General features: G+C 42.7%; 1 protein-coding gene and 1 non-coding gene across 3 annotated transcripts; both read right to left on the bottom strand.

Annotated features, from left to right (window-relative positions):
• Positions 1-42,013: 42,013 nt before the first annotated feature.
• AMPH (amphiphysin) lies at positions 42,014-192,462 on the bottom strand. Of its 2 annotated transcripts, XM_008150261.3 has the most exons (21): positions 192,394-192,462; positions 125,743-125,823; positions 108,288-108,342; positions 101,241-101,335; positions 99,894-99,989; positions 95,062-95,169; positions 93,256-93,341; positions 89,153-89,228; positions 88,416-88,498; positions 85,716-85,854; positions 84,283-84,411; positions 77,980-78,096; positions 75,091-75,114; positions 72,877-72,900; positions 69,814-69,846; positions 67,758-67,814; positions 63,249-63,350; positions 50,313-50,525; positions 48,408-48,650; positions 46,475-46,576; positions 42,014-42,255 (listed from the first exon to the last, which is right to left on the bottom strand). In XM_008150261.3, the coding sequence occupies exons 1-21, from the start codon at positions 192,460-192,462 to the stop codon at positions 42,148-42,150; spliced, it is 2,040 nt and encodes a 679-aa protein (XP_008148483.2). In that variant the 3' UTR covers positions 42,014-42,147. The 2 variants fall into 2 exon arrangements, with proteins under 2 accessions (XP_008148483.2, XP_008148492.2); XM_008150270.3 differs by lacking the exon at positions 63,249-63,350.
• LOC114235038 (small nucleolar RNA SNORA43) lies at positions 178,477-178,619 on the bottom strand. The gene has a single exon (XR_003621222.2). It is a non-coding gene; the product is annotated as a small nucleolar RNA SNORA43 (small nucleolar RNA).
• Positions 192,463-225,368: the final 32,906 nt, after the last annotated feature.

Raw genomic sequence — 225,368 nt, forward strand, 5'->3', positions numbered from 1 at the left:
CTCCATGGGTGTAGGAACAATGCACAGCAGTTCTTTTATCCTCTTATGGTCTAGAGGTCAGACTCTGGAGCTAGATTATGTGAGTCCAACCCTACTTTGAGAATTTGTTGACATTGTTCTAAAGATTTTCTTGTATTATTTCATTTATACAACATACATCAGTCTTGAGAGGTAGTGGTATTATCTCCCTTTGACTGTGGGGGGTTGGTGGACTTGTGAGTGGGGGCGCCAGACCAAAATGGGGTGCTGGTTGGTGTCATCAGGGCTAGCCTCTGGTGGTTACTGAAAATTCTTTGCTCCTGTGCACCGTGGTCCTGTCCAGTGCTTGCACCTGCTGCTGGTGCCCGGTGCTGGTCCGATCGCTCAGTGCAGTAAGTGGGTGCGTGCAGTGGCTGCCAGCCCTGATTGCCCCTCAAGGCTTCTCCACCTCCCCCTGCTCCAGAGGGGCAATCGGGGCTGGCAGCAGCCACTTGCACCTGCTGCCAGTGATAGCCCTGCTTGCACCCGCTCCCAGCACCGGAGTTGTCACTCGCACCCGCTGCTGGTGCCCACCACCAGTCCCAGTCCTGATTGCTAGGGGACATTAGTGGGTGCGAGCAGCGGCTGCTGGCCCTGATTGCCCCTGAGGGCTTCTCCACCTCTCCCTGCTCCTGAGGGGTGAGGGAGCAGCAGTTTCTGCTGGCGCCCGCTGAAGGTGCCAGCCCCGCTCACATCCACTGCTGGCACCAACCCCAATTGCTCTGCGCATTCAGTGGGTGTGAGCGTGGCTGGTGCCATCAGAGCGGGAGTGGGGCTGCTGTCAGACATGGGACCGGGGGCCCAGCAGGAGGGGCCAGATGGGGGCACAGAGAATGGGCCAAAACCTATTCCTATGCCCACCATCTCCTCGTGTCCCACAATTTCTTTCAAGGTGCACAAATTCATGCACTGGGCCCCTAGTGTAATAATAATGGCTCCAGCCATCCCTTCCCCTCTCAGCCTGAAACCTGGGTGGTGAGATGGTGGACAGTGGCACAGGCTGTGTGCTCTCAGTCCCCAGACAAGACTTAAATTACTTGGGACATAGTGTCAAATGAAGCTTTGCGAGCACAATTCCTGCAATCAGCTGGAAGCTGATGTGCAAGCATAAGCCAAGGTGGCTTCCTGGGAAGCTGAGGAAGAGTTGTAGACAAGGTGAGGCTGAGGCCAGGAGCCCCTGGGGAGGCGGGTGCTGGTTGCAGTTGCCACTGTTAGGAAGGATGTGGGTGGGCACAAATCCAAGGCAGGGATCTTGTGTGAGTTGTCTCCACAGTTCTAGGACTGTGAGTCTTATCCACAAAGACTGTCTGTTCCACCCAGCACAGTAGTAAGTACCCGTATCTTCTTTTCCTATAAAATTTATGCGCAGGGTTGAATTGAGAAGTTGAGAATTCTTTCTTGCCTCAAGTTTTTTTCGCTTCCCACCTGCATGGCTCCAAGCAGGGCCTTTTGTGGAGCTCACATAAATCAGATGCTCCAAAGACTGATTTGGTTTCTGCCGGTACCAGTGAATGATGTCCTTTTCAAAATTGGTGCTTGTTATCTTGCAATCTATGTCAATGCTTTCCCCTACTTCTGTGGTAATGGACATCTGGGACTGCTCCAATGTTGATAACCCAAGTCCAACTGTATGCAAAAGAAGAGAATTTCCAATGAACTTCTGACAATATATGAAACATTAAAAAATTTCTTTGCTCCCTCATCTAGACTGAAATGGTCAAGGAGTGTGACTCACGAGCCCAGAAGGACAGGAAGGTGAATGCTTCCAGCAGTGGCATCCTGTGGGCAGGCGGTGTCCTCCAAGAGAAGGCAGAAAGTGGAGACCTGGTGTCAGGGCACCTCAAGTCAATGGCAAGTGGGTGTGGCCTAACTAGGGAGAGGGAAGGAAGTGGTGGGTCAGGCAGGACCTTGGGCCTTTCTTGCCAGCTGCTGGTCTGAGGTGACTCTTTTCTGTGGGCCTCATGACCTCCTGAAAAGGCTCATGTTCTCCATAGAACTCTTTGGCATGAATGTGAAGGGGCCATGGAGGCACCTTGGGACATGCTGGTAAAGATGCTTATTGAAGAAACTTAGAGAAACAAGATAAAATTAAAAAGACCCATAATTATATCACAAGACCAAATCTATTATCTGTATGGTGTTAACATCTAGATTTCTTCTTCTCATGTATGTGGATAACAGTATGATTTTGTGGACTACAAGTATATTGAACATGTGCAGGGTTGTGTGTTCTTCTCCTTTCAGATCACCTGATATTCTGAGCTCCTTCCCATGTCATGGGAATGAGTAGTAGGAGGAGAGGGACATCAATGCTTGCAGCCTGGCCCAGTGCTGCTGCCAGTGCTCGGCTCTGGAGTGTGGTTGTTGCCTCTACTTGGGCAGCCATAGTCACCCCAGACCTAGGTCTGTCCACCTCCATTACTGCCAGACATTTCCTTCCAGATCCTAAACTCCAGCACCTTAAACTCCAGTGTGTGTGTGCTCTCTGTAGAGCTAGGAATGCTGCACTACTTTACACTCAGTTCTTGTTTTAAAGAACATCAAGAACATAGAATTAAATAATAATATTGATTTTAATTTTATATACAGCAATATAGGCATAGATCTCTTTTATGTTACTTATTTTCTTATATTTATGTGTTGACAATTGACTTAATAAAGTCAATAAATACGCAAGACTCCATAATTTAACTCAAGAACAAAAGCATTACAAGTAATCTACATGCACTTCCTTATTAAGCTCGTCAACTAGAAAAGTGCAGAATTTAATGATAACCTCCCAACACCATCCAGTTTCCTGTTTTGTGACTGAAGGAACAATGGCACATCCTGTTCAGTTACCAATGGGATCTTGGTGGGTTTGTGGTAAGTGAAATGAAACAAACTAAGTAAAATCTTCTTCCTACTCCCCAACTTGTTATACTCATTTGGTGGCAAATATAACCTGCTTATTTGACTACTTGATTTCTTTTTGCTCCTCCAGATGGAATCTCCATGTTTCTTTACCTTCTCTTGTGCCTTATGAATGGGACCCCATGGACTGAGTTAATGGTCTTCCTTACCTTCCTGTTGCTGTTTGGAAGCAGTTAATGGGAGCATCAGCAGGAGATTGGGAGGTGGAAGCGACTGTGGTTAGGGTTACCTCCCTGACAGGTGGTCTTGGGTTGGCTGGATCTTTCTCCTAGTGGCCAATATAGAGTGTCATTCACCCCAGAACCAGAAGGCTTATGCCCAGGAACCAAGAGGTGGATGTGGAAGTGGCCATTCTCTTTTTTACCAATTCACCCACTGGAGGATTTTGTTTCCTTCCCCCGCCCTGCACCCCAGGGCCTTGGATCCACAGGCTTAGGAATTCCAAGGAAGGGATGCTTTTGTCAGGTGACACAGTCATGATTTCATTGAAATTCAATTTCCATTGATCAAAATTATATGAAATCAGAGAGCAAAGATGCCCGTTAGTGTAGCCTGTGGGGGTTGGCCTCCTGGGCACATAGCAGGTGAAGAAACATGGGAAGTGGATATTGAGGGGCAAACAGAAGACACTCAGTGGAGTCCACACTTTTTGGACACCCTCCACTCTTATCCTCGGACTGGGTGAGGAATCCATGTCCCCAGAGTAGGGGACGCATGGAGTCCTAGTTGAAAGTCTCCCTCTCCAGGTGAAGATCACATGAGGTTGATTTTCTAGCAACCTTCCAAGAAAGGTAGAGGATTATGTTCTCAGGCAATCAAAGTGCCAAAAACCTTGCTGAGGGAAACCTGGATCATGTGCAAGAATGTGTGCAATTCTACTTGTGACAATCTCATTACTGCATCTGCATCTGGACAAAAGTAAAGACAGCAAGAAAGTCATTGAGAGTGTTAATAACAAGACTGAGTATTTTTGCCACTTTCTGATATTTCATATTCCTACTGCGGAGGGAATAAGGTCTACACAAGCCCAAAAAACTACCCTGAGCACCCCAAGCATTAACATGGTCTTTAACTTGGCAGATGGGCACAGTGGGAACCAGAAAAGAAACCAAGATTTTGTTTCTGTAAAAGAAACAAAAGTTGTTAGAAAAGGGGGGAGAACAAGGGGTCAAGAAAAGTCCATTACAAGCCTTTCTAAACATCAAATTTCACGTGTTGTCTCTAATTGCTCAATAATATGCAGAGATATTTTTAATATTAGGAAAGAGGTGAATTCTTTTTAAAAATAAATTTTAAAATAAATTTTAAAAGTAATGAAAGTTTTCTATTACAAAACTTAGGGAGTACAACAATGACAGAAAAAAATTCATGATTCCAACTTTTAGAGGTGACCAATCCAATGTTATGTCCCTTCCTGTACCCGAGGCTACCTCTCTGAACCCATTCTCTGGGCCAAAAGTAAAGAGCCCCCAAGGAAAACCGGCAGCTTGGATTTCCAGGTGGGCCTAATAATTTTTGAGTTATGATTTTTAAATGACTTCTAGATAATAGACATCACATTTCCCACAGTACTAGTATTGTCACTGTGAAAATGGTGATTTTGAAGATTTTATTCCGCATTCATTAGAGAATATAATGTTGCTTCTATCATGGCAGAGTGCATGTGTCTCTCCCACTTCATGAATGGAAGAAAATAAGTTGAGCCAAAATGATCAGGATATTTTGGGCATCCATCTATACAAATCTCCCACCCACTAGGTAATGTGAACCCAACTTTATTTCCTTTTTACAAATATATTTTTATGGAATTCAGAGAGGAATAGAGAAGGAGAGAGAGAAAGGAACATCAATGATGAGAGAGAATCATTGATTGGCTGCCTCTTGCATGCCCCACATTGGGAACTGAACCTGCAAGGTGGGCATGTGCTATGATCAGAATCCAACCATGACCTCCTGGTTCATAGGCGGACACTTAACCACTGAGCCACGCCAGATGGGCGAAACTTTATTTCTTTAATATGACTTGTTCTCCTTTCTCTCCTTTTGATGAAAACTGGCCTCATCCTGCACCCTGACTCACCTGCCTCCTTCTCCCTTGCACAACTATTCCCTTAATCATGAAGCCCTCAGGACCATCAGGTTCTGGTTGGCATCAAATCATTTTTGGAAACAGCATCAGGTGTGTTGACTCCAGAGACAGAGTTTTGGTCAACTGACATCTGGACCAGATACACTGATTAACTATTCCCTAAACTATCCTGGACCAATAAGTAGAGACATGCCCTTGAGCATGACCCTAACTCTCTTAATCACCATGATTAGTGATTTTTTCCCCCATATAACCCATCCCCTGGAAACCATCAGGGACCCAGCCTTTGAGCATTACCTCACTTGTGTCTCTGGGCATGGGCCACTTCTTAAAAACAAACCCTTACTTTCTTTGCTGTCAACACCTGTTCATGTCTTTCTGGGTCCTTATGTGCACAAGCCAATGGACCCCTTCAGTCCAATAACATTTTGGGTTGTTACTTTCAGGGAGGGGCAGCCATGGGGGGCTAGGAGCCCTTGTTCGGCACCACTGTCTCTGCCAGTGCCCAGCAGAGCTTTCAGCCTGCTCTGGGGAATCTCAGCCTGGAGGAAGGGCCCTCCTTCTCTGCTTCTTTTTGGAAAGTTATGCTCCCTCTGCACAGATCTGCTCTTAGTCTTAGGCATGAGAAGGTGCCCAGAGAGGTTATTTAAAAATATACAGTTTCTCAGCACCTTCTGGTTTCAATGGATTAGAATTAAAATGAATTGGAAGGTTTCTCCCCTTGGAGCCAAGATTATATGAAGTTGGGGGGAGGGGCTGCTCCACTGTGAGCTCTAGGTGCTGTGAGCAGGCTGGTGCTGCCTGGAAGTCAGGTGCAGAAGGTCTGCAACCCAGAATACAGGCCAGGAACCCACTCACCTCAGGGACTCACACCTCTGGTCACAGTGGGGTGGAGGGCAAAGCACCTGGGTCTTAGGGACTCTCTCCTGTTTGGGCCAGGATGGCAGGAAGGGCTGGGCCCCAACCCCATGCACCTCTTACGTTGTGTTGAGGTGTTTTTTTCCTGCAGTTGTGGCAGAAAGTGGGGCTACTGAGTACCAGGTGGAGAGTGGAATGTACCCCACCCAGTACCAGAGCACTCCCCCAGACAGTCTACCTCCACTCAATTTATTCACAACGAATTAATAACATTGGCTCCTAAAAAATAAATAAATAAAATTATTAAACACCTACAGCCACAAATTTTACTTTCATGGCACATGCAGTCCAGAGGGGGAGACATAGGATAATAAACTAATGAAAATATGAAGTGACTGGTATATTTCATGTTGGTTTGCACCCTGGGAGGAAAGCAGAGGGCAGGGAGGTGGAGAAGCAGGGTGGTGAGGGACGGCCTCCCTGTGAGTGTCAGTGAGACCTGCAGGAGATGCCCCCATCACAGGACACTTGTTATGTCAGTAGATACAAGAAGCCTCTATCCTTTGAGATTTCGGAAGTCAGCATGTGCTTTACACTTTCCAGCTAGGCTCCTGGTTCCCAGTACATGACAGGTTCTGTGGGGAGGGAGGCTCAGGCTGGCGCCCAGCTGTGCAGCCTCTGTGGTGGCCCACATTGAGAAGGATGTGGGTGGGCACAGACCTGAAGATGGTTCTTGTGCAGCCGATCCTGGCAACTCTAACGCCGTGTCTGCCAGTCCAGCAGGCACAGAAGTACACGGCCTCATCTTCTTTCTCTAAGAAACTTATGCTCAAGGTGGAAGTGGAAGTGTGAAAATCTTTACTTGCCTCAAGTTTGTTGTTCTTCCCACCAACTTTGGTGGTGGAGACAACATATAAGAAAAGTTTGATACTCTGATCTGGTTTCTGCTGGTACCAGTAAATGTAATTGCTAATAAAGGAGTTAGAGGACACCTTACAAGGTATCTGGACACTCTCACCCCTTGCCCTGGAAATTGATATTTCAGGTTGCTCCAACTTTAACTGCCCAAGGCCAACTGCAAGCAAAAAAATAAAATTAAAAATAAACTTCCATGAACAAATGACATGTAAAGAGGAAACGATAAAGCATTTCTTGGGTCTGTCTGGTAGACTGAAATGAGGGGGGGAACTCACAAGCCCAGAGGGAGATGAAGATGACTGCTTCCAGGAGTGGCATCCTGTGCACCAAGCAGCTCACAGGGAGAAGGTCAGACACTGAGGTCCCTGTTAGCAGACCAGTGGCAGGGGGCGGGGCTGGCTCTGGTTTCTCAGAAGTGGTGGCTCAGATACTCCCTGGGGTTCTTCATGACCTGCTACAGATATGACCAGTTCTGGGGCTCCCTGTGTCCCATAAGAGCTGGGAAGACTGGGCAAGAGGGTTCATGATCTGGAAAGAAATATTCTGGGATAAATGTGTCTGTCTTGGGGTTGGTCAGGGATGGTTCTCACAGCCACTCAGCTGTTCCCCATGAAATGCCATGTCATAGAAACATTGCTTGAGAAATATGAAGACTCGCCTGCTATGTTCAGCCCCTAAGCCCATCTTTCTGTGATGTGCTGTTGATTTAGGACTTGGGTATGAAATCTAACCTTTATTTTTCTGTTACACATCAACTTAAAAATCAGACACTGAAATACCTCATTGTCGATATTTAAGACTAGATTCCCAATGCATGAAATTCGTGCAAGTGTGGGGTCCCTAGGCCTGGCCAGCGATTGAAGCACAAGTGTCTGGCGTGGAAGGTCAGGTCCAAGTTGACTTCTGGGCCCTAGGCAGCACCTGGCCCCGCAGGCCTCTGCCTGCCTCCACCTGAGTCAAGGTGCCCGAGTCCCCACACTGAGAAGTGGTGAGCATGGCTTGACACTGCAGGACAGGGAGCAGTGTGGGCCTCTGGGTCGCGCAGTGGCGCAGCATGGAAGCCAGGTGGTCAGTGTGCTCTCTCCCGGCCGGCCTCACAGACCGGCTCCTGCTCAAAGCCACGGGGAGCCTGACCAGCCCCTGGCTCCAGCGACTGAGGCCTGGCTAACCTGGAAGATGCTGCATGGGTGCAGGGCAGGCTCCTCATGGACGTCCGGGACCTGAGTGTGGGGGCTTCTCCTACACGCGAGTCCTAGCGTCTTGGGGGAGGGTAACAGGGGGAGTGAGAGCGTGCTCAGGCAGACACCCTGCATTCTCACTGCACCTCCGTCCCTGTCACCCCCACCTCCAGGTAGCCTGGGAGAGGTCACAGCACTGTCACCCATGCCCACCATGTTCCGCACCGCCCCCTGGTGACCAGCGCACGTCATACTGTGCAGTTGAACTCTGGGGTCGAAATCCAGGTGGAGAGGACACTTTGCATATTAGGCTTTTATTATATAGGATACTATATTCAGAAGCATGGAAGTACTTTTGTGCTTTTAAAGATTAATTGAGATGTCAGCACACAGATTATGACTCAGGGCACCCAAATTCTATTTATCATCTGGGTGCCTCCATGAAGGGACTGGACTGCAGTTGCTGGCAGATATGGGAAACGGGGCAATCTGTGCAACTAGGCTTCTCATCCTGGACCTTGTAGCTGTCTCATGACAATAACTATATCACATGCAGGAGTATTTTCACAGCAATATTACGTTTAATATGTAATAATAAGCTTTAAAATTAATGTGGCATTTAATATCCATTGAGGAATTGTTATTTGTAAGGCATTTTTCTAAATGTTTACTTACTTATTCAATCCTCTCAGCAACAGTGCTGTGAGGTAGCTGTAATGATGACCTCCATTTGGCATTGAGGACAGTGGCAAAGAGAAGTGACTCATTCAAAGGCCCAGATCTGGGAGACAGGAGAAATCAGATAAGTAACATTTGCTCATTAAAAAAAGTCTGAGTAAAATGATATAAAAAATGACAGTAAAAGGCACCTATTCTATACTTTTACTTTGTATTTCTCTATACTTATTTTTGAATAGATATAAGACTGCTTGGGATTACATATAAATAAACATTTTAAAGTAGGATTTGAATATTTGCCTTTATATTCTTTCCTTTGGGTTAATGTATCATTGTGAGCAATATTGAGGTCTTTCAATAATGTATATAAATGTGATTTAATGACCATATGTAAACATCTTCTTATACCACTTACCCCTAGCTGACATTTGTTGACTTACTTGAGCTTTGTATCTCACTTTGTACATATGTACCTTGCCTACAATATGTATCTTTTAGAGCTATTCAGAAACTTTTATTATAACATTACATGAGGGTAATGCACCAAACACTCAATTATTAGGACCTGGTCCATCATGAGTCTTCAATGATATCATAAAGTCTTGTTAGCATTATTATCATACAAGCGATAATAACTTTGTTAAGTATTTTTACTGTAAAACCATATTAGCTCATTAAGAAAAATATGTAAAGTTAATCAAAGTACATAGAAAAATGAAGCCATCTACTCCTTTAGAAATAATCATTCTCCCAATATTGGAGGATTCACTTCCCCCTCTTATTATTATTCTGTCAATAGAAACAATTTTATTCTTAAAAGGTTATTATATGCTCATTAATTTTTCTTTATGTTATGTTGTAAATATTTTTGAATTTTGCTAACCAATCCATAAAACATTGTTTTCAAAGCTGTATAATATTCTGTCCTTTGAGTGCAATGTAAATCAGGTGTCTCTATCTCTGTTATTCACCATTTAGTCTGACATATAAAAATCTGCTGGACAGTTTTCTTCTAAGCTCTCAGCACAGGAGTATCTCACTATCAAGACCTCATCACTGCTCTACGAGGCCCTTTGAGGACTACATGAGACAACCATGTGAAGAAGGTAGCAGCGGTATGTTGACAAGCTTGTCTGTACTTTCCTGATGAAAAGGGCTCGTGTTGTCAGATTCTTTGTGTTTCTCTCAAGTCTTTCCCTTTACTATTGCTCCTATTAAAAGTTTAGATAACCAGTAAGGCCTTATGTTGGCTCAAGAAATCTATTGCGGTGCACACTGGGAGAATATGATGGTCAGGAATCACAGGGCCAGGATGTACTCACAAAAGGTTGTGTGCATCAGAGGTGGAGGAGCAAGGCTGAGCTGCTGATTCCATGTCAGCCTTTCCTGTACATCTCCGTCTTCCATCCAATAGCTGCCCTGCATTGAGAACTAGAACCAGGGTCCTTAGACGAGGAGATGGTGTGGATGCCTATGTTGCCATGATCTTAAAAATGATCAAATAAATAAGGGAGTGTGTATGCCACAGAGGCAAGGTGATGTCCATATTCTTTCTGTGGGTGCCCAGGATATACTGCATAAGAAGAATGCGTGGATTAAAGGGCACTCATTTTCTTTCACAATTATTTCTTAAGTTAATTATGAAAGGATAAAATTTTTATTTTATGTTTTTTAAAAAATGTATCACTTATTGACATATTATGTGTTCTGTGAAGACTCCAGATCACTCTGATCCTGGTCACATGATTCAGTATAAAATAGTACATTGTGTCAGCGAATGTTTCACCAAGGTCAGTTTTGTTTTCTCCATGGGTGTAGGAACAATGCACAGCAGTTCTTTTATCCTCTTATGGTCTAGAGGTCAGACTCTGGAGCTAGATTATGTGAGTCCAACCCTACTTTGAGAATTTGTTGACATTGTTCTAAAGATTTTCTTGTATTATTTCATTTATACAACATACAACAGTCTTGAGAGATAGTGGTATTATCTCCCTTTGACTGTGGGGGGTTGGTGGACTTGTGAGTGGGGGCGCCAGACCAAAATGGGGTGCTGGTTGCTGTCATCAGGGCTAGCCTCTGGTGGTTACTGAAAATTCTTTGCTCCTGTGCACTGTGGTCCTGTCCAGTGCTTGCACCTGCTGCTGGTGCCCGGTGCTGGTCCGATCGCTCAGTGCAGTCAGTGGGTGCGTGCAGTGGCTGCCAGCCCTGATTGCCCCTCAAGGCTTCTCCACCTCCCCCTGCTCCTGAGGGGCAATCGGGGCTGGCAGCAGCCACTTGCACCTGCTGCCAGCGATAGCCCTGCTTGCACCCGCTCCCAGCACCGGAGTTGTCACTCGCACCCGCTGCTGGTACCCAGCACCAGTCCCAGTCCTGATTGCTTGGGGACACTAGTGGGTGCGAGCAGCGGCTGCTGGCCCTGATTGCCCCTGAGGGCTTCCCTGCTCCTGAGGGGTGAGGGTGCAGCAGTTTCTGCTGGCGCCCGCTGAAGGTGCCAGCCCCGCTCACATCCACTGCTGGCACCAACCCCAATTGCTCTGCGCATTCAGTGGGTGTGAGCGTGGCTGGTGCCATCAGAGCGGGAGTGGGGCTGCTATCAGACATGGGACTGGGGGCCCAGCAGGAGGGGCCAGATGGGGGCACAGAGAATGGGCCAAAACCTACTCCTATGCCCACCATCTCCTCGTGTCCCACAATTTCTTTCAAGGTGCACAAATTCATGCACTGGGCCCCTAGTGTAATAATAATGGCTCCAGCCATCCCTTCCCCTCTCAGCCTGAAACCTGGGTGGTGAGATGGTGGACAGTGGCACAGGCTGTGTGCTCTCAGTCCCCAGACAAGACTTAAATTACTTGGGACATAGTGTCAAATGAAGCTTTGGGAGCACAATTCCTGCAATCAGCTGGAAGCTGATGTGCAAGCATAAGCCAAGGTGGCTTCCTGGGAAGCTGAGGAAGAGTTGTAGACAAGGTGAGGCTGAGGCCAGGAGCCCAACTGGGGAGGCGGGTGCTGGTTGCAGTTGCCACTGTTAGGAAGGATGTGGGTGGGCACAAATCCAAGGCGGGGATCTTGTGTGAGTTGTCTCCACAGTTCTAGGACTGTGAGTCTTATCCACAAAGACTGTCTGTTCCACCCAGCACAGTAGTAAGTACCCGTATCTTCTTTTCCTATAAAATTTATGCGCAGGGTTGAACTGAGAAGTTGAGAATTCTTTCTTGCCTCAAGTTTGTTTCGCTTCCCACCTGCATGGCTCCAAGCAGGGCCTTTCGTGGAGCTCACATAAATCAGATGCTCCAAAGCCTGATTTGGTTTCTGCCGGTACCAGTGAATGATGTCCTTTTCAAAATTGGTGCTTGTTATCTTGCAGTCTATGTCAATGCTTTCCCCTACTTCTGTGGTAATGGACATATGGGACTGCTCTAATGTTGATAACCCAAGTCCAACTGTATGCAAAAAAATAGAATTTCCAATGAACTTCTGACAATATATGAAACATTAAAGAATTTCTTTGCTCCCTCATCTAGACTGAAATGGTCAAGGAGTGTGACTCACGAGCCCAGAAGGACAGGAAGGTGAATGCTTCCAGCAGTGGCATCCTGTGGGCAGGCGGTGTCCTCCAAGAGAAGGCAGAAAGTGGAGACCTGGGGTCAGGGCACCTCAAGTCAGTGGCAAGTGGGTGTGGCCTAACTAGGGAGAGGGAAGGAAGTGGTGGGTCAGGCAGGACCTTGGGCCTTCCTTGCCGGCTGCTGGTCTGAGGTGACTCTTTTCTGTGGGCCTCATGACCTCCTGAAAAGGCTCATGTTCTCCGTAGAGCTCTGTAGCATGAATGTGAAGGGGCCATGGAGGCACCTTGGGACATGCTGGTAAAGATGCTTATTGAAGAAACTTAGAGAAACAAGATAAAATTAAAAAGACCCATAATTATATCACAAGACCAAATCTATTATCTGTATGGTGTTAACATCTAGATTTCTTCTTCTCATGTATGTGGATAACAGTATGATTTTGTGGACTACAAGTATATTGAACATGTGCATGGTTGTGTGTTCTTCTCCTTTCAGATCACCTGACATTCTGAGCTCCTTCCCATGTCATGGGAATGAGTAGGAGGAGGAGAGGGACATCAATGCTTGCAGCCTGGCCCAGTGCTGCTGCCAGTGCTCGGCTCTGGAGTGTGGTTGTTGCCTCTACTTGGGCAGCCATAGTCACCCCAGACCTAGGTCTGTCCACCTCCATCACTGCCAGACATTTCCTTCCAGATCCTAAACTCCAGCACCTTAAACTCCAGTGTGTGTGTGCTCTCTGTAGAGCTAGGAATGCTGCACTACTTTACACTCAGTTCTTGTTTTAAAGAACATCAAGAACACAGAATTAAATAATAATATTGATTTTAAGGCACTGTAATTTTATATACAGCAATATAGGCATAGATCTCTTTTATGTTACTTATTTTCTTATATTTATGTGTTGACAATTGACTTAATAAAGTCAATAAATACGCAAGACTCCATACTTTAACTCAAGAACAAAAGCATTACAAGTAATCTACATGCACTTCCTTATTAAGCTCGTCAACTAGAAAAGTGCAGAATTTAATGATAACCTCCCAACACCGTCCAGTTTCCTGTTTTGTGACTGAAGGAACAATGGCACATCCTGTTCAGTTACCAATGGGATCTTGGTGGGTTTGTGGTAAGTGAAATGAAACAAACTAAGTAAAATCTTCTTCCTACTCCCCAACTTGTTATACTCATTTGGTGGCAAATATAACCTGCTTATTTGACTACTTGATTTCTTTTTGCTCCTCCAGATGGACTCTCCATGTTTCTTTATCTTCTCTTGTGCCTTATGAATGGGACCCCATGGACTGAGTTAATGGTCTTCCTTACCTTCCTGTTGCTGTTTGGAAGCAGTTAATGGGAGCATCAGCAGGAGATTGGGAGGTGGAAGGGACTGTGGTTAGGGTTACCTCCCTGACAGGTGGTCTTGGGTTGGCTGTATCTTTCTCCTAGGTGCCAATATAGAGTGTCATTCACCCAAGAACCAGAAGGCTTATGCCCAGGAACCAAGAGGTGGATGTGGAAGTGGCCATTCTCTTTTTTACCAATTCACACACTGGAGGATTTTGTTTCCTTCCCCCGCCCTGCCCCCCAGGGTCCTGGATCCACAAGCTTAGGAATTCCAAGGAAGGGATGCTTTTGTCAGGTGACACAGTCATGATTTCATTAAAATTCAACTTCCATTGATCAAAATTATATGAAATCAGAGAGCAAAGATGCCCGTATTGTAGCCTGTGGGGGTTGGCCTCCTGGGCTCATAGCAGGTGAAGAAACATGAGAAGTGGATATTGAGGGGCAAACAGAAGACACTCAGTGGAGTCCACACTTTTTGGACACCCTCCACTCTTGTCCTCTGGTTGGGTGAAGAATCCATGTCCCTAGAGTAGGGGACGCATGGAGTCCTAGTTGAAAGTCTCCCTCTCCGGGTGAAGATCACATGAGGCTGATTTTCTAGCAACCTTCCAAGAAAGGTAGAGGATCATGTTCTCAGGCAATGAAAGTGCCAAAAACCTTGCTGAGGGAAACCTTGATCATGTGCAAGAATGTGTGCAATTCTACTTGTGACAATCTCATTACTGCATCTGCATCTGGACAAAAGTAAAGACAGCAAGAAAGTCATTGAGAGTGTTAATAACAAGACTGAGTATTTTTGCCACTTTCTGATATTTCATATTCCTACTGCGGAGGGAATAAGGTCTACACAAGCCCAAAAAACTACCCTGAGCACCCCAAGCATTAACATGGTCTTTAACTTGGCAGATGGGCACAGTGGGAACCAGAAAAGAAACCAAGATTTTGTTTCTGTAAAAGAAACAAAAGTTGTTAGAAAAGGGGGGAGAACAAGGGGTCAAGAAAAGTCCATTACAAGCCTTTCTAAACATCAAATTTCACGTGTTGTCTCTAATTGCTCAATAATATGCAGAGATATTTTCAATATTATGAAAGAGGTGAATTCTTTTTAAAAATAAATTTTAAAATAAATTTCAAAAGTAATGAAAGTTTTCTATTACAAAACTTAGGGAGTACAACAATGACAGAAAAAAATTCATGATTCCAACTTTTAGAGGTGACCACTCCAATGTTATGCCCCTTCCTGTACCCAAGGCTACCTCTCTGAACCCATTCTCGGGGCTGAAAGTACAGAGCCCCCAAGGAAAACCGGCAGCTTGGATTTCCAGGTGGGCCTAATAATTTTTGAGTTATGATTTTTAAATGACTTCTAGATAACAGACATCACATTTCCCACAGTACTAGTATTTTCACTGTGAAAATGGTGATTTTGAAGATTTTATTCCGCATTCATTAGAGAATATAATGTTGCTTCTATCATGGCAGAGTGCATGTGTCTCTCCCACTTCATGAATGGAAGAAAATAAGTTGAGCCAAAATGATCAGGATATTTTGGGCATCCATCTATACAAATCTCCCACCCACTAGGTAATGTGAACCCAACTTTATTTCTTTTTTACAAATATATTTTTATGGAGTTCAGAGAGGAATAGAGAAGGAGAGAGAGAAAGGAACATCAATGATGAGAGAGAATCATTGATTGGCTGCCTCTTGCATGCCCCACATTGGGAACTGAACCTGCAATGTGGGCATGTGCTATGATCGGAATCCAACCATGACCTCCTGGTTCATAGGCGGACACTTAACCACTGAGCCACGCCAGATGGGCGAAACTTTATTTCTTTAATATGACTTGTTCTCCTTTCTCTCCTTTTGATGAAAACTGGCCTCATCCTGCACCCTGACTCACCTGCCTCCTTCTCCCTTGCACAACTATTCCCTTAATCATGAAGCCCTCAGGACCATCAGGTTCTGGTTGGCATCAAATCATTTTTGGAAACAGCATCAGGTGTGTTGACTCCAGAGACAGAGTTTTGGTCAACTGCCATCTGGACCAGATACACTGATTAACTATTCCCTAAACTATCCTGGACCAATAAGTAGAGGAGCATGACCCTAACTCTCTTAATCACCATGATTAGTGATTTTTCCCCCCATATAACCCATCCCCTGGAAACCATCAGGGACCCAGCCTTTGAGCATTACCTCACTTGTGTCTCTGGGCATGGGCCACTTCTTAAAAACAAACCCTTACTTTCTTTGCTGTCAACACCTGTTCATGTCTTCCTGGGCCCTTATGTGCACAAGCCAATGGACCCCTTCAGTCCAATAGCATTTTGGGTTGTTACTTTCAGGGAGGGGCAGCCATGGGGGGCTAGGAGCCCTTGTTCGGCACCACTGTCTCTGCCAGTGCCCAGCAGAGCTTTCAGCCTGCTCTGGGGAATCTCAGCCTGGAGGAAGGGCCCTCCTTCTCTGCTTCTTTTTGGAAAGTTATGCTCCCTCTGCACAGATCTGCTCTTAGTCTTAGGCATGAGAAGGTGCCCAGAGAGGTTATTTAAAAATATACAGTTTCTCAGCACCTTCTGGTTTCAATGGATTAGAATTAAAATGAATTGGAAGGTTTCTCCCCTTGGAGCCAAGATTATATGAAGTTGGGGGGAGGGGCTGCTCCACTGTGAGCTCTAGGTGCTGTGAGCAGGCTGGTGCTGCCTGGAAGTCAGGTGCAGAAGGTCTGCAACCCAAAATATTGGCCAGGAACCCACTCACCTCAGGGACTCACACCTCTGGTCACAGTGGGGTGGAGGGCAAAGCACCTGGGTCTTAGGGACTCTCTCCTTTTGGGGCCAGGATGGCAGGAAGGGCTGAGCCCCAACCCCATGCACCTCTTACTTTGTGCTGAGGTGTTTTTTCCTGCAGTTGTGGCAGAAAGTGGGGCTACTGAGTACCAGGTGGAGAGTGGAATGTACCCCACCCAGTACCAGAGCACTCCCCCAGACAGTCTACCTCCACTCAATTTATTCACAACGAATTAATAACATTGGCTCCTAAAAAATAAATAAATAAAATTATTAAACACCTACAGCCACAAATCTTACTTTCATGGCACATGCAGTCCAGAGGGGGAGACATAGGATAATAAACTAATGAAAATATGAAGTGACTGGTATATTTCATGTTGGTTTGCACCCTGGGGGGAAAGCAGAGGGGAGGGAGGTGGAGAAGCAGGGTGGTGAGGGACGGCCTCCCTGTGAGTGTCAGTGAGACCTGCAGGAGATGCCCCCATCACAGGACACTTGTTATGTCAGTAGATACAAGAAGCCTCTATCCTTTGAGATTTCGGAAGTCAGCATGTGCTTTACACTTTCCAGCTAGGCTCCTGGTTCCCAGTACATGACAGGTTCTGTGGGGAGGGAGGCTCAGGCTGGCGCCCAGCTGTGCAGCCTCTGTGGTGGCCCACATTGAGAAGGATGTGGGTGGGCACAGACCTGAAGATGGTTCTTGTGCAGCCGATCCTGGCAACTCTAACGCCGTGTCTGCCAGTCCAGCAGGCACAGAAGTACACGGCCTCATCTTCTTTCTCTAAGAAACTTATGCTCAAGGTGGAAGTGGAAGTATGAAAATCTTTACTTGCCTCAAGTTTGTTGTTCTTCCCACCAACTTTGGTGGTGGAGACAACATATAAGAAAAGTTTGATACTCTGATCTGGTTTCTGCTGGTACCAGTAAATGATATTGCTAATAAAGGAGTTAGAGGACACCTTACAAGGTATCTGGACACTCTCACCCCTTGCCCTGGAAATTGATATTTCAGGTTGCTCCAACTTTAACTGCCCAAGGCCAACTGCAAGCAAAAATTAAAATTAAAATAAACTTCCATGAACAAATGACATGTAAAGAGGTAACAATAAAGCATTTCTTGGTTCTGTCTGGTAGACTAAAATGATGGGGGAACTCACAAGCCCAGAGGGAGATGAAGATGACTGCTTCCAGGAGTGGCATCCTGTGCACCAAGCAGCTCACAGGGAGAAGGTCACACACTGAGGTCCCTGTTAGCAGACCCGTGGCAGGGGGCGGGGCTGGCTCTGGTTTCTCAGAAGAAGTGGTGGCTCAGATACTCCCTGGGGTTCTTCATGACCTGCTACAGATATAACCAGTTCTGGGGCTCCCTGTGTCCCATAAGAGCTGGGAAGACTGGATAAGAGAGTTCATGATCTGGAAAGAAATATTCTGGGATAAATGTGTCTGTCTGTCTTGGGGTTGGGCAGGGATGGTTCTCACAGCCACTCAGCTCTTCCCCATGAAATGCCATGTCATAGAAACATTGCTTCAGAAATATGAAGACACGCCTGCTATGTTCAGACATTAAGCCCATCTTTCTGTGAAGTGCTGTTGATCCAGGACTTGAGTATTAATCCTGTCCTTTATTTTTCTGTTACACATCAACTTAAAAATCAGACACTGAAATACCTCATTGTCGATATTTAAGACTAGATTCCCAATGCATGAAATTCGTGCAAGTGTGGGGTCCCTAGGCCTGGCCAGCGATTGAAGCACAAGTGTCTGGCGTGGAAGGTCAGGTCCAAGCTGACTTCTGGGCCCTGGGCAGCACCTGGCCCCGCAGGCCTCTGCCTGCCTCCACCTGAGTCAAGGTGCCCGAGTCCCCACACCGAGAAGTGGTGAGCATGGCTTGACACTGCAGGACAGGGAGCAGTGTGGGCCTCTGGGTCGCGCAGTGGCGCAGCATGGAAGCCAGGTGGTCAGTGTGCTCTCTCCCGGCCGGCCTCACAGACCGGCTCCTGCTCAAAGCCACGGGGAGCCTGACCAGCCCCTGGGTCCAGCGACTGAGGCCTGGCTAACCTGGAAGATGCTGCATGGGTGCAGGGCAGGCTCCTCATGGGCGCCCGGGACCTGAGTGTGGGGGCTTCTCCTGCACGCGAGTCCTAGCATCTTGGGGGAGGGTAACAGGGGGAGTGAGAGCGTGCTCAGGCAGACACCCTGCATTCTCACTGCACCTCTGTCCCTGTCACCCCCACCTCCAGGTAGCCTGGGAGAGGTCACAGCACTGTCACCCATGCCCACCATGTTCCGCACCGCCCCCTGGTGACCAGCGCACGTCATACTGAGCAGTTGAACTCTGGGGTTGAACTCCAGGTGGAGGGGACAATTTGCATATTAGGCTTTTATTATATAGGATACTATATTCAGAAGCAAGGAAGTACTTTTGTGCTTTTAAAGATTAATTGAGATGTCAGCACACAGATTATGACTCAGGGCACCCAAATTCTATTTATCATCTGGGTGCCTCCATGAAGGGACTGGACTGCAGTTGCTGGCAGATATGGGAAACGGGGCAATCTGTGCAACTAGGCTTCTCATCCTGGACCTTGTAGCTGTCTCATGACAATAACTATGTCACATGCAGGAGTATTTTCACAACTATATTATGGTTAATATGTAATAATAAGCTTTAAAATGAATGTGGCATTTAATATCCATTGAGGAATTGTTATTTTTAAGGCATTTTTCTAAATGTTTACTTACTTATTCAATCCTCTCAGCAACAGTGCTGTGAGGTAGCTGTAATGATGATCTCCATTTGGCATTGAGGACAGTGGCAAAGAGAAGTGACTCATTCAAAGGCCCAGATCTGGGAGACAGGAGAAATCAGATAAGTAACATTTGCTCATTAAAAAAAGTCTGAGTAAAATGATATAAAAAATGACAGTAAAAGGCACCCATTCTATACTTTTACTTCTTATTTCTCTCTACATATTTATGAAATGAAATAGAATTACTTGGTATTATATATAAATAAACATTTTTAAGTAAGATTTGAAAATTTGTCTTTATATTCTCTTCTTTTGGTTAATGTATCATTGTGAGCAATATTGAGGTCTTTCAATAATGTATATAAATGTGATTTAATGACCATATGTAAACATCTTCTTATACCACTTACCCCTAGCTGACATTTGTTGACTTACTTGAGCTTTGTATCTCACTTTGTACATATGTACCTTGCCTACAATATGTATCTTTTAGAGCTATTCAGAAACTTTTATTATAACATCACATGAGGGTAATGCACCAAACACTCAATTATTAGGACCTGTTCCATCATGAGTCTTCAATGATATCATAAAGTCTTGTTAGCATTATTATCATACAAGCGATAATAACTTTGTTAAGTATTTTTACTGTAAAACCATATTAGCTCATTAAGAAAAATATGTAAAGTTAATCAAAGTACATAGAAAAATGAAGCCATCCAGTCCTTTAGAAATAATCATTCTCCCAATATTGGAGGATTCACTTCCCCCTCTTATTATTATTCTGTCAATAGAAACAATTTTATTCTTAAGAGGTTATTATATGCTCATTAATTTTTCTTTATGTTATATTGTAAATATTTTTGAATTTTACTAATCAATCCATAAAACATTGTTTTCAAAGCTGTATAATATTCTGTCCTTTGAGTGCAATGTAAATCAGGTGTCTCTATCTCTGTTATTCACCATTTAGTCTGACATATAAAAAGCTGCTGGACAGTTTTCTTCTAACCTCTGAGCACAGGAGTGTCTCACTATCAATACCTCATCACTGCTCTACGAGGCCCTTTGAGGACTACATGAGACAACCATGTGAAGAAGGTAGCAGCGGTATGTTGACAAGCTTGTCTGTACTTTCCTGATGAAAAGGGCTCGTGTTCTCAGATTCTTTGTGTTTCTCTCAAGTCTTTCCCTTTACTATTGCTCCTATTAAAAGTTTAGATAACCAGTAAGGCCTTATGTTGGTTCAAGAAATCTTTTGTGGTGCACACTGGGAGAATATGATGGTCAGGAATCACAGGGCCAGGATGTACTCACAAAAGGTTGTGTGCATCAGAGGTGGAGGAGCAAGGCTGAGCTGCTGATTCCATGTCAGCCTTTCCTGTACATCTCCGTCTTTCATCCAATAGCTGCCCTGCATTGAGAACTAGAACCAGGGTCCTTAGAAGAGGAGATGGTGTGGATGCCTATGTTGCCATGATCTTAAAAATGATCAAATAAATAAGGGAGTGTGTATGCCACAGAGGCAAGGTGATGTCCATATTCTTTCTGTGGGTGCCCAGGATGTACTGGATAAGAAGAATGCGTGGATTAAAGGGCACTCGTTTTTTTTCACAATTATTTCGTAAGTTAATTATGAAAGGATAAAATTTTTATTTTATGTTTTTTAAAAAAATGTATCATTTATTGACATATTATGTGTTCTGTGAAGACTCCAGATCACTCTGATCCTGGTCACATGATTCAGTATAAAATAGTACATTGTGTCAGCGAATGTTTCACCAAGGTCAGTTTTGTTTTCTCCATGGGTGTAGGAACAATGCACAGCAGTTCTTTTATCCTCTTATGGTCTAGAGGTCAGACTCTGGAGCTAGATTATGTGAGTCCAACCCTACTTTGAGAATTTGTTGACATTGTTCTAAAGATTTTCTTGTATTATTTCATTTATACAACATATAAATAAAAGGTAGTGGTATTGTCTTGAGAGGTAGTGGTATTATCTCCCTTTGACTGTGGTGGGATGGTGGAGTTGTGAGTGGGGGCGCCAGACCAAAATGGGGTGCTGGTTGCTGTCATCAGGGCTAGCCTCTGGTGGTTACTGAAAATTCTTTGCTCCTGTGCACCGTGGTCCTGTCCAGTGCTTGCACCTGCTGCCGGTGCCCGGTGCTGGCCCGATCGCTCAGTGCAGTCAGTGGGTGCGTGCAGTGGCTGCCAGCCCTGATTGTCCCTCAAGGCTTCTCCACCTCCCCCTGCTCCTGAGGGGCAATCGGGGCTGGCAGCTGCCACTTGCACCTGCTGCCAGCGATAGCCCTGCTTGCACCCGCTCCCAGCACCGGAGTTGTCACTCGCACCCGCTGCTGGTGCCCACCACCAGTCCCAGTCCTGATTGCGTGGGGACATTAGTGGGTGCGAGCAGTGGCTATCGCACAGGGCTTCTCTACCTCTCCCTGCTCCTGAGGGGTGAGGGAGCAGCAGTTTCTGCTGGCGCCCGCTGAAGGTGCCAGCCCCGCTCACATCCACTGCTGGCACCGGCCCCAATTGCTCTGCGCATTCAGTGGGTGTGAGCGTGGCTGGTGCCATCAGAGCGGGAGTGGGGCTGCTGGCAGACATGGGACCGGGGGCCCAGCAGGAGGGGCCAGATGGGGGCACAGAGAATGGGCCAAAACCTACTCCTATGCCCACCACCTCCTCGTGTCCCACAATTTCTTTCAAGGTGCACAAATTCATGCACTGGGCCCCTAGTTTAATAATAATGGCTCCAGCCATCCCTTCCCCTCTCAGCCTGAAACCTGGGTGGTGAGATGGTGGACAGTGGCACAGGCTGTGTGCTCTCAGTCCCCAGACAAGACTTAAATTACTTGGGACATAGTGTCAAATGAAGCTTTGCGAGCACAATTCCTGCAATCAGCTGGAAGCTCATGTGCAACCATAAGCCAAGGTGGCTTCCTGGGAAGCTGAGGAAGAGTTGTAGACAAGGTGAGGCTGAGGCCAGGAGCCCCTGGGGAGGCGGGTGCTGGTTGCAGTTGCCACTGTTAGGAAGGATGTGGGTGGGCACAAATCCAAGGCGGGGATCTTGTGTGAGTTGTCTCCACAGTTCTAGGACTGTGAGTCTTATCCACAAAGACTGTCTATACCACCCAGCACAGTAGTAAGTACCCGTATCTTCTTTTCCTATAAAATTTATGCGCAGGGTTGAACTGAGAAATTGAGAATTCTTTCTTGCCTCAAGTTTGTTTCGCTTCCCACCTGCATGGCTCCAAGCAGGGCCTTTCGTGGAGCTCACATAAATCAGATGCTCCAAAGCCTGATTCGGTTTCTGCCGGTACCAGTGAATGATGTCCTTTTCAAAATTGGTGCTTGTTATCTTGCAGTTTATGTCAATGCTTTCCCCTACTTCTGTGGTAATGGACATCTGGGACTGCTCCAATGTTGATAACCCAAGTCCAACTGTATGCAAAAGAAGAGAATTTCCAATGAACTTCTGACAATATATGAAACTTTAAAGAATTTCTTTGCTCCCTCATCTAGACTGAAATGGTCAAGGAGTGTGACTCACGAGCCCAGAAGGACAGGAAGGTGAATGCTTCCAGCAGTGGCATCCTGTGGGCAGGCGGTGTCCTCCAAGAGAAGGCAGAAAGTGGAGACCTGGGGTCAGGGCACCTCAAGTCAGTGGCAAGTGGGTGTGGCCTAACTAGGGAGAGGGAAGGAAGTGGTGGGTCAGGCAGGACCTTGGGCCTTTCTTGCCAGCTGCTGGTCTGAGGTGACTCTTTTCTGTGGGCCTCATGACCTCCTGAAAAGGCTCATGTTCTCCATAGAACTCTTTGGCATGAATGTGAAGGGGCCATGGAGGCACCTTGGGACATGCTGGTAGAGATGCTTATTGAAGAAACTTAGAGAAACAAAATAAAATTTAAAAGACCCATAAAAATATCACGAGACCAAATCTATTATCTGTATGGTGTTAACATCTAGATTTCTTCTTCGCATGTATGTGGATAGCAGTATGATTTTGTGGACTACAAGTATATTTTACATGTGCAGGGTTGTGTGTTCTTCTCCTTTCAGATCACCTGACATTCTGAGCTCCTTCCCATGTCATGGGAATGAGTAGGAGGAGGAGAGGGACATCAATGCTTGCAGCCTGGCCCAGTGCTGCTGCCAGTGCTCGGCTCTGGAGTGTGGTTGTTGCCTCTACTTGGGCAGCCATAGGCACCCCAGACCTAGGTCTGTCCACCTCCATCACTGCCAGACATTTCCTTCCAGATCCTAAACTCCAGCACTTTAAACTCCACTGTGTGTGTGCTCTCTGTAGAGCTAGGAATGCTGCACTACTTTACACTCAGTTATTGTTTTAAAGAACATCAAGAACACAGAATTAAATAATAATATTGATTTTAATTTTATATACAGCAATATAGGCATAGATCTCATTTATGTTACTTATTTTCTTATATTTATGTGTTGACAATTGACTTAATAAAGTCAATAAATACGCAAGACTCCATACTTTAACTCAAGAACAAAAGCATTACAAGTAATCTACATGCACTTCCTTATTAAGCTCATCAACTAGAAAAGTGCAGAATTTAATGATAACCTCCCAACACCGTCCAGTTTCCTGTTTTGTGACTGAAGGAACAATGGCACATCCTGTTCAGTTACCAATGGGATCTTGGTGGGTTTGTGGTAAGTGAAATGAAACAAACTAAGTAAAATCTTCTTCCTACTCCCCAACTTGTTATACTCATTTGGTGGCAAATATAACCTGCTTATTTGACTACTTGATTTCTTTTTGCTCCTCCAGATGGAATCTCCATGTTTCTTTACCTTCTCTTGTGCCTTATGAATGGGACCCCATGGACTGAGTTAATGGTCTTCCTTACCTTCCTGTTGCTGTTTGGAAGCAGTTAATAGGAGCATCAGCAGAAGACTGGGAGGTGGAAGCGACTGTGGTTAGGGTTACCTCCCTGACAGGTGGTCTTGGGTTGGCTGTATCTTTCTCCTAGTGGCCAATATAGAGTGTCATTCACCCCAGAACCAGAAGGCTTATGCCCAGGAACCAAGAGGTGGATGTGGAAGTGGCCATTCTCTTTTTTACCAATTCACCCACTGGAGGATTTTGTTTCCTTCCCCCGCCCTGCCCCCCAGGGCCCTGGATCCATAGGCTTAGGAATTCCAAGGAAGGGATGCTTTTGTCAGGTGACACAGTCATGATTTCATTGAAATTCAACTTCCATTGATCAAAATTATATGAAATCAGAGAACAAAGATGCCCGTTAGTGTAGCCTGTAAGGGTTGGCCTCCTGGGCACATTGCAGGTGAAGAAACATGGGAAGTGGATATTGAGGGGCAAACAGAAGACACTCAGTGGAGTCCACACTTTTTGGACACCCTCCACTCTTGTCCTCTGGTTGGGTGAAGAATCCATGTCCCTAGAGTAGGGGACGCATGGAGTCCTAGTTGAAAGTCTCCCTCTCCAGGTGAAGATCACATGAGGCTGATTTTCTAGCAACCTTCCAATAAAGGTAGAGGATCATGTTCTCAGGCAATGAAAGTGCCAAAAACCTTGCTGAGGGAAACCTTGATCATGTGCAAGAATGTGTGCAATTCTACTTGTGACAATCTCATTACTGCATCTGCATCTGGACAAAAGTAAAGACAGCAAGAAAGTCATTGAGAGTGTTAATAACAAGACTGAGTATTTTTGCCACTTTCTGATATTTCATATTCCTACTGCGGAGGGAATAAGGTCTACACAAGCCCAAAAAACTACCCTGAGCACCCCAAGCATTAACATGGTCTTTAACTTGGCAGATGGGCACAGTGGGAACCAGAAAAGAAACCAAGATTTTGTTTCTGTAAAAGAAACAAAAGTTGTTAGAAAAGGGGGGAGAACAAGGGGTCAAGAAAAGTCCATTACAAGCCTTTCTAAACATCAAATTTCACGTGTTGTCTCTAATTGCTCAATAATATGCAGAGATATTTTTAATATTATGAAAGAGGTGAATTCTTTTTAAAAATAAATTTTAAAATAAATTTCAAAAGTAATAAAAGTTTTCTATTACAAAACTTAGGGAGTACAACAATGACAGAAAAAAATTCATGATTCCAACTTTTAGAGGTGACCACTCCAATGTTATGCCCCTTCCTGTACCCGAGGCTACTTCTCTGAACCCATTCTCTGGGCCGAAAGTAAAGAGCCCCCAAGGAAAACCGGCAGCTTGGATTTCCAGGTGGGCCTAATAATTTTTGAGTTATGATTTTTAAATGACTTCTAGATAATAGATATCACATTTCCCACAGTACTAGTATTTTCACTGTGAAAATGGTGATTTTGAAGATTTTATTCAGCATTCATTAGAGAATATAATGTTGCTTCTATCATGGCAGAGTGCATGTGTCTCTCCCACTTCATGAATGGAAGAAAATAAGTTGAGCCAAAATGATCAGGATATTTTGGGCATCCATCTATACAAAATCTCCCACCCACTAGGTAATGTGAACCCAACTTTATTTCTTTTTTACAAATATATTTTTATGAAGTTTAGAGAGAAATAGAGAAGGAGAGAGAGAAAGGAACATCAATGATGAGAGAGAATCATTGATTGGCTGCCTCTTGCATGCCCCACATTGGGAACTGAACCTGCAATGTGGGCATGTGCCATGATCGGAATCCAACCATGACCTCCTGGTTCATAGGTGGACACTTAACCACTGAGCCACGCCAGATGGGCGAAACTTTATTTCTTTAATATGACTTGTTCTCCTTTCTCTCCTTTTGATGAAAACTGGCCTCATCCTGCACCCTGACTCACCTGCCTCCTTCTCCCTTGCACAACTACTCCCTTAATCATGAAGCCCTCAGGACCATCAGGTTCTGGTTGGCATCAAATCATTTTTGGAAACAGCATCAGGTGTGTTGACTCCAGAGACAGAGTTTTGGTCAACTGCCATCTGGACCAGATACACTGATTAACTATTCCCTAAACCAGTGGTTGGCAAATTGCGGCGCCGCGGTTTGCCGCTCTGTTGACTAATGAGTTTGCTGACCACTGCCTTAGGGAAAAACACTTAAAAAACATTTTAATAATGTACTAATGTCTGTAACCTGAAGTCAAAACTTCTGGGTAAGGATAATGCCTTGCTGGACCAATAAGTAAAGACCATGCCCTTGACCATGACCCTAACTCTCTTAATCACCATGATTAGTGATTTTTTCCCCCATATAACCCATCCCCTGGAAACCATCAGGGACCCAGCCTTTGAGCATTACCTCACTTGTGTCTCTGGGCATGGGCCACTTCTTAAAAACAAACCCTTACTTTCTTTGCTGTCAACACCTGTTCATGTCTTCCTGGGTCCTTATGTGCACAAGCCAATGGACCCCTTCAGTCCAATAACATTTTGGGTTGTTACTTCCAGGGAGGGGCACCGTGGGGGGCTAGGAGCCCTTGTTCGGCACCACTGTCTCTGCCAGTGCCCAGCAGAGCTTTCAGCCTGCTCTGGGGAATCTCAGCCTGGAGGAAGGGCCCTCCTTCTCTGCTTCTTTTTGGAAAGTTATGCTCCCTCTGCACAGATCTGCTTAGTCTTAGGCATGAGAAGGTGCCCAGAGAGGTTATTTAAAAATATACAGTTTCTCAGCACCTTCTGGTTTCAATGGATTAGAATTAAAATGAATTGGAAGGTTTCTCCCCTTGGAGCCAAGATTATATGAAGTTGGGGGGAGGGGCTGCTCCACTGTGAGCTCTAGGTGCTGTGAGCAGGCTGGTGCTGCCTGGAAGTCAGGTGCAGAAGGTCTGCAACCCAAAATATTGGCCAGGAACCCACTCACCTCAGGGACTCACACCTCTGGTCACAGTGGGGTGGAGGGCAAAGCACCTGGGTCTTAGGGACTCTCTCCTGTTTGGGCCAGGATGGCAGGAAGGGCTGGGCCCCAACCCCATGCACCTCTTACTTTGTGCTGAGGTGTTTTTTCCTGCAGTTGTGGCAGAAAGTGTGGCTACTGAGTACCAGGTGGAGAGTGGAATGTACCCCACCCAGTACCAGAGCACTCCCCCAGACAGTCTACCTCCACTCAATTTATTCACAACGAATTAATAACATTGGCTCCTAAAAAATAAATAAATAAAATTATTAAACACCTACAGCCACAAATTTTACTTTCATGGCACATGCAGTCCAGAGGGGGAGACATAGGATAATAAACTAATGAAAATATGAAGTGACTGGTATATTTCATGTTGGTTTGCACCCTGGGGGGAAAGCAGAGGGGAGGGAGGTGGAGAAGCAGGGTGGTGAGGGACGGCCTCCCTGTGAGTGTCAGTGAGACCTGCAGGAGATGCCCCCATCACAGGACACTTGTTATGTCAGTAGATACAAGAAGCCTCTATCCTTTGAGATTTCGGAAGTCAGCATGTGCTTTACACTTTCCAGCTAGGCTCCTGGTTCCCAGGAGCCGGTTACAAACAAAACAGTACATGACAGGTTCTGTGGGGAGGGAGGCTCAGGCTGGCGCCCAGCTGTGCAGCCTCTGTGGTGGCCCACATTGAGAAGGATGTGGGTGGGCACAGACCTGAAGATGGTTCTTGTGCAGCCGATCCTGGCAACTCTAACGCCGTGTCTGCCAGTCCAGCAGGCACAGAAGTACACGGCCTCATCTTCTTTCTCTAAGAAACTTATGCTCAAGGTGGAAGTGGAAGTGTGAAAATCTTTACTTGCCTCAAGTTTGTTGTTCTTCCCACCAACTTGGGTGGTGGAGACAACATATAATAAATGTTTAATACTCTGATCTGGTTTCTGCCGGTACCAGTAAATATAATCTCCACTAAAGGTGCTAGAGGACACCTTACAAGGTATCTGGACACTCTCACCCCTTGCCCTGGAAATTGATATTTCAGGTTGCTCCAACTTTAACTGCCCAAGGCCAACTGCAAGCAAAAAATAAAATTATAAATAAACTTCCAAGAACAAATGACATGTCAAGAGGTAACAATAAAGCATTTCTTGGGTCTGTCTGGTAGACTGAAATGAGGGGGGACTCACAAGCCCAGAGGGAGATGAAGATGACTGCTTCCAGGAGTGGCATCCTGTGCACCAAGCAGCTCACAGGGAGAAGGTCAGACACTGAGGTCCCTGTTAGCAGACCAGTGGCAGGGGGCGGGGCTGGCTCTGGTTTCTCAGAAGAAGTGGTGGCTCAGATGCTCCCCGGGGTTCTTCAACCATACTACAGATATGACCAGTTCTGGGGCTCCCAGTGTCCCATAAGAGCTGGGAATACTGGGCAAGAGAGTTTATGATCTGGAAAGAAATATTCTGGGATAAATGTGTCTGTCTTGGGGTTGGTCAGGGATGGTTCTCACAGCCACTCAGCTGTTCCCCATGAAATACCATGTCATAGAAACATTGCTTCAGAAATATGAAGACTCACCTGCTATGTTCAGTCAACAGAGCGGCAAACCGCGGCTCGCGAGCCGCATGTGGCTCGCGAGCCACGGTTTGCCAACCACTGATTTAATCTAACATATAAAAATCTGCTGGAGAGTTTTCTTCTAAGCTCTCAGCACAGGAGTGTCTCACTATCAATACCTCATCACTGCTCTAGGAGGTCTTTTGGGGACTACATGAGACAACCATGTGAAGAAGGTACAGCGGTATGTTGACAAGCTTGTCTGTACTTTCCTGAGGAAAAGGACTCATGTTCTCAGATTCTTTGTGTTTCTCTCAGGTCTTTATATTTTCCTTTTCTCCTATTAAAATTTAGATAACCAGTGAGGCCTTATGTAGGTTCAAGAAATCTATTGTGGTGCACACTGGGAGAATATGATGGTCAGGAATCACAGGGCCAGGATGTACTCACAAAAGGCTGCGTGCATCAGAGATGAAGGAGCAAGGCTGAGTGGCTGATTCCATGTCAGCCTTTCCTGTACATCTCCGTCTTTCATCCTATAGCCACCCTGCATTGAGAACTAGAACCAGGGTCCTTAGAAGAGGAGATGGTGTGGATGCTTATATTGCCATGATCTTAAAAATGATCAAATAAATAAGGGAGTGTGTATGCCACAGAGGCAAGGTGATGTCCATAATCTTTCTGTAGGTGCCCAGGATGTACTGGATAAGAAGAATGCATGGATTAAAGGGCAGTCATTTGTTTCACAATAATTTTGAGGTGTATTATGAAAAGATAACATTTTTATTTTATATTTTAAAAAACAAATTGATCACTTATTGACATATTATGTGTTCTGTGAAGACTCCAGATCACTCTAATCCTGGTCACATGATTGAGTCCAAGTTATAGATTGTGTCAGCAAATGTTTCACCAAGGTCAGTTTTGTTTTCTCCATGGGTGTAGGAACAATGCACAGCACTTCTTTTATCCTCTTATGGTCTAGAGGTCAGACTCTGGAGCTAGATTACATGAGTCCAACCCTACTTTGAGAATTTGTTGACATTGTTCTAAAGATTTTCTTGTATTATTTCATTTATACAACATATATCAGTTTTGAGAGGTAGTGGTATTATTATCTCCCTTTGTCATCAGAGCTAGCCTCTGGTGGTTACTGAAAATTCTTTGCTCCCATGCGACGTGGTCCTGTCCAGTGCTTGCACCTGCTGCTGGTGCCCGGTGCTGGTCCGATCGCTCAGTGCAGTCAGTGGGTGCGTGCAGTGGCTGCCAGCCCCGATTGCCCCTCAAGGCTTCTCCACCTCCCCCTGCTCCTGAGGGGCAATCGGGGCTGGCAGCTGCCACTCACACCCACTGCCAGTGATAGCCCTGCTCGCACCCGCTCCCAGCACCGGAGCTGCCACTCGCATCCGCTGCCGGCGCCCAGAACCAGTGCCAGTCCTGATTGCTTGGGGACATTAGTGGGTGCAAGCAGCGGCTGCTGGCCCTGATTGCCCCTGAGGGTTTCTCCACCTCTCCCTGCTCCTGAGGGGTGAGGGAGTAGCAGTTGCTGCTGGCACTCACTGAAGGTGCCATCCCTACTCACATCCACTGCTGGCACCGGCCCCAATTGCTCTGCGCATTCAGTGGGTGTGAGCGTGGCTGGTGCCATCAGCGCGGGAGTGGGGCTGCTGTCAGACATGGGACTGGGGGCCCAACAGGAGGGGCCAGATGGGGGCACAGAGAATGGGCCAAAACCCACCCCTGTGCCCACCACCTCCTCATGTCCCACAATTTCTTTCAAGGTGCACGAATTTATGAACTGGGCCCCTAGTGTGATAATAATGGCTCCAGCCAGCCCTTCCCCTCTCAGCCTGAAACCTGGGTGGTAAGATGATGGACAGTGGCACAGGCTGTGTGCTCTCAGTCCCCAGACAAGACTTTAATTAGTTGGGACATAGTGTCAAATGAAGAATTTCTTTGCTCCCTCATCTAGACTGAAATGGTCAAGGAGTGTGACTCACGAGCCCAGAAGGACAGGAAGGTGAATGCTTCCAGCAGTGGCATCCTGTGGGCAGGCGGTGTCCTCCAAGAGAAGGCAGAAAGTGGAGACCTGGGGGCAGGGCACCTCAAGTCAGTGGCAAGTGGGTGTGGCCTAACTGGGGAGAGGGAAGGAAGTGGTGGGTCAGGCAGGACCTTGTGCCTTTCTTGCCAGCTCCTGGTTTGAGGTGACTCTTTTCTGTGGGCCTCATGACCTCCTGAAAAGGCTCATGCTCTCCATAGAGCTCTTTAGCGTGAATGTGAAGGGGCCATGGAGGCACCTTGGGACATGCTGGTACAGATACTTACAGAAGAAACTTAGAGAAACAAGGTAAAGATAAAATTAAAAAGACTCATAATTATATCACAAGATCAAATCTATTATCTGTATGGTGTTAACAACTAGATTTCTTCTTTGCATGTATGTGGATAGCAATGTGATTTTTGTGGACTACAAGTATATTGAACATGAGCAGGGTTGTGTGTTCTTCTCCTTTCAGTTCACCTGATATTCTGAGCTCCTTCCCATGTCATTAAAGCATTTCTTAAAAATATGTTTTAATTGATTTTAGATAGAGAGGAAGGGAGAGGGAGACAGAAGGGGAGAAATACCTATGTGAGAGAGAAACATTGATCGGTTGCCTTCCATACGCATTCCAACCTGCAACCTGGGCATACACCCTGACAAGCAATTGAACTGGTGACCTTAGGTGCATGGGACAATGCTCAACCAACTGAGCCCCACTGGGAGGGCTTAAAGCATTTTTTAATGTGTGCAGCTAATCATTGTTCATCTTTGTCACTTACAAGCTGTCTGACCTTGTGCAAATTTCTTAATCTCTTTGTGCCTCAGATTCCTCACCTGGAATAGTTTCAGGAGGGCACAAACCTCATCTCAGGGCCACCTTGTCCCAGGGCCTCCTCACATCCATGCTGCATCATGAATGAGTTGTGATACTATTGAGCTGTTCCACAGCTATGCTGTGTTCTCACAGCCATGCTGGATCACAATAGAACTGTTTGTACCGAATAGGGTTTCCTTCTTCACTGAACCCAAAATTAGGAATTCTTGTTGGCATTGAATTGGCACCAATGATCATTGGTTGACATATGCATATAATATATCACATACAGTACATAATAATGTATAAGATATAGTATAATAATACATACATATGTATATCTAATCTTCCTTGGACCTGTGAAATGCAGGCCTATTGGTCTGGTAGCTCGCTATGATGGAAGAATGAGTCCAAACTCACAAATGCAATTTTACTTTATCGGCTTCTTCAGATTGTACCTGTCACATATCAAGAGATCAGAATTATTATGGTGATGATAGAAAAATTGTCCCAAACAGTGCTGCCTTGGGGAGCAGATTAGAGCATACCATAACTATTGCTTACATTTCTATTTCAGCTGGCCATAAGGTGTTTTACCTAGCAACAATATGGGAAATAATCTATCATGAATTATTAGAATTTGCTATGATTTCATTACTTCTAAGTCAATGTCTACCTTCTTTAGTGTTTTGAGCTCACAATGAGGCAGTTCAATAGTTTCAGGAGGGCACAAACCTCTATATCAAGAGCACATGGAGGAAGGCCTGGAATAAGGTAGGCATTTAATAGATATTTATGGAACAATTTATCATGAGTGTGTTTTGGAAGATTCTCATAAGAGTGTCAATAAAATTGAATTATATAATGTGTGTTCATTTCATAGAAGATTAAAAAGGAACTGTTGGTGAACACAATTCTCATACAGTGAATGTGGGCAGACACAGTTGGGAACCAGTGACTCTATGCAAATCTTTACTCATCACACTGGACTAAAGTAGGAGTTGACAGTGTTGCTGAGAGGAAGGCCGCCTAGGGAAACACGAGGGCCGGGTTCATGTTCCTGGGCCCTGTGCTGCTCTGTACCTGCCTGTGGCTTCCCAGAAAGCAGCAGCGTCTCCTGCTAGTGCTGCAGCAGGACTGGGCTGGGCACAGTTTCCAGGGAAGCTTCGTATAGCCCAGAAACCTCAACCAAAGCTTCGCATCTTGCTTGCTTTTCCCAAAGGCTATATGGCCGCCAGGGGCATGTGGTCTCTGGGAACTTCTGGTTCAGACCAACTGCACGTGGCTGCCAGCCTTTGAGACTTACTTTCCTCGTGAATGGTCTGGTCATGGGGCTCAGCCTGGAGCCCAGCTCGCTGGGCAGCCAACAACGCTATCCGCTAGGGAGTGTGCTGAGGGGAGATGGTCTTTCTTAAGAAGCAGCTGCCGAAAAGGGGCACTTGGGAGAGTTTGACGTGAGGCCACGTAATTCTGTGAGGGCATGTTGCTTTGGTGAGGGCAGAATGAAAGCTCGAGCCCAGGCACCCCACTTGGAGGATGTGTGTCCTTAGGAAAGTCACTGTAAATGGGAATAAAAATTTACACCCCGGAGTGTCCTCCAACACGTGCCAGGGATTGGATCAGGTTGTGTTTTTTTCATCAATACTATTTAAGTCAGTCTTAAATACCATGATTCTTATAACAACTTAATCCTTATATAATACTTTCAAGTAGTTATAATCAACCACAGTTGACAGATGAGATCATTGAAATCTTAAAAAGCTCCACCTGCTCTGGGTCACTGAAGGCATAGGTAATGGATTCAAACCCAGATCTAACAAATTCCAAGACCCATTCAATATATATATAGAATTTCTTTTTAAACTATAGAGTATAATGGACCATGAAGAATATTCCAGAAAGATTGCAGAAATTCAAGAATAACTCTCACATGCCAGTAAGCAAAAAGCATAAGATATTCTTGAAGAGTGTGGACCTCAAAAAGTAGTAGAAAATTCCTCCAGCACATTCGAGTTAATAGTTGATTGCCTTCTGTAAAATACTAATTTCTAAAGGTCACAGCAGAATCGTTGATCCATTAGAAGGTAGCAAATACCCTTTATTGAGTGTGGAACATTGTACATAATTCTTTCTTTCTTGCAAGCATTCAGTGGTAGTTACTGGTCCCCATTTTGCAGATGAAATAGAGGCGTAGGTAGGTTAAGTGACTTACTGAGGCAGCCTACCTTGAAAAAGAGAACATCAAGAATTTAACCAAGTCAGCCAGTCTCCAGAGCCTGTGCCCTAAGTAACTTGTTTGGCTGTTTGTGATTCAGGGATTGATTTCTGTACTCATTGGGTTGTTGCATTTAAGTGCAAAATGTGATGTTGCTATACTTCCTATTTGTTTTCTTTTTAAAATTCTATTTTTATTGTTGACACTATTAGAGATGTCCCCATTTTCCCCACCCTTTGCCCACCTCCATCCATCCCCTGCACCCTTTCCCTCTGGCCCTCACCACACTGTTATCTGAGTCTATGGGTTATATTCTTTGGCTAATCCCTTCACCTTTCATCCAGTACCTCTCCCCCCTCTCCCCTCTGACAGCTGTCAGTCTGTTCCATGTATCCATGCCTCTTATTTTCAATTCCATGCTTCATGCTTAAAAAGTATGTACAGTATTTTGATCGCATGTAGTTACTTACACAAACTTCTAGCATCCCCTCCTGGCCATTGGAGGTATGTTATACATGTAATATTCCTCTGTATTGGAGCTCCTGTAAGTAATGTCTATTAGCAGCAAAGACTCAGCATAATGAATAAAAGTGCCCTAAAACACAAGGCAGGAAACAGGTTTTGCCAATTGTATTCTTAATGTGCTTGGTAGTTATAGGCAAGTGACTCCTTTTTGCCAGGCCCCCATTTTGCCAGCCTCAAATGAGAGGATTGGGTGATGTTTTGGGTGTTTTCCAGTTCTAATAATTTGTGGTTCTGAATTAAACTGATACTGGAGATATTGAAATAACAGGTGTAGCAGGACGAAAAATGGAAGTTTATTTTTATTTTGATCAACAATAATGCAGGTTGCTTGCTTCCTCTGGACTTGATACTGCTCTAGGAAAATTCTGTTCTGGGTAGGTCCCTTAACAAAAACCTATTAATTCCTATGAGTCCTGTGACTCCTGGGAATTAATGTGTTTACCTGGTCTGCTAATCTGTTACCAAGCCTAACCACCACCTGAGGCTCTTACTCCCAAAGAAGGCTGTGAACACAGCCTTGGAGAGAGTGCATGTGCACACACTCAGGTGCACTTGTAAACAACTACAGCAGACTCCAAAGGCTGAACTGTGTTAATTCTTATAGGTAGTTGGTTCTTGGCCTATCTAGAAATTAAAGAGAATACCCTTAGTAAATTTAAATATGTATACAAAGTAAAGTCTCTTGGGATTTTTAGAATTCTCATCTGTTCTTTATGCTTCAGATTTATTTTTTACTAGAAGCCCAGTGCACACAATTCGTGCACTGGTAGGGTCCCTAGCAGCTGCCAGACTGCAAATTGTTGAGGGGACATTTGCATACTACACTTTTATTATATAGGATAATTATAAAATATTTTCATGTGTCATGGTTCCTAAAAATCAAAAGGATACATTCAATAAAAAGGAAAAAATCAAAATGATTATCAGCAGCTTAATATGCCTATCTCTGAAGGATGCAGTAGTTGTTTAAGGTTTGGAATATGTCTTGGCTAAAAATTAAATTCTCCTGCCTCCTTCCATTTAGCTCTTGAGGGCTTATATCAATCAATACCTGACTCCAGTGCTCTTAAATGCAGGAGCATCCTCATTCCAGGTTTGCTGGGAGAAGAACACTGTCTTGAGGGTGAGGGCAACCCCAAGACCAGTGCACAAGGCCAGAACCAGTTAGATGTCAGTTGGCAGCAGTGTGCATGGATTTTCCCTGAAGAAGGAAAATGTCGCATTTTCAACAACCACTGTGTGTGTGTGTGGGCGGGGGGAGGGGAGGGGGGGGAAATCCCCTTGGGTTATCTTTATCTTAATTGACTAGTTGAATCCACTCTCTGAGATTGAAGGGTTATGGGAAATTAAGTCTCAAAGCTTAAATTAGAGCTTTCAATGGGCTACCCTGAAACGAGCACTCTCTGAGTGTCTGCATGGTGTATATTTTCTGATTTCTTTTTGTGTGTTTTTTTTTTTTCTTTTTTTTTTCTTAAATATATTTTATTGATTTTTTACAGAGAGGAAGAGAGAGGGATAGAGAGTTAGAAACATCGATGAGAGAGAAACATCAATCAGCTGCCTCTTGCACACCCCCTACTGGGGATGTGCCCGCAACCAAGGTACATGCCCTCAACCGGAATCGAACCTGGGACCCTTGAGTCCGCAGGCCGACGCTCTATCCACTGAGCCAAACCGGTTTCGGCTTTGTGTGTTATTTTTAACTTTAGTTTTGGTGCTTTTCCTGTCAGATTTCTCAGTGCATGGCACATTATCGTCATTAACCTGTGCCGGTCATGTTATATAGTTTATATATTTGTTATTTATGTCATTCTTTCCCCCCCTCATTCCCCATTCCAGTTCCCCTAGGGATGCTCACTCTAATGTGTTTGATGTATGTCCTTTGAGCCTATGTATTTGTGGAAACTATAGGGTGCTGTTTGTCACGGGTGTGTTTTTACATTTATATGAACAGCTCATCATCCTTGTCTGTCCGTGTCTGTGCACCTAGTTTACGGCTCCTGTCTCCTGCTCATTGTTCCACTGCTTGCACGGGCCGTGTTTTTCCATCCATTGCCCAGTGATGGGCACGTCAACTGCTGCCTGGTCCCGGTTGTCACCAGCAGTGCTGTGACGGACACCTAAGAGGGTCTCTTCATGCCCAATAAGCATGTAATCCCCAGGCTTGCTGGTAACAGGGAATAACATACAAGTTTTCACAAAATACTGCCAAGGCAATGCTATCCAACATCTTAATTTTTGGCAGCCTGGTGGCCACCAAGCAGTATCTCATTGTTCTCTGAAATTCCTGGCACTGGTCTGATTACTAGGAAGCTGAGGGTCTCTTTTTACAGCTGGGATCCATTGAAGCATCTCCTTCAGAGACTTGCTTATTCATGTCCTTTAGGTAAAGCAAAAAGGAGATTGAAAAGCAGAGGGTTCAAGCACATGTGAGAGCCAGGCTGCCTGGGCGAGTGCCTGGGAACACGCAATGGATGCTAGTTATTATATTTACTACTAGCAGCAATTCACTAATATTGTAAATATAAAAAATAAAATTATAAACACCATTAAATTATTAAAATCACATTAAGGTTATAGCAATTGTTGTTAGTTTCTTGTTGACTTGAATGTGTTTCTCTTACACCTTCTAGATAATTATACTTTGTAAATTTTGGCCATTATACAAATAGCCTCAGCAAATCTATCATGTCTGCTAACTTTGTCTAAAGTACAAAATACTGTAGACAAATTTTTGGTCATATATTTTGCATACTTCTGAGACTTTTCTCACTTCAATGTCACAAAAACTTTCTATGTTTTCTTCTCATATATAACTTCAGTCCATGCTGATCCTGGGATTAGAATTTCTGGACTTCCCTAATCAAGTTGCTCACACAGTCTCTTGTGCGTTTGCTCAATGCGCTTGTATATAAGGTCCTTGGAGCTGACTCGGAACACGGAGCAGGCTGATGGAGAGTTTATTGGTTAGAGAGGGAAATGAAGAGAGCAAATAGGTGCAGGCAAAGGAGGGAGTGGTGAGGAAGGCTTTGTTGAGGAGGTGGGGCTTGAGCTGTGCCTTGAGGGAAGGGGGAATTGGAGAAGCAAACATGAAGGGGAGTGCATTCCAGGAGAGGGCATTGCACTGGAGCAGAGTGTAGAGGCCTGGTGGGAGGGCAGGGTGGAACAGTGAGGAGACTGGTCTGAAGGAAGTAGAAGACAAGTATTAGTGAAGACAAGCACAGGATTTGATATGACATACATAGATATTTATCATCAGTATGGGGGCAACAAAAGGGGTTATATGACATACAATAGATATTCATCATCAGTGTGGGGGGGCAAAGGGGTATGACATACAATACATACTCATCAGTGTGGGGGGACAAAGGAGGGATGGTAACCTTTTGACATCAGTCTATGTAAGATGACTTAAGGAGCGCAGGCAAGCTGGAAGAAAGGGCATGAGAGATCAGGGAGGATCATGGGTCGTGCTTGGCAGGATGAGGACCACTCCTAGATCAGGTAGCAATGGTTAAAGGACAAGGTCTCCTGACATTGTGAGGAAGAAACTGAGGCAGGTGTGTGTAATATGGAAAATGAAGCACTGAGCGGGCTCCCACGTTGCAGGCCTAGGGTTCTGAAGAAGGGAAACCCTCCATGGTGTGCTGTGGGGTGGGGGTGGGGAGAGGTTCCATGAGCGCAGTCTTAGTAAATGTGGCCCCAGTGCACAGTAACTGACACTTAGCAAGAGCTTGACAAATGTTTAATGAAGAAACGAACATGCGCGCATGGAGCAGTCATGGGACACTGAGTCCAAAGGAAATATTCTCTGGACGGCTGGAATACAAACTGGGGGGTGGAGACTGATATTGTCCCACCCCGTGCCCCACTCCAGCACCCACTGGGCACAGCACGAAAACATTAGGACACTGAAGGAGCAATCAGAGAGGTAGGAAAACAAAGACAATATTTGGAAAAGTTTGGTGGCATCATCAAATGCCACCAAAATTACTTTGTGGTCACTGGTAGGTGTTTGAAGAGCTGGGCACAAGGACACCGAGTTTAATGATCCAATGGCAGGACAGGGTACAGGGTTCCAGCATGTGGCCTTAGAATGCATCAGGAAGTGTTTGTCCAGAGCTAACAGCGGGACCCACCCTGCAAGCACAGGCTCTGACCCAGCCTGGAAGAATGAGCCAGCCCGAGTGGTGGACCTGAGATCAGAGGAGACTGGGAGTTAACTGGGGTTTTGGAAACCAAAAGGAAGTTTAAATATCCTTTGAAAGAACTTCCTCTCAATTTGCATAGACTTAAGGGTTGTTTGAATTACCTTTAAAGTGAAAAAGTCAACATGTGCTGCCATTAAACAATTAAGAAAAGGATAGCCAATGAGTTGCAATCTATTGGGATGGACTGTTAAGCTTATTTGGGCATTATTTTATTTTATTTGGCTTCCATGAACAATCTATCACACACCCACTATGAGCGCTGGGCGCGGGGTGGGGGGATGGGGGTGGGGAGTGGGTGCACAGCCAGGGTTCACTGAGCCTGGCGCTGTGTGGTGGGATCATCGAGCAGGTCTGAGGCAGGTGGGGTCAAGGACGATGAGAACCACATGGCTCTCGATCCTCTGAGTTTGCTAAGAGAACTGGGTCACCGTCTTCTCCATGCAGCTGCCAAATGTCCAATGGGTCCTGGGAAGAGGCTGCATATGCTGGGAAGACGGGGCTTCGCCACCACGTCGGGTAACTGTGTGACCAGCTCATCTGCGAGGTCTGGCACGGAATGTGTGTAAGGTTCTCCGTTGGGTTTCAAGTAAAAACCAGAAGGCAGCTGGGGCTCCTGTGCGGAGTAGTGGAGTCCCAGCAAGGCAATCAGCCATGTCTAAGGCTTCGAGGTGCTCGGCCATGCAAGCTGCGTGGCATAAAGCACGGAGCTTCAGTCCTCTTTAAACTCATGGACTTATGGTAACTTTTGCCATTTCCTAAAGGCTGTTTCGTGCGTGGACCATCAGAATGAGCCGTGGGGTCCTGCTGGAATCTGTCTAGTGGCCTGATTACAGCTCCTTCGTGTAATAAGGGAGGGCTCCAAATTCTGAACCTGCACCCCTGGCAGCCCCACACAGGACGGATGTGGTGTTCTGCTCACGCAAAAGCTGCCCCAGCTTTGTCGGAAGGAGCAGGTCGTGTGGAAGCACGGTGACAGCACGGGGCACAGAGCTCCTCCCATCCCAGGGCCCTGGCTATGCGGAGATGCTGTTAAAATTCAAATTGCCAGAGAGCTTAGCAAGTACAGACATGCATGCCTAAATGCAGGTCTAAATGCATGTCTAGACGTGGTACTGGTAGGGATGCAAGCAAGGTGTGTGTTCAATAAAACCCACAGGCTTTCTTGTTCTTATTCTTTGAAGGTCCTTTAAACTATCTGAAGGTCCGAGTGCCACTGGGTTTGTCAGAAAATCGTAAAATACAAAGAGGAGGCCTGGATAGGGTTCTGGGGTCAAGGCCCTTTGTAATAAAGCGTAACTACAAACTCACCAATACGTGGTCAGGTGACGTGCCACAAGGTGGACTGGTGGCCTGAGAACTTGAATTAGATTAATTGAGAAAGGGATATGGAAGGACCTTTCAAACTAGTAATCATAGGAAGTCCTTGAAACTAACTACTCACAGGTCCCTTAGAAAATTCACTGAAATGGAAAAGAATATTCATTTGACATCTATAGACATTTCTGGGGAATACCACCATCCCATCGCTTCCACTTCACCCTCTTAATTTTCACTGGTTTGGAAAATTCAGGATCTTGAAAATTCCTGAAACAAATAATCTGATTACATTTTTTGATGTTAAAAAGTTTTTCATAGGCTATACACTAGGGCAAAGCAGCTAATTTAATGCATGTCGTTTGGAAGAACTTATTAAATTCCTCCAGGGATATTACAGGTGTGAGCTAAACTTATTGAAGGAGCAAAGTCCTGCCAAGCTGTTAACTTTGGGATCCGCTACGGAGGGAGCATGAGAGAAATTCCAGGGGAACCGCTCCAGGAGGTGGGACAATGATCTTTGTAGAACATCGGGTGCATTTATTGTAAGAACTGCTTCTTCAGTCTTAGCTTTGAAGCTCTTTCGTGAACTCTCAATGCCAGGGATGGCTTGCTACGACACATGCCTCACGTTGTTTGCTGAGTCATCAGTTATGCTGCTGGGCTGTGCACCTTCTTTTCTTGCACTAGACCAGCATTCCTGATGATCCAGCTTCCCCGGAAATTAGCCCTCCAAAATCTTGGGTGGATCATTGCTATTTCCCTATCAACACAAACATCAAAGTCAGTAATCCACCCGGAGAAATCAAACCGTGAATCATAAATACATACCAAAATTCAAACTCTAGCAATGTGCATCCTCGATCAGCTTCCACTGTGTCTAGAATTATACGGGCAGAAAAAGCGTCTACATGAAATGAAAGGTTTTTGCTGTAAGAATTCTCTTCCATAAACAACGATCCGCCTGATCTATTTTTCTTTTTATGTACCTACAAACATAAATATGTCAAAAAGAAAAGTGACCAAAAAAATGAGGCTGGTGTGAGGAGAAATCGCTGATTATGAAGGTCGTCAGATTTTCTGTGATACACAGACCGGGGGCCACAGCCGCCACCTCTGCGGGGCCTCTGTCCGCAGCTGTTATTTGTGCTGTAGTGATTGTCAGGCAGCGGGGACCGCCAGGGACCAGCAATCACTGGAATGAAGGGGTAGGGGGAAGGGAGGGGGGCTGTGGAGCACAACCAAGGGTCACAAGCAGATTTCTGCACAAATAACAACTCCAACATAACTGTTTCACGTAGGGAATACGACTGAGACCAGCTTTCCAAAAACAAATGACTCGTCAGAAGGAACTGGGGTAATTGCTGGAGCGGACCAAAGGTTTATTCGGAATGACACAGCACTGAGAACATTATCGTTACAGATGATCTGTGAATACAGCATACGTCACCTAGCTTAGTTTAGGACAATCTGTGAAGGTGAGTCGCATAAATGTAAGGAGGTGGAAATATAGAGGAGCTTATTTGTAAGTGTTCTTTTTTGGGGTGGGTTTATATGCCCCGTCATCTAGCCAATCTCTTAAAGGCAGAAGTTAGGAAGTTCGCTGCTCATCCCGACCAGCCTGCCTCCAGCCACAGCAGCCGGGCATGCAGAGAATCAGGCTCTGCTCCCTCCAAAGGGACAGCAGCTCTGACCCGCTATTTGCCATCGCACCCCGAACAACGCACGTTACGAACACAGATACTGTCGACTGTTTTGGCAATGGGATGGCTGGTTTTGTTCTGAGGCAAAACTGCAACTGCAACGCCAGACAGAATAAGAACAATGCATGTATCAATGACACCGGAGAGGCAAAGGGCCACCATGGAAAGAAAGCCGCTATGTATATGTCTTTTGGTGCATACACATAGGTCCAGGGGTGATGGGAACTAGCTCGTGCACGCTGTCCATATATATGTCTATATATATGTGTAGAGAGAGAGAGAGACAGAGGTGTGTTGGAAAAGAACATTGAAAACTTTTGCAGCAGTTTCGTTTTAAACACAGTAAACTTGTAAGAGAGAGAGAGAGAGAGAAGGAGCGTGGCACGTGGGCACACCTGCCCCGGGGAATGAAACCATCTTGCACTACAGGATAATTCAGCACGTCTTCTGCAGGGCAGCACGTAATACCACACACTTGGTGCCAAAAGTTAAGGTTCTGGTCTGGAGAAAGCTACTTTAGAATTGGTGGGTGGGAGGGGGTCAAGTACAAGAGTCTCCACAGCTCAGACAAAGCACAAACAAACTTGTTCTGAATCACAGGGGAACCAGTGAGGACTTTCGCCTTCATTTGCTTTTTTTTTTTTCTTACACTTTTTTTTGCACACATGCTCCGTTGAGATATCCTTCCAACCTGTATCTGGCATCAGTCTGCAAGTCATTAAGAGAGTAATAGCAGAAGTGAATTCTTCAGGTTTTCATGAAGGTTTAAAAACCTCAAAACCAGGCTCTTCCTACAATACTCTTGGCCCTACTCCAGGCGCTGGGTGAAGTTCTCTGGGAAGAGGCCTTTGTAGGTGGCGAGGTCTCTGTACTGGAGCCAGTCTGATTCCTTCACTCCTACCAGCCAGCCCGCATCCTGCAAGACAAAGACAGGGCTTTCACGGTCTGGCCACGGGGAAAACCTGCACTGCCAACAGTTAAACAAAGTAATCTGTGTAGTTAGTGTTGTGGCTCTGCACCAACATGTTACGTTACATGTCAACTGCTGTGCTGAGGTCAGTGGGAAGGCTGACTGAAGGTTGCTATTAATATTATAATTTTGTATAAACTATAGTTGATTGATGGCAACTGGATTATGACTTGAGTTGTTCAGGAAAAGAAAAGGGTTAGAGTTATAGCAGCAAAGTTCAGCCAGTGTGGCTCAGTGGTTGAGCGTCGACCTATGAACAAGAGGTCACTGGTCATTGACCTATGAACCAGGAGATTCCTAGTCAGGGCACATGCCTAGGTTGTGGGCTCCATCCCCAGTACGGGGCATGCAGAGGCAGCCAATCAATAATCTCTGTCATCATTGATGTTTCTGGCCTTATTTCTCTCTCCCTTCCTCTCTAAAATCAATTAAATATATACATATTTTTTTAAGAAGGAATGATAGCCAGCACAAAGAGAGGGACACATGTGAAAAGATGTCATGCACAGGAACATTTCTTGCCCTGTGGGTCACAGTGAAAAAAAGGCTTGAAGACCCCTGGGTTAGAATAGAGTGCTAACAAGGCCATCAAAGTTCTTGAATTTCATCCTGAACCACTTGCTAATAAAAAACAACTCTGTCATTCTTTCCCCAGCTCACATCATGTAACCTAAATAAACCACCACATACTGGGCTTATCAAATAGTAACGGCTAGAAAAGTTGCCTGATGTTACTGTTGTGTTATGGTTGCTGTTATAATATCTACATTTTCAAGTTTATATAAAGTACAAAGCAGTTTGTTGTCATGATATTCTTGTTGGAAACATTTGTATATTCTTTATAAATTACTGCTTATAAACATGTATCTATTTTATGGAACTGCAGACATTTAGTCAAAGAAAGGATAAATAACCCATCCGTGTGTGGTCATACAGCATGGGAGATGACATGTAAAACTGAGAAACGGAGGTAGCCGTCTGCCCTTGGCCTATGAAGATAAGCCAATCCTACATGGAAAAAGCTGAGCTGAAGGAACAACATGAACATACAGATCATACAAAGCAAAGCTAGTGGGGCATGACTATATTTATTATGTTAACCAATACATGAAAGAGATCCCTCTTAAGATGAAGGATGTCCAGATTTAATCTGAACCAATTCCCAATGAAGCTCAAGTACATCAGATAAATGGGAACTCAAAAATTAAAGAAGCTGAATACATTCTCTTGTGATATAATCTGAGACTATAAATTGATGCTGCTATAAAGACAAGAAATATAAGCATTCAGACAGGCCAATTTCTGAAGGCAGAAAAAATAACAGTGGGAAAAATTGACAATAAAATAACTGATAATATCCTAGGTGATGACAAAAATTATTCTCTTTAAAATTATGATGTTATATGTGTGAAGGACAAAGTTATACATAAAGTAAAAGGTGATAACTAAATATTTTCTTTCTATTTTATTTTTAATTAAATTTATTGGGTAAGCATACAAAAGGCCACGTTTTTCTCTGCAAGTGTCTATATTTTATATTTGACTTTATTTACAATAAGTGAAAAATCTAATGGCGCCAAGTAGAGTCAAGTACTTTAAAATTGTTTCAACAAAGAATAAAAGTAAAGGATTGGCACAAACCTATAATCAAGATATCTGTAATACTCTCAATAAAAATAAATGTAATAAAAAGATATATTGTAATATGTATATCCTGAAATAAAATTTATATAGTAAAGTGAGCTATTATTAGCCAGTATCAATCTTTAGCTGAGGCAAATAGAAAATTAAATTTTAACTATTTAAAATATGTGGTAGACTAAGAATTTCCAGTTTTGGTAATGGTAAAATAGCTTGTATCAGACAAATGCTTTTGCACAGAGCAATTATGAGCAACAGAAAACCTATATATTTTTATAGACCTAATATACACATGTATAGATATATGCAACTATTTTAATATAGAAATGACTATTTGTTACAAAATATATACTATAAAATGTAAGTTTATATAATGGGCTTCTTATAAATAAAGGGGTTGTACCTATATAACAACCATTTGAAGGCATTGAGAGTAACCGAAAGCAGGCAGAAATCAGACAATTTAATTCTTGAAAGTAGGGTGCTGCGCAGGTGGGGTCTGTGCTAGTACAGCCTTCCCCCCGAGGGTGCTCCTCAGTCTGTGTGATGCAGGGCATTCAGAGGATAGATTTGAGGAGCAGCTGTACTTTTATGGGGGATATCTTGAAAAAAGAGATATACTGGGAAAGTCCCCGAATATACAGAGAAGCTTCTATAAAATCCTGAGCTGCCCCCAAACTATGAATGCATAAGGGGGACCCCCAAGAGGCCTTGGGAAAGCAGGAAGGCTGGAAAAGATGAGTAGAGATTCAAATGAGTGGTGGGGAGGCAGAATTTAGAGGCCATCAAGTTAGAGGGCTTGATAAACCTGTAAGAATTTCTATTGAAATTCCAGATAGGGCATGTCTTAGAGGTAGAGACAATGGCCCAGGATTAAGAATTTATCCTAAGAGTACGGCAAACCTGAAACAGACCCTCTCCAACAAAGTGAGTAAAACAAACTTCCATGGAGTCAAGGTAATTATCCAGTGGTTTGAATGCCTGCTAGAAGAAGTAATCTTCATAGATAGAAAACAGAATCCAGACTCTATAATGAATTACCCACTGTAAGAAAATTTCTACAGGTGAGAAAAACAGGAAAATTTGACTAACTGACAAAAGTCAATCAATAGAAATGTGTCCTGAGATGGTCTAGCTTTTGGAATAGGCACTGAGAAATTTAAAGCAGTCATTACAAATATAGTCATGTACTTAAATTAAAAGATGGTAATAATGAAAACAGATAGGATATCTCAGTAAAGAAATGAAAACTACATAACAGAACAACATAGAAATTATAGAACTATGTAGATAATATCCTAACTAAAAAAGTCACAGGACAACCTTAGGGCAATTTGAGTGGTTCAAAGTAGTGTAAGAAAGGGTCACTGTACTACCCAAACAGAGTACCAGAGAGGAAAATACTGGACAAAAAAATAACAGTGTTAGACATAAATAACAGTCTTAGACATAAAAAGTCCAACATATGTATAATTGACGTGTGATAAAGAGAAGAAAGGAAAAAAAAAAAAGAAATAACAGCTGAAAATCTTTCAAATGTAGTGGAAAATTACCAGGATACAAGTCTAAGGAGCTCAGTGAACCTCAAGCAAGAAAAGTATGAAAAAAAAAGACCTAAGCACATTATAGTTGAAACTAGAAGCTGATGCACGAAAATTGTGCAAGGGGCTCGGCCCTCACAGCCTCAGCTGCCTTGGCTGGTCCTTGCAGCCCCTTGCAGCCCTGGCCGGCCCTCACAGCCCTGGCTTCATCCAGAATGTCATCTGGATGGTCATTCTGCTGTTTCGGTCTAATTAGCATATTAGCTCTTTATTATATAGGACTAGAGGCCCAGGGCATGGAACTCGTGCGCTGGTGGGGGGGTGGCTTTGGGAGCGCCTCTCATCCTGTTAGCTGAGTGGCGTTCCCACTGTAGGAGCACACTGACCACCAGGGGGCAGCTCCTGCGTTGAGCGTCTGCCCGCTGGTGGTCAGTGTGTGTCATAGCGACTGGTCATTCTGGTCATTCCACTGTTCAGTCGCTGGTCTTTTATTATATAGGATGATGAAAACATAATGCCGAGAAGTTCTTAAAATCAGTCAGGAAAATGTAATGACTGCTTTAAATTTCTCACTACAAATTCCAAAAGCTAGACCATCCCAGGACACATTTCTATTGATTAACTTTAATCAGTTAGTCACATTTTCCTGTTTTTCACAGTATTAGCTGTGTAGAGACTGGAAAACAATGGAACACTATTTTAAAAGAGTGTCTGCATTTCTTGAAGACTTAATTTCGGAGAGACATTCTAGAAAGTGGACACATAATAAGAAATGGTCATCTATTTGTATAAAAAATAAACAATGTAATAGCATCCCTAACCTAAATTTTGTGATGTACTGTGGTCATAAGCCCTTAAATCCTTCTCAGAGTGGCCTTGCAGCATCTCAGAAAATGCAAACGGCTTCAGGAAGTCACTATGCCCAAATGAACCTTAGGAAAAAACCAACAGAGCTTACAGCACTTTCCAATCTCACCCTTTACCTGGTCAGCTTCCGAATCGGAGGGGACCACCAACACCACGTCACCCCTTTGTAAGGTAAGTTCATCAGAATTTGCTGCCTCGAAATCGTGCAGTGCTTCCACCTGCAAGGTTGTAAAAGAACTGACTAATGTTAGGAAGAAAAACAGAGGTCAGGTCAAACTCTCGCAGTCAGATGATCCGCAGGCATCTCAATACCATCTCCAAGCTGATAAAAAGGGAGACCTGTACCTCCCCAAGGGAGGAAAAGGCTCCTGAAGGCAGAAAGGAAATCCTCTTCTTTACTTAACACATCCTATTCTTACAGACGGAAACTGAGGCCACTTGGACGCATATTTAGTAATGCAATACCTTCTGCTAGAGCTGAAATGCTGTGCATTAGTTAAAGTTTAATGCGTCATAATTTTGCTAGAGATTTGCATGTAATTATCTATCACAGATGCTTTATTATTGTTTGTTTTTTAACCTGAACTAAAAATGCCTAGCTGAATGTTCCTCTAACCACAGCTTCTGTCGCATTGGGAAAACCGTTGCTTGCATGTTATAATGAAATCAGGATTTAATCAAATCCTGTGTCCAATCTCTTGTAAATAAACTTCCTTCTTTCCCTGTCCTACCTTTGAAACATGATAATCTATTTCTAGTTCCCTTTTTTGAAAGATTTCATTTAACTTTGAGTATAGAAAAATTTTTAAAAAGTAGAATAGTAAAATGAGCCCCATTATGCAGCTTAAATAACGATCTATAATCACACTCAGGTTTATTTCTCCCGTGTCCCTCCCCTCGACTCTACCCATGAGATTAAATAATCAGCTCTTAAAATGTGTTGTTTGCATGTAGAATCATAAAATGTCAGAGCTGGAAGTTACTCTCTTATCCCCGAATTCATTTTTTCTGATGAGAATACTGACACCCAGAGAGAGAGGGGTGAAGTGGTCAGTGAGGAGGTCAGAGGGCCCAGCCGGGCCCGGCCTCCAGTGGCACCCTCCATCCTGATTCCTTGTTCTCTAACACAAAACATAGTGGGACACATGCCCTCACCTGCCACAGGCTTAGTGTTTTCTTCACATAATTCATTCATAAATCCATTATACCCACCCCATCCCCATAGGATGCAGCAACAGTTACTGCCTAAGAAGCAGAGAGAAGAAAAAGATCACGACGAGGCAGTCCCGCCCCCACAAACAAACAAAAATGTAATACTTCTTAAAAGACCAAGAGCTGAAATTTGACATGTAAAATCAAACGATGGGACTTATAATCCCCAACAATGTTCTATTACGGAGGATTAGCTGCCTGTCACACGTGGTTGAAGCCTGTGTTTCTAGTATCTGCTGGGTTGATTTTTGTAAGGACCTTTCAGTGTACGAAGGTTCTATGTAACCACTTGATGGCCTCTCTGAGCAAGAGCTTCTGCCCACAAATTTTGGCCTCATTTCTCTCTCCCATTTCATAGAAGTCCATTAACATATTTATCCACTTTCTTTTAAAATACTTATTGGCTCCCTGCTCTGTGTCCTGCACTGTAACCAGGTGCCAGAGTTGAATGGGTGACTCTTGTTTCCTGCCCTCGGAGGTGTGCATAATCCAGCTGGGAGCAGGTGAGCCCAGGGCTGGAGGCCCCACGGAGCTCTGCGGGGAGCAGAGGGCACTCAGGGGGAAGGCAGGAACCCACTCACTACCAAGGGGCACAGCGTTTAACGATCCGTGGCTAAAAGTGGGAAGACATCACTGTAGTCCCCTTGCCCGCAGCACAGACACCCTGCCCTGTTGCAATGTGATGTGGAGGGAGAGGAAAGCAGTACAGAAAAAGGGTCTGTGCGGCAAAAAGTAAAAGCAAACATGGGGAAACGAAAGGTTTCCTTTGAGCTGAAGGGCCTCAAAGCAAAGGAAGGACGATCGGCCACCAGATTTAAAAGTGAAGCATGGAAAGACCTTGTAGAGAAAGCCGGGAGGCACTTCCTGAGGGGCCTGGCTTGCAGGCGGAGCGGAGGGCTCCGGCTGGGAGTCCTCAGGGGCCTTCTGCTCAGCAGCTGGCTCGGGCATCTCACTGGTGGGGCCTGGAAGAGCCGAGTCTTCAGTCGCCTCCTTGGGCTCTGCACCTGCCATTATTCCGTGTCCTCCCTCCTCTTCGTTGTTGGAAGCGGGCTCTATGATGACAGCAGGGATGACCTTCTCCTGGGGAAGGAAAAACGCGGTGGTCCTTGGGGAACGCCCTCCCCGTCACACCCTCCGTGGCGCCCAGTTTCCCCACCTCCCTCATTCAACCACCTGCCTGTGGTTCCCCAAACCCGATTTAGGCTTTCTGGCCCCTGGGCCCTCCGCCTTGCAGGACCTTCCTCCTGTCCCTCTCTCCTGAGAGAGAGAGAGAACCTTCGTGGGATTAATTTCTGGATCCTTGAACAATCATCCAGTTTGGTAAGACTGAGGTTTCTGTGTGAACTGGGAGGAGGGATGGGAGACTGCAGGGAGGGGGCGGAGTCATGGCGGTGGAGGAGACAGCCCTGTAAGGAACTGCAGTGGGATTCCAAGGATGGGCTCATTCTTGCCGTGGCCCACTTGCTTTTCTCCCAGAGCCTCCTGGGGCTCCCAAAGAGCCTGAAACCACCCTGTTGGTACAGATGTGGCCCAGGCTTGCTGATTATGGTCAGAGCCACACCCCAGTCAGTTTCTGGGATTATGACTCCCGCCAACCACTCCAACACTCCATTGTCTGGGGAAGTAGACCAAAGGATCAAGACCTCCCCCTTACGTTTTGACAAAGGTGAGAGCCAGGAGGGAGAGGGAGATTTAACTCACATAATGAACGTCTGGAGATATTTATGGCTTTTCAGGTTATAATAATAATAAGTTCTATATTCTCTCAGGCATCAGTGGACAAAAGCACTTCCATTCTTCAATTTGGAGAAAAATAATACACTCTTTCAGCAAGTGTAACAATATATACAAAAATATTCCTGGCATGGTGACAAGAAAATATTAAAATGCAGAGAACTGAGTTCTTTCTCCAAACACCAATGCTACTTGCTGTGTATCTAGTGGGAGGAAAGGGGCACTTCAGTTTCAAACTTCGAGTAACCCTGGAGAGACTTCTGGACATTTCTTATGAGTAAAATAACCAGAAGAATGGAAAGCATACATTAAGCCCACTCTTCACTGTTACCTTCTAGAAGGGAGAGGATCCCAGCACGGGGTTTGGAAGAGCTGTGCTTGCTCTGGCCCCTGGGCCTGAGGCTCCACAGTCACGGCTTAGGTGGCTGTGTTGCCTTTGAGCACTTGTCTAAGAAAGCCAGACCTGGGGCAAAGCCCAGCTTCACGTATGTGTACGAAGGCTCACATGACCCATTTTCCTTTTGAAGGTGCAACATAAGGATGGGCTTTTGGTAAAAGAAGCCTAATTTGGGGTGAATTTGGAGTTACTCCAATAATAACAACCACAAAGTAATAATCATAGTAACATGATTTAACTACTAATATTGGGGTCCTCAGCATGTGGTTGGCACCAGGCTAAGCACTTTATGGCCTTTTTCTTACATAATCCACACAGCCACCCTATTATTCTATTATATTCCCTTCCTCCCGCCTCCATTCTTTTTGTCATCTGTGCTTCATTCTTTTCTCCATCACTTTACTGCATCGTTTCCTTTACCTCTACCTGTGCTTAATTTCAGCCTAGTCACCGTAGCCCTGGGGGCTTGCATGGAACCCCAGAATACTGAGCAGCATGTCACAAAATGGCTACAAACCTATTCAGCATCCATGAATTATGGCCATTAACCAGTAGACAGAGCATTCCAACAGGCACATCTCCCCAGCACCTCCACGTCACCAGGCACTTACCTGAGGCGCTGCCGCTTCCGTTTCCTCTGGTTGACATCTGTCACCCTCTAGGACCTCTGCAGTTTCTGTTTCAACCTTGGGCTCCTCTAAACTTGCTCCTTCCCCAGCAGGGAGCGCTGCCTCCATCTCCTTCTCTGCTTCCTCTGCTGGGGCGCCCTCTGCTGCCGGCACGGAGGTTGCATCAGTCACATCAGCATCCGTTCCAGGTGGGATCTGCAAACCAGAACCAACAGGTGTCTGTCTCCAGGGCCTCAGTAAGAGTCAGACTCAGCCCTGTCTCTTCTCCCCCCTCGGCTGAGGCTCATCAGATTATGAAGCTTTCTTTATAGTGTCCTAAGGCCCCGGATTTAGGGATAGCCAGCAGACTGCCAACTGTTGGGCAAAACTCCAACTCCTCTTTTTTAAAAATATATTTTTATTTATTTCAGAGAGGAAGGGAGAGGGAGAGAGAGAAATAGCAATGATGAGAGAGAATCATTGATTGGCTGCCTGCTGCATGTCCCACACTGGGGATCAAGCCAGCAATCCGGGCATACGCCCTGATGGGGAATGGAACTGTGACCTCCTAGTTCATAGGTTGACACTCAAACACTGAGCCACACCAGCTGGCCTGACTCCTCTTTATCCTGGGCACCCACTCAGCCTTCCTTGCAGTCAGGTGTAGCAAAGGGAATTTGAATGGAAGTGAGACATGGATTTCTAGGTGTGTGTGAGGGGGTCCCCTCCACTAGCCCTTTCTATTTTGTCACCTGAAATGAAAGGGGCCAGGCCCCAACACCTGGGTCATGGAACAAAGCCACACAAGAAAAGCCTCCTCACCATGCAAAGTCAGAATTTAGAAAAACTGCATTTCAGCATAAACTTGAAAATCTTCATGGGGAAGGTCCCAGGAGCTAAATCACATTCATGGGGGGGGGGGGGGGGGGTGATTAGGGAGTTTTCTCATGAAACTTCTTGAGAATGAACAAAAAATCATTTTTACTATAAAATATTTATTTATAATCAAAAGTCAAATCAGATTTTGGGTCCTTTACTAGGAGTAGTATAATAGGAAAAAAAAGGGAAATTTTGTTTCTAGGGTTGGATCAGTCAAAAGAGGAAGGTTAAGTAGTATTTAAAACATGCAATAATGAAATGAAGAAAGTACAGTCAGAAGTTTAATTTTGAACAAATTGGTTGTGGAGTCCAAGTCAGCGAGGCTGATCTGATTTGAGCGGCTCAAATCAGAAAGACTGAGGAAGAAGCAGAGTATTAGATTGATCTTATATAATGTACCCAGGGCACATATTTCAAAAATTGATCTTGCTTTCTGATGTGATTAACATTAGACATTCCTTTCCGTTACCAAATAAATTCTACCCAGTTTGTCCTATTAAGTCAGGAAAGCCCGCATGTTGCACATATTAAATTGTCAAACCCAGAATATGAAAAGGGAGGTGAGGAGTGCCCACAGAATGGGCATCAGAAATGGGAGATGGAAAATACAAACCACACACCTACAGCTCATAGCAAAGCATTAAAAACCTTTCTTCTGACTCAAATTTACAGGTAATAGATTATGTAAAAGTAACCTGATGCAGAGTACACTTTTCTATAATACAATATTTTACTTTGGGGATTAAAAATTATGTTAACAGCTATGGCCAAGAAATTACACACACACACACACACACACACACACACACAGAGTGGCCATATTATTATGATCTCTAAACACATAATAATCTGGCCTGGTGCATGAATTCATGTATGAGTGGGGTCCGGCCAGCCTGGCCAGGGGGAGGGGACATGGGCAGTTGGCCAGCCTGCCTGCTGGTTGAACTCCTGGGCTAGGGGACAATTTGCATATTAGCCTTTTATTATATAGGATATACACTGAGTGGCCAAATTATTATGCATTCAGAGATCATAATAATCTGGCCGCTCAGAGTGTGTGTGTGTGTGTGTGTGTATGTGTATGTGTGTGTGTGTGTGTGTGTGTGTGTATGTATGTATTATTGATTTCAGAAAGGGAGAGGGAGAGAAAGATAGAAACATCAATGATGAGAGAGAATCATTGATTGGCTGACTCCTGCATGCCCCCTACTGGGAATCAAGCCCTGCAACTCGGGCATGTGCTCTTGACCAGAATTGAACCTGGGACCCTTCAGTCCACAGGCCAACACTCTATCCACTGAGCCAAACCAGCTAGGACAATACTCATGTTCTTAGAAATTTACTTCCTTCTTTTATAAGAATTTCTTATGAGAATTTGGCTGTCCAAAGTGTACAATGACCCAAAGTAGAGTCACTAGCCACTGTGTAGCATTTATTTCTCTTTTTCTACCCTGTCATTAAAGTACCTAGGTTCAGAAAAGTAATCCTTTCACCTGAACTGAGGCATGCTTATTTGAAATGAATTATAAATGTTGATAATTATTGAAGTGGGATAACAGGGGATTTATATTTGGTGGATGACTGAACATTTCCATAATAGATATTTATTTAAGAGAATTGCACCTCTTGTTTTAAATAAACATTGACCTTTTAATGAATGCTAATGTTGCCGTTGAACATAAATTAGGAGGGTATCTTAATTCCAAGAACACTGAAAAATTCCTTGTAGTTTTATTGTTGGAGAAATCAACAAGCTTCTTCAGGATCCTAAGGACCTAGCCAAGTTTCACATCAGAATCTATACCTAAAGACAGTGCACATGCAATGGGCTTATGGCCTTAAATGCAAAAAGCAAGTTGTGTTGCCACAATTCTAAGTTATTTGTGATTTCTATCTGTCTGGAAAATCATATTATGGAGTGACCATCCCACTGGTTTCCATAGCTTCACACCATATGGACTCTATTTACATGCAGACAGTATGAACTGACAGTGAATACCACCACGTGCACACATGCACATACATGTTGCCACAGATCTGAAAGCAGCCACCATCATATTTGATAGGTTATTCTTCCAAGTGCTTATACGCAAATCCTTCTATCATATATGTTCCAAGCACATACAACTGGTAATTGGATTTTATTCTCAACTGATAAAGCTTCAGAGACAATATATTTCTGTGAAGCACTGGTGGTGTTCTCAAAGGTAATTTTCTAACCCTCTCCATACAAATAGAATCTTAACAACGAATTCCTTATTTATCCCTAGCGTTCTATACACCTATCAACTTTATCCTATCAAATTTCACTATCATAGGATACACATGCTATCTTTCCTTTGGTAAACGGTTTAAACAGGCATCCTTGGCTGGATTTGATATACACGTGACAGCATGGCTGCTGTGATGCCAGCCACCAGCAGGTGGAGGCCAAGTGCGCGGTCTCTCTGTGCTCTGACTTTCCTTGGCCTCATAGGAGCCAATTGCAGGTCAGCAATTGACCTGATTTCTCTCTCTCTCTCTCTCTCTCTCTCTCTCTCTCTCTCTCTCTCTCTCTCTCTCTCTCTCACGCACACACACACACACACACGGGCATAGAACATGTGGAAAACGGTTGATAAGAATGATGGCAAATCAAAATCACCAAAATATTGACATTAACAATGCTGGTAGAGTCAGGGTGCCAAGGAAACTGCCACTTAACTAGGGAGGGGAAAAGGCAAACAATTTGAATAACCTACTTAGGGGAGGGAAGAAATTAACAGTCCTCCATCCTTCTCCATGAGTGATGACTTCTGATTTCTCTAGTCAGGTTTGACAGTCTATAGACCCCTGCAGAAAGAGAGGCGTGCCCACTGCCTAGATCCCCTCCCTCTTTCTGCCTCCGGCTTTGCTCTGATAATCAGTGGTGCCCAATTCTCCCTTTATGCCTGGGATCTGTGCCACATTTCCTGCTCTTACCGAAGTATTTCCACAGCATGTTTACTGACTGCAATAATAGAACAACATTAAAATACAATGGTAAACAAGAATCCTTTTGCTCAGATTAAGTGTTAACTCTAGATAAAATCAAGGCAAGATTGAAAAAGATTTCAGTAATAGGGTTATTCCTCTTTTATTATATTTATGTGTTTCAATTTGTTAGCTATTTGTAGATTTAGAAAAGAAAAAACATTTTCTAGACTTTCCTTGCTACCGTAGATGTTACACCTGCTAGGAAAAAACATAATGATTAATGACTATTTTTTTTTCACATATTATCCAGGGAGACCAGGGAACTGAAACCACGCAAAGTATTTCAAGCCTTTGTTATTCAATGTTATTTTATTTTCCTCTTCACTCCAAATGTTAAGAGATACACCATTATCTTATCTTCTGCCAAAACTATATACTATCTGTTGGCCAAATATATTTATAGGGGAAAACATGTAATGCAAAGAGGAATTTAAACATTTTCTAGCTGCCCTTAGGCACATGTTGTTTACTTGTGTGCCCAAGTCCCAGACTATTGCAAATCACAAGGGTCAGCGAGGGACCCATCTTGGAGATGGTGAGCGGTTCTCACTTTCTCAATCAGATCTGACTGCGTTACCACTTGGCTTCAACAATGTCCTCGGTGGGAAGTGATGGGGTTATGGCAATCATGTCAGAGTCCTTTTAAACACCTAGCTGCATTAGAAATTTTTCTGGAAGTGGAATGAAATTAATGCCATGCAACAATGGCCTCAGTATCCTGCAAAGCAGGGAAACACAACCAGTCAGTCCCTCAGGAGATGGTGTCCTGAAAGCCAGTCAACAAGGGTTGAGACCCCAAACAAGTAAGAGCTGTGATTGGCTGCAGGAGAAGCTGTAATCTCTGGGATTTAATTTATTGGTTCATTTTACTTATTCACTGTTTTACTTTCTTGGCAATATTATCTCTGAACAATGCCTGAAAAGGAGCTTGCCACTCATGTAACTGGTCTAGATGACAACTGCAGAGTCCCTAGTATGAAATTCCATACTTAGCTACAGGGCAGGTTATTTTAATTGAAAATAGGTCTTTTCTCTGATTAAAAAATGATACCATTGGTTTAAAAAGAAAAGAAATAATTTATGGTAAGATTTTGAGGTATTTATTTTTATTCATTTCTATGCATACAGGGGATTTATTTGTCTATTTATTTTATACCATGTAGATGATGTTTTGTAGAAAAATTCTACCAATAGCTATATAATACTTTATTTCCTTTTCTATTTAACAATTTATTTAACAGTTCTCCTATAACTGAACTAGTTGGTTTCCAGTTCTTAGAACTGTTATAAACACTGTGAGAAAAATCTTGGTTTGTAACCATATTTACAACAATTATAATAGCTATACACTTAAATAATTTAAATAGCCCTGGCCTGTGTGGCTCAGTTGACTGAGCATCGTCCCATGCACGTGAAGGTCACCAGTTTGATTCCTGTCAGGACCATGCCCAGGTTATGAGTTTGATCCCCAGTAGGGGGTGTGCAAGAGGCAGCTAATGATGTTTCTTGCCCGCCCCCCCTCCTTCCTTGTCTCACTCAAAATAAATCATTTAAATACTAAACATGCTCCCTTTATTTTTTTTGTGATGTCCTACGTAAGGACTTTTGGGGAAGGGTTGTCCAAAATTTTATTATAGTAAAAAGTCAACAGAGAGAAAACTTTAAAGGGTCATACAATACACATCCAAGTACCCAGCACCTAGGATCCCCCACTGACATGTTGCTACATTTGTTTCATCACATCTTCCCATCTGTCCAAACTGATATATTTTTTAAAATCTTCACCTGAAGATACTTTTGCATTAATTTTTAGAGAGAGTGGAAGAGAGCGGGAAAGACAGAGAGAAATATTGATGTGAAACACATTGATTGGTTGCCTCCTGCACAAGTCCGACCAGGGCCTGGGCCAGGGAGGAGCCTGCAACCCAGGTACATGCCCTTGACTGGAACTGAACCCAGGACCCTATGGTCCACAGGCCAATGCTTTATTCACTGAGCCAAACTGGCTTAGGGCCACACTGATTTTGGATTCATCATTCAGTCAATCATGATACATCTTCAAAAAATGATTTTCAGGAGTTCTATGGATGCTATATACCTTAAATATTTGGTAATGTTTCCCTGCTGCTTTCAAACATGATTGACTACTGCCTTTAGAACTGTTAAAATGTGTTTTTTTGCACTAAAAATCTGTATGTCCTTCTGACAGCTTCTGACGTTTGGTATTGGAAGGACAAGTCTGAGGCCTGTCTAATTATTGTTGTTTTGTAGTGCATTTTCTCCACAATCTAGATGTTTGCAGAACTTTTTTTGCAAGCTTCAAATTTAAAAATTTTAAAGGCTGCATTTCGATGCTAGTCTCATTAATTTTGCCCCTTTTTGGTGATTCTCCGGATCTGCATGCAGGATTTCCTTCAACCAGGGAAGTCCAGCTGGTGCACGTTTTCTTCTGTTACACTGGCGACTGTGCTTCCACTCCCTCCCCCGCGCTCTTCCTCAGGAGCAGGAATTATCCAGGAGTTGCGCCCAGTCTCCGGCCTCCACACCCACCTCCTTTGCTTGTGCTTTTCGTCTTCGTGTTGGGTGAGCTCCTCCAGTTTGTCCTCATATCGTGACTCACCACACAGTTGCTGCCGCTCTTCACCACTCTTAGGCAAATTTTATTTCCAGTATGTCATCACTGAGATCCCTTCGCATCTACCTCATAAGCAACTTTTTATCTCATTGAGGTTGCCTTATCTCTCATTTCTTGTTTCAAATAATCAAGGTCCTCTTGAATTTTGCTGATAACAAAAGGAAGGCAATTTTCAAATTTTTCTGCTGTACTTTCGGTAATTTTGTTGTTGTTGTTCTCTAAAGAAAATTTTGACTCTATCTATTATGCAATGCTTTCCTTCTGTTGTATTCCTTTCTCTGTAGGCCCTATGCTTTTTTTTATGTGTTTGTTATCTAAAATTAAAACACATTTTATGTGTTTGTGTAGTTATCTAAAATGAGGTAAAAATTTTTCTAGGCCGGATGTTTAAAGTAGACATGGAAATGTTTGTTCCATTTTACTCTCCTTCTGGGGACTTTCATATAGCCTTTCAGAATAGGAGGTGGGGTGGGTTCACCAGGTGTCTACACACAACCATCTGTCTTGAATCCCCCAAATATTTGTCACAGGCTGTCTTGGTGTGAGAGTGTCACTCTAGGTGACCCAGAGGCTTCAGAAAACTGCCTCTCCACTCATGGGGACGACCCTCGGTGCCAGCTGTCTTGTATCTCGGGTGGGGATGGGTGAAAATCTCACATACGTCTCCATACCAGGCTTAGTTATCATACTTTAAGAACCATTTCGTGCCTTGATTTGTGAAAAATTCTCCCGGGCTTGCCTAATATTTCTAGAATATGGTACTATTGAAGTTTTGACTGCCTTTGTATATTTAATGACAAGCATTAAAATGAAAAAAAAAAGTCACAAAAACAAACCCAACCATAAAATTATTTTTGTTCCTACTTCATAACTGTAATTTTGCTACTGTTATGAATCGTAATGTAAATATCTGTGCTTTCCGATGGTCTTAGGCTCTATGGGTCGCAACTCACAGGTTAAGAACCGCTGCTGTAGAGCCTAAGACCATCGGAAAACACAGATATTTACATTACGATTCATTAACAGTAGCAAAGTTACAGTTATGAAGTAGCAATGAAAGTAATTTTATGGTTGGGGGTCACCACAACATGAGGAACTCTATTAAAGGGTCACGGCATTAGAAAGGTTGAGAACCACTGGCATAGAGGCAGAGAGCATCCGTCTTCTGACCATTGCTCTTGGCAGAGGTGCTTAGCTGAAAGATGACTAAATTCTGGGCTCACCAATGTACCCCCAAAATAAATGTGATCTTTCTTGAGCCACAGCCAGTCTTCTGCCTGACAGTTTCAATATATTGTAGCCCGTGAGGAAAACTGACATTTACTGTGAATCTACAGCTTTCCAGGCATATCCCAGGTGTTTGACATTTACAGCACATTACTCACCCAGCAACCTTATTAGATAGTATTCCCATTTCCTAGACAAGTCAAATAATACTTACAGTTAAAGTAACTCACGCAGCCAGTAAACCAGAATTGGAACCATTTAACTTTAAATTCTGTGATTTTTTTTTCACACCAACTCACATCCAAGTCGACAACCAGAGTTCCACAGGGATCCTGAGACCTGGAGCGCCTCCAAGGACCCGCTGCTTCCTCCTGGCAACTCCCAACACCAACAAGGGGCGTTCGATAAAGAACTCGAGTGTGTTCCTATAAACAGCCAGCACATTCACTTACACGCTGGGAATGCTGCTCCTTAAAGTGAGATTCAGAGATTATAAGTAAAATCTCTCTTCACTCAAATACAGGTAGCATCTGAGCATCTAAGCAAGCATGTCAAAAAATCCCTCTTAGTTAATAGCAAATTATGATAAAAAACATTGAGAAGAGATTGGCTGGGTAGACTTTCCCTACGTTATTTTTGCAACGAGGCCCGCAGACTTCATTGTTTAGAAAGATATGTACAGAATGGGGACATGGAAAAGAAGGTGACCCAATCTTCTCCTGGCTTCATCCATTGTATTACAGAGTTACAACCTCGGACGCTTAGAAATGCGGCATTTGGACAGCACAGCTATGTTTACAAGTTAGAGGTGAATATGTTCCCAAAGCTGAAGGGCCCTGGGGCTCATCTAGCGCAATGCATTTTATTTTATTATTATTATTACTTTTGTTAATCCTCACCCGAGGATATTTTTCCATTGGTTTCTAGAGAGAATGGAAGGGAGGGGGAGAGAGAGAGAGAGAAACATCAATGTGAGAGAGGCACATCGGGATCGAACCTGCAACCAAAGTATGTGCCCTTGGCCGGAATCAAATCTGGGACCCTTCAGCCCGCGGATTGATGCTCTATCCACGGAGGCAAACCAGCGAGGGCCCAATGCTTGCATTTTACAAGTGGGGAAATGTGACAAAGTGGCAGTAGCACTGGAGTTGGAGCTGGAGACCGGAGTTTCAGTTCTGATTCTTCCACCAATTAGCGTTGGAGCTGGAGTGGCCCCCAGAGTCCCACTGGGATGTAACAAAGAAAGATCATGTCACAGTGGGAATTGTGGCTACCGGCCACCCTGGCTTTTTCTGCTCATCTCGTATTCTGGATCCAACCTGAGCTCTTGACTTGTCTGAAGATCCTAGCAATTGTATAAAATTACACATTTTTCTTCAGGATCCATTCTAAAGAAAAGCCCAAGATACAACTGGGGTTATTACAGCCCCAAGAGAAATTCCTGTATTAAAAACAGGCTGGCAGCTCGAACTCCTCTTCACGCGGACTGTATTTAAAGCACCGAATGCCGTCGTTTTCCTTCAGCATGACCGCAGGGTGAGTTCCCCCAGGGAACCCCGGCCTCCACTGGTGTTCCTTCCAAAGGTGGCACCTCATATTACACACTTCATTTGGTACATCTATGCGCTTCCTTTCTAATAAGAAACTTTGTGGATATTTTTTCCCCCTGACCTTCATCTCAATCATCTTTTTCAATCTATTTTCCTGGTATGGCCTGCAGTCCCATCATAAACCCTCAGCCGCCAGATCCCAGCACAACTCTGCTGCTGGCGGCAGTGTTGTCATGGCAACATCTGTCAGAATTAGCTCCAGACTTTCTTTAAAAATTAAGATCTGCTGCAGAAATGCCACAGTTAATGAATTTTTGTTTTTTTCTGGCCTTTAAGGTCATGGAAGAATATCTAATAACGATACATATTAAAACATTAACCTTTTAACTGGGGATCTATTTGCAAAGTGTGTGGGAGAAGTGTGTAGGAAAAGTGGATGTGCCTTTTGAAGCAAAGTAAATGCAAACTCAGAGATGGGGACTGAGCAAGTACTGGTTGTTGAAGTATCCAGTAAGAACAACCTCAACAGGGGAGGGGGTCGTTACTTCTAGAATGTGGAACCCTCTGGAGAAGTAGCAAGAGTTGGTTTTTAAAATGCATCTTGCAGATACACTGGTAACATGTTTTTGTAGGACAAACTAAAGACAATGTCAGCTGTTGGGGGAATCAAACAACAAACACAAATGTAATAACTAACCTTTTCTTGAAAGCCCCTGGTTTCTTTGTGAACCACTGCTAACATTTCCTGTGTTTGAAATTACATTTGACTCTTAAAAAAAAAACAAAAAAAAAACACACCACAAACTTCACCTTACATAAAACGAATTCTGTCAAGACTCAAAGTAATAACTGTGTGGTGACATTTCAGCGGCAAACAGGATGACCCCGAACGGCCATGCCAATCCAATCCTGACTAATGACAGCTACAGCCAGCCTCTTAATTAATGCTCGGGACACAGTGGAGATTTTTATGGTTTTATAACCAAACATCACACATCTAGCAATGCAAGAGACCTTCCTTAGAAAAAAATAGTTTTTAATGTACCTTCGGTTACTGTGGCCAGAAGAAGCTGTAAGTCTACATTAGAGAACAAAAGTACATTCTATATGATGTTACTTTCTTAAGTAGAAGAGAGAACATGAGGAAGAATTGACTTCATCCAAGGATGCCAATTTTAAAAACAGGGAAGAGAGTCACTTTTAATGAGCTTAGGAAAATTGAACTGCTGTAAGCTGCCCCCCTTTACTATTATTTTTCAGTCAATACGAGGATGAAAAAAATAAACATTTTCTGGTTGGAGAGAGTGGCTCACATAGTGAGCTCTGTATGTGCTGTTCTTACATCATCTCTGAGTCTCAGCAGGTGCCTGAATCCATCATACGACTTTCCAATTTGCCTTGTACTTCACAAGTAATCTAAAATGTTTATTTTTCTAAAGTTCACCTATCTGTAGGGGATAAGATTTTTGAGAATGAAGAATTCTTCCAAATATCTCTGTACCCAACATTAGGGAAGCTGGTTTTAGTGATGGTTGGTGCTTGTACCATAAAGTTTATTAAATATTTTAAATATTACCTGTGGTTAAAAAGTTTATAAATCTTTATATAATAGTCAATATGATATAGTAGGTACTTGGTAGCTACTAATATTACATTTTGGAGAAACAATGAACTTGGATTATGAAAAAACAAAAACTTAGGATGGGTGAGAGATGGGATCATGAAGAATCAACTGTCAAGCTTGTATTTAACACACGAACTTATCTATTTCACATCTCCAATCTATTGCACAACATCAAATACCCTTGTTCAAAATCATGGGCATTATGAACAGTAAGCATTACATTGAATAGTCTGGGGCATGGAATCAATGTGGTTTAAAAGCACAGGTGAAGGTGAAGTCTGGGCTGCTATTCAAAATAAAAATTTGATGAGAACTTTTCAGAATTGAAGTAATTTATAAATCAATATCTGAACCTAACCAACATCTTCTTAATTCTCTGGTATCATCCATATGCTTTAAAAAATATATATATATATATACACACACATACACATATATTTATATTTATATATATATATATACATACATATATATATATAAATATATATAAAAATATATTTTTTATTGATTTCAGAGAGAAAAGGAGAGGGAGAGAGAGATAGAAACATCAATGATGAGAGAGAACTATTGATCAGCTGCCTCCTGCACACCCCTTACTGGGGATCGAGCCCACAACCTGGGCATGTGCCCTGACTGGGAATCGAACCATGGCCTCCTGGTTCATAGGTTGATGCTCAACCACTGAACCACACCAACCAGGCTCCATAAAAATTTTAACATCAATTCTCTTCTTAATTAAACCGTAGTCAAAAATCCAAATGTTTCTTTCCTTTCCTCTGTTAAGGCTAAGGTGGGTGAACAAAATCCTATTCTGGCACCAGGTGAAAATGCCCCATCGGCATTGGGTTACTGAGATCTCTCGTGATTCTGAGAGTGACAGTTCAGAAGCAGGGAGTCAGCACTCCCCAGTCTAAGTCCGGCCAGAGGCACTTCCAGGAGGAACTCAGTCTAGCAGAATGCATTTCTTGTTTCTCCTCCAGGACTTGGTCCGGTCTATGTATCTCAATGGAAAATAAAATTATGTTTCTTGAGTCATTCTTCATTTGTATTTCCCATCACTATCTTGCCCTATTATTTATTTTTCTACTAATTAATGAACTGTAGATTTGATAGATGATGTACTCTTTTTTCCCAGCAAAATTGCCTAGAACACCAACAGCAAGAAACATCACTTTCATTTCTCTAGTTATTTCATCCAGGCCATGTAATGTTGGGAAACAGGGAGACTGGTTTCCTTCTTTGTACACATTCTGTAAAGGCTGTAGTAAACGGCACCCCGATTAAAAGTCTTGGGAAACATTTTAACTGCATTTCATAATTAAGCGTTTCACTCTCCATCGGTATTTCGAATTAAATTTTCCTTGGTATTAGTCTGTGCTTTCACAGGTGTTACACAATCCAATTCCACATGGTGCATCTAGAGCTCATCCCAGTTTGTGATGAGGTGTGATATATGGCTGCATGGAGCAGAGACAGCACCAGACTTGATTGTGAGCAACTCTGCACACATATGAATCCTTATGGATGCGTGGATTTTGATCTTTCATTGGCCTTAACCAACCTACACAGCTAATACTGTAAAGAAATCAATATGTAGACGCAACCAACGAAATTATTATCGTTCTGCTTATCACCTGCGGGTTGGTCTCTAATTGAAGGCACATCTCTAGCAGTCGCAGGTAGAGCACTGCATTAATAGTTTCGATTATTTGCAATTTCTACAACCTACCTACCATGAAAGGGAGAGTATCAGAAAGAATCAAGGCACCCTTCCTTTTTAAAGCAGGTAGAAAAGAACAGCTCTCTGGATGTCTTTCTTTTCAAAAATAAAAGAGAATAGAGTTTCACTGTCAAAGGAACAAAGGTTATTTGAACCTGTGGAGTCATGTCAGGTATGGAGGTGATTTAGCTCAAGTGAAGCATGGATGAGAAGGGAGAAATGGGATCATGAGATGAGCATGGCTGTGGCCGGGGTGGCTGGTGGTGGGTGGGAGGGAGGTGGTGCTCACCACTGCCCCCTCTGGCTCCTCAGCCTGGGTGTCCTCAGCAGGTGCAGCAGCCAGGGGCTCCTCTGCTTTCGGCTCTGTTGGTGGAGCCTGTTCAGACTCAGCCTTTCAGTTTGTTTTGAGGGTTAGAGGAAAAAGATGCAACACATGAATAGAGAGCAATACAGAATATTGGACAAATGACTTCCTTCATCATCCCACAGGCAACTAGCTTCACCAAATCGGTGCTGGGGAAAAGCCATACACTTGGCATCATCGGCCTTTACAGAACTGGGAAGTCTAGGAATGGACACTACCAACCTCTCTCTCTCTCTCTCTCTTTTTTTTTTTTTTTACCATCACCAAGGACTGTCATTTCCCTTGAAGTTAGACTTACCCAAGACTTACCATTTTGGCTATTCATTTTACTTACAACATTTTGGCTACTCACTTTCTATGGCATCTGTAAGAGATGCTAAAATGGCACTTTCTGTTCTTTAGGAAAGAGGAGAGAGAGAGAGAGAGAGAGAGAGAGAGAGAGAGAGAGAGAGAGAGAGAGAGAGAGAAGGTCCTTGGAGCCACCACTGCCAGCTGGAAGAAGTGAGGAAGAGCTCACAGGGCACACACAGTTCTGGGACCTCCCAGCTCTACCGATATGCATTACACCAGAAAATTGAGGGGTCATCCCAACATGTAGATCAAAATGCATTAACTTGCACAGGATAGTAATCTCCATGGTATCAATTAGACTTTTCTAATTGTGTGGCCAGCAGGGAGGTTTTCATCCCTGTTGCATAGACATCTATGCATAGACATCATCCTGATTCCAGCTCCTACAGTCTCTTAGCTCTAGACTGTTTTGGTTTTAAAATTAGCAATATTAAATAATAATGGGCCATTAAAAACACCACAGCCAATGCATGTTACTACGGCTACTGAAAATTTTCTCTTTTTCAATTCTGATTAATATAAATAAGCATATTTATTTAGCAGGACTCTTTTTGACTACATGGGTGGCCAGTTGAGGGCACATTAAGATTTTTTTCCATCAGAACATTTAAACTGTAAGAGTTTTAGAGTGTTTTTTAGAGGACCAAGAAGTCACCAGTAAATACTCTGAGTGGAGAAATCAGTAACTCTGTCAGATACTCACCATAAGCAATCAAAGGTCACCTTTAGTTCTATGCCCCCACCTAAGCTCATCAAGACAAGTTCCATAGGGAAGTGATGGGGAAGTTATGCTGAGATTAGAGGAAATGAATAATGAATAGCTTAGTGTTAGATAAACAAAGTATTTGTCTTGTGGACCTCACCAAATCCTCCACTGCGATGCACGCCCTGATCGCAATGCCTTTCTCTTTAAAGGGCAGAATAAAAGGAAGGACACATGGGTAGATAAGTGTGCAGAAATGTGATATTTTATGTGCTTTTATAACCTTTAAGAGCTATTCTGATACAATTTTTACGAGAGAATAAAATAAAATTCAGCTAATATACGCTCAGAAGTTCTTTATGGGAAAAGATTTCTCTCAAAAGAATTATCTTCATAATGGAACAAGTTTTCATAGCAGCAGATACTGTAAGTCAAGATGATTTTCTTTGAGAGCATGCTATCAAATGACCTACACACGAAGGACAGGCAGGGCGACCTGACAAACCACCAAGCGATCCATATGCAGATGGGCTGTCCCTCTGGGACCTGATTCATGACATGAAGAAGTCTGAAGCCCCATAAGGAGCCAAGAGAAGTTTAAAAAGATGAGTTAAATACATACCATTGTGCCTTAAAAATAAAAGTTAAGATAGTTTAAAATGAATAAACGATTTGCATCAGAGCCTGGGTTTCTTGGAAGTTTGAAGTAGTTTTGATGTTTTATGTAAGGCAAGGTAAGTAGGGTGAGTTTACTAGTATAAATGAGTCGAATTGCATTTGCTTGCTGAAATCAAACTATGCAACAGGGGCATAGCATGAAGAGGACGTAGAACCAAATATGTCCCCACAAGTCACAACATTTCCCCTATAATATCACACCAGGTATTACAGCATAGCATTGCCACTCAACACCTAAATTTCAGGGGAATAAGTGAATATAACTCACCGAATGATGAGTAAGGATGAAACAGGATACAACACAACTGTACATAAAATCAGCTACTCAACTTTGGAAACACAAGTCGCCCTTCTGTTCCTTCAAAGGTAATGCAAAATTATAAATCTTTTGTCAAGATAGAAAGGAAAACCCAGGCAAACTGGGAATGATATCTCAGAAAAAGATCTAAAACAGTCATCAGAATTGTGCCCACGTTCAACCCCTTGCTCCTATAGGCTGCGTCCCGTGACAGACATTGCAAATGGGTTGAATCCTTGCCCTCCCCAGTTAGGAGCACTGGTAATGATTTCCTATCATTTGCTCAATTAGCCATCATCATACGTTAGAGGAGAGGATACTCTTCACATTTATTATGGCGGCAGAATGCCGCAATGGTTTAATTCAGAGTCTCAGAAATGGAAATATTCCTTTAGAACAAAACTAGTAGTGTAAACTTGGCCCACACTTTCCGATCTCCTCTGTGAGAAGATGGAAGGTGAGTCAATGCAGAGGAAGAAGGATGGGCCAAAGAGTGGGGCTAAGAGTCTAGTCACATTCCAATATGTCATTTGCCTTCTAGTCTTACTTCTCCAATCTTGGAGGACCAATGTGATGAGAACTGCAAAGGACCAAGGAGGTAATTCTGAGCCCCGGGCAAGGTGGGCAGATTCCAAGGGTTTAAACCAGCGCTCAAAGAATGGGTGGGGCTGTGCAATGCAGGCTGGGAAGGGGTGTCGCTGACTACCAACTTCAACCTCCACCTAGCTTGGAACAATCAATGACCAAATGTTGGGAAACTGTCCTGCTCCTGGGAACATCCTGTATAATCACATCTCACCAGGAGATGTAGGTTCACTGTGCTTTCCTAGTTCCCCACAGAGAGAGCCAGTGCCTGCAGCACATGCAACGCTGGGTTCCCCAGTGGAAAGAAGGTGCAAGATACCTGCTTCAGAGACTACATATCAAGAGCAGGGAAGGACGGGCAAGAAGCTTCTCGAATCAGCTGTTGGCAGTAGGAAGACGCTCAGAGAAACTTAAAAACCACTGGATTCTATGACTGGCCTTTTTTTAAATTAAAAAAATATATTTTTATTGATTTCAGAGAGGAAGGGAGAGGGAGAGAGAGATAGAAACATCAATGATGAGAGAGAATCATTGATTGGCTGCCTCCTGCATACCCCCTACTGGGGATCAAGCCCACAACCCAGGCATGTGCCCTGACTGGGAATTGAACCGTGACCTCCAGGTTCATAGATTGAAGCTCAACCACTGAGCAACACCAGCTGGGCATCAAAGTAATAGGTGTAAGTTTATGATGCATTGTCTTTCCTTTATACCAGTATTTCCCAATTTTTCTTAACCCATTCACAACTGACAGTGAAAAATCTCATCCTCCAGTATCAGTATCATCACCCAGGCTGAGAACCACCAATAAACATAAAACATGAGTCTTTCTGGTGCCATTATTAACACCAATGTAATTTGTATTTTAAACATTTCAATCTTTATTTGAAAGCCACACAGACTCTACCTTTCATTTGGTTACCCAAAAGGCAGAAGTATGACAATCCATAACAAGCTATTAGAGACACACTTGCCTTTGAAAACATATCAAATGAACTGTTAAGACAAACTTCTCAGAATAGAATTCCTTACTTAGAAATATAATCATCTAAAACCAAAAATTCATTCTACTTAAATCCAATTCCAAGCTCCCAATGTAAAAGCCAGGAGCTGGGATAATTATACACTTTTTCCATGGAAAACCAATGAGCTACAAATAGCCTTTGTGCACTAATCCTCAAAGATGCAAAATCCTCTGTAGTGTATCACTGACAAATTCACAAGTAATATAACTTAAATTTCTTCATTTAACTTTATTACTGAGCTAGAAATGCTAACTGCAACATCCATCATGTAGGATTTCCTCAAAGATCAAGAGTAACTCTGCTTCCTACTCACTCTCTAGCTAATCTTTTCTGTCATCTCATCTCTTGTCAAAGTAGGAATCACATCTCTACTATGCATTACTTCTACAATTCACAAAAAGACAGGAGATAAGAAATGAGGTAGTTTCAGGTTCAAGAAAAAGCAACGATCTATTTTGAAACATGAATTCTTGAGGTGATTTCATTTTCAATCCTGTAGCTTAAGTTATATTCACGCGGAAACATCCATGTCCTTGATGGATTGATGGCGTCCCACTGAAGCCCATAATTACGAGTCCAGATTTGTGCAATCTCTGTGCCTTTATAAATAGAAGCAGCCACATTCAAAGTCACACTGAGATTTTTCAGAAGCTTTCCTTCCTATTTCCTAAAAAAGAGGGGCTGTGGAAACTACATTCTGAATATTCAAGCTCTAGATGACTTAGATTTATCAACCTTAGAACATTTGGTAGTAACTATCAACTTCCCCAAAACACAAACCAAAATCAACTTACCAAATTACAGATTATATTCTGGTCTGTCTGCATTGTGAATAATGTAGTGTCCTGGGGCTGAAAATCAAGAAGAAAATACAAGATTAAAAGTATTAAGGTTCTAGCTAATTTGTTAAAAAAAAAACAATAACAAAGATATCATTTAAATTAGTTTTCATCAACTGTGTCAATAAGCACACTGTAAAGTTTAAAAAGTCTCTTTGTACTGGTATTATAGTCAGAAAAGCAAAAAATGAAAAGAGTAATTTTAATAGTAGTTATTCCAAATACAAATCTGAGCTAGCAGAAGATGAGGCTACGACGAGAGACATTAAGTAAAGGGCAGTGTCCTCAGGGTGTCTTTGGTCTCCAGCTTGTCCTCTGGACACTGACTTAGAATTTAGTGGCTCTGAACCACAAATTTAAACTTTTTAAATGTTGGAAACACAATCTTATTATCTTACCTAAGTGTGAATTCTACAGGTTAATGATGAACCATAACTTAAAAACTTCAAGACTTGGGCACTAATAGCATTTATATCTTAATTATAATATTGCCACAGATTGTCCGGATGGCTGCGGCGGAACAATATCAGAGGAAGGGCATGAAGCAGAGGGGAGGGGAGAACTGTGGAGGTAGGAGGATGAAAGTGTTTTTATGTCCTTACCTTCCAGAGAAATGAGTCAATAGATAATGCTTTAGAAATCAAAGAGTAGCATTATAAGAAAGTCATGCATCCATATGGGGAGGAGGAGGGGATGGAGGATGTGAAACCAGAGAATCTGTTTTTAAAAATGTGAAATATTTACCTCTAAGAAACAGGAAATGGAGAGGGAATATGATGATAAGAAGTTTTTAAATAAAAAAAACTCTTATAGCCCAACCTGTGTGGCTCAGTGGTTGAGCATCAACCCATATGACCTGTGAGATCAAAGTTTGATTCCTAGTCAGGGCACATCCCCAAGTTGTGGGCTTGATCCCCAGTAGGGGGCATGCAAGAGGCAGTCGATCAATGATTCTCTCTCATCATTGATATTTCTATCTCTCTATACCTCTCCCTTCCTCTCTGAAATCAATACAAATATTTTCAAAAGAAAAAAACCCTCATAGAGTTTTGTACTCTTTAAGTTATAACTGATAAAAATTTTTAAATGAGAAATGAATAATTCTTATGACTCAAACTTTTAAGAGTTTTATGCAGATGGAAGAGATACACAATCCTTTCTCTATGTTTATCTGTATCTGTATTTGAGTGTGGGTGTGTGTGAGTGGGTTTTATCTTTTTATAGGTAACATGGGGGAAAGTAATCAAATTTTTGAATCAAGAAATTCTAAGTGTTAAAATTTTTCATGTCTAATATTCTGAGGCAAAGCATTGGTCACAGACAAGCTTCTGTTTGAAGTCTCCCTTCAAGGTTTCCAGACCTTAACCCACGAGCTCCATAGCCATGTGGTCTGCTTTGATGTGGGTTACAGCTGTACATCTGTCAGGACATATACAGTGAATGGGACCATCCGTCTTCTGGCTCCTCTCCCACGGATTTGTAAGGAAAATATTGCCTTAGAGAGCCAGCCTATGATATCTGATCTTCCACTTGCTCCTTTCTGGAGAACCACTGAAGAGGGATGGTTCTGTGTAGTATGTCTCATATGAATCTTTACAAAAAGGCTCCTAAAATGTATCATATTTTCTAAAGACCAATTTCAACAGTTCAGAAGAATCCCATCTCCCCTTTTCAAACAGTTGAATCTAGTGGATCTCTCAGATCAGGACAACTTCTAGTTTCTAGTAGAGGAATTAGTAGAAGGCAGGAGCCCACAGTATAGCTAGTCATATTAATAATAGCTAACTATAGTCACAGAAGACTCAATATGTGCTAGGCTGCTGGACATAGCCCATTTAATAGTCAAAACACCTGGACAATGCTGAAAATACTACTGTTCCCATTACTGAATTTGTAAGTAGTGAAATTTTGTGCTGACAAAATCATGCCATACCAGTGACACGAAGGTCCTTGTTTTAAAAATTTGCATTATTCTCAATAGATGGATTTTGCCAGCAAGTTGATTTCTTACCTGGGTGAATCCATTAAATGAACCATCAGAAGCCTAAACAGAAACAGAAATCAGAGTACATTATTTTTCATCAATTTTGTAGGATCAGTGAATGCCCATTAGATAAGTTGGAAAATAATGACCACCACAATTTTTAAAATAATACAAGAGGTGTAAGTGCTTAGGAAATGTAAAAAGGCTGAACTGTATTATTTTAAATAGGCTGACCAAAAAAAAGAAAGAAAGAAAGAAAGGTATTTTTAGAACTACTGCTGGTGTATGGCTCATTGCTAACAAAAACCCACTTGCTTAATAATGAGAAGATTGTTCTGGAGAAGAGCCATAAGGGATTAAATGGCTCTTTTTTTTCCAAGATATTGATAGAATAAAAAAGAAGCATTTTTAGTATTTTTCTAACACATCATTTTGTTAGATTTTTTATGACATCTGTCATTAGATTCTACAGTTTTAGAAGGCTTGGATAGAAACATTTCATGTGTACTTATTGGGGTAACCACTTAGAAACAGCAAATTAGTATGATCTACATATTTTTCATAATTGAACAGTAAAAATAAAAAATAAACAGAGTAAATGGATAAATAGATTTTCATTAATTCCAGCATAATCATTCTGTTTTTCTTGTTCTTTCCTTCTTTCTTTTAAAATATATTTTTATTGATTTCAGAGAGGAAGGGAGAGGGAGAAGAGAGATAGAAATATCAATGATGAGAGGAATCATTTATTGGCTTCCTCCTGCATGCCCCCTACTGGGGATCAAGCCCATAACCCGGGCAATTGCCCTTGACAGGAATCAAACCCGAGACTATTCAGTCTGCAGGCCAATGCTCTATTCACTGAGCCAAACCAACTAGGGCTCTTTCTTTCTTTCTTTGGTCAACCTATTTGTGTTTGGTTTGCACAGATTTCAGGAGGTAAGAGGTACATAAATGACAGTCTGTCAGGGAGATAGGCAGGCCTCAGAGAAGACAGTGATGGACAATGAAGTGGGCGGGAAACATTAGGAAAAATAGAACCTACAGAAGTCTTTGTCTAGTCTATACTACATACTGGGTAAGTACCTCTTCTTTATCAGCCCCAGTTTCTTGGTACAACAATCCATATCTCTGATTAGCAATTTCATCTTCAGATAAATCTGAGTTGTTGGTGCCATCATCTTGGGGACTAGCAGAACTCTCGGTGCTAACATTCTGGGAGGTTCCCAGAAACAAAAGTCTAACTGTCTCTTGGCTTTGTTCCCAGCAGCTATCAATGGCTTGTTCCTCACATGCATCTGCCTGTAAGTCCACCTCCAGCCCTTTCTTGCTCTCAACTATAGTAGTATCTAAATGTTCCCAGCAATTATCTAAGCCTCCCATATCACTAATAAGCCAGTGGTTAAAAGAATCAAGACAACTGACAAATCCACTTGCTTGTCCATCTGGTCTACCAGAGAATTCCAATATATCCATATTATTCATTGCTGAATCCAAAGTGGGCTGCAAGACTTGACCTGGATCTGTTCCCCAAGAGTCTGTTTTCACGATTTGTGGCAAGTTAATGGTATGACTACAGTTCCAAGTCACTGTACTTGCAGACCCCTCTATTAATGAATCTTCTGCCTTACACAAACACCAGTCTCTTCTGTTTGCATTCGTCTCCAGAGCATAATTAAGATCTGTCCTAGACCGAGCTGCCAATTCATGTTTCATTGATAAATAAGCAGCCTGATTTCCATCCCTATCATCTTCAGGTACATGTAACACAGGCTCACATTGAATCTCTTCAGCATCTGTACCCCCCTGTGCTGAATGATCCATCATATCATGGTTAGGAGGGTCTACTAAATTTTTCTTTATATCTTTTCTAGATAAATCCCATCCCTCAAGGCTGGCATCTTCAATATTAGGCACAGAGTCTGTCTGGAGAGGCAGATTCAAACAATCTGTGTGATTGCCAGGCTTGCCTCCAGAGCCTTCTATAATTTCACAATTACTTGTTATTACTTGAATCCTCTCATCTAGCACTTTATCTCTGTCAGTAAATTCATCTGCCATGTCTTTTTCTGATATGTCAATTTTCTCAAAATACCTTTCATTGGTCTTTACAATTTCCTTACACCTAACTCTTAGGTCATTCCTAGTTTCCTCTTCACTGATTTTTAAGGTCTCCTGGTCTTGCTTTCCTATTGTCTTAAGAAGATCAACCACCCCGCTTCCTGTACTTTCACACGCTTTCTCTTCACATCCCTCTGTACCTTCTAGTGTCTTGATAGCAATAGCTCCAATGTCTACCTTTCCACATGTCTCCACACCTGCCCACATAGAATCTTCTGTCTTCTCTTTCTCTTCCTCTTCTTCTGACTTTTTAAGATCTTCTTGACTTTCTTTGACGAGGCCACCAGTTTCCATGGCTGGCATCTCTGAGTCAGGTAAGTCATAAGGCTGCTCCGTCTCCATACAAGCAACCATGGCACATTCAGCCTCAGGCATGGGCTTTGGGGACAGTTGTCCATCTCCACATGGAGGGGCTGGCCCTGGGACATGCTCACCCTGTTCGGCTACAGTGTGCCCGTCAGCAGAAGGAAACATCCCGATGGGTAATCCCATGTCTTGCTCTGCTTCAGAGAGACATGCAGAGTCTTCCTGAGACACACCGTAGGTAGTTTTCTGGCTGAATCTCTCTGAACTAGCATGAGGGCCCCAAGTAAATGCGCCTAGGTCAATCTGAGATCTTTGAATTTCTTCGGCCAACCCACTCTCTGGAGTTTCCTCCATGATCAGGTTACACAAGGAAAGACTTTTTGAAGAGTCAGTCTTTAGAGTATGCAGAACAGCAAAGGAAAAAAAAACAAACACAAGATGAAATAGATCATGGTAAGAGTTGATGAGAAACACAAAGTTCTTTAGTAGGGTAGCACCAGTTAAACAAAACTAGAGAGTATTAAATTAAATAAGTGGCTTAAGGTTAAATCTGTGACTAACAATGCTACAAGAAAAAAAAAAAAGCTCATTTTAGATAATATACCATGTATACAATGCATATTAAATTTTTAAAAATCCAGAATTTTCTGGATATTTACCTACCGGCTGGACCAAATCAGTGCTTGTCTGTATAAGTAAAAAAATAAACAATAATAAAAATCATAAGGCAAGAGAAAAAAATTTGCTCATACATTAAAATCCCATGCTCTCCAGAGTCAATGATCTGCTAACGGCTGTGGTTTTCACTGGTTTGAGATGAAATTTTATAACTTATTTTGTGATAGGAATGAGTTCGGTCCCAGTACTGTCAAGATTATACAACTGAAACATACAGAAAGCCTCTGCCATTTTCTAGTATCAGCAATGTTTTATGGCTATTCTATGACTTATGCTCTAACAGACTCTGAAATACAAAGTTTCACATAAATCAGCATGAGAACAGCAGCAAGCTCTAGCAACCACAATATTACCCATCACCATCTGCTCTGACACAATACCAGGGTAAAGTCTTCCCCAACCAGCCTGCACTTGGTTCTGCCTTTGAGGTGGGTTTCAGATGGAGGATGATCTGATACTAGCTACTCTGACTGCCTGGCGGATTCTCCTCAGGTTCTCCCCCCATCTTGGGAGCTTTGTCTGGATACAAAGAAACAACACTGGGGAGCGGAGAGGATCCAGAAATCGCGTAATAATGTCCAGGGAGCTATTATTTCCCAATCTTTTCACTTCTACCATTTCTAGCAGGTTTGCCCTCTAAAATAGTAAATATTCATTATAGATGATACTTTCCCCCTCACCATATCCTTTTCAGGCAGGGAAAGAAAAACATGGTATAGCTCCAACTAAAGATATGAAATACTGGAATAACAAAAAAGTAGCATTTTCCTATAACTCTCCATGAAAATTAACACAAAGTTGAGACTAGAATTCAAATGTCCCGAATGCCAATCCATGCATCCCTTTTTGTGAATATACAAGTCAAACATTTTTTAGCTCTTGTCTTGAGAGCTTTCAATACTGCTTCAAGGATCCTACGTAGATTATAATCCTGCGGCAGGGACTGAGATAGCCAGGGTTTTGTTTTTAGGGAAGAAAGTAGCAATGCCACTTCGGAAGACCACCGGCTCATGAAGAGCTAGATCTTCCAAACTTTCCTGTTGCTGTATCACTAAAAAAAAAAAAAAAAAGAAAAGAAAAGAAAAGAAAAGAAAAGAAAGAAAAGAAAACATGAAACTCAAGTTGAGTTCTAAAGACCAAATGACCAGGGCTGTTCTAAGACAGGGTAGACAAAGGCTCTAGCCCGAACGATGTGAGGCTCTATATGGGTGTAGCCAATCTTCTAATTTCATACCACAGAGGCTGCCACCTCAAGCTCTGTTTGCGTCTTTTTCTCAACTCTGAATTCTGGAAGCATGCATCCTTGCGCTTCTACCTTCTATTGATACATCCAGACACTGGGCTAAATATTCTACAAACAGTATCTCTCTCAAGCCTCACATAACACTCTGTGGTAGGTGTCATTACCCTTACTTTACAGATGAGAGAACCTGAGGCTGAAAGACTTTTAGAAACTGCTCAGGGTCATATTGCTATAAGTAGTAGAGTTTGGACTCAAATCCAGGGTTGTCTGGCTCTAAAACTCAAATTCTTATTGATTAAGCTTCATTGAAAAGGAAAATGAGGCCCTAGCTGGTTTGGCTCAGTGGATAGAGCATCAGCCTGCGGACCAAAGGGTCCAAGGTTCGATTCCAGTCAAGGACACATACCTCAGTTGCAGGCTCCTTTCCAGCCTGGGCCTGCTTGGGGCTCATGCAGTAGGCAACCAATCTATGTGTCCCTCTCCCATGGATATTTCTCTCTATCTTTCCCTCTCTCTTCCACTCTCTCTAAAAATCAATGGAAAAATATCTTCGGGTGAGGATAAAAAAAAAAAAAAAAAGAAAAGAAAAATGAGAAAATTGTTCCCTATGCAGAGTAGCCAATGCTTTACATTTTCCCATTTATACTTCTCTTGTGTTCTATGAGCATTAACAGATGTGCATGTCCTTCACTACAGCACTTCTTCTAGCACCAATAATCCCAGGAAGAAGCATCAAGGGGCATCTCAAACTCTTGCTCATCCAGGAGTCTGGCACATGGGCACCCTTTTCCTCACCATTATTTCTAGTGCTGGTAATACCTGGGACCGTCAGGGGACTCCATTATTATTAAAATGGTCAGGCCTTCTTTCCATTACAGATGAAATAAAATATAACAAGGTTTCTAAATTTCCAGGGACCCAGATACATCAACATATAGAATTCTTAGTACTCTTACCGTCCATAAGTCCCAGGGCAATGTCTGAAAGCAAAGAGACAAAAATACTGTTAGTATACAAATCCCAAGCATGTAAAAATCACTGAGGTGATAAATGTTCTTGAAATAAAATAATAAGCATTTTGAAGTATTTAGTATAGCACTGTTCAACAGAACACTCTTTGGTAATAACAATGTTCCCTATCTGTGCTGTCCAATATGGTAGCCACTAGTCACATGTGGCTACTGTGAATTTCAAATGTGCTAGTGCAGTTGTCGGCAAACTCATTAGTCAACAGAGCCAAATATCAACAGTACAACGATTGAAATTTCTTTTGAGAGCCACATGTTTTAAACTTAAACTTCTTCTAACGCCACTTCTTCAAAATAGACTCGCCCAGGCCGTGGTATTTTGTGGAAGAGCCACACTCAAGGGGACAAAGAGCTGCATGTGGCTCGTGAGCCGCAGTTTGCTGACCACTGTGCTAGTGTAACAGAACCAATTTTTTTCATTTTACACAATTTTATTTTATTTAAATTTAAACAGCTAAATGTGCCTCGTGCTCCCATATTGGATAGCACAGTTCTACCAATGTGCCTTTTGTTATACAAGTAGGAAACTGTATCTGAAACATGGTGAATGGGGTTACTTTAATACACATACATATACACACACAATTAAATGATGTAAAAAAGGTATCTAGATGCCAGTTTATCACATCTTTGAGGAAATGTGCAGCTCCTAATTATTGTTAATGCTATTTCCTCTTTCCCCTACACCAAACTGAAGAGGAGGCATTATGGCCAGTTTGATGGTACATGAACCCCAGGAAAGTAGTTCTTTGATATGTTTAGATAACACACAGCTCAAGTAATTGGTAATCATGAAAATAATCCTAAAACTTATGGATTAATTATGCTTACTACTGGAATTTTAAATATAAAAATTATTTATCCTGGGGAATGAATACATATGCTTCAAAAAATGGCTTTCCCTGCCCTAGCCGGTTTGGCTCAGTGGGTAGAGTGTAGGCCTGCAAACTGAAGGGTCCTAAGTTCGATTCCGGTCAACAGCATGTGCCCAGGACACGTAAGATATCAACCAAAGAACTTATAAGCATGCATATAAGCATAACCCATGGACACAGACAGCAGGGGGGTGAGGGCATGTGCTGAGGAGTGGGAGTGGCCAGGGAGAAGTCAATGGGGAAAAAGGAGACATATGTAATACTTTAAACAATACAGAATTTAAATTTAAAAAAAAAAAAGAGCATGCACCCAGGTTGCAGGCTCGATCCCCAATAGAGGGCATGCAGGAGGCAGCCAGTCAATGATTCTCTCTTATCATTGATGTTTCTATCTCTCTCTCCTTCTGCCTTCCTTTCTGAAATCAATAAAAATATTTTTAAAAATGACTTGCCCTGTGTGTGTGGGAAGGGGGGAGACCTCTTTTTCTGATGTCCTCTGTGATTGAGTTTTACTGCTAAGTCAAGGCCGTTTCTGCCCATGTCTTTGTAACTAGAACTAATCCATGTTTATGTACTTGTTTTGAATCACTAAATGTGAACAGCAAGTTAAAGAATCTGGCACTGCCATCTTAAGAATGGGACAGTTTCCAGATGGGACCACAGATGTCTCCTTTAGAGTCTGCACTACAGAACGTGGGCCCTGTGGTTCTGACTGAACCCACCCACTTGGTGTGAGCGTGCTCTCACTGCACCACACCGCCCCGCCCGCCCTGCATCTCTGCACAGCCTGGCTGGTGTCTGGGTTAGCATCTACTCTACAATGACTAAGAGGGAGCGTGGCAAACAGCTCCAATGAAAACCACAGGTATTCATATAGGGACTCCTTTGCATCTAATATGCATTTTCTGATTATCCAGGTGGTTTATGTTTTCTTGCTTTATAGCCTCTTAAGAATCACAGCTCCTAACAGCATAATGCAGACAGCCACAGTATTTTCTCCAACAGAAAGCAGCAATGTAAAACGTCGTGTTTATCAAGCCTCGGGATCATGAAAGGATGTGTTCGCTTGTGTGCACACAGCAGAGATCACAAGGTGAGGTGTTCTGCTAGCAGTAAGAACATTGATTTAAAGCATGGGATCAGGTGATGGGTAATGGAGATCACTTTGAGTGAAGGGGAAAGAAGGCCAACAGAATTGAGAAGCTGTGTTCTTGATGTTACCTCAGCTTAAGACTTCTTAGCAAAGGAGGAGAGATGTGATTAGAGCTGGGTCACAGGACAACTCCATAGTGTGGTGACTCGATTATGGATGCCGGGAAGCCAGAGCAGTTGTGCAGTGGCACATGCAACTTTCCTAGCTGCAGTAATGCTTTTTCTCCAGAATCAAGACTTTAAAGATTAAACCAAGGTCACTTTCAAAAAAAAAAATTCTGAAAGAATCTTAGTCCTAGATCCACACAAAGTTCCACGACTTATGGATTCATTTAATCATGAGTTGATATAAAAGAGGCATCTCTTGATTCATACTTGCAGACAGAAATGCTGTGGGATCTCACCCACTAACCATCACAGCATCCACTGCAGAACTTTCCCTTCTCCACTAAAGTAATGAACACTGGAGAGTAAGGCAGAGGATGTCCATGATTTCTGCTGGCTGTCTGCACAACAAGAGCTCTGAGAAGGAAGTATTCTGAATGATTTTCTACTTTCCTTGGCCACCAAGACAGAACCATCAAAGGTACTCTGAGTAATTACTCTGAGATAGATGACTCCTGGGCAAACTGGAATGCATGGTTATTCCAGCTCTATGGACAGAGAAAGCTAATGGTAGAGGGAGCTTTAGAATAACGTATATTGATACAGTTTCCATTTTACCCTTCCTTCCCAGCTTATTAAAATTTATGGAATATCATCTCCAAACATCATACAAACCACTTAGTACCTGAGACATGGGTGAGTGGGTCACTCCAGCAGAACCTGCAGAGGCTACCTCAGGCTTGAAAGGGTCGAAGTCCAGATCCAACAGAGTCTCCTCTTTCTTCACCTCAGGGACTTCATTCTGTTCAAACAAAACATGCACAGCTTGATTCTGATAAGACTTCATCATATAACCCACACAATCCTCTATTATTAGTCAGTATTCCAGTGGCAGCTTACCGTTTAGGGTGGCTCATCCACTTGCTCCCAGAGTCACTAGCTAAATGTGATGAAAGGGGAAATAACCAACTCTGGCCAAGTAAAACCTGCGATGCCCAGAACATGGCCCAGGTTTCAGTTGCTGTCCTTTGCCAGCTCCAAGTTCAGCCAACAAAGAGAATGTCTGACAGATGTATCCTACTGCCACAAAGACCTAAGGAATCTTCTTTTCTGCTAGTTCCTACATCTCAGGTCAAGAATTACAGATGATCAGACGGATAAAATGGGCCAAGGCATCAACTCATTACAGTAACTCACTGCTATGATGTCCCCTGTGAAGCTAAATTTTAAAAGGAAGAAGGAAGGGATCATTGTCTATGTGACCACATCCCACCTGGCTCATCCCCAGTGGTACCCTATCCCTAGAGTTAGTTATCATGTATCCATTCCTCATCCATAATATTGTTTTTCTGGACTGTGAGTATGAGGGAGGGAGAGTGAAAGGAAGAAAGGGAGGAAGAGAAGAGAACTATGTCCCCCAATGTTCATCACAAAATGAGCTCTTAGCCCAATAACATTCTTGGATTAGAGAGACGGTAAGTCAAATAGGACATAGAACTGAAGTCCTACTATGATAATAGCAAAAATTTATAAAAATAAATATTAACATTTGTTCATTTATTATGGTATGATATAGGAAAAATAACGTGGGCTTGAAGGTGGCCTAACCCAGGTTCAAGTTACACAGTATGAGGCAGAGCTGAAATAAAGTCCCCATAAACTAGACATGGTAAAGAGAATTAGGATTGGTTTTCACACAATTCAAGTTACATGTGTTTGATATTTAATATAAGCTTCAATTTTGACCATCTGTTGTCTAAAAACTGAAATATCACAACAATGGGTAAAGTATTATATGAGAACACAGCTGTTAAGAGAAAAACTTTAAAGAACAGGAGTTATTTTAATTAATACTGGTCATAAACATAAAATAATTTAACTCAGGAATGTATGGAAAGCTTGGGACCATAACAGATAATATATATTTTTTAGTTTATCTACACTCATTGTAGAAGGAAATCTGCTTAAATATCATGATGTTGATTTTGAACTCTTTTTTGAGTTATCTGTTTTGCAGCATGATTACTCCTCACATATATATTTTTTAAATTTCACAAGGATAATGCTCTACTGAGATCCATCCCTCTTTCTTTACTAGTTACAGCCACAAAACTGTCAACTCCATTGGCCCCTATTCAAAGTCAGTATGAGTTTTGTTACCAACTTTTATATTGGTCCAAATTACATTTTTAACATTTTGAAAACACATATTACACTTAGAATGTGCTAGGCAGGCACTTTGGTAATAATTTTATACATATGAACATTAACTCGTGTTCATGCATGCTGGGGTTCTTATTCTGGCATTAAGAAGGGCTTAACAATCTGGAGAAAGGCTATGTGTAACTTAAGGAAGAGTCCAGAGACAAAAGATAATTTTGAAAGGCATTGGGGGTTAGAGGAGCCTGGCTAAAGAAACCAAGTTCTCCTTGTATCAGGACCCCTTGCTTTTTATTAACACAATTTGTCCCAAGGCAAGGTGGAGATATACACTAAAGGGTAGGGTTTTGTACAGAAGCATTGTCAGATTGGGGAATAGCCTATGGCTGTTCAGGTGTTTGGCCAGTAGGAGGCAATAACATGTAGATTAAGATGCCCTGAGCTGTCTGGCAGCAAACAATCATTTTAATGCATCCTTTTCAGGTTTGGGGAAATGCCTTTAGCCATTCCAGCAGGCAATAACATATGTGACTCAGCCCTTGTTGAGTCCCCAAATTCCATCAACCTTTTGATGAAACTCTTGCAATTATGACATGCTGGAACTGGCTTCCGGCACATGCACTTGGCTGCAGTCTAATGACAACAACACTATTGCCTTAAAAGAATTACTTTACCCTATTCCCCAATCCGCGATTTACCTGGCTTGTCTGATCATTACAAAAAAATTGAAGAGCAGATAGCATCTTTTTCCCATTTGAAGATGAGGAGACTGAGCTGAAGGAAGTTATCTATTGCCCTGGGTCCCCCACCTGCAACACCGCTGATTAGAACAGCAGTCAGATACCTATGACTCCCATGCTCTTCCAAGCTGCCACTGAGATCCAGCCCCACCTCTCTCAAACAGGGATCCTCAAGACCTGCAGAGGAATTCTCAATGCTTTGTGAGTCCTCCATAAAATTTCAGGCTGCACAAATACATCCAAGTCCCTTATGAGTCTAATGGAGCCCCTTAAGGAGGCTCAAATGGGAATTTAGAGATCATGGGTGAAAAGAGGCATTAGACTATAATTGCTATGCTGAGCCTTTGATTGAGATAAATAAATCTGGGTGTGTAGCCCAATTTTTCCACTTACTAGTTGTCTCTCTCTGAGCCATTAATTCAGCTTCATTGAGCTTCATACATACAATGAAAATAATTTTATCCACTAAGACTACTATGAGTGATAAAGACAACAAATACATTATACATAAATATAGGATATACTCAACATGGAAATGGGAGCTAATGTAGTTAATTACTATTAGTAATCATGTATATCTATGTAAAATTGTTATCAAATAGCCATAATACTAGTTTGGCTGTCTTTGAAATGTGTAGCTGATTTTTTTCAGGCTCAATGTATATTTGTTTTTTTCCCCCTTAATCTTGAGATTATACCTTAAGACACTCATATCAAAGAGTAATTTGATAGAATTACACAAAGAGCAAAAAGGGGTTGCCTGTTTATGTCTGCCCTGGAGCCACACAGTGTCGCAGAAAGATGACAGATTTGCTCATCTCTGAAATAGGGATAATGACCTGAGGATCACAGGAATGTAATGTACGTATCTGGAGAAAACCTTCTCAGTACATCTCAGCTTCCTAGCTTTTGATACTCTGCTTCTTGGCAGCTGGCATCCCATTTTCTCCTGAGATTTCTGTTTATTTTTTAGTCATTTCTATGTGCATGTCTAAAAACATTATTATTCTGATGAGATAATCCATTCACTTAGAATATTTAACTCAACATATAATCTGATAAATATACCTAATATCATAAGCACACATATACATGTGTATAAGTCCAGCCGCCTTAAGTATAGAACATGTAAAGTCACATTACATTTTAATGGACAATTGTAAATGGTCCAACTTGACCCAGTTGACTTTTGCCCTGGAAGAAATCTGTTAATCCGCTGTGGTACTTTGTTCATAGCCACAAAATGGCATCATGTGGAAGGAATCCTGATGCTGTAAAACAGTGGTTCTCACGTGTGATCTCAGGACCAGCAGTGTCAGCATCACCTGGGAGCTTGTTAGAAAAGCAGATGCTTGGCCCCCAGCCCAGATCTGCTGAATCAGACACTGCTGGATGGGACCCAAACGGCTAAAGCAACACAAAATGGCTATATCTATATCCATGGAGGAATAAGCAAGGAAGGGAATTGTTAGGATGCTTCATGGAAAGGCAGCACCTGTAAATTTTTCAATAAACCAGATTATGTCACTTAAGAAGCTATAAAGTAGATTGAAATATGAAACTTTGCTTCACTCCTTCTCTTGACAACATGACATGAGACTAACAGCCACTGAGCCCATGGAAATGCTTCCATGTGTTCACCTGCGAGAGCCATGCTGCTTCTCAGATTCAGAAAAAAAATGACAGAAACGCCTTTCTGCCTCCTCCCCATGTTAAAAGAAAATCATATAAAGGAAACTGAACCCCCAAAATGTCTCCAGTAGGTAGTTTTTGCAAAATCGCCTGGCAGATTGATAAGATTGATGGACGTGACCTACAGCCAGTAAGTTATAAAAGGTTCTGGGCCAGAGAGGCCCCCCCTCCCTTCCCAACAACTTCGCAGTCTGCACAAAGACTGGTCACGCCAGCAAGTGCTCTACCGGCTGTCTCCCTGCAGCGGCGGCTGGAGAAGGTTCTGTTTTGAAAGGTGCTTGCTGTCCCTCTCCCCCAACTCTTGACTTTTGCTCTCACAGTCACTCAACAATACCAGCGAAAGTTAATGCTCTCAGAAGTACTTAGCGGCCTCTTCGGGCATTTGTAATTTTTAAAACTGCTTTGACCCTTTTTCCCCCTCACCATGAAGGACCCATCTTTATTTCAGCACTAGTCCACGTGTCATGTCTCCTCTACTTCAGTGGCCTCGGCTGCTGATGGAGATGTCCTTAGGTGAGCACACATGGTATCTAGGTGGCCACGTTCTCTCTTTGTGATACAAGTGGGAGGATGCTCTCAAAGGGTCCAGGTGAAGGCAACGTGAGAGTAAGAACGCTATCGCCCTAAACGCTCTGGACTGGAAACTGTAGCAAAGAAGAGAACGAAGCTGGGCTGTTAGCAAACTGACAGCACAGCAAAGTCTGGTGCCAGCAGGTGCTGGGTAAGATCGTTTGGTTCCAGGCAGCTACTCCTGGCAGCATCTGTGTATCCACAGGCATGATTTGTCCTTGCACTGATAAACATGCAATTCCCCCTCCTCACAGGACCTGCTAAACCTTATTTCAAACCCTAGGTAGCTTACCAAATTCAGCAATCCACACAAATACAGCATTTCACACAGAAGAAGGGAAAAAATTAGCCAAAAGCATTGTGCCTCTTGAGAAATGGCCTCCCAAAAGATGACAAATTATGATGTGCCACGGCACTGCTCTTTATTTCCTGAACCCCCTAAGATCAGTACATTACTTCTATTATTATATGTGACTATAATTAGGCTGTTGCAGGCAGTGTTGCTATTGATGTGTTCAGTCATTAAAGTCTTGCACTCACACATCTTGCAAAATGTAAATATTACTTCTAATCCTGAGAACACTGGGAGGAATGATACTGGCATGACTGGGGACTTTCACTCTTAAAACAAAGAGTTGGCTTCCATGACAGGAGGAGCAGCTCTGGAAGTCAAGACCATTCTCAAGGCAATGGGACAGCCAAGCCGCTGGCAGAGACAGGTCTACAGTGCCCTGAGGGTGGCCAGGGGTGGACACCTGCACCAGGTGCTTCGAAACCCAGGGCAACACTGAGGGTTCCATTTGCCAAACCATGTGCATAGATACATTAACGCCTGCTGAAGGGCAACAGACTTTAAATATCCACCTCTTTAATTTCATTTTCCTATTCTTTAGTGGGGAATCATATAAAAGAAGTAATACAGGTGCAAACATGAATTCATTTATCTTGATGTTCACCAAAGTGCCAGTGAAATCATGGAAAAATCCAAAGCAAACTGTGGTCACAATCAGAGGTTGTTAAATCCATCTGATAGAATACGCTGGTCAAACATTTTTTTAAAAAAAGATAATCCTATGACATGAAAAAATGCTCAGTGAGATTATGTAGAAAAGTCAGGAGTACATACCAATACAATTTGAGTATTGTGGGCAAAATCAGTACATAACTGGGGTGGGGGGTGGGGTGGGGGGAAAGACCAAAAGAAATAAGTCAAAGCATATTTGTGACTAAGTCGGAGCGGGATGTTTTAAGTGATTATTAGAATTCTTCATTTTATACTTTTCAGTATTTTCCCATTTTCTGCAATAAGTATGTGCTACTTAATCTTAATAAACAAAAATAATGTGAGCATTTTCAAATACTTGAAAATGCTTTAGACAAGCAAACCTGAATAGCAACTGAAATTATATTGCTGGCCCTAACATCTGCCACTTTCTTTCTGTTAATCCTCACCCAAGGATATCTTTTCCATTGATTTTTAGAGAGAGTGGAAGGGAGGGGGAGAGACAGAGATATATATATATATATATATAATCATGCTGCAAAACAGATAACTCAAAAAAGAGCTCAAAATCAACATATATCTATGTGAGAGTGAGGGAGACACCCATTGGTTGGCTCCTGCACATGCCCCGACTGGGACAGGAGATCATGCCTACAACCCAGGTATGTGCCCTTGAATGGAACTGGACTCAAGACCCTTCAGTCCTGACACCCCAACCACTGAGTCAAACTGACTAGGGCTCTGCCACTCCCTTTAGAGCTGGCCCCGAGAGCCCTCCGCCATGCTGCTTTATGGACATCCCACCGCTGTACTAGGCACTCACCTGGGAAGGCGTCGTCACGCTGATTTCCGGAACAAAGTTGTCCTCAAAGAAACTGATGATGTTCTCCTGCTGCAGTTCCTTTGTCGGGGTGACTTTAGGCAGAGGTGGGACAGGTGGTCCTTTCCTCGTCTGTAAGGCAATAAACACAAACAATACTTACTTCAGCCGAAGAGGACATGTGAGACACGCAGAAATCTCATGTGAACAGAGCTGGGAGGACAGAGAGATCACTAACCGAAATGCAGATCTGCACATAGAAACAAACCTACCTGATTAAGGTGAACAATGCCATCTGCTGGGGTGTCTCCCTGAGCACTGACAAGCACTGGTCCAATAAAAAAATTCGGGCTCTGAGGCTCCATTCACCTCAACACAAGAGCTGCACACAGGGCCCGAGGCAGGTGCCTGTGACTCTCAGGTTAAACGAAGGCAATACCGTCTCTGAAGCAACTCAATATGACTTCTCAACTCAGCAATAAATTAAAATTTTTAAGTTACAGTCAAGCAAGTTTTTCACTGGAATCGGTGAGACTACGTACAGGCAGCAAGCATTTCATTTTCCACTCCAATATTTTCCAAAGAACTTTAAGGGTCTATCTGTTCCATACATCGTCCTGGGACTCTCCTTACTTACTCTCAGCCGTATACATGAAAGCTTGAATTGCACTGGAGACTTCAAGATTTCTCAATGGAATTTCATTTTCACCCAAAGGAGGAAAGAAATGGGTGGCATATTTTCTCTATATTTGTCTTTCCCTGGCCCTTACTGTTTCTTTCAATCATTTGCTTCCTACACTTTTGTTGAGTGTCTATTCATGTACAATATATGGCGGGTGATACAAAAAGTGCGAAGCCTGGCCAGCATGGCTCAGTGGTTGAGCATAATCTATGAACCAGGAGGTCATAGTTCGATTCCCCGTCAGGGCACATGCTAGGGTTGCAGGCTCAATCCCCAGTGTTGGGCGTGCAGGAGGCAGTCGATCAATGATTCTTTCTCATCATTGATGTTACTATCTCACTCTCCCTCTCCCTTCCTCTCTGAAATCAAATATATATATTTTAAAAAGCATGAACTAGATTATACACAAAAGAGCTTTTCATGTCTATAAATTGCCCCTAAAGCGCTACAGGAGGGTGGTTTTACGGAGAAGGTAGGATTACACGAAGCTTTAGGAAACGAAGCAAGAGATGGGAGCAGAGGAGAGTAGGAGAGCCTGAGATAAACACTCAGGTATAGGTGTGCCAGGAAATAAAAATCCAAACAAGAAAAATGAGTTGACTCCTTAGTGACAATCACAATGCCTAAAGCTTCACCCCTCAAAATCTCCCAACCAGAAACTCTTCTCGATGCCCCAGCACCGCAGGGCTAACCCAGATGGGTCACCCCACCACACGCTCTTCTAGTCACGGCAATGCATTTGATCTCTTCCTACCTGAGAAGGTGACCGAGGCCGTGCTGGTGCGGGCGATGCAGGCGCCAGCGTATGATTGGGACTGGCTGTCGGGCTCGGGAGGGGTGAAGGCTCCTCGGGCGGTGATGGTGTCTTTGCGATGCGGAGAGGACCCGAGTCACTAGATGAATGAACACAGGAGATGTGAGCAAGGGGCCTTCTGAGGAGCAGTATTTATTTATCAGGGTCCTCCACTCCAGAGAAATCCTGAGCCCTAACAGCCATTATTTATCTACTCCCCTTTCCAGGTTAATTATGAGGCTTATGAACGTTGATGTAATAACTAGTACCGTTTATTGACCACTGTGTGCCAGACCCTGTTCATAGATTATCTCTAATCACCACCATACACATGCAGAGGGGTTAAAAACCCCTAAAGTCACTTGGCGATTTACTGGATCTGAATTCAGGCCTTACTAATGCAACCCTCGTTCTTTCCACTGACCCAAACAGGCCCTACAAGAATCTTTCAAACATAAGCTGAATTGAATGAGCTAATTTCACTTTTGATTTACAGGAGGATCTTGCTATGTCATAATCTATAGAAAAACCTTCCTTGAAAAGTATAACTTTCATGTTAAAAGGCATTGTTAGGTTAATGTTAATTAAGATTTCATAGGAGTGCTTCCTGATACCATTTGGAAATTAATTTCATTAACTGTTTCTGCTTCCACACCTTAAAGAGCAATGACTCAGCTCAGGCACCTTGAAATGTGCAAACAAATTATGTGATGGACCAGGGTCAGAAATATTTACTGACAACCCACCACATCCATGGCAACAGGCCAGGTGCTGTGAACAGCCCAAATTTAATGACTCAGAGGGCATTTGGGATACATTCTGCCTCTAAGAATTTCAAAAGTCTATAGCTGAGGGAACAGGACCTGCATCCCAACTAAATGAGCATGTACACAGCAGCATGGTCTACAGGGGAATGGGTGCTACAGAGAGAACAAGGCCGCACCCCAGGACCGGCCAAGTGTCAGCAATCACAGCCTCTGTCGGGAAGCCCCGCCCCAGTCTATGCTTAACTGAGATAGATCCCACTGAGCTCACTCACCACCTCGTTCTGCAGAGGAACATTGAACAAAAAATGAAAGGAACATTTGTTAAATGACCATGGCCCCACTCTCTCCATTTTATCTGACTTACCAACTTAGACGTTTTCAGATGCATTTATCCCTTTCATCTCTCCATAAAGGAGCAATCCTTCATTTTGTTGAGGTATTTTATTTCTAAAACACCCAAGTGTCATTTTGATATTACTTCTTACTTTGTTCCTAGCTGTGCTGGAAACAGTAGCTCTACCCATTTCATGCATTCTTTTAGGCAATATTCTCTCCCTTAGAAGGAGGAGATACACTTTATGTCCACTTAGTACATACAGAAGCCATAGCAGAGACTATGAATACAGCTGATGCAAAGAGCAATGATAAGAATATCAGCTTCCTTCAGAGAGACCTCACACTGACAGATGGAGATGGTGGGGCATATATTTCTATATATTTATAGAAATATATGTACTCATATATTTCTACATACTTATAGAAATATATGTATTTCTATAAATGTATGTGTATGAGTGTATACATTGATGTTAAAATTGCAAATGTAGAATGTCACATTGCCTATTAACACTGTTTATTCCAATAGCATGTTTCCCCCCTACAGATTGAAAAAATGGGATCTTTAACCAGAGAGGCTCTTGGACTTAAGAAAGGCAATGCATGTTAACTACATGTAGAGTCACAAAACTGAAAGCTGGGTCTTTGGACTTCCAGCCCAATGCCTGCATTCCTTGAGTATATAATGCCTGCGAAGGATAGAATAAAAGGGATTCCAAAATCACAGGAGAAAGCTGGTATAAAGCCAAACGACCCTGGCAACACAGATACTTTGCCTGTGGGTCACTGGGCCTTTGGTGTACTTGATTGGCACACTCAAAATAACCATACGCAATACAAGCAAAGCAATGCAGTGTTTGTGAGGTGGAGTTAGGAGGTAAGATGATGGTGAGGTCTCACCTACTTTCTCTTTCCTTTCTCAAAATGGATCCTTTAAGTATGTCATCACCAACGATAAATATCAGGGTTAACAGTTATGAGTTTGGGGAATTCCTTTCTTCTCCAAAGAAAGAACAAGTGCACAACTAGAAATTATATGTTAAAATTTATACCGTTGCTCTCAGTTCCCATGGAATGCCAAGAGGCAGAGAGTCAATTCTATGTGAACATGAGAAAAGGCCATGGTGGGCAAATCTGGAGGCTGAAGGTAAATGTGAAAAAGCAGCCCAGCCGGCGTGGCTCAGTGGTTGAGCATCAACCTATTAACAGGAGGTCAGGGTTCGATTCCCAGTCAGGGCACATGCCCAAGTTTCGGTCCCCAGTGTGGGGTATGCAAGAGGCAGCCAATCAATGATTCTCTCTCATCACTGATATTTCCATCTGTCTCTCCCTCTCCCTTCCTCTCTGAAATCAATAAAAATATATTTTTTAAAAAATATGAAAAAGCATAGAACTAAGTAAGGCTGGTGTCTGCCTCTGGTATATGGAAAGGCTCCTTGATTTTAGATTTTTATAGGATGAGTAAAATAGCATAGGCTGATACAGACTGCAGAACTTACAACAAGCATTGCATTAGAGGTGAATGGACATGAACGTGGCTCTGATGAACAAGGCCTACCTGGGAGCACCTTGAATAGTGAAGGCCTTGTCAGCATGCTGGTCGCCCAGTTTCGTCATCACTTCATACAGTTTGTGGCAAAGCTAAGGGGACAGAGGCCACCTGTCTATTAGCTGCAAATCATTTTGATGCCTACTTGGGCTATTGCCCCCCAAAAAAGGTTTATTGAAAAGTTAGAATTTGTGTCAAAAAGGTCACAAACACAAATAAACTTTTAAAACTTTAAATATATTTCTTTACCAGAGTACAGAACAGAAAACAAAAAAATAACTGCTTACATGGACTCTAGTGAAGATAAAGTCATACAAACAACCACCTGCTAAACCGAGAGAAGACCAGTGGACAGCACAGCTGCCGATTATCTGAATATTTGGAGACATACCTTCCTCAGCTTAAAGTATCACTTGAGACTCCAACATTAAAAACTGACTGAAAAACAAACAAACCCAAAACTCTGAAACTGTGACAATGACAAAAGTAATTTCAGAAGAGAAAGCAGCTAGTGATTCGTGAGAGCACTTTTGTATACCCACGCACTAAAATCTTTGTCAGCTATAGAGAACTATGTGGTCACAACAAAAAACTTGTAGAAATATTACTAAGAGTAATAATACACTATTAAAAACAACATGCAAGTGAACGCATTCTTTGAATAATGCTATGCCACTTCATTTGCTTCCAGAAAAAATGTTCATTTACTTGATATTCCATATGTAAAAGTAATCATCATTACTCACCACGGCAATTTCCTTATGAAACTTGGCCTCAAGGCTAGAGACATTTTTGAAGGTATTGACATAGAACCCAACTCGTCTACCATGTGGAGATGCAAAGAGGAAAGAATAGAAGGGAAAGATCAGTGAGCAAAACTGTATTTAAAAAAAAAATTATTGTTGAAAGTATTACATATGTCCCCCCGTTTCCCCTATTGACCCCTTCTAACCTGACCCTGCTCCAAGCCCCAGGCCTTCACACTACTGTCTGTGATCATGGGTTACGCATATATGGATAAAGTTCTTTGGTTGATCTCTTCCCACCCACCCATAGCAATGACACGTATTAAAACAGGTTTTATTTATATAATTTTGAATAAGTTGGGTTAAATAAAATACTTAACCCAAAGTATGCCCAACTTTTCCTGATCAAAAATATGAACAAAAATAATATTTTTTTGGCCTAGCGCACCTCTCCTAAAATGTAGTGAAGACCCTAAGACATGGTTCCCACACCTGAGGGTGCTTCAGAGTCACCTGGAGGTTTGTTTCTGATTCAGCCTGTCTGAGGTAGGCGTGAAGAATTGGCATTTCTAACCAGCTCTAGGTGCTACTGATGATACTGGTTCAGAGATAACACTTCGGAACCACTGCCCTAAGCATTTACTTGTATTTCAGATATGTATCTTATAAAGGTCTGGAGATAGCAAAGTTTATTTTTAATTTTTACAAATATAAATGGTCTGGTTTTAGTATATTTCGATTCTGAAATTTGTGTGACAGAAAAAAAGAAAAGACCTATAAATTAATTACAATTCTTCAGCTAAAGTAAGAGTGTGCTTTCATTGAACAAATGAAAATACAAGCTGTCCATTCACAAATATCTCAAGCCTCTCTGTGAAGCAAAGGCATTGAGGGGAGGAGGCAGGTGTTCTGTGACATGAGCAAAGTCCCTTAGGCTATTTAGCTCCCTAACAGTAATACACTAGTCAGCCCAGTGGATTCAGTCCAGCAGCCCCAGTATAAGCTCCCTCTGCTCTGAAGGAGGGCTCTTTGGACTCTGGTGTAATTCAATCCTTTTGAATCCATCTGTGTAAATTACACTTTGATTTAACTCATTTAGTTAATTAGCACATCTACCACCTCGCTTTTTTTTTAATGAGAACTTTTAAGTTCTACTCCCTTAGCAAATTTCAATTATATAACAGTGTTATTAACTATAGTCACCATGCTTTACATTAGATCCCCAGACCTTATTTATCTTATAGCTGAAAGTTTATACCCTTTTACCAACCTCTCCCTATTTCCTGCACCCCCAGCCCCTGGCATCCACTTTTCTAATTTGTTTCTGTGAGTTTGCCTTTTTATAATTTTTTTTTAGATTCCACATGTAAGTGATAGCATGAAGTATCACCTCACACCTGTTAGAATGGCTATCATAAAAAAGACAAGAAAAGCAAGCATTGGCAAGGATGCGTAGGAAAGATAATCCTTGTGCACTGTTGTGAAATGGTGCTGTCACTATGGAAAAAAGTGTGAAGGTTCCTCAAAAAATTTAAAATAGAACTACCATATGACCCTGGCAATTCAGGATCTCAAAGAGACAATGAATTCTCACGTGAATTGCAGCATTATTCGCAAAAGATATGGACAGAACCCAAGTATCCATCAATGGATGAATGGATAAAGAAGATGTGAGATTATATATAATACTAGAAGCCTGATGCATGAAGATTTGTGCAAGAATGGGCCTTCCTTTCCCTGGCTGCCAGCACTGCTTCGCTCTGGCCCTGGAGCCGCCTCTTTCCACTCTGGCCCCGCCTTCCCATGCTGCCCAGAGGCCCTGAGCTGCTGGGGTGGTGCGGAACACCTGCATATGCAAATTAACCCACCATCTTTGTTGGGTTAATTTGCATACTCACTCCTGATTGGCTGGTGAGTGTCGCAAAGGTATGGTCAATTTGCATCTTTCTCTTTTATTAGTGTAGATTATTGTGCATATGTATATGTCAATATATATACAATATTATTTAAGCATGAGAAAAAGGAAATCCTGCCATTTGAAATAAGACAAATGGAGCTTGAGGGTTTTATGCTAAATGAAATAAGCTGGAGAGACAAAGACAAATGTTTCACTTAATCTTGATATTCTATCTCTACATTGATCATGTGTTCCTAATTTCACAATTTTTTTCTTTTAATTGAATTAAAATTATATATGTATATAACCATGTATATGTTTGTGTATGTGTGTGAATATACTTATATAAACATACGTAAACATCCTATATAATAAAGATGTAATATGCAAATGGTCGTTACACGGTGAAGCACAACGACCAACCACGTAATGACCAAATCACAGATCAGCAGGAGGGTGGGGCAGTGAGCTACAAGCTGGTGGCAGAGAGCTACAGGAGGGGGCAGGCAGCAGCAAGCTATGATGGGGGGCGGGAGGGACGGGGGTGGGAGGAGCTACAGGAGGACAGGGCAGTGGGCGGAGATCTACTGGAGGGTGGCAGCGAGCTACTGGTGCACAGATTCGCGCGCAGGGCTACTAGTATATTAATAAAGAAAAGCCTGGTACAGGGTGCTTGGAAAATAGTAAGTACTAAAGAGAGTCAGACCAGAAGCCAAGGAGACAGAGCCTGGTGGTGTAGACCTGTGCTCTGAGACAGAGGACCTTCCAGCTTGCAAAGCACAATGTTTATCTGCAGGCAATGGTTATTTGTGGCCTCTGGCCATGTTTGCAATAGGGGAAAGGAGAGGGCCTGGACCTGCATTTGTGAAAGTAACTAAGGCAAAAGCTGCATGGGAGAGGAGAGACTGCAGACGCTGACACCGTGCAGAGGGACCCGACTCATTGTATTGTTGGCAGAGAAGTCTTTCTGGGCACTTTATGTGACAACTCAGGACCCCTTTTCCAGGACCCCAGTTAACCAGTCAGTGATTCCTCACACCTTCCCTCAATTAGTCAACAAAGGGCTTATCCAACACTGGGTGCATGCCTGGTGGTGGGTTAAGGTGGCCCCAGGAACTAACAATCTCATTAGAGGAGACTAATTAATAAACACATGTTCCATTAATACTAGTAAGGGAAAGAAGCAGGTTTCCAGACAGGGTGTAAATGTTAAAGCTATCACAAAGGCCATACATGACTAAATATCAAAAATAACTAGATCGTCCAGAAATAGCAAAAGGAACTGGAGAGGTGAGGGGAATAAGGAGCCCTGTGCCAGCTGCGAACATCTGTTTGAGAAGACAAACGTAGGCTGCCCTGAAGAGCCGGTCAGATTTAAACAGAAGATGGGTGCAGATGGGGGGAGGTAGCTGAAGTTGATTGATGAGTTCTGTTTTATTTTCACTAATATGTCACTGTGATGAGCCAAACCCTAATGACGATCTATGAATTAAAACTGTGCAGAGCTTTACCATTTATTTCCTTAGAATAAGTTTCTTAAGTGTACTATTAAATGCCATGTGAAAGGGAATCCTTGTAAACTTCTAGGTTAAGGGAAATTCTCCTAATGCCTTTAATTGAGATTTGAGTCTCCACTTGATAACTATATTAAGGTTTAAACTGTGACATCCAATATCGCTACTGCTAGCTACGTGAGGTTATTTAAATCTAAGTGAATCAAAATAAAATAAGATATTATTCTTAAGATCTGCTGCTTCTTTTTTTTTAAAATATATTTTATTGATTTTTTACAGAGAGGAAGAGAGAGGGATAGAGAGTTAGAAACATCAATGAGAGAGAAACATCGATCAGCTGCCTCTTGCACACCCCTACTGGGGATGTGCCCGTAACCAAGGTACATGCCCTTGACCGGAATTGAACCTGGGACCCTTGAGTCCACAGGCCGACGCTCTATCCACTGAGCCAAACCGGTTTCAGCAAGATCTGCTGCTTCTTAATTTAAAATTCAGTTACATTCCAATTACTCAACAGCCAGCCACATGTGGCAAGTATCTCCCATATGGGAAAGCGTAGACCATAGAACACATCCACTGACAGCGCTGAACTGTCACAGGCAACAAGGACAAGATACGGCATGTTCACTGTATATTCACTCTTCTTAAACTTCTAAAAGGGACAGGTACAACCTGTACAAAAACATCTTTACCTTGACCATAATGATGGTAACTCCTCTTGCAAGTCAACGTTAAACTCTTCAAACACTTTCTGTGCTTTCTGAAATTCCTCTTCTGCCTAGAAATGACACATAACATGTGTTTACACTAAAAACATTTTTTAAAAATCACACAACACAAGCCATTTCTATACACAACTTAATCATCTATATATATAAAAGGCTAATATTCAAAGTGTCCCCTCGGGAGTTCAACCGGGAGACCAGGAGTTCTGTCCCTCACTATGACATGTGCTGATCACCAGGGAGTGGTGCGGAATGAAGGAAGGCCCCAGCTGGCAGCCAGGGAAGGAAGGCCCCAGCTGGCAGCCATAAGGCCCCAATTGGCCCTGATCACCAGCCAGGCCCAGGGACCCTACCTGTGCACGAATTTCATGCACCGGGCCTCTAATTTAATATAAAATAGGAATCGCTTTATGGAATCCTGGAAACATTTTGGGTAGAAGAAAAATCAGTCTGCTTAATTCCTACATAATTTTTTTCAATAAATGTGAAATATTAAGTTTTAGGAAAACTGAATTGAATACAATGGGTGCCCTTACATTCTCTGGCAGATTCATTCATTCTATAAAAATGTGTTAATGGCCTGTTATGCACTGCTCTGGATGTGAATATGGATGCTTCCCCAAGAAATCCCCAGTCTAGTGGGAAGTCTAAATTACATTGAAAGACAGGACTTGTAAACTGTTATGAAGTATGCTGTTGTGGAAGATGGTAGAAAGAAAAGAAAGGTTCCTTAGAGAAGGCAATTTTTGTTAACTGAATCTTGAAGAAGGGAGAGGCTAAAGCATTGCAATACATAAAGGTAGAGTTCCTTGGGTTGTTGGAATTTCAGTGCACTAACCTTGTGAATTTGTCGTATCACATTTTACCTCAGCTACCTCATTCATAAAATGGAGACAGTAATGCCCACTGACAGGTGGTGAGGGTATTAAGGAAAGGTGATGTAGATGAAGTGTTGAACATGAAGCCTCTTCTGAGGCCTCCCATGAAGAACAGCTGTTATTGTGGCTGCTCAGGAACCGATATGTAGATCATTGGAGCCTCTAGCTCAGGATGTGTGCATAGAAGGAGAGGAGAGGAAAAAAATTCATGGAAGTTGATAAGGATAAAGGGGTGAGTCACAACCAAATAGAGAAGGTCGCAAATGCTGTGCTAAGCAGTTTAAAATATTTCTACAGGCAATGGAAGCCATTAAAAGACTTAAGCAATGAGAAACATATCTGAATATGTGCTGTAGAAAGAGCAGGCAGCTGTGTGTAGGCAGATAGGAGGAAGCAAGACTGGAAGAGAAGGGAGTAGTTATCAGATGTCATCAATTAAGTGGCATCTGTAAATGACTGACATACTGTAAAAGTTACTAAAATGGGTTTCCTAAAAGAAAATGAATGCTATGCAAATCTAGCACATGTCTGTACTCTCAATCACAAGTTATGTCTGAGATTTTCAAACTCGGTTCCCTATCTGCATCTGCATTTTAGCATCAAGTGTGGAGCACAAACACAGAGAGAAGCACAGGAACACATTACTTCCTCTTATCCTACAGCATTGTTGGGGGGCAATGTATGAGTCGTGTCACCCAGGTGAACCCTACAATATCAAACACCTTATCTTTAACTAAAAATGATGGAAAGCAGCCCACAAGCACCATGTTTCAGTTTAAATTCTGTCCTGATCCCAATATCCTTTAAAAAGGAAATACAATATTTCATTTTTTAAAGCACAGTTGCTGTAGGTCACAGAATATGGAATGGTTTCAACAGAAAGATCAATCCCTACCTTAGAGATTCGACTCTCATCCTTCCTCTTGGAGCTCTGTAAAGCCTCCAGATGGTGGCGGGCACTGTCGTAGTCAACCAGCTTCCGGCTGCGCTTGGCGATGCGATTCTGCCGATGGAAAATATGTGCATTAAAAAAGACACCTGGTCAGAGATTTTTTTTTTACTGCTAAAATGCTTTCTTTGTCCAGAGTAGCTGAGATCTTAGCTGGAGATCAAGGTGAATTGGAATTTTAGTAGACAAGTGACCCGTGGAAATCAGACCACTGCCTTCAATCATTTGTGTGAAAACCATTAGGTAAATATCTTCCCTTCTGATAAAAATCAAACCAGTCATGAGGAGTGGAAAGCAAAATTTATAGTCAAAGACCAGAAAAATTCTAGTAGTGGCTGAGAGAAGCAGGTAAACCTATGCACTTGATTAGCCTGTATTTTAAATCTTTAAATGTTCTATTTTCAAAATAGTAGAAGACTATAGTAAAATTGACTTTATAATTCTAATTACACTCACACGAACAGCAGTTCTACAAAGCAGATTTATAAAGCAGTTCTCTAAAGTAGATTCTTAGGAATAAAAATTCTTTTTCTTAGACATGTTCCTCAATCTTTTTGTTCATTGGAGTCATCTCAGGAGCTTAAAAAATATATTGATTCCTAGAGACTTCCGCCCTCAGTTAGGACATAGAGAGCTGCAAAGAATATCCCTCCCACATAAACAAGAAAAAATCTGGATAATACATAAGAACTTAGTTTTCTTGATTGTATCAGAGACCTGAGGTCACAAGGCAATAAAGTAATCTGAATTCTAAAGAGGGACAAGTCCCTCCAGTGAGAGAAGAGACATGTGAGCCATTTCACCTTTGGCAGGGCACAGGTAAAAGTTGTCTCCTAGATGCAATGGGTAAGAAGAGGTCAACTAAAATTTTAACAAATCATCAAAGGCTTATTGGGAGCTAATGTGTAGTTTAGAATAGTTGGGTGTCAAGACAAAAGAGAAAATTGCATTTAAGGGGCGCTCTTTCCTTGGGCCTCCTCTGGATGTATCAGAAGGTTGAGGACAAGAAACTCCCCTGCAGTGCAGGGACAATGAGGGGATGGATCTATGACAGCTAGTGGGTGGACACAAAGCCCTAACCGATTCCACGGACTTTTCCTCTTAGAAAAGCAAACGCTTTAAGCTGTTGGAGGAGATAGCAACAGATCCTCTCGCCTACAGAGGCCAGGTGAAGATCTGCTGATTCTGAGGAGTAGAAGCAAAACCAATCTGCTCTGGTGAGAGGATAGAACCCCTCTGGCCCCTAGAATACCTGCAGAGGTAATTGCTACACGGAGGGTAAGTGGCTACCCACGTGGGAGGGACATAAAATCTTCTTGTGTCCAAAATATGACTCCTATAACAAGCAGAGGGGATTCTCACGAGGGCAGAGGCAGAAAACTACTGCTCAAGACCAACCACAGGTACAAGGTAAATTCTACCTAACACAAGGACACAAGAGTATAACAGAAAACAGCCCTGCTCCCACTGCAAGTCTAGTAGTGAAAACAAGCAATAGTTGCCTGCCACTGGAGGATAGACAATAGCGAAAGACCACATGCCCTCTGCAATACAGGCATAAAAGGACAACTTAAATCTGATGGGGAGCAGGAACACTGAGAAAAACTCTCTGGCATCCATGGGCCCACAGTATGTGAGTCAAAAAAGCAGCACAAACTAGACTTCAACTTAAGAGTCTGAAAACATTATACTAGTAGGTGTTTGCACAAGCACAAATACCTACTATAGCTCATAAAGGATTCTGAAAGCCAGAGTGCACGGAAAGTAACTACAGTGACAACAAAACCCAGACCCAGCTCAAGTTACCGTTAGATTGATTGAACTCCCACACCAATAGTCAGACAAAAAAGACATAAATATTACTTCAATCTTTACTTTTCTATATGTGATGCGAAATGTTCAATAAAAAATTATGAAATAGGACCCATAAGAAATGAGTAACAACCCATGAGAGGAGATATTAACCTCTAATTTGTCCAGAATCGCTTAGGAAGTCTGTACCAAATGATAAATTAGATAACAGCTCCCCTACCCTACTAGTGCCTAAAGGAGGGTGAGGCAAGTGAGACACCTTGGGCACAAATTTTAAGAGGCTCTCACCCTCAGGATCATGTAAGTGCAGGATCACCAACCAGGAAGAGGTGCTTCCTAATAATTTTGAATCCTAATGGCCTCACTTGCCTCACTCAGTCCCAGACCTACTCCCAACTCTTGGTAGAACTTCTTCTACCAGCTCCCATGTTTCTCTGGCAGTCTATCATTCAGTTATTACCATCTATGATATTCCTCTACACCCCCTTCAGGGCTGGTGAGAGGTGGGCTGGGGCAGTTTCTCTCATTCCAATCTCTTTCATTTTACCCTCTGTACCTACCATTTCCAACTGATATTAGTAGTGGAAAGTATGGCTGACACACCACATTCACTTAAAGACATGTGATGAATAAGCCCAGGCAGGGTAGAAAGAAGCCCTTCAATAAAGTATGGTAGATACAATGGCCTGTGGGATGACAGAGCTAATCATTTTTAGCAAATATCTGTTATATCCAAAGGAAAACTGTCCCTTGAAACAGTGGCCTTGTGTAACTATAGGCAAACTTGTATAAAGCTCTGCTTTGTGGACTTTGCTCCAAGAAGCAAAACCTTGATTCTCTGAAGATGAATTAGATTTTCGAAAGCAGCCAAAATTCAATTACTTCCAAGCCTGGGAATAAGATGAAATAGTGCACTGGGTCATCTTAGATTTTGTTCAAAACAAGAAGTGAAGTAAATAATGTGACTCATTTTCTTGTGTGACAAGTCAATTACAGAGTACAACTCACCATGTAGAAGTGACTATGTTGAAGGCCATTCCTTATTTTGATGCAGACAGTTTTGCACTAGAAAAACAAATCAATCTTATTTCCTTACCTATCTGATATTTGGGAAACTTGGAAAAAAAAAAGAACCAAATCTCCTAAGTAAGGGTAGAGTTAATGCACTTTAGCTTTTATATAGAAAACTAGAGGCCCGATGCACGAAATTTGTGCAAGGGGCTTGGGGCTCGGCCCCCTCCATGGAGGCGGCTGCCTCTGCCTCGGCCCCCACTTGCTGCAGCCTCGTCCAGAAGGTTGTCTGGAAGGTCATCCAGAAGGAAGTCCGGTCTAATTAGCATATTATGCTTTTACTATTATAGATGATACAATTCTTATTTCATCCATCCAATCCAATCTAAATTTCTTTAGATTTCCCACTGTGTACTGACCTTATGCAGTAAAAAAATATTTTATTGCTTTTTTAAAATTTCTATAATTACCCCAGTTAGGGATTCATTTTGGCACCATGCTGTAAGTATATAATTAGTTGCTCATGCTTGGTCGCTAAGACAGAATCTAAACTACATTTTACAATAACTGCTCACAGCTGTAAGCCTGCCTGGGTTAGCGACAAGCTGGCTCTTATTACAACATTGGTTTCAGACATTAATGCTGCATAATAAGAACCATAACACTGGGTGCCCTGCCAATCACAGTTGGAGAAGTCAAACACATCCCCTCATGAATGGTACTCCATAGACCTCACTGATGAGCTGCAGTAAATATTTGGAAATTTGCCTGAAGTTTTAAGACACATGGCCTGTTGATTTTAATGGGAGGGAAGGAAGTCAACTGTGTTCCATGCTGTGAAAATTCTCCACTCAGTATTTTTAATCATAATCCTCCTTTCCATCAATAACCCATTCATCCCATAATCACTTGGCACTAAATTTTTAAAGAAATTAAGTCTATATCCACTTCTAACTTCCTTTTCACAAAAGAAAAGTCTTTCAAGTATCAGAAACAGCTATTCCCCCGCTACTCTCCAATTCCAAATTGTTTCCTTCCCAAGTTAAACATTGCTATTTCCTCAACTCTTCATCATAGGAAATGGTTGCACAATTTTCTATCTGGGTTGAAACTCTATGTGTATGCTACAGCAAGAGAGAGAGATTGTTTCAGCCTCGTTCCAAGATACAGGGACAAGCCACCCACCCCATGGTCCCAGGCGCCAGCGCCTGTGGCTGTGGCCCAGCTGAAGCTGCCCGTCCACAGTCCCCTGCAGCTGTGGCCGGCCGGGCGAAGCCAGCTCAGGTCCTGGGTGCCTTCGGCCAGCCAGAGGGAGGGAAGCCTGGGTCCTGGGTGCCTGCGACCAGCTGGAAGAGGGAATCCTGGGTCCCGGGTGCGGGAAGAGGCAGAGTCGGTTAGGGGTGATCAGACCAGCAGGGGAGCAGTTAGGGGCGATCAGGCCGGTAGGGGAGCAGTTAGGGGCAACAGTGACAACTAGGCAGGTAGGCAGGAGCCAGCAGTTAGGAGCCAGCGGTTAGGAGCCAGCGGTTAGGAGCCAGCAGTCCTGGATTGTGAGAGGCAATCGAACATCCCCCAAGGGGTCCCAGATTGGAGAGGGTGCAGGCCGGGCTGAGGGACTCCCCCTCCACCTCATGCATGAATTTTGTGCACCAGGCCTCTAGTGGTATATAATAAAACATTTCAAAATAAAAAAGGTTAAAATTTGGTGAGAATCTATGATTTCTGACTTGATACCTATAGGATTAAAAAGATTTATATAGAGAAAAGCTGAAGCCATTAACAAAAGGGGGAAATGTGAATTTTGTAACTACATTTTATTTCAAACTGATAAAACAGAATAAAAATCTCAATAAGTAAATGAAAAATTACCAACTGTCTTTTATTCCTCCTGCCCATGTTTTAATAAGCACATGGGACCATTTGCTTCTTTGCTTTATAGACACAGAGTAAAATACCTTTATGTCAGGAAATTGGCCCAGATAGGTATCCAGTGTCAGCAGGGACCCATCCACTAGTTTTTGATGGAAGTCTTCCCATAGCACATCACATTTCTGAAAGAAAAAGAGAAATAAAGAGATAAGTGAATACCTTTCACTAAACTTCCAAAAAATTATGAAACTAAAAAATTAGATAAGTAATACATCCCCAGATAGTAGATGCTAGTAAGAATGTGGATTGTTTAATAATACAATAAAATTTCTAGGCTGTTTGGCTACCAGTTCTAAATGACAATATAGGTTATTTAAAGGTTTAGCTCATTAACAAATGTATTTCTGATGCTGAATTATAAAGAATGTAATAAAGAATGCTCAGTGGTTGAGCATTGACCTATGTACCAGTCAGGGCACATGCCCAGGTTGCAGGCTCGATCCCCAGCGTGGGGTGTGCAGGAGGCAGCCAATCAATGATTCTCTCCCATCATTGATGCTTCTATCTCTCCCTCTCTCTCCCTTTCTCTCTAAATTCAATAAAAATATATTTTTTAAAAAAGAATGCAGATCCCCACATTCTTCCCAGGCGACCTTCGGGACTGTGAAGAATTTCACGTAGACCTTCCAAAGCCTTCCAGGAAATTAGAAACCACTTCAAACAAACAATAAACCATTGCTGAAGCTTCCACAGAGAGGAAAGAAAATTTACAGTCATAATGGAAAAGCACCTTCCAATTATGATAAAGACACAATGAATATTCGGTGTTATTATTATTCCTACTACTATTCCTATGTATAGGCATTGGGTTAAATCAGTGATTTTCAACCTATTTCATCTTTTGGCACACATAAATTACTAAAATTCTATGGCACACCAAGAATATATGTTTTTGTTGATATGACAAAAAATAGGTATAATTTTGATTTATTCACATATGGTGGCTATTATTGTGTTGGCTGTTGTTAATTTTTTAACAAAGTCTAAGGAAAAAAAGGTCAGTGCCTCTGACTAAATAGTCAGGTACTGCATGTTTTCAAAATTCTTGCAGCACACCAATTGAGGTACACCAATTGAAAATCACTGGGTTAAATATGTATGCATGTACATACATGTCACCATCTAATTCTCACAATAGCTTTAGGAGGAAAGTCTTATTGTTGCCATTACTACACAAAATACGGAAGCCCAGAGATGTTACTTAACTGTGTATGTACATGGTGTCTGTGAATGTACATGGTGTCTGTCCCCTCATGATTAAGGCTGAGCAGTGGTAAGAGGGGGTCGGGGAATAGGCTGAGTGAGCAGCACTCGGTGGGAGCCTCTCAGAAGCCCCCCCAAGGCCTCCTGTGTGGGGCCATCCTGGCTCTTACCTCGCCAACCATCTTCACATCTTCCCGCCCATACCAATCAGGCTCATAGACTTCATGCAGCGACTCGGTGAGCTTCATCGAGGCTTCTTGCATGCCTGGTGTTGGGGAAAAACAACTCCTGTTAGATAGGTGAGGAGTTTCTTCCTCCTTCCAAGTGAGAGAAAAATCTTTGTTAATCATTTAAAGCAAAAATTGTGAAGGCACAACTGCTTCTGTAATTATATCTTTGCTTGAAGGTCTATAATACTTATCTGACTACAGTGTGCATTTTCTGTTATTACCATGATAATGATAGATATCGCATCTTGACAATATCAACCAGGTGTCCTATTCTGAAAACAACAATAATCCCATATAATAAAGAGGTAATATGCAAATTGACCATCACTTCAATACACAAGATGGCTGCCCCCATGTAGTCAACGATGGCCACCATAAGATGGCCAGCAGGGGAGTGCAGTTGTAGGTGATCAGGCCAGCAGGGGAGGGCAGTTGGGAGGGACCAGGCCTGCAGGGAAGGGCAGTTGGGGGCAACCAGGCCTGAAGGGGAGGGCATTTAGGGGTGACCAGGCCAGCAGAGGAGGGCAATTGAGGGCAACCAGGCCTACAGGGGAGGACAGTTGGGGGGGGGGGGAGACCAGGCCTGTAGGGGAGGGCAGTTGAGAGGGACAAGGCCTGCAGGGGAGGGCAGTTGGGGGCAATCGGGCAAGCAGGGGAGGGCAGTTAGGGGCAATCGGGTCGGCAGGGGAGCAGTTAGACGTTGATCAGGCTGGCAGGGGAGTGGTTAGAGGGTGATCAGGCTGGCAGGTGGAAGCGGTTAGGGGCAATCAGGCAGCCAGGCAGGCGAGCGGTTGGGAGCCAGCAGTCCTGGATTGTGAAAGGGATGTGATTTGGTAGTTGATAGTGCTTTTTCACTCTCTAGGCGCAGAACGCCCCCACTTTCCTCCCGCTGAAAAGAAGGAGATTCCTATTGGGTCTTTGCACATTACTGGCTGGAATGTGATCCAGGGCCATGCCTCTCTCCATGAAGCACATCACTGAGCATGTGAAAGGAGCCCTTAACAACGGGCGGAAACACCTTAACACAAGATGAAGCCCAGGCAGGCAAGGGGGGAAAACAGTGATGACTCCAGTTCCTGGGGACTCTGAGGAAGTGAGAGTCTCGTAGGCATGCAGAAAGCCAAAAGTCATGCAAACAGCTGCATCGGTCGGTCCCCCAGCACGTGAGGACGCTCTCCCTTGTACGTGTGGTCATTGTGAGGTGGCAGCAACATGATCTCCAGTTTCCACACTCGCCCCTCCCTAAGTACAAGCGTCTATGCTAACCATGTACCCCTGCAATTCACACCACGTCAGTCGCTGGATGACCCCCTTCCATATTTAGATGCTGAAAGTCTTCTGAAGTTTTTTCCTTATAAATAGCTGTTCAGATAGGTTATTAATGCCTTAGCAGGAAGGAAAAGAAATAATGGTATCACAGGACAAATAACCTTTGTGGTAAAAATAAAACTGTGAATGTAAGCTTAAAATAAAATTCACGTGACCTTACTCATTGAGGTTAAAAGCAAAATGTTGCAGTAAGTGTGTCTAGCAGCCGAAAGTAACTACTAATTGCTGTGTGGCAGAGTAGTGACAGACAATTTGGAAATAATCTGTTTTGACATAGAAACTGTTTCTAGAACACTCTAGACAAAGTACTGGATGGATGTGCAAGTGAACAAGACACAAGCCTTGCTCTTAAAGAGCAGAGAGACTGACGGAGATTTCAGGGACTCAGAATTTACTCTGCTGACAGATGTAAGAGGAAAAAAAGCTAAAACCTGTTTCCTTTAATGCAATTTGGCAACATTAAAGCAGAATAGACGCTACGCGACATTTAATAATATCTAATAGCTAACATTTTCTTAAAAGATTTGTGATTTTCATAGAAGAATTCTGTTTTACTATTAGATAGGGACCACTTCCCTCTCTTCAGAATTTCGGACTTTCTCCAAGGCATTTGTTGTAACAATCTCTATTTACATTTGCAACCAAATCTGTGAGTCTCTTTTTATCATCAAAGAAATGTTGCATAGATTACACTGCTACATGAGTCCTCTTTGCTTAAGCTGCCTGAGGGTATATGTGTTAGTTAAAAACAAAATCAGTTAAAATGTATTATTACAACAACCAAAAGCAGCTATAAACCACCAACAGAATAGCTGAAATATTGCAAGTTTTACCCATTGTTTAGAAGAGAGTTAAGAAGACAGGGGTTGCCTCAGGTAAAGGGAAGTCTTTAGAGTGTCAAGGGGGGAGAGCAAGTGGAGGAAAAATACCCAGATTGTACGCAGCTCAAGAACAGCCAACCCTACTGCTGAGGTCATGCTGGGGTCATGCTGACACATAAGGCACATACAATTCATTACACCGCGTGGGTCACACTCTCCTTAGAGAAAGATGCTATGTGCTCATTATCCCTGTGTCTGGCCTCCTCCCCCACCCACATGCCGGTGACTCCTCACTCCAGATCTCTGCTGGGCATGTCCACTTGGAGGTCCTACCAGTACCTCCAACTTTCCTGTCAAAACCTGCTCCTCCTCCTCTTCCCCATCCTCATGAATATCGCCCAGTGGTCCCAGTTAGGAAACTGGAAGTCCTCTTCCATGCATCCTCCTACACTGAATTTGTCAGCAAGACAAGCCAATTCTGCCTGATTCTCAGATGAAGTCCCTTCCTTCCAGGCCCACTGCCACAGCCCTCAAAAGGCACCCATCATCCATTACTTAGATGAGATAAAACAATCCACACTAACGGTTGAGCAAGTACCTAATACACTGCAAAGAGTCAAATGCCAGCCTTCCTAAAAACTACTTTTGGAGGCAGTATGGCATAGTAATTAAGATTATTATTTGCAATCAATTGGCCTTTATTAAAATCTTGGTTCTATCATATACCACCTGTACGATCTTCGGCAAATTACCTAGCTACCCCAAATCTCGTTTTCCAAAGTGTACATTACTAAGCAATAACAGGACTTGCCATAGGTTGCAGTGAGAATCACATGACATTAAGCAGTTAAAGCTTACGTTAGTGCCTCACACATAAGAGCTCAATAAATGTTGGCTATTATTCTTACTGAGCTAGACTCCTAGGTCTCCTTGGAGTTTCATTTCCTCTAGCCTGACTTCCAAACAACCACAATAATTATTTTTCTGAAACGCTAACCTGATCATGTCACTCATTCCCTTGCCTGTAATAATGTAATGACACACTCTGCCACATGCAGAATAAACTCCCAGTATAATGTAATACATTAGCACCTCTTTGTACATATGCTGCCTACCTTTCCACGTCTCATGCAGCTGTTTCCTGCTTGCCCCTCACTAATCTCCTTGTTCCCTCAAGAGCCCATGCCCCCTCCTGCTTCCTGAGCTTTTGTACATGATGCTCCTTCCAATAGCAACCTCTTTCTTTGGTATAGCTTATAACCTGATGACCAGGTATGTTCTCTTTCTTGGTCCATTCAAGTGTAAGTTCCTAGGAAAGACAATTCCAGGCCTGGCATCCTGTCCCTTACGTAGTAGAGTGGGGCTCTGCCCTCTGCTGTGATGGCACATATGTGGACAGAGCTGACTCCATTTTGCAAAACTGAGTTTGTCTTGAATCTAATACACCAGCTTAATTTTTGAGTGACTGAGCCCTAACTTTTGACCCCTGAGTGGACTCTGGAATGTGTACAGTGGTTTAGGGCTAGTCACAGAATTCCCATTACTCCTTCCTCTGGGGCAAGGAGCCTCGATGTTATCTGCCTCGTTAGTTCACCCTAACCCCACACACTCCTTTCCTAATACCTAGCCCCATCTCAAGGCAGAATAAAAGAGGGTGATCTAGAAGATGAAAGGGCAGAGATGGGAATGTCCTGCCACCCCCCAGGACCCATTTCAGTACACAAGTTCCCTATCAAACTCTCTAAGTCGACAAGCTGGACTTGTCTGCCTGGTTCTTGGGTCTCTTGGCTCCTTCAGCATCTGGCTGCCACTTGGCATACGCTGCCTTTTCACAGAACGGCACACAATGCATACTTCTGTTAAAATGCATATTACGATGCACATCTGCCTTTCTGTTTATTCAACTTTCTCCCCATCTCTACTGCAAGCTCCCCAACAGCAGGCTGTGTCTTGTTCATCTCTCATCTCCATCCTCTCGAACGGTGTCAGGCCCATAAATGAGGCTCAATGTGATGGCTGCTGCTAAAATGAATGAGAGCATAAGATTTACCTTAAAAATCCCAAGAATGCCACCCAAGATTAGTGATGATGAATAGAGCTTAACCTAATTTCACAGAATCCCAGAGAGATTTGGGGGCTTCTAAGAGCAAGTGGAGGACTTTACAGATGAGGAAACCAAGGCAGCAGAGAGGCTCAGTGATTTTCCCACGATTGTTCCTGGGACTGGACCCAGGGCCCATCAGTCTCCAGGGCCAGATCTCATTCCTCTCTAATCCTGCCTGCAGTATTAGGTGGCTAGAGTTCTTTCTGTGAAAACAGAAAAACTGGCCATGAAAGCACTTTGAAAATGCAAATTGTGATCTATTTATCATATAACCCTCATCTTTTAGTGTGTTCCCAAAACCCCAAAATGTGCTCCAAGAAATTCTAACTCTGTAAGATTTTGAAAAGAAAAAAGTATCCCACAGTCAAATAACTGGGAAATGCTGCTTACTCCATTAGGCCCTCGGGCAATTGCACTGATATATTAAGGGTTCTGATAAACTCTGAGGAACCTGTTTAAAAATTCATTTCAGCCAATCTTGGTCAAAGTAATGTACCTGAATCTCTTTTGTGGAGTACCACTTGTTAACATCATCCAGTCAGTGAAAGGTGATGGGGGAAAACAGAGAGGTCCTTGTTCTGGAGACGTGGCCATTAGCAGTGGAGTGAAAGGTTGCTTTGATGATCCCCAGTGTCTCTCTGAGCAAACCCTTCACTAAGGGATTTTCCTTCTAGACCACGTTAAGGAAAAGAATTATGCCAGTCTTCTTAAACAGCATTCTCCACAAAGTGGTAAACTAGACCAAAATATATAAATTTTGAGGAAGAGATCCAATTCACTCAATCAGCAAATGTTTCCACCTTTTACAAAACCAGCTAACAGAAAAAATTCTGTGTTTGAAATATTATCTAACCTAATCCTAAATCAATAATTACAGAAATACATACAGTGCCTTCTATTTTCTGACTGGACTATTCTAATAATAATAGTTGAGGTTAATTATTTAGTGCAGTTAATCATGAAGTTTGTAAGATTTTGGAAGTAAAATTCTCTGAGTTTTACTTCTTTGCAAATGTAAACCAAGGCTAATGTCAGCCTTGGCTGGGTGGCGCAGTTGGTTGAAGCATCATGCCATGCACTAAAGGGTTGCAGGTTCAATTCCCCATCAAGGGCATTGCCTGGCTTGCAGGTTTGTTACCCAATGTGTGCGAGAGGCAACCAATCAGTGTGTCTCTCCTAAGTCGATGTCTCTCTCTCTCCCTCCGTCCCTCTCTCTGTCCCCTCTCCATCTTTCCCTTCCACTCTCTCTAAAAATCAATGGAAAAAATATCCTTGGATGAGGATTAATTAAAAAAAAAAAGACTTTTGCCAAACTGCTCTCCTGAAAGGGGTCTGCTCCCTGCAGCTTTGCTGATGTTAGGTATTATGTTTTCATTTTCATTTAATGTCTTTAAACATGAAATCACCTTCCTTTTGGTTTTATTTACACATCTATAATTCTTTCAAACATCTCAGCTTCATTTAGTTTACTTACTGAGCTCTTTATATTTTGGTTCATTTTCATTAAATGTGTTGCCTAAATAATTTTTTAAACATACATATATCAGTTTTATATACTTATGAGGTTAAATCTCTCAATCTTTCCCTTTATGTTTTTTTGTCTTTGGGTTACCATGGTAAAGACCTTGTCACCCAAGACTAGAGACTAAGTCTATTTTATTTCATTTTATTTTATTTTATCTTATTATTTTAATATACCTCTTTGTACATATATTTAAATTTTAACTATATTTGGAGTTAAGAAGAAAGGAGTAGAGTATGAGGATGGGAATCTCACTTTTTTCTGAGTGTTTATCCAGTTTATCCAAGACCCCTTGTGAGACAATCCATTCTCTCCTCACTCATCTCAAAATCTGCCTTGTGATCTATCACACCCGTGGGTACACTAGGATCTGACCCCGTGCCGGGAGCTGGATGACACATGGCAGGAAGCAATGGAACCCTCATCCCTAATGCTCTCTCCTCTCTCCACCACTGGCCTCATTTCTTTGCCTCCTTTGGCTGCAGCAGAAACCAATGCCAGCGCCTCCCTGTCCCCACACAGTGGCAGGGGCACAGGTGTGGCTGGTCTCCACTAATCACAGACAGTCCAGGGCTGTGACTCCTGATAATTCTCCACACCTGTCTCTGCCACGATTCTTGCCCCTTTCAACTAGAGCAGCAGTCACCAGCCGATGGTGCGTGGACCACTGGTGGTCCGTGAGGTCTGAAAGGCTGGCGACCGCAGAACTAGAGGGCTGAAGTGTGACTCTGTGAGTGTTCTCCTGGGACATGCTCGCCCTCAGGGTATAAACCAGCTGCAGCTTTTCTTAAACAAGCTCTCGAGCTTGCTCTCACAACTCTTCCTAGAAATCTCTTGCATGTGGGAGGCACTTATTCCTAGTTTCCAGCATCAGGGCAGACATATAGAGTGTTCCCAAATATGTATACACACACTTGGAATAATTATAAAGGCAGTGTTTATTAAAATGCATTTCCTTTTCAGAATTGAGCTATCAGCTGTGAAAGTGTGTATACATTTTCGGGGACACCCTGTATTTTTTTTTTTTTCTTTGTACATGTTGATGATCACTCCAATGGGAATCTGGGAGTGGGTGGATTGGAACACCTGTGATCAAGTGCCATCTTGCCAGAAAGCCAAATGGTGTTGTAATTAACACTCAATCTTGTCACTCATGAATTCCAAGAACAACCTGTGCTTGTGGCATTCCGTAAACAACGCACACACGTTACCTTTGATAGCTGCTAAATATCCTCGGAGTTCCCGCTGAAGTCTGGTGCCCTCTGCCTGAAAAACACACAAACAGAGAGATGCTGAGCACTCTGTCTATATTTTGCATTGGGACATGTACAAAGCAGTAAGTGTCAGAAATATTATTGCCAGAGGCTCATTCTTGAACGAACATAAGTATGTGGAGCCCGGCTGGTGTGGCCCAGGGGTTGAACGTCCACCCAGGAACCAAGAGGTCTCTGGTTCCATTCCAGGTCAGGGCCCATGCCTGACTTGCAGGCTCAGTCCCCAGTAGGGGTCATGCAGAAGGCAGCCAATGGATGATGTTTCTCTCCCATGGATGTTTCTATCTCTCTCCCCCTCTCCCTTCCTTTCTCTCTCTAAAACTCAATAAAACCATATTAAAAATATGTGGACACAGATTAAACAAGATGCCTCTAAGTCTAGATATTTAAAGATATTTTATTCAGTTTAAAAGAAAAGGACAAGGCAAGCACAATTTTTCTAAGAATGGAAACTGCGGCCCACCGTAAGGTTCTTACATATTCAAGAGCTAGCAAGTCTCTAAATTTTGACACATGGTTATAAGTGTTGGAAATTGATCACCACTGTCCAATATGGTAGCCACTAGCCACATGTGGCTGTTCAGTGCTTGCAACATGACTAGTCTGAATGGAGATGCATTATAAGTGTAAAATTCACATCTGATTTTAGGGACTTTATAAAAAAAAGTCATTAATATGTTTTATATTAATTGTATGTTAAAATAATATTTTGGATACACTGAGTTAAACAATTGGGTTATTAAAATTAATTTCACCTGTTTCTTTTCACTTTTTAAAATGTGGACACTAGAAAAATTTAAATTACATATGTGGTTTGCATTATATTTCTTTTGGACATAATCAGAATAGAGAAATTGGTAAAATGTAAATTTTGACATATGAATCTTAGCTTTGTTTTGGATTACCCTCAGAAACTCTGAGATTCTGAGATTAGGATTAGATTGCAAGTAGCTGAATATGGAGTTAACCCAGGAAATGCCAACAGGGGCATGGAGAAGTGAAGCAGGGGAGGGAAGAGAGCCATCACAGGTGCATTATCAAGCAAGTTACTCCGGTGGCCTTAGTCCCACTGGGGAATTCTGGAAGACAGTGTCAAACCCTATAGATATCTTCAATGAGGGGCGAAGAAGCTTGGGCATTTATCCATCAACTCCTGACAGTCATTGGCTGAGAACTGCTCCTGGGACATAATTTTCCCAATATGTCCACACAAGGGCAGAGAGGTCTCCAGTCACCAGAAAAATTCCTCAGGCAAAGAGTTTCCCTTGCTGGCAGTTGCAACTAAATCTAGTGGCTCAGAAAAGGTAGGTGCTAGGGGCATAAGGCTGGCATCCACAGTGTGTGCTTTCACTACACCTGACAATATAAAAGTATTTGTACTTTAATTGCATAATTATTTAACAAAATTGCAGAGAGCTAGCATACTGAATGACTCCACCTTGATAATTAATAATATAGTATCTATATTATAACTCAAACTTGATAGTTAATAATATAGTTAATAACATAGCAACTATAATAGTCATAAATAAATAAACAATTATTTGTTAGTATTTACCAAAAAGCAGGGAAGGATGAAGGGGAAAATACCTACTTTTTCAGTGAATTATAATCTAGTAGAGGAACTAAAATATCTAAATAGAAAACTGCAAAGTAGATTACATTTAGCTCTGCAACAGCCATGCAAAATGTTTAGAGGACAAAGCAAAGACAAAATATCCATCAAATTTAAAGATAGACAGTGATTAATACAAAGGAACTCTGAAAAGAAGTGTTTAAGACAGGGTTGGGGAATGTCCATGGGCCACATAAGGCCCACAAAATCACTTGGTCTGGCTCTGCCAAGGCATTAGAGATGAGTTAATTAAATGTTTGACCAAATATAGCAGGCTAATTTTAAAGTTGGTAATTTTGTATGATCTGCAAATGATGTTATAAATATCCAAATGGTCCTTAACAGAATAAAGGTTCCCCATGCCTGGTTTAAGACTATGCTGGTCCCCCAAAGGGATTATGTATGAGCATATTTTCCTAGTACAGTACAGATATAGTGACATTTTTATGAAATATATGTAAAGCTCAGGTGAGATGTTCTTTTTCTGCATTAAGCTCAAGCTATTTCTGTCAGCTCTGTAAATCCAGGTACTACCAGATAAAAGCTTAGGGTTAATTCATTTACTAGCACATAATGAACTTCAACCAGAATGGTTCTATTCAGGATGCCAAAGCAGTAATCATCAAAGTTCTAAACAACTGACTCCCTTTCTCATCTCTCAACATGGTTTAAAATAAAAACTCTAGATTTCCCTTGTCTTGCTGAGCCATTTAGAAATGTAGTGTGAAGGCAAACTGCCATGAGCTAGATGATGATGATGATAACAATAATAATAATAATAATAATAATAACCCAGGTTGGATTTCCAAAACATCAAAGTGCAGTGGGAAACTGTAGGGAAAGGATGAGGAGAATAAAGAGAAAATGCTAATGATACACACCTGTAAAGATAGAGAATGAAAGAGTCAGGCCAAGGTCTGAAACATCACTACAAAAAGTTAGAATTTGGGGAAGAAAGAAACAGGTTTTTCTGCTACTAAATATCTATGATGTGACAGGCACTGTGCTAGATTCTATATACACAAAATTTTGAAAAGTGATGGCTCTGGGATATTTTATTCTTGTCACATCTACACTGCATCTTTCTTCCAGATCTGTTTTGGGGGAGGATTCTACATTCTTCCCCATTAATATTAAGCATGGCTGTAGGACTTGGCATGTGAGGGGAAGTGGCATGGTGTGTGGCTTCTGAGCATCATAGTCTTAACCACCTCTTTCCCTCACCGTGAGCCCTGGGCTATTCCAGAGAGGGGTTACTTCTCCATCATGGGTCATAGAGCAAAGGGAACATGAGGTGCATCTACCATTCACATTTTCATAAGTGAGAAATAAACATCTGTTGTTGAAAGCCACGGAGGTATTGCTACTACAGCATAACCTACCCAAATGACCTGATACAACGATTCACCATCAACAGTGGAATCGCTGAGAGATGGAGAAGGCTGAAATCTAACAGAAAATAAAAAAGCCAATGGAATGAGTGAGCACTAAAGGCATTTACAAAAACATTTCAGAAAGGAAATCAAATTGGAAAGATCAAAGATAAAGTGGATGGTTTAGCGAACTGAAGCTGTAGTGCTGGTCAAGTGATGGAAAGAGAAAGAATGGTTCTGAGAGAGGACAGCAAGACCCAGAACCATTTGTCACAACAGATGGCAAATAATTTAGAGAGGCTAATATCTGTAATTAGATATGTGGTTTACCTGGACAGATCCAGACCAACTGGAAGCCTAAAGCCCTAAAAGGTACAATTGGGATCCCCTAAGGCCACATTTCTCTAAGTGGTTAAGTGTAGACCTTGGGGGTACTAAAGGGCTTGCCTAGGGCACATGCAGCCACAAAATAAACCTACAGCGTCTCTCTGGAACAACAATTTATTGAGGGTGAAGGGGAGCAAATAGGGAGAAACCATTATTTTATAACCACTGTGCCAACTGTTGTGATGTAGAAAGAAAAACTGCACAGAGATGAAAAACAGAACTTCCCAGACATCTCCTGCTTTCCGCTGTCTGCTGTAGGGCCTCTGCTCTACCACTGCCCATGGGCCTCCCCTGAAAAATTTGAGAGGCGCTGAGCTAAGACAGGGCTCACTTCTCACCCAAAAGGATGCTTTTCCCTCAGAAAGTAATACAAAGCCAACTGTGGTATGGCTATACGTCACCACAATTGTCCAGAATATCTGGAAATAGCAAAGGAGTAGTGGAGAAGGGTATTCTTCTCCTAACTATTTAAGGAATAAAGCCTGTCAAATTAAGCCATTGGTTTTTCTTTCAGAACAAGAAAGAGAATGATTCATCCAGCCCAAGGAAACAATAATCATATTTAAATGAAATAAGAATCCCAAGAAGAGATTTTTTTTTAGCTATAAGAGTGGAAGAAAGTTCAAATTATACAATAATGGCTTAAACAGATGAGTGCAATTTAAGTAGATAAACTTAACTTCATTTAAATAACTTTCTTCCTGCCCTGGTCTGGTGGTTCTGTTGGTTAGACCGTCTAACCAACAGAACCACCAGGCCAGGGCAGGAAGAAAGTTAGAGCATCCCTGTATACCAAAAAAAGAAAAAAAGGTTGTTGGTTGGATTCCAGATCAGGGCACATACCTAGGTTGGGGGTTTGATCCCCAGTTGGGGTGTGTATGGGGGGCAACCAATCAATGTCTCTATCACATTGATGTTTCTCTCTCTCTCTCTCTCTCTCTCTCTCTCTCTCTCCCTTTCTCCACAATCAATAAAAACATATCCTTAGGTGAGGAGTAAAAGAACTTTCTTTTTTTTCCTAATTATTAAAATTCATAATTTTCCCTGAGTATGAAGGTTCATAAATCATTTGGTAGTAACCATATTAAATTTCATTTATATTTCACCTGAATCAAAAAGGTAAAAGACTCTCGAGAGAAATTTTCACCTAGAACAGTGGTCAGCAAACTCATTAGTCAACAGAGCCAAATATCAACAGTACAACGACTGAAATTTCTTTTGAGAGCCACATTTTTTAAACTTACACTTCTTCTAATGCCACTTCTTCAAAATAGACTCGCCCAGGCTGTGGTATTTTGTGGAAGAGCCACACTCAAGGGGCCAAAGAGCCGCATGTGGCTCACGAGCCACAGTTTGCCGACCACGGACCTAGACTATGCCACAGAGTAGTTCTGCACAAAACCTATCGCACAATAAGTTTTCTTAACACCATTATTCCATGTGAATTATAAGACGTTCTATGTTTGAAATAAATTCTTATAGCACTGCTATTTCACAGAAATTTGTTCCAAATTCCTCTGAAAATTACCACTTTCGTAATGGTAAGAATATTGCACACTCCCGCGCACAAACTCAAAATTTCACATCCTTGAGACTATATGCATGTTTTCTCTCTTCTTACCTCTACAAGGTAAGATAAAATTATTATTCTGACTCATGGTCACACTATTCTCAGGGCTTAGAGCAACATAACAGCAAATGAGTGTATTATAATTCAGTTGTCTGATTCCCAACTCATACTCCTCTTTGACAAGATCCAAGAAGGACCTACAGAATTCCTTGCCCTGGCATAGAGTATAATAATGTTACTCTGGTGTTAGAGGTTCTTTGTTTATTTCTTCTCAACTGAATCATTTATCAATGTCAGGAGCTACTACTTCTCCAGCCCAGATGGTCCCCAGGCCCCTTTCTTCCCACACAGCCCGAGGGAGTAGGCCTGCTTTCCTTTCCTTATTAAAACTACTCCCACCTACTCCCTCCCTTGGGTGTCACATTCTTGCAGAGCTCGTGAGAAGGAAGCAGTCTCCCTAGTTCCCTGCTTCCCAGCTATCCTGGAGAACAAGCCAGAGTCGTTTTGGGTTTCATCATGGAGATATCAAAAAGTAACAGGCGTGCAAAAAAGCATACATGGTTTTAAACCTTATGAAGGTCCGAGAAGCACTGCCTCCAGTCAAAAAATCCCTTTATTCCTTTGCTGAGTGGCATCTCAAAGCTGTTGTTTTCTTCTTGTACTCCTGAGGACTGCTCATGATATCCCCACCAAGGAGTAAGATGAAATTTAAAATCTAACTAAATAGTCAGAGAAAGAATGCAGAAGGTACATCATCATGGGAGGATTCAGATATCTTTGTTACTGAACACAAACAAATCACATTATATATCTAATTAAATGTTTCCAGATTCTTTTGCAGCAGGTTGGTTCTCAGGAGCACCAATTCCTTAATTATTGATGATGATAAAGATGATGAAGATGATGATGATAAGTGTATGTATTGTGGGGCAAAGGTGGGGGGTGGGGGTGGGGGTGGGGGTGGAGCAAAGGGGTTCAGTTCCCAGACTTGCTGGGCTCAGGGCATCTCTCATTTGTTGGTTTCCAAACTTGCTGGGCTCCAGGCAGCTCCCTTGAGAACCCTGGACAGCGCCCAGACATGTCTGTGATTCGACCTCTAAAGATTTAATCTATGTTGTGTCAAAGGACCGGCTATACAGTAAATGCAACCTCATCAAGGTTTCCTATTGCATTCTGGTAAGAACATAGAAGGGTAGAAGAGTTACAGACAGATTTTCCTCCAAGGTGAGCCAGTTCGCTGGTAAGAAGAGCTACCATAGATTGTGACACACAGAAGAGCTATGGTAAACCTTTATTTTAGCATTGGGTGTACACACAGGGCTGCATTAACCTGCAATAAACTATGTGTGAAAATTAATGAATCAAGTTGTTTATTATTTAGATACACTAAATTCTGATGCATTAAAAATGCTAGTGCTAATAAATACTTTATGCCTAGGACTTTAGGGACAAACAAAAAAGGTATATACTCTTGTTAGATCAGTCACTTCTGCCCAGAAGGAAGAAGCCATTGTTGAGGCATTAATTTGACTGAATTGTAGACACATCCATAAAATTAATAAATACTTTCTAAAACACTAAACTCAGGGCAGCAACCACTACAAATTCAGGGGCACCACGCTCACATACTACCACACTCATGACACTGCAGCCTTGTCTTGCAAAATCAAATCCAATGGATTTTATTCATAAGGTTATACAGAGCTAGCAAATCACTTTAAGGCATTAAGTATTTAATGCTCATTAAATAGGCAATAGGTTGTTGAATTGACATGTTAAAATATAGTAAATGTAATGATTTATATTTATAGATCATTTTCGTTATAAAAAGAAAAATATAGACAGGAGAAAAAAACAACATATACAATACAGACAATTTTTTTTTTCATTAACTTGCCCCTGTAACTCAGAAACTAACTGTGAGCTGACGTTTGGAAAGGTCTCAAGGAGAAAGCCAACAGTACTAACAGATATATGAGACTTGATCTGAGGAGCTATAACTTCACAAAGTGGTGATTTCACATAGAAAAGTCCAGTCATCTCATCTGTGATCCTGAGCTGACAGAAGGTCTCACAGTTCCATTATTATTTTTGCCCAATACTGACATTTTTCTCTTGAAAAGGCTAAGTAACATGTTAAATTAAAATTGGCTCAACTTCTCAGAGTTCAGACAGGTCAACTCAATCTTGAAAGCCATGCTACTGCTTTCTTATATTTGAAGCTCAGAAGAAAATTAAATTGTCAAGGAGATGAGACTTAATGAAGCAATAATCAGTACCTTGATTAGCAGATGACTAATGATATGTAATACCAGAATCCACTTATGATCAAAGCCAACGCTAGTCTGCTGAACACTGCAGGCATTCTTGGTTTACCAGGAAATGGAGCTCTCCCTATCACAAGTTCAGGTGCATGAAACTGGAAGGCAAGAGTTTTTCAAAGGTAACAGCAGCAGGGTCTCTAAAATTTCCATTTTTTGTTTTCTTGCTTTGAGCTCTTTTTAGTAAACAGGAGCTGCCTTAAGAACCCAGCACTGATTTCAAAAAACAATTTCTCCATTTTTACTATTTCTTTTGTCACATATTAAGGCAAAAGATATAAGATAGGAAATCAGAGAGGATTTTGAAATCTTATTCCTGGACGGATGGCATTAGGGGCTGGTACATGGAAGGGAAGTGGATATCAAAGAGAACATTTCAGTTTTCACATTTTTATCCAAGCTTCACGACCTAATTTCCAATTGTCCCTGAGTCATCAACTCCAAGTATAGCTATGATATGAAGACCAAATAAAATATACTTTCTACCTTTCACCAAAACAAAATTAGAAAGCTAGTTAGTGGTTATACGTACTATTTTTCCATGTGTTTCCCTTAAGCCTTGAGTTTATACAGATCTCTACTCTTGTCTTTTAGAAAAGCTAACCCAGTGTGTGCACAAGGGGATGGAACTGCCTAGTTAGAACCATTAAACTCATCACACCAGGCAGGCTGCATACAATTTGAAGATATGCTTTATTGCCATTAGGCAATTGTGTTTGTGACCCTTGAAGAGCCATTCCAATTTTTCCCCCCTTTCCTTGTGTATAAAGAGACTTGACTTATGAGGTACATTAGGGGAATTATACAAAATCTTTTCAACTTTGGCCTTAATACCTAGAGTAGAGAATTGAATTTTGTTGGGGGGGGGGAGGGAGAGACTGACCTAGGAATTAAGGCAAACTGCACAGGTGTTCCACCCCAACAATAACGCTTCCTGAGGCTTACTGCTCCATGTCCCTTTTTGAGGATATGGATGCTAGCTCGCTATTGACAATGTTTTATCATGTCCAAATGAGACAGGAAGTGGAAGTACTAGAAAAACAACAGTTACATCAAGCTTCAGAGATGCATCACTGGGAGGGAAGAAGTGCCTTGCCCCTCATTACTCCAGTCATAATATAACAGCCAAAATGTTTCTGAAACTGCCATTTGTAATGCTGTATTAGTGTATGAGAGCTGCTATAACAATATACCAGAGACTTGGTGGCTGAAAAAAAAACACAGAAATTTATTTCCTCACAGTTCTGGAGGCTAGAAGTCCAAGACCAAAGTATTGGTAGATTTGGTTTTGCCTGAGGTCTCTCTCCTTGGCTTGTGGACAGCCTCCTCCTCCCTGTGTCCTCACATGGTCTTTTTCTGCATGTGTTCATCTCTGTGTCTCTCCTGCTTCTTATGAGGACATCAGTCACCTTGGATTAGAACCCTTCCATATGACCTCATTTGATCTTAATTTCCCCTTTACTCGACCTGTTTCCAAATACAGTCACATTCTGAGGTGTACTGCTGAGGTGTACTGGAGCTTAGTTAGAACTTCAATAGATAAATTTAGGAGAGGCACAATTCAGTCATAACACTGTCCTCAAAGGCACTGGCTTTAAAGGCATGGATGCCAACTGCGGATGCATCAGACTGTCCCAGTGGAATCTACTGCCGATCAATGCGAATAATTTAACTAAAGGCATTCTCTGTGCTCTCATGATGCAGTCCTGCTCTATAAACAAAACTACCAACTGTTCAGTTTTTCTCATGATTCCAGAGTATGTGACTCATAGAGCATAGTGGTGAAGTAGGTGGGCTTTGGGGCTGCACTGCCTGGCTTTAAAATATGAGCTCTGCTACCTCTAACTGTGCAACTCTGGGCAACACTTAACTGCTCTGGACCTCTGGTTTCTCATCTGTAAAATGAAGATGATAACATCACTCACTTCCTGGGGCTCTCATGAAGATCAGGGGGGACAGTCCATGTAACGTATCAGCAGAGTACCAGACACACAGAACACATTCAATAAATATTGGCTGACTTTGTCTATCTGATACTTTTTAAATGATAAACTGTGCAAAGAATGGGTGTTTCATAAAGGATTGACTAAGTTCCGCTACATGTCATGTTACAAAGGAATATTTTCATGAGAAATGTACGAAACCACCCCAAAACAAGTTAATTGGAATCTTTGAATGTTCCCTTGTGTTTCATTTATACTTCTAAGTCTCAAATACATAGTTATATTTCCAGAAAGTTTGTTTTTATATCTTTAAATATTGCAGCAATAGAAGATCCAAGAGTACAAAGAAATAATTTATGCAGCTATATAAGAACCACTTAACAATGGATATGAGAAAAATCAAACCAAAATCATAAAATTACTGTGAGGAAATAAGAAAGCAATGAATACCATGGCCAAAAGAATAATCAAGATCATTCTCAAAATAAAGGTTTTTGTGACAATACTTGGTTTTCTTATACATAAAGCAGAATTACAATTATGGATTGCTAGGAGAATCGAGTAGAACAGTGTACAAAACACATTATAAATGCCAATACCTATTTATGGAAAGTCTTCAGAATAAAAATACTTCATTGCTTCTTTTATGTAAGCCATTCAGGTGTGGCTTTGAAATTTGTAAATTTTTGAAGCTCCTTAGAAGATTCTTATAATTGTCCAGGTTTAGAAACATAAATGTGCAATTAAGGAAGCCATTATCTTTACTATATCAGTATAATCTCAGGTTTACATTCAAATTGTTACTCTTATACAATAGCTCTTTAGAGACACAAGTCAAATTTGTGAACCAATTCAGAAGTCTGGAGTGGGGCCCAGGAATCAGTATATTTAAAAGTCCTCCAAGCAATTCCGATAGTTATGTGGAAACCTCTCCTATAATTTTGCACTGTGTCTATCACTTAATTGAGATTAAATGTGTTGACTGACACCCTAGTATGTAGCTGTAGTATGAGATGACCAAAAAATCCCTTAAAATATGTCTGGCTCCAGATCTCAGTCAGTCACCATAAGACTTTCCTTATAACAAACACATTTTCATCAGTTAGATGGCAGCTCTAATGCAAAATCAGCCATGGGGCTTACAGGGTGACTTATGAGAATCACATGCAATGGGAACCAACAATATTGATGCGAATCTGCGCTTCAACTGCAACTCGTCTATGCAGATGTTCACGTTTCAGACAGTCTCCTAGGCTTGGATGAGTGATATGCCTAATTCTCTGCATCCCATTACCAGAACAGTGCAGTCGATCGGGGACCATTTAGAGAGGAACATCCAAACTTAGATAATAAGCTCACTTCACAGGGAGAAGTGGAAGATACACGGAATTGGTCTCTAAATGAATGCTGAGGGATTAACCCCCATTGGCATGGTTGTTTAATGTAGTGAAGTAAAGTAAAATACAATTAAAAATAGGCAACAGGATAGGATAGATGAAAGGAAACCTTCAGAGCAATAACAAAAAGAGCTTCCACTAGAAGTGAATTCTTAATGGCTTCCTAGGAAGTAGCACAACAGTGATGCCTGGAACATCAGTAATTTGGGTCACAATTTAGTTAGGTTTCAACTAAAGCTTTTTATGCATGCAGGCCATAACTGATGAGATATTCTTGTGGATGGAATGAAACAAAAAGAGTAAAATAAATGAAACAAAAAGAGTAAAGAGGATAAAAGATAAATGTTTCTCAATGAACATTTTTTGTCCCCCCCCCCCCAACCCCGCATCTGGCACCATGGACAGCAACACCCTAATATTTACAAGCAGTAAATATTTGCTCCTTGAAATCCAGTGAGCAAAAGAGAGATGGTTTAATAGATGTGTCATAAATGAAATAAATAGACTAAGAGAAATTCAGGGAAAGTTGAAGAATAAGAGCCAACACATTCTTTTGATAGCTACAGGTTTCCACTAACTGCCCCCTCACAGAGATGTCAATTACATTGGCAATCATCAAGAACAAATTCTAAATCAAGACTCTGTAATTAAAAACATATTTTCCATAAGAATAATATTACAAAGGATAATGAGGGACTTAGGAGCCAAATTATAATCCCTTGCTTTTCTGCCAAAGAGTGAACATACCTATATATAAATCAGTAAAACTAAGAATATTAAGGCCAATCGTGTTACCATTCCATGAATATTTAGTATGCTATCCAAGCAGCTCTACACAGTGAAAGCCTTTTCAGTAACAACCAGTGGATACCCATTGAGCCTAGGGAGTTTAGCTGGAAATGGGATTGTAATAAGACATAGAAATAATTTTTTCTAAGAATGCCAAATAGGGTGAGAATATACTCATGTACTAATGTTAAATGGTGCAACTAGGATACCAAATGAATCATAATCATGGAAGTACAATAACATCATCTCAAGATTATGTGTCTTTCTTCTATTACTTTTATTGCTTCAAAAGAAAACAGACTTTTGCACACTAGACCACAAGCTTGATAATGACAGGAGCTATGCCTGATCTATTTATCATTTTGTTTCCAATGCCTTGTGCTTAGCAGACACTCACTATGTTCAGACAGCCAAGAAATGCTTTTGATAGACTCTTAGCCACAGGAAGGTAATTCTTGGCCTTTAACCTGTTGCCTTCGATGAAGTGTCCTGCTTCCCGCTCAAGTCAACCCCTCCAGTTGGCTAGATCCTGCCTCCTACTGCCTGCTCAAGGACAAGAGTCAGCTGTTCTCTTTCTCTGGTGATGCATTTTTCCTACTAAATGACTCCCATTAGCACACATATATTTTTGCCATCTTAAGAAAATGTTCTCTTGCCCTAGCCAGTTTGGCCCAGTGGATGGAGCGTAGGCCTGCGAACTGAAGGGTCCCAGGTTCGATTCTGGCCAAGGGCACATGCCTGGGTTGCGGGCTTGATCCCCAGTAGGGGGCATGCGGGAGGCAGCCCATCGGTGATTCTCTCTCATCATTGATGTTTCTATCTCTCTCTCCCTCTTTCTTCCTCTCTGAAATCAATAAAGAAATATATTTTTAAAAAAGAAAAAGAAAAGAAAATGTTCTCTTGATCCCACTACCTCTACCCCTACAAACTTATTTGTTGCTCTTTGAGGCAAAACTTGAAACTTGCTGACTCCAAACCTCCTGATACCTTTCACCTTGCTCTATTTATTCTCTTACTTGGTTTCCCCCCCCGCCCAGAGCTCTCATCGTTTTCAAGGAGACAGGATAATCTGCTTATTTACTGTGTTTTGTTTACTGTCTACCACCTGTTTTGGAATAGATGACTCACAATGGCAGCCACCTTTGTCTGTCTGGTTCACTGAAGTTTCCCAAAGACCTAGATCCATTCCTGGCATGCAGAAAACACTCGATAAATGTAAGGCAAATGGATATCTAAGTAGTTTTTGTTCTAAACATGCATCCACATCTATCAAATAATCTAAAATGTCCTTGAAAGTTGATATTAGGAGAAAATATTTTAGTCCCAGCTGATTTGGCTCAGTGGATAGAGCATCGGCCTGCAGACTGAAGGGTCCTGGGTTCAATTCCAGCCAAGGGCACATGCCCAGGTTGCAGGCTCAATCCCCAGTAGGGGGCATGTAGGAGGCAGCCAATCGATGAGTCTCTCTCATCATTGATGTTTCTCTCTCCTCTCTCTTTCTCTCTGAAATCAATATAAAAAAATTTTTTAAGAGAAAATACATTAAATGTTGGAAAATGTTGGCACAATAAAATGTTTTTCTTTTTTCTCTCTCTCTTAATCCTCACCTGAGTATATGCTTATTGATGTTTAGAGAGAGTGGAAGGGAGAGGCAGAGAAACAGAAGGGGGAGAGAGAGAATGAGAGAGAGAGAGAGAAAATGAGAGAGAGAGAGAGAGAGAGAGAGAGAGAGAGAATGAGAGAGAGAGGAGGGAGAGAGAGAGAAACACTGATGTGAAATATCCATCGGTTGACTCCTCTATGTGTCCTGACTGGGGATTGAAACCCCAACATTTTGGTGTATGGGATGATGCTCCAAAGCCACCTGAGCCACCCGGCCAGGGCTACAATGATTTTCAATACCATAGAATTCTCACAACTTACAGCTAGCCATAACTATAAGTTTACTTCTGCTCCAGAGACACAGACATATGCAAAATTCTCCTATGGAATACAGGTTATATGGCCCAACCAGTCGCAGTTATTTTGTTGTTTTAATTAGTACCCCTTCTATTGCAGGCACAGCTTCTTAGCGGGGAGGTTCATTAGCAGGAAGGAGGAAGAGAAGCCAAAGATCTTCCTTCCGCTTTGGGACTTTGCTCTGCCCATTAATGGATCTGTCATCAGGCAACCAGGTGAACGGAAAGCAGCCATGTTCACACCAGTCAGTTCTGCTCCTTGTTAGCAGCTCTGGTAGGAGAGGAAGACAGGAAACAACACAAGCAAAAGAACCACTCTGGGGAGGAACTGTTGAAGTCAGATTTTGTTATTCCTTTCGATTTCATAATCCTTGCTCTGAAACTCCCTCAGCATCACTGAAAATCCCGAGTTGCTGGCTGAGGAGTTCACTCTTTCCTTCTTGCCCTAACTGAGCAGTATATGAAAGCTGGACCACAAAAGCTGCAGCAATGGTGAGTCCAATGGACAAGCGAGAGTATGTACAGAGCCTTCATCCACGCTCTCAGTTTAACTCAAACCACCTTTGAGGAAAAGAGGCTTGGGATCAAAAAGAAAATTTGAAGTTGGAATAAACTATAAGCTAAGCCTCAAGATAGAGTTCTAACACAGACCCTCTGCCACCTTTAATTCCAACATAAACAAGGAGGGAATATATCAATAATTATGAGGACCCTTATGATTTATTAAGAAGAATTTAAAAGCAAGATCATCAAGCTCCAAAATGTTTAAATACTTTCTAGAATACTCTATACTAATCAAGTGTGATCAGATGACTGTAATATAATGCACAAATTCAAATATAGTTTATTTTACATTGAAAATTACATCATTTTATATTTGAAAAAATCCTATATAATAAAAGCCTAATGTGCAAATCGACTGAATGGCAGAACAACCAGTGGAACAACCGGTCGCTATGATGCGCATTGACCACCAGGGGCAGATACTCAATGCAGGAGCTGCCCCCAGCCCGCAGGCCCCAGGCCAACCAAGACAGGTGCCAGCGGAGAGGCGGGGGGGGGGGGGGGGGGGGGGGGCGCGGGACCCAATCGCCCCGCCTGTCACTCCACAGATAGGCCCTGATCACTGATCGGGCCTAGCGACCCTACCCATGCACGAATTTCATGCATCGGGCCTCTAGTATATATATATTTATAAAAAAACTAGAGGCCCAGTGCATGATTAAATCATGCACTTGTAGGGTCCCCTACACGCTTTCGCTTTCGATCACGGGAGAGCTGGGTGCCTGTCCACTGGTGCCTGAGCAGACAGGCACCCAGCTCCCACGCTTTTGATGGTCCGCGGCGGGACGTGAGCTTGCTGCCCCAGAGGCCCCTTCTGTGCCGCAGCACAGCCATGGCGCAGACGCTGAGCTCGCGCCCGCCTCTGGTGACATGAGCTCAGCGACCCGCTGGCCCAATTGGCGACCCCGGCCACCCCGAGTCCCGCCCCCCCCCCCCCGCACCTCCTGGCCAATCGTGGGCATAGCGAAGGTATGGTCAATTTGCATATTTGTCTATTATTAGGTAGGATATGGAATCTAGGCTTCTTAGGTAAGATCATTCTTTAGCATGTGCTGCCTTTAAATAATGCCTCTGCCTTCAGAGCAATGATTCACCATTACATTCATACTAAAATCATAGGCCTTGCAGAGGCAACCAAGTCTTGGTTGGTCCTTCTTCTTAAATTACTGTTTCTACATAAGCACCACCTCTTTCAGCATATGCAACACATGTAAATTGATCACCAATACATATTGGGGGTTAAATGGATGTTTTTCCCTTTATGGAGTAATAATAAATTCAGTTTGGCTATTCTTCCCAAGTTAATGAGTCTCTCTCCTTAGCTTCCTTCCTCCCTCCCATTCTTGTTTTCCTTCCCCACTCTAATATATACAGACAGGATTAAAGGGACATCCCTCCTCATTGCATTAAGATGACAATACATTTACTGTTTTTGATTAAAACAAAAAACATCAAAATGAGTATGTGTAAATTCAAGATGTTTTTGATGCAATAATATTTTCAAAAGGAACCAAAGGCAGTTAGAAGACTCCCTGAGAAATACTATTTCTGAAGTACCATTCTATTTATTTCACCCTTATAAAGTAGATTTGCTTGGGCAAATTTCTCCAAATTTTGAAGTTTTACCAAGATATTGAAATCTGCTAATATTCTTGAGAGAACTAACATCTTGGTTTTCAATGATGATAACATATCATTTGAAAATGTATAAACCATATACATTTTCATTTTATACAAATGTATAAAATGTATATTTTATAAAATAACATATTATTTGAAAATGATATAGTGACAAAAATAGATGGCAGAGAAGTATTTTAAAGTCACTCCATGCTGCAGCTCCTAGTGACACAGGTCACTTAACTGATGAGTTGATTTATTCAACTGCACTTGTCTCTAGCACTTTATACAAAAAACAATCCTCATCTGGTTCAGTCAACAAAGTCCAAATAAGAGCAATAAAAATTCACTCAATTGCAAAGTGTTTACTTGTCATGAATGCATTCCTGAACTTGATGCTTCCCAAGGTTAGCCTTCTGGGGTGCTAACATCACAATGCCATATAAGTGATAGGTAAAAATCCAAGAAAAAAGAACTAATTAGGTCTATGGGGATATACTAAGTGGGAAGACTAGGTCTCAAAGGATAGAGTGTAAATCCTTAAGTAGAGAAAACTATAAGCATGAGTCACTTCTATCCAAATCCAATCCCTTAAAGCAGACATTGGGATTGCCCTACAATCCAGAGAACTGATGGACATGTTTTTCTGTGGGAAGTTGTCTCGATCTCAGACAATGACCTGCATGAGTGTTGCCCTAATGCACAAGAGAATGTATGAAAACTCACCAAATGAGAGCATGGGAAGACACGGAAAGTTTGTTCTACTGGAGAAGACTTGGGGGCACCTAATTTTATGGACCTAGATCCAACATTTCTCTGGGAATTCCATTTACTATCTTCATAAATCCAATGCTCTCTTAGTTATTTGGACATGATTTATTTTCCTATTACAGTTTTCTTCTCCAAACCCCCTCTCTCTTTTCTCATATATTTATCCCTGAGACCCCCGATTTCCTCTGTGGACACTGGTAGCTATAATGACAGCAGGAAAATAAACCCATGTCCTTACATTGTCCCATGTCCAAACTCCATTTTCCAGAGGGCCTGGAAAGCTTCTTCTGGCCCAGCTTTCTTCTCACCTCTAGATTGACCTCTAGATTTGAAGCTTCTAACCTCAGAGACCCCACCTGTATCTTCCCTCTCCCTGACCCTCATGCATGATCTCTAAAGAGTGATATGCCAAGCCTTAGAGAGATAAACAAGTAATTTTAAAAACTGTGCCTTTATTCATGTGTCTGTTAAACACATAGCAGTCCATTAAAGGAACAAATATAACAATTTGTGTTTCTCAATCTTTTTCCATCATGGTCTCCTCTGATGAGCTTTTTCTGAAATTTTTTTAATGTGGCCCCCCCCATGAAATTTTAATACCACAGATACACTATAAATCTGGTTATGTAATATACACACATAAAAAGAATACAATTTTTTCATCCACCAAGAACCAATTTTCACCCTCGTGGGGGAGATATACTCCCCACTGAGAATGGATGATCTTGAAGCAGGCAGCAATTAAAGTAATTTTGCCAAAAGTATATAACTACTGCTAATACTTAGTGGAATATAAATCACATAAAACATCATCTTTCCTATAAATCAATAAACTATATTAAAAAGCTCCAGAGAAGCGAAGTCTTAATCTCCTGAGAAGAAACACAAGTCTTCTCCCTGCAGTGCCTACTGCCTCTTCCTTCGCCCTCCACCGGAAAGTCTTACAGAACTGACAAGCTTTACCCTCAGGTTAACACCAAACCCAACGAAGTTCTTTCTTCAACCTTAAAGCATTTTAGTTACATGCTAAAGCACAAACACTGTCCACCCATTTCCACTCCATAAACTAGATAAAGGCACTTACCTCTTGCCGCTTGAAATTCTGTACATATTCTTCAAACTGTTCGTCTTTTGTCTCATCAGCTTTTCCAAGCTTCTGAAGGACCTAATTTGCAAATACAACAAAATGGTTTGCTTTAATAATGGTTTCAAACAATAAAGCAAAGAATTCACTCAGAGCCTAGATAGTTTTTCTGTTCTGGAAGTATCTTGGTTTGGTGGCTTTGGAGCTGAACACACTTGGTTTCAATTACAGTTCCACCACTCACTGGCTGTGTGACCTCCAGCAAGTGTCATGCTAGGTTGAATTTGTTTATTTACATATCTGTTCCCCCCAATAGGACACAAGACTTAAAGACAAAAGCTATTCCTTGTCCTTTTGTCCAAAGCATCTGGCACAATACCTGATACATAATAGGTGCTCAAATTTTTGTTAAACAGTCAATCAACGTTATTTGACTACAGTATTAACCTACTCCATAGGGATGGTATTAGAATTACTGGAGTTAGGCATATGGGAAATTTGCCTCCACCATCTTCCAATGATATTTCTTTCAACTGAATAAATACTCAAAGGAGCACTGGGCTACACAAGGCCCCATGCTAAGCAGTGGTTATCCAGAAATACAAAGACAAATAAAACAAGGCCCCAGCACATAATCATGGGACTTTTGCTGCTGATCTTCCCCCTGGCCCAGTGCTGGTAAAAGCAGGCCTTGGTGCACAGCTTGGTCCTTCCCACATGCACCCAGGCCCAGCGGAGGCAGCCACAAACTGTGGATCACTTGTAGCTCCAAACAGGTTGCCAAGCGCCAGCCACTGGCAGAGTCTTCCATTGCCCTGCACCAGAGTTCCTCCCAAGAGATTCAGAACCAATACACCCCCGTGGCCAACATCAGACTGCATCAGATCAGGGTCCAATAAGCTTTGTAAGTGGCATATCCAGAGGGAGATATGGCACCAAAACCTGCTGAGGTAAACTCCACTTCGGGTCTTCAGTACCCACACAGCAGATTGCAAGCTATGGCTGGGGTTGATCCTCACAGTCAGCCAGCCTGAGGGTCAATCCCACACACGAATGGACCAATAGCAATCAAGACTCAATTACAGCAGGAGGGCCACATTACTCACACAAGAAACATTCCTGGAGCACCCAGCTCAGGTGATCGAGGAGACTGTACTACTGGACCCACAAGAAAACTGCGACATAAGGCAACCCCACAAAGACTGGGAGTCATGGCAGATCTATACACTACACAGAAACAAACACAAAGAGGCAACCAAAATGGAGAGAAAGTTACTTCAGAAAAAAAGAAGAGGGTCCTGAGAGCCATGACTGGGCACATTATTCAATATTTCCATCTCTAATTTCTAAAAGACAACTTATCTAATCTAATAATAGACAAATATGCAAATTGACCATACCTCCGACACACCCACAAGCCACGCCCACAAGCCACACCCACCATCCAATCAGAGCGAGTATGCAAATTAACCCAAACCAAGATGGCTACAGCCACAGGGAGCAAGGTTTCCTAGGTAACAGAGGAAGCCAAGCTTTCTGCCAGCCATTGCAGGCCTAAGCCTCCACTCAAGCTACAAAGTTTCAATTATAGAAGGTAAACAAATTCAAACAAATGGCGGCAGAATGGAGCTTGAGAGAGCAGGCCAGGGTTGCCGCTGGCAACAGGGGAAGCAAAGCTTTCTGCACACCCTGGCTGGGCCCACCTGCTTAAGGCAACAAAGTTTCAATTATAACCCCAACACAAATGGATTCGGGCCTCGGAGGGAGCCCCAGGCTTGGCTCTGCTCCAGGCTACAAAGTTTCAATTGTAGAAGGAAAATAAATTCCAGATACCAGGGCCTCCGCTTGGGTTGCCAGGGGGCGTGGCCAGCCTGTAAACCACCACAGGCCCCTCGCTCAGGCTGCCCCACGCCCCCAGGGTACCCCACCCTGATCAGGGACACCCTTCAGGGCAAACCAGCTGGCCCCCACCCCTGTACCAGGCCTCTATCCTATCTAATAAAAGAGTACTATGCAGATTGATCATCACTGCAACACACAATATAGCTGCCCCCATGTGGTAAAAGATCCTGCCCCCATGTGGACACAGGATGACCACCACAGGATGGCCAGCAGGAGAGGGCAGTTGGGAGGCACCTGGCCTGCAAGGGAGGGCAGTTGGAGGTGATCAACCCTGCAGGAGAGGGCAGTTAGGGGTGACCAGGCCGGCAGAGGAGGGAAGTTGGGGGAAAACAGGCTGGCATGGGAGTGGTTAGGGGGTGATCAGGCTGGCAGGCAGAAGCGGTTAGGGGAAATCAGGAAGGCAGGCAGGCAAGCAGTTGGGATCCAGCAGTCCTGGATTGTGAGAGGGATGTCCGACTGCCCTTGAGGGGTCCCAGATTGGAGAGGGTACAGGCTGGGCTGAGGGACAACACCCCTCCGTGCACGAATTTCGTGCACCGGGCCTCTAGTTCAAGAATATAAAAGCCCCACAAACATTGCCTTCTCAACATACCCACACCCAATGGCATTACCAAATATGTTTCTATGAAACGTAAACATTTGGGCATTAAAACATATACTCACACAAAGCACTTTCTATGGCTAGGTTTTATATCACATTATGCTAATTTGCTTCCTAAAATCAAAAATATAACTTTGTACAAAGGAACAAGTCTTAATGATCCCTTTCAATGCAAAGACAGAGTGAGAAAAGTCACCAAAACTTAGGAAGAGACTAAAGAGATTCCTGGGCGTCCCGTTTTAGGGCAGTGCTGAACCTGCCCTTCTGATTGGCTTCCTATCGACTGGCTACTTACAGCTCCACAGAGACGGGGGGTGAACCTGAAGTTTTTTGTCTGTAAGAGATGCAAATAGTTTCTGCTCAATGGAAAGTTGAACCTCAAAGGTTTATAGCTTATGATCCTGTGGGACATCACAAGTTTTGGATCTAAATCAGCAATCTTATTCTAAAATCCCTTTATTAACCCTTTGCACTCGCTTGCTTTTTTCTCGATTTCTTTACTCTACTCGGGATTTAATTTTTTAAATACCCCAGATTTTACAAAGCGCGGCAGTAGAATAAAAAACTGGAGTTTCTTTTCATACAAATTTACTTATTTGGATTTTTTTATATTTCAAATTATTGATACATTCAAGAGTATAAAAAGAGCTGCTACTGATGCTAACCGTGTCAAGTCACACTCAACAACCGAGTGCAAAAGGTTAAGTAGTTACAAACACCCAGATCCTCAACTACACTTTGAATCAGTTTTAAGACCTTATGAATTAAGTAGAGGCCCAGTGCATGAATTCATGCATGGGTGGGGTCCAGCCAGCCCACCCCGATCGGGGCCTTTGGGGCGGGCTGGCCCAGGGGAGGGGCTGCAGGAGGTTGACTGGCTGGCCCCGCCCCCGATTGGGGTGGTTGGCCAGCTGCAGTGCGCATCACAGTGACCAGTCATTCCGGTTGTTCTGGTCATTTCGGTCGCTTGGCTTTTATATATAGATGAGTTGAATTAAAATATATGGCATATGTTTATTTCGTGTTTTTTATGAAAATCTTGTCTTTAATTTTGAAACATCATACTTCAATAACAGGATCAACTTAGGAATGCTGGGAAAAATGTAAAATATTGTTATTATTATTTTTATTACTATTGTTATAAGAAAGATAGGGCAAAGCAAAATTACACAGGCCATTTACAAGAGGAGTAAAATTCAATGACATAGGAATTGTTGGCCTTGTTACCAGATCTCCTCTCATCTACTCCCGTATTTTCATTCTAAGTATAATAACTTTAAGAAAGAAGAATTTTGCTTGATTGCTTCTATTCTCCTTTAAATATTTTTAAAAGAAAAGCTGTCTCCCAAATGACCTCCCACACACAAAACACTAAAGTATCAGGGGAAAGACATCTAGCATGTACCACATGAAGTTTTTTTCCTAATTCTTAAAATCTACTTATTCATAAATGTTTAGTCTACCTAGATCAGGTTAGTCATTGAGAGCCAGCAATACCTCATCTGCTGTTAGCAGTTCACAAAGGCCAGGTAAGGCTATCAAACTCTAATGAGCAAGCAGCACACAGCTCAGTTCCCCAAGTTTATATGTTAGTAAAAAGGAACTCTTGTCTCAGAGAGTGGGAGAAAAGAAAGAGACAAGCATTTATTGTGGCTCTAGTGTGTGCCTGAAACTGCAGAAAGCGGTTTACACATTACCTCTTCAGTTCTCTCAACACCCCTATCTGGTACTTACTTTGGATCACACAGTGAGTAAGTGGCTTATTAGATATCCTCAAGAAAATCCCCATTCTGAAGTCTGATACCTCTGTCACTACCACAGATAGCCTTTTCCTTCTCATGGAAAGCAAACAGGGATACGTCAAACTATTATTCTCATATTTTCATTCAGGATTCTTACAGGCTACTCTAAGAAAGCGCATCTCCTGGGCTGCACATTTACAGCAGTGGAAATCTCTGGCAGAACCCTTGCTCAAAGTCATTATTTGAATTTCAAATCATGATTCCTTGCTTTTCATTTCTAGCAACTGTACAGTATAAATAAAACAGCAACCACAACAAAAACGAATCCTGAGTGTAAAAAGGGATAAATAAATTATAATTAGATGACACCTAAGGAAATAGTAAAGGATCTGGAACTCCCTGAGTTATAGCAAACCCACACCTTGATGTCGGCTTCCTGATAGCAGCAGCCACAGAGGAGAAATGACAAAGGAGAGATGGGACAGAGATTCTAGCGTTTGCTGAGAACCTTCTCCATGTCAATTACTAGGTTAGGGACTTTGTGTCTATTATTTAAGCTGATCCTCACTGCCACTTGCTCATCCCCATTTTACAGACGAATGAACCGAGACTCAGAGAGGTCAGGCAACCTGCCTTTGTAAGGAACAGAACCCAGATTCAAACCAGATACTCCCACCCCAGTCCTCACAGTGCCCTCCTCACAAAGACAGCACCAATGGGCTGATCCAGCCCATCAAATAGGTACCTATAATATGGTCCTAAAAAATAAATGCCAAGCTTCTTTGGAGATCAAAATTTTAATGTAGTCATAGAGGGTGATATCAAACTCAGGTGCTGAATTATTTGTCTTTATTTCCATATATCCAATGCATCCATCAAAAACCATGATGATTCTTCTTACAATAACAAAACTTAGGTTTCTCTTCTTTTTCCTTGCACTTTTAACCTCTTACCTGAGATTAAAGGCCTACTTTGCTGAATCATCAGATCCTACCATCATTAGCTCTCTTCTCATTTCCCAGTGTTGCCAAACTCTCTTCTAACATGCCCCTTTGGACCTGTTATTTCTCTCCTTTAAGTCCTGTTATGGTTTCTTGAATCAAATTCTAATTTCTCAAGAAGGACCCTAAAATCCCAATTCTTATCAATAAAGAGAGACAGTGTGTAATGGAAAGAGCAGTGGTTAGAAGGATGGTGAGACCCCAAGGTCCTAGTCCTTAGAACGTCATTTAGGGATGGTAAGGCATATGATAGTTAATAACAAAGATATATATATTTTAAAATAAAATTGTATACAGATTCACACACATTACCAATTATTCTATATCGCTCAATTTCACAAGCCAACATTACATATGAATAATATAAAAGATATATTATTCCTCATTGCAAATTTACCATTTTAAAGAAAGCTTGAGGGATCCAGTAACATAAATATTAAAAGGACAAATAATCACTCTTATTAACTAATAATATCCTCACTTATATAAGGGTCTTTTTGAAAGGCAGCCAAAAATGCTGCCTTCTGAAAGAATTGGGCACTTGTAACTAGGGAAGAATTGATAAGAAGACAGATGAGATCATGCATAAGTGTAAACAAAAATGACTAATAAATATTTTAAAGTTAACAGTGGTTATTTCTGGATGGTAAGATTCAGGGTGATTATTATTTTTTCTTTATAATTTTCTATATTTTTCATAATTTCTCAATGGTTATATGTCATTAAAGTAATCAGGAAAATCATAAAGATAAATAAAAAGGAGTTTGTGATACTGTTATCTTATATAACAGACTTATGAATTAGATTCTAGTACAAGTAAGTTTATTTGTTAGTAACTAGTTGAAAGACTAGTGAGTGAATTAATATCAGCTGGAAGAAATCTTTCCAGAGGCAGCCCTCAGGGACCTATACCCGATTCAGTGGCTCATGTGTAAGGTGAGGGTATTGATTAATGTGTTGTGTGGAACTACCTAGAATGTACATGGAAATGCTAAGCTATGATGCCTGGCATATGTTTAATTTTCAATAAATATATATTATTACAGATATTTTTATCTAACCCTATTGCATAATTTCATCCATGGCATAAACTTGCATTGACAAAAAGCTGGGAAGGATATTGGATATGTAATGTTATGATCATTAGAATTCACAAAAAAGATCCTCTCTAACTAGATGAAATTCAAGAGATAAAATTTAGGTAAAAAAATATAATTGTTCAAGTATCAGATTTATGTATTCAACTTTCAACCGAAATACAACAGAATGGATGGTAGGAATACATGGTTTCTGTCCTTACTAAGGAAATGACTTCAGTTAAAATGAGTCAGCAAAGTGATGTTGCTGTCAAAGCCTCCAAGGTAATCTCAGCTGCACTAATAAGCATGACAGCTACCAGGAGGGAGGTCCGGGGTCCTTCTCTGTGGTGGACAAGTCGGTAAACACATAACTACAGGCAACTTGGAGCCAGCTGACAGCAAAGAGAGTGACACCATAAGGTAAGAGGCATAGATTATGTAATTGGGCATGTTACCAGGGAGAAGAGGAGACCATGGGGGAAAGAGCACAGCTGTCTTCAAAAACCTGAAGTCCCGACATAATGAAGAAGGATTAGATTTGTCCCATCAGAAACCAAGACCGAGAACTAGTACTGGCAGATAAAAGCTATATAAAGGAAAACTTTGCATTAAAAATGTTTATCATGGTTCTCTGGAAATTAAATAGGTTGTTGGTAGAGGTAATTAGCTCATTGACCTAAGAGTTATTTGAGCTTAACCAATAGTTAGAGGCGTCAGAGAAGAGATTTATTCATCAAACGGGTGAATGGAATGAGTCATAGTTCGAATATCTTCTAATTCTTGAATCCATAATACATTTCTCATGTTACACATTATCCCTGGAGAAAAACGCAAATCACAATGAGTAATAAGCAGAGAAGGAAGTCTGTTCATTTCTATCTCCAACTTATATTGACCTACTGACAACTGCATGCCACGCACTGTGCCAGGAGTGTAGAAACGCAAGCTGCAGCCTGGGGACTGGGATGGTGTGACAGTGTGGAAGCGCGAGACGTGGAACTGGAGAAGATGAGCCTGGCATGGTAAACAGAGGGCAGATTATGGAAAGGCTCCGTCTGCAAGACTAAAGACTGTGATTTCCTTGTACAGACCAGTGTTGCCCTGGAGTCAGCTACATGGACAGATTTGTGCTCCTTAATGACATTAGGACAGATGAGAAGAGCAAGGATGACCGCACATTTCTGCTGTGGAGGCTGAGTAGCTCATCTGCCCAGAATTCCAATTGGGGGTTGTGGGGAGGGGGGACGTTGGTTGTGGTAAAGACTCCAGAGGAGGGAAATGGTTCAGATGTGGGACTGGAAAAGGTAAGACGAGAAACACACCACAGGAATTAGATGGAACTCAAGGCCCAGCTGAGGCAAAAACCAGGGATGTGCAGTTGCCTACATTTAAGCAGTTTTGTGATTTTTTTCTCCAGCAGCTTTAATGAAGATGACAGAATTGATCTCTACAGAGCAAATATCTTTTTTTAAATGTATTTTTATTGATTTCAGAGAGGAAGGGAATGGGAGAGATAGAAACATCAATGATGAGAGAGAACCATTGATTGGCTGCCTCCTACATGGCCCACACTGGAGTTCGAACCATAACCCAGGCATATGTCCTGACTGGGAATTGAACGTTGACTTCCTGGTTCATAGGTCGACGCTCAACCACTAAGCCACTCCGGGCTGGGCTACATAGCAAATATCTTAAGGCACCAAAGACACTGGAGTCTAGAACTGAGATGACAAAATCCTGCCATTTATCTTGTTTTTTTATGTCACAATATTTGACAGTGAGTTTATAATTTAGGTGGCCTCTCATTCACCTCTCCACTGGCATTGATGAAAATACCAATTAAGCCTGAACAGTTTGGCACATTGATATTACAGGAGGATCACTGGATGTTCGTGCATCTGATACTCAGATTTTGACAACATGACACATCTTCCATCTACAGGCAAAATGAAGAAAATGCTGTGCTTCCTGAATTTTTCTTTAGGACTTAGGTCTTTCCTTTCAATGCTAATTGTATCTACATTGATATGTTGCTCTTTTTGAAACAATAGGCTTTCTTTAGTTACTTTTGTTGCTGCTGTTTTTCAAATGCAAAATAATACTCTAAGTTGAATAAGCTTTTCAAACTGCTTTTCTTTTCAAGGTGATTCTGACTATTCCTCTCTGAATATTCTTCTCAGGTTGGCTGTGTGCTTATCCCCTCAGCCTGCAGTGCAGAAGCTCTGAACTGATCAAAACACATATCATGACATAGGCAAATTAAAAAACCCAGTAGGAAGAAAAAGTGGGAATATGGAACTTGAATATTTCAACTAATAAATCTTCTCCCAGCATCTCCTAAAGCAGTTAGTTCCTCAGCTGGGGTTGCATGGGCTGCTCCAATGATGTGAATCTCACATTCTTTTCTAGAGCAATTGCTCCTTTGTAAGGTGCCCAAGGAGGTCCCTAAAAACGTAGAACTCTTTGATGTGGGCAGTTTCCCCATACCTAAAGCCAAAATTCTGATAGTCTCAAATCCTCATAGTCCAGTGCAAATTAAATACTATCATAGCAGTATGAGAATAATTGTCCTCTCTTAATATGTTAAAATAAGAAATAAAATACTATGTTGGCAGCTTTTTAAAATGTTGTTGGCATTTTACGTCAAAGAAAAAATTCACAATCTCTCATTCCACATGGAAATGACTTCTGTAATTAGGGGCAAAGATCAAAGCAAGGTCAACTATGGTGAGGTGTGACCCCAAGCAAGAAAACAAATCCTACAATCAAAAGTGGGAAAACATAAGAGGAAAGGATACCAACCACAAAGAAAGTCAAGATGCAGGCCCTGGGAGTGTCAGAGGCATGTAATTATATATAGCTGGATACCTGGACAAGAGTAATGGTTAAAAGAATTTGGCAGGATTGGCCACTGGGGTGCCTTAAATTCATGCATCGGATGAAAGCTCAGACTAGACAAACTTCCACTCTGGGTGATTCATGCTACCTTGAGGAAGACTGAAAGCCAACAAGAGAATCACACAATGCAATTAGTCTTCTCTGAACAAGGAGGCACCTTTCTCATGACACTTTGTCTTTATTGAGAGAGGGAGGAAGAGAGAGACAGAGAGAGAGAGAGAGAGAGAGAGAGAGAGTAAAATTATGTGCATATCCATTAAATCCAGGAGTCAACTGCATGGGAGGACCGTGGTCTCTGCACAGGACATGGAGAATTGGTGGCATACCTGCCCATGCCCAGATGACTCATTCACTCATCTGTTCACACACCCACCTATCGCACTGCAAATTCAGAGAGAATGTATCACGTGCTCTCTGACACTGTGCCCAGTGCCCTGGCCTAGGACTGGAGGGAGCCATGAAGGACATGCAGGTGCCGTGCAGCGGCTTGTCCTGAAGTGGCCTGTGGGCATGCACTGCACTCCAGGATACTAGTTCGTGGCCTGCTTTCTGAGTAAGCTTCGGGATTTTAAAAAGTGGTTTTAATGTGTCCTAATTTGAGAGGAAAAGGATAAATCATCCTTTGGTGGGGTTCGTGTGCCCCTCAAGGTCCTGCACAGTCACCGCCATCAGGCCGTCTGTGGGCTGTCTCTCTGCACCATTATGACTTCCACTCCTGCTCTGGCAGATTTCAATAGCACACCAGCCGCAGGCTCTCAGAGGCTGGCATGAGCCTCCCTGCTAATTCTGGGAAACACTTTTGGAGAAGCAAGAACAGATGAGGGAGGGAATGTTCACAGCCTTCGGTCCCGTTTGAGTGGCCTTAGGATTTGCATTGTTTGAGGACAACATAGAGTACAGAGAAGCACAGCCTCAGATGTGAGCAGGTTTATCCTAAGTGGGACAGGGGCGATTGGGAATTAGAAAGCAATGGAGGAAAGTCCAGAAGCCTCGAAGGGAAATTGTGTGAGAACAGCTCCCAAAATGCAGATACGGTAATACCGGTCACAACTGTTCTCAATTATGCACCTGCCTGCTGAGGTATCACGCTCCAGAATTCTGTTCTCTTCTATCCTCCCCAATGTATAAAGGTGAGAACATCTTAGTCCTCTAACGTACACCCCCCAAAAAATCATGTGGAAAAAGACAGCTTGAGGAATACTGATCTAGTGAAGATGAATGGGGTGTGAGTCTGGCATCCAAAGCCTCCTCTTCTAGGAGTCAGGTGCATGCTCTCTCCCTCTGCGTTGGGTCACCTTGTCTCAGGACAGCTTTTCTATGAAACCTGATGCCTCCGGTATCTAACCCAGAATACAACACTTACACCAAAATTCCGTGAAGAGGAAGTCTGCTAAAGCCTCTGAGTCATCCCCTGAGGCTCTGAGAGGGACCAGATGTTCCTTCTCCCATGGCCTCCTTCAAGGATACAGCACTCTCACCCCAGTATTGCAGGAGCTAATACAGTGATCTTCCAACCTCATCAGATCATCTTAAATTAATCCTCATGCTCCTCAGTGAGAGGAAAATATTCCTCCGCTGACCACTGGCCATGTATTTGAGAGAAAACATGCCTGCTGAACTGCCATGCAATCTGCCCATGAGGAATTGCTGCAAGGTGTGCGGCCCGGGGGCCAGGGAGGGCCTGCACCCAGGGAGTTCACCGGGGGGCAGCTCTGCTCCTAATTCCTTCATACGGACTCCTCAGGCAGTCTTCCTGACTCAGGTACCCACTGTACCCGCAGAAGATGAATCAGCAATTTGAAAACACTGAACTGCATTACAAATATGAAGGACGACATTGCCCTAGGTAGAACAAAAAGTCCAGGAAACCCTACCCAGGATATCAATTGGGACTATAAACGGCCTAAGGCAAGAGGGGAGCTGTTAGTGCTGATGGGTCTGAAACAGGCGGAAAGGAGAGTACGGAAAAGGGGAAAAAAATGTACCTGCTTTGCTTCCCCTTGTAAAAATACCCCACCTTCATAACTCCATAACTCCCTAATTTGTTAGCTATCATCTATGGAAATGTAAAATATGCCAAGCACTGTTCTAAATGCATTATATCTAAAAATGAATGAATCCTCCCAACACTCTTATGAGTGAGGCTACAATGATTGTCCTCATTTTACCAATAAGAAGACTGAAAATTGGAGAGGTTAACTAACTGACCACAGTCATTGAACTGGTGTGTAACTGAGCTGAGATTCAAAGCAGCTTGATTACAGAGTCAGCTTCTAACCACTAGGCTATCATGCCCTAAAGCTAGAAACACAACAAGAAATATGGCCCGGTGGCCAATAACTTCCCTTGAGAATGGAGTAATGTTCCTTCGTTCTATATTATTCTACATTACATTCCCACTAAGTGTGTAATGCAGAGTTGAACTCACCACAGCTCTCCCCTCCTGCCTGCACCTGAGCGCCCAGGCCCAGGTCCAATCTCATTACACATTGTAAGGAATGCTAATATAATAACTGCTTTATCCACACTTTTGTTAAGCCATTTGACACCATCTCCATCCAAAATAGGTTACCGTATTAATTCAAATACAATGGTGAGGAATGCAGGTTATAAAAATACGTGTCCTCGCCACTCTACCTTCGCGTGGAAAGAAACTTTCCCATTGGCCTCTGACTAGCAGAATCCCTACGAGGACATCACTCCTTATAAGATCCCTATAGATCAGGCCACAAAGAGTGACTCACAGGAGCCGCGGGGAGTGGTGCTGGAAAAACAAAACAAAACACTCTCACTTGATTCCAACACTTACACCAAGTAAGTGTGTCAAGGCAAGATCATTCCATTAGGACAAGCAACAAACCTCAGGGAGCATAATGCAGAGTTGAACTCACCGCAGCTCTCCCCTCCTGCCTGCCCCTGAGCGCCCAGGCCCAGGTCCAATCTCATTACACCTGCTCTGACCCAACAGCTCTCAAGGTCCCACTCTTGCCACCACTCACCTTCATGGGTTCCTTACAGCCCATAAGCTTTGCATCCCCAAACACATTTTCAACACATGCTGCCAACTTCCCTCTCATTCTGGCAACATACTTTTACATGCCCAAGAGTATTTGCTAATTGCAAACAAATCACAGGAAAGGTTTTTGAAAGTTTTTTTCTAAACTTCTTCAACAATCTTTTCTCCTGTATTTCAAGAAATCAACTAAAACGTTGAGATGGGCAAATTCAAGTATGGCTGAAAAAGACAGTAAGGCAGTGTTTTGAGCCTCGACTAAAATCTTTAGTGATAGGTAGGACGGAGCACCGTCTCTTTGTAGGAATTTGGGCTTATCTGCTTTGTACCCCATGTGAATCAGGAGCACAGTCAGAATAAAATGCCTGCTCTCTTCCTACTCTGCAAGGATGTTGTAAGTTTATATAAGGCTGGGATTTCGTTTTCAGCTGCCTTTCTGACTTACTATGTTCTTTCTGAAGCACTATTTCCCAAAGTGTGTTCTCTGAGACAATCTCAGAAATCTCTATACAAAAAAAAAATAAAAAAATTCCAGGGTCAAATCTGTTAGAAAAATACTATATATCCCTTGGTAGATTATTAAGGAATATTGTTAAAGAATAAAAAGGGTAGATCAAAATATAAAACGAGCATATGTCAAAGATTATTTTTAACCCCTCATTGAAGGAGGAAACTGGTAAATTGTTATAACCAGTTCCAAGAATTCAAGGAACCAACATATATGGGCAGTAAGAAATGCTAAAATGAATTTAAATTGAGATGGGAAATTGACAATAGCCAATGGCACCCCAATGAAAAAATTCATAAGCTTTCATAATTTTCCCTACAGCCATGAACCTATTAAAGGTTCTAAGAAGTCCTGAAATAAAGAAACTTATGTACATTATTTAACCCTGTTGTTCCCATATGTATTTGCTCTAATGATGTCCACTTATATATATATTATAAGGTTACTATTCATTAGAGCACAATTTGGGGACGTTTCTTTTCACTACACATGTTATGGACTTCTCTGATCTTCCCTACAAAACACAGGTGCAGAATTACATAGAAACCCAAATCCCCAGGTCGTTTGTAAGGAGATTTTCTCCTTGTTCATACCAGATGTCTCCAGAGAAAATAATCAAATTAAAGAGCGAAAGGAATTCAGATTGTGGGAGGAAAGTAACCCTTGATTGATTAGCTTAGGTATAAGCTCCACTGAGCATGTGAATTTTCTGATTTTGAACTAGTTAGGAAAAAAAAACAAAACAAAAAATGAGCTAAAATAATGAATGTTCCTTGTGGGTAGAAACACAGTGACATGAAGCAACATTTCAAAGTGACAAAGAGGACCCTGGGTTTGAAAAATTCAGGTTCGCATCCCAGCCCTGCCCCTCAGAGTCTGCCCTGGGCAAGGCTCTTCACCTTTCTATGGCAGCTTCTCATCTGTAATTAAGGATAATAGTCATAGTGTGGATTTGAAAATTAAATGACAAAATGCATGTAAAACTTTTATTTCAATTCCTAGCAATTAGTGCCCAAGACTATTGGCTATTAAAATCATTGATGTCCGAACACACAATACTAAATAGTCTTTAACTACTTGGTAGGAGCTTGTGGATGATTCCCGAGGCCCACATCTACTAGTATCTTGAGGTCCTATGGTTCTACAATTACTCCCGGAAATAACTTTCCCGTTCTCTGATGAGGATGCACCTACAGGAGCAATCATAGCAACTCAGTGTCTCCAATTGAGACCTGCAGAGTGCATAACATGAAGACAACCTGTGGGTCTCCCTTGAGGAAAACAAAAATGACTATGCCTCTCTCCAGGCAAGGAGCTCCTATCTGGGGCCCATGGATAAATTCCAAGTTGCCCATGACGGACCTGAAATTGTACACCTAATCTAATAAGGGTGTGCCTTTTTTAGGAGGGGCTCATAGCTTCTATCAGACCCACTGCTCTGAGACAGCATGGGCACAGTGGAAAGAAAATGTGTGAAAATCAAACCAAACTGGGCCCCACAGGATTACCAATGAGACCTGGATAATCTCTGCAAAATTTCACCTTCATTGAGCCTCAGTTTCCTCATCTTTAGACATACCAGAGCTAGGAAGATTAAATGAGAACAACAGCAAAAGTGCCTAATTTGATGGCTGACTCTGAAAGGTGCTTAGTGAAGGTTAATTATTCCCTTTTTTCCCTTGATTTAATACCTTCATCTTAAACTGCACCGTGAAGCAGCTGACAGAGAGCTTCGGCTTTATGCAATCCAATCTGCTCATCCAACAGATGAGATGGCAGAAAGTGAAGTGTATTGCTGAGGTCACATCTCTAACCTTCTAGGATACAGAGGAACCTAGTAGGGCTACAGGACATTGTAAAGACTATGGAACCACCTTTATTTCTAGCATGATTTGCTGGCAATTCTCTTTCTGCCATTCGATGAATGTCTCCTGAGCAATTCTCTAATTCCAAGAAATACCTATGTGTCAGCAACATTGCCAGTGCAACCAAGAAAGCCTGGAGTAGCCAGCCATTTAGGTTCCTAGGAATCGTCTGTACTGGTGAGTCCTTCGCATTACTGAAGCATCTTAGGAGAGTTTCAGATGAACAGGAATGGAACTTTAAACCAGGAGACCAAATGCCACCATTAGACCTGCTAATGTCTCTCCTCTGGAATCAGGAAAACCGGCCTGAGGACAGAGGGTGGCATCTGGCCCAATAGTAAGAATGGTTTGCTTTCTCCCTGTTTAGTGTTTTTGGTGGAAAGAATACTGTGACCAGAATCCTCACACCACAGTCCCCACTGCAGTCCTGCCTGGGGCCCCTGAGTAACCTCAGGAAGGCCACCACCATCTTTAGCAAACTTTCCTCTTTTTTTATTTTTATTTTATTTTAGTTTTTCATTTCTTTATTGATTAAGGTGTTACATGTGTCCTTATTCCCCCATTCCCCCCATCCCCCCCACTCATGCCCTTACCCCCCTATTGTCTGTGTCCACTGGTTAGGTTTATATGCATGCATACAAGTCCTTTGGTTGATCTCTCCCCCTTCCCCCCACCCTCCCCTACCTTTCCTCTGAGGTTTGATGGTCTGATGGATGTTTCTCTGTCTCTGGATCTGGTTTTGTTTTTTTAAAATTAAATAATGCCTTATGGTAATTTGATAGTTGCTGCTTCACAAACACATTGTGAATAAAGAATAAAGGAAAAGAGAAAGGCTGTGGGGCACTTAGAGAACTTTTGAAAAAAAATATTCTGCATAATCTCAGGTTGGAGAACAAACAAAAATTCCACAAGTTCATAAACAGTCATCTAAAAGCCAAATAGACCCTAATCGGGGTTTGGCTCAGTGTATAGAGCTTCGGCCTGCGGACTGAAGGGTTCCAGGTTCGATTCTGGTCAAGGGCATGTACCTTGGTTGCGGGCACATCCCCAGTGGGGAGTGTGAAGGAGGCAGCTGATCGATGTTTCTAACTCTCTATCCCTCTCCCTTCCTCTCTGTAAAAAATCAATAAAATCAATAAATAAATAAATAAATAAATAAATAAATAAATAAATAAAAGCCAAATGGTAGGGCTCCCAATTACTAAGGATTTCAGATAGACCAATGGGGCCTTGGCCCACGGTGATTTCTATCTTTAATGTTTATTGATCCAAAAGGAACAATAACCTGATTTTTTTTAGAGACAAGTTTTATACAAACTGCATTTTTGAAGGGGAGGGGAGGGGAAGGGAGGGGAAAGATTGCTAATATACTGAAAATCAAACCGTACTTTTTCTGGAAATGAGTTCTGATAAAGTGCTGGACACAGTATTTTCAGTTCAGTTTGTTCTTGTGGTTATTTTCTAAAGATGCGTGCTCAAGAAGGAACTCCGAGTGCCTGAATAACCTCTCTTCACAGAGCACCGGGACAGAGGAGCAATGCAGTGCAGGAGAGACCTGGGAGGGAAGAGGCTGCTCCTCTGGCCACCCGGGCCGAAGCCCACGGCCTCCCGCGCCTGGGCACTCGACGCTGAAAGTACTTCTCACTCACAGAACATGCAATTGCCACAAACAAACACAACAATAAAATAAACAAAGAAATAAGTTGTGCAGCACTATTCTTGCACACGTTTCTATATTTTTAAAAATTTTTTTATTGATTTTAGAGAGGAAGGGAGAGGGAGGGAGAGAGAAACATCAGTGATGAGAGAGAATCATTGATTGGCTGCCTCCTGCATGCCCCTCACTGGGGATCTAGCCTGCAACCCGGGCATGTGTCCTGACCAGGAATCGAACTATAATCTCCTGGTTCACAGGTCGATACTCAACCACTGAGCAACACCGGCCGTGCAAGTTTCTCTAGCGATTTTAAAAGTCTTATCTGCATGAAGTTAATTAGCACGGAAGAGAAATTATTCAACACAGTTTTGTAGGAGGCCCACTCTTTAGACTCCATGTGGGCTCCTCAAGCTGAAATCACCATGTTCCTGTGGTTAACATGGATATTTTATCAAGCTGAACACACACAATTTACATAAATTTTTTAAATAAAACAGGGACTTCAAAGGAATATTGTGCTATGAGTGTGCTGCTTTGGGCTGGATTACCAGACTCCTGTCTGCCATTTGGGAATACTTTAGGGAGGTGTTTTGAGAAGCAGAGTTTGATGAGTGAGGATCACTACTGCATGACCGAATGGGAAGGAAAAACACACTAGTTTTCTGGAGACCCTGAGTGGCATCCATATAGTACTCGCATAAGTGAAAGCTGCTTCTGGAACACCCATCAATACCTGCAGACACTTCTGTGGTGCATACGCCGCATGTACCCTGCCAGGTCCACACTCCACTCTCAGTGCTCCCGGAAGTGGACCCCCAAGGGCCAGCATCCCAACCTGGCCCTCTGCCTTCTGTCGGGAGTCAATCCATGGGAAGTGCCAGCAGGACGTGGCAGGGCGGGAGCGGGGAGAGGTTGGGGCACTGGTTCCCCTGCTGGCTCCCTCCCTGCCTGCCTCAACACTCTCCCTTGCAGGTGGTCCCCCCACACACACACACCATTCATCTCATCTCTGGGAGTTCTGACAACAGCTCCCTCCACTTTCTTTCAGGTTTGGAGGGTAAGGTCCCCAGAAGCCTCCACTGCTGCCAGCCCAGGGCCTCCATCAAATCCCTTGCTGGTTCCCTTCACCCTCCCCACAGGGCATCCTGGATTAGAAAACTGGGGTCTCAAAATTCCTAGCTTAGTGTCTCCCACATCCTTGTGACCTCTCAACTGTGACAAATAATGAATGAAAACAATCCACACACTTCTAGAACAGTACCTCTGTTGTGTCACCCTGTAGGGATGGTCTAAAAACAAACCAGCACAACTGATCTTTCCAAAAACAATTTGCACAATAAGCAAGTCTAAGTATACTAATCTCACAACAATGGGGTTTTGTCAATAAGAACACTTTTCAGGAATATGAGCCCTACAGTTAACAAAGGCTAATTATCACTAAAAAGTGTTTAGTTGGTTGTTGTCAGCCTTTGGTTTAAGGCATCAAAGTGCAGAAGTCGTTTGTCCTTTTATCAAATGAGTTTTCACATGCTTTCATAAATATTGCTAAGATGACAACTTTCTACCATTGAGAATTCACGTAATCACAATCAAAATTCTAACAGGCTTTTCTGAAGAAACTGACAAGCTAATTCTTCACAGACAAGAAAAAGCTAAAGGAGTTCATCACCACCAAACCAGTATTACATGAAATGTTGAAGGGTATTCTTTAAGAAGAGGAAGAAGATAAAAAATATGAACAAAATGGCAATAAATACATATCTATCAACAAGTGAATCTAAAAATCAAAATAAATGAACAAGAAATCTAATGAACAAAATAGAAGCAGAGGCATGGAAACATGGAACAGACTGACTAATCTCAGAGGGAAGGGAGTTGGGGGTTGGGGTGGGAAGAGATTAACTAAAGATCTTTATATGCATACTAGAGGCCCGGTGCACAAATTTGTGCATGAGTTGGGTCCGGCCGGCCTGCCCCAATGGGGGCCCATCAGCTGGGCCAGCGGTGGGGAGGGACTGTGGGTGGTTGGCTGAGCAGCCCCTCCCCCGATCAGGTGGGGGGGCGATTGCGGGTGGGGCCAGATGGGGGGAGGGGCCACACGCAGTTGGCCGGCCAGCCCTGCCCCCGATTGGGGTGTGGGGGCTGACCGGGGGCCCGGATCAGGCCTGTTCACTGCTGCAGTGGGTGTCATAGCCACTGGTCGTTCCGGTAGTTCTGGTCGTTCTGCCGTTCCGGTTGCTGGGCTTTTATATATATACATTACATTAGTAGTATTATTTGTTATGCTTACATGTTATGACATTTGAATTGGTTTTATTCCAGTGATATGCATTACCTATGGACACAGCAATAGGTTGGTGATGGCCTCAGGCAGGGTGAGAAACAGGTGGATGGGGGAAATGGGTGGGGGAGAGGGGGACATCTGTAATACTCTCAACAATAAAGATTTAAAATAAATTTTAAAAAGAAATATAAAGACACAGAATAGCTAAAATAATTTTGAGAAAAAGGATGAGAAATGATGCTAAATCCCACTCCAAAGCTCTTTAGAACATTGCCAAACTTTTAGAATAGAAAACTCAAAATGGGATGACATTCTCCTGTCCCACTAAAATGGTAGTCTCATTCTAAACCTTTGATCTTGGTGCCTAGTACATCCTGAGCGCAGTGAAAGAAAATAAATCCACAAAAATAGCTTCTTATAAGTCTTATTCCATGTTCCTGGGGAAATCAAATCCAACATAGAGCCTTGGTGTAAGACAGAAATCAATACCGAAAAAAGCTGGGACTGCTTTTGGAAAAATAACTGGCATGTTTCTAGTTAATGTCTCCACAGACTGCATTCTCATGAGATAATTACTTTAGATTCACTGGTACCCTGGTTCTGCACCTTATTATACACAATCTTGTAGAATCATTTGCCCTCTTAAAAACATCTAGATGTGAGTTTGCTTTCTAAAATGTTGATTCTTTCCCTTCTGCTTCCATGTGCCTGTTAAAGATATACTAGTAATTTATAATATATAATACTTGGCTAGTCACAAAATTGAAAGAATACTATTGTCTGATACATATAATGGCCAGGTTAACTGAAAGAAGTGATGTATAAACACTTTCAAATTTTTTACTGCATGCCTTCCAAGAATTAGCCATCCTGATAAATTTATTAAGCAATAAGTAAAACTGATTATTTGATGGAATCCTTTCATCTTGTTACCTTGCCTTCTCTGAGTCCTTGCCACTCAAAGTGGGTCCTCACACCAGCAGCCACAGCCTCACCTGGCAGTTTGCTAGAAATGCAGAATTTCCATCCTATCCCAGACCCACTAAATTGGACTCTGTGGTTTAACAACATCCACAGGCAATTCATCTGCACATGAAAGTTTGGGAAGCCTGCTCTAGAAATTACAAAGCCAATGTCAAATCCTACAGGTAAATGAAAGAACCAAAGTCATTATTCTTGGCATTTGTTGTAAATACAAAAAAAAAAAAATCAAGACTACCAGATTGAAGCTGAAATGATCACAGTATACACGTTGAACGTTGGTTAATAAAATGAATGCATGATCTCCAACTCGTGTTGCCCCCATTCTCTTAAAGCAGACTATTGACAAATGTCCACGTAGTTTAATGTCCTGGATGGCTGACTGGGTTCTAGTTGTTTGCAGTTTAATTTGCCTTTTAGTAAAATCATCACAATTAGATTTTTATGAAAAGATGATTCTTCAAGCCATTCCATAGGAAGTAGAATCATTCTGAACAATCGCATTTTTGTCCACAATATGTGAATTGGACTCAATTTTCTGGCTCAGTGACATTCAACAACTTTATATAAAGGAAACGGAAACATCCATGAAGTATTTCCTGGCCATCCCCCAACATGATAAGTAATTGCTGGCTTGCTCACATCCCCTGATGGATGCTCCTGCCTTTTCATGTGGAAGCAACAACTGAAACCAGATGAGCAGTATCTGGTTTTGGATTTCAGAACCAATGTTTCAAACAACTCGAATTGCAAACAAGGGATTTTAACATCAGACGATCAGAATTGTAAATAAGAGCAAATCTATGTGAAATGCCCTGCGATTTTTTTTAACATAAAATAGGAAATAGGCTTTAACCCAGGAATTTGCATGCTATAGCATCATTAGCACTGAACCAATTCTTGCTTCTTCCTCCCAAACCTAACTAGCAATACTCACCCAATGCCCACTCAGCACCGGCTGTGAAGATTCATGTTCTGTATCTTCAAATACTAAGAGTTACTACCTCCTCTGGACATAATAGGGTTTTTCTCTCCCCTTCATTGTCTTCTTTTCTTTTTCTTTTCCCTCATCACCTCTTACTGGGAGTCTCATGACAGCGTTTGTCAGCATAAAATATACTTAAATTGTGCTGTGAAAAGCGGCCAGTTTTAGCAAGAGGCCGTTCCATTTTGATGAGGTGTCTCTAACGAGTGTGAAGGACCTAATTCTCTTAGAGGGATCTGCAGGGCCTCAGAAACTCTAATTCCCCTTCTCCCCAATGAATGTGAGACCCTGGGGAAGAGCCAAAAAAAAAACCTGAGGGAAGAGGAGGGAGGGATGGATAGTATGCATAGCTGGACATCCCAGATAGGCTGCTTACAAAATATTAAGCTACAAACTTAGGAAATGGGAAAAGTAATGTCTGCACTATACTCTGATCTTGAAGTACACACATGAACAACTAAAATGTGCTTTCTTTCTGGATATGGACTGTACAGATGCACTCTCCTAGGGGGTTGAGGGCCACACTAAAGGGTTACATAACTAGTTGGAAAGACAAAAGATAAGCAAATAAATGTAGATTTAAATAATAACTCACTCTTAGAGAAAATTATCCAGGAAACTAGATGACTTCATATGGCCTTAGTATGCCAACTGCATGTGGATTCTCCAACAGGATGATGCAGAATGTAGTTGTTGTCCAACATATTTATGACCAGATAACCCTTTGTCAACGGAGTATCTCACAAGACCGATGCTCTACCAAACACACTAGGGAAACCCTGAGCCGCACTACAGAGAGCTGACTTGGGAGCCCTGGCACCTCTAAAGCAGGGCTCCTCAACCTGGCTGGCACCAGTACCACCTGGCAGGTTCTGCTGTAGCAGGTCACACAGGATGTTCTGATGACCACAGAACTCTGATTTGTCAGATGTGGGCAAAGCCTTAAGCTTATTCCTAAGGAGTAATTATTTTAATTTAATGTCAAATCTATATAACACCGGGAAATGAGCCATCTCTCAGGAACATCTATACTAATAAAAGCCTAGATGGGCCAAAACCGGTTTGGCTCAGTGGATAGAGCGTCAGCCTGCGGACTCAAGGGTCCCAGGTTTGATTCCGGTCAAGGGCATGTACCTTGGTTGCGGGCACATCCCCAAGTAGGGGGTGTGCAAGAGGCAGCCGATCAATGTTTCTCTCTCATCTATGTTTCTAACTCTCTATCCCTCTCTCTTCCTCTCTGTAAAAAATCAATAAAATACATTAAAAAAAAAAAAAAGCCTAGATGGTCCTTGCGCCCTCACGCACGATGTCGTCACAAGATGGCTGCCACAAGATGGCTGCATGCACAGTGGAGGCGGGGCTTGGCAGGCGCTCCACGCAGTGAGGCCTGGGGTCCTGCTGTGGAGGAGGTCGGTCCCAGTGGAGGAGGCAGGTCTCAGCAGGGGAGGGCAGTTGGGGGCGATCAGGCCAGCAGGGGAGCAGTTAGGGACAATCAGGCTGGCAGGCAGAAACAGTTGAGGGCAATCAGGCAGGCAAACAGGCGAGTGGTTAGGAGCCAGTGGTCCTAGATTATGAGAGGGATGTCCAACTGCCAGTTTAGGCCCGATCCCTGTGGGGTCCCAGATTGGAAAGGGTGCAGGCCGGGCTGAGGGACACCCGAATTTCGTGCACTGGGCCACTAGTAAGCAAATAATTAATGTCCAGGTTCTGGCTGGCACAAGCTCTAGCACCTGGATGAGTCACCGAGAGTCCATGAGTCTCCCTGTTTGTCTCCTGGCCAGAGGCCCACGCAGGAGCCTGAAACCACTTGTTCCCAAACAGAATCCCTACAGTGTAACCCCTGCCCCCTGCAGGTTATTGCGATACATACATCACTACCATCAATGGACCTGTATGAATAACTCAATGTAAACCAGGCTCAAATAATGGGTGAGGGGCGTTCATAACCAAGCTCAAGTTTTCTTGTCTTTTACCACCATTTAGGCGACAGCTAATGAAATAAAATCATGTGATAACCCACACACATCAAGATCTTCCAGAGACCTAACCATATATCAGCCCACACCCATTCTCTGCAGATCCCGGCACCTTGCGGGACTGATCCAATGGGCTGGTTCACACAAGCTCTCTGGCCTCTGATCTCTGGAGCCAAAGGGAAGCAGCAGCAGGGCATGAAAGGGGCAAGGAGAGAAAGGCCAACCTCTGCTCTGTCCTGGTTTTGAGAGTGCTTCTGGCAGTGCTTATGTCCCTCACCCCTACAGCTCCTGTCCAGAGACCCCTCCTTGATGACCCCAGCTCTCACTGGGTCTGCCTGCACCTCTTTCTCCCCTTGCCCCTTCAGGCCTACAGCTTGGGTACAGCTTCTTGCTGTTGTGACTAGTCTCTGGTTGATCCCCTTAACACTTCCCACACTTGTGCAAACAGTCCCTTCCCTAAAACCTCTTGAACCATCTAAGCTGAACTCTGCTTCCTGCCAGGCCCTGGCTGATGGCAGGAGACCATCTCTAGCCGTGGTGATCACTGTTCCCACGTGCCCATCCTAAACCCATGGGGAGGGGCGGCATGTTTACAGTTTCACAGTTCACGTGCACGTACACATAGACATATAACAAAACTGGTCTCTCAGAATAGTTTGCTGAGTGTCTAAATACACCATTTGAATGCACGCCAACTAGTGTTCATTTAAGTCCATCTGACACTGAGTCAAAGTTCCAAAGCCGCAGTTGTAAAACAAGCCTAAGCCCAGGTCAGGGTAACAGATATTTACTGAAATGAAAGCCCTTAAAATTGTTGTCATGCCAGGCTGGTGAGGCTCAGTTGGTTGAGTTGGTCATCCCATGGACCAAGAGGTCACTGGTTCCATTCCTGGTCAGGGCACATGCCTGGGTTTCAGGCTCGATCCCCAGTGGGAGGCATGCAGGAGACAGCCAATCAATGATTCTCTCTCATCATTGATGTTTCTATCTCTCTCTCCTTCTCCTTTCCTCTCTGAAATCAATAAAAATATATATTTTTAAAAAATGACCAGTAAGTACCTTCTTTTAAAAACTGAGGAGTAATGTTTCTGCTCTTCTTACTGTCAAATCCATCCCTACGTCCCTTAAATAATTCGGTAGATTCAGGCTATGGACAATGGCAGTCACACCTGCTTCGACTTCCTACGCTGCCCTGTCAATCACAGCTGTATTGAGGCTCAGCCTCTGTCCTTCCTACACTGTTTCTACTTTCTCTTCTCTCCCTATCTTTAACACTCGGCATTTTTCACTTTTGATGCTACTGTAAGATGACATGCCATTTATGAGACAAGCAGGAAAGAAATACATATATGTATATACACACATACATACACTCAGATAAATGTTCATGAATAGTTTTGAAAACAGGCTAATAGCAACCATAATATAATGTAACATAAATCCAAGGCATGAGCTTTGGCATCGTGCCAAATTGGGTTTGAAGCCTATTATCTCTTTATTTGTCACACCTGTTGCAACTATTTACTTTGTGTGTTTTTTTAATGTAGTTCTTAATATGGTAAATATTTTTTCTGTTTCTTATCCTATACAATATAAACTTTAATGTTTATGTAGTTAAATCTATTGGCCCTTTGTGATTTCTTGCATTTATTACACACTTAAGAAGCCTTTCCCACTCATAAAGTCAAACAAATATTAATTTATATTTCCTCCTGGTTGATTTACAGTTTCTTTAGATAAAAATATTTAATTCTTTAAATCATAGTAACAATTGCAATAACTTGTATGAAACCTATTTTGTGGCCAATACTGTTCTAAATTATAGTTCCAAGTAGTAACTAATTTAGTGACTCATTCTCACAACTCCCCTAAGATAGCTACTACTATCATTCCCACTTTACAGATGAGAAAATGGAGGCACACGGAGGGAAGTAACTTGATCCAAGTCACACAGCTAATAAGTGGCAAAACCAGGATCTGGAGCCATGCAGGTTGGCTCTAGACTCTCAGTGCCCAACACAGTAAGAGCCATGCTGTCTCTGGGATGGTTTTGATGTAAAGTGTAAAGCAACGATCTGAAGTTCTTTTTGTTGTTGTTGTTGTTGTTGTTCCTAAGGAGTCACCTTGCAATCCTAGCAACATGACTGAATCATCTTTACTTTCACAATTAGGGACACCACTTGATCACAGACAATCTCATTTTCTTTGACATCATAAATGTGCAAGACCTCAGAGATGAGCAGTGCTTTGTTATTCCGATGGCGCACTCATGACCCCAGCTGATTTATCAAAATCCCGCAGCTGGAGACTTCTGCTCCTACACACAGCATCTGTGCACCAGCCTCAGTGAGGTCCTGCTCAAACAGCAGGGACTGCAACACACAGGTGAGCACTCACAGCGACACGGAAGATGAGAATTCCAGCCAACTCTCACTCTCTCGTTAGGACTTCCTGTAATTACAAAATTTAGAAAATGAGATTCACAATCAGCAGCTGACATTCACACAGCCTTTGCCACTTATAAGAAAGAAACAGCTGGCCTGGAAAATGTGACAAACAAAAAAAGACCCTTATTACAAAAATAAATATTTATGGGAGGAACAAAAGAATGATAGTGGTTACCAACAGTATTTTCACATGGCAGGACTATGGGTAAGTTTTTAATTCTATTTTTTCTAGGTTTTCCAAAATCCAGAAATAGCACTCATTACCATTACCTACATAAAAATCATTATTAAAACATTTCACAATGACTGAGTAGGGTAAGTACGAATTCCAGTGTCCTTCATCTGTGAACAATTATGCGCTCAGCCCTACCCTGTGCAGACTCACCATCGGGCACTGGACATAGAGAACAAAAAATGTTTAGTCTTCTCTGCAATAATTTGGTTTTTAACCTGGGAAATACAGTCATGAATACTTGTATAATTAAATGTTAATATTTTAAATATTCAACGTATAGAGAGTGGACATTTTGTGTCAGAGCCAGGATTCTACGGGAATTCATCAAAGGGCAGCTTGATGCTCTTTCCACCTTGCATGCCCCCCATGTCCCAGCCTCTGCTGCCACCTTCCCTCTGTTCTTATGAGGCATTCACCTGGGATCAGAGCCAAGCAGAGGAGTGGCTGTATGCCTGTCCTCTCTAAACCTGATCGGAATGCAGTAGCCAAGGTACCCCTGTAACCTCCCCCATCCCCTGTAGCTTTTATTCACCTTTCCTAAATAACTCTGAGAGGGAACCTTCTAAATTGACAAATCTATAATGATAAAAGCGTAATAGGCTAATTGGATAAACAGAGGAAAATTACAGTAAAAATACAGTATAAAGTGATAAAGAATGGTATGTCGGTATAGGGCACCTATAATGAATGGAGCTTGCAGAGCTAGAAGTTGTTCGGGTGAGTCAGTGAGTGAGAGGGGAGTGAATGTGAAGGTCTAGGACATTGCTGTCCACTACTGTTGACTTTATAAACACTGCACACTAAATTTATTTTTCATCAATAATAAATTAATCTTGGCTTACTGTAATATTTTTAGTTTACTGGAAAAACTATTTTTTTTAACTTTTTGACTCTTTTATAATCACACTTAGCTTAAAACAGAAACACATGCCCTGGCCAATGTGGTTCAGTTGGTTGGAGCGTCATCCCATAAACCAAAAGGTGGCAGGTTCAATTCCTGGTCAGGGCGCATGCCCGAGTTGCAGGTTCTGCCTCTGGTTGGGGAGCATGCAGGAGGCAGCTAATCAATGTTCCTTTCTCACACTGATCTCTCTCTGTCTGTCTCTCTCTCTCTCTCTCTCTCTCTCTCTCTCTCAAAATCAATTAAAAAAACGCAAACACATGGTTCTAGAAAAGATGACAAAATAGATGTATGGTATACTCATCACTTCCCATACCACACCAAAATTACAACTAAATTATAGAACAATCAACCTGAAAACTATCTGAAGACTAGCTGAACAGAAGTCCTATAACTAAGGATATACAGAAGAAGCCACATGGAGACTGGTAGGAGGGCCAAAGACACCAAGTGAGCTGGCCCCCACTCACGTGTGGCGATTGAGAATCCAGAACTGTATTTCAGCTGCAGAGGTCCCCTCTGAGGAGAAAAGGATTCCAACCCTATGCTGGGCTCCCAGCCTGGAACACTAGTGCTGACAGGAAAAGCCTATATAACATCTGGCTGTGAAAATCAGCAGGGATTCTGTCCAACCTGGTGAGACAGAAGGCTGCTGAAAACCCAGGTATACCCCCAAAAGGTCCAGCTCACAAACACCCTGGGTTCCAGGAGATGGGATGTTGGCTGGGGGTGAGGGCAGAAAGGAGGAGGGGAACACAGGAAGAAACTGAGTTTTGTGGCTTCCAGGCATGCGCTGGAGGAACGGCTGCCATTGTCCCTGCATTGAGCCCTCTGCCCACAAAGTCACATATGAATCTGCATTCGTCTGGTGAACTGCACTAGGCCCACCCTGATGAATCCCTGGGACCATACCCCACTGAAAAGGTCCACGGGCCAAAGGGGAGGAATCGCAGCTGGGATTGGCATACCCCAAGACTTCTGCTGAGTAGCCTCAGGCCCAGCACTGGTGCCAAATCTGAAAATGTATTAACCTGGTGAAAACACTCACCCAACTATAGTGACTCCCTGAGACGCTGCCTTATCCAATGTGCAAATCGCCAAGGCTCTTTCAGCAAGTGAGCCTTATGGGCAGGCGACAGGGGAGGCAGGTCTCATGGGGTCTTGGACCTTGGTTGACCTGCCGAGGCTGGGCCTTGGCGTACAGCATGGACCACCCCTCCCATACACATCCAGGCCCAGCAAAGGCAGCTAACAACCATGAATAACTTTGTAGCTCCTGTTAGGTAGCCCCAGGCCAGTCACAGGCAGCGTCTGACATAGACCTGTACCAGAGTTCCTACCAAGTGGCCCCAGAAAACACACACCCAGTGGCTGGCTTCCGAGCACAACAGAGCACCCTCTCAGGGATATGCTGTTTCTCTCTGGTGAGTAATTCTTGGCATTTAACCATGAATATAATCATGTAGTAGAAAAGGGAAAGGACCACCTAGGGATTTAGAAGGCCAGGTTTCTAGTGAAAAACTTGAGAAATGGATGTTCATGGGCAGCAGGCATTCCCTCTGTACTCTCTTGGGCACACAGCCTGATTCCATTGCTGAGTCATCAGGGACCTGAGCAGATGGAGCTGTGTCCTCACAACTTCTTCCTAAATAAAATGCTGTTACGTAAAGATCTGGGCTTGAATCCAGTGTGCAAGGGCACATGTGTAAGTTGATCAAATAGCCACTAGGGTATATATTCCCCCCATATGCTTCTGGTTTCAGACTGAAATTTCTCCTCCCTTTCCTTCCAAGTAAAAATTACAAAATATTCATCTTTGAATTCTCCATGACAACCAAAAAAGATGGCAATTTCCAACTCTGGGCAGCAGCAAGTGACATGTTCAAACACTCAGACTTCTAAGTCAAGGATTCAGAATCATAATAACAACAACGGTTATTCACACATTTATTGGGTGCCAGTTACGTGAGGAACAGTATCTATTTTCCTTTCACAATAGAGCAATGGGGTAGATATCGCCATTATTTCGAATTTATGATGAGGAATCTAAGAATTTGTGAGACCCAAGTATCATAGCTATTAAGAAGCAGTATCAGGGCCTAAAACCGAGTTCTGTCTGACTCCAAGATCCAAGCTCTACACCAGAGGTTGGGAACTTCTGGCCTATGGGCAGTAAAAGACCCACAAAATCATTTAGTCTGGCCCTGCCAAGGCAAACCCAGGCGGGACTCAAAATTCAATAAATCTTGGAACTTTTTTTCATAGCAACATAAATTTATATTGTGTATTATATGAAAGGAATGAGGTTGTCAATATCCAAATGGCCCTTGGCATAAGAAAGGTCTCCCATCCCTGCTCTATACCATAACTCATTTGGGAAGAAGAAAACAAACATCATTTTTCTGGTTGGCATGTCATAGGGCAGGAGATAGAAGTTGACCACTAGCTTTTAGCTGGAGCGGAGGAGAGAGGCATAAACCATGTTAACTATGGCAGGGCACTTAGGGGGCTCTGGCAAAGTTAGAGGATGGAGCTTGATGGTGACGGCAAGCCCTGAGGTCATCTCTGGCACCGAGTCCCATGGACACATTCCTGGCCTAAGAAAAATCCATTCTATTTATATATAAACATCCTTGAGGAAACAATGTGACAAAAGCACTTTATACTAGGTTTTGATGTTATAACACACCACAGACCCAAATTTAGCCTAAGCCTTTAATACAGGGACCTATTAAGCAGACGGTCCACTGTGCCAATGGAATTTTCCTGTATCTCCTCTAACAGGCTCTTTAAATGCAGTGAGAGCTAGTTTTGAGCACCCTTTATCATGTAAGTGCCATATATGGTAGAATTTCTAAATTTCAATAATGCTTCAGCATTGATTACTTCTGATGGGAAAGTGAAATATAAATGTATGCTAAACTAAGGATTTGGGATACATGGAGGATTTTACTTACAAAATCCTTAAATCAGAGGACAGTCACATTGCAGCTATCCCGAGAGATTTTTTTCTAAACTTCATCTCTTTGCACTGAGATAATGTTCTCACATTTCTTTTGAAATTAGCGTTCACCTTTTTTTTTACCCTTTTAAAACATCTCATCCTACAAATAATGACACAGTACATGAAGCAGTATCTAAAAGATGGCTGCACGAAGTCCAGACAGGGACTAAAGCATGCCTATTGCTTTTGAATATTTCAACAGAAAGGCTAGCATCCCAGAATTTTTTTAATGTAGAAATGTTTTACTATGGAAATTCTCCAACCTACACATAAGTACAGGTAACTATATAATGAAATTCATATACCCATCACGCAGCTTCTGCCGTTTTTTGTCACCTCTCCATCCAGAATTCTCACCAGAATTTTTTTAACCCTTTGCACTCGCTTGCTTTTTTCTCGACTCCTTTATTCTACTCAGGATTTAATTTTTAAATACCCCAGATTTTACAAAGCGTGGCAGTAGAATAAAAAACTGGAGTTTCTTTTCATACAAACTTATTTATTTGGATTTTTTTATATTTCAAATTATTGATACATTCAAAGAGTAATTTTAATCTCTATAATTTTTCATGGTGTGATATTTTTTGAAACAATCACCCACATGAAGACCTGGTTTACATTCACATGTTTCACAAATATAAATCGTCTCTCTTCTTCCTCCTTTGATTTTTCTGTTAGAACAAACAACACAATCTTTGTGTTTTTTGTTAGGGTGAGGTGTGATTATATGGAGCTTTCCATCTAAACGTTGCTCTAAGTTAGTGGATAATAATCTACCCCTGGAAGTTAGTGTACCATCTATGAATTCTCCAACAAGATCATGTACTAGTTTCCTAATAAATTTCACATGCGTTATCGGTTTTTCATTTTTTCTTTTTTGGCATCAGTTGAGACGGCATTTACATTTTACTTGTCCTTTCATGCTAATGAAAACAAGAAAAGATACTGGAAAAATAGACAAAAATCCCCTTTCCCCCCGCGGTGAAACTACGTGTCGAGTGTGGCTCGACATATGAGCTGCTACCAATGCTAACTGTGTCTAGTCACACTCGACATCCGAGTGCAAAAGGTTAAAAGGCATTCTTTGAGCAAAATAAACCTTACATTAGAATACCAGTGGTGTCTGAAATTTTGTGAGTGACAGTAATTCCTTCAGACTTCTATCCTGTGGTAGGAATCACGAAGCATCGCAAGTCAAGAGCAGCTGCTCAATTTCAAAACTACTCTAGATAGTAACTCACACTTGCAACAAATCAAGCTATGAAAGTGCTAATTGCTAGTGAGTCAGCTCTAGGCAAGACAGTTTGATCTTTATCCTACATTTACCACATTCATGTGAAAATACAAGGTCCAAGATGGAAGGTGTGGTCTAAAGCTAATGCAGTATGCAAGGTGAAAGCGTGTGTCTCAAATCAGGAAAACCAATAGTTTATATTATACCACACATGTTGGGACCACAGAATCAAATTTTACTTACCATCATCATCACCCCCATCATAATCATTTACTGCTGATCCATTCAGTCCTGCATTCTGTGCTAAGCACTTTACACATCTCTTAATCGCCAAGAAAATGGGCACTTTTATCAGTTTGCTGGTAGAGAAATTGAGGCTTGGCAAGATTACATCACTTGTTCAGTAGAATCTACACTAATAAAAGAGAAACATGCAAATTGACCATCACTCTGCTACGCCCACCAGCCAATCAGGAGGGAATATGCAAATTAAAAGGACAAAGATGGTGGCCGCCCAGCTGCTCTAGATGCAGAGTGGTGCTATGAGAGGGAGGGCGGGGGGCAAAGGGATCTACAGGAGTGGCACTCCGGCGCAGCGAAGACGAAGATGGCAGACTCCAGCTGGAGTCTGCAGCGAAGACGAAGACGGCAGACTCCGGCCAGAATGAAGGACTGGGTCCCAGGTGACGAAGGAAAACCGGTGCTGGAAGCCAAGGGAAGGAAGGCCGATTGCACGAATCACTTTGTGCAACGGGCCTCTAGTCCTCCTATCTAATAAAAAGGGAATATGCTAATTGACCATCACTCCATCACAAAGATGGCTGCACCCACAGCTGAGGCCAAGTTCCCATAAGGAGCCTTAATGAGCAATCAGCAGGGACCTGAGTCTACGCCCTCCCCTGCCCCCGTGGGGCTTGACAGGCACTTCCCGTCTTAGTACTAAGCTAGGGAACCGCAGGCCGCACCCCCACCAGGTGGGGCTTGACTGGAGACTTTAGGCCGCACCCCCCACCCAGCGGGGCTTGATAGGGGACCTCAAGGTGAGCTTCCTGACCTGGTGCTAGGCTAGGGGACCTCAGGCTGTTCTCCCTGCTCCAGCACCAGGACGTGGGACCTCAGGCCATGCCCCCAACTAGGTGGGGCTTGACAGGGGACTTCAGGCCGTGCCCCCCACCCAGCAGGGCTTGATAGGGGACCTCAGGCTATGCCCCCCACCCTGCAGGGCTTGACAGGCGACCTCAAGGTGTGCTTCCTGTCCTGGTGCTGGGCTAGGGGACCTCAGGCCACACCCGCCACCCCAGCACCAGGCCGGGGGACTTCAGGCCATGCTGCCCATCAGGTGGGGCTTGACAGGCGATCTCAGGCCGCGCCCCCGCCCAGCGGGGCTTGACAGGGGACCTGAAGCTGCGCCCCCCTTCTGACTTCAAAGTCTGCATTCTTTTCCCTGTAACACACTTGGGTCCAAAGTAATATTGACCCAAATATTAATTATATAAATGCACACACAAATATAGAATCCACACCTATTCTGGAACTCTTGGGTATTAATGTCTGAAATGTTAACTTTATAATTTTTTAAGACTCCTTAAGAGGGCAAGTAAATCAAGGTGCTGAAGCCAAATCATTCTGTATGCTGGGCTCCATGCCCTTCATTAACTGCACTTCAGACCACCTTAGATATTAAGAAACAGCTCTGGACGCCAGTGTTTCCCACGGCAGGTGGGGCACAAGGTTCAGCAGTTATGACTACTTAGTGCCATCAAAAACAACAGTGACACCACCCGGAAGTGCTTTGCAGGAGGTGCTTCCAGGGGAAAATAGGGGCTTGATCTTCTTGAGTTTCTAGTGGTGTATAAATTCACGTAATTAAAGACACTCTGATATGTAGCAAACATTTTATACTGAAATTAACTGACAAGGTATTTGGAGAGACTCTAACAGTTAACTAGTGAAAGCTTGCAAAAGAGAAAGCACTATGTTTTAACCTCAGATATTAATTCACTGGGGGCTTGGAAATGCAAAACAGAGTTCCTTAAGCTTAATTCTTTAAAAATATATATTAACATATTTCTCAAACAATGAAAAAAATAAAAAGTGGTGCAGTATTGACCCTGCTTTGATATACTAAAATGTCAGAATACATATATGTGTGTGTGTTGTGTGTGTGTGTGTATGAGTGTATGCCCATTCCAAAAGGAAATCTTCATGATTATTGTGACTGCCAACTATTCTCAATCTCTAAGTCCTAAATGATAATATTTAATATAAAGCTCCTAAATAGTCTTAAGTAATCAGATAGGTTTCTCAGCTGCAAAATTCTGAACTGTAAAACAGCTCATTGATTACCATTAACTCTCATGTCCTATAGTATCTTTCATGTTATCTCAAATATTCTTTTCCTTCCAACATTAGTTCTGTGCCTTCTCTCAATCACCTACACATCATTATCTTTATTATCTTCAATCTTTTTCATTGAGGTTGGGTTCTGTAGATATTAAAAGAAAAAGCAAAGGGAACTCTAGGCATATGTCTAATCATTATTCTGCTCTTCCTCTCTTGTTGAACTGATCTGGATATGAAAAGAGCACTACAATTTATTATTTTCTAAATGTTTTCTGCATATGCCAGACATGTTAATAGGATGACATCAAAATGGACATGTCAAAATGTAAAACTCATATTTTCCAATTAACATGCCATACACATATTCCTGTCTTTATTCAGTGCCTAATCAACTATCTAATTATGGGAGGCTACATTGGATTATTTGGATTTTTATAATCAGAAAAAAAAAACCAGATATTTTCAGGAAGCCTGTTAGAACTAGTTGTGATTCTAAACACTGTTACTTCTTGACCATCAAACTATCAGTTTAAAGAACTGTTGTGACACCAACTTGAATATATGTATTACTGAGGTTGTCCCTGTAATTGTTAAAATTTAATTGAAAATCTAATGAACATCTGAAATTCAAATACCTTCCTCCACAACCACTCTTGGCCCCTTAAAAACCACTGCCTAGTAGATAATCAATCAAATAAGATTAGAAGAATAAGGAAGCTTACAAAAAGTAGGTGTGTCCAATCTCTACATTTTAGAATGGAAAGCATCAAAATTTATGTTATTAATCAAATTCTACTTTCAATCATTAAGTTTATGTATGGATAGCAAAGTATTACTATTAAACATGAAGACAGAAATCAAATGATCTTAGGTTCACACCATATAAGATGCAGCATGAGCAGATGCTTCATAAAGGATGACTGACGTCCCTTTCTGGAATAAATAAGAATGATAAACACATTACTCTTGGTTAGTTGTGGTTTAGCTGCCAGATTATGTCTAACTCTTATACCAACACTTAACCTATCTCTGACTCTCACCAATTTTTCACTTCATCTCTCATTCCCCGCCGCCCCCTTGTGCCTTTATCCTCATCTCAGGGTTGATGTGACTACAAAGCTTATGCATGGGGTGAAAATGACTGTTTTATATACTACTTGGTAACTTTTTAAAGCAACAGAATGTTTAATGGCTTGATTTCTAGACTATGTCAACCCACACCTGGCATCAAGACCACTGAATCTATACCAAAGTGGTCATGTCAAAATGCCATGTATTCGCCATCGTCTGAGTTCTTTCATCACAACAATCTTGTAGAATATTGTTTCTGCCTCACGTGAAGATGAGATTTTAATAAATAAAATTATTCTTATAAAAATAAGAGCCTTGTATTGGTTGGTTACACAGTAGTTCATATTGTATAGCTCTCAGATATTAAATGAGAACAAGAAAGTACAGTGTAGGGTAGACATACTAATCTGATGTAACATTACTCAATGCCATTTTGTATGCACAGAAAGGGCACCTGTGAACACATGATTGCAAATGTTGGACCTTGTCATAGGCAAGATTTTAGTGTTCACTTAAAATAATTCAGTGGGTGGAAATCACAGTCAAAAGCAGGATGAGGAAAACATAAAAAGCTATCCTAATAGGTTCTCATAACGAGATAAATTTCCAAGGACAGCATCATACAGGGTTTCAAAGGGTACTTTATCAACTTGGATAGAGTGTTGACATGCTCTGGGAAATAAAGTTAGAGAATTCAAAAAGTGGCTCCATTGGGAACAAAGACATTGAGGCCAAAGATATGTGGTGCAGGCTAAAAAAAAAAGTATCATAAAATATAAGAGTAAAAAAAGCTGTATCACTAAGATAAAGTATAATTTTATATAAAAGATTTTTAAACTCAGCTAGGTGGCTCAGTTGGTTGACCATTGTCCCATGCACCAAAAGGTTGCAGGTTTGATCCCCACTTGGAGCATGTATGGGAAGTAACCATCAAGGTCACACATCAATGTTTCTCTCTCTCTCTCTCTCCTCCCCCTTCCTCTCTCTCTAGAATCAATGAAAGTATCCTTGGATGAGGATTTAAAAAGAAGAAAGATTTTAAAAATATGTTACTAAATTAACCCATTAATATTATAAGTTAACATTAAACTATTTTAATGACAGCCTTATAAGTACATATATACATGGTGGGGAATGAGAGTGAATCTTTTCACTGGCTGCCTTATATTCAGAAGAACATGATAAATATCATTATCATCATTGTGGACAGGGCAAAACATACCACAAGCTATCTACTGATGGCGGGGAAATCAATACCCAGGTTAATCTGTGTCCAAAACCCAGGGTGGTCTTTCCTCTAACCACAAGAGCTCTCCCAAAACAGTCTCATTATTTTTTGCCATTATTTGAGCCTAGGGCTAAGTTATCAAGTCTCCTCTGATGCCCACCTCAAGCTCTCTAGTAACCTAAAGTCAAGGCAATTTCCACATAAAACTTATCTCACCCGAGAGAGAATAATGTCCAAATCTTGGAAGCCTAATACTTCTGTCAACTCTGCTCTCATAAGTGTGGAAGGGTCCCAAAACTGTGGAAATACTTTAAAGTTCCCCAAGTCCTTATCATCCTTCTCCTGCCCTGCCGACAAGGAGCCCACAACCAATCTGCAGACAGCCCCACGGTTGTAGTCAGCATGCCCTTGTACCACCTCCTTTCTTCAGTTCATTGCCCTGCCTGACATTCAGCTTTCTCTGTGGTCTTTCTCTGCACATATTTCCTTCCTCACAAACCATGGCACCTTCTCAAGCATGTTTGAATGGAAAGAGAAATGACCTTGGGGTCTAATGACCTTGATTCAAATTTGGTTTCTCCCACTGCAGAATCCTGTGTGTTATCTTGACCCAGTTACTTTAAGCTCTCTGTATCTCACTTTAGTAATCGATGAAGTGGGAATACTTGCCTCACAGCTGATTAAATAACGGCGTGTGCTTTGACCCACACTGAGAATGGTATCTGGCATCTTCCAAGTCCCCAATGACTATTAAAGCTGGATCTCTTTTATTGTACTTACCTCCTCTTGCAATTGCTTATGGACCCACATTACCTCTTAATGAATTACAAGTTATTGAAGTGCAGACATCAGTTTAATACTTCTCTTTGTATCTTACAAAACACCTGGCACATAGTAGGGACATAATAAATATGTTGGCTAAATTATATAAATGAAAGGCTTTCTAGAGGAAACCATAAAGCATCTCAAACATTTCATTATTTTTGTATGTCTAAAAGGATCCATTTCACTCTGGTGAAACAGAATCGATTCAGTAGAACCTATCCACTAAATTGCTTTGACATTCTTTAAGAAAGAAAAGCTCCAGGAGCTCCCAATGAATGTGTGTCCTAAAGGAGCAAGCACTCAGCACCAAGCAAGGGTTAATAAGCAGTGCTCCTGGGAGGCTCTTACACTTAATCAAGGAAAAATATTAAAGGACCTATAATTTTCCCTTTATTACTCTCTGTTCTGTCACAGGAGCCTGTGTTAATTTGCTGTCACAAGTGTTAATTTGCTGCATTACTTTACAGCTTCCCTTTGGAAAAAGGAATGCCACATTAGATCCTACTTAGTTACATGTTTTCATTAACTTTCATTTCTTCATCAACAAACATTTGTGAGGTACCCACTAAATGCCAGGTACTGTTAATACTGGGGGTACAGTAGAGAACACATAGTCAAAAGTTCCTTCCCAAAGCTTGTATGAAACTGGTGAGAGAAATAGTAAGACAGGTAAGTAAAATATGTAGTGTTAGATGGCAGAAATACTCCAGATGCAATAAGAGACCCAGAGAAGAGAAAAACGGAGTGGAGAGAGCTGGGGGTAGGGTGGTAGGAAATGAGGTCAAAGAGATAAGGAAGAGCCAGATCATGAGGGCTGATGGGACATGGTGAGAACAATAACTCTTACCCCAATGGCATGAGGAGCCCATGGAGGGTGTTGACCAGAGGCCTGACACACTCTGGTGGTCCTGTGGAGAACAGATTGCAAGGGTCAAGGGCAGGAGCAGGAAGCCATGCTGGGAGCCTAGTCCCATAAGTAGGTGAGAGATGAAGGTGGCCTAGATCAGAGAGAGTGGTGAGGAGCGGTCAAATTCCAGGTATGTTCTGAAAGTGGAGCTGACATGACTTATTGATGGACTGGATGTCAGGCAAGAGAGAGAGGAGTCTAAGATGACAAAGTTTCTGCCAGGTCTGTACACAAGATACATGTATGATCCCAGTGAATTCCAAGGTCCTTCCAAAGTCTCCCTTCTGATATCCCCAAAACACATTCCCTACAAACTAGCTCTTTGGGGGACAATACGCCACATTGACTGCTTATCTACCTCAGATCAGACATTGTCCTAGAGATTTTGTGTGCACATAATCCACACTAACAATGTGTGAGGTAGTGACTGTTAGCCCATTTTACGGTAAAGGCACTTGAGGCTCAGCAGAGGTAGGTGATCGGCCTGAAGCTGGACAGGAGAAGAGAGCACATCTAAAGGGGCACCTGTTCCGCTCTAGCAGTTTGCTGCCAGGAGAGGACGCCAGGCCAGTATTGCACCTTCTTTATATTTCTCTAGAGAAATCTGAGCTCCGGGTTATTATGTGGGATCTCCTGACATTTAAATATGCAGTTTTGAAAAACTAACACTAAATGGGCTAAACAAAAACATCTGCATGCCGAATGTCACGTAAGGGCAGTCCACTCAGGGTCTTGGAAAGTACGCCCCAGATGAGGAGGGAACTACTGCAAAGTATTCCTGAAAGTGGAGTTACTGAATCAAAGACTGAAAACATTTTTAGGGACTGCACTCCAAACCAGCCATTTGGGAGAGTGACCTTTTGACCTGGCCCTCACCAACAAGTAATGAGTTGTTTTCATTTTCTTTTTTATTTGAGAGTGAAAATCCAAATTTAAATGCATTTCTTTTATTACCAATTAATCTGACCTTTTTCATATCTTTCTAAATCATATTTATTGCTGCTTTTAAGAACCATCTAAGCCAGTCATTGGTCCATCTCCCTGCTAGACTATTTTAAGTATTTCACATTAATTTTAAATAATTCACTTTAATTTTGAAGAAGTCACTTTAACTTATAAGACCTTTAGATGTACAGTTGACCCTTGAACAGTTTGAGACTAGGGGCACCAGACTCCCTTGCAGTGAAAAATCTGGGTGTAACTACAGTCGGCCCTCAGCATACTCAGCTTCCCAGCCAAGGAGTTGACTCTTGAACAACACGGGTTTGAACTACAAAGGTCAGTCGGGGGGGGAAAAATCCACATATATGTGGACCTGCATAGCTCACACCCATGTTGTTCAAAGGTGAATTATAGTACTAGCATATGTTGCAAATGATATTTTTTAGTTATTTTTTTAATATTGCTTCATACATTTTAAACAAACTTATATTTAAATTTTTATGCGATCAAAACTATATTATTGTTTTGTTGCTTTTATGTTTAGAAAATTCATGCTCTTCACAGATTCAGTTATATATTCATCTTTAATTTTTATATTCTTATCTGATTTCATCTTTATATTTCATCCATCTGAAAAGTCTTTTATTTATAATGATGACTTACATAATTCACGACCTCACCCATTCGCTACTTTTTCTACAACTGACTATTGATGACTATGCCTTTCATATATTTTCAGAGTTCCCCTTTATCATATGACGATTCCATGAAGATTTGTTTTCTAATCTAATCTGTGTATAGATTTTTTAACAAATGCCCCATTGTTTTAATTATTTTACCTTTATATTAAACATGAAGATGAGTCTTCTGATACTAATCCAAAATGTCATATGTACTCCTGTCTGACAATATTCTTCTAGGATGTTTTTAAATTGAGATTAAGTTGGGAAGTGTTGCCATCCTTAAAACATTGTCCTTCTAAAAGAACACAGTACATAGGTCTATGCATTCAGATCCTTTTATCCATCACTTAGCTAATAGCTATGACTCTCAGTATATAATTTTCTTTATATAATTCCCACACATTGCTTAGTAGGATTGCCCAGAGTTATATTTTTTGTTATGTTAAATAGAATATTTTTTCTTACCGTATCTTCTAAATATTGATGACAAAACAGTAATTTTGTTTCTTTGTCTCATATGTACTAATGTACTAAATTTATCACTGAATAATTTAAATAGTTGCATGAGTTTTAGTTAAATATTTAAAATTTCCTTTGTAGCTGTTAATCATGTCACATTCATTTTATAATATTACTTCTATTTCATATCTCTTTGAATTAGCCAGAAATACTGGATCAACATTAAATAATATTATTAATTAGGGAATCCTTTTCATATTCCTGATTTTAAATAGAATGGCTATGATATTCACTATCAGATTAATATTATCATTTTTTTATCATGGAAGGAAGAATATTTTGATCATGAGTGCTGAATTTTATCATACACTTTTATATACCTATTGAAATTGTTACTTATTGATTGGCTACGTTTTTACATTGAACCATAGGAAAATGCCAATCTTTAACCATTTTTTACCTAGGAAACATGGTAATAATTCCCTATTGTTCAATATAACATATTAAAAGCTATGTTAAATATTAAACCATCCCTGCACTTAAGAGACAAATCCTACTGATAGAGGATAATCCATTCCTTTAATGCTCTTCTAAATTCTGTTTGTGGCATTTTTATATGGGGCTTTGGTATCTATTTTCATCAGTGAGCTTGGGCTAAGCATTCTTTGTTCAATCTTGGGATAAGGTGATCTGAATAAAACATGAAGACGCTTATAAAGGGACAGGTACCACCCTAGACAAATGCTCCCCATGCTGACACTGAGCCAAAGGTACAGCATGTTCTTCTACCAAATGGCCAGTATTCAAAGGCCATTAGAAATGATTGCTCATTACATTGATTTTCATCTTTTCCTTGAAGCTCATTAGCACAGGACTGACCTCTCTTGAGGCTCCTGCCATCCAGTGGCTCTCCTCCCCAGCGCCAGGGCAGCTTTTCCCACTGTCAGCATGGGGGCACCTTACTGGCCATGCCCAGCCAAAACCCGGCCTGCTGTGATGGACGTGCAGAGAGAATGTCCAGGCATCCAAACGCCAAGGCACAGTTCACAGCTGCCAGCGCAGGCCCCCCTCCCATGGCGAGAGCTGTCCCCACAGCTCCTCCTGACACTAACTGGAAGCACTGGCCCTGCCGAAGCAGGTGTCTGCATTCCTCTGTCTGGATTTGCTAAACTAATACCCCATTAAAAGCAGCCTCCCTTGGCTGATGAGGCCAGAGACCTCTGCCATACTTCCGACTTAAATTCATTTTTTTGTCTTTGCTCAATTCAACTTAAATTCCATTTTGTTAAGGGCCCTTTAATAATCAAACAGTTATTCTTTTCATGGCCGGGGCACTCAAAGGTATGCTCTAAAAGTCACATTTATAAGACAGTTGAAATCCAAACTGTCTTTTTCTTTCTTTCTTCTTCTTTTTTTTTTTTTTACTGTGTCAGATCATTTTTATTGATATCTGTAACATTGTGCTTATAATTGAGTTTCTTATCTCTTTCCCCTGTTCATTCCTTTTTTTCCTTTATTAAGGTATTACAAATGTGTCCTTATCCCCCTACCCCCCCAATCCTGCCCTCACCCTCAACCCCTGTTGTCTGCGTCCATTGTCCAAGCTGTCTCTTAATCATATTTTTATTCTCTCAACCCCTCGCTGTGTTGACCACAGCACTGCTCATTAAGTGTTTCCTGGATTAAAAAACATTAGCATAATCCCCTCTCTCTGAGGTCAGGTGGTACAGTGGAGAGACCAGGACCTCGGAGGCCCACGGCCCTGCCTTGAGACCGCGGCTCCACTGTGTGACTTGGTGCAAGTGACTCCAGCCTGCGGGTCTCTGCTTCCACTTTTGGAATATGGGCTAATCCTAGCTGCCTCTTCACACTGCTGACAACTCTCAGGAAGAAAAAGTACAGTTCCTCAAGGAGGGCAAGCATGTTCCTCACCTTCTTGAATCTCCATCTCATCCTAACATCCTACAAAAACACACACACACACACACACACACAAAACAACAGAATGCTACAGAGGACCCTGTGTATTGCTTGGATCCCAAAAGCAAAAGTGATTACCTGCAAGTATCAATGCAAAACTACCGGCAAATTTTCTACATAGATACGAAAGGAAACCCAGATGAAGGCAGCACACGAAAGTCTCTGGAGTCCACTGTTCATCCTACCCCTGCTCACATTCTCCATAGTGGAAAATGTTAAGAACAGCCAGATGCCTGAGGGTGACCAGGACCACTGTGCTGGCCAACAGTGGACTGTGCCGCAGAGCCCATGAGGAGGATGGGACACCGATCCCAAGGGCTACAGAGGCCCATCCTGATCACCAGGCCCCCTTCCTCAGAGACCTTCTCCATATCAGCTCAGGAGTCCAGCTTCCTAGGCAGATCTCTGTATCAGTTTCCTGCTGCTGCTATAATAAGTTACCACAAAGTTAGTGGCTTAAGGTAATACAAATCCATTATTTGTTCTGGAAGACAGAAGTCTAGATGAAGGAAACAGAGGTTGGAAGGATGTAAGGCTAAATGGGTTCTGTTAGTCCAACACGAAGGTATCGGGAGCTGCATCCTTCCGGGGGCCCTAAAGGAGCATCAGTTCCATGGCCTTGCAGCTTCTACAGGCTTCCCACATTCCTAAGCTAAAGGCCCGACATCACTCCAACCTCTGTTTCCTTCATCACACCTCCTGCCCTGCCTCTCCTGCCTCCCTCTCTCTTTTATAAGGACCCCTGTGAGGACATGGGGCCCACCTGGATATTCCAAAACAGTCTCCCCATCTCAATATCCTTCACTTAATCACATCGGTGAAGTCCCTCCTGCCAGATAAGATAGATATTCACAGATTCCAGAAATCAGGATGTGGATAAACACTACTGTGTTGACTACAATCTCCAATGACACAACACACTGAGAACACTGCATCACTTCTGCGGTGTTCCTGCCAATATCAGCGAATCCCAGGAATCAGCATGCCGACACCGAGGGGCATCCTACAAAATAACTGACCTGGAGTCCAAAACCGCCAGCATCCTGATACAAAGACAGGCTAGGGTTGCTTGAGATCAAAGGAGACTGAAAATATGCAGGGCTATAAAGGACACAACTGGCGAGGCCGGATCAGGTCTATGGGTTGGATAACAGTACTGCATCAGTATCCTGGTTTTGAATATTGTGCCACTTTACAATTTTTTCTACAAAATTATGTCAAAATAAAATAAGGCTGAAAATAATCACATAAAAGATCACATTAAAAACACAACTGTCGTGTCTCAGAATTCCAAAGCAAAAGAGAAGGCTATTCAAACCAGTTTTGAAATGCTTTTCTATTCACTCAACCTCCTTTGGACTCCACAGGAGCCAGATTCTTTCTAGTGCCTAAACCATTTTCGTAATAAGCCAGGCATATTACAGCTAAGAACGTATACACTTCCACAGTGGCCTAAATGAGTGTGGTGGTTGAGTTCTATAGCCCCTAACTACCATGGAGTAATTAAAGCCAGGCCTCTATCTATCCACCACACCGGCGCTGAGACCCGACATGCCAGGGGCTCATCAAACCCAGTGTGACAGCTCAAAGCCAGTACCGAGCCTCCCACAGCTCCAGCTGTCCCCGTTCATACAGCCCGGTCGTCTCTGTGCACCACCCTGAGACTATTCATAGGTGCTGGAGCAAAAGGTGCTACCAAGTCCAGCTCCGTTGTACTCAGGCCCTGATCTCATCCTGAAAACAGAAATAAGGAAGAGATACAGGCTTCGACAACTCTCACGGGGTAGGTAAGTGTGCAACGTGGGACAGGCAATAGCTTTTCAGTGGACAAAGGACAAGAGCATAAAGGACTTGGGTTATATGGCAGAAGGAGTTAGCTCAGCATGAGAATCATATACTGTGCTGATTAAGATGTTAAGTGAATTTCCAGAAATCTTCAAAATTAAGTAAATAAATGCAACTGCACATATCCGGAATGGGCCAATGTGGTCATTTATGAAGACCACAGCTGGTAGATGAACTGTCAAGTGCTGGTCCTCATTCATTTGTGCACTATAATCTTTCTAAATAAAAAAGGAGATATTTGCACTGTCCCCAACAAAGCACACAGAAAAAAATAGATAGTAAACAGATTTAGAAAACTAAGAATAATGACACATCAAGGAGGCAGCTGAATTTTAAATACCAAGGCCTGAGAGACAAGGGTGTGGGGAAGGTACAAGACTGCACACAGAAGCACAAGGGTGAACCCCAAGAAGTCCTTGAAAAAATGGGTCATAAAATCACTACTGGACATCCTCTGAGGTGCTCTGTAGCAAATACCCCATATCGTGGGTGGGAGGATGGGGTAATAAACCCTCCAAATCCCCCTCACCCAAAGCCCCCTGCTCCATCTGCACATCCATCCACTAGGTCCGTGTGCTGGGAAGCACTCAGTGTGTGGGAAAAGAAAGGAAGGAGACACATAGGAACAAGGATGAGCACACAGCAGGGAGAGCATGGGATCTGAGTCCTGTGGCCTGGGCTGGAATCCTGCCTCAGCCACATTTTGTTCATGAACTGAGGTCACCTCACCTCCCAGAGCCTCTGTTTCCTCAGTACCTGTCCCTAAGGTACCTGAGATCTGAATGAGATCATCAGCTAGCTCTTATTATTATTATTACCAGGAACTCATCATCCAAAGGCTAGCTCTTATTATTATTACCAGGAACTCCATAGTAAAATCTCCACCTCACATGAACTACATTCACCCTTCACCTTTCAATGGGCCCATGAGGACTGACTTTGTTGCCTAAAGCAAATGAGAGCCGTTCAAATCTTTCCTCCTTCCTCTTTTCATCTCCTTCTGTCTATAGGAATAGCATTTTCTTTCATTTTTACCTAATGGTTTTCTCCACTTAGAGGTACAAGTCAAATTAGATTAGCATTTTTATTTAGTAAGACTTCTCCATCCTTCATTAAAAAAAAAAAAAGTGGCAAAGGATTCAGAGAGGATTCATTTGAGGAGCAGTGGGGATTAATGGAGGACATTTACCACATGAATAGAAATGTCCTGTGACGGGGATAAAATGATTACTTTTCCTCTTTGAAGTCTGAGGGCTTTGGGGCTACTGCTCAGGGTAATGGGTATTGCTACAGAACTGAAGCGGCCTAGACAGAGGTCAACGTTACCCAGTGAGAAAGCTATGCAGTGAAGCCAGGGTGAGAGAGGGAATCCAGACAGGAAAGGTGAGGAGACAACGGAGGAGCAGGGACTGAAGTTTGGGTGTGGAGCAATAAGGCAAGAGGAAGATTAAATAGAGTTTTTAGGGGGCCAGACCACCATGGTAAATGGGATAATGGGAAATACCAGATGAGGTGAAAAACATCTCCAGAACATTCTGCGGTGTATCATTCAATGTACATACTCACACACACACACACACACACACACACACACACATCATCATCATCATCATCATCACCCTCTGGCATCCTTCTGGGAGGTTTTAGCAAAGATTTCTAGTACTTTCTAAGGGTCTTTGGAGGTCACACTAGCTCTCCATGGAAACCTAAAAGAAGAATGTATTTAATATCTCTTTTTAATTTTAGAATTTTGACCCAATATCCGTATTCCTTTGGGACTTACATTGCTTTTTGTTGTTGTTGTTATTAATCCTCACCCGAGGATATTTTTCCATTGATTTTTATCTATATGAGAGAGACACATCGATTGGTTGCCTCCCGCACAGAGATCAAGCCTGCAATGGAGGTGTGTGCCTTTGACTGGAATCGAACCCGTGATGATTCAGTCCATGGGCCAACGTTCTATCCACTGAGCCAAACTGGCCAGGGCTACATTGCTATTTTGAGTACCTGCAGCCTAACCTCGCTAGAAAAACAGCTTCATCACCACAGGCCTATCACTCCCCCTTATATGTGCTATCTCACCTAATCCTCACAACTGGGTAGTGTAGAAAATGCTATCTTTTAGAGAAGAAGTGAAGAAACAGAAACTCAGAGAGATTACATAACACATGCAAGCTCACACAGTAAGTAATAAATGGTAGAACCAAAACTCATACCCAGGTCAGTCCAACTCCATCCCCCATACTTTTGGTTTTTGTTTTGTTGCTTTTTTAAGAAATTGTGTTAAATTCACAGAACATGAAATTCACCATGTTAACTAGTTGAAATAGACAATTTGGTGACATTAAATACATTCATACTGTGTCCCAACATCTCCACTACCTAGTTCCAGAAAATTTTCATCACCCCAAAAGATAATGTTGTACCCATTAAGCAATGAGACCCCACTCCTTCCTTCCCCAGCCCTTGGCAACCACTAATGTGCTTTCTGTCTGCATGGACTTGCCTATACTGAATATTTCATATATATATATATATATAGACTCATCCAATAAATGGCTTTTATTATCTGGCTTCTTTCATTTAGCATAATCTTTTCTAGGTTCATTCATGTTGTAGCATGTCTCAGGACACATTTCTTTTTAAGATGAGTAATATTTCATTGTATGTATATACCACTTTTATTTATTTCTCATTGGATGTACATTTGAGTTGCTTCTACCTTTGATTATTATGACTAATGCTGCTATGAATATTCATGGTTAACTTTTTGTTGGAACACCTGTTTCCAATTCCTCTGGGAAACCCATACTTTTAATCACGGCACTGCCCTGACTCTTCCAAATGGCACTGAATCCCATGACAACCACTGGGCAGTGAGTGAGGTGTCCAAAAAGGCTCAGTAAGTAAATGTTGATGGAATAGTGACTTAAAAAGGACACATTCAAAAAAGGTCCTGAATCGTACCAACTGAAACCTTTCCAATTTCTCTACTAATTTCTGAAGTTCCCAAATAATTATAGAAGCTGCCCCCAATACCAAATAATCTAGCCAGCATTTAAAGTCACTTCATTCCAAAAAAATAAAAAATAAAAATAAAGTCACTTCATTCCCCTTTTTTAAAAAGGATTTTTAGCCCCCAATACCAAAGAATCTAGCCAGCATTTAAAGTCACTTAATTCCCTTTTTTTAAAAAAGGATTTTTATTTTAAATTTTATCTTTCAATTACAGTTTACATTCAATATTACTTTGTATTAGTTTCAGGTGTACAACATAGTGGTCAGACAATCCTATACTTTACAAAGTGGTCTCCCTGATATTTCCAGTACCCACGTGGCACCCTACACAGTTATTGGCTATATTCCCTATGCTGTACTTTACAATCCATAATTATTTTGTAACTACCAACTTGTAGTTCTTAATACCTTTGCCTTTTTCACCCAGCCCCTTAATCCCCCTCTTATCTGGCAGCCATCAGTCTGTTCTCTGCATCTATGAGTTTGTTTGCTTGTTTATTTTGTTCTTTAGATTCCACATTTGGGAAATTATATATATATACATGTCTTTCTCTGTCTGACATATTTCATTTAGCATAATACCTTCTAGGTCCATCCATATTTTCACAAATGGTAAGATTCCATTATTTTTTATGGCCAAGTAACATTCCACTGTATATAAGTACCACCACTTTTTTTTAACCACTCATCTACTGATAGGACCTCAGGTTGCTTCTATATCTTGGCTATTGTAAATAATATTGCAATGAATACAGGAGTGGATAGATTCTTTAGAATTAGTGTCTTGGATTTCTTCTGATATATACCCAGAAGTGAAATCACTGGGTCATAAGGAAGTTCCATTTTTAACTTTTTGAGGAACCTCCACATAGTAGCTGTACCAATCTGCATTCCCACCAACAGTGCATGAGTGTTCCCTTTTCTCCACATCCTCACTAATACTTGTTTATTGATTTATTGATGATAGTCATTCTGACATGTGTGACTTCATTTTCTTAAATATAAACTCCACTGTAATGAAATTTCCAAAGTAGAACACCCAAAAAGCTACAATAGTTACATGCACATTGGGTTATATATTAATGATGCATTCCAATTTTTGAAAGCAGAGTATTTTTATCCAGTGTTTCAAGCCAGCGTGAAAGAGGCTATAGTAGTCAAACGCAGCAGTATGAGATGGCCCTTCCTGAAGACATTAGGGCCTCCAGTGAAGCAAGAACTAGCTGGATAGAGAGAAACCAAGAGGTTTTGTTTCTATCTTTGGAAAATGGTCTAGTGTCTACTAAGTCATCTATTTCCATGACTGCACAATAAAATGGAAGTGCAGGGTGCTACAAGGAGGAACTTGCACCATTTTCCTGGTAATGGATTTTATTTTAATCGCATATACCACTAAAGGATCTAAGACTTGCAACATCTAGGCTTTTGTGAGACTAATTCCTAATGTTACAAACATTAAATCTATTAAAAACTCTATTTGTAAAGCGTTTTGAAAATTACTTAAAAGATAGAACTTTCTTTTATCTTCTGCTTTGGTGCAAAAACTGATATAAATCAGCAATTTTTTGTTGCTACTCATAAAGTCAGTGGTCACAGCTCCTATGTTGGCTTGCATAAGACATGAGCTGAGAAGGTGTGCAGGACTGTGGGAGTCTGGGCATGTATCCATGGGCCAGCCTTCCTAGATGCCACCTCAAGGTCACACCAGCTGTTCTTATTATTTGCCACTTTATCTCTCTGCACCTTAATGGTCTCATCTGTAAAAGTAAGTGTAAAGCTCTCTACCTTCCAATACTGTCGTGAAAATACTATCTAATAAAAGGGTAATATGCAAATTAACCATCACTCCATCACAAATATGGCAGCACCCATAGTGGCCCAGGCACCAGACGCTGGTGGGGTTGCCCCGACGACAAGCCCCAGCGTCCCGCACGCCCCGGCCCACGGAGGGAGGGAGGGCAGGTGGGCGGGCCTCTGGCCAGAGGCTGACTGGGGCACGGGATGCTGGCATCATTGCAGGCAGGCTGAAGGGACCCCCTCCCCCGTGCACGAATTTCATGCACCGGGCCTCTAGTTAAATTATAAATTTCCTCTCTTGCCTCCTTCTTTCACCTTTTCTTCACTGAGTAGCTCCCTGTCTTCCTAATTCTTCACTCTGAGCTCTGTTGAGACTTTTTCCATTCTGTAGCAATTGCTATAACTATTATCCTGATCAGTTCCCCCAACGTCCCCAGATTTTTTAAAAAAGAAAGGCTGATAGTTTTATCTCTGTCATGTATCTCCCCCATCCCCCAATAAACTGATGCCACTGATTGTCACTTCCAACACCAATTATCAATACTGACATCAAACCAGAGACCCAGAGATGAGGACCATGTCCAAATAAATCAAGGTGAAGGCCTGGTCACTAGATGCTGTGACCAGCAGATTAAAGTGTTCCGCTTGCCTCTCTCTTATGCAAAATAAAAATGCTTCAGCAGCAAATCCTCTTAATCCACTTGCCCGCCTGCATCGGCAATCAAAATCATGCCAGGACCATTTTCTCTCAATCTTTGCAGCTCCCCTTGGCAAGCCTACATTAGGAACGTTCCTGCAGAAAAGCAGGTGACGAGAAAGGTTAAGTGTGTTTTCTCAGCAACATAATGGGCAGCCTAAATGAGTATTTTCTTTTTGCTGCTGTATTAACTGTGCCGTATGTAGTCAATAATAAATAATCATGAAGCCAAGAGCATTATTTCAAGCAAAAGCCAAGCTTTGGTAAAGGACCCATCGGCTCTTGGCACCAACCCCATTCACTTGAAAGGTAAGATGACTGGTAAGAAGAGGCTAATCATCAAATTACAAGGCTGAGGGAGAGGCAGGCTGCTGAAATCAGCCCTCTGCTTCCAGGCTTGATTCTTAAACAGGAACTAGTCCAGGGCCAGTTAACAGGATCACAGTCCGCACAGGCAGCAATACGTGGGCAGCACACATGAGGGCTAAGGCACAGCGCCTTTGGATGAACAAGGGCTCTCTTCGTCCATAGAGATGGTCTTGTATTTCTCTTCACTTAGTGCCAGAAATAAGGCCCCTCGAAGCCAACTTGAGAAACATCTGCTAGGCTCCCTCCTCCCTCCTGATGCTTGATGAGATCCAGAAATCCTCCTGCCCAGACTCAGCAGCAGCAGCCATTGACTCAGAACACGTCTAGGCGTTTTGTCAGAAATATCTGGCACATGGAGACTGCCTGAGGCCACCCCTAGAATTCCAGGAGCCCGGTCAGAGGAATGTGCTTCAAGCAGTGGTCCATCCCTATCACAGCCATGAAAACCACATCCTACAAGCGCCTAAAACCAAAAACTTAAAGCAAAAAACAACAACACTATGATCTCTATAATCTCAATGTTTTTCATTTCTTTCCTTTTCAATAAAACTGGAGTCATATGGGATAGGGTATGTACATATTTAAAGAGTGGTTATCCCTAGTTAATGGAATATAGGTGCATTTCAGCAATGAACATGTATTACATTCATAATTGTAAACTATTCTTAAAAATGAAACTTATAGATCAGACTGAAGACACCCATTCCATAACCATTTTCTAAAAACTTACTCTGTTTGAAAACCAGTGAAAGCGGGGGAGAAGGGAGAATGACATAATATAAAAGAAATCCAGTGGCTTGCAGAAAAGAAAAATCCATAGACGGGCACATGCAAGTAAAAAGCCAAATAAGTTCATTTATTCTAAGAAAAAATGTAATGGGCTCAACTTACACAATTTAAAAAATAGTACCTACAATGTATGGGGAAGTTATGCTATATCCCAGGCTCTGTTCTTAGACATTGTGCTTGCATCTGCATCATCTACTAATGTTCCTTTTTTGTTTTTATCCTCACCTGAGGATATTTTTTCCATTGATTCTTTTTAGAGAGTAGAGAGGAAGGAGAAGAGGTAGAGAGAGAGTGAAAGAGAGAGAGAGAGAGAGAGAGAGGAACATAGATGTAAGAGAGACACATGGATTGGTTGCCTTCCACACTCGCCCCAACTGGGCCTGGGATCGAGCCTGCAACTGAAGTATGTGCCCTTGACCAGGAATCAAACCCGCAGCCCTTCGGTCTGCAGGCCAACACTCTAACCACTGACTCAAACCAGTCAGGGCTCTACTAATCTTTTCAATAATCCTGTAAGTGTTTTACAAATGAGGAAAGTGAAATTTACAAAAGATAAATGACTTCTCCCTAACTAAAGAACAAGTAATTTGGAAGAGCCGTGTTTTAAACATGGTTCTGTCCATTTTTACTGGCTTTATAAATTTAAAGGATACATAAAACATACAGTAACATAGTAAACAAAAGTATAATTTAATTTTATCTTATGAGCACATATAGAAAAGAGTCAAGGAACCTAACGACAGAGTAACAGAATGGGAAAGCAGAAAGGAAAAAAAAAAAAGCAGAAGTGAGGCAAGCAATAACCAATGTAGGTTCAATAATCCAGCAATCCCACTTCTGGGTATTTATCCAAAAGAACCAAAATCAGGATCTCAAAGAGATGTCTACACGCCCATGTTCACTGCAATACTATTCACAATAGTCAAGATGTGGAAAAAATGTCCATCAACGGATGAATGAATAAGGAAAATGTGGGTATATACATACAATGGAATATTAGTCGGCCTTAAAATACAAAGAAGTAAGAAAGTTCTGCAAATGTGACACCATGGATGAACCTTGAAGACATTACACTAACTGAAATAAGCCAGTCACAGGAGAGCAAAATTCTTTGTAATTTTGTCTCCACCTGTGGTCTGGGGCACCTCTTTAGCAAACTTGCATGTAACCAAAGGAAATATATGTTATGTACCAGGTTTTCCCAGTTTAAACAAGACACTTAGATGTGTGGAGTATGTACTTAGATCCTCTTTTTGCTATCTATTCTAAAGGAACATTGAAAACATAAATATAGCACTAAGTTGCCTCATTGAAAAATGCAAGAAAAGTAGCCCTTTTTAAAGTACATGACCAGCTCTAAACAGTCCCCTGACAGCATCATCAGTGCCTACCACTGGCACAGGACACAATGCAGGTAGGTGGGCCATTCACAGCACAATGCAAGTGAAAATACCACCCAAGGTCAAACCTCAAGGCCATCCATTGATATATTTGGCTGCTGAGGTGGCTGCCTTCCAACTAATTAGAATGAAAATATCTTACATGCTAACCCAGGAGGTCTTAACTAAAGGGATCAATCTTTTCAACAGACAGAATCTGGATAATTTCTAAGTTATCAAGCGCCTGCTCATTATCCTGTGTTCTGTACTGAGAGTATTTTTCCACCGTGTCTGAGTCATCTTTGCATCTTCCATAAAACACTCTACTTTTACAGTATGCATCTGCAGATAATAGGTGCAAAATAATGATCAAATGATTGTGTTTTTACATTGAACTATACGAAGTTGATGATACTTGACAACTTTTGATTCACACAAAAAATGGCACTTTCAAACTGTTTAAACTAAACCTTAGTACAGAAGTTTAGCTATAGGAATAAAAGCCAAAAAAATCACAGAAGCTTCTACAGAGATAGAATTCTCTTTGCTGCCATGCAACTGTTCTAATGTAGGTAGCCCAGGAGGTGATAGTGGTTCCGTAGTGTGAAGGACCCAGGCTCCTTACATCTCACTTCCCTGCCACATCAGATGGCATGTTCCTATGATTCTGTGCAAAAAGTACAAAGATAAAAATCATTCATTCATCAAAGGATATGAGTCCTATGGGGATACAGCAGTGAACAAACACAACTTAGTTTTCAACACCAAACTTATCATTTGAAGATACAGGCTTTCTAAACTCTCACAGTTGCTGATGGGAGTGCAAATTTGGTACACTGCTTTAGAAAACTTTTTGGCACGATCTCTTGACGCTAAATAATTCCTAACCCAATAAATCGGTAATTCCACTCCTAGGTATTAGTCTCAGTTTGCAGCTCAGCCTCTCCCTGGCACCTCCAAGCCCAGCATGAGTGGTAACCACCTGCCAATCACTTTGTAGCTCATGGTGGGTGGCCCCGAGCAGGGCACTGGCAGCAGCTGTCCTTGGCCTGCACCTCCCAGGAGGCTCCAGAACCAGTGCACCCAGTGAATAGCTTCAGACGACACCCACGCACCACCCAACCACCTTTATGAGCAACATGCAAGTAACAGACTCATTGGGCACCAGAGTCCTGCTGAAGTGCGCTCTGCTGTGAGGTGGGCCCCTAGGGGCACAGCATCTCCTCTGTTATAGTCTCCAATGGTCCTCACACCTGATGGCCTGGGGTCCATCCCTCCCATTGACATGCCAACAGCAGTCAAGGCTCAACTACAACAGGAGGGTGCGCACAGCCCACATGGGAGGATGGGAATGGGGAAGGGGTACCTGGAGCTTCCTGCTGAGATGACCGAGGAGGCTGTGTCACTGGGCCCCACAGGACACCCACTGCCTAAGGCCACCCTACCAAAACTAGGAGACATAGAGCTCTACCTGATACATAGAAACAAACACAGGGAGAAAGCCAAAATGAGGAGATAAAGAAACATATCCCAAAGAGAAAAGTCCAGAAAATAACTAAACAAAATGGAGACAAGCAACCTACCAGATGCAGAATTCAAAACACTGGTTATAAGAATGCTCAGCGAATTTAGGGAAAGAATAGATTAACTCAGTGAGAACATCACCAAAAAGACAGGAAACATAAACATGGAGATAGAAAATTTAAAGAGGACCAGTCAGCCCGGCTGGTGTTGCTCAGTGGTTGAGCATCAACCTAGGAACCAGGAGGTCAAGGTTCCATTCCAGGTCAGAGCACAGGACATGCCCCGAGTTGGGGCTTGGTTCCCAGTGGGGGGCATGCAATGATTCTCTCTCCTCATTGGTGTTTCTATCTCTCTCCCCCTCTCTCTTTCTCTCTGAAACCATGTCGCTAATATATGCAACGCCTTAGTCCCAACACCCTTCACCTTTTAAAAGGCAGGAAAGAGTTTATGCAGTAAAGCCTGACAGCGTCCCTCCCTCCTCAAATTACAAGGTGAAGAGATTGATGCCACATTAAAAATAGGAAGGTGCTTTTTTTTCCTTTTTCTTTCCCCCCCTCCCCAGGAATGTCAGGCTACAAACCATTCTTAGTGCCCACTGTTCTGAGCACTGAGGGTAGAACCAGCCACTTCCTCTGTGCCCCGACGTCACCGGTGCAGCCCAGCAGCCGCGTGTTGGTGCCGCGGGTCCAGCACCTGCAGGGCAGCAGGTGCTCTTTCTATTGAGAATCACAAGCCTTAAGGAGGCAGAGAAGGTCGCCTTTTCAGAGCTAGAGATAAGAAGTACGCATGGAGGCGGAGAGGTCTGACCGTTAGGGTGCGGGGTAGGTCTTTGTGTGTTTTCAGAATAGCAACTTCACCATTTCTTTGTGAATTTCATCAAATTCTATTTCAAAATAAGGGCTCACACCTAATCAATATGCTCATAAGACAGCTGACATAAAAATCTTATTTATATTTAAATAAAATTAGTCTTTGGAAGGAGAATCTGTTTACAGATTTAAATGAAAATAGTCAAGAGTTTTAATCCCAACTCTGTGACTCCCTGGGTGTGTGACTTTGGATATATTCCTTGTCTAAGGCAGATGGGCTTATCTGTAAATGGGTGAATAGTGTTAGTAATGCCTTGCAGGGTTAGGGCGAGGCTTAGAAATCATGACACACATGGATTTTAAAATGTAATTGTTAGGAACCCAGCAGGAAACAGAATTCAGTCTAGATGGATCACATGGAGAGACTGCTGAAAAACATGTGGGCACGGTTATGCGAACAAATGAGATGACAAAGCACACAGGAACAGCATAGCAAGAAGTTCAGAGGAGACAAATTTGTGTTTCTAAAGTCCAGCCAGGACAGGCACCTTGGAGGAGGGGCCCAGTGAGAGTCGTAGGAACACAGCTACTGCCAGAGAGGCAGTGGTATAGCAAGGAAGGAGCCGTGGAGACACACTTCTCACACCCTCCAGTTTCACGCTGGAATCTTACCTTGGCTAACCCCAGCTGGAAAGTAGTCAGCAAGGTGCTGGAGCACGGTGATGAATCTGCGTGGGGGACCACTTAGTAAGTTATACAAATGTCTAATCACTGGGTTACACACCTGAAACTAATATAATATTGTATGTCAACCATCATTGAAAAATAAACAATTATTTTTAAAAAGACAAAGACATCACACACAAAAAAACTACAAAACAATATATGTTAAGAATAAAGACACATAAATCTTCAACAAAATACTTTTTAAAAATATTAAACTTAGAATCTAATGGTATAGTTTCTAGAATATGGGTCTGCCTCCACAGGAGACCAAAATCATCCTCTTGAGTTTTCACCACATTTTCTACTAGGCCTGTTTTGCAATCTCACTACTATTCACCCCATAACAACATAGATGAAATAGATGTACCAAACTCACCCAGTCTCCTGTCACCTACCAAAAATATGCAGCAGTTTTTTGAGACAAGTCTTCTACCTTTGTGATTGATGTATTAACTGGCATTACTCTAAAGGCATATATTTTTTACAAAGTTAGATTATACATAATCCAACCTTCCATGCTGTACAATATTCCTAATAAGGAAGCCTTTTGGCCCTGGATGACAAATCTTCAAATTGGCTGATTTATTTGAAATTTAAGTAGACTATTTTAAGCATGGGTATTTTTTTTTCTGGTTTGATTATTATTATCTCTCTTTTTTTGTAATTTTTATTTGTTTTTTTTTTTTATTGTTTAAAGTTTTACATATGTCTCCTTTTTCCCCCCGATTGACCCTCCCCGCCACTCCCACCACTGAGGTCAAGCCCCCACTGCCCCAGTGTCTGTGCCCACTGGTTATGCTAATATGCATGCATACAAGTCCTTTGGTTGATCTCTAACTCCCTTCCTCCCCTGCCATTGGTCTCTGGATCTATTTTTGTTCATCAGTTTATGTTGATCATTATATCCCACATATAGTGAGATCATGTGATATTTATCTTTCTCCAACTGGCTTATTTTACTTAGCATAATGCTCTCCAGTTCCATCCATGCTGTTGCAAATAGTAAAAGTTCCTTCTTTTTTATAGCGGTGTAGTATTCCATTGAGTAGATGTACCACAGTTTTTTAATCCACTCATCTGCTGATGGGCACTTAGGTTGTTTCCAAATCTTAGCTATTGTAAATTGTGCTGCTATGAACATAGGGGTGCATACATCCTTTCAGATTGGTGTTTCTGGTTTATTGGGATATAGTCCTAGAAGTGGGATCACTGGGTCAAATGGGAGTTCCATTTTTAATTTTTTGAGGAAACTCCATACTGTTCTCCACAATGGCTGCACCAGTCTGCATTCCCACCAGCAGTGCACGAGGGTTCCTTTTTCTCCACATCCTCACCAACACTTGTCGTTTGTTGATTTGTTGATGATAGCCATTCTGACAGGTGTGAGATAGTATTTCATTGTTGTTTTCATTTGTATCTCTCGGATGATTAGTGACTTTGAGGATGCTTTCATATGTTTCTCAGCCTTCTGTATGTCCTCTTTTGAAAAGTGTCTATTTAGGTCCTTTGCCCATTTTTTAAAAATATATATTTTTTATTGATTTTTTTACAGAGAGGAAGGGAGAGGGATCGAGTTTGAAACATCGATGAGAGAGAAACATCGATAGGCTGCCTCCTGCACGCCCCCTACTGGGGATGTGCCGGCAACCAAGGTACATGCCCTTGACTGGAATCTAACCTGGGACCCTTCAGTCCACAGGCCGACGCTCTATCCACTGAGCCAAACTGGTTAGGGCTCCTTTGCCCATTTTTTGATTGGATTGTTTATCTTCCTTTTGTTAAGTTGTATGAGTTCTCTGTAAATTTTGGAGATTAAACCCTTATCTGAAATATCATTGGCAAATATGTTCTCTCATGCAGTGGGTTCTCTTGTTGTTTTGTTGATGGTTTCTTTTGCTGGGTATAAGCTTTTTATTTTTATGTAGTTCCGTTTGTTTATTTTCTCCTTAGTCTCCATTGCCCTAGGAGCTGTATCGGTAAAGGTATTACTACAACCTTTGTCTGATATTTTGCTGCCTATGGAGTCTTCTAAGATTTTTAAGGTTTCCCGTCTTACATTTATGTTCTTTAACCATTTTGGGTTTGTTTTTGTATATGGTGTAAGTTGGTGATGTAGTTTCATTTTTTTGCATGTACCTGACCAAATTTCCTAGCACCATTTATTAAAGAGACTGTCTTGACCCCATTGTATGCCCTTGCCTCCTTTGTCAAATATTAATTGAGCATACTGGCTTGGGTTGATTTCTGGGTTCTCTGTTCTGTTCCATTGGTCTATATATCTGTTCTTGTGCCAGTACCAGGCTGTTTTGAGAACTGTGTCTTGGTAATATACTGGTAGCTTGATATCTGGTATTGTGATCCCTCCAACTTTGTTCTTCTTTCTCAGGATTGCTGTGGCTATTTGGGGTCTTTTTTTATTCCATATGAATTTTTGGAGAGTTTGTTCTAGGTCTTTGAAATATGCCATTGGTATTTTAATGGGATTGCATTGAATCTGTAGATTGCTTTGGGTAGCATGGACATTTTAATGATGTTGCTTCATTAAACATGGCATGTTCTTCCATTTGTTTACTAATATGTCTTCCTCTATCTCTTTTTTCAATGTCCTGTAGTTTTCCGCATATAGGTCTTTTACCTCCTTAGTTAAGTTTATTCTTAGGTATCTTAATTTTTTGGTGCAATGGTCAATGGAATTGTTGTGTTTTTTTTGTTTTGTTTTGTTTTTAGTTTCTCTTTCTGTAAGTTTATTATTGGTGTATAAAAAGGCCATAGATTTCTGGGTGTTAATTTTGTATCCTGCTACATCACCGAATTCATTTATTAAGTCTAGTAGTTTTTTTGATGGCGTCTTTGGGGTTTTCTATGTACAGTAACGTATCATCTGTGAATAAGGATAGTTTTACTTCTTCTTTTCCAATTTGGATGCCTTTTATTTTTTCTTCTTCTCTGATCATGGGCATTTTTAAGTATTCTATAAGAACACTGCTTTTCACCTTCTTCTCTTTCCTGCATTGCAGATAAATGTGTAACCAATGGGTGGTAGAAAGCCTTACTCTTCATATTGCCATCCTGACATGGACCTAGCAACTCATGGACCTAGCAACTCACAGCCACCTCAAATCTCAACAAAGCCCCCTTCCCGAAAGCAGTGTGCTTTACAAACTTCATTAAGCCTTTGAATTACCAGAGGAGCGTACTAAAAATGCATATTTCCAAGTGCTTACTTAAGAAATTCTGGTAAATATGTATCTAGGCCCAGGAATCTGCATTTTAACTCACCCCCTCCCCAAATAGTCCTAATTACAGTTTAAGGAAAGATTTCCCTGGAGTTATCTGATCTCTAGATTCATTCTCTATGCTTGACAGGAGCAACTATGGGCCCACATATGTCCCAGGAGAGCCCTCTCCATTGTTTCGGAATGCTGGCAGGCCCCCTGCTCACAGTATTTCCTAGAGACGTGGGAAGAAAAGTCTGGACACATCTTCCTAGAGTCTCAGAGAAGACCCACTAGACAGAGAGCAGGCAGGGAGTTGATAGTGTGCTACAGAAGTATGTGGGTTAAAGAGGCAGGATTTCTTGTACAAATGTCTCAAATATTGAGGAATTATAGGGCATGTAAAAGGTGTCACTGTTCTGGGCTGTGCTACCACAAAATGGGAGATTCTTCTCAGGACTGTCTATGTTATTCAACTGTTAGCAACCATTAGTAAGTAGAAGAGACTGTGCTGCAAAAGAGTCCCTGTGAAATTTAAGATTCTTTCCAAGCTACAAATCACTTTAAACAGATTATTCCTACATTCAAGACCACTGCCTGCAAAATAATCAAGTCCATGCCCACAACATAATTAAGTCAAGTTGGTGCCAGCTGTAACCATGTGTGTGTGTTCTCTCTCTCTCATTAAAGGTTGGGAATCCAAGCAAAATTAAATCTTTTAAGACAAACTAATCTTTCTAGATGTGTGACATTTAAAAATTTTATAAGGGCTTTCATTTTTATTTTGAATTCCTCAAGGCTTAATATAAGAGACCCTACAAATCCATGAAAGCAGACTGGGTCGGAGTTTTCTGCTGTTCTGCAAAAGGATCTTTGTATGACTAACAATTCAGAGAGCAAGTCAGCTCTAAACCAGTGTCCTGCCACTATGTCAAGAGGAAACTTTGCCCCAGAACTTTTAATTATGATTTTTCATTAATAACTATGTAGTTATTATGTTCAAAGGTTTGTAACTCTTGCTGGTCTATATGCTCAATATCTATGTTGACTGCTTATTACAAGTATCTAGCAAGTGCTTTTCACACATTAAATTCTTAATAAATGACTCGAATGAATTGATTCTACCAGATTGACTTCACACTAGACTACACAACTATTAGAGTATGCAAATCTAGCATCCTTTATTCAAGAAGCATTAGGTGCCATAACAAAACTGCATCTATGCATGGGCCCATGTGTATTTTATTAAATCATTATAAGCACTTTAAGGTTCTTTCCACTTCTGAACTAAACTTTCAACTAAATACCTATATGAGAATAAGATGGAAATGACCAAAATGGTGGTTCGCTGATTTTTGTACATCTGTTCTAAGAAGCTTCAGGGTAATCAAATGTGATATATGATTATATCATAGCAACTATTTAAAAACTAAGATCTCATCCATAGCTTTATCCAACATCATTCCTAATAAGAAATTCACACAAATGTATTCAGGAAGTACATCCACTTAAATACCACACTTAAATTTAGATTTTGAATCAATAAGAATGAAGTTTAAGCACCTCTACTTTAAAAGTTGGCCCATGATGTATTCTCAGGAAATAGTGATTACTATCACTTTAATTTTGCGTAATACTATGTATATAGTCTTATAACAATCTTTCATTGGTAAATTCTTTGAACTCTATGATGATGGCACTTTCATTATGTAAATGTCAGCTATTATTGAGAATATCTGGAAAATTATATCCGCAACACGAGAAATCTTTACATTTGTTATTCCCCTTCACGGAACTCCACAGTCCACTTATTTCCTCTGGAGTTCTACTCAGATGCCCCCTAGTGTAAATGGCTAGAAAATTAATTTTTAAAAAAACCCAACTGTGCTTAAACAGTAAAATAGAAATTCCCAACTTTAAAAAGTCAGAACAACATATTTTTTTAAAACATCCTTTCCCTCCTATACTCATCACCTCCCAAGTGCCTCACATTATTTTTGTTTGAAACTTAATCACACATACACACACACACACACACACACACACACACACACACACACACACATCCTTGGATGGACAAAATGGTACAAAAGAAAGCCAACTTGCATAGAAAAGGATGCCAGAGTTCCTTTAGGATAATGGTTTTCAAATTGCAGGCTTGAAATCAATCTAGTATACCCACATGAGCATTTTCTTAAAAATGGAATAGAGTGAAGTGGAATGGAATGAATAACTCTAGGTATGGTGTTTGATAAAATCCTAACTTTAGGAACCTGGCAGCATAAGAAATCTTGGGGAGGGGAAGCTGTGGGCACATGTGCAAGTATGGAGACGACAGACCATTAATGAAGAGCTGAGACGACTGGAGCTCCAGCATGCTGGGGCATGGAGTGCGGCAATTGAGAATAACCCTGATCAGAGAGGCTTCCTGCCTCTGCCTTAACCGTGAGAACCATCTGTGAGGGCACTGTGTTCAGTGTTCCCCACTGTGCTCAGTCGGGGACAAGAGTGACATCTGGATGCTTTGGGGGCCTTTTGGGACCATTTCCATAAGGGCACAGTGAAAACCACTGACTCCTGTAGAGGGGAAACGCCCCATGGGGTTTCTGAACACATCACCAGAGAAGGACTCCAGGAAGGAGTAAGAGGTTCTCCTGATATATTGGATGGGATGTCAAAACCATGTAATTGAATATGCAAGTAAATGAGATCAAAATTTTGTACTCCAAAGTGGGCCATATTGTTTGTACAAGTATTTCAGGCATTTGAAGTTGTGTTGGTCCACAGATAAGCTGACTGTTCAAGTATGACTTACAAATCACACACACACACACACATACACACACACACACACACACACTATGCTATGTTGTAAAGAAGAATAGTAAATTTTACTAACGTTAAAATCTGAGTCCCTACAGTTCTGAATCCCTATTATATTCATTCCTGGAGAAAAAAGGATGCATGGGTACACGTGAGTTTGAGTATAAAAAAAATATTGAAGATGGAAATCTTCTGTCAAGAATGTCCTCATAAGTATTATTTTTAATTTTGGCAATTTCTAATATAGCCATAGAAAAATGATCTTAGTTGGAAGAAAAAGTATAAGCTTGTGCAATTTAGAAGCAGGCAACAAGGAAGTCTTCGTAAAAGGGGAAACCATGGATATACCTCAGAGACTCTGTCTCCAAAGTGCCCTTCAATGTAAACAAAGTCATATAAGCTACTCTTGTACTGACAAGGCCCTGGACCACATGGAAAGACTCTCCTCCACAGAGCAGGGTCTTCCTCCTCCCATTCTTTTTATATACATACACACACATGCACATACGTACATGCACACATAAACACTATCCACCTGTTTCTCTTTAAGAGCAAACATAAATGTGGGCATCATCAAGGCAACAATCAAAAAACCCACAAATCATTGAGTAATAGTAAGGAGACTACGTTGTTTTTCTTGCCATATCACACAATCAATATTGGGCTGAACTACATGACAATTTAGCACAGTTCAACCTAATATTGATGGAGCACATATTCAAAGGCACGTACATGGGTGGCAGGTTCATTCCCTGGTCCTACTCAGGGCATGTGTGAGAGGCAACCAATCAATGTGTCTCTTTCACATCGATGTTTCTCTCTCCCTTACCTTTACAAAATGACAATGCAAATTACAGTGATAAACAGTGAAACCCTTAGGATAATTTCACAAAAGTTAGAGAAAAAATAATGTGGAAAGATGCTTTAAGACAATGTGTTTGCAGGTGTGGGATATGAACAAGCAAGAACATAGAAAGTCAATTCAATACATTATCACTGAATACCTACAAGTCACGAGACATTTTATCCTTGTTCTCAAGCACCTACAATCTAGTTGGGAAGATATAATACATGAAAAAATTACACCCAAGACTATTATTTAACAATCATTTGGAGCAGATAAACTGCACAAAGAATACCAAACTACACACATCCTTAAATAGTTTAACTCCCGTAAAAAAAAAAAAAAAAAAAAAAAGATGCTTAAAGACATTAGTACTATAACATACCAAAGGTTTCTCTGTTCGCTAGAATCACATTTTTAAAAGTTTAAATGTTAAAAAATGTTTGGAGTGCTCCATCCATTTAAATATTACATGGAGGTCAAGGAGGGTTAAGATAAAATAAGTGCCACTGGATTTCACGAATAGAAGAAGGTGGACACACACACACAAAACCCAGAGAGATTAAATGTTTAGGTGAAAAGGTTGGATAAACAAACTGACTGCATGTGTTTATTTCTATCTCTTCCTAAAATCCAACTAAAATTAGAGTAAAGAGATTTAAAAATGGTATAAACATATAAGGATAAAAACAGCAGATGCATCATTAGTGGATGAGAGAAGTTAATACATTTTTGTGGAAAAGAGGACAGAAGAATGGAACCAACTCAGCAGAACAGAGAAACCAAAAAAGTGTGACTCAAGCCCAATCCAACCTATGGTCCTGGCCCTTGTCCAGAGAGATTTTTTTTTTTTTCTTCCAGAGATAGTCATAAGGTCCAACTGGGCCAATGAGGAGCTCCCTGCATAGACATTCTATTTCTTAGAACTGCTGGGAGCCATCTTGCCATCAAAAGAGAATTACTTGCCCAAGAATGGGGCTGACAAGATGTACAGCAGAGATAAGAGATGAGCCCTTCAGCCCTGATATCTGTGGCTGAGCCCCTAGGGCCACACAGGCCTGGAACTTGTCTATCTCTTCCCTTTTCATGATTATAAGAGGCAGTATCATTGGACTGCTTGGGTTCAAACTTTGGCTTTACCACTTACTGTATGACCTTGGGCACATTACTTAATCTCTTCTTCATCTATAAAATGGGATGGTAATAGCACCTCCATCATAGAATCAAATGAGTTAATATATATAGTACACATACATACATATGCATATATTTTATAAGCATGTATGTAGAAGGATAATGTATATAGCTTAATACAAATATATATTTAATACTAAAATCTCATTTAGATTTATATATGCAAAATTAAATTTCTTTTTTCCCTACTCCAGTGTGAATTGAATTTTCTGATACTTACAAGTGTCAGGATTCTGACTAATTCAGCACACACAACCACACAAAAAATTCAATAGATTTAAGCATATATACATAAAACATAAACATCTCTATATCAGAAAAAAAATTATTAAAAAAATTAAAAGGTAAATAGAAAAGGAAGAAAAAATGTTTGCAATCCTTAGGATTAAAAGGATTGCCCTTACAAATAACAAGAAAGTATTACACAAAATGGGCAAAAATGTAAACATAGTTGGCAAATGAAAAATGTAGAAATATAAAAAATAACGTTCAGTTTCTAAAATTTAAATAGATGAAATAAATAGAAACTATTTTTTTCCAATGACATAGCTAAAGATTGTTTTAAATTTTATTACCCAGTGTTGGCAAGTGTGTCATTGACTGCTGGTGAGAATATAAATTGATATAATCTTTCTGAAAGGCAATCTAGCTATAATAAAAATGAGTGTACCTTTGAAACAATAATTCTTCTAGAAATTTATTTAAGGAGATGCTTAAGGGTGTGTGCATACATTTCCCCTACTCATGTTCTCACTGATTTGTATTTATAAACAGGAACATTGAAAACAGAATGTCCAAAATATAAGGGATTCAATAAAATCTATACATTCCAATACTATTCAGTCATCTAAAATGTTGATTGAGCCCAGCCAGCCAGTGTCGCTCATTAGTTAAGCATCGACCTATGAACCAGAAGGTCACAGTTCAATTGCTAGGCAGGGCACATGCCTGGGTTACAGGCTCAGTCCCCAGTAGGGGATTCTCATCATTGAAGTTTCTATCTTTTTCTCCTCCCTTCTTCTCTGAAATAAATAAAAGTGTATTTTAAAAAATAAAATGTTGATTGAAAATATACATGTATTGAAGAATGTTTATGATTATTCAATGAAATAAACAGCTTGCAAAACCATATATAGTATTCCCCCCCTAATCCATGGGGGATATATTCCAAGACACCCAGTGGAGGCCTGAAATCTAGGACAGTACTGAACCCTATATATACTATGTTTTTTTCTATACACACCTATCAATGATAAATTTTAATTTACAAATTAGGCACAGTAAGAGATTAACAACAAAAACTAATACTAAAACAATTATAACAATACTAGAATCCTGATGCATGAAGATTCATGCAAGAATGGGCCTTCCTTTCCCTGGCTGCCAACACTGCCTTTGCTCTGCTGGAACCACCTTTCCGCTGTGGCCCGGAGCCGCCTTTCCGCCTTCCCATGCTGCCCAGAGGCCCAGAGAGGCTGGGGTGGTGCGGGACGCCCCCCGGCTGCTTGGCGCCCGCGTATACAAATTAACCTGCCATCTTTGTTGGGTTAATTTGCATACTCACTCCTGACTGGCTGGTGGGCGTGAAGGTATGGTCAATTAGCATGTTACTCTTTCATTAGGTAGATACTGTAATGAAAGTCATGTGAATGTGATCTCTCTCAAAATATTTTATGTACTACTAGAGGCCCGGTGCACAGATTCGTGCATGGGTGGGGTCCCTCAGTCTAGCCTGTGCCCTCTCACAATAGGGGACCCTTCGGGTGATGTCGGACTGCCAGGTTTCAGCCTGATCCCCGCCTGCGGCCAAAGTGGCAGGCAGCTGGGGAGGAGCCGGGGGCCGGGCGCAGCTCCACTGCTGCTCATCCTGACCGGTTGACCGGTCTTACAGTCGTTCATCGTAACAGTCACTTAGGCTTTTATATATATATATATATATATACTCACCCTTTCTCTTCTTGTGATGATGTAAGATGATGCAGTGCCCACAAGATGAGATGAAGTGAGGTGAATGATGTTGGCATTGTGACATAGTGTTAGGGCTACTACTGACTTTCGGACAATAGAGGTTACTTGAACACAAGCACTGTGATACCATGTACACAGCTAGAGACACCAGACAAAGGGATGATTCACATCACAAGCAAGACAGAGCAGGAAGATAAGATTTTATCACGATACCCACAATAACGTCTGAGATAAAACTTATGGATTATTTCTGGAATTTTCCATTTTTAATTATTTTCAGAGTGTGGTTGACCATGGGCAACTGAAAACATACAAAGCAAAACTGAGAGTAAGGGGGAACTACTGTAGTATAAGTCTACATTTTAGTTGTATAAATATACACATGGGAAAAGATCTACTAGGGTGCACATCAAATGATAGTGAAATCCCTGGGTGGTAGAATTATGAATGGCCTAATTTGTTGCAGGGTTGTGTTGGGGTTTTTTTTAGCCTATATGTATATTTCATTCTGTCTCCAGTGAACTTTTATGGATTTTCAATAGAAAAAAAATATTTATTTCAAATTCATAAAAAGCCTCTCAGAGTAGTTGCACTTGTGCATTTGAAGCTAAAATCATGCAAGCTGTTAGGGAGAGCACAGATAATGAGAAAGCCAAGGGCGTGGACTCTCTTTTTAGAAACTTTGGTTGTAAAAACAAGGAGAAAGGGTTTTGAGAACACACGTGGCATACAGTTATTACGATGGAGTGTCTGTGCGCTGGAGAAGAGGAGGAGACAAAGATGCAGAAAGAAGGAACCGCTGGGGTGATGTCTCGTGAAGCCCGCACCATCCTGTGCTTTCCATGCTCCAGTAGCTTCCTTTGGGCTGGGCTGCCTTCCCTGGCTTCCCACACGCCCCTTCCCTTATGTGGAACAGGGGAAGGGCACAGAACTTACCCAAAGGCAGAGCCTATATTCCCAGCCTCTCGGGGTCTTCACCCCCGAACGAGGTGCCACGGGCACTTTTCATCAGCAACTTCTGCCAATGAAGAAAACCGCACGCTGGCAGCCCTGAGCAAGGCTCCCTACCCCCCCCGTCCCAGAGAAGAGTGAGCGCCAGCCACAACGGCAATCATGATACACAGGTGACCTTCCTAACGAAAAAGCGAGTTTTCAACAATTCATAAGGGCTCTGTAGGACCCATGACGTTTTCTTTTCATTTATTTTTGGCACATTCACAGCTGGTGACCTAGAATAAGAAATAACATGTGCAAAGCAGGCTGTATCACTAAATTCCTTCACAGATGGAAAGTGGATTCAATGAAAAGCTTCAGACCAAAGATTCCAGTTAAGTACTCGGAGGGACGGGGAGAATACCCACAAGTGGGTAAAATGCAGTATGAAAAGAATGATGACAAAACCTGGCTCGGATCGCAGTCGATCCTGGCTACTTTGGGGACAAGTAACCAAGGGACTAGAAGGTGACAGGCACCTGGCACCTTGCTAATTCAACGGCTGAAGGAGCAGCGGGAGAGGACCCCGGCTAGTGCCGGATGAGCTTGGCTAGGTATTAAAAGCAATGCAATCCTCTTACTGCACTGAGAGTGTGCCTGTGCGGAGGGAGGGGCTACAGCCAGCCACCCGGTCTCAGCCTACAGACAGGCAAAGGGACCAGCGCCCCATTCCGCTCAGCTTCTAGGTCAGCAGGAAGTGGGGGGCAGCCCAGCCTCTCGCAGAACAAGGCAGTAAATCCGACTTTTCAGTAAAACAGGAGAAGTGCTAGACACCCAGTATCCCGGGGATGGAGCATCCTGCCACGTGAAAGAGAGAACCCGGTGGGACTGACAGACACCGTGAAGTTCACGCGCGGGTGTTCATTTCCAAGTACAGCGCTCCAGCTGCCATGCGAGCGTCCTTTGCTCGGGACACAAACGGGGACCTCAGTGCCCGCAAGGCCTTCATTGTAAGGAGTGTCCGGGCAGCCAGGCCAGCCCTGTGCCTGGTCCCATCAGTACCTCTCCCACGGCTCAGGGCTGTGCGGAATGAGCCCGGGACCCATTTGTGCACAGCCCTGGGTGGGAAAGACAAATCACCGTGGCCACGCGCCTGGGGGTCTTGTGAAGCAACAGGGAACCAACCCGTGCAATACGGATTTTTTTTTTTTAATGCAATAAAACGTCCTTCTTTGCACAAAAATGTGCAGAGAAGAACTGTTAGGCTCGGGTCATATTTACTTTTGACCTTCCGGAGAAGGTCACTGGCGTCAAAGGGGGCACCCCCCTAGGAGGAGAGCAAAAAAGACGGGGAGGAGGGGGAGTGTGTATGCAGGTATGTATTGAACTCCAGGATTCACTCCACGGCGCTGCATGAAAGCCGCTGGGTTTTCGCGATCCGTCCTATTGATCAAAACAGATTTGGGGGTATCTTCTGCGCTAACCTGTTCGTTTCTGCCGCGCTCAGTGGCCAGTAAATCCCCCCAGAGAAAGGACGGCTGCCGCAATCTCCCGCCTGAACCTGCGGGCGAGCGGGGAGCGGGCTCCCGGGGGCAGATGCGCTCAGCCCGGGGGTGGCGGGCGACCTCCGCACCTGCTCTGCTCGTGCGGGCGCCGCCTGGAGAGCGGGCAGAGCTGCCAGCCGCGCGGGGGGGCGTGGGAACTGGAGGCTCGGCAGACCCCGCGCCCCCGGGGACCGGGTCGTGCTCCCCTGGCGTACCGCCCCCCGCCCGCTCCCCGCCCGCTCCCAGCCCGCAGCGCCCGGAGCCGCCCGGCGGCGCCTCGCTGCAGTCCCCGCGGCGCAGGGCAGGGCGTCCCCGCGACCCCGGCCGGCCCGGCCCCGCCGCCGCCCGGCCTCCTCCGCTCCCCGGGCCACCGAGGCCCTCGCCGCCGCGTCCCCGCCACCTGCACCGCCGCCTGATCCTGACCTTTTCCTGCGCGCGGTTGATTCGCTTCTGGACGTTCTTGGCGAAAATGCCCGTCTTGATGTCGGCCATGGCTGCGGGTCCAGCGAGGCTGCGAGCAGCTGAGCGGGCGCGGGGCGGCTGCGGCGGCGAGGAGGAGGAGGAGGAGGAGGGGGAGGCGGAGGAGGAGGGGTGAGGAGCAGCGCGAGAGGAGGAGGAGCGGGAGAGGAGGCGCGGGAGCGGCGGCGGGAGCTCCCGAAGCGATAAGGGAGCGGCGCGGCGGCGGGGAACCGGCTTAAAGCGACAGAGCCCAGGCGGGATGCGCTGGGACTGGAGGCCGCACCAGGCAGGGTGGGGAGAAAGAGAGGAAGGGGTCAGAAGTCAAAATGACCAGATAGTGCCCACAGTGATGGAGGAAGGGGCCAGGAAGAGAAAGGGGGCGAAGCCAGCAAGGGACCCAGAGCCTGGAGGCAGCTCAGGGATTCCTTAAAGGCGGAGTTTGTGTAGGGGGGGCGGTGGGAAGGGGTCCAATTCTCTCCAGGCCGGGGGAAAAAAAATAGGAAAGGGAAAGGCAGGGGGTGTGGGAGCCAGCAGGATTGGGGCTGCTCTGAAGTGCAGGGGGCTGGGCTGGTCTCCCAGGAGTGCCAGCTGGACCACTCTGGCCAGAGAGTGCACCCTCACCTTCCCTGCGTTCAAGAAGAAGGACCGGACCTCGCCTTCCAGGGAAGCGCACTGCTCAGGGAAGCTGCTGGGAAACCAGGTCCGTGCAGGGGTCGGAGCGGCAGTAGAGAGGCAGATAGAGGCAGGTAGAGGGGAGGACCAATGCTGGCACTCATTTAAACCTTAAGACAAGACTTGGGGCCTGGGTGGGCAGGTTCCATGCTGAGAAGGTGCTGTGCTTCGGTGATCTCTGTAACCCCTGCCCTGAGCAGAGACCCTGGCAGAGGCACTCACGCCCCAGCACGTGCTGCATGGAAGGGATGAGTCCTTTAGTGCCTCGCATCAGCATGGTCAACCTAGGCCTCCTAACCTGTTGCTTCTTGCAAACCGTCTAGAAACCTAAAAGAGGTGTACCATCCTCTGGTATATGCTTAGCAGAGGTAGGAATGATGGGGATAAACTTGCCCTCCACCAATTTACACCTCTTGAAGGCTCTGATAAATAGTCAAGCTAGTCATGCCCGCAGGTGTGGCTCAGTGGTTGACATCGACCTATGACCCAGGGGGGTCACAGTTCCATTCGTGGTCAGAGCACATGCCCAGATTGTGTTTCAGTCCCCAATGGGGGGTGTGCAGGAGGTAGCCGATCAATGATTCTCTCTCATCGTTGATGTTTCTATCTCTCCCTCTCACTTCCTCTCTGAAATCAATAAAAATATATATATTTTAAAAAAATAGTCAAGCCATTCATAGTCTGTTCTCTCTGAGAGTATAAGGAGAGCAAGGAGGGTTTCCTAGCAAACAGGTTAGGGTGCCTCAGGCCCCTGGGAGTCCATGTGAGCACCTGCACCTCTGGAATAGACTGTTCCATTGGTAGCCCCCTATGGACTGCCCCTTGGTAGTCACACCTAGTGTAGTCCCCCGCTCTGATTCTAGCATGGCACTGTGACCGGCTTGACCCATAAGACAGGTGGAATCACGCTGTGCCCGCTCCAGGCCTAAGCCCAAGAAGGCAAGCAGGATTTGCACTCTGAAGAGCCCCGCGCCTCCATATAGACATTCAGTTCAGCGTCCCTGCTGTAAAAGCCCCTGGGAGGGGCACTTGGGAAGGAAGAGGCCCTGAGGTTGCTTGGACAGAGAACATGGCCCACATGTCTCTGCATCCCAGCTGAGCCCGGCCTCCAGCCGACCCACTCGCTGAATGCAGCCATGCAAATCACCTTGAAGGAGACGAGCAGAAAACCTGCCCGGCTGATCCCAGCCGAGAGTGCAAAATGGTGAGCAAATAAAATGGTAGTTGTTTTAAGCCGCTAACTTTTGTGGTGGTTTGTTACTGAACTACCCAGTCTATGCACTTGGCTCTTATTTCCTTAGGATGACTATTCATTCCAGTCTGCCTGGGAACGAGGGGGTTTCCAGGACAGAGGACTTGCAGTGCTAAAGCCAGGAAAGGCCTAGGCAAACCTGGATGAGTTGGTCACCTGAGTGCCAACATTCCAAGGAAACTCAAGTCCTCTCTTGGTCAGCATTCGGTAGAAAAGACTGCTCAGAAGCCAGGAATTTCAGCCAGCTCTCCGAGGCAGGGGGCTTCAGAACCTCACCTCTGCCTTGGGATCCTGGCCATGAGGATACACACCTCAGAATGCTGGAATATACCAGAATGTTCTGCAACAAATTGGTTCATGGTCTCTCATACTATGAACCCCAGAGCCCACACTGCTCCTGTGCTGCGCCTGGCTACCGCTCCCCTGGCACACGTCACTGCCCTCGCTAACGAAGGGCTGAGTTCTAAGCAGTGGGTTTACTTTTCCTCGGCTTCCTTCAAGCCCGAGCCATCAGCTCCCACTGTTCCAGCCTTTGTGTCTCCTTGCAGTTATTCCTCCAAAGATTTTTGAAACACAGTACCTATCTTTGGAAACAAAAATCACAAATGGTTAACTTATCCCTCAGATGCCCATATCTAGTTCTGTAATGTGGGTGGAAAAGGGAAGCTTGTCATTTCTTGATAATTCTATTTGGAACACATGCTGTGCATATTAAAAACTTATTATGTGCAAACTGTAATCGACTCATTTCACTGCAACTGACAGGAAAGTCGGCATCCCTTTTCAGGTTGCCATGCGGCTCATTCTAGCCACTCTGGGATACTGACAAAGCACTTTTGGTGGTACTTAATAGGAGCGCCCCAAATATACATGCACGCATGAGACTAGCTCAAGAGCATCCATCCTTAGCTATTTCTTCTCATAATTCTGCAATACTGCTGGAGTAGGGTTGGGGGAGGGGACCCTGACTACAATGATTTTTAAACATTGTTATTCCGTACACTAAAGTCTTTTTTCATCCAAAGTCTTATGCAAGATCCAAATATGTTCATCAGATGGGCCCTCCCTGGTCGCGGAGAGTGTTGGGCGCCGAGTCCCACCCTCTATTCCCTGCAGCTGTCTCTAAGGAAGAGCCTCAGAGCTGCAGAAATCCCTGCACACAGCGGGAGTCCACAGGCCAGCTGACCTCAGCAACACCTTCCATCTCCAAAAGCGTGCAGGGCCCCGTGCTTTTGCGTGCCTTTCCTTCATCCCAACACCACTGGGCTCGCCCAGCAACAAGCCTGGATTGCTCGTTTCCCTTCCTCAGAGTTGCCATCCATTTTCCTCCACAGTCAAGGAAAAATGTGGCATGTGCCATTCCATGTAGATTTCACTATGAATAAAAGGTAACCCCCATTCTCTCCAACATCAAAACAAGCTGAGCTGTCAAATGATGTTTAACATTTATTCAGGTAAGGTTCACAGAAGGCATCACAATGCAACCCCAGATCTTCATCCAAAGCAGGACAGAATTCCTGAGATATTTTTAACTCCAAAATCACCTTCCTTCCTCCTGCATTGAACTTCAGATTGCTTGATGAGTGAAAAAAAAAAGTGAATTGTGACAGGTTTGGACAATGTGGAATAAGCCCAGAATTACTATAGCATCACGAGGCTCATTTCCCACATCTTAATGGCACAGAAGTTGATCACCTATCTTTGAATGTTGTAAGTCCAATTTAGGCCCTTAGGAAAGAAGATTTCTAGATCCCTTTATTAATGTATCTAGCTCTTTGCTAGCACTCAAAGGAGTTATCTATACACTATATATTCTGGTCAGCCGCAACTTCTTGGTTAAGTTCCTATGGCATACTTCTGGTCACAAAAACATCACCAAACTTTGAAACAGAGACCTAAAACACTTCTGATATTAAAAATTGAGGTAAATGTGAACTATACACATGTTTAAGGAAGTTACTAAAAACAAGCAAGATGATGACTCTCCAAGCCACTTATTCCAGTTCTGAGTGGCCAGAACCTACCCCAGCAGCTCAGGGTCCAAGGAGGAGCCCACTCTGAACAGGATGCCCTTCATCACAGGGCGCATCACCCACACCCACACCCACACTCACTCAGACGGGGACCATTTAGACCCTCCAGCTCACCTCAATGCACATCTCTTGGGTGTGGGAGGAACCAGAGTCCCTGGAGAAAACCCACGAAGCCCTGGGAGAATGTATAAACTCTACAGACAGTGACCTAGGCTGGGCATTAATTTTTTTTTTCTCATCAACATTAGGATGAAGCGATATTGAATAAAACAACACTATTCCAAGACCTGCTATATAGATAATTAAAGAACCATTTCATTTAAACATTTAGATTAACTTAATCAGAATTTTTGGCCCAAACAAATATGACTAGTCCTTATACTTTCTTAAGTTCTTTACTTAAAGATTCAGATGAAATTCCATTTTCTCTCACAAATGTTAAAATTGCAGTGAAAGGAGGATGCTCTGTAATATATATATACTGATTTTCTTATACATTTCAAGTGAAAACATTCAAGTGTAGATTCACAATCAACTCTTCAAATTATGCCAACTACTTGCATTTTAATTCCACATATATTTTTACTAAATTTAGCCTGCATGACTACTCTCTTCCTTTCTTAATTTAACTGAGTCTAAAAATAACAACATCTTGACTATATTAATAATGCATCATGAATGTATCCCAAAATACTAAATAGGAGGCAAAAGGTTTGTTTTAAATAAACAGAGCCATTGGTCACTAAGAAAAATAATGACACTATTAAATTGCCTCATAATTTTAACATATTCGGACACCATGTTTAATGCTTTTATACAAAATAGATGCAAAACTTCTATACTCCAAACACATTGCTTGAAAATCACTTAGTAGCTTACAAGCCAACTGAGAAGTCAGGGAGCAAAACATAATGGAAATTCCAATTAACCACAACTCTTTCTGAAGAAAGGGACACGTTTCTGCAAATAGTTTAAGCTGTTTTCTACCCACAAATAAGCTATAGAAGTTCCACATGCAATGTGGGAATCAGCACATTTGCCTGAGCCACCTACCGACAGCACCCTCTTAATTGCTTACACTGCTGGGCAATTTTATCAGGAAATGTTCCAGCTTGGACAAACCCCAACTTGGTAACAGTGATCTATTTCAAAACCTCTTAATAAATGCTTAATTTTATCAGATGTTGGCAGAGACCCAAGTTTGTCCATATTTATATTTTATATGAATATGCCAGGTAGCTATCTAGACATGCCTGCCTCTGCTGCTCCCCCCGCTCCTCTCTCCAAAGCTGCTCCCAGAGCTGCGGCCACCAGCATGGATGTATTACCGTGGACAACAATGTCCCTCCACTCAGAGCCTGCACTTTAGCTGACAAGGCCGGCCCAGGGTCCTGGTGTGATTCCATGTGCGGGAAGCCTGAACTAAACATTGTGTTCTCCCAAACATCTGCCTATTCCCTTGCATGAGCCTACTTCCCCTGCAAAGGCCACGTGACCTCCCAGAAATCCAGCCAGTTGGGCGTTTGATGGTGGGAATAGTGCCGATGACTATTCCTTTCCGTGTTACTGCTGTGGTTCGGTGTTATTGGACTGAAATAGGCTTTGTAAACTAGGTTCGGACACTCTATCATGGACTGAATTGGGTCCCTGAGATATTGTGATTTATAATGAGAAGTATTCTATTTGATCTTTGTCCTTGTCCCAGACACAGAGCTTCTAAAGCCCTGTGATTTCCCAAGTGATTAGAACAATAAAAGTGTCTTCTGCTATTCCCAAGAAAGCTCCTCTCAGCCACACCTGAGTTTATGATAAGGAGGTGACTTTTGGAAAGCCCCTAAGGATGGGGGTTGGTTGGTTGTCAGGGGAACCAACCACATGATTAGAGGGTTAGGGCTTTCAGCTCCCCACCCCCACCCCAGACCTCTGGGGAGAGGGGGAAAGCTGGAGATTGAGTTCAATCACCAATGGCCAATGAGTTCATCAAACATGCCTACATAACGAAGCCTCCATAAAACCGGGAAGTAGGAAAGTCAGAGAGCCTTCCGGTTGGTGAACATGTGGCTGTGTGGGGAGAGGAGCAGGAGCAGGCCTGGAGGGGGCCTGGGATCTCTGCACACTCCCTCCCCACCCCCCCCCATCACATCCTTTGCCCTATGCATCTCTCCTATCTGGCTGTTCCTGAGTTACATCATTTTATAATAAACCAGTTATTTCGAAAGTAACATGTTTTTCTGTGTTCTGTGAGCCATTGTAATAGATTAACTGAATCTAGGAGGGGGACATAGGAACCTTTGATTTACAGCCAGTTGGTCAGACGCACAGGTGACAACCTGGACTTGGGATCTGAAGCGGAGCTTGGAGGTGAGCCGTCTTGTGGCGCTGAGCCCTTAATCTGCTCAATCCAGGGAAAGTCAGGACTGAATAGAGCTGTAGAGCACCTAGCTGGTGTTGCAGAATCCTGCTGTTGCTTGGTGTGAGGAAACCCCCTACCTCCCACTTGGTGGCTAGAAGTATTGAAAGTAGAGAAGAAAAGAAACACACTGGAGATTTTTGGGTTTTTTTCCCTTTACAATCCCCACAATGTCTAGTTCAAGTCCTAACCCCCTGGTACCTATAGATATAACCTTATTCAGAAGTATGGTCTTTACAAATATAATTAAGATGTGAGTTAAAACAAGGTCGTAATGAGTAAGGTTGGCCCTTGATCCAATATGACTGGTGTCTTTATAAAAAAGAGAGAGAGAGAGAGAGAGAGAGAGAGAAAGAGAGATGGAGCCAGACCTACACACACAGAGGAAATGCCATGTGGAGACAGACGCAGAGGGAAGACAGAGATGGCCATATGATGGTGGAGGCGGAGATGGTAGTAGTGCGGCTGCACGCCAAGAAACGCCAAGGACTGCAGCACCCACAGAAGCTAGGGGATTGAGCATGGCCCTGCCGACTCCTTGAGTTCAGACTGCTAGCCTCCAGAGCTGAGAATGATGTCTGTTGTTTCAAACCACCCAGTGTGTGTTCCTGTGTTACAGCGGGCCTAGAAAACTCACACAGAACTCAACCTCCTTCCAAACAACGTGCATCTGAGAAAAATGGATCCCCTGATTTAATCGCTGACAAGCAGGTTTCCCACAGCAAGATTTTCATTAGTTGGAACAGCCTGTGTTCATCTGTTGCTTTCTTTTGAAACAATGTATTTTTGTAAGTGTATGATTTGTCTTTATTTTCCTTCTTAATTTGGTGGGGGGTAAAAAACAAAACAAAACAGGAGCTTTGGAGCAAACCTGTTGCCGGTTGGGTTCTCTGGAAGCAGAGGCTGAGTTTGGGGCACACGCTGACTGGAGATGGATGAACCTGTGAGAGGCGGGGTGAAGCAGGATTGGCAGAGGAAGAAGCCCAACTATCAGGCAGGCCTGACATCGCTTTGGCCAACCTGGTGGGGGCTCTATTGTGAGCACTGCCCAGAGAGTGTCTCCATCTGGTTGACGGCTAAGCCACTACACATCTGCCCACCAGTCGCAGGTAGTGGGTGTCCTAGGAGGGGTATGAGCTGGGGCCAGGCAGCTCCCTGCTGCTGAGCCCACCCTGCAGGCGGGGAGGAGGCGGCCAGGGCGGCGCTCTCTCAGAGGTGAGCAGTGAGTCCTTCTTGAAAGGGGACCTGGCAGCAGCCCGTCCCCTACTCTCTGTGGTTCAGATGTTGATCTCCCAGCACACGATAGGCATCTGTTCTTCAGTCCTCTCCAAAAGATCTTCTGTTTCTTCACCCTCCATGTCCTCATGCCTCCCACCTGCACACACCGAGATGTTCCTGAGGGTACCTTCATGGGAATTTGTTCATACTCCGCAGAGCCCAGACTGTTACATTTAAACATGTTCCATTGGCCCCTAGGTAATGAAAGTGTGGTCACTGGGGTTTTCAGGTTTCTTCACTGTATAGGTATTGTTTTTCCATTTGTAAAAGCAAAAAACTTGTAGGTAGATACTCTAAGCCCATGTAAATACTGTTTCTTGTCAGATTTTCATTCACCCAATTTGGTAAGCATGATTCTTGCCTCAATCTATTTTTACTAAGATTGTTTTTAAATAATGATTTCCTAATTCCGTCAGTGCTATTGTATTTGCTAATCAGTATTCTACTGTATGAAAGAGCTTTCACTTTCTTTCCTTATAGTAAATGGATTATCTATCGTCAATGTGGACTCATGGATTCTTGTTTTATTTACTCTATTATTTTTTCTATTTACTTTCATGATGCACAAATTATCCCAGATCTGGTCAAGAAATGCCCCTTCAAATTTTTTATATTGCCTCATCATTTTTTTTTTTTTTTTTGAGAAAGAGGGAAACATTAATGTGCTGGAGAAACATCAATGGTTGTACCGTAGGCACCCCAACTGGGGATCAACCCAAAACCTATGCACCCTGACTGGGAATCAAACCTGCAACCTTTTTGGTGTACGGAACAACACGGAAACAACTGAGCCACTGGGTCGGGCCCTTCACCCATTTTGAAATCAGGTTGTTAGTTTTTTAGCTATGGAGTGATAGGGGTTCCTTAGGCACTTTGGAAGTTAGCATCTTATCCGATAGATGGTTTTTAAATATTTTCTCCCATTCCCTGGGTTGCATTTTCAACCGATTGTGCTATTGCAACTGTACATCCACATGCAACAGCATGAATCTAGACACAAACCTTGTACCCTTTCCAAAAATTAACTCAAAATGGATCAGAGACCTAAATATAAAATACAATACTGTAAAAGTCCTGAAAGTTAAAACCCCAGCCTGAGAAGTCACTCTGAGCTCCTATGGCTGGAGAGGCTGTGCTGCCGTGTTTGGGTCCAGGGGAGGGGTCTGCGGGCTGCACCCAGTAGTGACTTTGAGGGACCCTTTACTTTCTTGAAGGGTGTTCTGCCGAGCCCCAGCCGTGACTAAACTGTTTGGCTTGGGGAAAAGGGAAAGGTCTCTCCCGCCTCAAGCCCACAGTCGGAACCCTTCCCCACCTGTACAGCTGCCCTTCCAGCCCCGTCCTGCTGGGTGACAGCCCGGGAGCAGGGCAGGTCTGGGATTTTAGGCTGGCACTGCAGAGTTTGGAGCCCGAGTGGAGCCTAGAATTTCTGCCCCCACTTTGCTGAGTCCAGCCGCATGGAGCGGTAAGGGTCCTGTGTGGGACTGATTTTCTACCCGCTCCAGCTTTGTTTGGTGGTGGGAGGGTGCCAGTGCTGTGCAGAGCTGGAATTTTTGGACTGTATGCCCCAGGGGGCTTCTGTAGGGGAGACAGACTGGTGAGTGCTGAGCTCTGTGATGCCCCTGTGGGGAGACTGATCTGAGCTTCCTGTGAATTCCACCAGGTAACCCCAGGAAGGAGAGGTGGAGTCTGCCTGCCTGCCACTCCCTCGCCCGGCACCACCACCACCACCACCACCTCCTCCTCCTGCAGGCTGCAGGCACCACCCTGGACAGGAGACTGTTCGGTTCAGCCCTGTGAAGTCTCTGATACCCCTGCTGGGCGCACTTCTGTGGGGGAACCAACCAGAGAGCAGCCCAGAGCGGGACATTCCAAGCATGAGACCTTCAGAGGCTATTGTCTGGGACTCAGAGGAAGTGTTTAGCCACCTCCTGTGGGCTGGGCCAGCAACATTATCAACCAGATACTCTTTTGATCCTGAGCCCAGGGCAGTTGAACTTGATCTGCAGCGGAAACTGCAGACTATACCCAACCTGAACCTGCAGCAAGCCCCTTTAGGAGAAACAAGAGTTGGAGTCTCTGGTAGAGACTGAGGAGTTTGGCTTTGAAGCAGAGACTAAATTCCCCTCATGGAGTGCCTGACTGCATAATCCCCAAGCAGGGAGCCCACTAGCCTGAGCTAGGCTAGCCTGGCTACATCCTACTGACTCTCTTCAGACAGCTCTGGAGGAAGGCCAGGCAACCTCAGTAGGGGGGGGGCGCGCGGGGCGCGGGGAGTAGGTGACAGGTGGAGTCAGACCTCAGGGAACCTCAGTCTGACCACAATTCTGCTCCCATCTCTAAGCTAAAAGAATCCGACCCATTTACACAGATTGGTTGTTCCCATGCACACACAGGTCTTTTAGACACAGATGCAAACAGTGAACAGAGTGGTAGCTACTCACAGGTAGCCCAAGGCCGGTTACACACAACTTCAGACAGTGACTTGTATCTGAAATGCACCCAAAAGGACCCAAAACCAACACAACCAGTAGGGTGCTTCAGACTACACTAGAGCTCAACCCAACTAGAAACACAAGTAGCACACCCTAAGGTGGATCCTGGAAGGCTCCAGACACTTCTACGAACAACCCAGCCTCAGGGTGCAGCCCCTGCCCATTGTCTCAGACATGGTGATAAAGGTTTATCCAGCCTTAAGCGTTAATGATTGCGCCACTGGGCCCATCAAGAAACCTGAGACTGCACTTGCACAGCAATTCGCACACGATGGTTGGGGTTGAGCCTCATAGCCAGCCAGGTGAGGGTCCATCCCAACCACAAAAGAGTCACAAGCAATCAAGACCCAACTACAACAGGAGATCCCAAACAACCTACACAGGACATAGTCCTAGAGCACTCAGCTCAGGAGATCCAGGAGACTGCACTACTCAGTCCCACAGGAGGCCACCCCACCAAGACTGGGAGGCATAGCAGTTCTATCTAATACATAGAAACAAACACAAAGAGACAGCCAAAATGGGGAGACAAAGAAACAGACCTCTAATGAAAGAACAGGGGGAATCTCCAGAAAAAGAGCTAAAGGAAATGGACACAAACAATTTATCAGAAAGAAAGGTCAAAATAATGGTTATACGGATGCTCAAGGAACTTAGTGAGAACAACATCATGAAAAAGGAAATAGAACCCATGAAAAATAGTTGGAATTGAAGAATGCCATATCTGAAATACAGAATACACTAGAAGGTATAGCCCGTAGGCTGAATGAAGCAGAGGATCGAATCTGGGAATTAGAGGACAAAATAGAAAAAAAAAATTAATCAAAGCAGCCAAAATAATAATAATAATAATAATTTAAAAGTAGGAGAATAGTTTAAGGGAACTTGGGGACAACATGAAACGTAACAATGTCTACATTATAGGTGTACCAGAAGAAGAAGAAAAAAAGCAAGGAATAGAGAAGCTTTTTGAAGAAATCAAAATAGAAAACTACGCTAGCCTAGTAAAGGAAAATGTCACACAAGTTCAGAAAGTAGAGAGAATTCCAATCAAGATGAACCAAAAGAGACTCACACCAAGACACATCATAATTGAAATGGCCAAGACTAAAGACAAACAGAATCATAAAGTCAGCAAGAGAGAAACAGTTACCTACAAGTGAGTTCCCATAAAGCTATCAGCTGATTTCTCAATAGAAACACTTCAAGCCAGAAGAGATAGGCATGAAATATTCAAAGTAATGAAAAACTGAAATCTGCAACCAAGACTACTCTATCCAGCAAGACTATTTTTTTTTTTTATTAATTGTCAGTAAAACAAAGAGTTTCCCAGTTGTACTCCAAGAATCCCACTCCCACTAGCAATGGAGAAATTACACCCACCCAATCCTTCAGCAACACTATTATCTTTTTGCTATTCCTATTCCAACATCATATTGTAGACACTTCACCCGTTTTAATGAGATCCTTTTCTTTCAAAAATGTCTTCACTATTCTCGAACATATATTCTTCTATATGAACTTTATTTAATTTTAAAACGACACACACCAGAGAGCTAGTTTGGATTGCACCAAATTTCTATACTAATGGGAGAATTCACATTTTCATGATAAATTTTCTCAGACAAGAATATGATACATCTTTCAGTTTAATCATGTTTTATTTTATGTGCTCATATGGAACTAACCTCCATATGCCCTCAATGAAGCCAGAAGGGTATGCTTGTCCAAACTCTTTCACCTGAGTTAACCCTAAGTAGGAGGAATTCTCCACGAACCTTTTCATCTGCCATCTGATCTCCCTAAGGGTGACTTTGGCTGATCTCATCCCATATTCTTGGCATTTTTCTAAGACAATTTTATCTGCTCTTGTCTTTCGTTGTTTCTTTGGGTATGTCTCCCTTTCTGGCACTTTCTCCTAATTCTTAGAATGCATTCAGATCTCTCCTGGCCCTTGTCAATCACCACCCTCCATTCTTTCACAGTCCCCTCTATTGTGTGCCTTAAGACCTGTAGTTCCTCAGACATCCACCTCTCCCTAGGGAGCGAATCAGCAGCCCAGCATTGTCCTGTGAGCTGCTTGCAGTGGTCCCTGACCCAGATCCACACACATCTGAGGCGTGGAATGGCTCTGACACTGATGACCTCCAGAGAGACCCCCTCCAGCCCCTCAGCTGCATGCAATTCCTGCTATTGTCCCCAGTGTTCTCACTGGAAGTTCTTATCTGTATCTCTGGGATCCTATCTACTGAGCTGCCACAGGACACTTACCACTGCCATTTACTGATTTCTGGGCCTTAAACATTTGTCCCCTAACTTTTCTGACACCAATGTATTTTCTGAGTCTATTTCTGTTTTCACTAACATATAGGACTTTGGCCTCTTGGCAAGCTGCTTTAATTTTGGATCTCTATGTCGCTTGAGCAGCGAGTCAAACTAAACTAAGGATGTTCTTATTTTTCTCTATGCACTTTCTCTTTGCAAAGAGGAGAATGGTCTTCTGTGGTGTCATGTTTTCTGAGGCACATAGCTGGTAAACCAAATGGCCCTTGAATCTAAGTGAAATGGTAAAGATCCATGTGCAAATGGATCAAAGACTTAGGGTCACAATTCATGCTCCCAGATTCCAACCCACTCCAATTTTTTAAAATAAAAAGTCAGTCCCACAAGTGTCCATCAGTCTCATTCTGTAGGCCAGCAGGGATTTGGCTTATGCGTTCACTGTGTTCAGAAGACGAAGCAGAATGGGAAGACATAGATAAATGAATATACTCACCCAAGACGTAAGCAACCTTCGGAGGAGGCAGATTTGCAAACATCTGTGTGTCCCCAGCTCTAAGTCAGCAACCATTCCGTGTAGAGTCTATATTAATTTTGGAACTACTGGCAGGTTTCTCACACTAGCTATCATTTGCTCATTTTATGGAGTAGAGTATGCTTTTTTTAAGTGTTTAAATTCATTTTCTGTTGAGAAAGTTTATAACCATGGCACAAACATTAATAATCTTGGGCAAGTTACTTAGTTCCTTTCTGCCCCACTTTCCTAATCCCTAAAATTAGGGTAAAAATTGTGCTTCTTTCATAAACTTGTGTTGAGGATTAAAATAGTTAATATACATTAAACCCTTGGACTAGTACCAGGATTATGGTCAGTGCCATAAAAATGCTTGCTATCCTCATCCTGTTTGTCACTGAGTTTCATCCCCGTACTCTGTCTTCTCAACGTAGAAATCTTTACTTTGTCAGTCGCCTAATCCTGGTTTTAAGGCCCCTCTGTTACATTGCCAGGATGCCTCTTTTGTGGTCTTTCTGCGATCCTCTGGGAATGGATAGAAAAGAAAGATCAGTCTGCTTATAGAACCTTAGAATATTCTCATGCTCCTCATGAAATCTTTCATATTCAGCAGTGTAGGCATTACAACATTTAATACCTTCTTCAAAAGAAGGGACATCACCCCAAAAATTTATAGACTAAATTCCCTGTCCACATTATAATGTCCTCTTCTCAAATAACTGCCTGCCTCCATGTTACCATAATACCTATATACCATAATATAATTTTAGCTTTTAGCAAGAGAGGGAGGCAATGGGAAACTTTTAATGTTCCTCTTCAATAACAGTGTGTGTGTGTGTTTTAAATATTCGTCCTGTGAGCTCCTGATATCCTACAGTGCCTATAGTGCTATAACAATTTCAGGTGCATCAGCACGTCCAGTGTGCCACTGAAATCCACAACTCTCTGGACATTAGCCACACGACAAAATAAAAGAAGTACAAAATAAAACAATCCAGACCTCAAAATACAACAAGCACCCAAGGTACTTAACTTTTACGTAGGAAGTAAATTAGATCACACTACATGCTAATCATGTATGATTACATGATTAGCATGTAACGAATATTATTGAGCCTGATCCATGGTGTCAGACATTGCACTGGGCACTAAGGTCACACTGGAGCAATAACAAGGGTGATTGTGCGGGGGAGGCAGTGAAGAGTCCAGGGGGAGCCCAGAGACTTATCAAAGACACATGCTAATTAGTAAATGCAAACATCAAATCTAGGTAAGTGTTTCAAAGAAACGGAATGTAATATAGAAACTTGACCTAGGCTTGTGGGACATGGAAGATTCTCTGAGAGAGAGACCGTCGACATGTAAAGAATGCCTGGAGCTATCCAAGGAAAGAGAAAGGGGGAAGAAGGAACACTCCATGCAGTAGACTGAGATATGCAAAGATCCGTAGGTGGCACAGAAGATGGCCAGTGAAAGGTACATGAGGGATCCATGAGGCAGGTCACTGGCAGAAGACCAGATTTAAGGGGAAAGAGCCTGGGGTTGGTCTTGGACATGAGGTGTCTCAAGTATGTTTGCAATATAGCGAGGGATGATATTAAATGGGTGGCTGAATACATGCATCTGGAGCTCAAAGGAAACATCAGAGCCTAATATAGAACTGGATATAAGTAGATTAGAGATAGAAGTTATAAATCTTATGGTCATGGATGGGGTTGCCTAGAAAGAAAGTATTCATTGAAAAAAGACATAGGCCTGACATGCTTCAAATCCAATGGCTAAATAGAAAATGAGTCCATAAAGTAGGCTAAGAATGGGCAGGCAGAGAGGTCGAAAGGAAACCAGCATTCATTCAATGTGGCAGCATTGAAGGCAAGGGGAGGAAGAGTTGCAAGAAATTAGAAGTAGCTGACAGTGTTCAAGAACATATTGAATTGTGCGGTAAGATAGAGTTTGAACAATGTCCACTGTACAAGGACAGGGTGGTCATTGTTGAGCATATCAGAGCTGGCTCAGAGGTGTGACTGGGGGAGATGGGAGTGTGGAAACTGGAATAGGTTGAAGAGAGATTAGAAAATAAGAAAGTGGAGACAAAATACAGACTTCTCTTTCAAGAAGTCTGATTGTGAAAGAAAGGAGTGCTATGGTGGTGGGGTAAAAAACAATGTGAGAATGAGAGAAGGTTTGGTTTGGTTTTGCCTAAAAAAATCGTGAAAACTTTATACATACAAACGAACGTAACATACATAGTTTAAAGAATAAAGAAAACAAATGCAGGGATTCAAGGTGGGATTTAGACTAAGCAGTTTCTTTGAGTAGTCATGAGTCCCTCAGTCTAGAATGAGAAGATGAAATAACTTATTCCCAACAACTTCACTCCCTGCTCACATGGACTGGGATGGTGACCATCCCCGAAGGTTTACAGTGAGCATTCATTCAGAGGTGGCCTAGAGGTTTTAGGCCCAATGTCTGTGACCCGGGGAGGTGTCTCCCAGCCTAGGAGGGTGAACTCTGTGACTGAAATCTCACAAAGCAGGCTGTATCCACCCCACCAAGGGCTTCCCACACTGAAGCCCATTCTGATTTATGGACCCAAACACACTGGCTAAATGGGAGTATCTTCAGATGACTCTATCTTTAAGAAATTGAAATGCATCTGAGAAGACTATTATCCATTATAACAGTTGCTTTGTGATGGGCCTTCGAGAAGGCTATGCTGTCCATCAGGACAGGTTTTCTATCATAAGGACTTCTACCCAAAGTTATAAAGGGAACTGAGGAAGGCAGGCCATTTGGAAGTTTAGTATCTTCTACCCTTTAAACAGGAGGTGGGAACAGTGCTAGGTGCGTGGCCAAGCAGATGTATGAAAAGAAAAGAAAATCATTTTTCTAATGGCTCTCATTTCCCTTTATGAGCTCCCATTCCCTCTCAGCAGCACCTAACTGGGTATTGGTCTTGTCTCTTCCAGCTATTCTGGTCATTCCTGCTTTACAATTTCATCTCATTCAGGTAAATATTCAGTTGAAGTAAGATATTACTTTAATCATAGCTCCCTCTTCCCAAGTCTTTCCCAACCTAAGGCCTTTCTCTCTCCTCCGACTGACACTATTTCTATTTCCACAGGCTCTGCTGCTCCCATCTCTGGGCAGCATCAGAGAGAAGTGTCTGTGTCCATGGGGAGCACTTGGGTGGAATGTGAGGAAGCCGCATACGTCTTCATTTCCATCGGATTTGCTGGCTCTGGGGCACAACTGCAGCTGACGGCCGCTCTTGGTCCATCATCCTGGAGGTACTCAACGCTGGCTTTTTCCTGTGGCAGTTAGATGAGCTTCAGGTACCGAGGCGGCCCCTCCTGCAGCCTTGTCACTAGCTGATCCTATGGAGACATGACCATTTCTCTCATACCCTGGTGCCTGGTGACCTTCCTGCTTTGAGGCCACGGCCCCAGCAGCATGGGCTGCCTGCAGATTCTGCTTCTCAGCCAATTCCAGCAAGAAGCTAACATCAGTCCTCTGTTGTCTTGAGTCAAATTTCTCAGAAAAAGATTCTGAGATAAGGATTTGAGTGCAAGCGAGTTATTAAAGGAATGCATTGGGGGGGGGGGGGGGGGGCGGAGGGGGAAGCACTAAGGCCGTGGTCGGCAAACTGCGGCTTGCGAGCCACATGTGGCTCTTTGGCCCCTTGAGTGTGGCTCTTCCACAAAATACCATGGCCTGGGCGAGTCTATTTTGAAGAAGTGGCGTTAGAAGAAGTTTAAGTTTTAAAAATTTGGCTCTTAAAAGAAATTTCAATCGTACTGTTGATATTTGGCTCTGTTGACTATTGAGTTTGCCAACCACTGTGACTAAGGGAATAGGGGGCAAAGGGGAAGAAGGCAAGAAAGGGTGAGCTTCCAGGCGATTCTCAGGGCAGGATGGCTGCAGACTGATCCCTAGAAGAAGTCTGGAGTGTAAATTTGACTCCTTTAAGTACATAATTTAAGTGGGAACGTACAGTATTTGTCCTTTTCTGACTAGCTTTTTAATTTAGCATCATGTCCTCAAGGTTCATCCATGTTGTAGCATGGATCAGAATTTCCTACCTTTGTAAAGGTTGAATAATATTTTATTGCTGTATATATCCATCCATCCATCCATCAGGGGATACAGTACTTGGGTTGCTTCGACCTTTTTTTTAAATATATATTTTATTGATTTCAGAGAGGAAGGGAGAGAGCTAGAGAGACAGAAGCATCAATGATAAGAGAGAATCATTGATTGGCTGCCTCCTGCACGTACCCCACTGGGGGGGATAGAGCCCGCAACCCGGGCATGTGCCCTTGGCCGGAATCAAACCTGGGACCCCTTAGTCCACAGGCCGACGCTCTATCCACTGAGCCAAACCAGCTATGGCTGCTTCCACCTTTTGACTATTGTGAATAATGCCACTATGAACACAGGAGTCCAAATATCTATTGGAGTCCCTACTTTAAATTCTGAGCATATAACCAGAAGTGGAATTACTGGATCGTGTGGTAATTATTTTTTTAAGGTTTGAGGAACTGCTACATTATTTTTCACATGGTTATACCATTTTATATTCTTACCCTAGTGCACAGGGGTTCTAATTCCACCACATCCTTACCAACACCTGTTGTTTTCTGGTTTTGATGGCTGTCCTAATGGGGATGAGGTGGTTTCTCACTGTGGTTTAAGTTTGCTCCACTCCTCTCCAGTGCACATGGCATCTGCCCTGCTCTTGGCCACCCTGCTCCTACTCAGCAGGAGGTCATCTACATTTCCGTTCCAGCCAGCGAAACAGTCTGGGTTTGCATTTCCCTGTTGATTATATCCTTTGATGCATTCAAGTTTTTCATTTTGATGTGATTCAATTTACTTAATTTTTCTTTTGTTACCTGTTAAAATTAATTTTTACCAGAAAAACTAATTAAATAATTCATATCTATGATTCTTTTAAATATTAGTCAAATTTAGATGCTGCAAAAATAGTAGATTCTACCTATAAATCAATATATTCCAAAGTATAATTATAGAACTTCACAATCAAATCTTATACCTTCTTTGTGCTCTCGTTAATTTGTCCAGTTCCTCTATTTTCTTTTGTAGAGATACATGTCAACAGCTTCCTGTCTGCAAGTGTTGCTTTCAATCTGCAATTTTTTAAAAAACTTCAAATGCTGAGATTTTGAGGGCTTTAACAAACTTTACATTACTCAGTTACGCAAAGTTTTAATACCACTTGCAGGACACTGAATTTGATTTACAAAGTACTTCCTGAGAGACTCAGCTGTCTCTATTCTTCAGTTGATGACAGGCAGCAAAGACACCCAAACTTGTTTTGCTCTTCATCAGTGTCTTTAGTTTCCACTCTCAGCTTCCACACATACACACAAAAAACATTTTGGTTGTATTGGTATATATAAACGTGTTTGAAAAATTTGACAAGTACAGCTACTATTTTGATTAGAGGGCGCTTGAATGCAATTATGAATTACACTAGAGGCCTGGTGCACAATATTCGTGCATGGGTGTGTGTGTGTGTGTGTGTGTGTCTCAGCCCAGCCTGCACCCTCTCCAATCTGGGACCCCTCGAGGGATGTCTGACTGCCCGTTTAGGCCCGATCCTACCTGGTGGATCGGGCCTAAACGGGCAGTTGGACATCCCTCTCACAATCCAGGACTGCTGGCTCCCAACTGCTCACCTGCCTGCCTTCCTGATTGCCCCTAACTGCTTCTGCCTGCCAGCCTGATCACCCCCTAACCACTCCCCTGCCAGCCTGATTGATGCCTAACTGCTTCCCTGCCAGCCTGTTTGCCCCTAACTGCCCTCCCCTACAGGCCTGGTCACCCCTAACTGCCCTCCCTTGCAGACCTGGTCCCTCCCAAGTGCCCTCCCCTGCTGGCCATCTTGTGGTGGCCATCTTGTGTCCACATGTACACAGTCATCTTTGACCACATGGGGGCAGCCATCTTTGTGTTGGAGTGATGGTCAATTTGCATATTATCCTTTTATTAGATAGGATGCTGCAGAGTTATCTTAATTTAGTAGAACATTGTTGTTGTTTTTTAAATCTTTATTGTTCAAAGTATTACATAGGTCCTCCTTTTTCTCTCATTAACCTTTTCCAGCCCACTCCAATCCCCATCACCCTCCAGGCCCTCACCACCCCATTTTCTGTGTCCATGGATTATGCATATATGCATACAAGTTCAGCAAAATAATAACAATTTTCTCTTTTCTAGTTGGATTTCCCCCAGAAAGAGAGCTGAAGTCCACACAGTTTATTTAGAGGTTCAGAAAACCATCCGTAGAGCAGGAGAGTAAGGCATGGCCCTATGTCCCATGGTTGATTTTTTTTTTTTAATTTGTGAAAATGTAAACACACATTTGGGCACTTTCACCACATTGACATTGCTGTGCTATTTACCTTTTTTGCTTGAACACAAGCTGTGAGTTTCAATGCTCATCTGGTCTACTTGGCTAAGAGGATGACTTTTATGCCTCTTAGGGATGGTTGACATTTCATGTTAGCAGTAACTGTTGGAACACTACTAGGTTAATTTTGGAAAATTGATTTAGATCCATTTTCCCCCTGAAAGGAATCATAAGAAACTATTAACAGTGTTTCCTCTTGGATGACAGACACATGGGGGCAGAGGAGCTGTGGCAGGCAGCTCTAAAGTGACCCCACCTCCCAGTATTCTCACCCTTGCATAAACCCCTCTTCCCCATGGTATGCACTTGCTGACTTGACTCTAATGAACAGAATTCAGCAGAAGTGATGGATGACACTTCCAGAAAGACTGCAGCTTCCACCTTGGGTGCTTTCTGTTGCCTTCTGTCTTCTGCTCAGTTGAATTAAGCTGGTTGCTGGTTGCTGCCCTTCACATAGGCTCATGTAGCAAGGAACTGAGAAGGCCTGCATCCAATGACCTGTGAGGACCAGAGGCCTATGAAGGACCAAATCCTGCCCACAGCCAAGCAAGTGAGCTCGGAAGGAGGTCCTCCTCTAGCGGCGCATTGAGAAGAGACTGGAGTCCCAGGCAACAACTCAAGTGTTCCTCAAGAGAGACCTTGAGCCAGAGACATCCAGCTAAGTAGTGCCTAGATTTCTGGCCCAAATAAACTGAGACGGCAAATGTTTTTGTTTGAAAGCTGCTATGTTTGAGGTAATTTGTTATGCAGCGGCTAATACAGAAAAAGAGAATGGAAAAGAGTGTAAGAAGTCACTTTTTTTTTATTTTATGCCTTTGTTAGGGAATATGATTCCTGGTACTTTAACATGAACTAGATCCCCATCTTAGGAAGCAAGGCTGACTGCCAGCTCACCGGGGAGGGGTGAGTCCCTGTCATATGAAGGGAATGTTCTTGCATAGAGAAGTGGGCCCATTACCTTACTTACTGGTTTGATTATACAGCTCTTTTTCCCCCCATTTTTTAAATTAAGGTATTACATGTGTACATACCTCCCCATTGCCCCCCCCCACTCCATTCCCATACATGTCCTCACCCCCCAGTGACTTGCATCCATTGGTTATGCTTATATGCATGCATACAAGTCCTTCGGTTGATCTCTTATCTCCCCCATCTCTCCCTAACCTTCCTGCTGTAATTGGACAGTCTGTTTGATGCTTTACTGTCTCTCAATGATTATACAGCTCTTAACAAACACAGGGTTCCCAGCTACAAGCCACCTGTGTTAGCAGAGCCACTCGTAAGCCCCAAGCCTTCTTGGATACGAAGACTTCCTTCCTCGCTGCCAACCAAGATGCTGCTTCGATCCATAAATTCCCTGAATAGTCTCTTGATGTAATTCCGGTGTTGTCAGTTTCTTTGATCTCTTGGCCTCAGGAAATCCCAACAGCCTTCTATGCTGTATGATTTTTTTTTTAATCTCTATATATGCATTATTTGTATTCTTTAAAATGTTGTAACAGGTGTTATTTAGGCAGAGTATGGCAGTTCTGCAAATTGGTTCACTCAACACAAATGCCAGCACCCTCTATTGCCTTCCTGTACTGTAGAATCTGGAAATCTTAAAAAAAAAAAAAAAAAAGTGCAAACCTACTTTTCCCAGACTCTCTTGAAGATGGGGCTCCATCTGTGACCTAGCTTTCGCCAAGGAGACATGCTGCTGTGCACAACTTAGAAGGAAATCTGCAGTTTGAGATGTTGGGGTCTTCTGGTAAATCTGTGGGTGGAGATACCCATTATTCTGCACTAACTGTGGCAGAGGTGCTGTGCTCTAGGTGGACCTTACACTCTAACTCAGGGGTCCTCAAACTTTTTAAACAGGGGGCCAGTTCACTGTCCCTCAGACCGTTGGAGGGCCGGACTATAGTTTAAAAAAAACTATGAACAAATTCCTATGCACACTGCACATATCTTATTTTGAAGTAAAAAAACAAAACGGCAAAAACACCCGCATGTGGCCCGTGGGCCGTAGTTTGAGGACGCCTGCTCTAACTCAACATCAGCAGTGCCAAGGGATAGGCCGTGGTGACAATGGAGTTTCCAGTTCTGTACAGCAGTTGGGCATTATATTTTGGTGCCATTGTTCCTGGTGGGGACAAGGATTTAACTCACTTTAACACTTCTATCTCCTCTCCCTCTGCTCCTTCCAAATTTTTATTGTTAAATTATATTTAACTTTTCTTTTGGTATCTTCAAACCTTAACTACTATACATAAAGCTTTACCTTTTTTGGGGGGGGTGGGGGAGGGAGGGGTTCAATGAACTTTATCTTGACTTCCTTTAACCACCCTGTAAAACTATTCTTTCCTCCCAACTTTCCTCCCTTTTGCTTCAGTAAAACACTCAGACTTGAGTTAATCACACTTCTTATTCCATTGACCTGCACATGATTTCCTGTTCATTTTTATTTCTTGTTGGTTTGTTTACTCATTAGATATTAGGGGCTGTGTCACTGGGTGTGCAGTGCTCTCGGGAATGGCTGCCTCAGTCTTGGTCTTCCTCGCATCTCACGCTCACTGTGCACCTTTCTTTAGGAATCCTCAAATGCCTCAATGGCGAATTCCCTGCAGGATGTGAACTCCTGTCTCTGAAGTTCCTCTTTCTCCAGGGTCTTGACTCCTCACTTCCTAGCTGCCTTGGTAGCTCTGAACTCCAGTTAGGGTTCCCCAGTCAGGAGCCCTAACTGGAGTTCACCTCTAGTCCATGTCCACCTCTAGTCCATGTTGGACTCTGTTGGGCCTCTTTGCTCTGCATGTGAATTAGCAAACGCTCTGCAGATAAAAAGCTCTGCACGAGGTTCCTTTCTCCCTAAGTCCTGATGACCTTGGTTGCCCTCTGATACCTTCAAACAGCTTTGTTTTGTTTTGATGGGAGTTTGGGGGGGTGGGGTGTTGTTTTCCTGCTTTTATTGTTGGTTAAGTCAGATGGATATCAGACACTCTGCCATAGTCAAGCGCAGCTCCTCCAATTAGTTTATAATAAATTATTCTGTATCTTTTCACTGGGGGTCACAATTGCAATCACATGTTCATCAAGTGAGAAATTGAATAAATAGGTTGTCCTAGAACATGACCAGGTTGCATGACCAAGCAGACATCTTTTTTAAGAATTTTGGATTTTGGAGAATTTTTTAAAAATATATAATTTTATTGATTTCAGAGAGGAAAGGAAAGGGAGAGAGATAGAAACATCAATGATGAAAGAGAATCATTGATTGGCGGCCTTCTCCACGCCCCCCAATGGGGATCAAGCCTGCAACCCAGACATGTGCCCTGACCGGGAATTGAACCGTGACCTCCTGGTTCATAGGTCGAGGCTCAACCACTGAGCTACGCCAGCTGGGCTGGAGAATATTTCTTAATTGAAAACTTAGCATTGGAAGACAGGTCTCTACCCTCTTCTCCCCCACCAAGCGCACTTTTCTCCCATGGTCCTGGCAAGTACTAAATCTTGGATGCCTGAAAAGGGCCTCTGATCTGAAACTCAAGATGAAGAAAAGGACAAACACTCTCTCTCACCTAATAACACACAGAAGAGATGCCTGGGGCGGGTGGCCGGGTGACCGTGGCAGTGTGAAAGAGTTCATTATCTGTTAATTCGGTAGTAGCTCACCTCCATTCTCTGGTCTGAAAGCATCCCTCTCCTTTCCGACTGAACCCAATGGAGCTGAGTTGCAGGCAGCTCCTGTCAGAGGCTGTGCTCAAACCCCGGGGGTGGGTGATAGGAAATGGGTTCAAAGGGGAAGAGAGGCTGGAGAGGGCTTCCCTGCTGAGCGTGCGAGGTAGACTTGTGTGACTCTGAGGGGATTAGCTCTAGCAAATTTGCTGGAAATTTAACTATTATAAACTAATCGTAGGACCTGGAGACAGATTGGAGTACAAAACGTGTCCATGTCTCCTTAGCACTACAAAGGCTGCATGGGCTGGAATCCGCCAATGGCTTTCTAAGTAAAGGACTGTGCCCACCTTCCCAACGCCAATGTGCCTACCTGTCTATACTGACCACCGGGCTTCGGACAGGACCACCCTGGGTTCTGAGTTGAGCTATCTCATGGGTGTGTCTGGTTGACAGGCTATCAGATTTTTTTCAAAGTCTATCCTGGGAGGATAGGTGCTTCCTTCCACACTGGGAGTTTTCCAGACGTGGAGAGGGTACTCAGGTGATTTTAGCACCTCTGAATGACAAACTTCCTTACAGATGGAGACCTCTGGGACAGAAAGTAGCAAAAAGTGACTGTTCATCTTCAAGGAAAAGGAAGACAAAGAAAATCAATTTTAAAAACATCCAGAAACACAGAGGCAATGGCATTTACTATTCATTGAATGGTTCTTCTGTGCCAGGCCCTTTAAATCCTCACCACCACCCTTGACAGAGGAACTTATCCCCATTTGACAGGGGAACAAGCTGAGATATCAAGATATGAAGTCAAGTGTCCAAGGTCCCATAGGCTGTGTGTGGCAGAACCAAGAGGACACACACAGGTGCCCCTCCTGAGCCCAAGCTCCTCACTGTGCAGGCGATCGCTCCTCTGTGGTGCAGACCTCAGCGGCCCTCCGGAGTGTCACAATGCCGGGATTTGTCACTATGACAAGGCTGTGACGTTTAGTGTACTCTGACAATAAAAGGCTAGCAGATTTCCACTGAACATTAACACTTCCCTAGGAAGCACACAACATTTGTTAAATTACTTTTGAAAATCACGTATGTGGATGGCTTCATTTTTGTGATGAATGCTCACAATTGTTATATGAATGCACATCCATTGTTGAGTTTTATATAAATTACTAGAGGCCCGGTGCACGAATTTCGTGCAGGGGGGGTTGTCCCTCAGCCCAGCCTGCACCCTCTCCAATCTGGGACCCCTCAAGGGATGTCTGACTGCCCATTTAGGCCCGATCCTACCTGGTGGATCGGGCCTAAATGGGCAGTCGGACATCCCTCTCACAATCCAGGACTGCTGGCTCCCAAGTGCTCACCTGCCTGCCTTCCTGATTGCCCCTAGCTTCTTCTGCCTGCCAGCCTGATCATCCCCTAACCACTCCCCTGCCAGCCTGATTGATGCCTAACTGCTCCCCTGCCAGTCTGTTTGCCCCCAACTTCCCTCCTCTGCCGGCCTGGTCACCCCTAACTGCCCTCCCCTGCAGGCCCGGTCACCCCCAACTGCCCTCCTTGCTGGCCTGGTCCCTCCCAACTGTCCTCCCTTGCTGGCCTGATCGCCCACAATTGCCCTCCCTTGCAGGCCTGGTCCCTCCCAACTGCCCTCCCCTGCTGGCCATCTTGTGGTGGCCATCTTGTGTCCACATGGGGACAGGATCTTTGACTGCATAGGGGCAGCCATCTTGTGTGTTGAAGTGATGGTCAATCTGCATATTACTCTTTTATTAGATAGGATAGAGGCCTGGTGCAGGGGTGGGGGCCAGCTGGTTTGTCCTGAAGGTTGTCCCGGATGAGGGTGGGGGTTCCCTTGGGGTGTTAGGTGGCCTGGGCGAGGGGCCTGTGTTGGTTTGCAGGCTGGCCACGCCCCCGACGACCCAAGAGGAGGCCCTGGTATCTGGGATTTATTTATCTTCTACAATTAAAACTGTGTAGCCTGGAGCGGAGCCAAGCCTTCTGCTCACTCTGTGGCGGCAGCCATTTCTGTTGGAATTTATTTATCTTCTATAATTGAAACTTTGTAGCCTTAAGCGGAGGCCAAAGCAGGCCAGGGCTGCAGAAGCTTGGCTTCCTCCATCGCTGGGGGAAACCCTAGCCTCCTGCTCTCTCCAGCTTCGTGGCTGCCGCCATTTTTGTTGGGATTTATTTATCTTCTATAATTGAAACTTTGTAGCCTTAAGCAGAGGACTGGGCCAGCCAGGGTGTGTGGAAAGCTTGGCTTCCTCCATCGCCGGGGAAACCCAAGCCTCCCTCCTGCTCTCTCCATGGCCACAGCCATCTTGGTTGGTTTAATTTGCATACTTGCTCCTGATTGGCTTGTAGGTGTGACTTGTGGATGTAGTGGAGTGATGGTTAATTTGAATATTACTCTTTTATTAGATAGGATACCACAGCCATGACTCTCACAAATATGGGAGGAGAAATAACCATTTACTAATGCTCATGGAATGTAGAAAGACCTTTGTTGTTAACCTCAAGCACTGGGCCCTGAACAAAATTTCATTCTGCATGGATCATATTTAAGTAGCAACCAGCATAGGAACCAGCTGGCAACAAGCCCAGGATCTTCAGATGGCACATGAACTATATGAACTTTCTCATGCTCTGTGGGAAATCTGCCCATTGGGATCTATAACATCCCCTTGCTCCAATTTTAGAACTTTCCCTCTGAGTCTTCATGAAGTGACAGAAGCCTGGGAGGAAGGGGGGCTGCAGGGAGGGCTGGAAAGGGGCCCATGAGTGAAGAGGCACTTAGTCTGGCCCGGCCTGGTGGTCATTAGCTGCATGGCTTGAGCGAGTCACATCGCCTTTCTGGTCTCAGTTTTCATCCTGAGAAATAAAAGTTGATGTGAAACTGAGATGCCTTTATTGCTGGACCATCAGGATTTTGAATATACTAATGTGCTTTTTTGTATCTCCAAGGTGGGAAGAGAATTTGTACTATTTCCTAAACTTATTTCATGACAAAGGCCCTTGTTTGTTTGTATGTTTGTTTTTAGCTTGATGAGAAATTGATGTTTCATGGAAACAGTGGGCTGGAGAGAGCTCTAAAGACTTAATTCTAAAGTTTTAGGTTTGCCCTGAAGATGATGTCTCTCTTTTTTGTGTTTCAAGGCATTTATCCTGTACTCTGTAACAAGCTGTGTCTCTTTCGGTAGGAATGGCAGAACAGGAAGCAAAAGAGAACTTTCATTCATTCAGCAAACATAGAGTCCCTGCCAAGGGCCAGGATTGTGCCTGCTCTTGGTGTTGAATTATAGAGAAGTGAGACCACAATTGGAGATCTGCTGGACCTCCTCTGCCTGCCCACGGACCATACTACTCACCGGAGGACTCATTTGCCATCTGGGATTTCCAAGGAGTCCTGAGTGCCCGGTTCTGAGATTATGGGTCCATTGCCTTGTTTGAAGGATGTACACTGGGTTGAGTAGGAGAGAGTGGTAATAAGACAGAACAGCCTGAACCACTGCATATAGACCAGGGAAAACTGGAAAAGTGTATTCAAGGTGTTAACAGTGGTAACTACTAAGTGATGTAATAACGGGCAACTTCTAGGATTTTTAATTATTATTATTATTAGTAGTAGTATTTTTAGTGAACAGGTATACTTTTTGTAATAAGAAAAACAAGCCCAGCCAGTGTGGCTCAGTGTTTGAGCATCAAACTATGAACCAGGAGGTTGCAGTTAGATTCCCGGTCAGGGCACATGCCTGGATTGCAGGCTCAATCCCCAGTGGGGGAGAGGGGGATGCGCAGGAGGCAGCCAATCAATGATTCTCTCTCATCATTGATGTTTTTCTCACTCCCTCTCCCTACCTCTCTGAAATCAATAAAAAGTGAAGAACAGGAATTGCTGAAACCGGTTTGGCTCAGTGGATAGAGTGTAGGCCTGCGGACTGAAAGGACCCAGGTTCGATTCCGGTCAAGGGCATGTACCTTGGTTGCGGGCACATCCCCAGTGGGGGGGTGTGCAAGAGGCAGCTGATCGATGTTTCTCTCTCATCGATGTTTCTGGCTCTCTATCCCTCTCTCTTCCTCTCTGTAAAAAATCAATAAAATTAAAAAAAAAAAAAGTGAAGAACAGGACTTGAGAGCTATGGCTTCTGTTTTCCGTGCAGCTTTCTCCTAGAGCGCAGGAGGGGAACATCTGTCCTGGGCTGGCAGTACAAACCAGGGAGGCCAGCTCCCCATGGCTCACCTGTGCCCTCCAAGGGACAGGCTGCTGTGAGTCGGAAAGGAGGTCGGGCGCTAGACTCACCTGGATTTGAACCTCAGACTGCCACTCTGCCTCACTTGTCTTGTCTTAAATAATAGATGGTTGCCAAGCTAAGTGACAATTCTTAACACTATACATAATAATTGTTTTAAAGGTAAAATTATAGCATCTGAAACATACCCTAGTGGCTCAAAACAAAAACAAACTTGTGTTATCTTTCATAGTACTGCTGGGGGTTGCCTGAGTTGAGCGAGGCAGTTCTTACTGGGGGCTGTGCTTCAATGGTGGCTGGGCTGGAGTCACCTTGAAGAGTTCCGCACTCACACGTGTAGTGGCTGATGCTTGCCGCCTGCTGGTGTCTTAGCTGGGCTGCCATCGGGACCACTAGACAGAGCTGTGTGTGTGTGGCCTGGGCTTTCTCAGAGCCTGGCAGGTGGGTTCTAAGAGAACAATAGAGCGTTTTGGTGACCTGGTCTTGGTCACCTCTGCCACATTCTAGTGGTTGAAACAGTAGTAAGAAAAGTATGGGAGACAGACTGTGGAGGCCACCTTAATAACATTTACCAGCAATTCTTCTCTTGTCCTCTATTTCTTTGATTTAATCCCCTTATTCATGAAGTGTGTGAAGAAGGTAGATAATCAGGGTTTTCCAGATCACAAACTGTCCCAAGTATGATGCTGGATGTATTCCTATTTTGTATGCATTGCAGTGTGCCTGTGTGTTATTGAAATAGCTGGCAATGGTGGTGATGCCTACATAAGAGTAACACACAACAAAGGGACAAAGTAACTTGGAATTTCTGTAGTTGGGCCCAACGAAGGACCTTAGACACATCCTCATCTTTCCATATGCTGAGCCCACAGAGCTGCCAGGGATGTTTTCCTCCAAACCACTGCGAAATGCTCTCCTCCAACACTCCTGTCTATTGAAATGGGTGGTGGCTCCTTCCCCTTTATCTTCATAGGTCATCTGTAGATTTCTTTCAGGAAAATATCACTGTTCACACCTTAATTGTTTGGCTGATGAAAGTTTCCAAATTATCTTCTTTAAAAGACTTCAGAAACATTTTATTTTCTAATGCAACTTAAAATGAACATAATTTTTTATTATTGATTCTAGCAATTTTCTCAACATTGGTCACAAAATGCACAGATTGAAAAAATAGAATTATACGCCTTTCCAAAGAAGGCCAGCCAAGTTTTGCCGCCTTCTTAAAAAATGTACATCCCACAAGCCTGATGACACGGCAAATCCACAGCTTGAGTTGGCGCTGAGAAAAGGCCTTGAAGACCCATTCGAAAAGGGTGTCTTGTCCTTATTAGTCAAGACTACAAAGTTACACTGGTATCGAAACACATCAATATAGTAGCTGGTAGGAATACTTTCTTTGGTGTCATTAAGAAATACAGAAACCAGCAGCACTCAATACAGAGTTTTTCCCAGATCAGGGTGCACCTGGAATTGAATTGTCATTTGGAAGAACTGACGAGACAGTTATAGTCAAGTAAAACACCAAGGGACTTACTATAAATCAGAAGATGTAAAACCACAAGGCATTGTTACTTCTAAGAAGGAGAGAAAACTGATAATTGTAAGAGTCATATCCAGCTGTTGCTCATCCTTTAAACATTTTTTAAATAAATTTTATTTCAGGCAACCAAGTAATGTATAAGTACATTCTTATAAAAGCAGCACAGAGGAAGCCAAAATGTCTCTTTTTCAGTTCTCTCCCCAATGTGTCTCCCGCTCCAGAGGTAACTTATTGCTATTTCTGTGCATTTACTTGCTTATATACATACCTGAAGAATGTGACTGCTTTTCGTGTTTGTTTTGTTAATCCTCACCCAAGGATATTTTTTCCATTGATTTTTAGAGTGGAAGGAAGAGAGGGAGGGAGGGAGAGAGAGAAAAGAGAGAGAGAGAAAGATAGACATGAGAGAGACACACGACTGGTTGCCTCCCACACATGCCCCAACCAGGCCGGGGATTGAACCTGCAACCCAGGTCCATGGCCTTGACAGGAATCAAACCCTTTGGTCTGAGAGCAGACACCCTAACCACACTGAGCACACCAGCCAGGGATGACTGCTTTGTTTTATTGTACACAAGGGGAATCATTTACTACCTATATTTTGCGACTTTATTTATACTTCATAGTGTATCTAAGAGATTGGTGCTTTTTAGCGCTTGGGCTATTCTCGAGGATCCTATAGCATGGACCAGCGCTGTCAGGCCTTCACTTATGGATTGACATTTACAATGACCACCTCTGGTCATACATTTGTGCACAAGTGTGAGAATTTCTCCAGGATTGAATTGCTGTGATGAGGCTATGTATATTTTTAATTTTAATTAATGTTGCCAAATTACCTTCCAAAAAACTGTGACCAATTTACGCCTCCAACCAACAGTATGTAAATGTATTTTTCCCTGTACCCTTGCCAGCAGTCTTGGCCAACTGTATTGCATTTCCCTAAGTATTAGTGCAGTTGGGCTTCTTCTATCTGTCGTCTGCCATTTGTTTTATCATTTCAGTGACTTGCTTCTTCCCATCTTTTGGTATTTTCTTACTTGAGTTGTTTGGCTCTTTTCTTTTTTCTTCTTAAAATTGATCTTAGTTGATTATATGCTCTAGATATTTAGGGGGGTTTCTAAAGTTCTGGGAGGTAGGAATCGTGTCTTAATCCTTTCTGTCTCCCTTGGACCTACCGCTGTGCTGAATGATTTTTGTGGTGTTTACGAAATTAAAATCCATTTTTGGTTACGCCTCAGCCACTGTGAGATTGCGAAGCCACCTAAAAAGTAGACATAGCATAGTGACTAGACCGAAAGTTAATATTCTGACAAGGCCCAGGCCTGTGCAGAAATATCTGGTCAGGAAATAAAAGAAGGATTCGAACACATTTTTACGAGGAAACTGGCACATTCTTTGTATTAGAAATGCAAACAGGAGCAAGGGAGGAACACCCCAAAGAAAGCTGCGTTCAAGGGCAGACTCGCAGATTGACGCGTGCCATCGGGAAGGCTCGGATGAACAGACTGGAGCGGCTGCGAGGCTTTCATCCTCGGTTGTCAAGACAACTCAGTTCCAGCAGACTGTGTCCGCAGAATCCTTCAGCTGCCCTCAGCCTTCCTGCTGCTTACAGAGGTCCTTTGCCTCTTCATGTCGCCTTCCTCAGTAGACCGAGTTTCCACATGGCGGGCTGATACAGAGCTGGCCACGCGACTCGATGCCCATGACAGGACCGCGCTCCCTGTCTCACCTGCCCATCTCCCCCAAAGCCCTCTTCCGGCCTCTCCGACATCTCTGGATCCCAAAGAGTTTCCCTGACCTTCCCAAGCCAGTCGGTTTTCTATTCCAGCCCCCTCATCACTGAGGATTACGCTCATGCTCTCAGACACTGCTGGTGACAGGAAGAGATGAAGAGAGTCTTTCTGGGAGGCAATTTGATAATATGTTTCAAAAATCTTAAAAATGAGCATATTCTGTGCTGAGGATTTATTGTAAGGACATCATGCAACAAAGATATCTATCTAGATATAGATATATAATCTATTCTCTGTGTCCATGAGCTATCAACTTTTATCTTAACCCTGCTCCTAGGACAGTACATTGAGCTCAGTAGTCTTATGTGTGAGGATGTAGATTGTGGAAATTTGGGGCAGGTTTATTTTTAGTAGGTTTATATGAGTTATTTAATGTACTAGTATTTAAAAAATATATTCACTTGAATGCTTCCTTCTAACTTCAGCCTCCTCCCCACTCTCAATGCCAATCTGTGTGGTTAGGATGGGACTGACTTTTATCCAGAGGCTCCAAGGGTATGCGTATGAACCAGTTTGGGCCAATCACCCTTAATATAGAGAATTTTCTAGAACTATTGGGAGAGGGCTCTCTTTCCTCTGAGCTGTGCCTCAGATGGACTCTAAATGCATTTCTAGGAAAAACCTTAGCTAGATCTCGAGGTTAGTATGTCTTTTCCATTCAGGGACATCACTATTTGTTACCGAAAAATAAAGTTTCCATTATTTTTTTGGCCTCAAGGAAAAATTATATTCATAAACTCTTACCTATGGATACTGCCAGTACCATCCTGCTGAGATTATTAAGCTCATTTTTTATATCAATTGAATATAAGAAATTATAGGCAATTTGGGGGGAAAAGTACAATCCATTATGTTCCAGTGATCTTGAAGTAGTACCCTAACTATCTACTAAGGATGCAGCCTTTAGTACAAGGTCATTTAAAGGTTATTTGGCAGAGAATCAAAGATGTTTCAGACAGGACTGAGGCTGCTGTTGAGGTGTAAAGAAGCAAGCAAGCTAAAAACCAAGCAGTTGAGTTCCTTGGTGGATCTGCCGTATTTTGCATCAAATAAAATGGTGTGCCATGGGAAACTGCCAATTTCATGAGCACTTTTTGGATGACCATGAAGTAGAATAATTCTTCCACGGCCTGGCTCTGGATTTGGTTAGCAAGATAAGAGGACTAGAGAGTGACAATCCTTAGCAAAGTTGCTCCAGCACCCTTTGGGAGCATTTAAGTCAAATATAAATTCAGAACCTACTGTATTTAAAATACTTCGTTAGGCCTTAGCAAGGTGGCTCAGTTGGTTGGAGCATTGTTCTGTACACCAAAAGGTTGCAGGTACGATTCCCAGTCAGGGCACATACCTGAGTTCGATCTCCAGTTAGGGCGCATACAGGAGGCAACCAATCCATGTTTTCTCTCACATCAAAGTTTCTCTCTCTCTCCGTCTCTCTCTTCCTCCCTCCCTCCCTTCCTCTCTCTCCAAAAAGCAATAAAAACATATCCTCAGGTGAGAAGTACTTTTTTAGTTAAGGTACAGAACACTCTTTAGGCTTCATTCTTCATTTTATTCCTGTGACAGGATGGCATGTTGATGGAGATTTAAAAATAAAATAGAATAAAAATCTAGAGGCTGGAATGGCACAGAATCACAGAGACCCACTTACACCCGACTGACACTTTCCAACTTGAGCGGCATTCTGCCTCTTTGGGTCTCAGCCACTATTTTTGTAAAGGGAAGATAATAGCACTTATTTCATGGACTTATTGTAACCATTTCAGGAGAGAATACATGTGCCTGGAAGATAGAACTGAATGTGAAGGAACATTCTAATTATGTATTGAGGGTACAACCTTGAATAACTGGTCATCTAAAGTCAGCTACACCCAGCTGTCTTTGGTACCACTGTCCTCTTCAGGATGTTCTTGTCCATCTACAGTGTATCTGTAAAACACTTACTAAGCCTTGAAAGTGTGGCAACCCCTTTCCATAGGCCCTGAGGTATATAGATGAAGAAAACATAGACTTTGCCTCCCAGCGTCCCCATCTAGTTGAGCAGATGGGCCCTTTGATAACGAGGATATGTTACGGCAGAGGAATGTGCCAGCTGCTGGGTGAGCACAGAAAGGGAGAGGCGAATTCTTCTTCTAGACCTAAAAAGCCAAAGGTTCAGGAAAATGGCCATTTTAACAGAACTGCTCTATTATCAAAGTATTACAGCTCACCAGCTGCTGTTCTCTTCACTGTACACTGTAGAACTCCTGGACCTCCCAATTCTAAGGCCAGTATTATTTCCTGTTCCTTTTCCATCTTCCTCTCCCTTTTTTTCTCCCCCTCCTGCTCTTTCTCC

Source organism: Eptesicus fuscus, chromosome 14 (assembly GCF_027574615.1).
Source record: "Eptesicus fuscus isolate TK198812 chromosome 14, DD_ASM_mEF_20220401, whole genome shotgun sequence".
NCBI lineage: Eukaryota > Metazoa > Chordata > Mammalia > Chiroptera > Vespertilionidae > Eptesicus > Eptesicus fuscus.

Coding starts and splice junctions, on each gene's coding strand:
- AMPH (XM_008150261.3), bottom strand. CDS start 192,462: ATGGCCGACATCAAGACGGGCATTTTCGCCAAGAACGTCCAGAAGCGA. Junction 89,229..93,255: donor TTACCATCATTATGGTCAAG/GTAAAGATGTTT, acceptor TCCACATGGTAG/ACGAGTTGGGTTCTATGTCA. Junction 72,901..75,090: donor TGCCCTGGGACTTATGGACG/GTAAGAGTACTA, acceptor TTACTTATACAG/ACAAGCACTGATTTGGTCCA.